Source organism: Epinephelus fuscoguttatus, linkage group LG11 (genome assembly GCF_011397635.1).
Source record: "Epinephelus fuscoguttatus linkage group LG11, E.fuscoguttatus.final_Chr_v1".
NCBI lineage: Eukaryota > Metazoa > Chordata > Actinopteri > Perciformes > Serranidae > Epinephelus > Epinephelus fuscoguttatus.
The window spans coordinates 35,187,176-35,461,607 of NC_064762.1; the positions used below are offsets into that span (position 1 = coordinate 35,187,176).

Below are 274,432 nucleotides of genomic sequence, written 5' to 3' on the forward strand. Positions count from 1 at the left end.
GAACATATAGTTCACTGTAGTGGTGCATCCCGCCCCTGAAATAATAAACTCCTTTGTTAGACATAAATAAAGATAATTGAATTAAAGGTCCAGTGTGTAGGATTTGGGGGCATCTATTGATTGAGCTACTGGGGCAGCAGTAGCTCAGTCCATTGGAAGTTGCCTTGGGAACTGGAGGATTGCCGGCTCAAGTCCCCATATGGACCAAGTATGGACAGTGGACTGGTTGCTGGAGAGGTGCCAGCCGCCTTTCATGGGCACCGCCGAAGTGCGGGCACTGAACCCCCAACTGCTGGGGGTACCTCTCCAAGGCAGCCTCCTCACTCTGACATCTCTCCATTAATGCCTGTATAGGTTCTGTTTGTGCATTTGTGTGTATTTTGGGCCTGTGTGTTTATGACAGACTGCAAAAAGATTACTAAAGTATATCTTCTCCTTTGTCTTCAATTCTATATCATATTCATAACTTTCCTTATATTAGTTTATAATCATCTGAAAATAAGAATTGTTGTGTTTTTGTTACCTTTGAATGAGCTGTCGTGGGTCCTCTCCCACAGAGTCCGCCATCTTTTTCTACAGTAGCCCAGAGCAGACAAATCAAACACTGGCTCTAGATAGGGCTGTTCACGTTTTCATACTTCCACATCAGCCACTGTAGTTCTCCTACACGTCCAGCACACAGGAGAAGTTTCAGTTCTGCTACCTCACCACTAGATGCCGCCAAATCCTCCACACTGGACCTTTAAATTAAAACACTGCAAATTAAAGCTTCCCTGTGGAGATTTAAACCTCTTGTGGAGCAAGAGGTTTGAAACTTTAGTGCTACTTCAGGTAGCACGAGAGTACACATTTCGGGTGATACCCACCACTACCAATGGTGTCCCGCTATTGCTAATGTCAAAATACGCTGCAGTGTACCAGAAAAGGCAGAGAAGAAGACTGCAAGCGAGTATATATGGATCCGAACAATGCTGGACTGGAAATACTTTTGAAAAAATCAGCTTTGAAGATGTTTTATGGGGAAAAAAATGCAACCAACACACTTGTTAGAGCTCAAGGACACACACGATGTGTTTTGGTGAGTAACACTGAATGTAAATTTAACTTTTGTTTGTTTAAAAAAAACTCCACAGGGCGCTTTTATCAAATTACCACAAACCAGACAGTGAAACATGGTGCCTTTAGGGCCCCTCAAAGTGTGGGGCCCTGTGGCAGTTCCCCACTCTGGCCAGTTGTTAATCCACTTATGGACAAATGCATCTTGAAATAAAGCCTCCAGGTCAAAGAGTTACTTACACCCCCATGCTGTTACTCCTATTGCATTTGGGATAATAAACACATACACAGCATACCTTAAACACTGAAGAAAAAAAGTCCCAATAATGTGTCTTCAAAGATCTCTGAAATATATATGATAGACTTTGTTTTACGCCTTGACTTGGTGTGAATTTTATGTACACCTTTATTGAGTAAATAAATCAATAAATAGTGCCTCAGGCGTGTCCATGTGCTCTGGAACAATTTGGATCCTAAACATGTCAAGTCAATTTCATTTATACACTCCAATATCAGAAATCACACTTTACCTCAGGGGGTTTCACAGCCTGTACAGCACATGACACCCACTGACCTCAGCAACTGATGAGGGATCCATCTCCCAGGACAGACAGACCTGCAATACTGTGTACAGAATACCACCTAGTAAAATTACAACACTTGCAATCCATATAGTAAAATGATACGTAGAATGTGAACATATGCAGTATGTAATGCACAATTTGGAAGACAACAGCAAGAAAGACAAAATTCAAACCTGAAAAGTTAAAGACTATTTAGGTAGACTACAGCATTAGCATTTCCACCAATGGTGGACACCTGTTATGATGTGTCTTTGGACTCTATTAAGGAATAAGAAACAAAAGGGCACTTCCCCATGCTGCCAGGCAGCACACAAAGTGACGCTGATGAGACATTACCTGAGAGGAGATGACGAGAACACTGATGCTGAGAAACCTGTATATTTGCTGCATTTGGAATGAAAGCTTCTGGAAATTGGGTATTTTACCGTGCAAAGACCTTTCCTTACCTGTTTTGTCTGTGACATTGCAAAGGTCAGCAGCATACGCTGATATCCCTTACCCACTGTTAGAGGCATACAGTGTATCACAGCACTGTTCTGAATTTGTCTAAGCAGGCTTTTCCTGAAAGGGATATCTGGATAGTCAGTGCTGTGTTTTTATACAGTTCCAAATTTTTTGTTCTGAAAAACCTATTCTAAACAAATCTGTAGCAGTGTTATGAATTGTTCCCCCATTTAGTAACAGTCATGTAGTCTGTGTTTTTGATAGCTTGTGTGTGTAGGACTGTCAGTGTTAACAAATTAATCGCAATCCAAATAAAGTCCCGCATAACGTTTTATTTTATTTTATTTTTTAAATTGCATTAATCGCATGCTGCTATTTTCACTACCATCTGACTTTCAGACTCTATATATGGCTGAGTGTTAAAGCTAGCTTCTCAGAGAGAAGCATAACTAAATAACTCCAAAGTTAGGCTTAAATTTGGCAAGGGAAAAACAGCATGGACATTTTCATAGAGGTCCCATGACCTCTTACCTCAAGATATATGAATTAAAATAGGTTCTGTTACTACCGATGAGTCTCCCCTTTACAGACATGTCCATGTTATGTTAGTCCCATACAGTTTTTGGCACAAACTGTGCACTTTTTTCCATGCAATGTTTATTACAGATTTATGATCAGAAAAACCTGACACACAGTGCAGAGCTGCATCTGAAATTAATCCTCAGGATCTAAAAATCAAGAACACAAAGAGAATTGCTTTGCATTGATTTGATTCCCAATGGAAACAAGAATTGCATTACCCTATCGACTTCAAAGCTGTTTTGAAATGCAAAACAATGGACTTTTAAGCCTGTGATTAAAAAAAAAAAAGTGATTAATTGTGATTAAAAAAATTAATTGTTTGACAGCCCTTATTTACATGTAAGATTACACGGTTTGGAGAGGAGATTTTGGTTTTGAATTTCAAGTTTGAAGTGTGTAAAGATGTGCATGCACTTCTGCTCTGGTGTTTAGAGTTCTGGGAAACAGGCATAATTTCTAGAAATGTGTCATAGCAATTGAGAAAAACTGTAACTTAAATTGCTGCTTTTTCACTTTCTGACTCACCTGCTGGAACCTGTGATATTTATATAACCTTATCGGTGAATTTCAAAAAAAAGAAGAAAACAGCAGTGAGCCCAGCGGGTGTGAGTGGATCAGTGATCAGTGACGGTAGCCAATCTTCACAGTGGAGGTAACAAATTTTGTCATTAGAGTCTATCTGGCAACCTACAGTTCATGTGGTAAATATATCAGAATTGTTACCTTTTAACCATGTAATAAATGCCATTGGCACAAAAGCAAACGCCCACCCTGGAGTTGATGTAAATCGGGGCTTTTAAATCAAAATGACTGGTAGCCGTCTTCCATTGGCCCAACCCTCACATCCTTCTCATCAATTTCCCAAAATGTTAAACATTTCCTTTGAATGTCACAAGTAAAACAAAAGAGAACAATCAGTCACCTGACAATAGTTTACATGTTCTTTTAATTTAACCTTTTTTAACAACACACCTATGATACAGAATGAATATTTGCACAGAAACAGACAAATTTTGCTAATCATCATAGAATAAACAGTTGGTTTGACAACAATCATCAAAGGACAACATCTTTTTTTCCCACTATGGCTTTTTTTGCCAGGTGTTTTGCAAACCAATGAAAAGCTATAGGGGGGAGGAACCATCATACTCACATTAAAAACACAAGCTTGAGTCTTAAATGCTTTGAGGGGTTCGGAGATGGTTTGAGTCAAGCTTGAAACACTAGATCCTGTTGTGATAAGCCGTTCTGACTGGGTACTGTGTTGGGAATTAAAGGAGGTCACCTTCTAATGGCTTAATCACAGCATGAATTAAAAATAAAACGTGGTGAAAACCAATATGAACAAACAACGGAAGACGGCTAATACAAGGGTCTCCGATGTTATAATGGCATCTTGATTGCACATGCAGTTTTGATCAAATAAACAACATGAGAGGGGACAGATGAGCAATTATGTTGTTTATCAAATGTCATTTTGTCATCTTTTAAGGTGTTTCAATGATGAGAAAAGCATCACACTTAAAGCTTATCTTAACAGCATGAATGTCAGTGTTTGATAGTCTTTTAAAGAGCAACAAAAATAATCTCTTCAGTTAATCACACAGTTCAGTAGTGGGTTTTTTTCTCTTTACGGGGAACAGTGACAGACAGGTGAAGTCATTTGCAAGATCAAGTGCTTTTAACTTAATCTTTTAGTCAAACCATCAAACTATTTAGTTTTATTTTCACACACGTAAAAACAAACTTACATCAGGTTCCTTTTATATTTGGTCACACTGTCATTCTTGTATTAAACTCAATCAAAGTGCTATTAATATTTTTTTTGAGATCTTACAGCTTGGCATTTAAAAAAAAAACACCAACCCAAGGAATCTCACTGGAGGAGTCCAAAGCTCATCATGGCCAGTTGAATGTCCTACCAGTGATTTGGTAAAACTTCTGATTGAAGGGGTGAAAGAACTTCTGCAGTTTAGTCACCACGGACGGGTCCACCTCTGGATGGATGCGACCCTTGCTGCCTGCCAGGCACTTGTTGAAGACAATGTTAAATCGCAGACAGTAAAATCCCCTGGTGGCATTGAAGTACAGGTTATACTGGCTGATTCTCGAGGGGAGGTTGAGGAAGCGCTCGACAAGCTGCAGCTCCGGCAGCGGGTCCATGATGAGGCGGTCTCCGTCCACGATGTGGAACTGCTCCACGGGAAAGTACTTCAGCCAGCGCTCCAAGTGTTTGGTGTAGATGCTGGTCCGCACTGCTTTGTACTTTGTGTTCACCTCGCAGGTGCTGGGGTCGATGGCCAGTTTCTCGAACTTGTGGTAGGTCTTGTTTTTCCGCTCCTTGCCCTCCAGAACTTGCGTGTAGTCAGACACAGCTCTGGTGGTGGGCTCGCGAACGATGATCAGGAGCTTGATGGAGGAGTTCATCTTGAAGATGCGTTCAGGGACCTCCTCTGTGATGAAGTAGGCGGGGCTTTTCTCAATGGTGATCTGATGAGGGAAGGAGAAGGGCATTTTCTCTCTGTACCAGTCGATGCCCCGGGCGTAGTTTTGGTCATTGTCAAAGAAGTGAATCTCTTGCGAGGCCTTGACCACTGCTGGATGCAGGTTGAGCATCTCCAGCAGGGCGCGGGTGCCCCCCTTACGCACCCCGATGATGATGGCTCGAGGCAGCTGCTGGACCAGGTTGTGCAGGCGGATTTGCTCTTTGGTAGCATTGCCCTTGCGTAGTTCATGGAGCAGACCACGCTTAAACTGCAGGGTGCGGAGAGGAATTTGCTCTGGCTCAGGAGGGGGCAGTCTGCTCTCAATGGGGCAAATGGGCTGTAGCCTGAAAGAGACAAAGGCAAAGTAGGACATCCTTAACACTTTTATAACTTAGCCATTATAAGAATCCTTAACTTCCTTTCAAATGAACTCTTTGGCTGGTCAAACTCATAGACTGTATAAAAGTAATGGACATAGCCACTGTGGCGTCACCCATGGTTTGGGGAATCTCATTTTGAGGCCTCAAGTTCAGCATCTTGGCCGTTGCCATCATAAATTTTTGGAGCCTCAAGTGACCATATTTGGATGAAATGGAGGAGCAAGGATTGGTTCTGACTAATACACTGCGGTGACGCCTTGCAGACAGTCTGTCACTTAAAGCAGCCATGCCCTTAATTAAGTGTAACCTGAAGCCTTAATACAATCTAAATGGTTGAGGTATATACACCCCCCATACATTTGCTATGAATATTGAAATTAGCTATAAAGACCAAAACCATTTTTTTGTGTCAGGCTGTGAACATGATCATTTCTGCTGTAAAGCTGGGCACTTCAACATGGAGGTTTATGAGGATTGAATTCTTTTGGAACCAGTCTCGAGTGGCCATTTGAGGAACTGCAGCTTTTTGCACTTAAGTGTTGGCTTCGTTCATTGCCACTTGGTTACACTCTTAGAGTGAAAAGATTTATTTATTTATTTATTTATTTATTTATTCCAATTGAGCAATTTGGTGCCCTTTGCCTTGTAAATAATGTTGAGTCTGAGATTCTATAGGCAGTGCTTTGCCGTTTCAGCCTCAACAGCTATTACTGTCCATACTGATAGCACAGACAAAGCGAAACACCCTCTGTTTTGTCCGATATGGACACCGCAAACAATCTACATTCTCCAAACCCCAAGACAGGTTTGCCTATTATTGAAGCTTGAAAGTATTGTGTTCTTAAAACTAGAATTACTGCCTCGTGGTTGTATGCCCCCGCCAACCACTTAAGTTGCAGTTACAGTTTGTCTGTACAGACTTGTATGTAGCCATGACAGCAGACAATGCTTTAAATATGAATGTTGCTGCAAAGAAGGTACATATTATAAAACATGGATGCTTCATATACATCTTCCTCCTGACAGCACAGAAGATCTATACAATCAGCACAGTTTCAAGGTAGACACCCACTGGTGTCACCAATTTAGTATCTGACCAAATGTCTCCCCTTCTGTTCCTGAGATATGGCATTGAATAATGGCCAGAAAAGTGTTTTTACAGAACATTATGATGTCACAGTGAAGCTGACCTTTGACCTTTTGGATATAGAATGTCATTACTTCACCATTTTATCCTATTAGAAATGTGTGTAAATTTTTGTCATAACTAGTTTAAGAATTCTTGAGTTATGGCCAAAAACATGTTTTATAAGGTCACAGTGACCTTGGACCTTTGACCACCAAATTCCAATCAGTTCATCCTCAAGTCAAAGTGGACGAAATTTCAGGGAGATTTCCTCAAGACCACTAAATCCTAATCAGGTCGCCTTGAGTTTGGATGGACGTTTGTGCCAAATTTAAATCAATTCCTCCAAGGCATTCTTGAGATCTCGCTTTCAAGAGAATGAGATGGACCAAGTCACAGTGACCTTTACCATTAACCACCAAAGTCTAGTCGAGTCAACCCGAATACATAATGCATCTGGCCACAGCTATTGCCTGAACAGGGGCAGAACAAGGGAAAAATCTGCTGTGCAATAATTTTATTCAAACCCAAAAGTTTTGTAGAAATTATTCTATCATGACACACGACTAAAGGGAAATTGCTGCACTACAGTCAAGAAAAATGACACTGAACCTGAAAAATTCTTCTAACAAATTAACATGTATTGGCATTACAAGATTTACGTAAGACTAATAGTTTTTTTAATATTAGACAGAAGTGACCTGATAAGATGGAAATGTTTGCATTGTACAGACGTGAACCATGTCGTCTCTATGAGGATGTTTAGGAAGATAAACCTTGTGCGATGTTGTGTGCAATTTGGCTCCAATTTAAGACACAGCGTGGTCTACACAGAGTGTTGACTGATGTGCTACTTTTGAATAATAACCTATTGACCCCATCCTGCTCTGACCCCACTTTCCGTAGTTGGTCAAACAACAGTCTCATAACACTTAAGGACCTATACAAGGAAGGGATATTCTCCTCCTGTGCATCCTTGTCAGTTCAGTTTAACTTGCCAAACAGCCATCTCTTTCTTCTTCTTCTTCTTCTTCTTCTTTTCTAAACCGCCCCTCTGGATCAAAGATCGACCAGTTTCTCATCCCTGACTTTGATCAAAAGCAACTGATATTAATTATTTATTGAAAAAACGACTCCCTGAACCCAGCCCCCACAGCACCTCTCAAGAACTCTTGGGAACGCGACTTGGGTGTTAACTTTTCCAACAGCCTGTGGAGTGACATTCTCGGTCCAGTGCACTGATCATCTCTATGTGCCAGACACAGCCTGTTGCAGTCCAAGATGCTCCACAGAGTCCACTTAACCAACACCAAAGAGGCTAGAATATTCCCTGGCCGAAGCAATGCCTGTAATAGATGTAAGAAATCTCCAGCTGACCATTTACACATGTTCTGGACATGCCTGGGACTGACTCATTTTTGGTACAAGGTATTTGAAACTCTCGGTCAGGTCTAGAACACAATTATGGACCCTGTCCCCCTGATGGCTTTGTCTGGCTTCTCCCCAAATCAGAACATGTCTGCTACAATACAGCGTGTCATTGCCTTCACCACTCTGCTAGCCAGACACTCCTTTCTTCTGAAATAGAATCATTCCTCTCTTCCGAAACTCGACAGGTGGATACAGGAAGTTTTACTAAGCATTCAGCTGGAAAAGTTAAGATGTTCACTGAAAGGATCTTTGAAATGTTTCCACAACAACTGGACTCCCCTACTGGCCTTTATCAATGTCCTCACTATCATGCCTGATGCCAATAGTGTTCCCCAGGTGGATTTCAATAGAGGGAGAGAGAGGGTTAGGAACCTCTGTTCCTGCTACCTGCTCTACTATATGCCTTTTTCCATTTTCATCTAATCAATAGTTTCATGACCTGTATGAATCAGAGAAAGCAACTAAACTCAAACTCCTGACAAGTGCAAATGTTGTCACATTAACTGGTAATCGTTAGACGTCAGTGAGTAATCAATATTGTATAAGAGTAACTGTACACCATATTGACACTGATTAGACATTGTACTCCTTTGCTTTAACAGTTCAACATGCAAAAGAATGACATTATGTAATGTGCTTCATACTTTGTACATGCACTCCTGCATATTTCTCAATGTGGAACACTAATCCTTTAAAAAAAACATCACAAAACAAAACCAAATAATCTCCCCTAAATTTGCCTTGTAAAAATGTTTTGAAATGCAAAACAATGGAATTTTAAACATGCAGGTAAAAATGCGATTAATCATGATTGTCTATTGAAATTAAGGGATTAATTTCAATTTTAAAAATGTAGCTTTAATTTTTATTAATTAAATATTTAACTGTCGTAATTGATCACAAAATTTATTTAATGATCTTGTGATCTTAAATGATCATATTCCACTTTATGCTTCATATTTGTTTTATAGGTTTTATCTTGTAATATTTTTTATTTATTTATTTTTGTGACCATGACCATGGGTGTTTTTTTTCTTTGATTTTTCTCTGTCACAGACACTTTTTTATGTCCTGTTCTTACTGTTCTGACTTAATCATGTCTGTAGAAAACTCAGTATAAAGATTTTTTGGTGAGAAAAGCTGTGGGCAAAATCATTCCCTCATTTATTCATTCACTACCCCCTATAGACCACAGACACTCAGTAGTTGACTCTATGGTGAGTGTGCTAAATTGAGCTTTTGGAAACACTTTGATTCAATATCATTTCCATCATCACTGACAGGTGTTGAGTCACACAACGGTATTCTTAAAAAATGTGATGTTGGACTGTAAGCAGAAAGTAGTGTAGATGCCATGGACAATGCTTGTTTTGTCCCACTGTAGAATTTTGAAGGCACTATAAGCTAGTGAACACATTTCACTCTCCGAATGCACTATATAGAAAATGGGGAGTAATTTCAGGCAGCATATATACTGTATCTCTCTCTCTCTCTCTCTCTCTCTCTCTATGTGTATATATATATATATATATATATATATATATATATATATATATATATATATACATATCTGATATATAGATATATATACATTTTTGTTAAGTGTGTGACAGCAAAAAAGTTGTGTTTTTATAAAGTTTTTTCACTCTTAAAGAAACTGCTGTTGCTGCTTTCTCTCTTTGGGCTATAATCTAGCCCTGAGCTGTGTCTTTCAGGAAGCATTTTCTCACATACAGTCAAAATGTTGGGGCCTCATCCAAACACCTGATCGAACATCCGTCCTCTTAAGACGCCGGGGAAAGATGCGAGGATAAAATGTGTGGAGAGAGGAAATATGTCTTTAGAGAAATTAGATGTTTTTCCTCTGAAGCATCAAGTGAAGCAATGGCAGCAGACGGCAGCAGCTGATTCAGCTGTCAGTCAGCTTTATTAACAGCTGTAGAGACTTTAATGGCGTTTGTGTCTGCACACATATAATATATACATATATATGATAAGAATATAGTTATGAGTGGTGGAGCAGCAGTGTTTAACAAACACCTGCACATTAAAAACAACCTGCATACTATAATTATACAGTCCTGTGTCCTGCTCAGTCAGAGTGTGTATATAGTTATATAATTTAGGCCTATTCAGCATCTGTCTTTATTGATATTCTGATTGGGAATTTATTATTTAATAACCCAGAATATCATTATTATGTCTTTTGAACGCTGGAAATGATTTATTAGGCTGAATGTTTCAGGGAGTATTTAAATTCTGCAACTCATCAAACCCGACGCTTAGTAATTACCAGCCTAACATGTGACTGAATGGAAATGACAATCACTGATGTACAAAGTGTTTGTTGCTGACAGACAGACTCTCTCTGACTTTAATGGTATCCATAATAAAAGTTGATGGGGAAAATAATGCACTCAAGAAAAATCTCTCTAATACCAGTGGTTGACAAAACTGAATGAAGTGGCACATTTAAACAAGTTCATGAAGAGGAGAAATGCCTGTGTTGTGTCAGTGGTGACATACCTATCCAAGGTCCCAACCCTGGCCACGAGATAGAGGACACTTCCGATAGCGAGGCTGCCCAGAACGAAGAGCTTCTGTCTCAGCAATGCCTGCTGTTTGAATAGCATGGCCCTCCATCAATCTTCAGGACTGCGTCTTCAGCCTGCAGAGAGCAGAGTACATAAACCACTAATCGCCAGGGGAAGAGAGACAGCCTAGTGTTTATTAACACACACTCAATCAAGTCTTACAAGTGATTAAGCCACACTCACACACGCCTGAAAAGTGCTGCAGTGCCATTAGAGAAAATGCTCACCCACCAACCACCACTTTGTTACAATTATTTATTTAATTCTGCCAACTCCAGAATCAGATTTGATCTAATGTACATGCGTGCTGTGAGGACCCGGCTTTGAGACGGGAATGCCTAATATGAAGTATGGCCCTAAAGTGGCTTTTCAGTATGAAAAAAATTGACTGTTAGCCAATAGTCCAACTCTGTATGTGCCAGTTGGAAGTTCTAGCACAAGTTAAAGCTGCACAAATCAATACCTCTATATTAAGAATGGATCCAATTTGTATTCTGAGAGTCGCACAAGCGACAACCCCACAGAGAATCTCTTAATTCTGCAGTTCTCTGTACTTTTTTCACCATTTTAAGCAACTCATTTTACAACTAGCGGGTGAACCAACTTGTTCTTACTCCCAACTTGTCAAATACTGATGCTTGGTCACAGGCTGTTTGCGTCTGATACCAACAAAGTAAGGCACTCTTTAGCATATATGAGATGCACTGAACCATGTCTTTGTTAAACGCTCCAAAGAATAAGCGTAGTATAAAGAGTGAGAAAGTCCACGTATGGGTGGAAGAAAAGAATAATGGTTGGGTAAAATAAACATAGGACTTTCTCCCAGGAGACCGCTGTTTGTGTCTTGCGTGAAACCAAAATGTTGAGCCAATGTTGAGGGATTTAAATTATGTAACATCACATACGTAGTATGTGACGCGACATACCTGACGTGATGTATGAGATGTTTTGTTAGCAACAAAAGTATTGATTCTTCTTATTATTATTTTTAAACGATTTAAGTATTTTAAACCTATGTTAGTTAAGTTTATTTTGTAAAGGCACTGTATGCATGTAACAAGCGGACACTGCACATTTATGTTGAAAATTGGAAATTCATTTCAAATATGTATGTATGTATGTAATTTGCAGAAACTGGCTCACCATCCCTGAGTGTCTGAAAATGATGCTAGAGGGGTACCTAAAGCGTCATAGTTTGATGCGTAGGGCCACTGTGTCTGTGTTTGACAAGTTGGAAATGAGAATGTATTGGGTGAACATTGTGGAGCATATAGCATATCATGAAGTTGAAACTGAGCAAAAAGCGATTTTCATCAGATGGCCAGAAACATCTGAATGCTTACTGAACTGAATGCTTATGTTGCTTCATGTCTGCTGGATGTGTAAATAGGCAAATATCTGCTGACACATTCAGCGCAACAGGGAAGGGAAAGGGGAAGCAGAATATTACAGTAATTGTACGGTATTTACTATTCTTAAACCTGCATTTATGTATTTTTTTTGGCCACCTGGGGGCAGCACAACACTGATACATATATAGTTTCCTATTTATACATCCAGAGGACACGAAGAACATTAGTATTCTTTTCAAATCTGACAAATGTTAATCCTGAAAAAAAATTAAAAAAATAAAAATCTGTCTCTTTAGCTTCATCAGCTAGTCGCTGATGTTATCCCTCTGATATAAGGTGTTGACAAGTAGTGTACGGTGAGTTTAAGAGTGCTTTTTCATTGAAAACTGCTGGAGATAGGTGATAATTGTGATAAAGCAACACTTTTCACATTATGATCTATTCTTAATATATAAATGTTGATTAGTGCAGCTTTAATGATACAGAAAGCTCAAAGTTCCTATTTTAGATGTCTTTATTTACCCCATCTGTCATTTCAAATGGGACCCATTCCTTAGAGCATTCTTGTTTTGCTTTCTTCTTGACCTCAATGAAAAGATGTACTTTTATTTACAAAATGTTCCTCTCTAAACATCTTCAGACAGCAGGTACAGATAGGGATGTAAAGAAGACAAAGTGAATGAATGGTCACATTATGTTGATGTGTTTGGCTCTTTTGACCTTCAAAGAAAATGAAAGACTTCATGCCTTTATCCAATAGAGGGCACTGCATCCTTTCATACAGATGGAGCTCAGAAATGTTTGTCTGACTGTAATTAAAGAAAAGAGTTTCTTCAGGTTTTTTTTTTTTTTTGCAGATCGATACCTGAGCCCTTTCTGCATCTAAAAGCTTACCACAGTGTGACTGGGAAAATCACATTATGGTATAACAGATCCATACAGAAGTCGTAGCATTATTACGAAAGGGCCAGCTGCACTCTAATCTAGCCTTAAAAACTGCCTACCATTACCAATAAGGCAGATCCTCTAGAGCATCTCATAAACAAGTAGAGAGGGCTTTTGACCCCAGTGTGACTGGCAAACATTTCACTCATATTGCCTCGTGGTGACTTCTGAAGGGAGACCAGCAGAGCAATTGCAATTTCATCAGTCTGACAAAGCAGAAGAATAAAGCCAGTTAGCCAGGGGCCAGCCCTGCATTTGTGGAGTCCCATTTAGAAAAGAAATGTTTTTCATTACAGCCTGTATCTCTGAAACAAGTGGGAGCGATAAATTAAATTATTTCCAATGAAAATAAAGTCTGTTCAGTACTTTTTAGTGGCTAGACACACCACCCCGATAATAAAGTAATCCACCCTCTTTCAGAGTGTGTCATTTGTTTCAATAAAGTCGTTAAACCAGGAACTGTAATGCTGTAAAACATTGGAGACAAATCACATTATACTGTCCAGAATGTTTACATTTACGATTTAAAGCGGGACTGTGTAACTTTTCAAAGAAAAAATAACACCCTTTTCCCCTCTGACAATTGAGATCCATAACAAAGCAAAAACTAAAATGACTGCCTCGCAGTTGTATTCATCGGTTACATTTTACAGTTTGCATCCATGTCTGTCCAAACTGTTATGTAGTCATGACAGTTGACACTGCTTCAAACTGATATTTCTGCAAATACACTACAAATAGTAAAACATGGATGCTTCACACACACACACACACACACACACACACACACACACACACACACACACACACACACACACCCAGCAGCCCAGAAGATCTACACAATCACCATAGTTTCAAGGTGGTGCACCCAAGATTAGTGTCATGAATTCAGTATCTGACCAAATGTCTCTCCTTCTGTTCCTGAGATATGACGTTGAATAATGTCACAGTCAGTGGCGAAAGGTAGTTACAAAAGGCCCCAGTGCACACTTCTGTGACGGGCCCTTGTGCACACTATAGTGTCACATATTATCTCACCAAATAATCAGAGACTTGACACTGGAAAACATCAACATCACTGCATATCTGTATATGACAGAAAAAATCCCAAAGAAAACAAGAAATTATTCATTTAATGTAACAATTTTAATAGATGTTTATAGTCTATGTAGAATAAGCACATCATTTTGTTGTAGATGCTACTGACTTACAAACAACAAAAAAACTAAAACAAAAACAAACCATGATGAAGTTGGGTTTGCCTTTCTCAAGGGCATTAACAGCAAATGGCACCTTAATTAAAGGAGCTATATGTAAGAAATCTAAAGCAAATAGTCGTAAAATCCTCCTAATATGTCACAGAGACTAAGGAATAATGTTCATATAACATACTGATCTCACCGACAACAATAGTACAGCCAGAATATTTGCATTAAAAAAAAAAAAAAAAAAGTACGGTCCGCAAATCATGTTTATGTTTTGAATATGTGTTTTTTGGCATGCTGCCCACCCACCGCCGTCTACCAGTCACACAGTCAGTAGAGTCTCAGCATCAGTTACAGTTACGACTGAGCTACAGCAGCACGGCAAGCAGCATTAGCAGTGTCCCAGTACACAGCATTAGCAGCCGACTCCTCATGAGCTGTATCCCGGCAGCAGCGTTAGCAGTGTCCCGGTACATAGCATTAGCAGCCGGCTCCTCCTCAGCTGTATCCTGGCAGCAGCGTTAGCAGCAGAGAAGCCAGACTTGCTCGAACGGTCCGCTGAAAAACCGAAGATCAAGGACGTGGCGACGCGGCCCTGCCACGGCAGCCGCCCGTGGGCAAACAAATCAGTCTCCAGCGTGCCGCTGTCCAGCAACCTCGAATCTGTAGGGGAGGGGGGGCGGACACGACTCACAGCAGTATTTTGAATTTGAGTGCAGTAACCGTTTTGGCCACATTCTTACATACAGCACCTTTAAGTGAGAGTTCTTTGAACATGGGCATATTTCCAAGGTGGTAATCATTCACAAGGGCCCATTCTGTGCCCAACACAATGTTGTCTCTATGCCCCCCCCCCCCCCCCCCCACTGCCTGCACTGTCTATATTTATGCCTCTGGTCACAGTGAAGTTGTCCATTAACCTTTTAGATATAAAATGTCACAATTAATGTATAAATTCTTGAGTTACGGCCAAAAACATTTTTGTGAGGGCAAAGTGACCTTTGACCTTTCGACATTGTGTGATCTTGTGGATGTCTGTGCCAACTTTACATAGAGTCCCCCAGGGGGTTTCTCAGACATTGTGTTCACAAGAATGAGACACACAAAAGGTCATAGTGACCTTTACCTTTGACCACCAAATTTTAATCAGGTCATCCTTGTGTCTCAGTGGACGTTTGTGCCAAATTTGAGGAAATTCCCTCTATGTGTACTTGAGATATTGCATTCACAAGAATGGGATGGACGGATGGAGGAACAAGCCAGGCCACTGCTGTTGCCTGCGCAGAGGCATAAAAATGTACCCATGTTTAATTTAATACATCACTGCTAGGGCCTTCTTTGCTCTGGTATGACCCGTTGCTTCAGGTGGCTTATGTAAGCTTAATGCTATGTATAGTGAGTATTGTCGTACTATTACACATCAAGTTGGATACATCCAAGCATTCATTAAAAAAACGTGGATGTTGGTGAACACTTTTTACAAGTCAGAAACATGTTACAACAACTCCAGTATTACATGTCACTGTCCTGCCGCCCATAGTTACTGATGCTACTCCTGTCAAGTTTTTAAATCTAGCACTGTTAGTGGATGACATCAGAGCAGACAAGACATCAGACATCATGAGCACCGCTCACATAGTTTTGGTTTTAGAAAGGCATTTAAAAGGCACAATTGCCAAAACTTTGAGATTATTGTATTTTGGATTTCTATGAGAACATGTTTACATGTTTTAATGTTCAAAAAACATTTTATTATTCTCATACTTTCTGTGCTGGAACATCTGTGTTCACCCTGTGTTTGAAACACTCCATTTTAGTGCCTATTGTTAAGCCCCTCCTCCCAAAAAGGCCTGGTCTGCTCTGATGGTTAGCATTTCCAGTTGTCTGCATCAGTGCCCTCGGTGTCTCTGCAGCCATCATTGCAGCTGTGTGAATGACTACAACAGAATAAAGCAGTACTTTCTCCCCCGAGAGACATAAAAACAGCATAAAACCAAAATCTTCACAATGGGACATGTTCCAGCAAGAATATGATCCTAATCTGGGGAGAAGGTAACAACATCACCAATCCAGACTACAGGTTTCACTGATGTTAGCATGTAGCTACATGTAGCAGTGTACTTGTAGCCACGGAATAACAATCAAAGTACAGCTCTTTACAACCAAACATGTTCCAGCAGGAATCTGATCCAAATCGGGGATAGATCAACAACACTGGCAACCCAAGATTTAATATATGTTTTATGTTTTATTACATCCAACATTGTAGCACTATTCATATAACAGGAAGTAAGTAAAATTATTATGGGTCCCCTTTAATAAGACCTCATGCAGACTGTTTCAGCATGTGGTGAAACCAAAAGCTCATCAGACCTGCCATGCATCAATATGATTGCTCCACTACAGCTGTACAATGGCTGTTTGATGGAGGGATTTAACAAAAGACATTGTCACTTAAAGCCACAGTGGCCACTGCTGGGGAAGAGGAAGAGTATTTGGTCATGTTTTGAAGACTAAACAGCCAAACTCTTCTGAAAAACAGCGACTCTGTCCGATACAATCCACAACACTTCCATTTTTCATAGGAGTCTTTGACCTACAGAGATTCATAGCAGCTCTCAGCAGACACTACTCTGTTGTGCTAATGAATAGAGAGTAGCACTAGCTGCACATTCTTTGACTTATTTATAAGCAAACAGAGAAATTAATTGTTTGCCCTGTCAAGGAGCTGTGCCAGGCCGTGAGCAAAAGAGGGGGCCACACAGAATAATCAATTATGGAGCAGTTATTTTCATAACCTATGCACTGGGCCAAAGCCTTTTGTTTGAGGTGCTAAGAGAAATAACAGCGGCTCTGGCTGTGCATATTTAACTGCACTATACAGTCTGAATCATCTACTTTGGAGAAAATAAAAACCCACTTTCCCTCGTGAATGTAAATTCTAAAATGACAGTATCATTGTAATCTACTGTGCTGCTAAAATGCCACTCACTTCTGAAACGACACCTCTGCCACTACCAGGTAAGATCACTCCTGAAAGGAACGTGTGGAAGTTATTTATGTTGTCTATAAAGCAGAGTCTGACCTAAAAAACTCTGCTGTTCTCTCCTTGTAGGGCGGCAAGACAGAGGGATGTTTTGATCGAATAACCAGAGGGTAGCAGCATCACTGGGAGAAAGAAGACAAAATGGTGACAATATTTTTCAGAAATGCTTGGTGTGATGCAGCGAGCACAGATATCCTCAGCGAGGGAAACAACATTTGTCTGGAGATGCTTTAGATTGAAGTGTGCTGTCAGTAACAATCTTGGGAGAAATTTTCCATGCAGCACTTGGGCACAGGATGTCTGATCATAAAAAATAAAATAAAAAATCAAATAGCACTTGAAAAGTTCCTAACTGTGCAGAGAAAATTTGTCTGGTAAAAATACAGTTTTAAAGATTGCAGAGGGAGCTGCCATGAGTGCGGAGGGATTTGCAAGAGAGCAAGAGAAGCCTAGTTTACAGTTTCACAGGTGCAATAAGCTGCGTTCAGCTGTACAGTTTTTGTGCCAAGAAGAAACTGACTAGCAAGTAAATTCTAAAGCAAAGAAAGTCTGCAATGTTTACCACACACATCAAAACAGAGCTCACCCTCCTCTGTCATTTTCTTTTTTTTTCAATTTCTCCAGAGATGATTCTAGACTCTGGGGGGCCCAAGGGCTAAGAAGCCTATCGAGCCCCCTCGCCCCCCTTTCATTCAAAAAATACATTTTGTCAATTTTGCTTTACCAAATGTCATACTCATTTTTTAAATAATAAATAAAACCATGTACACTAGTGTTGTCAAAATTCTAAATATCTAAAATGGCTTAAATACTGATTTTTCGTAGTGTTGATACACTAGAGTTACCACAGTGAAAGTTTACTACAGCCATTCTGTTGTTCTCTGCTACTAACCAAGACAAAAAAAGCCCATGTCATGGTATAGTCTTGATATTATTATCTCTTAATACAATTTTAAATTGTACGCCCTTAATGTTGATTTTCCCCCGTGGTATTGAAAATAGTACTTATTGATTTTTTTTTAGGTATTGCATCGAAGTTAGAAATTGTAGTATAACGACAACACTAATGTAGTCGCACAAGTCTCTGTATTTTAAACATCCAGCTGTCATACAGAAGCTAGAATGGGCCCTGCTTATGTTTTTTCTGGGGCAGCGACAATAGCTGCATAGTGCCTTAGGCAAGGGCATTGTAGTAGGGGTAAAAGTGGGATTGATTACCCAAGGTCCCATGCAAAGGAGGCCCGGCAAAATGCCTACAATGAAAAGTTTGGTTTTGTTTGATTTTTTAAAAAATGTTTTAGGTAACTAATGCCATGACTAAAACTGGCTGAATAAATTGGAATGGCTAGCATTGTCGCCTCACAACAAGAGGGTTCCTAGTTTGGACCCAGGATGAGGGACTCGAACCCCAGCCCCTCTGTGTGGAGTTTGCATGTTCTCTTAGTGTCAGCGTGGGTTTTCTCCGGGTACTCCAGCTTCCTCCCACAGTCCAAAGACATGCAGGTAATTGGTGACTCTATATTGGCCATAGGTGTAAATGTGAGCGTGAATGGTTGTCTGTCTCTATGTGTTAGCCCTGTGATAGTTTGGCGACCTGTCCAGGGTGTACCCTGCCTCTCGCCCATTGTCGGCTGGGATAGGCTCCCGCAAAATGAATGAATGAATGATTAAGTTGGTTGAAAGACTTCACTTTGTATGAAAAATTTAGCAGAAGCTCTCTGAGGCCCCTTTCACCCCTTAAAGGTGCAAAAACAGTTTCGTCCACTCCAGCACTGGGATTTGTTTGGCTGAAGCCAAGTGAATGACCACTTATGCTGCTGGAGCACCATCATGTCTGTCCCCAAGAAAGTGAAATCATAGTTCCAAAAAACAAAGAGAGAAAGAAAGCAAACTGACTTTGTAAAATGAAAAAAATTGCAAAAGGTGTGTGAGAGGGCATGGATCAAAAGAGGAGGGGGAAGGGGCCCACTGAGACTACTTATGCATAGGGCCCAGAATTTGGTGCTACGCCCCTGGTCTTATGGGAGTTTTGGAGGATGGGGTCATAGCTGTAACTGCAAAATGTGCTGATATCAGTGGTCATCGGGGCCCCTTTTTCCCAAGCTTGCCAGGTTTGCCACTCCTGACAATATCTCAACAATCTCAGCTCCTGACCTCTAAACGTCTCAGATAACCCATCCACCATCCTCAACCTTTACTACAAGCAAAACTAGAAAGAAATGAGGAGCAGGTAAGTGACCCCCCCCCCCCCCCCTCAACACACACACACACACACACACACACAGACACACACAGACACACACACACACACACACACACACACACACACTTTTGACCGACATGTGTCACGAGCGTTAAATCGAACGTGAGCTCACAGCCCTCTCAGCTAATGGGCTGAGAACAGGCACAGCAGAAACACTTAGAAAAAAAAAAACACTGAGCGATTAGAGAAATGCTGACTGGCCTTTTTGCGTGTAATTAAAACACTGAAAAGCGTTGCTGTTTACAGGCCCGATAACAACTATAATTAGTTTCCAAATACTGGAACGTGGAATATATGAGCTTGATAAAAAAAAAAGTGGCTATTTACGGTGACACTGCACAAAAACCTGTTTCATTATTAAGACACTTGCTGTGCTGTGCCAATAATCTGCACTGCTCAGTTCTCAGTTTTTAGAGGAATACATGAGGGTGCTGGTAAAAATAAACAACATGAGATTCCCTCCTTTTCTGTGAATTTAGTGTGTTACTAAAAACACTGTTGTCGGAATAGCAAAGAGGACCAGCAGTCCCTTCAGAATACCAGTCTCCAGTATCACATATACTGTATACATAAACTTTAAACTGCGGGGTCTGGGGACTGAGTCATGATGACAGCAGCAGCAATGGCAGCAGCTATGTGGTGTGACAGGAAAACCTTTGGGGGGGACTTGTGCCATACTGCACCCAGATCCATCACGTCAGATCAATCCTATCAGAGGGCTATTGTTTTTTAGTAGGAGTGTGAAATGTCCAGACAGGAACATTAGAGAACTGAGAACTGTGTGAAATATTTTCATGTACAAGGCATGAAAGCATTCCTAATATTGACTAATTTTATTCTTGTATTCATCTTTTCCACTATTAAAGCAAAAATCCAGTAACTAATTACTCTTTTCTTATTGAAAACATCATTACAATACTTTCAACAAAGGTAAAGTAGGTACTTTCTTGACATTTCGAAGGGAAATATTGTACCTATCACCTTTTATTTATCACCAGTTTACAAATTATGACTTTTCACACAAAATATACGACCAGCTTATCTAAATAGATGCATTAGACTAGTTAAAGTAGTAAGGTCCACCTCAGCCAGCTACAACAGCAAAATGCTGCTTATACAATGTGTGAGAAAAAATATTCTTACATAATAAATAATAGTATAACACTAATAGGGAGAAATAGGGAGAAATCAAAGAATGACAAATGACCCACAATTCGCTTGGATTTTCATAAAACCCACAAGCTGCAGCAAAATGCAACAAAAGAAAAACAGATTTGTGTGCATGACCAGTTGATTAGTAAATTTACTAGCTTTCATTTTACTGGTCAATCTATGTCCCAACCCTCACCTATGGTCATGAGCTCTGGGTATTGACCGAAAGAATGAGACTGCTGATACAAGCGGCCAAAATGAGTTTCCTCCGAGGGGTGGGTGGACTCAGCCTTAGAGATAGGGTGAGAAGCACAGACATCCGGAGGGAGCTCGGAGTAGAGCTGCTGCTTCTTGGTGTCAAAAGGGGTCAGTTGAGGTGGTTTGGGCATCTGATTAGGATCTTCCTGGGTGCCTCCCATTACAGATGTTCCAGGTACGTCCTACTGGTAGGAGGTCCTGGGGCAGATGCTGGAGGGATTACATCTCGTCTGGCCTGGGAACGCCTTGGGGTCCCCCAGGAGGAGCTGGAAAGCGTTGCTGGGGAGAGGGATGTCTGGGGTGCTTTGCTTGCTCTGCTGCCCCCGCAACCCAGCCCAGGATAAGCAGCTGAAAATGGATGGATGGATGGACGAATGGATGGATGTGTGCATGAATACAGCAGGTCGTAAGGTCATCCAGGTAGCTACAGTGAGCTACAGTCATGGATGTATTAAGTGAACTGGATATAACATTGGAGGCGAGGCCCTGCTCATTCATATGAAAGTTGCTCAGTAGAGTATGAAGCCAAAAACGTTTGACTCCCCGGGTATAAAATTACCCGGATCTACCCCCTTGTTTGGCTCATAAAGCAAGGGCACTAGAGACTTCCGCTGGCTGAGGGGCTAACTTCTGGTTTAGCCCTCTACTAACTTGCATGGGGATAAAATAATTAAACTATGTAGCCTTTCTAGACTGCTGAAATGTTATCAGATTGAATGGATTAAATCCCAGTAGTGAAACCAGTCATTTTGTGGGGGTTGTGACACTCAAAAAAACATGTACCCACTGATTTACAGGCGTCTCTTAGACAATGTTAGGCTGATAGGGGATAAAAAGTCTTTTGGGTCCCATGGCATCACATGATGGACCTGCAAGTTGTGGTTTGGCCATTATGTCAAATTGGCTTCAGAGCCTGGCACTACTCCTGGGGGCTTGGCTACAGTAGCTAATTAAATTTGTAGACAATGTGACCACTGTGGGTCCAACAGTAATGACTAAGTAGCCTATAGAAAGAGGGTCCAGACACTGCCTTCATGGTGCAAGGAAAACAACCTGAATCTAAACACACACACTAAAGAAATCATCCATGACTTCAGGACAAACAAAAAACCAAACCACATTGGACTGTGAATCGACAGGGTGGAGGCAGTAACCTGACACATCATATGCCGTCACTGGAAAGTGAAAAAGGAAAGGTACATCCAAAAAATACTTGGCAGGTGATTGGACGAACCATCTATTGATCATGTGTCAGTCAGAAGATGAGCAACAACATCTTTTCCACTGAGAAGAGTCTTTGATGCTGTTTTTTGCTCTTCTTTCAATAAACAGATACAGTTTTGATATAATTTATGCTATTATGGCATCTACATTGGAACTGCCATTGTTGTTTCGAATAAACAGTCACCTGTATATGTCGACACACACCTATACCACACCCATAGCTGCCAGTAGCTCCTCACAGGATTCTGAGTGGAGGTGCCGACACAAACGCATGACTTAAGCCTGATGGATGGATTTTCATGTGATAGCATGATCCCAAGAGTCTCAAATGATGTCGTGATATTGTGAGAGTCAAACTGCCAAATGGGGTAAACGAAGTGGAGCAGGTGGCCGGTTTCAAGTTCTTAGGAGTCCTGACCTGGAGCCTGAACACCTCCCGCCTTGTCAAGAAGGCCCAGCAGCACTTCTCTGACGACCCTGAGTAGCAATAGACCTCCTCCAAAACGGCTGATCAACTTCTGCTGCTTATCCATCAAGAGTATCCTGACGCACTGCTGTACAGTCTGGTACTCTTGTTGCACTGCTGCAGATATAACGGACCTGCAGGGAATAGTTCTAACTGTTCAGTGGATCATCAGCTCCTCACTCTCAAACCTGAGAGACATCCATTCGGGCCATCTTCACAGACAGGCCTCTGACATCATGAGAGACCCCTTAAACCCCTCCCCTCAGGCAGCAAGCATCATACACACAGATTTTGCTTTTCCCAAATCGCTACAACAGATATGGTGTCTGCTATGTTGTCATGACCAACAGAAATAATGGCTTAAATGATGAATTAGAAGCAAAATAAGTTTCCTTTAACTATATTTAAATTTCCCAGTATTTTTGGGGACAGTGCATTCAGCTGACTGATCAACTATAAATGGCAGTCACCACAGTGTACTTCACACAGCCTTTACAAATGTTATCCTCTGACAGAACTGGTGCACACTCCAAAGACTGTCTGCGATCAAAGATGAAGCTATCCGCTCATCACAGGCATTTACATGTAAGAAAAAAACTAAGTTAATAATGTGCTTTTGGCTCTTTGTTAGTGAAAATAAATTCTCCAAAGTTTGATGGAGACAGAAGAGAGTCAGCCGGGGACACTGTGGAGGGAGAAGAGAGAAGGGAAGACAGGGAGAAGGGGAGAGCGTTGATGAATAATTCACCACTATGTGCTTTATTATTGTTATTGATCTTTGCTTATGCACAAGGGAACGATTCTGCTGTTCAGCTTCGAGCTCCGCCCTCCGCTGACCTCCACTCCACTCCTCTAAACCAGCCGTCCATTTTGTGATATTACGCCTACATTATTTATCAGCCGTCGCTGCAGATCCCTTTGTCTCCAACTCTACTCTGGCATCCTCTCATCCTCTGCCACTGTGCAGTTTACAGCATCGAGGTAAGAAGTGCATGCGGGCACGTGTATAAATAAAAACATGTGTCTGTGGGCAATTTTTACCTATATGGCTATGCCTTATACTTCAGAGGACATAATCTACCTGCACTGAACACCTTCATTAACTTTACTACTTTACCAGGGGAATTTCCATTTCGCGCTATTTTATACTTCTACTCCACAACATTTCAGAGGAATTTTTTTTTTTTACATTTTACTCCACTGCATTTATTTAATAACTTTATTAACTAGTTATTTTTTGCAGATTTAGGTTATTAAAGGTTCTGAATACAATGTTCAGAGCATTAATATAACAGCAAACAACTATTTGTTATGTAAAGATACAGTGGAGCGAAGGTGTCCGGACCAGAGAATGAATTTACGCTACCTCAGTCTGTGTTGTAATCCAAGCTTACTGTTCTATGTTGTGCTAGCAAGCTGTCCGCTCATCCCTTTTGTGTATCCCACTAGCTAACTAATTGCCACTGCTCTGCATTGTACTCAGATAATGCTTACCGATGATATCAAGACAGCGTCTTTGTAACACGCAACTCCCACCGTCTGGTTCCTTGCAGGTTAACACCGTTAGCACCGTCAGTACTGTAGCTGTTGTTAGCGCTGTATGAGCTTTTATTATGGTTAGCTTCTAGCTGCTTGCACAGCCGCTTCCATGTTGAAAGCCATGTGTAGACAACCTTTAAATCATAGATATGCTCTGAATATTGTATAGACCTCCTTTAGGCAACCCAGATGTAAAATTAGTTTAAAATTTACCAGCTTCAACATTAAGGTTGAACATGAACACATGTATCAGTAGTTATAATCCAGTAATATACATAACATATATTATCCTGAAATGAGCCAGAGTAGGGTTGTTATAAGATGTAGATGTCAGTTGGCACGCCTCCACTTTTGAGAAGCAGACAAGAGCACTGCCACGAAAGCTAAGCAATTTACTGCTGTGGGCAGGGGCAGCAGTAAAACGTATTTTAGCCACCGTAAGAAGTCCCACCTAAAAAAAAAAAAAAAAAAAAAAAAAAAAATCACTATCAGTATAAGTGTATGCTACATTTAGAATATTTTTCATCGCTTTACCTTACTATCAGACAGCAATTTCCAGCGGGGAACTGAAGTCATTATATTGCTCTTTACAAAGCAAACTTCATTAAGAAAAACAGTCATTGGACTGTTGGTCTACCGCTGCCTTGGTCAGTTAGTTTGTTTGTATTACTGTGAGACTTCAGTTTTAAAAATGTTAGTTCTAGTTCACCAATGTCACACAATAACTTCAAGTATCTAACTGATTGTGGCAGCTGTAGACCAGCAGCTCCTGTCTTCTGCAAGCTAAAATTACTGTTTTTGTCAAAGGAGTCTGGTGGCTTTTACAAGAGCATAGATGGGAATTGGAACAGGCTGTCTGCCTCGAGGTAAAGCGATGAAAATACTCTCAATATACTGACACTTAAACTGTTATTATTTTTTTTAGTTGGGGCTTTTGTTAGGTGGCTAAAATGACTTTTGCTGCAGCCCCCCTCCACAGCAGTGCACTGCTTAACTTCTGTGCTGACACTCTTTTCTGCTTCTCCAAACTGGGGCGTTGCCAACTGCCATCTATTGTATGTAATACACTGACTATGGATAATTACCTCATACAACCGTACTTCAAAAAATCTGAACTATCCCTTTATGGTGTATTTAGATGCTCAAACTGTACTGTACTTTTACTTGAATTAAGTTTCGAATTCAGGACTTTTACACTACACTGTGGTGTTGCTACTTTTATTAAAGTAAAAGATCTAAGTACTTCTGCCACCACTGGCAATCAAACAAGTCGGACAACTCCTCTTCAAAGTACTATGCTGCACTTTTAAGTATATTAAACCGCGTCTCAATGTCCTTGGTGTAGATTCCAACTCTCAAGCATAATGAGCACCGTCACAACATTCGGAGCTGCAGCTTCTCAGTAAACAGACACTTATTAGAAATCCCAAACCTGATTAGCTCTCTGAGTTTGCAGGCTCTGTTACTTTGAAAGCAGTTGACCTCTCATGTAATCCCAGAGTGAACCCCGTTTTCATCCCCAAAGTGGTTAATTACTAAATCTAACAACGAGCCTGAGAATGTGTCCCGCGGAGCTCTGACATGACAGCGGAGGAAGACAACATAAGGAGTGAATGCTAAGGACTCAGAAAGCAATATCTGGCTTTACTCAAACACTGCCGTGTGACCTTCAAACAACAAATAAGACAACAATCATAAACTTTGAGCTGGGAGAAAAACCGGAGGAGATGATCCCACAAGGTCTTAACTTTTTATCTCACAGCCCTGTGTGTAGTGTGAACCAACTCCCATTTTAACGCTCAACTCCTACACACAAACACACACACACACACACACACACACACACACATGCAGGCACCCTCCTCACAAAGACAAACACAAAGACGATCCTTTGAGAGGTTCAGATGAATGACAAGATATACCCTTTGAAGAGGAGTGAGAACATACAGCTGAGTACATATCACTTCAAACATTAAACCGTCACCATGATCTTCTCTCCTCTTTACTCTCTGCTTTTGAGGACAAGCCAAGAGGGAATAAAACATTCCCAAAATAGGCCAGGGTTGAGTAGTGAGCAAAAACACACTTGAAACAGCATCATCATGTGTTGTAATTACACTGAGAGGAATCTTTTGCAGATATGTCCAGACATCTAGCATTTGTTATGTCCAAGAGGGACAGTGAAACGCTACATTGTGCCATATACTTACGAAATGTCCCCTTTCCTCACCTGTCCAATGAAGTACTCATAGCAACCCTGTCTCCTAGAAATCATGTTTGTACTATGTCACTAAACTGTTTTCTTAAATATGTTCAAGTGGCAACCCTAATTGCTGCCTGGATTATGTTTGGACACTTTTCGTTGAGGTAATGAAACACTACATTAATGTAATGCGTCGGCACAAAGTATAACGTACAATGGAGCATGGTGCTGTAGTCACCATGGGTGGATACGGTATTGCAAGATTGTTTGTTTTTGCGAAATAGGCAAACAAAAAAAAACAACAAAAAAGCCTGGCCTGGTTGCCAAGCAGTTCATTTTTATAGAGGTTCTTTGGACGTATAAAACTTGATCGTTGACGACATACTGGAGCTAACATTAGTTAGCTGTTTAGATAGCATCACCATCGCCATCTTGGTTTTTTGGAAGCAGAGGTGACCATATTTAGATGAGAGGCTGAAGCTGTGGAGGAGTGAGGGGTGGATCTGGCTCACAGACTGTGGTGAGACCTCACAGACAGCCTGACCCCGCCCTTAAATATGCACAACTTTTGGCCATAATAAAATTTAAACGGGTGACTGAATAGGGGGTTGTCATGAATGTTGAATTAGCTATAGAGACCAAAAACTATTTTTGTACCAGGCTGTTAACATGTTTATTTCTGCTGTAAAGTTGGGCGTTTTAACAGGGGTCTATGGGGACTGTCCCTGTTTTGGAGCCAGCCTCAAGTGGCCATTCAAGGAACTGCAGTTTTTGGCACTTCTGCATTGGCTTCATTTTTCAGCCCCAGAGGTTGTTGCTTGATGAAAACATAGAGATTTAGTGAAGGCAGAATTTGAGTTAGAGAGTTGTTTATGAATGTTGATAGATGTGGTCTCTGAACATATTTCGTGTCAAAGCAAAGAAAAATGGTCCACAGTTTAGACTTCCGTCAACGTGACCTACACTAATTAGTATTTTTTACTAGTTAGCAGCTAACTGTGCTAACAGTGCGAATAGTGCTAACGACTACAACAGTGCTGACAGAGCTAAATATGTTAACATGGAAGGAACTGGACCTGGGTGCTACGCCTCTGCAACAACACTGTCCTGATATCAGTGGTAAGCACCATAAAGGCCAAAACATATTTGGGCGGAACGTACGCAGAGTGGACTCCCTGGAGGTCCGCCCGGACTAAAAGCGGACGTCTGCAAGCCCTGTGCGCGCAAAGCTCAGATTTTACAACCGCGCAGACTCCGCGCTGCGCACCAGTGTCACACAAAAGACTGCTCGGCATGTATTTTTCACATCGCGGGGATTTTTCACGGACATTTTTACAGGAAACTACAACGCGGAAGTGCGCTCGACTGTGGAAGCCCGAATGACTGCGGATCATTCCTCGCGGAGTCCGCTCCGCTTATAGTACGCCCGAGTCTGTGAGCACCTTAATAGCTCAGTGCCAAGTGGTGGTGATTAGTTACACAGTTGGATCTGGCCCGGTGGGTGGCTTAGCCCCCTTAGTTGTATTTTTTGCCCCCCCCCCCTTGTTTAAGCTTTATTTATCCACTGAAAAATAGCAAAAACAACAAAATTGCAGGCCAAGATACAGACAGATCGTGTCACTTACTTCGTTTCTTTGTCTGCTTGCTTTTCATGACTGTAAATAGAACTTTTGTCCCTAATTCCATTTCCCCCCCATTGTAGCAATCAACAGACAGAAGGGAAACAACAGGGAAGTGAAGGGACTGCAGGCGAGAGATAGGGAGAAAGCTGAAAGCTGCAGACAGCTGTTTCTACCTGCTTCCCCCTACTGATTTTGACAAAGAATTATTCAGTGATAAAAAAAAAAAAATATTCAGTGCTCTGCTCTACGTTCTAATGTTACGTTCTGATCAATGATTATCTTGGAGCTTGTTCCCAAACATTACCAAGAAAAGGCTTTCTGGCAGAAAGCCCTGAATGCAAATGTCTGCCAACAGTTAGTGTGACTTCATTCTCGGCTCAGCACACCTTTACACCACTGCCTTTACATAGCAAATAGTTCATAAATCACACAACTGCTTTTCAGTTTTCAGTGTTTTACTGGACAAACTCTTAACCCCAAATGGTGTACGCATCTGATTTTGGACTCAGTATCTTTCATATACATATACCACATCCAATCAGCCAATTTACAATGCATCAACTCTATCAAAGCATCACCTAATGGCTTCTGTTTAACACTGAATTGTAAAAGACTTAAATACATAAATGTGTCATTTTAAAATCATGCTGAAAAACAATAATTCTCATCAAAACTGAGGAGGGGAGAGTGGGACCCAACCGAACACATTTTAGTTTAGCCTAAATGTCATTAAATCTGCTTGAGATTTGATACAATTCTGTCTACATACTATAGGTTGAAACTGTTCATGGATCTATCTATAACAGATATCCAAACATCTGTACATCTCTCATCTAACCTCCAATGCTTCATGAATGGAAAGATCAACACATAGACGTTTACATCATATGTGTGGATATTATATAGACCTATTTTTCTCTTTTCAGCCGTGATAGATTGATGTATGTATGGAGATATCTATCTCTTCATCTACATCAGGGGAAGGATAGGTATCCATCCATCTGTTAGTCTATCATCCATATTCAATGGTTGGACCGACAGATGTCCATAGATTGGGTAAACTAGATCCACATGGCGAAATGTAAGTATTGAATGGATTAATATTGACAAGAGTGTGAAATTATTTGTCAATAACACACCTGAAAAATTAACACTTACTGGGAGTTGGTTACATAGTCCAAAACAGTGCTGTTTTAGGCAACAAGGCAGTTATTAAGATGATATATGATAGGATGTATTTGAAATAAGTCTTGTGGAAATTTTAATTTGTTTAAATATACCATATTACTGTATCTTGAATCCAACCCTAGACAAGGCAAAATGATTGCTAAATGATTTCATCTTTCTGTTCTGCATCTACCAAAAAGCGAGTGTTTTACAGTCAATACAGACAGGAATTCTACATTAATGTGAGCTGCAGCTCTGGAAAATGTCTGAACTTTGCATTAAAAGTAAACTCTTCACCCCACTCAAGCCTAACTAACAAGTGTCACATTTTATCATTTCCCAGCTATTTCCAGCAGGCTTGTGACCGTCTATTTTGAGGCTGTAATTGTGCGCTTCATGTCACATCTCTCCCTGTATCACTGTACATGGTGACAACTAACAGGATTAAGTAAGAAGGCCTGTTTTTAGCTTTAGAGTAAAGTGCACTAATGGGATTTGTTAGCGGAGGGCATGTGTTATGGAGGAAAAGGAGGTGCTGGAGAGGACGTGTGTGTGTACGTGTGTGTCTGTGTCTGTATTTTTAATGGGAGGGGCTCTCTCCTCTTTCCACCTCTGGGAGAATCCTGAATCACATCAGGTACAAACACCTGCCGGTGGAGAGGTCTCCGGAGCAGCTGTGTTCCTCCAACAGCTGCTGAGCCAACATCCCCCCACCCTCCAGAGGAGACACTGGTGTCCTCACAACCAACCAGCTCCATGTTCTCCTCCGTTTCCTGCAGCCCTGGGTAGAGCAGCGAGCTGTCGGTGCCTGGTTTTGGCCCTACAGGCAGACTGACAGACAGACCAGGCGGTGTTGCTGGGCCTCTGAGCACTGCCTGTCGCGTCTGCGCTCAATTCCCAGCATTCCCTGCAGCAGCTTGGCTCTGTAGCTTCAGTTCATGTGATTTTCTTCTATTACCCTGACGTGCTGTTCCCCACTCTGTGCACAGCTGCCTCTCTTCACCATGTACAGGTAGAAGAAGCAGCAAGAATGGGCATCCCTCCAAATACTCGCTTGTCAGCTGAAAACATCTATATCCAGATATTCAGAGGAAGTCGGATTCACTCAGTTCAGGGGGAGTAAGCACACTTAAACTTCCACACTGTGGTCTAGACACTGTGTGCTGTTTTGATAGACCCTGTGAAGTACCGTAAGCACTCAAACTGGACATTTTACCACCCACGCAGATAACTGTCTCTTCTACTGACAGCAAAATGATCCAATGGATGCTTGACCTTTTTTTTTGCGGCTCTTTATTTTAAAGAGGCTCTTCAACAGAATCTCTTATTTGTGTCTCTGTAACATCTGAGTTGTGAAATAGAAAATATTACATTTTCAACAATGTACCTTTTTCCAAATTATTTATTGATGACCAACTCTAGTCAATGAAGCAGAACTGAACTTTTTCCCTCATTGACTGTCATCAATAACCACTGTCCAGTCGTGTTCCAATGTATCCTCATACAACAGTTTGTATGATATCTAATGAATTAGCAGCCAACGACCTGGTGCCCCTACCAGTTAGATTTAGGAAAAGAATCATGGCTGGGCGTCATCATGTACTGTACTTAATGTCAAGCTGCGTTCTTAACGTGATGTTACGTAGGTTAAGTTTAGGAAAGTGAAGTTACATAGGCTTGGTTTAGGAAAAGAATCATGGTTAAGTAATGTCACGTGGCATACCTAATGCAACGTATGTTATGTAGTTTAGGAAAGTGAAGTTACTCAGGCTAGGTTTAAAAATTTACATAGGTTAGTTTTAGAACAATAAAGTAACATTGGTTAGGTCTGGGGGAAAAAATTCATGTTTAGGCGCTGTCACATCAACAACATACGTAATGCGAAGTTACATACGTGATGCAAAGTTACGTATTTAGCATAATGTTATGCAGGTTAGGGTTAGATATGTAAAGTAACGTAGGTTAGGGTTAGGAAAGTAAAGTTAAGTAGGTTAGCTTTAAGAAAAGAATCATGGTTAGGCGTCGTCACGTATCATACTTAACATAGAGTTATGTACTTAAAGTAATGTTATGTAGGTCAGGTTAAGGAACATAAAGTTAAATAATCATGTTTAGGTGTTGTCACGTAACATTCGTGATGTAAAGTTACATACAGAACGCAAAGTTACGTACTTAGCATAATGTTATGTAGGTTAGGGTTAGGAAAGTAAAGTTACATTGGTTGGGTTTTGGAAGAGTCATGGTTAGGTGTCATCACATAACATATTTAATGTCAAGTTTCGTTGGTTAAATTTAGGAAAGTAAAATTATATAGATGTGACAACGTACCTTAAAATAAATCAAAGTTCACTTGGCTTTACAGAGGACACGAACACCAGTGTAGTGTGGGAAAGTCGTGTGTTTTTTTCACCCATCCACAAACCCAACCTGCCTCCTTACGCAGACTTTCAGTCTTTTTACTACTTCCATATTTACTCCCATCAGCCCTTTTGTATATGATTGCAGGTTTCATAATTATGTGGGTGGTATACAAATGCTGGTGCGATACTTTTCCTAGGTATACATGCAAACAGTGCACGAGAAAAGATCATGATTGTCACAACAGTCACACAGCCACAGACTTTAGAACGCCAGAACAGCATTAACAAAGGTTACTCGCATAGTAATTATGTGACGACTACTACTACAACTACTAGCAAAAAATATTCCAGTTATTTTGCCAATATTGCAAAAAAGACTATTCCTACTAATCCGTTTACAGGGCTAATGGAAATGAGTATTCCACTAATAATTCCATTTACATGCAGCTATGCCAATTAACATAAGAGTGGCGACTTGTTTGACTGTTTGAACAAAGCCTACCTTTATTATTCCTTCAACCACCTTCTTGAAAAGGTTGATGTTACAATATCTGCACATATCCAAGGCCTTGATAATGTTCTTTTTTTAGACTTTTTTTTTAGAGTTTCACCTTTAATTGATTGAGTGGAAATGGGAGAAAAGAGAGGGGTATGTTAATGCAACAAAGGAACCAAGGATGGATCGAACCTAGGGCATTGTGGTAATGTGGCATGCGCTGTAACCACTCAGTTACCAAGGCACTCCCTTTCTCAATGTTCAAAAGTATGTGTGTGTCTCCTTCTGACCAGAAATGAATGTGGGCTTTCTCTTTGGCATGCATCTCTACTCCAGCCTTGCAAGCTTTTGGCAAGTTGGTTTGTGTACAATGCACAGAGCTGAGGCTGTGTGCTGCAGGCTGCAGTAAAATCCAACTGAGATGAATGAAAGAAAGAATGCTCCTAAAACACAAGTAACACCGGTCTATCCCACACCATAACTGGAAAATGCAACATTCGTAAAAAGGCCTAATTTGGAATATGCAAAGGGAATATGCCGTTCACATGCCCATATCAAATTTGGAATAATGTCATATTCTGAATAACAGTAAAACATAAGTATGCATGTAAAGGTGGTCAATTTTATGCCGAGGTTCATCTGCCATATACATCTACATCTAACACCTTTTCCCTCAACCATTAAAGGCCACTTTTTGGTCTACCTTGATTTCATACTGATTCACCAAACACTGGTGCCCCTGACCTGCCTCCCAGCAAAACTGCCTCATGGCTAGCTTGGGAAGCTGCCAGGCTAAGGGAGTGATCTCACAGGCCATAGAACAGACATGTCTTCTTCCAGCTGTCTTAGCATCCTGGCTCACCTCTACTTGACTCAACACTGTCCTGCCACTGGATCAGGTGGATCACAATGGCAGCAGCATTACGCTACCAGAAACTAAAGTGCTGCAGATCAGATGGCTGGGACATGATTAACCTCTATGTCTCTTAAAACCACTTAGAACCAGCAGAGGGAAAAGGATCAGACGACTCACAACGCTCTTTTGCGCTGTGAGCTGATTGGTGGGTGAAGTTCGTTTAAAAGAAAATAGTTCTTGAAAGAAAGTGAATAAACTCATTTCAAAAAGCTTAAACTATTCTTTTAAAATTGATCTGAGGACGGCTAGCTGCAGAAGTCAAGCCGATAAACCAAATCCTCTCTTATCTCTGAATATCTGTGTCTGTTTCAGTCAGCACAGTAACACCAGATCGTCCTGCAGAACAGCAACCGTCTCTTTTCCAAGATCCAACAGGAGATAGACAAACGTGCTGGGTGCTTTTCTTTTGTTCACGCAGATAAAAGAGTAATAAGAAGACCAGATTTGATCAGCAAATTATGCACACACATACACACACCGGGGTAAACAACACCATCGTCCCTTCCAGGCTGAAGCAGGGACAGCCCGTCCACACAGGAAAAACCATGTCATCTCATTTCATAGCTGGAGTAGCAGAGGCCCTGAGGGGAGCAGAGGGAGGAAGGTGGCAGGCAGAGGTTAGAGCTGAGTAATGTGTAAGTGATGAGACTCTGAGTCATGAAAACACTGCAGGGATTGCTGAGATATCTCCCCGCTGAACAACCAGCTCACGCCATTCACCTCCTCGTCCGTCAGCTCAGCCCCTCTGATCAGCTCCTCTTTGTTGACTTGAAATGCAGCAACCTTGGGCCATCCTTGCTGCGCGGCTTCAATCAAAGACTCAAGCATGGATATTTTATGTGTACGCCCTTCACAAACTATATCAAGAGCCGAGGCGCGTCTCCTCCACCGTGCTCGACTGTAAGTGACACTGACGCAGATAGGATGTTAGCGGGGGTTTGACAGCCTGTGTGAACGTCCTGGGGATTGGTGAAGAGGGGGGGGAGGAGGGAGGACCAGAGGTGGCTCTAGGTGTTCGGGCAGCCCCGCAGCAGGAGCCGACATATGCATGGAGCTAATTAGCCACGCAGCGCTTATGCAAAAAACCTTTTAACTGTTTCCAGCCATCAAGCACCTTGTGATTCCCTTTGACAGGCCCTCAGCTCCACTTTGCATAAAGACGCCAGTGTGGGTGTTTAAAATTGCATCCGCCTCCCTCAGCAGAGGCCTATCACTGCCTGGGATCATTTCTCCATCAGACTGTTGGCAAGTAGCATAGCTCAGCAGGACAGACTTATCATGTGTTTCATTAACCCTTACTCTGGCTGTTCAGATGATCTGGTACCTTCTCTTGGGAAAGGGTTCAAATCAATATCAAAATTAGGGATAGACCGATATGGATTTTTTAGGGCTGATGCCGATACCGATTTTTTTCCATCGCCCTTAGCCGAAGACCGATTATGGACTGCTGATTTTCTTGAGCCGATATTTGGGGCCGATACTGCTTTTGCTCCCTCAATTTACATCAAAAAAATGACAGAATGATAACAAATATTACAGGTCTCAAGTTTAAAATAAGAAACATTTATTGAACAGTAAAAAATACTAAAACAAGATGGAAAGTTGAGGTAGAACAGGTAGAATATTATTATTATTATTATACATTCAAATAAAAAAAAAAGAGTTCAGTGCTCTTAAATCTTCCAGTAATGTCTTTATAAAATAAACAAATATTTAAGCTGAAGCATAAATAAAACAACAACTACTGTACACAGTAGGATTCTCTGCATGTGCACTGCAGGGTCTTCCAGCAACACAGAGCTGCCCGTGGATGCCTGTCTGTAAATCATGCCAGGGAAAAATAAATCCGCGAACCCATGCGCATATCGGCCGATGCCGATACAAGTAAAAAACTCAAATATCGGCGTATCAGTCGGCCGATGTATCGGTCTATCCTTAATCAAAATATAACAAAATAAGCATGTAAGAGTATGGATTCAATTTGACACAAAAATTCAAATAAGTGTTGAACAGAGGGAGTGTGTTACTGTATGGTCTCCAGTGATGACCTTCCACCTGTTCCCCAACAGAACGCCCACATGGTCATGATGTTGTGATGAAATGTAGGGCTCAAACAAGTGTTGATTAATCAATAAGACAATCAACAGAGAACAGATTGCTAACTATTTTATGATAATTATTCATTTAAGGGATTTATTAAGTGGAGTTGGGTCAATATCTGGCTTTGAGCTTACGCCTGTTGGATTTTTTGCAAACCAGCTGAACCGGCATTCGTCATTATGACATGTTCCGGCAAATTAAAAAGAAACCTAAATCAGCAACCTGTGCTGATGACGATGAATCCAACTTAAACTGCACTAGAAGTAAGCCACATGATGACGTGATTAACATAATATTATGTTTGGTTATAAACAGACTAACGGAGCCACTAGTGTCTGAGGGGTCATAAAACTTTAGACTCACTTTAATTCTTCAATCAAACTAAAGACCGGCTGCCAGATTTTCTTAGAGTCCCTCTCTAGTTGACATTACCAAATGTTGGGAGCTTCTCAGATTTCTAAAATTGAAGCAGCAATTTTCTTACTAGCAGTGTGGACAGTGAGATGACCCGAGCTTCACAACTATCCTCAACCACCCAAAACAGTGTGGTGAAAGTGGCAGAAGGAGACTCCTTCGAAAAAGCCTTAGTCAACCAGCCAGATAAATGACCCCAAAAATGTTGAAACCTATTGCAGGAATAGGTGACAGAGTTCCTTGGTCTGATTCAGATGTTTCACACAGAGGGGTGAAGCATCTTTGAATATTTTTTTTTTAAGTCTAGTGGGAGAGAAGTGCAATCTATGAACAACTTTGAGTTGTATCAAGGCAGGCCCAGCATTTATTGAACTACTGTGAATATTTTCAAGACAGGTTTCCCACACTCCATCTGTAATCTTAGTACCCAATGCTTCCTGCCAGTTTTCATGAAATGGTTTTGATGATGGGCATTTTTACTTTTGTAGAATGTTGTAAAAATAAGACACAGCACCCTCAATATATGGTTTAATAGCCAAGAGACTGTCTAAAGCAGCATGATGAGGGTACTGCACATGGAGTGGGACATGAGCCCTTATAAAGTGCCGCAATTGTAGAAAGTGGAGGAAATGTGGGGTAGAATGCTGAAATGTCTGCTGCTGGTGCTGGAGAGAGGCAAGGTGATCACTGATATATACAGATCTCCCATAGAGTGCAGAATTAGAGGGTTTATCCCATATATGTCTTTTTTAACCTTTGTTGGCTGTTAAGAAGCGCTGGGAGACAGGAACACTTGCAAGAAAGATGTTCAATCTGTAGCCATGAAGGTATTTCTTTCAGGCCATGCCAGAAAAAGATGATAGTTAAATGGACAGCCAGATAGTACAGTCTAAGCTAGGGGAAGACCAAATCCACCTTCACTTCTTCCTTTACTTCAATGCTTCCTAGAAATTCTAGGTACTTAAAAAGTTCATGTGTTTTTTGTGGTGACGATAGGAGACATGCTGAAGTTAGTCTTTAAAGAAAACTAAAACTGCACCAATATGGCAACATTTTGGATCTGAAGCTGATGAAAGAGGTGTCCTAACTGGCCGCAAGCTTAACTATGCTCTGTTCTGAGCGGAACATTTTTCTGACACCCTGCTTCTATTTTCGGTCACTTTGACAGCACCAGGATTGACAAGAAATGACTAATTCATGATACTGAAATACGGAGATATCTATACGATGCCTTGTTTCACTACAAGAACTTAAATAAAGTGGCAGCTGGCTGGAGGAAGATCAACAGGGAGCTGAAAGTTTCTGGTAAATGTCTATCCCTAATAACAACCTACTGTATATGAAACGTGTGTTTTCTGTTTTAAAAGTACAAACGTAGGATGATAGCAAGTGGGTTACTCACCATCTTTAAAGTGGTTACATATAGAGTTTGATCTCAAGTGCACGGCTGATAAGTACGTGGCTTGTTTACATGATGTAACAGACGTGCATTTTAATGGGTTCAATGTGGACAAAGAACATCCAAGGTTTCGTGATACAACAGTCTGTTAGGAGCCACTCAGGAGCAGTTACTTGGTCAAGTGTGACATCTAGTGGTAAAATTTAATATACCAGTCCAGTGCTTGTCTTAATATGAAACCAGTTTGAAAATTTTTAACACCTGCCCAACCCTATCAAGCACAAAATGGCAAACATTCTGTAGTTACAGCCTCTAAAATATGAGCATTTGCTGCTTGCCTCTGTTATATTTCATAGTAAACTGAATATCATTGAACTTACTTTGGACAGTTTATAGAAAAACAATTATTTTTTTTAGAGTCAACTGAAAGATAATTGGAAAATAAAAGACAAATAGTCAAGTCCCTTGTGTGAAGATACCAGCTATTTTTTTCTGGTCTGGTCATTTTATTCCGATCATTGATGGACCTGCAATTTACATCCTCTGGCATTCATATCTGTTAAGAACAAGTGAGAATATAACTACTGTAAATATCGGCATCTCTTGAGACTGTTGTTGTTCCTTGATTAATTTGTTATTCTTGTCTTTTCATATATTTCAAGAAAATTCTGGCTTTCAGGTGTCAATGTGTTAAGAGGACCTTGAAGGGGAACTAGCTACTAGCTCGCTCCAGCGGTAACTTCCTGCAACAACTCAAGTCTCGCGAGACCAACTGCCGTAAAACAACATAGACTGTATAGTAAAACACCACAGAAGAAGAAGAAGAAGAATCTCGCGAGACGTGAGATTTCAGAGCCAGACTTTCACTCTCTGAGTATTTTGACTTGCCACAACAAATGTCCGAATTTTTATCCGATTCTGACCAACTGAATCTGGATGAGCCATTTGAATTTGATGGCCGCCCGTATTTATTTGAACACGGAGTACACGGACGCAGAGCTCATTGAAATTGAAGAGCGGACGAGGAGAGAGAGGGAGCAGCAACAGGCAGAGGAACATCTGAATCCAGCTAAAGGTAAACACAGACGTTCATTCCTCCTTTCGGTTATGTTGTCAGATTATTATACTAACAATCCGAGCCTATCTGTGTGAAAAAATGCACTTTTTAGTGGACGAATTTTGACATTGTTTGACGCTGTCTGAGTGCCCTATTATTTAATATAGCGCGCTCATGGGCTGCAGGCAGGTCAGCCCTAGCTTCGTACTGGAGAAATGTCAAATACTGAACATCCTATCACTCATTTAGACAAAAGTAGATCGGAAAATAGGGCCCAGGTTGAAAAAAATGTTAGTTCCCCTTTAAGGAGTAAGGTTGTTTTTTTGTGGCTGGTATACATTAGTCACGATAAGTATGGAGGCTAAACCAATAAAACCATTCAAAACATGCTTGTTGTGAACACACTAATGAAGTCCAAATATTTTCATTCTGCACCTGAGCTCTGTTCCAAGGACACTGATCATATTCAACACATCTCCCAGGTAGTTGTCATGTCCATATACTTGATATCCAGTGTCTGCCTGATAGAACACTACATCCATATTGCAGTTAATAACATTGATACTGAGAGGAACATTGGCTACATGAGTTCCAAGACCTGAGCTATTCCATCTCTATCACAGTCTGTCAGGTCCTATCATTGTCTCGTGTCAGTCATAGATTGCCTGGGCTGATCACTGCACCTTTGAATTGCATTTACATTCAGCTGACACTGATCCAGACAGACGTACCGGGAAGTGAACAGGAAGCAGTGCAGCATCTTGCTCAAGGACACTGTGACAGCGTACACAGCTGTTGATAGATATGTTGTCTGTCGCAGGAATCAAATCAGTGACCCTTCTGTTATGGGCCTGTATCTGTATTAATACTAGGTCACCCTGGTATGGAACCTGACTGCTAGAAATGTTTTGCAGGGGAGTGACGGGTCCAGTTGCACCAACTGTGTGAAAATAACGGGCAACTATCTGGATTTTGAGTGGTGGGACTAAAGGCCTTTTACACCGCAGACAAAATGAATGTTGCTAGTGTAGCTTCTCATCAGTTATTAGAATCCTCCTGGTTGTATTACTACGATAAAATGTAAAAGTTTGTGAAATGTATGTTAACCTCACAATCATGCCTGCACTAAAAAAGGTTTATGAAGGCCAAATGACTCAATAAACCACAGGGAAGAACTAGGCTTTAAGTTATTGGAATATATACATAACATATGCTGTATAATTGGAATATAATAAGAGTTTGGGGAATGTCTCATAGGATTATCCTTTTCAGATGACACCGTAATAAAGTATATAAGTCATCAAATGTTGGCGAGTAGGTTCTGATGTGTTCAGGATCCTGTCTGGATATGGGTGGACATTGCTGATTTAGAGATCAGCATCTTTTCCTCTGATATCTTCTTCTCCATCCTCTGGGAAAACTAGCAGTGACACATCTGGACAAGGATGTATATAGGCAGAAGAAAGACTCTCCAAATCAGTTTGTGTGTGAGTGCCCTCTGCCAGTTCCCACTCTGCATCAGTGAGTAGAGAATTTATCACGGAGTGGCACTTGAACGGATAAATGGCCGTAAATACACCACAAGGGTGTTGGGAAATACAGGCAGAAACACCAAGGGACAAAAACAGGTTTGTGTTGCCCAGAGGAAGCAGTTTATCTGTCCATAAAGCTCTTAAAGACGTCCCTGAAAGATGAGGTGACTCTGGAAGTGCACTTTATGTCTAAAATGGTTTAAGTAGGAGGTGAAATGTAAAGGTAGTCAAAAAACAGAGAGGTTTTTCAAGGACTCCACAGGATACCACTTCAATGCTGTAAGAGTGGAGAAAGCAGCAATGAGCTGCCCATCATCTGCTCAGGGAGCCAGTCAACTGTTGCCAGTCAGAGCAGGGAGCTCTGCTTGGTTAGGCAAATTCCTCTTCACATGTCCATTTCACTGTGTCTCCCTCCAAAGCCTCAGCCTGGCAGCACTGAAGTATGAACTGACACGTCCAAATGTCCAAAGAGATGTCAGTTGAGAAGTGAAGCAACATCAAAACCCAGGGCGTGAGACTCTGATAACAGATGTGCTCAAAAGATGATGAATTGAATGATGTAGAAAATTATGTGAGGTTTAAACATGCAATAACCAATATTTTTCATATCAACAGTGGATCAAATGGCCATGTGTTATGTGAAATGTGTCACTCATGGTGACAAACACACAAAGAATGATCAGCTCTGCACTCCCCTGTTCTGAAAACCCAGCTGTACATTACCTGCCCAGCGTCTACCCTCACATACAAAGTCAGGAAGGAGCTAAAAGGGGAAACAGTTAGCCCATGGAATTTTCTATGAAATTCGTGGAGACCAAATGTAAATATTCAACTTAAATATACCCAGAGTTTTTGACCGCTAGCAGTGTTTTTCGGAGGTGTAGCTGATTTGTCTGTGCGCACAAGGCTGCAGCGGCGCAATACACTTTCCTGGTGCCAGTTTCAGGCTATTCCACTAAATAACAGGTGGTGGCAGGAACACACTCATAGATAAAGCAAAGTTTAACCAAGGTGCAAGAAAGAAGAAGATAACTAGTAATTTCTATAAACAGATGTATGCAGAATCTGTAGGTGGCGGGACAAGGTTTTGGTATCTGAAGTTGTCTGATTTCCGTTTGCAGTCTTCTTGTAGTCCGAGTAGTATGGACCAAACACATTTAAGCAACAGACAAATGTGGAGAGGGGGAACACACTGGCCGAAATGCAGGCTGGGAACCTAGTGGCTATTGTCTGATGACATTTTAGCTTCATATTAGCTTTTTTTTTTTTTTTTTAAATGTATCTGCATTCAGATATCTTTTTATAGATCAGCCAAAATGTCTTAGCTGGGATATCCGCTATACCGACTCATTGGCTCATCGGCTTACCTAAGTACTGGCCATTGCCCCAAAAGGCTAATCATTATCAGAGTGATAGCTGTTGGGTTCTGAGATTGGCAAGCTAGCAAATGATGAAGCAAAAATCTAATGTCTTTGTTGCTTGCCCAGGGATGTTTTTTTATAGTAAACACCTAAATTGTATTGCACTACACTGCTATGGCTTATTAGCTTTACCCTGCAATCCAAGAACAATATTACTACTTTGTTTCCATGTCTTCTACAAGGATCATCAGCTGGTGATGATGCTATCTTTTTGCCTGGGACATGCAACTCAAGCCTCAAGGAGGATTTATACTTGTGCATCAGCTCTATGCAGAGCCTACGCTGTAGCCTACGCTGAGCATTTATACTTGTGCGGCGGTGTGTCTGTGCCACTCTGCAGTTACACCTCCAAAACACTAGTTGGCGGCAGGGTTTCTGTGAAGTGCAGTTTAGTTTAGTTGATTCAAAACACACCCACATTAAACATGGCTTAATAGAGACAATTTCAAACACGAGTACACAAATCAGCTTCACTATAACTTGCAGTGTTCACAGACCCCACAAATACAATATGCTAATGTATTTAGCACAAGCCTATGGCATTTTACATTGTATAAATTTGCCTAGCAAGTAGTGGAGATTGCCTCCACCCACATGAAGCCTGGATAAAGCACACACAAGTCTTAAAATGCTATTTTGTGGAGGCTTAATTGTCTTCATAATTTAATGTTTCTCACCTGTGAAATAAAAGTAAATAAAAGTTTCCACTGAGGGAAATGGTATCAGCTTACAAAAAATGGACAGGAGGTCTGCATCACCGCAAAGTGTAGTTAAATTTCTGGGGAGGTGCATGTCAGGCTACGGCATAGGGTATGGCGTGGGCTCTGCATTGATGAATCAAGTGCTTCAAGTTTCTGAATTCTTGTATAAAAACAAATGAGGCAAAGACAGTGTTTCTGGTGCTTAAAGTTCGCTAGCTAGCTAATAGCAACAGTTGTCATTTACACACAACCCCCCCTCCCCCCCAAAAAAACACACACACACACACACACACACACACACACACATTATATATATATATATATATATATATATATACAGTACAGGCCAAAAGTTTGGACACACCTTCTCATTCAATGCGTTTTCTTTATTTTCATGACTATTTACATTGTAGATTCTCACTGAAGGCATCAAAACTATGAATGAACACATGTGGAGTTATGTACTTAACAAAAAAGGTGAAATAACTGAAAACATGTTTTATATTCTAGTTTCTTCAAAATAGCCACCCTTTGCTCTGATTACTGCTTTGCACACTCTTGGCATTCTCTCCATGAGCTTCAAGAGGTAGTCACCTGAAATGGTTTCCACTTCACAGGTGTGCCTTATCAGGGTTAATTAGTGGAATTTCTTGCTTTACCAATGGGGTTGGGACCATCAGTTCTGTTGTGCAGAAGTCAGGTTAATACACAGCCGACAGCCCTATTGGACAACTGTTAAAATTCATATTATGGCAAGAACCAATCAGCTAACTAAAGAAAAACGAGTGGTCATCATTACTGGGTTCAGGTCCGGTGACTGTGGAGTGCTGCGGCAGATGACCTGGCCTCCACAGTCACCGGACCTGAACCCAATCGAGATGGTTTGGGGTGAGCTGGACCGCAGAGTGAAGGCAAAGGGGCCAACAAGTGCTAAACACCTCTGGGAACTCCTTCAAGACTGTTGGAAAACCATTTCAGGTGACTACCTCTTGAAGCTCATTGAGAGAATGCCAAGAGTGTGCAAAGCAGTAATCAGAGCAAAGGGTGGCTATTTTGAAGAAACTAGAATATAAAACATGTTTTCAGTTATTTCACCTTTTTTTGTTAAGTACATAACTCCACATGTGTTCATTCATAGTTTTGATGCCTTCAGTGAGAATCTACAATGTAAATAGTCATGAAAATAAAGAAAACGCATTGAATGAGAAGGTGTGTCCAAACTTTTGGCCTGTACTGTATATATATATATATATATATATATATATATAAAATACAGCCGTAATTTGTATTTATTTTGTAAGAAGCTGATCACTTGTTATTCAAACAGTGTGTCTTGTCATCTTTTCCCCAGATATTTTCTGAAAGGAGTCATTGTACCTACTTCTGCATAACATCCTCCAAAACATGAAATTGTGTTTGAATTATTTATTTAAAAGTGTAAACATGTGTCTCTCACATAATCCTTGAACAGGAAATTAAAAATGACACATTCTGTACTGAACAAAAGCCTGGAACCTGGAGCACACAGTTTACTACATGTTTCAAATACCGATTCTTTATTAATAATACATCCAAATATAGATACACCTATGCTTTTCTTTTCTAGGGATGCCACTCAACACAGAATTAAATATTTATTCGTCCTGGTTGTTTGTGCAACTGCCAAGGGACCCAGACTCACTGTCTGCACTGTGTCTACCTGACCCTGCAACAGTTTCTTGTGTGTTTTTTAAATATAGTTCTACCTCATATAAATCCACATGTACACTATATGAGGGCTGTTTTTTTTCCTCTGGTCAATAGGTTGTACTTTTTTTAAACTAAGGATTATATTAGCCTCAGGGGACCTTAGCATGCAAGAGCTCATTTAGTAGAAGAGGGTAATAAATCAGAGTTTGCTTGTGCCCTGCCTGTGCTCTGATCCCTGGTTAGCTGGGACAGGAGGTGTAGGCCCCCTCTTAATTACAATGTCTTATGAGAAAGCATTTATCTTGGTGACAATAAGAAAGACACCAAAGATGATAATGCACCTTTTATAACAGACAATAAGAGCTACAGTGGAGGCGAAAATGATGCCACATTTAAAGATCTTAAGAGGTTCACAAATTTGCTGAAGCTACACACACTTCCACTTTATTTGGTGCAAATAACCTTCATACTCTTAAAAGCATTCTTGTTGCCCTTGAATAAACACTTCATAAGATTATAATGCAGGGGTTGGAGGGGAATCCATTAAAATGCTGCAGATCCCACACAGCCAGACGTCAGAAGTCTTATTGAAGGCGAGCGAGGTCTGGAGTCACGGAGGAAACAAAGCTCTGCTCTGTTATTAATGGGCTCAGTCTGTCTCGGACACATTTGCCATTTCTGTAATGTCACAGAGCAGTGAAGGAGGACGCAATAAAACACAGAGCCTGGAAGCTCCACTTATTACAATTAATAATTCATATGGCTGCATTAACTAGGCGAAATCCACAATTTCACATGGCAGGCGTGGAGAGTGTGTGTGCACGCGGGGGCACCGCCGTCAGAGCTGGGGGGAGACGGAATCGAAAAGCCTTGTTACAAGCCGATGAAGACTGCAGCAAGTACACGAGGCATGAATAATAGATGGGGTATGTTGATGTTGAATGATGACGTTCTCCTCCTCTGTGTCGTTTTGCGTATGAACACGGCACTCAAACATGCTTAAGATACATATAGGCTGTTTTTAATCTCCAAAGTATCACCTCCAATAAACAAGTAGGAGACGATGACAGATGTCTCACGCAGCAGAAAAAAAAAAGATCAGAGCACATCATTTCTCTTTGTGCTGAATACTAAACTCTCATTTTTCTTTCTGCAGCCACTGAAGTGATGGAGAGACTATTTGCTCAGACTGCAGTCTGTGAAGTAGTTCACAAAGCAAACTAAATCTGTAAGGTTATTTATGTAAATTCCATTTATATCTGCTTTTAAGGAAGCGAATGTGAAAGCGCAGCAGTGACATCACTTTGAGAACACGCTGCTTTCAGCTACACCTGGTCAGCAGCAGGTGTCAGATGGCTAAGCTCAACTTTGTTTGCTGTTTGAACTGGAATTACATTGCAAGAACTGAATTTGAACTGTGGGAGCTGAATGTGGAAACATAGGGCAGGGATACTCAACTTGCTTTGCCCAGGGGCCACTTCTGCAAAATGACAGAAGGACAGGGGCCAGTTAATTTATCCGTTTTCTATAAAACATAAATATAAATTGCCTGTTACAGTGTTTGCCATCCTCACTCATTTTTGCCAAGAAGGAAATCAAGTCTCAGCAGCCCCAGAGGCCAGTAGCAGCAACCCTGCACAGTTCAGGTGTATGCATGGGTGTTTCTAGGATGAGGACATCCGGGGCTAAGCTGAACCTCTGCTGGGGGGGCAGAGGGGATTCCCCATTAGCATTTTTTTAACAACTATTTTAATGCTTTTCTATGCACCCTGGCAATGTATCTACAGTCAAATTAGGGATGTGTGCCAATAGTCAGCCCGTTCTCATTCCGGAACTCATCAAATACTGCTGCTTTGGGCATTAGATAGCAGTGCAGTTTGCACTGGATGGCAGCAGTTGTTGGTGAAGTGGCCACAAAATGAAGTCATCAAAATCAGGCGCTATGTCAGAGGACATCTGCGTAAGATGCCTACTCACAAAGGCACCTTTTGCAGTGTTATGGCACAGCCTACTAAAGGTTTGTGATGTCACCATTAACAACGTAATATAAGGAGCTGGAAAGTCCTCACAGGCGGGCTGGCAGGAGGTGGATGGGTCCAACAAATCCTGGACTTTCACCCAGGAGCCTAATGTTTGCTTCCTGTGTGAATGTTTAGCGAAGCCGTGATGTTTTTTTCTAAACCTAACCACATGCCTTTGTTTCACAAGGAAATAAACGTAAAAATGAGTTGTTTTACTTTCATAAGTTTATTTTGAAAAAGACGGTATGCATTTAATGAGCAGAAACTGTACATTTCCTGTGAAAACATAAGTGTATTTTCAAAAGAGAAAATTCATGTAACAGGCGTAATATGTAGACATAAAGGTCCACAGACAAAGCAGCCATATTTGACGAGTTGGGATGAGATAGCAGTGAAATAGTCAACTTGTTGCTTGCTCCTTGCTCATTGGCGAAAAACACTGGAAATACTAGTTGCTTAAACTTATTAGCAAAATTATTATTATTGTTTGCAATTGTATTATTAATAAAAATGCCATTGCCACAATCAGGCATGTTTCCTACAGATTTATTTTCCTTAAGAATTTCCAAAATTGTTTTCAATAAATGTCATTCGTTAACTTTTATTAAGTGAGTTGTCGTTATGTTTTGTAAGGTATTTCAGCAGCATTTAAAGTATGATTTGGTTATTGAAAAAGATGATAAACAATTTCATTAGGATCTTGTTTGCATTTTTTGGACAACGTTTAACCTCACAGATTAAACTATGCTCAATTCAGACTGGATGTCTTCTTACTTTTACACTGGTCAACTTTAAAGGAAAAGTGGTTAGGTACACTTCTAATTCAAAGTACAAAAAAAAAAAAAAAAAAAATTCCCAGTATGAATCAATTTATTTTTTATTGTGAATTAGAAAGTGGGCAGTGGGCCACCCAGCACCAGGTCTTAAGTTGAGTATCACCGATATATTATAGAGAATTTTCAGTGAGGATCACAGTTTCAAAGCAACTGAATTCAATTTTATAATATTTCATTCAGTTTTAAGTTTGTTGGAATTCAGTCCCAGACTAATAAATTGATTCCAAACTATGCGGTTCAGATTCAGTTTTTAATGCAATGATTCAGGTTGAGAAATTCAAATTAAAATAAAAATTCAAATGATGCGATTCAAATTCATATTTTAATGCAGTTATTAAAACACAAATGATTCAAATTCAGGTCCTAGGGACACATAATTCTGCCCATAACAGATCCCCTAGAGACACATACAAATCTCTACTGGAATAATAATTTGTGTCTGATACAGTTTCTCTATAAATAAGGTAAATTATTTAGTTGAAAAAAAATTCATTTCAATATTTTATCTGCTGCTCTCAGTATATGTGCACTGGTGGCTTCATGTTTCAACATCATATGTATAATTTGCTTATTGGTCCATGATTGGCTTCCAAAATTGTGATGTCCCAACATCCCCCCCGGTGTATACACATCTTATACTGAGATTTAAGGTGAACAAAGAGAAATTTTCCTTTTCAACAGATCAATGTGAAAACAGCTTTTTAGTGTCAAACTGCACAGTGAAGCTCAAACATCAAAGTGAAAGAACGAGAAGACAAAACACATCCTTTAGTGGAGGGGACTATAAATCATGGCTGCAGTTATCACAAAGAAATAAAGGCTGATTGCAAACGAGTCCAGGTGATAAACACTAGGTATAATTACCTGTACTGTAGGAGTTCACATCGTAAATTCAGTACGTTAATTTCCACACAACTGGTTCCTTCAGTACAGCAGAGTCATGTCATGCCTCACCCCTCTGCTACACAGATACTGTTTCATGTGCTAAATCATTCAGAACACTTACTTTGCTATTTTTGTGAGCTGTTAAGTTACTGTCAACGCAACTCAACAGTTTAAACCAGATGTTTACAACTAGAAGCCTCAGTTTTTTATTGATTTAACTGCATTGGAAATTTTATTCTTGTATTTTTATACCTGTCTTAGAATACTTTAACCTTTTATTTTCTATTCTCCAGTTTTTTAATACATTGTTTTTAAATGTCCTTTCATGATGTGCCTCTTTTGCACCTTGTCTTGATGCTTTTGATGTTTTATGTAGAGCACTTTGAGTTGCCTTGCTGTTAAAATGTGCTATATAAATAAACTTGCCTTGCCTTTGCTTCAAAACGTAAAAAACACATTTGCACACAATTGTTCCTCCAGACAAGCTGGCTTTATCAAGGTTTCTGACATGACACTGCACACATAGTTTGATAAGGATATATAGGCAAATTAAAAGCCTTCCAGGATCTTTAAGGGTTGTGCCCCTTCAATCAATGGAAGGCTTTTACCGTGAAACCACTACAGAAAATGCTGAGTAGCTAAAAGGGACGGTTCATCCCTCTTACCTGTAGTGTTATTTATCAATCTAAATAGTTTTGGTGTGAGTTTTCAAGTGTTGGAGATATCAGCCATAAAGATGTCTGCCTTCTCTGTAATAAAATGGAACTAGATGGCACTCAGCTTGCGGTGCTCAGAGTGTGAAAAAAATACATTCGAAAAACTCTCTCTTTCCAGAAATCATGACCCGGTTACTCAAGATAATCCGCAGATCTTGTTGTGAGCAGTTTCATGTAGGAACTATTTCCTTTCAACTGAACTACACCCACCAACTGTATCGCAAGATGCAAGATGTAAACATTAATGGTGTCCTCCTTGGCTGAGCCATAATGCTGGGTAGCTCAGAGGTGCTTACCAGGTTTCCTAACTAGGTCATGACTTCTGCAAAGAGACACTGCTGTTTAAAGTGGTCTCACTCTGAAGTCGTCAAAAGTCGCCTGGCAACAACGTAAGTTAAGGGGGTGAAAGTCCGAGTAACCGGGTGGTGGATGGTGGATGGTCCAACAACCACCAACTTACACTGGGAGGCTGGTGTTCGCTTCCTGTATGATTATAACGTCACACCCTGTTCTTTTTTCCTAAACCCAACCACGTTTGTGTGCTGGGTAAATGTAACCATGTGCATTTTTTGTTGAGGGAAAAAAACTTTTGCGGTGTTGTACTTACATAGTTTATTTTGAAAGAGACTGTGGAAACAGTAATGTATTTTGAAAACAAACAATGCATGTAACAGGCTGACGTTGACACAGCATTCCAGAACGTCACCAACCAACGCAACCAGGGTACCTTGCACGTCATATCTCATTGTGGAAAATCCATGACCAAACCTTGATATGAGATGAGGTCCGAGTGAGAATGTGTTGTGCTGTTGAGTTTTTCAAATGTCTTTCTTGGAGGCCGTTTACATGCACACGGTAATTTTGATAAACGGAGACATCTTCCTTCGTTTGTGCCCTTCGTTTACACGCAAACGGCGATTTCTCCTCTGAAAATTAGTCTTTCTAAAAACTCCGGCCAGAGTGGAGATTCTGGAAAACTCCGTTTGCACGTTTGCATGTAAACTGAGATAAACGAAGATAAACGGAGTTATAGGCAGCCAACGTCACAGTATGCGCCAGAACTTGCGCCTGTGTCAAAAGTGCGACCAATGTTGCTATGGTGACAATGGATACATGGAAGGCTTGAGCTTCTCGTAACACTGCCACCTACAGGTTTGGCATGCTCTTGTGTATATATACACGGGTAAGTGTAAACGAAGATCTTTTTGAAAACGGAGACGGTGAAATGTCCGTTTATGAAAATAGCTGGCCAAGTGTAAACGGCCTCTCGAATGGACTCACAATGGCTGCAAACTCTGTGGCAAATTGCAGCCTACTAGGATAAAAGCTGCAGCTGCCAAAGGGTGGGGAAATTTCTGTGGACCGACTAACCAACCCACCAACAGAGCAAGCTGTAGAGCTGCTGGTCGCAGCTAATAAAAAGGCCCACACAGCATCAGTGAGTTTGATGATGCAGTCATGTCACGCCAACTAGGCCTCCGTGTCGGACTTGATGTCAGCGTTAAGTGCTGCAAAGTGACATAAAGCACAGCTGGAAATCTGATTAGAGCAGCCAGTCTGAGACACACAGCATCTCTAGATATTTGAGTTTAAATCACATTTTAAAACCACCTACAGTATAAATGCAGCTTTAATCTGATTTGCAAAGAGTGCTTTAAATGTTCCAGCAAATCAAGTTATTTCAGAAAAGTATTAAACAATTTAAACTACTTAAACTGGATCATATCATTTTTTTCTGAAAAATAACTTTCAAAGACTTAAAGATTTAATTACTTCTAAGATAAAACATTTGTATGGGGCATACACTGTGCAAACACTTTGGGAGTTGTGCTGCTTCGGTAGGATGCCGGTGACATTAGTAGCCCACTATGACAGATTACAGTGAACCAGCTCCACCCGTCTTACAGCACATGATCCTAGAAATAGACTGAGTCAGAGCACCATGTGATGCAGCGCAAGGCAAGAAGTGCAGGCATCTTCTCTTTGGCTCTGCTAATGTGTGACTATTGGGATCACACTCAGTGCAGTACATCATAAATTTAAGACATTATAACACCTTACTGTTGTTACACACCTGTTGTTAAGGATGAGCCTTTTCCTAACCACACTGTTTTCTATTTTCTGTAGGAATCATATCGTCAGCACAATACAAGCTGAAATCAGCACGGCCAAAAAATTAATGTTGCTGAAAAATGATGGGTGAGGCTCGTAATGTGTCCCGTGCCCAGCAGGTGTTTCAGTAATGCAGCAGTTACCCTTGGTGTAGCATACAAACAGCTCGAGGTGAGCTTGATGTCATTTCACTTTCTCCTTCAGGTTATTGTCCTGTGAGCAGCACATCTTAAGTGGTGACAATGCCATAATGCAAAATCACTGAAGTCAAGGGCTTGTGTGAAGGGCAGTGGTTTATGTATCTGTTTTGTTCCCTGTGTAGCCTGCTGGAAGCAGTTTGTCAAGTATACAGGGAAGGTGACTGCAGTTACAACGGCGTGTCATTTGGCTCAGATGACCCCGCTGCGTTTCTCTCATGACTTACGCATTGCTCCTGTCTTTTAATATCAACTTCAATTATGGCCCAATACCAGCAGCTTGTCTGAGTTGCCCGTCAGCGATATGCAGCAATAAAAAGCCACAAAGCCTGAGGCAACAGCCCTGCATATTGCTTTTGTGGGGCTTTCATCACAGTATTTCTGCCATTTAATTCACAACTTTACACAAGGTGAATTATCTCCCCAATAATATAAATATGGATTTGAAAAAAATAAAGAGAAATATTAGATTAGCTGACCTGGGAGACACTACTTGATATGTGTAATCGACCCCCCAGTGCTGGTTAAAACTTAACTGCTTTAAAGGAATATGCTGACGATCTGGGAGTTATGCCCTTTCTCTATCATTTTCATATTGAGACATGATCGATATCTTTTTTGTGTCTGTACGTCCAGTGGCTGGGTCTCAGTGTTTAGCATTGCAGCATGGCTTAGCAAATACAACTGAAGTCTATAGGAGGTCAGTAGCCTGCTCGGTAAAAGTGAACAAATAAACGTTACAGAAACCCTGAAGCTGGCATTTCTGCATGTGCATTTAAAATAAACATGTTTAAACATTAATTCAAAAAATGAAAGTCCTTTTCAGTCGTTTTAGAAGAAGTTTGATACACGGAACTATAGTGTGTTTACGCCCTGCGTGGAGGGATACACCGGTGAGCAACAGCTGCAGCTGGCTCTGGGACAGGTACGCTAGGTCACTCGGTAAAAGCAAACAAAGACACGACACGGACGATCAGGGCTGCACAGTGTGACATATATGTTGCTATACAGCTTTGCACTGTGTGTGTGTGTGTGTGTGAGACAGAGGTGCTGTTTGTTTGAGGTGAAGGTTTGTGTGCTTGTTTGTCAGGTGAGTTGATAGTGCATCACTGTTCTTCTTGGTAGTTGTAGTATATCGTGAGACAGAGCCTAAAATGCAGGCTACAGATGTGTTTATAAAATGTGGTGCTGTGACAATACAGCCGTTTCATATACCAGATTAGGGCTGGGCGAAATGGACAAAAATTAATTTCTCTGTATTTATAGTCTGACTGGCAATACACCATACATACCTCAGTTATTTTCTACAAAATGGGCTACATGTTTTGCTGCTAGTCCAAGCCACATTTGATCCAAATAAAATGCAAAGACGGTGTGTGTGTGTGTGTGTGTGTGTGTGTGTGTGTGTGTGTAAAGAAATTTTCCATCATACACTTCACTGATAATCACAGAACTGTACGGATACTTGTGTAGTACACATATAGCCTGTATTCTAGTAAGAAAGGGGGAAAAACAAAAAAAACCAAAGTTTAAACTTTTATAAATTGATGTTTTGTTTTTTTATAATCCAGGTTTTCGGAAATGCTGCAACCTCCTCTGCACTCCTCCTTCCCGTGTACATGCTCTATGCATAAATAATGATAATAATAATAATTATAAATAGATTTTTAAAAGACTTTTTAAACTGCCTCCAAAAAAGAATTTAATTTGTGTAGAAGTAGAACAGACTTAATTAATACTTCTATACATGTACTACAACTTTGTGGCCTGTGCTACAAAACTTTCAACCTCTGTAGCACCAGTGCTATGTGCAAAACAAGTTAGCATACAGCCATGGTTGAATTTCTAATGAAATTCATGAGGTAAGAAAAGATGTTGGACTGGCTGGGAGTCATCCTTTACAATGACCACAATGTACGAAACCTACATCCATGAATGATATCTGATTAACATGACTAACAATTATAGCCTGCCAAAACAAAAATGACTAGAATACCTCATTATGATTGGCTGGTTATTTACAGAATAAAACAGTGGAAGGAAGTATTTCAAGATTTAGATGGACAGAAAACTCTCTTGATTATAGAAACTACCTGGTTCTTTGATAAAAACTGACAGACACACCTGTGTGCATAAGATCTTAAATATATACTAATCACTATTTCTATATTAACAATGCATCATGTGACGATGTGTGATGTGAAGGGTTGTGATGACAAACTCAGAGAATCATCACCGACTCACAGTTTGCCGGCATGTGCTTTGACAGCATGCTGGGACATATTTTTGCTGAGGGATGCTGCACAGTATAAATGTGCGCACATAAATATGTATGTGCACACACTTACCTAGACGCTACAGGAAAACTGCTCAGACATACTTACAGTGGTGTTTCCATCAAAGAATGTGCACTGCCCTGCCTCAGACACAATTTCTCTTTGGATTGCATGTGCCAAAACGTCTAATATTTCATTTTGTAGGGTGTCGGACGGAAGACACTTTCCCTGAGTGAATCATACATCTGCTCATTGCTCACCCCATCATTAGCTGCCATAAAACTCCCCCCTCAGTATGCCCCTGCAGTGGATGTCTCTCACACCCAAATACTTTTTTGGATGTACAAAGCAGATCTCAAACTGTCCTGACAATTTTCTGGTCTTTCTCAGGCTGTTCAGCCTGTCTGCACGTTCGATTAGCTCTCGCTACTGCAAATCACTCCCCAAGTTTGGCGTGATACCGATCCCTGTTATTCCACCCCATTTCAATAGGGGGTGCTACAGTAACCTCTGCACCCACCTTCCCATTCCCATGTTTGCTGGTGCTCTACAAAGTTTTTTATCTTCTTTAAGTTCATTGTTTTTTTGCTGTTCTCATACACTGTTCATATGCATACCTACGAAAAATAAGATAATCCCACACCACAATTCCTATATAACCCCTGAAATCAAGAGCCAGTAATCTGTGTGTAACCCACATAGTCAGGAAGGCTGCAATCAGGCAACTAATACGCTTTCAGGGATGAAGAAGAAAGTAGTACACAGAAAGAAAGCAGTGGTATAGTGGTAGGTTACTGAAGAGGAAGTGGGTATGCTCTCCTTTATACTCCGGTGGCTTTTTGGCTCATAGGTGGTAAACTGAATATGGGCAGAAAAAGCGGTGGGTATATCCACCACTACACCACCGAACAATGGAGGACAGAGCCAGTGTGGAGGAGAAAGGCATGAGAAGAGGAGTTCTGAGCCACACAAAGCATTTTCTGCATACAATTCATACTCCTTTTGATTGATCGTCGCAAGCTCCTTGAGGTGAGTTCTCCCCTCTTCGGAGGATCTTGGAGAATGAAAGTGTGATCATGAAGGTAATTCACTGTGGCTGCTGTTCTAGTGGAGCGAAGGATTCAGGAGCCGGTTTGATTAATTTATTTACCTTTTTGCTCATCTGATGTCTGACCCTGGATCTCTGTTGGAAATGCTGAATAATGTGGTGACTCTTTGGAACATTCATGCTGGTCAAAGGCTCTCCTCAAACCTGTCTGCACTCATTCAACTCACACTCAGACAATAAACTTTGGTACACCATCTCCATTCCCCTCTCCACCCCATTGCTCAAACAGGATTTTCCCCCCTCAACCTCTCTGAGACTGACTGATTGTACTGCTCTGTCAAGGAACATTGAGACTATCATTTAAAGTGCCAATGTAGAGAAAAAAAACTTGCAAACCCTCCCACTTTGCAACACTATTATCTGTAGATCCATCAATGGTAAGACCAATTTACTATATGTCCATGAAGGATTTCTCTAGGTAAATAATCTGAAAAGCACCAACACAACACCGTGCACCGTCATCTGCACTACATCAAGCATTTACATTGGGACCAGTGTAGTCAACTACAGGAAATGTACTCAGCCTCTGTGCATTAAGACTAACAAGGCCAGAAAAGACATTACCCCGCAGACTAAAAGCACCTCACAGCTGGCAAAAGTAAGAGGGAGGGAAAAAAATAGACTTAACCTACATTCTGACAAACTCTGCAAAACAACTCTCCTGCTCTCCAACCTTTAACCAGCCGGCCGTTATACATGGTGAAATACATTTAATTACTGGAGTCCTTTGTTGGGGCTGTTCTCATTGCATTGCGCTGGGAGCAGCTATTGATTTCAGGTTGTCTTCTGCCTCATTAGACCGTGGCAGAGCTCTGCCCTGCAAGCTAAAAGGGAACAGCGTCAATCCATAAATAAGTCGACTACACAATATCTTGTATTGTATTGGGGTGAAATATCTCGACTGGAGGCGTGGAGAAAGTAAGTGTTCAGCCTTTTATGGTTACTTGGTAGCATTTAAGCCACAACACCACGGCCATCTTTGATGCCCTGGGGCTAACTGAGTGCCTCGGGTCTAAGGTGCGACATTTGCATTGAATTAGAGGTAATTGTGCCATTATAGTTATTACCACTCATTGCCAGTGGCCTACACAGGAGGCAGAGGCCTGAGTGAGGACAAGCAGGAGTCAGAGTCACAACCAGGATCAAAATGATGATTCCTCTGAGGATGTGCCGCTATTGATGTGCCGTTAACTGTGGGGCTGCTGGGAGAAAGATGCAAGGCTCGCTCACTACAAGCCAAAATGACCCGGCTGCTCCTGTATGCTTCATCAGTGTATTAGAATTACTAACACGGCTGAAAGAAACGTAAAGGGACAAATGACCAGAGAGAGTTAGCCTGGCAAAACCATCTAACAATTTCACCTCTCTGACTTAGCCTCTTTTTCAGTGAGGCATCAACAGGAACCCTCCCTGCACCACTTGCTTACTGTTATTAGTCTTTTCTGACTTGTCAAGCTCGTGACATACAGTGTGACTTACATGTGAGGATAAAGGTGTGAAGCTAATTTTAGGGGTAACTCAGTGGCATACATAGCAAAGATACAAGTGGATGCAGAGACAATTTTGCTGTAGGTAGTGCAAAGTGAGGTAAAGACTTGTCTAGAGTTTAAAATGTTTCAAGCTGAGAAAAAATTTGAACTTAAAGCAATACTTCACCCACAAAATGATTCTTTGTTTATCAATTACTTGCCCTGTTTTATGTTGAATTTATCATGAAATTTTTGTTTTTCTTGGACAATCTCACAGTGAATGAAGAATCCAAAAAACAGAGAAAATTCTTGATGAACTGGAGTCATAGGGGGCCGCCTTAGCAACTTTATCAAAACATCAGTTTACAAACTCTCGCACAACTCAGGCAGTGTAATCCAAGTTGATTTATCTAGTCGTATGCTCAGTACTTCCCAAACAGTCTGTCCTTAATGATAGGGAACTAAACTTAAAAAAATTATCTATGCTCTCTTCAGAGCCAGACTCCATTGACAAAAACAGTAATTTTACCTTGCTGAACAAGGAACCTGCTGGGCAATGCCTCAATCAGTTATTTGTCTGTTTTATTGTGTGAATTTGGTGAATCTAAACTTAGGGCCTGTCCCATTTCTACCCCTTAAATCTTCCACTTGGTATTGAGTGCCCTCGTCTGCAAGATAATCCTTGATGAGGAAAGTGAGAAATATTAGGGTAGAGATCTTTCCCTAAGAAATGGGACAGCACCTCATGCAAGTCGGCATGGCCAGCGTGCAGGCATACGTCACATGTAGTAGCGACGTAATGAATATGCCGGCTCCAGCGCTTGTGTTGTCGCATGTGCTATGTTTATTCTTCTCCGTCTGATGAATCAACAGAGAAGAAATCCTGAAAACAGGAGGCGCCTACGACGTCTTCTAGTTCTGATCGATTTTGTTCAGGTAAGTTGATTTGTTTAAATATTTTGACGCTGTGTTCAACCGAGTTGCTGATGAGTTTTTGCTAGTCCAACCTTCTGTTGTTTGTATAGCCTACATTCCGATCGTACAGTAACAAATTGTTTTCCAAATCTTGCCAAAGTTGCTGACTTCATCTTCCACTTCATTGTAAGTGTGGGTCGAGGCTCCCTTGGAATCTGTTTTGGGACACCACTAGCCTAGACGTGAACGCGCACAACCAAGTGCAAGTTAGTGTTGTCACGGTACCGAAATTGGGACCCACGGTACGATACCAGTGAGAGTATCACGGCTCTGAGTAGTATCACGGTACCACAGCGAAAATTAGGCAGATGTGCCTTTTGTCATTTATAAAAAGATAAATCACTTTTCTGTAATACATCAATGATATTTCAATAGAAGAAACTACTTATTGACTTCTTATTAGTAGTATTTCTAGGGGTGTGTGGGTATTGGGACAGGCCCTAAGCCTTTAAACCAAGGTCACATTATAACATAAACTAACTAACTGAGGCAGCAGTAGACAAACAGCTCCTGTGTTCAATGAGGTAAAATTACTGTTTTTGTCAACAGTCTGGTCTTGAAGAGAGCATAGTTACGTTTCCCTTTAAGTTCAGTTCCCCATCAGAAAGGGGGAAGTACTGAGTATACAACTGCATGAGACTTGGATTATACTGTACAAGTCATGGGAGACTTTATAAACAAACCCCTGCTGGACCCCTACAAATTGAATTCAACATACACTCTTCATTTTCTGATCCTTCATTCACAGCGGAGGCATACGAGAATTCATGAATTCATAATAACACGAGGTAAGTAACTGATATGCAAATGGTCATTTGGGTGATGAAGTATTCCTTTAATCAGTGGGTTTATGGCTTCTTTTCATGAACATACAGAGACACTTAAGAGGTCCTGAGTAAAATAAAAGTTCTGAGATCAGCCTGGGCTGTCACACAAACACACACCATATCTGAAACAAAGTGCTTATGATAAAAAACAAAACAACAGAAGAAAAAAGATCAATCCACACCAAGTTCAGGACTAAATTGTGCAGCAACAGCGATAAGTTGCTTTTAAGGGCTTCTCAGCAAAAGAAAAATACAGCATTGGGTTTAGCCAATCTTGGCGAGCCCAGTGGCTGCTGGTGTTATTAGGGATCATAATTTTTGTTTGTTGACAGGACTGTGAAATCACTGTTGTGCATCAGTGAAAAGAACACTCTTTCATGTTCCTGCCATTCACCTTTATCAAGATGGCTTTTGCTGGTGGGGGTTACTCAGCAATGACTTGGAAAATTCACAAAATAAGAAGTGGACTTGGCGGGTTGGAAAATGCTGACAAATTTATGCAGTTGGCTAACCCATGTCTGTCATTTGATAGGCATTTATTGGTGAACAGCTTTCCTGACAGCAAAACTTCTGAATCAATTTGCTTGGAAAAGAACTTTAACACAGTGGTCAAACAACTGACAGCTGTCAAATTTGCATGAACATACTGAGGCCAAGATTAGGTTCATGTTAAATCTGAATGGACCACAGGAAATCTTTATTCTCTAATCCAGGGGTTCTCAAAGTCTTCGAGTGCCACAGGGAGCCAGCATATGATTGAGGCCCACATAGTAAAAGTACACACATAAAAACTGAATATCTTTTCCATCTCACTTCCACATTTAACTACAGAGATGTCCACCAAAACCACCAACTTTAGCGTTGACAGAACAGTGTTGATGATAGAAAGTCCTGGGACACCTGTGAGGTGCCGCTAGTTGCCATGCAACCAGTAGCTTTCTACAAGTGGTCATTCCTAACATGACAGATGCTTGGTAGCAGTCTGACGCAGTAGCCGAGTGGTGTACTAAATGTTAGCTCTTAAAAGTTGAAGTATTAATATAGACCAGGTATGATTAAAATATAATGCATGCATTTCATGTCACATTCAGGGGCTGCACAAAATGTTTCTGAGGGCTCCTTCTGGCCCATGGAAAGCACTTTAAATAATTATGATTTAATCTATAGAGAGTATTTATGCACGTTAAATTGTAGCCTTCACTGTTGAAGATTTTGTTGTCAGATGCTCCACAATTTGTAAATATACGCAAGATGCGGCAGCTGTTATTAACTTGGTAGATCAGGTGGTGAAGGCTTCGTGCAACTCACGTATTTTGGAAGGCTGTGATCATGTGACCAATGCACAGACAGGAGAAGAAGGTAGGCTGGGGTGGTGACTGGGTCACAAAACCCAGGACTTTCTTCAGGACACAATTACGCAAACTTTAAGGTACGTCCTCACAGTGTTCTTTTCCTGAACTTAACCCCTGTAACTTCATGTTAATTACGTAAATTTATACTAATTTGTAGAATATTGTACAAACTGCAGTGTGTTCATTTTCGTAGTTTATCATACGAACCATTGTATGCGGATACACTGGCTTGTAATAGAGCCAGCCAGAATCAGCCGTAGATGTTCATCACGTGCCGTGAAATCATGTTGACAAGTGAGCAAACAAGCAGATAAAGCAAGCATATATTTTGGTGACAATCAAATGTTGGCCATAATGCTCCACCTGGTTGCAATTCCCTGAACACAAGAAGAAAAGCTGTCAAACCTTGTTACCGTCATTTCTGGTAAGTGCGCAACAGCTGTGTCTGATTTGAGACCACAGTACCCTGTCAAATTTGGGCACTAAGCAAGTAAGTACGTAAGTGTACACAGTGTACTACAGGTAGGTGTACTAACGAAAGTACTCAGTTTGAGACACAGCATTTGTGTCTGTAGAAATGTAAAACTTTTCCCTATTCCATCTTCAGTCTCTGTGCAGAGCTGCCTGAGTAAGACTGAACTAAATCCCTGTGATCTTAAAAGGAAACGAGGAAAATTGATGGCTAGGCCTCCATTGCCTGTACTTTATGATGGATGACAGCAGAAGGAGGGGTGGCGGGTGATTTCTATGGCAGATCTGAAAATTTGAATTCCAGCCCCTTCAGAAGCAAGCTATATTTGTGCTGACAGGTGATAATTTAAACACAGTGGAACAGCTGGTTCCAGCGCTGCGCCGTACATTTGAGTAGTTGTGTGTGTCTATGTGTGTGTACATGTGCATTATCTTGAGCCCGTATATACACGCTTGTACGACGGAGCTTGTCATATTTCCTTTCAATCAGTTCCATCCGCTCTAAACGTTTGACTTCATGCATATGCAGGCGAGTCAGCCTCAGAAGCCAGGAGCCAGTTAAGGGTTTTCAGAGAGCTCTCCAGCTGTCTCGTCCCCAGCAGGCTGCGCACACACACACACACACACACACACACACACACACACACACACACACACACACACACACACATCTCCACAGCAGATATTTTTCCTCTTTCTCCTTTCCATTCAAATTTCTCACTTCCTCTATAAACCTAAAAACTTTCTGAGACTTTAAATTTAGATGTTTTTTTGCAGTCCTCCTGTCAATAACTAAATTGGCATAACTTAATCATGTCTGGAAGGAGCTGCTGTTATTAACATCACACTAAAATCAAAATTATTCGTGCTAAATAATCATTATACACCAACTGTTTGTTTACTTGTGGGCTTATTTAGTCCATTAACATGACTTTTTGGTTCCAATGTCTATACTGTTATTCTATTGGTGGAATATCTGTGTGGACGGGCACTAAAAACAATACATCTTTTAATTTCCAACAGCATAACATAGAGTCAATCAGATTGGGCGCTGACGCTGTTAGCGATTGATAGTTAGTGTGACGAGGTATCCTGCTTTACGGGACTACACAGCATATTTATCCCGTGCCCTGCATCCCACATTGTGAGACGACGTCCCCGAATTTTAATTGGCTCTAGTTTTTAAAAGTCAAACCACCCGCAGGACAGATGCTTTTCTAAAACCTGGCTTTTATCCAATAGCGGTAAAGACAGCAGGGAAGGCTGTCATCACAGGGCTGTGTTTAAAGTCAATCAAACTGCACACATGTGGGTCAAATGCAGGTGAACCTGTCACCGTCTTTGCCACGCTACGCCCGAAGGGGAAAATTGCAATTCACCACAAAGTCACAAGCTATGCAGATTTATATAAACTACCACAAAGAAAAGGAAATGCAGCTACAAAGGCTGGGAAACTACTTATAAGTGGGTGATGCCAGAGGAAGGCAATTTTCAGAGAGTTATTTTTGTAATTTCACACAGGCAGGAATACCACGAGACAACACAATACATGCAGGGCTGCCCCTGACCAAAATGGGGCCCTAAGTGAAATTTTATTTGGAGGCCCCCATCCCAAATGTATCATAGGTACAAAATGACCGTACAACAACTTGCCATTTAACTTGACAACCTTTACTGGCAATAACAAATGTACTGTAGATACAGTAGTTTGGCTGTATGAGTCAAATAAAATAAAAAATTCAACCTGAAATAAATAAATAAATAAATATTAAATAAAAATAACTTCAAACTGAAATAAATAAATAAACAAATAAAGTGACAAATAAACATCAATTACTCATCAAAAGAAAGTAACTTCCACCACCTCAATCCCCCACCCTTGATTAAACACTGAAAATAAAATAAAAGAGGGAGACAGGTTTTTCCTATTTAATCTTATTTTGTTCTATTTCTCCCTCTCCCCTCTCTGGAGGTGTCCGACCTCCCACAGCCCTCCGCCTCTCCCACCTTAATTAAACACTGAAAACAGAAATAAAATACAGAGAAACTGTTTTCTATTTTCATCTTATTTAGCTATATACCTCCCTCTCCCCTCTCTGGGAGCATCCGACCTCCCGGCCCCGCACATACCCCCTAGGCTCGGGTCTCCCCCTCCGTGGAGCCCGCCCGCCCTCCCGTCCCCGCACACACTCCTGAGGCTCTTTTGGACGACATGTTGACAACTCTTCACCTGCTGCAGCTCTGCAAGTGCCTGCCAGCGCACCCCTCTTATTGTTCAGATGTGGAGTGCTGTCAATCATTGCAGCGACGCATGGGCGGTCAGGTCTCTTCTCTCCTTCCTCGAGCTGATTCTACGCGCGCCTCACGGTAGCGCATGTGCGCATCCATTGCGCATATGCGCAAATGGTGAACATTGCCGTCCTTGAAATAATGTCCCATTTCCTTTAAATGTACTCGGCTGCCCATTTACATCACAACTCTGAAATTAGAGCTCACATGTGACCTCAACGACTCTGTAAGGGTTCACACCCCACACAGAGTTTAAAACCTGTGACTCTGCACAGTCCATTAGGACTGAAGGCCTCTTGGATGAGAGGTGAAACTTCTTCAAGAGACTCAAGCAAGTCCAGCTGCCTACAATATAGCACTTATGATTACCATGACCTGGATGACTGAGAAACTTCACCGACACATTGTCCTAGATAAACGTTGTTGGGACCTGATCCCTCTATTGCTAGTCCATATCTGTGGTTTGAGCACTCTGTATGTAACTCTGTATGTTATTTACATTATGTTGTGATACCAATTACTGGAAAGTACAGTGCTGAAGTTACAGGACTGCTCAGTTCTGTGAGTTAGTCAACTGCATGGACTAAAGTGGATCCATAAAATAAAGACAGCTAACACTAGTATAATGTTGGCTGAACATAACACTGACTTTGTGGGAGTTGCCAATGGTTCAGCTACTGTTCAAAAAAATAAGAACGAAAAAGTAACTTATTGAGGGACTCTGTGGTAACGTTCACTTGGAAAGTGGAAGCTACTTAACCTAGCTTGCTAACTTTCCCAATGGACGCTACATAGCCTAGCTATCTAGGTTCTAAAGAGACAGACATCTTAAAGGTTAAATGTGTAGGATTTAAGAGGGTTAGGTAGGGGGATATTATCAGAACTAGAATATAATAATTATATTTTCTTTAGTGTATATTCATCTGAAAATAAAGACTGTTGTGTTTTCGGCACCTTAGAATGAGCCTTTTTTATCTACATAGGGAGCGGGTCGGAGATCACCATGTTGCACTGGCACATTTCTACAGTAGCCCAGAAAGAACAAACCAAACACTGGCTCTAGAAAGGGCCATTTGCATTTTCACTTCAGCCACCGTAGTTAGCAGCCCCTCTGCGATGAGAGCGTCAGAAAAACAACGATTTTTTAATGTGAAACTGCTTCAGTCAGTGTTTTTACCAGTTAAAATCACCGGGTCCATTAGTTTGGGAGAGAAAAAGACCTCTGCGGATAATTCAGGTCCCAGTAACAACCCTCTGAAGCCTGGATCTTAAGTTATCAGAGACAAGAAGTGAGCACACTCCAGCAGGTGCTGGGCTAGCGGCCTGTCTCCGACATGCCGAACAGCGTTGGGAGAAACACTGATTTGTAATGTGAATCTGCTTTATTCTGTGTTTTTACTGGTCTATATCACTGGGTCTGTTTGTTTTGGAGAGGAAGAGACCTCTGCAGATAATTAGGCTCCTGCACAATAATGACTTAAGGAATTATAACTGGGAGAAGTTGTAGCTGGTTGCAATCTGCAATCCCCACTGCTTGATGCCACTTCAGAAAATCTTACTTACTGTTCCTTTGAATTGCTGCTGGTATATAACCAACACTATATGGGCTTGCCTAAAAAGGGGTAAAACACCATGTATCAGTGTTTGCAGGCTTAAAAGGGCTAAGATGTTTTCCAGTCAGTAGTACACAACAGAAGTTGACAGCCGACTCCAACACTGACTGCATAATATGCAAATATCCACATTACAGTTTGTATTCCCTTAGAAAAAAAAATGAATAGAATTCAAATATAGGTTTGATAAAGTAAATAAGAAGTAACGTGTACACAGCAGAATATAACTTTACATAGTGTAAAGTATTTTGAGAATGGTGTCTTTTACTTTCTGTCATTGAAGTATATCTAACTGATATCTCACTTATATGGCTTGTATTATTCTCCTGCACATAAACACAGTTGCATCAGTGAAATGGCCCCTTTAAGATCTACTGTTTCCCAAATGCCTGTCTTTATTTGTGAGCTACAGTACAATAAATCCATGTGTGATTCATGAATACAATTGCAAATGAACAAATGCGCACAGCATCACAAAATATGAGTAGTCAGCTGAGCGATGACTAATGTAGAATCAGCTAAAAAGGCTCAATCACACAAAACAACCTTTCAATAATACAGGGTCAACAAAGTTTTAATAGCAGAGTTAGGCATCACCCCCCATTTGATTTATGGTTTTTGGTGTATATTTGCGTTGTTTACACATGCCAGCAGTCTTAATTTGGTGATATTTCAGAGTGGAATTGTCACTTCATTTCAGAATAAGCCTATAAAGCAGCGAAGGTGCTGACACATGAGAAGAGATATGAGAGGTAGGATTAATCATGTACCACAGTTCGTGTAGAAGGAGGAACGTAGCTCAGCTAAGCTGGAGGGAAAGAGGCAGAGAGAGGGAGGGAGAGCGCAGCGACATGGGCACATTGATGGATGAGTACGGTGTGGATTTACTGCTCTGCCTACCTACGCTCAATTCCACCCCCATCCAGCTGAGGTTGGTACTAAACTAACAGCACGTGCCAGGCGAGGCAGCAGCAGGTCTCATCAGCCAGCTAAGCAGGACAGGTAAACAGGGCAAAGTCAAGAGCCAAGGTCAGCGAGAGAAGTACAGTCACCTACTGTGTAGCAGCCAGAGACAAAACTAGACCCACATATATCAGTCTGAGTTGTCCACCTTCAATATGGTGTGACTTCGAGGAATGTTCATGAATATGACGTAGAGTATACAATTTAAACTTTTATATTTATCATTTCAGTCAGTCAATAATTCAAACTAGAATTACGGCCCTGCAATTGTATACTTCTACACACCAGTCATGTTTCTCTTTCAGTTTACATCCATGTCTGTGAAAAAATGGATGCTTCGCACACATCTATCCCCCAACAGCACAGAAGATCTATACAATCAGCACAGTTTCAAGGTGGGCACCCAAGACTGGTGAATATAAAATGTCACCATATCTTTATTTTAACTTATTAGATATCTGTGTGAAGTTTCGTCATAGTTAGTGCGTAAATTCTTGAGTTATGGTAAAAAAACAAAAAAAAAACCCATGGTTTATGAGGCCACACTGACCTTGACCATTGACCTTCAACCACAAAATTCTAATCACTTTATTCCTCAGTCCAAGTGGACGTTTGTGCCCAATTTGACGAGATTTCCTCAAGGTGTTCACAAGAATGAAATGGATGCAAGGTCATGGTGACCCTGACCTTTGACTCTTGACCACCAAAATCTAATTCATTCATCCTTGCATACAAGTCAAACTTTGTCCCAAATGTGAAAAAAAAAAATCCCTCAAGGCATTCTTGAGATATCGTGTTCACGAGAATGAGATGGACAAGGTCACAATGACCTTGACCTTTAACCACCAAAAACTGATCAGCTCATCACTGAGTGAAAGTGGACATTTGTGCCAAATTTGAGGAAATTCCCTTGAGGTAGACTTAAGATATCGTGTTCACAAGGATAGGACAGACGGACCTGGTCATAAAAACACAATCTGTTTGTATTGTTTGTGTTAGGCTAATGTGTAAAACAATAAAAGTATTTTTTCCCCCGTCATCCTCCTCATGTTTGAAACAGAACAAACAGAGCTTTCAGAACAGAAAGCAAGAATTGACAGTTGAATTAATAATAATTAAATACAAAATAATTAAAAATATTGCAAAACAGTCAACAGTGTTTAAACACAGAACTAAATTAGAACCAGCAGACTCTCTCCACAGGAGCACACTATATCCACATTACATATTTACACAAAGCACACTATATTTACACCCATTAAGTATCTCACAAATATTTTTATTGCTGGGCTGGCTATCAAATATTAAATGCCTTATCAGGGGGAACCAACACGGTGCCTATGAGCGCCTGGTCGCCTGCAGGGAGCCAGTGAGTCGCCTACAGGGCATGTTCTAAAAATAACTGCCGTCAAGCCAGCCGTCACTCACATCTCTGTGGACAAATTGGCCAACACTACAACTATAGTGCACCCGTAAACTGAGACCCATGGTAGATGTATTCTACAGCTACATTCTTCCCATGTAGCAGATGGGAAGTGTTAGGAACACACTTGTTTAAGATAGTTGAAGGATACATGTATGACTATGCTGGGTTTCCAAAATAAGGTGTTAACAAAGGGTATATGATGCTGCTGTAATAAAGACCGGCCTTTACAAGACCTGCCCACCACAAAAGTGGTTTTGATAACCTGATAAGTCTGTTTACTTCTTCTCTGATTGTGTTCCTAGATTTCACCAATTACTTCAGTATGATCATAACCAGTAAAAAAATATGATTAAACCTACAAAAATATGACCCAACTTTGCAAAGTAGAATTTTCCTGTTAAACCAGACAAGGGTTACAAATATAGCTGTGGTTTTATGCATAGAGGGTATAGATGGGGTATCACCCGATGTGTAGCTGCTGCAGTTACCGGTACTTGAATGGCACCTGAATGGCAAAAAAACAACAGCCAGCATCTGTCAGCCTGCAGTCACATGGAAAGTAAACATGAAAACAGAGGTGGTAAAGAGCTGTTGTGCAATCAGCTGCAAAAAAAGATTCAGAAAGAACTCAAGCAGAAGTTTTTTATAGAGCGCTGAAGATTAAAGCAACGAGAGCCTATGTGAAGTTTTCTTTACATACTCAGATCAGACTGAAAAATCCTGCATTAAAATAGGACCGGGTATTTATATCCTGTCTGAATTTGTTCCGGTGTTCATCAGGGGCGCTTCACCAACTTTACAAACCGAGTTCAATGCACTCATCATGTGGTGTATAACTCACACTGCAGATACAGTTGTACAATGTCTTCTGTGTTTCTGAGAGAGCTATTTGAAGTCTGAAAAATAGGGTTATCTCGGCTAGGGTCTGGAGAATATGAAATTATAACAGAAAGTCTGAGTTAGGGAGTGCAATACAAAATAACCTGTGTAAATGACAATGTTTTGATTACTTTTAAGGCTCTTCATGGCCTGGCTCCAGATTACATTTGGAACATGTTAGTCCCTTATGAACCTCTGCATAATTTCAGATCCTCAGGCAGAGGTCCTCTGCTTGTTCCAGAGTCCAGGCTGAGGACCAGATAGAGCATTTGCAACCAGGGCCCTGAGGCTCTGGAATGACCTGCCCGAGGATATAAGGCTGTCTGAGTCACTGGCTTCATTTAAGTCTCTCCTAAAAACATACTTCAATCGGAAATCATATCCTGACTTTATCTGAGCTGTCTATTTTATTGCTTTCTTATTAATGTTACTTCCCATTTATTATCTTGATTTTAGTTTTGACCTTCTTCATTTTATCTTTTACTTTGGTGACATTTAAGACATGTTGTTTGTTTTATTCTCCTTGTGTTAAATGTTTTTGGTTTTATTGTGCAGCACTTTAACTGTATTTTGAAAGGTGCTGTATAAATAAAGTTTATTATTATCTTTATTATTATTTTGCATAAAATTTGTGAATTATCATAGAGAAACTGAATGTTGTCAGACAAAATATTGCTCTGCCATGCTAAGTTATTATGTTTGAAAGCTGCAGTTTAAGTATTGGCGTTACTTTAGCATATATATTGTATGCAACTAACTAGTTTTTTGATCACTCAGTCATTTTTCAATTGTTCCATTGGTCAGTCTACAAAAGATTAAAAAAATCACATTGTCCCAGAGCACAGAGTGACATCTTTAAGTGGCTTGCTCTGTCCAACCAGCTGTCAGACTCAAATATATTCAGTTTACATTGACCTAAAACAGAGAAAAGCATTAAATCCTTACAATTAAGTATGAACTATTTTAAATGTTTTTTGTTCTGATAGGCAGAGGTGGAACATATCTAGCGACATGTTTCTTCCCAGGTGTCAAGCTACATGTGAAACTTAAAGTCCCCCTCCATTAGAAAATGTGGTTTCGTTCTGTTCATGTCCCCTAAAATGTCCGACCTCGACTACACTGACTTGTATCTGTTCAAAGTTTGTCACTAGAGAGGTTTTTTTTTTTTTTTTTTTACATTCCTCTACTGAAGGGGCCGATATCTGTGCAGTCGTTGTCTGTCAGACTTCAACACAACACCGGCTAAGAAACCTGCAACCTCCAGCATAGAGCGGACTTGTCAGTACAGAGAGCAGAGTTAGTATTAGCATAATGAAAGTTTGACAGAAAACATGTTAGAGTGTACAGTTTTTGAATGTAAACTGGACCCTGGAGCGTCTTTCCACCATCTACCAAAAAACCCCATCATAGCAGATATTACCGTATGTTTCACAACCATTAACCCTGTGTTAGCCACTGCCAGTTAGCCTACAAGCTAACAAACAACAAAAACAAATGAAAGATGCAAACTACACTTGCCATTCTGATACATCTGCTGGTTGCTAAATTTGGTGCACAACAGACTCCTCATCTGAGTCTGGGTCTGACTGAGACTCAAACATGCATAGCCGAATCTCTCTGCTGTTTCCTCTAATGCTAAAGCTAGCCAACTGTATGCACGCTGCTCTTTCGCTGGTCAACCCGCAGCGTCGGAGTAATTTCATTACTTTTGGCAGTAACTAGACATGTAACCAATTACTTTTTTCAAATAAATAACACAATTAAAATCATTAAAATTTAAATAGGTTCGTTACTTGTTACTTTTGTCTTGATCATGGCAGAAAAACTGAGCCTACTGCCCAGATTTTTTCCTCAGTTATGATCTAAAGCCACCTGTAGTGATGTGTGGCTCAGCTGAGCAGCGCTTAGTCCTTCTGTCTTGTGTGTTTGAGAGAGACAGAGGACAGGGAGGAAGAGAAGGTGTAAGGTGAACTGTGCCAAGTAATGTTTCTGTAAGTTATTAACAACCTTCAAATGCAATGTAACCAGCACATCACTAGTAACCCGACCTTACGGCGGCAAAATAAATGGTGTGAGTTATTCAATCAATCACTCAGTCAATCAGCATTAGACTGTCACTGCACATGATGGTCAACGGTTCAGGAAATATGAGCTTGCTTTCCTGGAAATATTGACACTATTTTTCCCTGCTCGAGATGAAGGACAAATTAGGCCTATATAGTGTTGAGTTACAGTCTATGTGTTGGATTTATTAAGGTTAAACTTCAGTATGTATATGCTTTTGTAAATAACCTTAATCACTTTTATTTTACTATGCCTGCCATGACAAGAAATTACTGTCAAATGTCGGAGAAACAGTTGTTATTTCATTTCACTCTGCCAAAAGAGTAAAAACTGACTTGTTGGCTGATTTGAAGGCCTGTGAGGCGACAATAGATCACCCAATCAAAACATTTCTGTTCACTTTTTATCATAGTGATAATAAAGTACAATCATAAATATTTGTCAGTTGTCTTGTCCCACACTGTGCCATAGCAACACTAAAATAATGTAGCTGTGTGAGTGAATAACAGAATTAAAGCAAATATTATTGTAAAAGTTACTTTCCTGAGTAACTAATTATTTTTTATATGCAGTAACTGATAAAGTAATTAATTTACTAGTAATTCTAACTAATGACCAATTTTCAGTACCTTGCACAACACTGTCAACCAGTTACCAGTCAATCCCCAGTAGTGTTGTGCCAGTACTGGAGAAAGCAGAAAGCATAACCTGCAGAAAGCATAACCTGAAGCAAACAGCGATGGTGGGAGAGGCAGAGGCCAGATCCAGAGAAAGAAAGAGTAGATCTGCTTCAGGCCCCTTTTCAGAGTTTTTTTTTTTACTTTTCATGTGGGAAAATCATGTTACTCAACTCCTATTCTTGAGAATTGGGACAAATGATGTATTTATGTAACCTGGAAATCAAGATGTCCCGTCCCCAGCAAATTCGAGTTTGCACTGCACAGGGATCTGGCCCCGATGAGCAGAGCCTACTGAATCGGCATCGGACCACCATGAGGACAGCGCTGTGCCATAGGAGTCGAAAAGTAAACAGATGGCAGCTGCCGAAGGATCGCATCCGTTAATTTAGCTTTGGAAGAAACGTTGAGCCAACTACACTTATGTTTTTCCTTGAGAGAGGAACAGAAGACTGCCCTAGAAGCCTTCACTTCCAGGAAGGACGTTTTTGCTGTTTTGCCTATGGGATACGGCAAAAGCATAATATATCAGTTCGCCCCACTGTTTGGCGAACAAATGGGGCTTAGCACAATGAATACGTCACCTTGTTTTTTACTTGCTCTGATTGGCCATTGTGCTATCCAGTTGCATGCAGTGGCATTTAATATACCTCAATTAGTGCCGCCCCTTGGGTAGGAAGGGTGTATCGGTGAGGGCCAGACTCAAAATCTTTCTAGATTTGTGTCTGGATATCCAGGCTAGTATTTATGATTAATATATGTACATTATATAAACAGATTTCTCCTCAGTTATACATGTAAGATGTGACAGTTTGTCTTGGCAATATTTGTCCCTCCTCCACTGTGACTGAACAGCTGAAGTGACAGCGACGAGTGCCATGTTTCGACCCAAAATTTTCCAACTCTTTGCGCTCTGAAAATAAAAAACGCCCAATGTGCAACACTCGAGGCAGAATTCACACCCAGCGACTCATCGCCCTGCTGGCACTTGTAGCGCAGTGAAATACGCAGCACTCCCACTCCAAGAATTAAAAAAAATACGCTGCCCCCAAAAATAAACCCTTTGGTGGACACAGCCCCCAACATGTCAACTCCATAGCCATTCTACATCAAAACTACATAAGAATTATGGTTCAAAAATGAGTTTTTTGATTGCCATTAAGAAAGCTCTTGGTAACTTTAAAAAAAGAAAATGGCTCCTTACTACAACTGCTGTGAAATTAATAACTTTTTGTCAACTCTGTGAGATGTCAATACATTGGAAGTTTTAATAGTCAAAAGTTTGATCTTTTAAAATGCATTTTCCCAGCCTAAATGGAGAATGATGAATGAAGAATGTTTTGTCCCAATTCTCGGGAATGAGTGTTAAACAATATATTAATTGCATCAGAGTATTTCTCCATACTTTAAAACATGTCTAATTTATGGCTCTCTGTTTGGTACATTATACAGATTATTCTGGATTCTAACGGAGTTTACTTTACCAACATACTGGTTTGTTTACATCTCTGTATTTAACCTCTCATATCAGTGAGAGTGAGTTTGTTTAGCTGCTCAGCAGGAGTGCTTGGTGTGGGATAGTGTGAATAAGAGATGTCAATACATACCCTCTATTCCTCATGACTGCCAGAGGTGGAGATTTGCACCTGGATACTTCTTTATGCACACACGCAGATCCAGTATCTGTAATACAGAGAGTAATATTCAGACCAAAGCAAAAGGACAATCACCATTTTTAAAATCTATTCTACAAAGAAAAAGAACTTTGGGGAAGAGCACATAGAGCAGAAACTTAAATGAAAAATGTCCTGCCTCCACCCATTTTGAATTACAAACCATCACACCATGGAAATGTCTGAACAAACCCACTGACTGATTTTCAGCTCCCAGCCTGAGGAAAGGCTCATCCAGTTTCTAGTTTGCATGACAAATGGGATGCAGCGCCTGGCATCCAGTCGGGAGACTGCGTGCTCAGTTAAAATATACCCAGAGATGAGAATAAAACACATCTCATCGCTGTAAAATTGTGCCTCTCTTCAGTTAATTAAAACCAGCCCACTGAGTGTGTGGACGCTCTGGCAAGAGAAGAGTTTTATATTTAACAAGTCAGAAAGCGGTTATGTAAACAGTGACCACCGCTGTGCAAAAACTTCACATTAAAAACACTGTCCTCACATAACTGTCTCATAGAAAGTACATGGGCTCTTCTCCAGGTGTGGATAATGATTGTAGATGCTCCTGTGTTTTGAGGAAAATGTGCAGAGAGCTGAATGTAACTGTAGTGCTGGGAGGAGCAAAGCACTACCACTGCAAAGGTTGGGAGGTGAATTCCCACTGGGGTGAATTATGCTAAAAATGGGTGTCCTAATGGTACTGCGAACACTGTGCACTTTGGAGCTCTCTGAAGAATACACCTAAAGACACATGCTGTACAGGCAGGAACAGCTTAAAGGCATTAGAGTCTGGCCCGTAAAAAGACAATATTATCCACGAATATTAGTTTATCATACAAGTTTTGGTAGCAATTTTTAGGCCAATAAGTACAAAGAAACTGCAGTGCAGCAATGCAAATGATAAGTCTGAGGTCTCTATTACATAGTGTGTCCACCAGAGAGCACTCCCAGTGTTAGCTTGCTGAACTAATGGTGCATTCCATTTGAGCTAGGAAGTGGGAATTTCCAAGTTCCTAGTAGAAAATTCCAACTGGAACATCCGTTCAAGTTGGATTTTTGACTCAGAAAGTCAGAGGAACCTCACCAGCCCTGACCTCAAAATCCAAGATGGCTGCTCCATGCATCAACAGTAGTGAAAGCTGTAGTAACATACTTTTTTTGTTTAATGGCATTTCTGTCTTATTTGTGTCTCATTAAATCAGACATACACACAGTACTGTCCAACTTATCTGTGGACATGTTGCTATGGTGTTTGCATATGCAAAATACAGCATAATGCATGGTTATCAACTGGTATTACTAACAATGGCTAACCAGGCTAGAACTGGTATTGTCTTGGTTGTCTGACTCAGCTAGGGTGTGACATCATCATCCTTCTGACTTCTGAGGTAAATAGAACAGTGAACATGGTAAACATTAAAGGCTACCTGCTAAACATCAACATGTTAGCATGCTGACATTAGCATTTCACTCATAGCACTTCTTTCATATAGTGAGTATAGTTCCATGGCTAACATAGCTATAGACTCTCAGTCTGTCAAATGTAAAATGTATATTTTTTTATGCTACAGAATACATATTTGCTCTGTAAATCACGTTCTCCTTTAACAGCCCCTATCTTTGCAAATCAGTCATCAGTCAATGCCATTAGCTCTCTATCCGCGTAGATAAGGAACTTGTTTTCATACAACAAACTGTTTAGTTTTTGCAGGATATAATGATGTCACAATTAAGTTGACCTTTGACCTTTTACATATAAAATGCAATCACTTTATCATTACATCCTCTTAAACATTTGTGTAAAATTTTATAATAATTAGCTTATTAATTCTTGAGTTAAAGCCAAAACCATGTTTGGTGAGGTCACAATGACCTTGACCTTGGACCACCAAATTTTAATCGGTTCATTCTTGAGTCTGTTTGTGCCAAAATTGAGGAAATTCCCTAAAGTTCTTCTTGAAAAATTGCAAGAATGAGATGAAAGCATGGTCACACTGACCTTGACCTATGACCACCAAAGTCTAATCAGTTCATTTCTACATCCAAGTGAATGTTTGTGCCAAATTTGAAAAAAAAACCAAAAAAAAACACTGTATAGTCTTCTTGAGGTACAGGGTTCATGAAAAAAAAATAGGACGGCCAGACAGACATCCATCCATTTTTTCTAACCGCTTATCCTCTTGAGGGTCGCGGGGGAGCTGGAGCCTATCCCAGCTGACATTGGGAGAGAGGCAGGGTACACCCTGGGCAGGTTGCCAGACTATCACAGGGCTGACACATAGAGACAAACAACCACTCACACCTACGGACAATTTAGAGTCACCAATTAACCTATCACCAATCTGCATGTCTTTGGACTGTGGGAGGAAGCCGGAGTACCCGGAGAAAACCCACACTGACACAGGAAGAACATGCAACCTCTGCAGAGAAGGGCTCCCACACCCGGGATCAAACCAGGAACCCTCTTGCTGTGAGGCGACAGTGCTAACCACCACACCACTGTGTCGCCCCGGCTGGACAACTCAACAACCCCAAAACATAATGCCTCCCACCACGGCTATTGCCTGTGCAGAGGCATTAAAAAAACAAGAGAAAAACAGAGAGAGAAATCAACCATTGTTGTTATTTTTAAACTTTCAAATATTGACAGCATGTTGGTCTTGATAATCCAGGGCTGTAGTAGGCATACTGTATTAGCAAAGAAGAATATCAGAAGAACCCATGCCTTCCAGGTCCACTTGAGGATTGAGGCAATAATCCTGTCTCTAAGGGAAAAAATGAAATTACTGACAAAATAAATAATCTACAGGCCACTTCTTGCTGATTTTCTGCTTCAAATCATGCTATAAATTATCCCATGTGGGGTTATTTAGTGCGGCAATATCCAGTTATGAGAATATTATAACAAAAACGTTGAAGTCAAAGCACATAGCAATCAATAAGAATTATACTGTGCTTCAGTTCATTTCCCCCTGCCTCAAAAGGGGGCCAGGAGGTAGAGCTGGAGGGGTATATTATGATTACAGCACTGAAGGCTAACCCAGGGGGTCAGGGGCTGCAGGGTCAAATCCCACCGGCTGAGGCACCCAAGAGGCCCACAGTGCACTTTAATCACGTAAAAGAGTGACTGCATCAGGAGGAAATCCTGTAAATCACACATGATAGGGTCATACATAAGGCAGTGAACCTGCGCTGTTCCCTGGTATCACTGCCGCAGTGTGGAGATTACCGCTCCTGTAGGACAAGAGACTCTGCCAATCATGACCATGCTTACACATTGGGGTGATGGGAATGTGTTTGCCAAGCCTTGCAGAACAAATATTCATTTACTATATGCAAATATGCACAAGAGTAAATTCATTTTAATTATTAAAATGAGACAGCTCTGTGTGCAACAGATTGTTCTGCTGGTGGATCGGCGGCGTCTTACACCTCCTCTCTAATTATTAACAGCAACATTGTACTTGTACTTGATGAAACAGAACAGAAGTGGGGGAGAGCAGGATTCCCCGTGGCTGGCACACAATGTGAGTCAAAAGGAGATAACTCAGTTTTTCACTCTCTCTGATGCTGATGCACTGTTGATTTGTGGCTTTCTTCCTTTTTTCTGTCTGTCTCTCTTTTCCCCCTCAAACTCTCTGACTCCCTCCATCTTAAACTCCCCTTGGTGCACAAATAAGCTCAAACTTTTGACAACATGGGTTTTATTTTCCTAATTCTGCCCATTGCCCTTCAGGTTTTCTTAAAATGTTCACTTAAGTATTTAGGGTTTTCTCCTTTTGGTCTTCCTTTTTGGAATCCCTAGACTGATGCACAAAAGACCTGAGCAACCAAAGCAAACTCTCCAAGAAGAGTGATCTGTGACGACGAGAACCCAATGGATAAGCTTCTGATTTTACACTATAGATCTGACTGCATTCATTTTCGTTGCAATTTCTTCCTGTAGTTGTTTTCTGTTTTCTGATATTTGGGGATCAGATTTACTTTGTAGGATGTGCTTTCTATGATTGTATTCCTCCAGAAGTGTAATCTTTCCTTCTCTGACCAATATGGTTTCTCTGTCTTCTTTTCTTCTGCTTTTTTTCACTATCTAACCATAAGCCAACTTTGTGAAATGATAACAGGCATCACAAGTGTGAGTCTAAACAAACAAACAATCTCCATGGAAACTGTACCGCCGTAAAATCTATTTCAACGCAGTAAATGAGTTAATATTTTAAGGGATTCTGTACAATTGTGTAAGTCCCTCAGCTAAGGAGTATTTGGAGTAATAAGTGTCAAACTTAGGGAGAAAACTTAAGATGTTTTGTGCAATCTGTCCCCGCTTCTTAGGGCACAATGGCTAAGTAAATATCAACCACGTTACGTGGCTCTATCCTTGGTGGAAACACAGTGGCAGGTGGTAAAAAAAACACCCACGTTTGGTGACTAAAAAGCCGCTGGAAATGTAGCGATGACTCACTAAAAAACAACTGGTTTTGTTGTTTGTTGGTCTCAAACAGTGGTCTGCAGCTTGGCAGCCTTGGCAGGCACGCCATCCACCATCCCCTCCACCTCCCAGTGATAAAGTCTGCTCACATACTACTACTACTTTCCTTCTATGCGTGTGGAAGGGCAGAGAGGTGTGCTCTCCCCTCCTTAGGCTTTCTACATATGCCTAGGAAAAGCAGAGAGGCCCCAGAACAGAGCCATACTGCTACATATAATACTGCAAATGGAAATTTAGTTCTCTTTGACTAAAGTAGTCCTGACTGAATTAAAGATGTCCTCTGAGATAAAAGTCTGCAGGGGTGCCATATGCTAACATGGGTGGCAATAAGAAACTGCATATTTTGTTGTTTAGTTTGGAGGACTTGTCCCAGACTTCAGTAATTATTTGGTGAATACACTTAATAATGGGGGGTTAGGAAAAATTGATCCAAAGGTTTTTCACTTCATAGCAGTCTAGATTAGAGCACATCTGGAAAACACCTGGCCATCTTAGCAATTTTGTGTTTCTCATTCTCCATGTGGGATTCCACTGCCTTCATTTCCATCATGCAGAGTCTCAAAAAAATTTGCATGTCGTTCCCTATGTCGTTCAGGGGACAGTGACGGCTAGCTAGCAGACAGTGGCTCCTCTGTAGGGATGCACCGAATATTCGGTACCCGAATATATTCGGCCGAATATTGCAAAAAAATACACATTCGGTATTCGGTGGAATAAGTTAAAAGCAAGGCCGAATAATAGCATGTATAATGGATAATGGATTAATGGCGTGTTTTGATAACGCAATCAAACAGTGTGCCGTGAGGGGCAGAGTAAAATGTCGGCAGTGTGGCAATCCGTCCGTCACCGCACTCACATTTGCGACTACAAATAGTTTTGCAAAATACGCTTAAATCATTCAGCACGCTGTGTGAGCAGCCTACAGATTTCAACCAGCAGCAGAAACGAAAGGCGAATCCCACTGGTTGTGGGTTGAATGGGGGTCACAGACACAGACAGTAACGTTAATGTATTCCTGTCAAATAGTCAAGTCGGCTCCAATAATATCCTCTTCTTGGCGTGTGGACTGCCCAGAAGTACCTGAACAGCCGAGCCAGCCGAACACAGGTATGTGACGTGTCAGAGGAGAAACGAGCCGTTCACGGCCCACAAACCTCACTGCACTTTAGGGACTGTTCTTTACTTATGATGGGACTTGTCAGGGGAGGAGGGTGGCTGGTTGATTCTAATTTTATTTATTTATTAGTTAGTTAGTTTATTAGTTTATTAGTTACATTAGTTTATTAGTTACGTTTTTGAAGCATGAATAAGTCAATAAGTAATTTATTCCATTGAAATATCATTGATGTATTATAGAAAAGTGATTTATCTTTTCATAAATGACAAAAGGCACATCTGCCTCATTTTCGCTGTGGTATTCTGATACTACTCAGAACCATGGTATTTTCATTGGTATCACACAGTGGGATCCAATTTTGGTACCGTGACAACACTAATCTGGAGGAGGTTCATCTGCAAAAACTGATGAAAAACTAAACAACGATATTCGGTATTCAGCCAAGCGTTTAATATTTTTCAGCTTCGGCCACAAATTTTCATTTTGGTGCATCCCTACTCCTCTGTTCTGAGAATCCTGGACGAAATTAAAACACAAGTGTCATTGGTTCTGCTATCCTGATCTGTGAGACATTAATGCAAGAGACATTTTCTCAATAAAAAAAACCCAGATGTTACCAGTTATTTTGAGATTTTACAATGCAAAATTAGAAAAAAATGATTCATAAAACCCTACTTCCCAAGTCTTGGCACTTTTAAGACTTTTGAAATATTGATATAAGACATTTCAGGGTCCGACATTAACAGCTGCCCGAATGCCCAGGGCAAATAAAAATAGCCGGCGGGCCAGCAGACCATGTGCAGACATGCCCGATTGGGCAAGGAGCACCGACTCGGACACAAACACACATACCGGACAGCCTCTCAGTCCTTATCCGCTAACGTTAGCTCATGTACAACACAGGTACCACAGAGAAACTTTTACAAAGGGTCATAATGTGCTTCTAGTGACTGTCAAATCGCCAGCGAAAGATGTTTTAAATGCGGACACGGAGAGCAGAGTGATAGATAAGAACAGCATGCTGCCTGCTCTGATGGGACAAAGATCCTCTGAGAAGAAAGACGGTTCACTCTGCTCTGTCACCAAGAACAAACTGGGAGGCAAAGATCCTCTCTGAGGAAGAGGGCTCACTTTGCTGCAGGGTTCACCAAAACGTTTTTTTGTTTTTTTCTTTTAATAAATTGAACACACATTAAAGAACATACAAGATCCTGTAGAGAATTAATACATATAATACGATAAACATTGTCTAATTAAATGAAGGAAGAGGCAAATTAAATATTGGGGATTTATGTAAAAATATCCATAGAGACATATAAATAATTATATAATTAAAGATATGTAGGCTATGTTAGGTGAATACTCTTGTCAGTGACCCTGACCACTGGCACTGGCAAAAGAACTGGAGTTGGTCCCCGGACGCTGCACTGCAGCTGCCCACTGCTCCCAGTGTATACAGTAGGATGGGTCAAATGCAGAGGTCAAATGTGTGTAATGTGCTGAGAAAGGACAATAAAGAATCTTCTTCTAATAATAATTTCTTAATAACTAGGAGATAACAACAGAATAAAGAGATTTCAAAGACTTAAAAAATAAGGGACATGAATCAAAACAACAAGAAACGAGATATATCCCCAGTCATGCACACCCAGTTTTAATAAACTCAGTACTGTTTTTCAACACATACTGTATATTGTTTTGTTTTCATTCAATGTAATTAGCACATATTGTTATTGCTCCATTGGTTTTGGCCTCGGTGCCCCATATTTTGGCCGTGATGCCCCAATAAATTTGTATTTATCAAAGGCCAAAGTGGCCTTGCCCTAAAAATGACTTAATTCCACGCCTGTAATCGTGTATTTCCTCTCCTGTTTCTGTCCTCGGAGGGGCCAGTTGCAGTGTGCTCCTTTTTTATGTGCTGCTGCCTCCATTGGCTGATCATCTCTGCTGATGTAAGATATAAGTCATGAGCGAAAATATGCACCACACAGCCAGAAAAAGAACCTCTTAGGCAGGGCAAGTAAGAATTTAGATGGGGCAAGTAGATTTGAGAAGTACTTGCCTGGCAGGGCAAGTAGGAAAAAACCTTAACGTCAGACCCTGCATTTGAATACTTACTGGGACCTCATTTTTGATGAATTAATTCAATGCCTTTCAAGACTTTTTAAGGATCTGCAGGAACCCTGTTATAACAAAAGCTAAAATGACAGCCAAAATTGTAAAAAAAAAAAAGGCCTGAGTTGAAATAAATTACAATGATCTTTAAAGTGACACATAGTGTATGCCAGCCTCTGCACTTTATCTTTTAGTCTTAGTGGCTAGTGGTGTTCCTTAGGATCTTTCTCCCATGGCTGAACTTCAGTATCACTGACACCAAAGCACCATGGATGAAAGAGGGAGTGCGGGTGAGAAAGAGAGAAACAGTTTTATCACTGCATTATGGATGAATGCTCAATATGTTGAGAGACGACTCCTTTTCACCCTAATGCTTGTGAAAAAAAAACATGCTTACTTTTATAATATAAAAATAAAATTTCAGTGCCTGCTATTAGCAAGATTAATTTGAGAAAAAATGTTTCCCAGCTGCACAAAGGCACTTCATTTAGCAGATAGTTTGATGTGCTGATAAAGACCTTGCATTATAAAAAAAAATTGCTCCCTCTGGTGAAAATATAAAAGTTTTATTACGTGTAATCATATTAAGTATTGGAGAAACTATCCTGAGAATGTGGTTCACACAGCTACTTACTGCTTTACATTAAAAGAACTAAACCTTCTAGATTAATCACCACCCTTTGGAGTTTTAGCTGGATAAATGAATATGTTTTTCAAATCTTTAAAAAAGAAAGTTTTTACTTACTTTTTTAAAGTACTTTGTGTTCTAGTCAAACTAGCCTTTCTGCCTTTTTTCTTTTGGATTACCGTACATTTCTTGTTGAAAGTGCGTCCCCCACAGCATTTCCCAACAGTTTGTACCTCTGGAACCAACGCACATCTTCTGCTGATAATTGGCAGAAAGTTCTCAAGCAGAGCTCAGTTTTCTGCTAGGTAATTTATCAAAGCACAGATAATTAGTCTGGAAATAGAAGTGTCCTTTGGCAAGATATAAAACCCAGAGCTACTTAATAAGAGTGTCTAGAAATGACTGCACTGTGGATGTAGAATAAATCGACTAACCCTGGCAGAGCCAAGTACAACAGTATTTGCAAATTTCAAAGCGTGATCATGTCATATGATACGACATGGCATAACACAAATATTTAATCGTCAGTTTGGTTCAAACAAAGTGCAGTTATGTGTGTTTATGAGATAACTCCACAGGTTTCTGCAACCAACAATCCGACAAGTACACACACGTCCTGCGATGTTTGGACAGGTGATCAGAGTTGTTTAAGTATGTAAGCTTTAAACTTCTCTCAAGCTCTCTTTTTTTAAATTCTTCTTACAACTACCTCTCTCATTTTTGTGAATAACTGGGTTTAACACCATGAATACTTCTTAAGAGAGACTGTTGGAAAATAAGCTAATACTATCAGATGTATAATTAACAGATCATATCGCTTTAAACATGTGGTATGGAAAAAGAACTTAAGTATAAATACTTTTGACAACCATACCCCTCTCTATGACAGCAGGCTTTTCCCCTCTTTCCAGACTGGCCATTCATAACAATGCTACTGTCTTTAGATACGTTCGATGTTCAATGTTCGAAGATCAAAACCACCCACAGCATCCACTAGGTCATCAACCAGGAGTCTATTAATAATGATCAATGACGACATTCACATCCTTACGGTCTGACTTCCTCAAACTATGTTCATTGGTGATTGTGCATATCTGGGACTGTGCTTTTAAAATGCTAACAAACACTGGTCGTAGAAAGAAGCAAAAGCAATTACGAAAATAGGGTTAGACAAAGACGTACTGTATATTTAATCTCATAAAGTTACTTATCTGTATTCCAAGTGAAAAAAATAACTCTCTTGAGATGAAAATAACAGGATTATAAGTAGGCAAAATCTGTTCCCAAAGTACTTGAAAGTTTACTTGATGAAGTCATTCACTTCTGGAGTCAAACTCTTCCCCAAGAACTCCCCAAACAATCCCCTGTGTTAATGCTTCCACTATGTCCCCTGCTGCTCTCCTAGTTGTGTTTGTTAATTAGTTTGGATGTCTTTTGTGGGGCTATAGCAGTCAAATAATTAACAATGACAAATAGCTTTCGTGTCCACTAGCGCTTATCCCACCTCTACAGCTGTGGGGATCTCGCTCTTCTTCAACCTGTTTTTATCAGGCCACGGGAGCTAACCAAAACTGCTAATGCATTAATTTATAACATGACCTGGCATCGGGCCGAGACAGTCGCTCAGAGACAGAGAGAGAGAGAAAGAGAGGTTGGTTGTGTGCAAAACTGCAGTGTCACCATAAGTCCACTTTTAGCCCTCTTGCATCAGGTTACTGTGTAAGCGCTGATACAGCCCCAGGAAACAGATGTCCTTGTGTGCCCGATTGTAATTATTAATGGGTGAGACTTGCCGGTTTCATCAAAGCCTGAGCTGAGGGCAACACATTCAGGCTTGATCTCTCAGTGACTGACAGGACTATCCACACCACACAAGTCAATATCGATAACAACTTATTTAGCGTGGTTGGTCTTCATTTCAGAGCCAGAGACAGAAAAGACTTGGTGAGAAAGAAAGAGACAGGAGTATGATGTCATGATGAATGAGGTCATGTTTCAACATAATGTGTCACTTAGTACCTTAGCTAGCTGAGCCATTAGAAAGCCTAAAACTAGAGCTGGACGATAGAAATAATCTCTTCAATTACTGACAATATTAATCTCTTAGTGACCTTAATTTACCTTAATTGCATTTTAAAAAAATGTTTAATAAAGTTAAACTAAAGAAAAACTTCCATAATCATATCAAACCAAATCTTAAACAGTGAGCCCTAAATTCAATTCAGAGATCCAGAATCTTCAAAGCCAATGGAATTTTGGCTTGAAACAGTAAACATGCAATTACGATACAAAGGTGAGTCATTAAGCATCCACAAAAATCTGTATGAAAATAAACATTCATAACTATTAGAAAACCTACTTCAAACAAGAAGTACCACCTTGCAGTTGTATGCCCCGGTGTACATGACAAGTTGTACTTACAGTTTACATCCGTGTTTGTGAAAACATGGATGCTTCACACACATCTTAAATCCCGCAGCACAGAAGATTTATACAATCAGCCCAGTTTCAAGGTGGTCACCCAAGATTAGAGTCACCAATTCAGTATCTGACCAAATGTTTCCTCTTCTGTTGAGTTATGACATTAAGTAATGATGAGAAAAGTCTTTTATGCAGAACATTATGATTTTACAGTGAAGTTGACCTTTGACCTCTTGGATATATAATGCCATCACTTCATCGCTTTATCCTATTAGACATTTATATGAAATTTTGTCATAGTACGCATATGAAGATTTAAGGATATTCCCTCAAGACCTTCAAGAGATATCGTATTCACTAGAATGAAACAAATGCAAGATCATGGTGACCTTGTCCTTTGACCATCAAAATCTAATGAGTTCATCCTTGAGTCCAAGTGGACATTTGTGCCAAATTTGAGGGAATTCCTCAAAGATTTCTTGAAACACCATGTTTGCGAGAATAAGACGAATGAGATCATAGTGACACTGACCTCTGACCACCAAAATCTAATCAGTTCATCCTTGAGTTCAGTGTACATTTGTGCCAAAAAAAACCCCAACCCTCAAGGCCTTCTTGAGATATCGCATTCACAAGAATGAGACACACAAGGTCACAGTGACCTTGACCTTTGACCTTTGTACACCAAAATCATTTGAGTTTATCCTTGAGTCCAAGTTGACGTTTGTGCCAAATTTGAAGAAATTCCCTTGCGGTGATCTTGAGATATTGCGTTCGTGAGAGTACTTACGTACAGACGAACCAACAATCCGAAAACATAATGCCACCACTATCGCCGGAGTGGAGGCATAAAACTACTGCATTTTGAGCGTGTAGGTGTGGTAAATCACATTTTAACACCTCCCTCATAAGTCAGTTACATATAACAGTTTAACTTAGCTATGATTAGCAACTTCAATTATAAATGTCCATGTTCAATACATCAGGGACATTTGATGTCTGCACAGAGAGGGGCTGAAGTGGAAGAAGAGATGTTGTTGCACCAGTTTAGGTGGGACAACTGATACAGACTTTGATTGGTTCATGGAATTAATTGTGTAATTTTCGTGATAAATGTCTGAGCATTACAACGTCCAATTCAAACCCTGAATCAGAAAAGTTTACTCAAGTGCCAGTATATTGAATTTTGGTTGAAAATAATTTCTAATACTTTTTAGATGTTAAATTACATGGCGGCTTTAAACAGGGCTGAGGAGCACTCACTCTGCAGCAAAATCTGGGGACCAAAACAGCCCAAGGGGTACACTGGCTGAAACAAAACATCACAAAAACAAAACATAAAACAAACCACTGCTTGATGAAGTTGACTGAAGGGTCTCTGGCTGATGATTCAAATCTTTGACTTTCCGGGGGCATAAATATCTTTTATGTTAGCGATAGGTCAAATGACTATGTTTAATGTGAAAGGTGTCTTGGGACTATTTTAACATCATCGTCATTCAATACGCATTTTGGGCTTGACTGAGTATTTCTGGCAACAGGACTGTGTATGTGGGATTGAGTCAAAATAAACTGCAGTGTGTGTGTTCACGGTAATGAAGGAACGTGTCATCCAGTGCAACCATGTGGCTCATTGATGTGCTTTTAATAGTTTTTGGACATCAGTGAAGCTCTAAGCACAGAGGAAGAAGATATATCGGGCGCTGATACACACAAAGTACTTGTTTGTAGATACATTTGCTGTTAGCTTTGGTCTTTTTTTTACAATGACATTATTGATCATGCTACAATTATCCCATCAAACATGTCAGGACTGAGTTAACATGAGAAATGACACATGCTGATTCACTGGGAAAAAAACCCATTTTCATTGCAATGATCATTTTTTGAGTTAAATTGAAAAATGCATAGCTTTAATTAAGATCATATCATGCATAACCCTCACTTTGAATATTCCAACATGCAAAAAGAACATCCTACAGTTAATCACAAAACATAATTAGTGTAATGTGATCAATGTTCAGGGTGTTTTGAGGTTGTGTGCCATTTGCTGTAGGCTGGCCAGCAGTGAGCTATCAGTAAGGAAGTTACAGCAACAACAAAAATGATGCAAAACAGCAAAAAATGTCAGAAACGCACAGCTAAATGTGAAGTGAACAAAGCGTAGGGGAGCTCTGTGTATATTTTGTAGTAAACACCTGTGGGGTCTTTACAGATTCCTCTTCCCTCAGCCTCAGGCTAGATGCTATTTTAAAGTAGAAAGCTCAAAATGAGTGTCAAGTGTCACAATGGTAACTTGACAAAGTGAGGTTAAGGAGGGGTAAACAATACAAATCCTGCCACTGGGTGAAAAGCTGCGTACTGTATCTTTAAGGGGAAAGAGAAGTACCTTAAACTCCTAAAGGAACTATGGAAACCCTCTGTATATTCCTGAATGTACAGTCAGGCTAAGCAATGAAAAGGATGATTTTGAGGAGTCCTGATGTGTTTGTGATAACTTTGTATCACAGGCCTTGTGCTGAACACGATTTCTCAACCTCAGGATTGGGGCCAAAACTGAGGTTGCTTGATATGCACACAGGGTCACAAGGGATTTCTAAGTATACATTAAGTATACTTGAAATTCATGAGCGTTACTTTTAAATCAGTTCGGGCCTCTATTGATTCTCTTTAAAAAAGAAATTTAAATATATTCACATGGCAACTTGTCAGCTTTCTGTTGTCACACTGGGCCGGAGAAGAATGGGAAATCCTGGTTAAACAGCTGCAGATGGTGACTCGGTACAATGGTGCTGAAGCCTGTGCTGAACCTGTTCACACAGAGGCATTTTGCCCAAGTGAGTACAAGGTGAAAAAAGTTACCTTTGAAAAGACACACTGCTGTTCATCGATAAACGGAAAGCAAAGAAAAGGGATCCAAGAAAATGATTTTGTACTTCCGCTCTCTTTGTTGCTGCAGTCAGTCACAATGTACAGCTGATCAGAAAATCCACCCATTGATCCACTTTCAGTCCAGGTCGAAGTAGCAGCAGCCTGAGCCACATCAGCTTCTCCTGGGTGATCCCAAGATGGGCCAGTTGGGATTTGTACTACATTCAGCATACTCTTGATGAGGGGAAGTGACCGAACCACCTCAACTAACTCCTGTTATGCAAAAAAACAGCTTCAATTAGAGTTCCGGCTGGCTGAGCTCTTTAACTTGTCACTACAGGACAAAACACACTGGCTGATGCACTTAGAAACACCCATACTCTTTATTTTCTATGTAAACTCACACACCCGTGGTGCCACTGTCCTTTTTCCCCATCATGGATGCCTGTAAACCTGCAGAGCAGCAATTTTAACTCACTCGCTCAACGGCATATCCTGGCCTCTCGACCTGGAACGATGGTGTTTGGCATGGACTGTGGTCATCAAAAAACATGCATCAAATGATTCTGTGGAATGCAGCTAATAGGTGTTGTACTTACTGAGTGCAACTGCTGTGAAGGAAGCTCATTTCGGTTTGCTTGTGTCTGTGACCTCATTCTTTTGGTCACCCCCCAAAAGCTCATGTCTACAGGTGACTGTGAAACTTAGATTTAATTAAGAGCTCTGACTTCAGGCTCAGCTACATCTTTAACACTACAGTCTGGTACAACATCTACATGACTGATCAGAAAAGTCATTACATTCCCAGCCAACTGCAAGGGAAGCTAATTTCGGTTGCTTGTGTCTGGGATCTCATTTTTCTGGTCACAACCCAAAGCTCATGGCTACAGGTGAGGGTTTTAACGTAGATAAAAATGAGAGCTTTGACTTCAGGCTCAGCTCCAACCTCTGCAATCTGGTACAACATCTACATGACTGATGAGAGAAGTCATTACATTCCCAGCCAACTGCGAGGAAAGCTAATTTCAGTTGCTTGTGGTCACACTCTCATTCTTTTCGTCTCTCCTCAAAGCTCATGGCCACAGGTGAGGGTTTTAACGTAGATCAAAATGACAGCTTTGACTTCTCTCAGCTCCCTCTTCAACACTACAGTTTGGAACAACATCAACATGACTGATCAAAAAAGTTGTTTCATTCCCAGCCGGCTGTGAGGGAAACTAATCTCAGTTACCTGTGTCCGCGATCTCTCTCTTTTGGTCACCCCCTCCCCCCTCCCCAAAGCTCGTGTCCATAAATGAGCATCAGAATGTGATTCAACTGCTAAATCAAGAGCTTCACCCTCTAACTCAGCTCCCTCTCAGCACAACAGTCTGGCACAACATCTCTGATCAAAAAAAGTCAGAAACTGATCAAAGCGGTTTGTGTATTTTCAACAAACATCGGCAACAGTATGCTCAGCTGAGACATGATTATTATACAGTTCCTTCAGCTCCCCATGTTGCCGGCTTGGGTTGGAGAAAGATTTGAATATTCAGTAACTATTTCATCAGTTAACTGCCATCCTGGCGCCCACACAGAAAGTAATGATGCCTCAAGTCAGTCAGTCTTAATGTGCCTGTGAAACAGGTAGCATAAATTGCAATAACTGTTAGAAACTAGCAGCTTTTTAAAGTATTAATTCCCTCTTCACATAATTGGATAGGACACCAAGGTGGCTGGCAATATTTTTTATGGGACTACCCTGTCAGGAGTGCAGATTGTCTTTTGAGGCAGAGTGATGGTTGAGTGCAAAGTGACAGTGAATCTTGGAAATGGGACTCCTTAGAACATTATTTGCCATAAATTACGACGAGGATCTCCGCTCAAGGTCAGCCGTAAAAGTGACAGCCTTCAAGCAAAGCCCAGTCCAGATCGCCATCATCAGACGAAGCTCCATCAAGAACGCATCCTCCAACTTTATCAGCCTGTCCCGGTGTGTGTCCAGCCACTGGCCAACTGAAATTGAAGCATGACCCAGTTCCATGTGAAGGCCTTTTAAAGTCGGGCCAATAAAAGATGGTCAGTCTCCAAGCAGACTTGTAGACGACTCATAACTGAGGACACCAATTACTTGGCAGCCTCCATAAAGAGTTAAAAGGTTGAACTTTAAGACTGGTTTGCTCTTGTGTAGCGCCTGGTGAAAGGTGTTGCTGGGTTTACTGATCCCTCTTGACCCAAGAGTCCATCTTAGTGTATGAATCTAGCAAAGAGAATCCATTTTAATTTGGATGTTGATTGTTTATGTTGGAAATGAAAAGGAATTGTGTTCACTGGAATCATGAAAAATATTACTTTCTCCTAAATCAACACTGTCAACAATATCAACATTATTCTGCTTTATTATCTGAAATCACAGATCCATAGATAAAAAGGCTGCAAGTTCAATCAGCAAAGATCCACTGTAGTTTTTTATATGCCCTGTAACTGAGGCGAAGGCTTGGAATCATTTTTTACAAGCTATTCCTATCAGGTATATTAGCCAACTCGGATCGTCCAATCTAATTTATGGAGCAGAAATTATGAGCAGTTGTTAACCACAAGGAAGAATGTTGCTCTTGCAGGACTTTGATGTGCTGCTGCTGAATCACAACGATGCTGCGCCATGTAACGGTGCAAGATCTTATTTATGTATTCAGACAACATTCACATAGAGGAGCATTCTTGCTGAAGGTCAAGAGCCTTTGGTCGTTCAGTATATTTAATGCTGCTAAACTGACCCCAGTCAATGACAACCAATGAGAAGAGTTTTTGAAAACAAGTCTCTTACCTTCAAGGTACTTACTGGTTTCTGTTTATTTTAGTAGAATATGGAAATTCATTTTCAGAGAGTTCAAAATTTCTTGAGAGTTTTGGTGGAAGTTGCAAAGCCAAAGTGTACATCCTTACATGTCTACATAATTTATCAACCCTCTGGTTAAATCCATCCAAAATTTTGATCCCAAGATTTACCTGGCTTTGAGTTTCAGAGAAGCAGATGTTGTCATTCACGTCTTTATTTCTTCGCACCTAGACTACTGCAGTGGTCTTTTAATGGTTGAGAATCAGTCAACAGGTTTCTACTGGTACAAAAAGCGGCTGCTAGATTTTTAATTAAAACCTGAACAGGAGATCACATAACCCTGCATTTAGCATCACAACACCGGTTACTCATTTGTTTTAGGATTGTTTTTAAAATCTTAATGAGCTCTTTATTGCCAGGCTCCAGATAATATTTCAGACTTGCTTTCTGTGCTCCAAACTGTGCACAGCCTGATCAAGGCCTCAGAAAAGTCACTAGTTATTCCTCTGTCTGGGTTTAAAACCAGAGGGGACTGTGTCTTTCCCGTGAGGGCTCATTATCCACTGTGTATCTTTATTTTGTGTCTGTTTTACTGGGTTTTAATGATTTGTCACTTTGTAGCGTTCGCTCTGGAAAGCGCCATACAAATAAACTTCATTATTATAATTGTCCTCAAAAAGCACTGCTTCACCAAGGTACAAAAGTTAAAATCTAATTAAGTTGGCTGTGTGATCCAAAACAAGTTCAGTGTAAATCTTGGTCTTTGTTATGTCTGTTTTTGCTGAGTTTACACCTTCAGAAGAAATACAATTCAACTATCTGATATTATAAGAACAGTATTTGCACCAGAGATCTCGATTACAACTCACTGTGAGAAAAAGGAATACTGTGAGAGAACAAAGGCAACCTTAAAGGCTTAAAGATTAATAATAATAATAATAATGATAATTATAATAATAATTGAAAGGGGTCAGTTGAGGGTGGTTCGTGCATCTGATCAGGATACCCCCTGGGTGCCTCCTGTTAGAGATGTTCCAGGCACGTCCCACTGGTAGGAAGCCCCAGGGTGGACCCAGAACATGCTGGAGGGATTACACATCTCATGTGGCCCCCAAACGCCTTGGGGTCCCAAAGGAGGAGCTGGAAAGTGCTGCTGGGAAGAGGGACGTCTGGGATGCTTTGCTTTGCCTGCTGCCCCCGAGACCTGGTCCCAGGTAGGCAGATGAAAATGAATGGATGAATAATAAAGTCTTAATCACAAATTCACAAGTAAGGTCGTGAGTGAGAAGAACCAACTGATGTTTTGCCCACCAGGTCCAAAGTATATTTCAGTGAAGACTACGTAAACCAGGGGTAGGCCAATACTGGCCCATCAGCCAAATCTGGTACCTCAACAAAAATATTTGGCCCACTGGCAAGACAAGACACAAACAAATATATTAATTACTGCACATTTCTAGTCTCATATTGCGACTGAGATTTCAGTCAGTTATTGATAAATGAGTTTCAACATAAGGTGCTGTTGTGTGATCTGCCCACACTAAATCCTAAAATAAACAGCTTTATAAATAAATGTCATTCTTAAGGGTACAGTTCACCCCAAAATCAAAAATACATTAAAAAAACTCAACAGCAATGTCTCTTTCCAGAAATCATGACCCCGTTGCTCAAAATAATCCAGAAAGCTTGTTATTTCCTTTCTACAGAATTGAACCTGCCAACCATATCACCATGCAGAAGGAAGCATGCATCTACTGCTTGCCCGCCGAGCACCACTGAGCTAGCTAACATTATAGCTCATCCACCGGAGGACAACATTATTCTGCATTGTCAAGGGCATGAGCCTCTCTTCCATGAGTAGATGCACGCTTCCTTCTGCGCTGTGATTTGGTTGGCGGGTGTAGTTTGATAGAAAGAAAACAGTTCCTATGAAAATGTTCACATTACTATCTTAAGTAACCGGGTCATGACATCTGAAAAGAGACACTGCTGTTGAATTTTTTAAATGTACTTTTTGTTGCTTTGAGCACCACAAGCTGAGTGCCATCTAGTTCCATTATATTGGAGAGAAGGTAGACATCTCTACAATATCTCCGACACTTGGCAACTCACACCAAAACAATCTAGGCTGATAAATAGCACTACAGGTAAGAGATAACATACTGACATACAGTATAACAGCACTAGGACTTTCAGTTATGCATGTATTGGGGCGTCGGTGGCTTAGTGGTAGAGCAGGCGCCCCACGTACAAGGCTGTTGCCGCAGCAGCCCGGGTTCGAGTCCATCCTGTGGCCCTTTGCTGCATGTCACCCTCTCTCTCTCTCTCTCTCCCTTTCACACTTAACTGTCCTGTCCATTAAAGGCAAAAAATGCCCTAAAATATCTTTAAAAAAAAATATATATGCATTTATCACTCCACTTTACAAGTGTTCTGAGTCGTTAATTATGTTAATCGTTAATTAGCCAACATTAAGAGGTGTCATACCAAACTTTGCACCACAAAATTATTATTAAATTTTACCACCAATACCATTTGAGTTAAAAAAAAAAAAAAAGATCAAAAAAGGCCAAAGGGACAGAAAGAAGCCTGAATACTTCACTGCAAATCTCCAGGTATGACAAGGGAAGATGACATACTGAAGCTGCTAACTCGTCGGCATCACACATACGCCACCCAAGCGACTGTCTACAGACTTATTTCACTGGTTGCAAAATAAGTGGAGACACAGAGATGTAGCCTACATGATACAAATTAGCTGGTCTGTGGTAAACTGACCTACACAAAGTAAGCTAGTGTGCAGGAGTGTTTTGTATGTTGCTTGGCAACAGTTCAATCCCGGTCCAGCTGCTGAACTATGTGGCCGAATGCCTACAACTGTATCACAGCCGTGCCGATATACAGTACAACAGCTCTCCCTCTCATTTGATATTGCTTAATTTGATTATGGGGTGAACTGTCCCTTTAAAGAAATTGGAGGGAAAAAAACGACACATATTGAAGACATGTCCACCTGCATTTCCACTGTGTCTTGGCAACATTGCCCCCCGCAGTGAACAATGTTGACACAATCTGGACCATGGCTGAACCTAATCACTGACCCCTGATGTACACCTTCTCCAGCTACAGGCAGTCATAAGTGGCAAACGTGAACAAAATAGTCCTTAAAACAGCAGCAAGTAATCTGCTCACTGAAGGAACAACTGCCCAGTGTCTAACCTTCCACCTCTTGTCCTTTTTGCTGTGTTTGTTGTACAGCTGGCTGTGTAAATGTGAGCATGCTGTGTGTAGTTCACTGACATCACACCACATAACGTGACCTCTTGATGTGCAGAGCTTGCCAACATTCCAGGCTGCCTCGTGCAGCTTTAATGAAAAATGTAATCCCTCGCTATCTCAGACGGCACCGTTACATTTGCCCAGACAGTCCGTCAGACTTGGGTGACATGCGTATTCCTCCGCAGAGGGGACGCTGACATGTGATAGCACCAGGCTTATTCTGCTTTATTCCTCAGCCCCCAGTGATAATTTCCGCAGGCCGTGCAGTCAATCACGCCACGCTGCCCTGTCACCACCAGCAGCAGCCCCGGCCTTCATTTGGGCTGCACCGCCTTCATGGAAAATAAACACCACCCGCTTTCTGTCTCCTCGCTGTCTACACGCTCCTCTGCTGACTGGCAACAGCTCGTCTTGTGACAGTGCGGCTTGCAGCGGCCGTGTGTGTGTGCCAGAGATAGGCTCGCTTTGAGATTCCATATAATCTCCCTGTGTTCAGCCTTTCTGTTGCCTTTCATATTGCTGTGTCAGGCCTTCACACTGATTCATGCTAACGATCTTAGCTGATGCAATTTGTAAGGCACATAGATGAGACCAGTCAAAGCCAAGTTATGCAAATGTGTTTTCTCTTTTCTCTGTTTGTTTGTTGAGTGTCTATTCTCAAGTGTCGTGTATGCTGATAGGGTTTGAGGTTTGATGGGGAAAGGAGCATTGTTAGCGGCTGTGTATGCGAGGATAAGCTTAATCAGGATGTGGTGGATGAATAAATGAACACAGACATTGTTGTTAGAAATCAATACTTCATCTACCATGCATCAGATAAGACTGGCAGCCTGATTATACTGTGAATATGTGTTAATTAGGGGTTTGTTCTTTAAAGGGTCAGTTCACCTAAATTAAAAGAGACTCACTCATCTCAAATGGTATTTGGTCTTACAGATGTTTTTGCTTTTATTTGCCCAGATGTTTATACTAACAAAGGATCAAGGCTGTGTGAGATTCTCAGTGATAAACTCAGAGAATCGTCACCCATTTCTACAGTTCCCCTCTGCTACACTGAGCGATTTAGCATCTTTAAGATCGTTGTTTTGATTTTACGGCCCACAGCTTTACTGTTTTGGGTCAGTCTCTCTGCTCTCATCAACGTGGTATCCATCAGCAGCAGGCAGCTGTTTTCAGTGAAAGAGCTCTGATAAACCCACTGCACACTATCTGCAGAGCACCAAACAGGCACACAGACACAGCTAGAGACTAGCTAGTAAACGCAGTGGAGCATTTAGCAGCTTAAAATAGTGGCGTCCCGAGAAATCTGTCATTAAGGTGGCCAGAGGCGGCTGCTGAAGATCTTGGGGTGGCACACCAAAACCAGAAGCCACAAGTGAATTTAGGATTCACTTAGACTGTGGCTAGTAGAAAACAATGTAAATGTCGAGTGGTAAGGACTGATATACTTTCTTATTTTACGGTTTAATATTACCAATTATCTGATATACCAGTACAGCAAGCATTTTGAGTTCCACAACAATCCTGTTTGAATGTGTTATGTATCTATACATGTTTTGGGAAGTTCAGTGTTCTTCAAATAGGCTGGTTGTCCTTTTTTCTTAAAAAGACACATATACAGTCTCAATTTGAAGGAGTACATTAACTGTAAAGAACAAAACATTTAATGGAAACAAGCCTTCTCAAGTTTACTGGCAACTTGTGGGTACCCACAGAACCCATTTTCACTCATATCTTGAGGTGAGAGTTCAAGTAACCCCCTTGAAAACCGCTATGCCAGTTGTTCCCTTGCCAAAATTTAAGGGCATGGTCACACACAAATGCAGGCAAGTGACTACTGCTTGCCGAGACGATAATATGGGCCTGATGTGATGCACATAGACAGCTAGCTTGCGAGCTAATTTTTGCTAGCTTGCTGGTAACTGCTGCAAAATCTGATGTTTTTCTTACCTCATGCCTGTCTCTCAACTTAACTCCAGCCGGGTAGCTTCCCTCAGGTGCGGCAGTTTGTATTTTTTAAATCGCTGATATCATACAATATCAGCCGGTTAATCTCAGCAACAATCACCGTCTCCTCCAAGCATACTTCTTTGCTCTTGGTTGAGACTGCAACTTCACTGGTAATGTTCACCAAAGTTGAATTCAAAGAATTTGTTTTGCCACCAGCATCGAATGTTTCATTTGCCCGTTTGCTCGTACTGAATGGAAGTAAATGGGAGCTGAGTGTTATTTTCACTCATGTGTGACGTACCCTAACTTTGTAGCATACTTAGCCCCATCCCCATAAGCTATGCTGACATGGTTGGTACCAACGGATGCCTAAGGTTGTTTGGTGACTTTCATACTAGCTTTAAGAATGAGCGCACTATTGCCTCTTCAAAACAGTACTGTTGGCCTCCAGTTACTTTCACCAGTGAGAGTATCAGGGACTTACATTCAAAGGGTGGCCCAAAACATCACTCGACATTTTTGCTAATATTGCTCCTTTTTTGATAATATAACAATGTTGTGTTTACAGCTTGTTGCTCTGCCCCCAAGTGGCCAAAAAGTCAAGGTTCATGTTTGCAAGTGTGGTCTGCAGGTACATGGCTAGATACCACTAAATGTATTATGGAGATAATATGTTTTTGCATTTAGCATTAATGGAACCAGTGATCTGTGTCGATAACAGAAACTTGTGGGGCCATACTTGTGACAAAAATACTTACAAATGTGAGGGGAGAGTTGTGTAACTGTATCTCAATCCATGCGTGCGTAATCAGATTTGTAAATCTGTGCGAGAATCTTTAAATGTGTAGTGAGATTTGTCAATGTGTACAGGAATCTGCAAATGTGTATTCAGAATCTGTGTGTGCATAGTAAGGTTTGTAAATGTAAAAAAAAAAAAAAAAATCTTAAAATTTGGTTTCAGAATTGCGAGTGCACTGGATTTGTAAAAGTGTACACAAATCTGTAAATGCGTACATACATCTGTGAATCTATGTCCACGCATTTACAGATCTAGGTACTCTTTTACAGGTTTGTCCACACATTTACAAATGTGGTTATGAACACGGATTCTGAGCACACATTTGCAGATTCCTGTATACAAATCTTAGGACAAGGTTCTTTTACACATTTACAACTCCAATAATGCACACATGGTATGAGACACATTTACACAACTCTCCACACATATTTGCAAACCGTTGTGCCACACTAATGGCCCCATAGAAACTGCTATGTTTTTGACATAGGTTGATCTAATAGAAGTGTTGCTGTTGATGCTGTATGGAAGGGAGTGGGCTATAAAAGGACAACTTTAAAAAATCCAAGATTAATTGACTACAAGCCAATAATTTAGAGAACAGCTTGGCAACCAAACTTTGTTTTCCACCTTTCAAAACCCTCCACAGTAACGATCAACTGTTTGCCCACATTCTCTAAAAAAGACACAAATTGCAGAAGCACTTCAGAGGAGACTGCATGATGGTAAGAGACGACTAGCACCCCCCCTACCCTTCCTGCCAGGCCAGATGTGAAAGCTTTTAAAGCAACTGCAAGTGTTCATTAGAGATAAGGGAGTTTGTCTGCCCACGTAATTGCCCAGCTCCTGTGGCAGACTGTATGTGCCAGTCAACTATTACCAGTATGACAGCGGCCTGCCAGGCTACAGCAGCTGCTCTTGTTCCCTGACATTTAGACCCATTTAGGCTCATTAGAACTAAGAAGCCAGCGGGGTCTTTTGTGTTTGCCTGTTTTGCTCACACAGAAGATAAATAAGTGGCAACTTAAAGTGCTTTTTTAGCACCGTGGTTCAACAAGTATGGAGTGGCAGAAGAGGCACATGCTCGATCTGAATACGCCTGTATGAATACATTTTACTGCTCATACTGGTTATTTCATAAGGCAGTGAGAGGTAACTAAAAATGAGAGCCGCAAACATAAATTCTTCATCACATCAGCAAGCTGTTTTTGTGAGTGATTGATGTCAAGGCAAAGCAATGTGGCATTATTTGTATTGGGCATTTTATGCTCAAGATAATTCAAAGTGTTTTAGACATTGGCATAAATGGATGAAAACAAAACCAAGAGTCTTCAGCCATGCTAGACTTTTAATGTGGCAAACTGAGTCACATAGGCTAAGTGTTGCCTTAGGCTAAATGCTAACGTCAGCATGCTAACATGCTCACGATGACAGTGCTGACTCATATTAAGCAGGTTTCATGTTTACCATCATCACCATCTTATTTAAGTGTGTTAACATGCTAACATTTTATAATTAGCAATATACAAATTACAGCTGACGTTGATGGGAGTGTCATTGTCTTTTTTTTTCTCCACGTAGTAGGTCATAAACCGAAGTTATGACAATTCGTCCTTACTGGGACATGAATGTGCATATTTGTTGAGATGTTTCTGCCCAACCCTGTCTCACACCTAAGTCGTCGAAATCTGCTCCTTGGGTAGTGACCTGCAGCATCAGACACTGACCAAAAAGCCATCTGTTAACATCGGCATGATACGCGGACAGCTGCCGTTATAGTTTAATGGTGCATGGCGTTATCGGGGGGAAATGTGGTGGGACAAGAACGAAAATAAGGTGGCAAAAGTCCAAGTGGGGCGGGCAGGAGTGGTGGTGGATGGGTCCAACAAAAAACCCCTTTCATCCGGGAGAGCGGTGTTCACATCCCATGAGATTATAAAGCCAAACCCTGTTTTCTTTTCCTCAACCTAACCACATGTTTTTGTTGCCTGAGCCCAACCATGTGTTTTTGTTGCAAAAACACAACATGTGCATTTGTTGTTGTAAATTTCCTGTGAAACCCGAAGTCTATTTTGAAAGAAGACAATGCATGTACAGGCAGAACTTGACATGGCGTCCCAGAACGTCAACAACCAACGCACCCGTGGTACCTTGCATGTCGTATCTGGGCATGAAAAGTTCATGACCGAACGTCTATGTGACAAGGTCGAAGTGAAAATGTGAAAAGCAGTGGACAAATTGATTGACTAACATTGCCAAGCTTTACAACAAACTTTTTTAAAGGAATTTCACCAGTGTGTTAAAATCAGCTTCTACAACCTGACAGATACTGGGGACCTCAGAGGTAAGTGACTGGTAAGAACAACACAAACAAAGTCAATAGTAACAGTTTACAAAAGTTCCGAGATGTCATCAGCTTGACTGGCAGATAGTTAAACTGCATCAGCTTGCATGTCGTTACATAAAACTTCTGCTCCACCTCCTTTCTCATGTTTTCTGACCTCATTCATGGAGTTATAATTAGTGAGGGCTGACTCAGAACTGCTACACTGTTGCTTTGATCTCTCCAAGTTTCACTTAAAAATATAAAAATATAAATCATAATTAATCAGCAATTAAATCATTCACTAAAGCAATTTTCCTGCTAGAGACCCCACATTTAAAAAGGCTAAATGAACTGCGGTAGAGACGGGCTCAGAGACAGGATGTGGTTGATGAAGAACACTGACGGTGTTCAACCTGATCAAAACGCTTTGTTGACTCTACTTCTTGTCAAAAGTGGAGTATGAAATGTTGTTGGTGCTGTTAATGGATCAACACTTGATTGTAGTCTGATATTAGAACTATAATGACAGGGACCTTCATCACATCTGCTGCTCTTTGTTTTCAGTAAAGCAAAGCTCATTGATTCTCTTGTTATTAAAGCAACAACAGAGGCAATGGGGCGCACAGTCTAAAGTTGGTGAAACTATGTTTTGCCTTTAACTTTCTAACTCACAAACTACAAATTACACACACTTACATGAATGCTGAACATTTTCCCAAGCTCATCATAATACTTTATATAACAGTTAGTTCCTAGCAAGTGATCTGATTAGCCAAGGGACATTCCATGAGTGCTGATGTAGAGTATTACAGCAGTGAGGCTTTTTTCCATGCATGTACAACTCAGGTGCTCTGAACTGTTAATTACATTAACTGTTAATTAGTCGTTAAGAAGTTAAATAATGAATAATCACCAGAAGAGGTTGAAGGGAAGGAAAGAAGCCTAGATACTGCTCTGCAAACCTCCAGGTGTGCTCATATGACATAAGCTGATGTTGCAATAGTGCTGTCTGATCAAGCTGTTAACTTATCGGAATCACACATCCTACCAAAGTTACTGTCAAAAGACTCTGATTTCACTGGTCGCACAATGATTGGAAACATACAGATAAACGTACATAATCCAAAGTAGCTTGTGTGCGGTAATGTGTAGACCTGCAACAGCAGCAAGGTAACGTGCAGGAATGTTGGTGTGTATTGTTGGTGAAGCCAAATTGCATATTACTGTAAACTAATAAACGGCGCTCACAGAACTGTTGTATAAAACCAGTATCACACTTGAGATCATGCTCTTGTACTGAATTCAGTCGCAGGTCATAGGCATGAGAGGTCACAGGCCTCACAGCCACGCTGATAATCAGTACAACAGCACTCACTCATGTGTGATACTGCTTAATTACAACGATTTAGAAAATGGAGTTGCCTTCATTGTTCTTCCGTTGTCACCTGGTACTGCAGCAGCTACAATTTTGTAAACCTAAAATCGTGACTTTGTCTCAAAGGACTTTACAATCGCTGCAACATACGACACCCTACGATACCCTTTATTATTCTCCAAAATTCACACCAGACACAAGACGTCAGCAACGTACCTCAATTCAATCTACACTAACAGAGCATCACTGGCATCAGAAACAGAGCAGAGAAGGAAGAAAATTGCATTTTTTTTATTTCATTGATTGATTTGTTTGATGTCCCCTGTCTCTTCATGCCCACAGTAAAACCTGAAAACTGAAAGTAAACCTGAGGGCCTTCATTAGTATAGACACAGTTAATAGTTTCACATCATGTAAACAGAAGAAGATTCAAGGGATTCCAACAGCTACATAAGGCTTCATTAAAATATTAGACTCTGACCTCAGTGCACAAGTGATGTGTCTCTCTGAATCGCTGTGGACCATTAGTAATGTGACGGACATCAACAACACACCATAAATACTTCAAAAAACTCTGTCTACATAGATTGCCCATTAGATCCTTAAAAGGGTCACAGATGCTTCAAAAGTAAGATTTGAGAGTAAAAAAATAAGCATTGGGCACTGTGACAAAAGGACCTGTACGATTTCCAGCAATTACAAATTACACAGCAAATCTGGGGTCATGTAAAATTACAGCATGGAAACACTGTACACATTATGGGTGGGAATCACAAGATGATCCACAATATGATATTATCACAATACTAATGTCACAATACAATATTACTGCGATTGAAAATATGATGCACTATGAGTATTACAATAAAAACAGCAATTGATTATATTATTCTGGTAGGCTACCCAAAGTTTAATTTGTATTTGTAATATTAATAATTTACGTAATGAAAAAATCTATACTTGGCATTGTGTGACGATACGATACTGCCACAAAAATATCGCAATACTATGCTGTACTGATTTTTTCCCCTAGTACACACTGCCGAGAAAGGAGACATAACAGTGGCTTAACAAGGTCCCCACAACTCATTTTTTTTTGCAGGATAATCCAACCATGTGTTTCACTTAAAAGGTACACTGTGCGGGATGGTCGGTTACTGCTTGTAAACACCAGCACCATTTCACTCGGAGACTGTAGGAATAACAGTGTGGCTATCGTGATGTCACCCATTGGTTTGTGGACTCCTGTTTTGACGCCTCATTTGGCATCACTGCTGTCACCATTTTGTTTTTTGTTTGGAGCCAGAAGTGACCATATTTGGGCAAGGGGCAGGCGCAGTAGAGGAGTGAGAGGTGAATCTGACTGAGAAGCTGAGGACTCTATCAGCAGACAGCCTGTCACTGAAAGCGATCCGCCCTTAATTATGAGTAACTTTAAGCCTTGATAAAATGTACCAAAAGCTGTCACAAATGTTAAACTTAGCCACAGAGACCAAAACTGTTTTTGTTCCAAGCTGTAAACATGTTTATTCCTGATGTAAGGTTCGGCATTTTAATGTGGCGGTCTCTGAGGATTGACTTGCCATTGGAGCCAGCCTCAAGTGGCCACTGGAGGAACTGCAGTTTTTGGCACTTTTGTGTTTGCTTCATTTTTCAGCCCTGGTTTCACCTTGCTATCTTTGTTTTTTTCCTTCACTGTGTCTCTTGGATGCCTGCTGCTTATGGTCTTGCACCTGGTTGCAACCTTTTTATGAAGCCCTGACTTCACCTGAGCACTGTGAGGGTACACGCCTAGAAATGTCAAGAAAAAAAGGAAGACAATAGGAAAATACACAAGACAAATACACCACCACACACTTCTAGATGATCATATGTGATGATTCAGAGGGATTACCTCTACATGAGTCTATACTTTGCTTTTTAAGGAAAATCCTGCACCTTTACATCAAGCAGAAGTGAAGAAATAGTTTGGAAACTAGTCAACACTCCTGAAAAGTTTAGAATGTACGGTTAGTGTGAAAACATGCAGTTTGGTCCTATTAGTTTTGATTCAGCACTTCCTGAGGGCCGATGAGTTTCATCTGGGCACACAGGAAGAATCTATGGGAAGCGGGACATTTTTCTATATCACGGCCTCACTTTGTGACTCCAGCTAACAAGACAGCTGTATTTTTATGTACAGAAACTTGCTGAGTGCAACTTTAATTCTGTAACGCTAGCATTTTTTTTTTCCCCAGTTTAGTGAAAACTTAGAGGGAGTTCAGAGAGTGTTTTAGAATCTTCTGTCTGGTTTCATTTTTAAATTGCCTGTTTAAATGACATACTGTACAGCATTGCAAACTTTAGCAGTGCATAATTTCAAAGAGAATATTTTTGTACTGTTTTGAGACAGGCTGGATGTATCCTCCAGCTCGGAGTCTCCTGGGAGTGCCAATTAGCTTGTTTTTCTTGTCTTTGATCATCCGAGCTGAGATGGTGCAACATCATGCCACACTCAGGTGATGAGATTATCTCCTTTGTCTGCGTGCAAAAGCATACATCGGGAACAGATCACATCTGTTCTGTCGTTATGTGTCCAGGTGTTGAATCGTAGCACTGCAGATGAAGAGGACACCGGCAGGAAGAATAACAAACATGCTTTTAAGGATATCTTACATGAACTTATATCAACCCACGATGCTTTGGAGTGGATTTAATGCAGAAGTGAATGTGTTAGAAAAGTCTCAAAAGACAGAATGACTTTGCAGAGCTGCCGTGAAGCCACAGCGGGCTCTTTAGGAGGAGTTTCGGATAATTTGGCCCTGGCGCTGTGCCCCCTCTAGAGGACTCCCAGGCCAAGGCGAGCATGGCTGTGTCCTCCTGCAGTGAGTGACATCCATAAAGATGACAGCAGCCCTGCAGGAGACACTAGGGGGGGACACAGGAGGAGAGGCCTGCCCTAAAATAACCAAGCTGTTCTGGGGTTGACGGCAGCGCCTACTGATAACAAGTAGCAGGGGTAGCTGCGGCCCTGTTGGCAGGCACAGGGCCCATTTGGCATAACTGTACTCGCTGGTGAGGTGGCGATAACTTTAGATTGCTGAAATCATCAGGCGTGAAGCTCTGTAAATGGACATCAACGGGAAAGATAAATGGTGATCAGTAAGCGGGCCAAAGCCGATGCCCGGCCTGCCTGACGGATGCAAACACACCTCTTAAGTAACACAGTCTCCTGTGCTGGCAAGCAGCTCCATCATTTAAAGTTTGATCTAACTTCCTCCAGGCTCTGTAAACGGTGGCGTGTCACATCCCGCAAGCAAAAACAGAGTAAATAGGAGAAATAAACAACTTTAGGTTTCAGTTAAAAAGAGTTATTTTTCACCAGCAGGAGCAGAGACGACTGAACTCTCTCCACGGTCCCCGATGAGGTGTTATGACAGTAAGTTTAATAAAGCATGAAGAACTCGTTAATAAGTAATGCACTGCTGTGTTGACAAATAACGTGGAGAGCATCAGCTGGGGGCCTGGAGTAAATCACATCAACATGAGCAGCCAAACATCAAGTCACTGAAGCCGAATCAGGAGTTATTTCAGTGAAGAAAGCTCAGCGTGTGTGCTGTGCACAGTCATGCATCAATAGAGGTGGAAAATACACAAGATCCTCCTGCTGGTTGGAGTGCAGACAGACAGACCTGTAGAGACATTACGTAATACAAGTATGGAAATATAATGCATTAATGCCATGTAGCACAGTTTTTTAAACATTTGAGGGTGCATATTTGCTTTCTTTCCAAGAGTGAGATGGGAAGATTAATATCTTTCTTATACCTGTGTATGATGTACAAAACTAGCCTGAGTGTCAGACTGAAGCTCCCAGAACCTTCAGTCTGACATGGCTTCCACTGAAGGCGATTTACAAGGGGGAGGGAATTTGATTTTTCCCTAACCAATCAGTAGAGATCAACGACTCACCCAGAATCCGACGTCATTAGTATCCATGCCTCGGGAGTGCCGAAAACAAGCGAGCATTGCCCATTTAAAATGTCTCCATCGTCGTGCACACCCAGCTGCATCGCTGTTAAATCCAGTTTAGCAGCTTCCTTAATTTGGTCCTCCATTAACGCGAGAAGTGGCGAAATACCTCGATAGCATCGTTAATGTGGTCTGTAGGATCTGTAGCGGTCGCCATTGTTGCTATCCTCACCAGTTACCCACCGGCGTACAGCTTGACATCAGCGTGGCGCTGATTGGCTAATCGCTAGACCTGCCCCCACCCCCAGCATTCACTGGTCCTTCCATCTTTTGGACAAGATAAATCGCAAATTCATTGAAGTATGCCAGACCAGAGATGCAAGCCTACTCAGTTGAGTGGGCAGGGTCTATGGTCTGGAACCAGGCTAGTACAAAACTGGAATCATGACTGAGCTGCAACCTCTGGGGCTGAAAAATGAAGCCAATGTGGAAGTGCCAAAAACTACAGTTCCTCTAATGGCCACTTGAGGCTGGATCCAAAAGCAAGTCAAACCTCATAGACCACTATGTTAAAATGCCCAACGTTACAGCTGAAATAAACAAGTTTACAGCCTGGTACAAGAACTGTTTTGGTCTTTTTAGGTAATTTCCCCTTTTGTGACAACTTTACGGGGGTGATTTTTTTTTTTTTTTTTATATATATAACTCATCTGTTAAAAGCATTTCACTGCTGGAAAGCCTGTTCGTAAAACTAGGACGTCTATGCAGTAGAAAGATGGAAAATAAAATGGTGCTACATGCTACACCTCAGCCTATGAATCAGATCCACCCTCTTGTCCAAATATAGTCACGTCTGGTTCCAAAAAAAAAAAAACAAGATGGCAACAGCTAAATGTCAGATTTGAGGCTTCAAAATGGGAGCCCATAACCCAATGGGTGACATCACAGCAGCTGCATCTTTTACTTTATACAGCCTGTGAACAGGACGTGGTTAGCCTATCTTGGCATGATGGCTCTGTCTAAAGTGAAAAAATACGCTTAACATCGCCTCGTCAATTAGCACATTGTGTCTTGCAATATGCCAACTTGTACTTTTTTGTGCTTGCAATATGCAAGGCAAAATGCAAACAGCTTTGTAAAAAACTTAAACTTGTTGTTTTGGGGAATTATAATACTGGAACTATAACTTGAACAAAAGTGTATTTAACCAATATGTCTATGAAGCGTCTTTGGCTGTTATGGCCAAAATACATGTTACACAAACTCCGACCTTGTAGCGGGTGGTTGCTGCCAGCTTCACTGTGATGATGTTTTAGTTTAATTGATTTATTTTAATGTGAAATGTAAAAACACCCAAAAGGTTGCTCTATTTATTCATTTTTTAAAACAGATTGTACTTGTTGTTTTTTGGGGGGTTTTTTTAAACAAAGTTCTATGCGGTTTTTACCTCTTAGAGAGCTCGGGAGCCACGCCTAGGAAAAAGAAAAAAGAAAAACCCACAGTGTTGAGTAGCATGGTGCCTGCTCAGGCAAGTGCAGCTTGAAAACAATTCATTCCTAGTGCTGCTATCACGTAATGACATTAATACCAACTGCTGAGGTGACTTGTTCTGGAGTAAGACTGTAAGTTAGGCCAGTACTATATGTGTGAAAAAACTGTCTTTTTTGCGCTAGAACAAGCCTTAATACAGTTTAAAGCACTACATCCGCTCTACGTCCTGTTCAGCTAAACTTTCACAGATCTTCCCTAACCAAAGCTCCCTATGTGACAGGTGTAAACTGACCTACCATCATATCACCATATATTGAGGACTTGCCTAAAACTTGCCCCTTTCTGGTAGTCCTTCTTTGACAGCTTTCATGATATGTAACTGTAATATTAAACCTTTTCCTACAATTGACATTTCAGGTATATTCTCAGTGTCGGATGATTCCAGTCTCCCTGCTCACTTACAGAAGGTCATTGCCTTTTCCTCCCCTATTAGTTAGACACTCAATTCTATTTAAATGGAAGAATGTAGCCCCTCCATCACACAGCCAACGGATCAAAGATGTGATGCAGAGCATCAGGCTGGAAAAAAAAAATCAGGTGCACCCTCAAGAGCTCCAAAATCTGGGACCCATTAATAAACTATGTGAAAAGTCTACCTGGTCTGGAACTATCAACTCATACAGGGGTCTGTCCTGTACGTACTTGGTGATGCACGTGTTTTTGTGTTTGTTTTGTCATCTGTCAGTTTTTCTTTCTTTTCCTTAATTTTTTCCCTCATATTTCTGTACATATTTGTACCTTGAGATGATGGCTAATGTTAATCTCTGATAAATGGTAAAATCTCTGTAAACAAAGTGCTGTGTTGGGGGAGAAACCTACAGAAGAAGAAGAAGAGACCACTGTTATCCTAACTTTAGTTCATATCTAAGCTAAACAGAGTCAGGTTTTTTTTTTTTACACACTAATCCTTATGTTAACACAACTATGCTGAACACTGCGTTCAACCAGTTTAGCCACAAGCCAGGCTTCAAATGAACATAACATGCACGATTCAGTCAGATGAAGCCTGCGGCAGGTTGTGTGTTTCCATAGCGTCACACTCCTGTTAGCTAATTATTAAGAAACAGATGGAGCTCATTGTGTGGGACACACTTGAAGTCACACGGATACGGATGAGAGGTGGACACGTCAGTAGCTGCTCATTATATGATTTAGTTTTCATTTCTGAATCGTTCACCAGGTCATTATAACCAGCTGCTGCTAAAATTCAGCTGAGGTTGCATGTTCTATTATTAGGCATGTGAGCAGCTGAGGAGGGACAGTACACGTATTCCCCTGTTTTGGCCACACATGTGGTCAGAGAGTGGCAACTGGCAACCCCATTGTCAGAATAAATGTTTCTGCAAAGCACAGGTATGTAACAATTGTACATTATAACGCAGCAGATATGTTGAAACTTCACATTTCAGTAATGCTGTGGTTAATGTTATGGTTGGTTATGTTGAGAAAAAGATCCAGGTTTGGCCTAATACACAGTTTGGGTGGGACAACCATGGCTGGAAATGCAACTGATGTTTCGCTTCAAAAAAACAGCTTTTGTTGTTTGTTGGTCTGGAACAGTGGTCTGCAGCTTGGCAGGCATCTCGTTTAAGTGTCACGCCATCCACCATCCCCTCCACCTCCTGGCGGACAAAGTCAGCTCATTTAATACATCACTTTAGAAACGTTAATATGATATGTATGAAACAAACAAATATAACATATCCAACATTTGCAGAAATGTACAATGCAAACATTTTCTTGTGGTGACTGGGCTGGAACTGGCCCTCATTTAATACTTCATTCACAAAACCATCTTTCCTTCTGTGAACCTGAGTACATTGCTTCCACCCTTCAATATGGTGCTAGATGGCGATGCCACTACAGGACCTCAATGACATGTAGAGCTGAAACGATGTATCAATTAATTAATTAGATGTCAACTCAAGAATTAATTGCCAACTACTTGATAATCAACTAATCAGTTTGAGTAATTTTTTAAGGAAAAAAAGTCACAATTCTCTGATTCCAGCTTCTTAAATGTGAATATTGTCTGGTTTCTTTCTTCCTCTGTGACAGTAAACGGAATATCTTTGGGTTGTGGACAAAACAAGACATTTGAGGACTTTGCACTTTGGGAAACACTGATCGACATTTTCAACCACTAAAGCCCAAACAACTAATCTATCAATCAAGAAAATAATCAAGAGTCTCTTGCCATTCCGCTAATTTGTCTTAAGATCTCAGCGTTGACCCTCATCGACAGAAGATCCCAAATCTCGTCATAGCTTCCATAAGACATCTACACAACTGTCTCTATGTGAACTGACCTTCTTCTTCACTCTCAGATGTTTGTTGTCTTGGTTTCGCACGAGCCACACATCAGAAATACCATCAACACATCCACTAAATTCTCCTGACAATTACCTGCTCTATTCACGAGGGGCTCAATACAACATTGCACAGACTTTGTACTGGGGAGTTGGCTTGATAAAGTTTGTTAATGTCCAATCCAGCTGATTTGGACAATTAGCAGCACGGTGATGTAGTGGTTAGCATTGTCACCTCACAGCAAGAGGGTTCCTAGTTCTAACCCTGGGGTGGGGGGGCCCTTCTGTGCAGAGTTTGCATGTTCTCCCCATGTCAGCGTGGGTTTTCTCCGGGTACTCCGGCTTCCTCCCACAGTCCAAAGACATGCAGGTTAATTGGTGACTCTAAATTGCCCGTAAGTGTGAATGGCCGTCTGTCTCTATGTGTCAGCCCTGTGATAGTCTGGCGACCTGTCCAGGGTGTACCCTGCCTCTCGCCTAATGTCAGCTGGGATAGGCTCCAGCCCCCCCGCGACCCTCAAGAGAATAAGCAGTTAGAAAATGTACGGATGGATAGACATACAGCTCCTTCAGGTAATGTTCTGTTTCCAGTCTTTATGCTAATAAAGATATTAATAATAAAAGAAGATAACCACACTTTGGCTCCCGCTTTGTAACACACAGACATAGGCATATTTTTCTAAATTCCATTAAAGCTCAACACAAAGACATTTCTCTTGGTCTGTGATATGGCAGAAAGGAAGCAAAACCACATGATAAAATGAAGAAAGGGGCTGACAGCTGATGGAGGACAGCAGAACATTGGCTTACATGTCTGGGCAGCCTGTGATCTATGGTTTGTTATTGTACCGGCCAGTGCTACACAGATTGTAATGGGATCCTGCTGCGCCTACGTCCCACTGCCAAGATATGGACCATGAAAATAATAATGAGTCAAGTTGGCTTCATAAAACATGGCCACTTTTGTTAAAGAAGGAAAAAAAATTAATGGTATTTTGCTATTTTACAGTTGCTCATCTGCCCATGGCCACTCTTGCCACCGGTTTATTTACAGTGGAGTATAAAAATGCATTCCAGTGATCACAGAGCTCATATAAACTCTGCCTCATAACCCCGGCCTTGATCGTCATCTATTTGCTTTGTGCCATACGTCCGACGATATTACAGCAGCCAGCTTTATGTGCAGCCCATGTCACATCTTAACAGATTTATTTACAACTTCCTCTTTCTTAGTGACGAATCCACTGAAATGATGCAATATACAGCCCAGAACTGCAGAGTGGTACCTCCGCCATGGTATCCTGCTTTCCCAGGATGAGAATTAGGTTTGTACCTCCACCCCATTCATCACAAAGTACATATTTTTACCAATTACACAGACAGTAAATGTATCACTGACATTCAAGTTTATTAAAAACTGCCTTTAAACAAATAAAAGGACGCAGCTGCAGCCTGCTACATTTTCAACACACTAACAGCTATTAGCCCGGACCACTAGCCATGCTAATGAGCTACAGTATTTGGATTAAAAATATTTTTCCTTCAATGTACAAATACCTTTCTGTCAAGCAAGATAAGCCAAGAATCATTACATTAATTTTCTTAAACGGTAAGACCCATTATTGTGACAAAAAGCCGATGAGCACACTGCCCTCAGCTCTTATCCTCTCATTGTGTGTCAGTATGCAGTATAATCCTGGGGAAGAGGCTGATTCAGCACCATGGACAGCAGCTATGGCCTCGCATGTTTCTTCTATTTCCACAAAAACTATTATCCATGGCAGCTGGGGTGAGCTGCAGCCACTTCTGGACCTACACAGGGTTTACAGGAAATGCTGGTAAATTTAGATTGTCCGCACTTTTCTAAAATCTAACATGAGCCATGAGTCAGTTAACAATTTGACTGATTTTGAAGAATCATAAAGACTCTTTAAGTAGTTTCAGGAAGGCATATTTAGTGAAAGAAACGGAAAAACTATGGGCAGTGCCTCCAGAGGTAAAGAAAGGGAAAAAAAACAACTTTTTGGATGGATTTCCAGATTGTGAGGCAAAAAACTCTGCTTACTTAAAAGATCCGCTTACTAGTTTTATGTTCAATTCTACCGTCTTTGTTTAAGAGAATATCAACTGTAAATAACGAAAGATGTTTTGTTTTTTACTCAAAAACCAAGCTGAAATGTGGAAGTTCTTTTTTTTAGCCCTACATAGTGCCTTTAGTCTTCCTTTAAGGATGCATAAGCCCCAACAACCCTCAACAATGAGGTACAGCATTTGGGGCCAGGTTATGGGGGCAGCAGGCCAAGCAAAGCACCCCAGACGTCCCCCTCCCCCAGCAACACTTTCCAGCTCCTCCTGGGGGACCCCAGGGTGTTCCCAGGTCAGACGAGATATGTAATCCCTCCAGCTCTCCTGGTTCTGCCCTGGGGTCTCCTGCCAGTGGGACATGCCCTGGGGTCTCCTGCCAGTGGGACATGCCTGGAACATCTCTAGCGGGAGGTGCTCAGCCCACATGAAGTAGCAGCGGCTCTACTCCAAGCTCCCTCCAGATGTCTGAGCACCTTACCCTATCTCTAAGGCTAAACTCATCCACCCCCCCTCCAAAGTGCTCTTTGGTCATTTAATAAAATGTGAAGGCCTACCCTGATCAAAAAGAACACTTCACAATTAATAATGATTTAGCTATAAATAAAATGACCTGGCTGCCGTCAGTCAGTTGACGTCACATGATGACCTTCCCCCTGCGACAGGTGAAAGGTCGCTTCCTTGTGAAACAGGATGACACAGACAGACACTCAGCACAAGTTTAGATGGTGAGTTTTATTGGTGTGATTGATTATCTTGTTATATTTACAGTATGAGCGTTACAGCGTCACCTTCAGTTCATGCAACAGTTATGTAACATAAGTAATAGTGGCTGTGGTCACGTGAGTGATTGTTTGTGAACACCCTTGTGAAGCCAGCCACCAGTTCGATTTTGATGCTTGTCTGGTGCAGTATGAGTGCTTGGAATGGCCAAAAAGCACAAACAAAGATCCTGTTTCAGCAGTAAACTCTCATAATTGATACACCAAGTAAAACAACATTACTTTGCATATTATATGAAATCCAGATATTTATGGGTTTGCTAAAAGGATGACACTGACCATGACCATTAAAAGGTTCATATGCTTTTACTGAACAGTTTGAGAAATACAATGGAAAACTCACCTCAAATTACATTATATTATATCAGGATCTCTCAAGAGAAAATCCAGGAAGAGGAAAGTCATTTAAGTGTGGGAGTGGCCTATTTGAATCCCTTTGTCTGAGACCATGCTGCAAGGTGAGTGTGTTTGCTGATCCTGAGCCTGTGAGTTTATCTATCTCCTTTAAATTTAGCTTACATTGGAGTTATGCTATGTAGCGTATGAAACAGGGTACGGTGAATGTGCTAGGAAAGGTAGTATCGGCACGGTCACTACCTAGAGCTTGCTTAAACGGAGCCTGGATTTGTTGAACGTGGCAGTGGGAGTGTCGGTAGCTTAGTGGATAGTGTCGGCGCCCCATGTATAGAGGTGATGCCTCGCTGCAGCGTTCGCGAGTTCGACTCCAGCTTGCAACCCTTTGCTGCATGTTGTCCCCGAACTCTCTCTGTCTCCCCATTTCACACTGTCCTGTATATTAAAAGAAAAAAAGCCCCCCCACCCCCACCCCCACCGAAAAAATCTTAAAAAAAAAAGAAAGAAAGAAGGTGGCAGTGCTGTTTGGGCTGAGAAAGCCATGTGTAATGTAAAGTAAAGGAGGTTGCTGGGTTGGTGCGGGGAGCAGTGGCATTAGGAGAGTGTCTCTGGGACGCCAGAGATCACTGTCTGGCCTCCTGGAGGTGTTGTGGGACCAACTAGACGAAACACTGGTGAAGGGAGGTTCACACCTGATGACCCCAAAGACGTGTTAATTATCCCAGAGATCAATTTCATTCTATTCATTCCAAACAATCTGTACACAATGACACTCTTTTTGTCAAATGCTACGAGCACTACTTCCGTGAATGTACAAAGTTTTATGATTAAGTGATAGTTTCAGCCACTGTTGTTTTATGTGCAATAAGGAGCAGGCAAAGCAGAGATTAGTTTATTCAAAAATGTCACAGGTTATTACTTTATGCAGGAGTGGGGTTCAGCTGAAACTATATTATTCAACAGAGAGACGTGTCAGCTGCCTGTATATAAACCTTGGTGTGCACTATCTCGCCAGTAGCTGACTGTGTGCCAAAAGAAGACAGCTCAGTCTCCTAACAAAGTTAATTTTATATACACATTCATTCTAAGCAGAGGGAAGCAGATAAAGTGACAGAAAGTCAGACAGAAGCGCACTCAGACAACCTTCAGGATTTATCCCTTTGTAGGTGAACATATCTCCTCTAATGGCTGTTGTCAATGTAACAAAGTAGAAATTACATCCTGAAATGCACAGCGAGCATGGTGCAATCAATGTAGATGATGCAACGCAGCAGCACATATTTCCCACCTACATGTAAAGACTGAGACTGCATAAGTTAGGGAAGTCACAGGTGGGTTCATTATGTGGAGCATGAAGGCGTCAGCCTCATTAAACACAAGTCAGATCAGTGGAGTGGAAAATGATCGTACCACTGGGACTGTAGGCGTTCACTGTGCAACATATTTATCACAGTGTCCAAAAAAAAGATACTGCTGAGCTTTAGAGACAACCTGAATCTGTGCAGATGTCTGGAGGCTAATGGTATGAATATAAATAAGAATGCAGTATATGATCCATAAAGAGCGGTGATCACAAGTCTTAGACTAAAATACAAGCTTAAATTCATTAGCTAAATGCTGACATCAGCATGCTAACATACTCAAATTGACAACACCATTGATGCTAAGCAGGTATATTGTTTATCATTTCCATTGTGTTAGGCTAAAGGCATTTGCTAATTAGCACTAGGGCTGTCAAAATTGCTCAAAAATGACGTTCAAATATTCGTTCTAAAATAACTCATAGGTTCAAACCATTCAAATTTTTTTTTTTTTTTTTTTTTTTGCATTATGTCCACAAGAGGGCAAACTAATACAAGGAAATATACTTCTGTATGTAGTAATACAAGGAAACATAACTACTTTTAGATATTTTTATTTCAACATATACGTCTTTGAAAACATTTACATACCTACACATTAAAACACATAAAACAATTATCTATAACATTATGTTATAAACGACCGCGGACCTCTCGCTCGCCCCCCTCTCTGACCCGTCAGGCCACACCGCGCGCGGAAGCGCTGCGAATAGCCTCGAAGCGAAGCCAGTTTCCTTGCGGCGCCCATGTTAACCGATTGTGTCATCCACACCGGCCGCGCCGCGCAGCTCCGTGGCTGCTCCCATCGCAAAGAGGACAGTTGCAGTGGTGTTGTTGTTTTTTTCTCCACAATCGAAGATCAATTTTCACATTCAAAGGTCCATTTTTTTTTCAAATTCGAATTTAAATTCGAATTTAGAATATTCGTTGACAGCCCTAATAGCACGCAACACAGAGTACAGCTAAGGCTAATGGTAATGTCAGTTTTGCAGGTATTTAATCATAAACCAGTTATCAGATAAATTTGACCACATGATGATGCTAGGGGATCTATATAAAATTCATCTCATGAAAAAACAAATGTCTGCACCAAATTTCCTGACAATCAGTTCAACAGTTGAGATATTTCCGTCCGCACAAAAAAAACCTCAGCTTGTGGTGGTGCTAGCGGAAAGATGGAGGGCTCTTCAAATTAAGTAGGATTATTTCTTTGGTGACCATGAATGCTCATTGAAAATTTGATGACATCCAGTGATCTAGACTGAAATATCTCACCAACTTAAGCAGTGGACTGACTGACATCCTGAGCCATAGCACTAGCATGGCTACAACATACTTAGTAAAAAAAAAAAAAAATTACTTAATATTAGCGAAAAATTGTGGTCAATGCAAAAAAGAATCAACATTGATTGTTGTCAGAAATACTGGTCTTCACAAAGTCACACCCTTTTCAAACAGTACTCCTAAATAAGACATTCTGCGATGGTACAAAAGCACCAAGCTACTTTCATCTTTGCTACTCATCACAAACACAAAGGGTCACTTGTCAGGAAGCAGCATACCGTGAAACTTCAATTGATAGGCCGGCCTATTAATTGCTTAAATCTCTGAACTAAACAGGCCTATATTTGGGACAGGCGTCTATATGAGACAGGCCTTTAGCTTTCACACAAACCTGTTAATGCACAAAGATCGGGAAATGCAATCAAATTGTTTATTTAAACCAGTATGAATATTACTTGTGAAAAAATTAGGCTTCAGATAATATATCAATTATGAATCATTCATTTGATCTAGCTTCAACAGACAGCGAATCGGAGAGTGAGTGAGTTACAGCACTCAAGGATTACGGCACCTGGCATACTGACACAACACCGACACAATACTCACAACTTAGATTCATTTTTATGAAAAACCCTTTTGATTCTTTTGATCTGAGGACCCTTACAAACTAAAGGAATATGAATTACTTCCAGGGCAATCAAGGAATGGACACATAATTTGAGGAAGCGAACAACCTGCTTTCAAATATCTGAAGAACTATAAAAAAAAATTAACGGCATGGCAACCAGACTAGGCCTCTAATTGAGACAGCTGTTTCTTTGTCAAAATGTGTAGCCACACCGCGGTAGTACAAGGTACTGAGCATTTAATTTGGAATAGGCTTTTAATTGAAGTTTTACAGTAGTTTGGTTGTTTAAACAAATAACCAATGCTGTCAATTTTGATGAGTAGTCAAAATTTCCCCTCAACCAAAGCCTTAGTCCATGACAAGGTATATTAAAACCTTAAAGTCCAGGGGCCGTATTCACAAACATTCTGACAATACTCTCAGAGAGCTCCTAACTTAGCCTTAAAAAGACTTAAAAATTAGTAAGAAGTCCGAACTTAGGAACAATTTAGGACAGCTCTCAAAGCCACTCTGAGCAAGAAAGGGACAGAAACTCTTACCTTAGTAAGGAGGTGTGGGTGACCCCGTTGCTACATATGATGCAGTCTTTTAACAGATGTGATTGGTTGTCACAGACTCTTTGTGAACCTGCAAGGTGTGGACCCCCAGTGGAAAATAAATGAGACTGTAAAAGTGTTGTCATTGTTACTGTGATCACTTTGCCGTAAGAATTTTCTTATAATTTTATCAATAGGAGCATCTCTTTGTACTCAGAAGCTTTGTGAATATGGCCCCAGATTTCCATGAAAGGATAAACCTCAATATTTCTGGTGACCCCTGGATCCACTGCCTTCAGACCAAAGTCTCCACTTGCAAAAAACAAAGCTCAAAATATACTGGCAAGTTGTCATTACATTTACTGATCTTATTCATACTCCCAAGGTGATAAACCCTTTTGATTTTAATGACCAAAACACCGGCACCACCACAGTTTTGTATTGTTGTACATTGTTGTATTGTGTTACAATCCATCAATCTGGATGCATTGATACAATGATTAATGATCCAATATCATCGATGCAAAATACAAACTAACAGATATCATAATGTTTAAGATACACCTTTATTTTGTAATTTCCATAACACGCCTGTGCCACCATTTCCATCCAAGCACACCTCCCTCCTAAATACTCAGTTCAATATTCAATATTGATAACAGTGCTAGCAGCTGAGCAGTATTCACTGATACTGTCTCATCAATCTTAGACCCCTGAATTGAATCAACTTTGTATTGTGGCAGACTGTCATATCAGCAAATATTTATAGTTGTCCAAAGAATCTGTGGTGATGAAGTTGTGACTTACACCCCTACTCGCTGTACTGCTACGAATGACTGCCATGTAATTACATTTAGCGTGTTCATTAAAGTGAAAATCTCAATAAATCTATATAACACACACACACACACACACACACACACACACACAAAAACAGTGCAACACACCATCAGTAATTCTTTATACCAGATAATGCTAGTAAATGCAGCTTTCTCTTGATAGACCGCCCACTCAGTTCTGTTTAGGATATAGTCACTTCCTGTGGGTGGAAAAGTTTTCCCATGACTGATAATGCCCACAACCAGAATTTAATTTGGGAAATTGGGGCAAATAAAAAGCAATTCTATTGTAGGGGATCAGATATTCATCTCTACTGCAGCCCTACAGTGCTCCAGTGCACTGCTGTAGTGATTTAGCTTTGTAGAATGGATCTATTTTTACTTAAAAAAAAATCTTGCCGAGTGCAGCTTTAAGCAAATGTTGTCAAAGAGAGCAATGTGCAGGTCAGTGGTCTCCACTGAAGATAACCACTGAAGGTCGGGACATTCATCCACATTATTAGATGTACTGATCCAGGCATTCGCTGGCTTTTCAGAATGGATGGCCCTGCTGCACTCATCTCCAATCCAATCCCTGCTCGACACTCATCTCCATTGTGCTTGTGAGGCAGAAGCAGCACCTAATCATGGAAAATGCCGGTGTGTCCTCAGCTCCACGGAGGGAGCGGCAGAGACACTCATGACCTGTGAATGCATTTGTTAACCCTGAGGTCAGACATTTCATAACAAACTGTTATTTTAAAGAGCTAGTCTCCTGTGTTGTCCCGGCTTTCACCTCTTATTCCACCCATCATCCACCACCTGAACATCCCTCCGCTTTTCACATTGTCTGTAAAGTTTGCATTTTAACTATTCATTCTTAAATTATCTTGGTCTATCCTTCATTCAGGCTGACTGAAATAACATGTCCTGTTTCCTACTTCCTATATATCCACAGTCATAACCTGAGGGCCACTGCAGCCTCAGTCTTTAACTGAAAACTACTGAGAGACCCCACTGGAGCACTCAGGATTTAGTGTTTAGGGGTTTAGCGTTCGCAGGCACTGCACAATGTTTCTAAGGAGTGCTGGGCATCTGTCACAATTTCTTTGCAGAGGGAGTTTTATTTATGTCACCAGCTCCCAGAGGCACAACTGATGTGGGGGCATAAATTACGCTCAAGTTAAACCTCAAAAACTTGAAGATGTTGAATATTGTTCAAAAAAGCTTTATGACCATTGTTTCTGACAGCACAATTAAAGCTAACTGCAGGGTTCCCACACATTTCCATAGACAAAATATTAAAACATTTCCAGCAACTTTCAAGGACTCATAATAAAATTACCTCGACCAATGACAGCACGCAGAAACAACATATAACACAAACCGAACTGTATCGTGTACTTTACACCAAATGGTTATTATATTATTTTAGGGAGTCTGGGGAAAAGGACTAGTAGAGCTCCCAGAGTGGGGGAGTGACAGTGGACAGTCCAGTTGGCCCATTGGTTAATTTGTTAAATAAAAAATCTCCGTAACATGGAACCACACTCTACTGTCAGAGCAGTTAGAACAAAATCAAAGTGCCACTGGCGCTCTGAGTGACAGCTGAACACACTTGGCTGCCCATGTCAATGACTTCATTTTAAAAATGTGTTACAATTTGAAAATAGCAGCTGAGCATAGGTATGGAAACTCTGGGATTCATGACCCTATATGTTAAATCACACTGTCACAATATTATTTTTCCTGCCAAACTTCCCCGGCATGATTCAAACATATCAGATTCTAGGGCTGTACCCTACTCAGAATTATGTGTGACAGTGGCATCCATAATATAGTAAACAAGCTAACTGCGTTACTGATGGATTGGTAATGTGCAACATCATTTCTTTGCGAGATATCAAACAAAATCCAGAGACTGTATCGTCTTAAGTATCTGTGAGCTGTGATTTCCCCACTTCTGAGCAGAAGACACAAGATAATGTCATTTCGGAGCCTTATGGTGCAAAGTCTAAGGTAAGGTAAGGTAAGGTAAGGTAAGGTCTCTTATCCTCCAAACATTGAGGAGAGACAAAACATGGGGAGAGAATGAAGAAATGTATGTGATGGTAAATGAAATGTCATGCATTGACGCATATTAGAGCTAAAGTACATTAGGTCAACAGCTCCAGAAAATACATTTTACGTTATGTTAAATTATGTGAAAAGTTATCCACACATTACTGTAACAATTATTTCATTAAACGCAACAAGACTCAATGACTTCCAAAACTGTTAAAGGAGAACTATTATGCTTTTCCTCTTTTCTGACCTATAAATGTTGTTACAATGTTGCATACTCGTGTTAAACGATGCCAACGCGTCAAATAATGAGGTTTGTGCATTTGGAAGTGAGCCCTGCAAGCTATTTTGGATGGCTCTGCACGCTGTGTTTTACAGTCTTTTTTTAAACAGTGAAGTCCGTGTGATGTTAATGCATGCTGGACTTACTTATATGGGCATGCCCAGGCATGCCGGCAGCGCTCGGCAGCCCTTCGGAAGTCCTCGGGAGTGTGACCAATCACAGCGGAGTGGGCTCGGCGGGAGGCGAGGGCCAGGGGTGGAGTAAATTACACAGACCGTTTTCGCGGGATGCAGGAAATACAAGGAAGCAGTGCAGCAAGAGGCACAGCGTCCTGAAGATCTACAAAGCTTTGTGTGCAGGTAATCGCGTGTAACTGCTCTATAGGAGTCCAGAAATCAAATACAAAGGCCCGAAAATGAGTATAATAGGTCCTCTTTAAGGATTTTAATAAATCCTTGACTTTTACAACCTGGAAAACACGATGAAGAAGATATACTTTGTTTATTCCCGATGGGGAATTCAATTTTTTACTGTGTTGTCATATACACACAAGCCTGAAATACACACACAAAACAAACAGGACCTTTATATGCATTAAGTGGGTTCAGTGCCTTGCTCTAGGGCACCTTGACAGCTACCAGTCGGCACTCCACATTTGGTCCAGACAGGGACCTGAACTTGTGACCCTTTGGTTCCCAACCCAAGTCCCTATTGACTGAGCTACTGCTGCCAAGATATTGGAATTCCATGAGTGTTCCAGGTTTTCCATGACCATGGGAACCCTGTAATTGCTAAATCGGAATCGCAAAAACAAAGTAAATAATAATTAAGTAAATAAATAAATTCTGCATGTTAGTGAAGAGAGTTTGAATTTAAAAGGTCTTCAGAAGGTTCCCTGAACTGCTCTCCTCCATCGAGAATTATCAAATATGTAATACAGTCTATTTTGCCTATGCAACATTTCAAAAGAAATGAATTTTAAAGGGCCTGTCTACTCATCACAAATACCATTTAACTAGTGAAAGCAGTTATTATATACATGCCTGTGAATATTCTCATTTATCCAGGTCATAGCTACCTCAAGGCAATTGAATTGAATGCAACTGGACTTAGTTTTGTCTTAGAAGATGTTTCACCTCTTATCCAAGAGGCTTCATCAGTTCATGCTGATGTCTGGCTAGGCTGGAACTAGTCTGACAAACTGGTGTGGAAAACCACGTATTTAACCTCTGAGGAGGTCTTCACAAGGCCATCACACCAGACATAGTATATACTGTATATTATTATATATATCTGTATTATATGACCGTGTTTTTTATATATGGTTTACGAATACTCCTAGGGGTATATTTTTCTAAATGTTGATTTAAAAAACATCAGTAGTCATTTTCCCTAAAATAATTATACTATAAAAGGTCCAATATAAATGTCAATGAACCACATCTTAGATCAAATATTCCTATTTTCAATGCAATTATTAACTGCTGTAACTGTCAAATGCCACAACAAACGCAGTCATGTTCACTGTGAGCAGTAAGCCAGTTTCAACACTGAATGACAGACAAAAATCAAGAAAATTAATTTGTGGTTAAAAACACAGAGGAAGAAGTGAAAGAGAAAGTAAAAGGAGTGCCAACATCAGGCAGAATACATTTTGATCACTGCAGTTGCCTCCGTGCTGCCAACATTAACAAAGATCCTCAGTGAAGCACAAGCCCATGTTTCTCAATAAACTGCAAGTGCAACTTGCAACAAAAAAGACAGTTCAATGCTACAATGTCATCTTTGTTTCTCTGCATTATGAAAATGGTTTGCCAGGGATGGATTCTAAACATTTGAAATGTTGCATTTAAGTGTTTCTCAGTCACAAGGTTGTTGTTTGATGGCGCTGTGTTGTATTGTACCTTTTATACAAGCTTTTTTTTCTATTAAAAATGTTTAGCGCTGGTCATGGGTTACCTGGCTGAAAAAAATATTCAAAGCGGGTACATTACTAAAAAAAAGTTTTTGAACCACTGTTGTATGACTCTGGAGAACCTTTGCAAAGTCTGACTAAATAACTCTGAAGAAGTTTACTTTCGACTGGAAACTACACATTTTTGGCAGAAATCCTCCAAACTTGGGGACATGAAGACTTAATAGGTAGGGACAGCCTACTGAAAGACGCTACTGAGTTGCATTATGTGAAATGTAGGATCCAATGTTTAGGGGGCTCTACCGACCTTATGTATTTTGGCAACAAGAACTGTCCTTTAAGTTCTTGTCTACTACTGCTGCTTATTATCACATTGTGCCAATATTTTAGCGAATATCTGAGTAACTGTATAACATATAATACAATCTGAAGGACTGACAGGACTGAAGATAATGAGACATTCTTCTGCAGCAGTCTGACAAACACTGACCACCAATAGAGGAGTTATCTGCCCACACAGCTCATTTTCTGTGTTTTCTGTGATATAGGACTATTATTAAGTCACAAGCTAAATATTGATGATATGATATGATAGTAATAATAATGAAAGGAATGATAAAATTATGTAAGTAATATAATTACTTATATAATTACATAGTTGGTTTTACTTCATGTTGATGATGTTTCAGTACCAGCAGCAACATAGTTGTGAGGGTCGTCACCTCATGAGTCAGTTTGTGTGTGTGTGTGTGTGTGTGTGTGTGTGTGTGTGTGTGTGTGTGTGTGTGTGTGTGTGTGTGATCATGTCAAGATGTGGTCCTGGTGACAGGGGCCATACGCCCACGAATTCATTGTTTTTAATGTAGATGCACAACAGGCATGCTCAAACACCAGAGTGACGCAACCATGGAGCCCACGTGTTCCATTTTTCAGGGCAGGACGGCTGCGCCCTGAGATATGCAAAGTTCAACTTTTGGAACGCAGCATTGCGCACCGCATGTCATGTGAGGAGAACCAAGCAATCACTGTCTGCAGATATCTTTCCCTTCATCTGGAAATATCAGTAAGGGGGCAGGAAGTGGGAGGGTAGGAAGTACGTGAATGGTCATTGCCCCCCACCACTTATGCCCTTGGCCAACACTCAAGCTCTCCCTTTCTCTCTTGCTCTCTCTCTATGCCACACACTTGCAACACACACACAATCAGGCACCAAATTGAAGCACTGAAATCTGCTGTGTGTATCAGTAAGGCAGGTACCAGTTGTTTAGGAACCGGTGCCCGCCAGGTTTCAGTATCCAACTCTCATGATCACACAAGAAGTGAAGCTTTATTCCAGTTATGGCTGCAATGCCAACGAGACAGAATAAAGATAAATGAGTAATTCTTACAGCTCTGTAATCCACGACAGATAGTCGCCTACACTGAAGGCCTTTCTTTCACACTGGTGACTCTTCCTGGCCATGTGAAAGCAGCACGTATCTGTTACATCCGCAGTCTCTAACTGGATGACGATGTGCACTGTCAAGCCACAATTAATCACGGCAGATCTGCTGATTAAATTTTGTGCAACCAGCACCAGACTGTTGTAAAATAACCACAGAAACCTGTCATTTTGATTAATTATTCTACAAAGTTTCAACTTGGAATCAAGAGGCGTGTTGAAGTCTGACACATTTAAAAAAGTTCACACAGTTTTACTTAAACCTCTCTTACAGCTAACAGCTAGCTCAGACCTGTCAGTTCCTACCAGTCCAGACCAGTTTAAAACACTGGGTAACCAAGGCAACGACGCAGTGTGCCATCTTTGTTCTAGGAGTCAGGCCCAGGTTCTGCCTGAAGCTCCACATTTAAATAACTATAGACTTAGGTGTCCATGATGATGATGCTTCCAGAATCAATTTTTTTTATTTTTAAATCTTCATTTATTTGTAGATCTTTAGAAACATAATATGAAGAGAAATAGGCAAAAATGTAAAACCTTACTGAATTAAAAAAACAACGACAAAGATATACGACATGCAAAAAAAACTAGGCTTCATTTTCAATTTTTCATATATGATACTACAGTGGTAGTTACTAGCAGAGGATTACTGTATGGTTCAATGTAAATGGCAAAAAATATCACTCATGTCTGATGTCCCCAAGATTAGAGTCACCAATTCAGTATCTGACCAAATGTCTCTCTGTTTTTAGTTATGACGCTGAATAATGGCCAGTATGTTGTTTCTACAAAACATTATGATGTCACAGTGAAGTTGACTTTTGACCATTTGGATATAAAATGTCATCACTTCATTATTTCATCCTATTAGACAAATGTGTTTTGTGAGGTCATAGTGACCTCAATCAGTTCATATTCAGGTCCAAGTGGATGTTTTTGCCAAATGTTAAGGGAAATCCTTCAAGGCCCTCTTGAGATATCTCGTTCATTAAAATGAAACTCCCCCAAAATCAGTTCACAGAGTCCAAGAGGACATTTGTGCCACTTGTGAGGATATCCCCTCAATCAGATCTTCTAGATCTTCAGTTCTAAAGATATAACTCTCACAAGAATAAGACAAAAGAGATCACAGTGGCCTTGACCTTTGAGCACCAACATGTAATCAGCTCATCACTGAGTCCAAGCGGACATTTGCTCTAAATTTCTAAAAAATTCCCTCAAGGTGTTCTTAGATATCATGTTACCAAGGATGAAAGGTCACAGTGGCCTTGACCTCTGACTAATTTTTGTTTGCTAGATCTGACTCATAGACTGTGGTAAGACCTCACAGACAGCCTATCACTCAGCCCAGGCCTTAAATATGAGTAATTTTGGGCCTCGATAAACTTTTATAAAAAACTTTAAAAAAACTTAAAATTTCACCCTACGCACAGTTGTCATGAATGTTGAAATTAGCTACAGTGATCAAAACAGTTTTTTGTACCAGGCTGTAATCATGTTTATATTTTATTACTGCTGTTAAGTTGGGCATTATATCATGGGGGTCTTTGAGGATTGCCTCTGTATTGGAGACAGCCTCAAGTGGCCATTTAAGGAACTGCAGTTTTTGACACTTCCACACTGGCTTCATCTCTCTGCCTCAGAGGTTGCTGCTTGGTTCTGTCTCACCATGAAGCGCTTGTGTTATGAGAAACTCAAATTCTCGCACATGAATAATGATATTAATAAATGTTTATTATTATATCTTAGATATATTCACCAGTAAATTTACACAAAGTGATTAAGTGTTATATGTGTGCTGAAAGAGCGAAACTGAGGGAAAGGCTCATTGCTGTACTTTGTGCAGGTGAAGGGAAAGTGAAAGAGGAGACTCAGCAGAACAGCTCTGAAGAATGGGAACTCTGGCCCTGCTGTGTTTCCTTCAGCACTTAATAACTGCAACCTCTGAGATTTTATACTATCTAGCATACAACTACAGTTTCCCCGAGAGGGGCATCGTCCAGGCAGACAGTCTCCAGGTGTTCGTGTAAATGTTCTCCCCATGTGTGAACAAATACAGCCTGAAAAAAACTGGCTCCCAGCTTCCTGGATGTCTTTTTGCAGGCTAATATATATCCCATCTTCCTCTGTTCTCCCCCAAGGTCGGCAGAGCAACAGTATTGAGTCAGAGATATGGCAGGGATGGCAGCAGATCCGTGCAGATAAAACATCTAGGTTACATCCCAGCGGATGTTCTGTACCCTGACTTGAAACACATTTCCACCTCATTCTATCCTGTGACAAAAACTCTTGATGTATTGTATGTGATTCTGAGGAGGAAGTCTTCCTGAGGGGACATGGAAACATATCCCACCTGTTTCTCTATTCTAAAGGTAACAGGTTGCATAATGTTGAATCTTTTTTCACAGGCGAAGGTTTTTTATGGTGGAAACTGACAGCTGAAGACATTATTGTGGTTTCTTTTTTGGTTCCGGATTTTCCATATTTCAGAAAACTGGAATCCAGCAAGAGATGGCTGTATTTTTGAAAAGACGACATTTTCAGTGTCGCTATTTTTTTCCAAAGAGCACTCAGGAAAAGCAGAAATACCGAAATACTGACGATTTTAAAACAAACTGCTTTACCAGGGCTTGTGTTCATCAAGGTCTGTGATGAACAAAGTTCTGACACATTCAATCAAGTGATTCACTCCTAGTTACAGCAAAGTGTAGGAGTGACGTTTACGAGCATGCTCTTTGTTTATCACATGATTAATCCCATGTATGTGTTCAGATCTATGACAGAGTATCAGCGCCACACTGAGAAAAAACAAAAGTGAGATTTCAAGAATACAGGCATATTATGCAAATAAAGTTATATTTCAAGAAAATAATCAGAATATTGCCTGACAAAGATATAATTAAATGAAAATGAAGTCATACTATGTTAAGTAAAAAAGTAATATTACAAAATAAAGTCATAATCTTACAGAAAAGTCATATTATGTGGTTAAAGTCATGTAAATTAAAATTGTTCAAATTTACAATTGAAATTCTAAATTTGAAGTCCTGCACATAAACCATTCATTCACCTCATCTTCTTCTGTGACAATGGCTTAGCCACTCTTTTTACTATCTTGATTATTCACTATGTCAATTTTATCACGTAATATTACAACTTTTGCTTGTACAATTACGTTTTTCTTGAAACAGTACGTCATAGTTTCTGTAGTTTTAAACTTCACAGAGGAAACAGAACTAAACTTGTAGCTTCTGAAATGATCATTGAAGTTACGCTGCTTCTTGCATGTAAATATGCACAGCATCTCTCTTAATGGGGGGTCAGACAGCAGCTCTGCTCTGCTCTCTGCTATGTTCACATTTTAGAAAATTTAATTAATATTTTTGTCATTAATTATGTATTATTTCACCCATCAGCAACCCAACTGCTCGTCCCTGTGTGTCTAACAAGCAGAGTGTACGCTCGCTGTGAACCCACCCATACTATCTGAATAATGGGCCCTTAAAATAACAGAAAAATCGGTGACTATTTTAGTATTTGACTAATTGGTTTGAGTCTTTTTTCATAGAAAAGTACTATAAAAGTACCCCAAAATACTCTTATTGCAGCTTCTTATGTTCAGATATTGGCAGCTTTACACACTCTCCCATGACGGTGAACTAAAACCCTTTGGCGTGAGTACGAAACAAGACATTAGATGACATAGTGTTTGGGTTTGGGAGAGACAGACTGACATTTTTCAACATTTTAACACATTTTACTATAAAATGATTAGTCGACTAATCGAAGAAATAATCGACAGATTAGTCAACAATGAAAATAATCGTTAGTTCCAGCCCAAATGCCCATGGGAGCATAGATGGGCAACTGCGTCTGTCTGAAACTGGCAATGACAGTTGCACCACTTTGTCTGTCACTTTGTCTGCCCATTATGTAAAGGTATATTTAAGACAAAATAAATATGATAAATAGCTTTTGTTCTCAATTCACTTAATTTCTCTCTAAAGATCGGCTGTTGCCAAGTTCTAAATCACAGTAATGTCTGGGCCCCCCACTAGATCTACTGGAGTTCAGCACAAGGTCGTTGCACTATGCAGAACAAAACATCAGACAAACACGGATGCTAACGTCTTTCCTCTTTGTTCTACACCCATTACCTTCTTGTTCAGAAATGCAGCAGTATGATGTACTATTGTACATGCAACTACATTCTATCACCTTACTGTTTTAAAACTGTCCTTTATCTTTTTAAATCAGTGAAAACCAAGACCAATCCTCACAGTGTTGTGGCCTTGGAGATGTGCTGCCTTCCTGCCTCGGCAGGTGGGTCCAGCTCATGATTACAGATGACACAGCTAATTGACAAAAAAGGAAAAACGGTTTCAGCCCAGCTCAGTCACACTGGAACATATTAAATATTAATAGGATTTTCCTGTTTTGACTGCAGAGTACTTCCAGTTTTCCAGCCTTTATGGCCTTTGACACGTCCTTTATTAAATCCCTTTGAGCATTTAACAGCTAACCTGAATGCAGAGTTGGAAGACTGACCTGAGACTGCAATAAACCCGTGGGGACTGCTGCCTGCTTTTGGAAAGACAGCAAGTTTGGAAATGAATCCCGGAGAAAGGCAAGCTATGAAATATTTATATTCAAAAACTGTGCATGTATGTAAAATACAGTTGGTAGATGTCTCACTGAACAAACTATGTGTTCAACTAAGAGCATAATAATATGTTGCCAGAAAATCTGCAGGATTAAAATCATATGTTTTAGCAATGTGAAATACAACGGGCAAGAAAATGGTGTCCAGATTATCACCTGGTCACAATCAAAGTTTTAAATCTTGTGATAACCCAATGCAAAGAAATAAAGTAATCTTTGGAGTAGTGAGATGATGCCATAATGATGAGTCATATTCTACCTCTCAAGACCCTATTCCTGTCTCCCACCTCAGTATCACATAATTCATCTAACTGTGTTGTATGTTCAGTTGGTAGGATGTTCACACTGTGGGGATGAAAAAAAAATCCAAATTCCAGCATGCAGACACTAAAATAACCCAATTTGTGACTGAACGTTTGATGGATACAGAAGTCCCAAAATGCAACCAAAAAAATGGAATTGGAGCGCCTCACAGCTGGAAAACAGTTGTGGATGGTGCTGCAATGGCTCAGTGATACTGAACCTCATAAAAAATGTACCCAGTAAAACCTTGGAAAAACTGAAATTGACAGTGGTGCTCCAAATTTACTGTGTGGTGTCTGTGGTTGGGCACCTGTTTGTAAAACACGAAAAGAACATGGACTTCTTCTACACTAATGACAAAATCAGCACACTGTGACCATTGAGGCATAGTGTGCACTTTGTAGTGTTCATGGTAGTACATCGCTAGGATGTAACAGTACCAAAAAACTCAAAGCACTATAGAACCCCAATAAAAAGTACACAATACAATATTTATCACAATATCAAAACATTAAGACAAAATATGGCATTTCTTACAAAACATCCTTCATGAACTAATAATCTGATATGTACATATGGTATTTTATCAGTGAGTCCAAGCCTGTCTCTGTGAAGACACAAATTATTAGTGCCTAGTTTGCAAACGGCTCAAACAAAAAACAGTTTGCATCGGTCCCAGCATTTGAATTCTTCTCATGCATTTCACTAAGCAGATTTCAAACGCAAGCACTTGCCCAGTTGCGCTACTCCATCTGGGTGTGGGACAGTTCATGCGGAAGTGTTTTAAATAGCAAGGTTTTAGCAAAAATGCACATTTGGGAAGCACTTGGACGAGCCTATACTGCACGGATGTTCTGATCAGGTATGTCAGTTTGGTAGCTAACGGGTTAATTTTTAAGCAAAAAACTGCATAATGAGGTGAAATACAAGAGGCGCTTTCTTTTTAGTCCGGCACTTCATTGAGTCAGTGAGCTTTATCCATTTAGAGGTGGTGAAATTTTGATGTTTTGTGATGTAAATGTCTTATTTGCTTTGCTAACAGACAGCTGGCCAGCCGGGTTAACATGCATAGTGGCCACTGCCCACCCTCCCGACTCCAGTGGTTAGCCAACATTAGCCTTGACTATTTTGCAGTGGGCGCTACTTAGATCGAGTGGGTGCTAGCTAGTGATGCAACACATTCTCACTCCTTATCACATACTGATGTTTTGGTCATGGACTTTCCACGTCCACATATGATGTGCAAGGTACCCTGGGTGCGTTGGTAGTCTGGGACACCATGTCAAGTTCTCCCGTTTCACAAGAAATTTAACGTCTCTTTCAAAATAAATGCACTACATTGGTACAACACCACGAAATGGTGTTTAGGTTTAAGCAAGAAAAGCACATGGTTAGGTTTAGGCAATAAAAATACGATTAGGTGTAAGCAACAAAGGCAAGTGGTTCGGTTTGGTTTTAGAATCTCACGGGATGCAAACACCCCTCTCTCAGGTCAAAGTCGATGTTTGTTGGACCCATCCACCACCCATCCTGCTCGCCCCGCTCGGACTTTCGTCACTTGTCCTGTTGTGTTTCCCCCCGACAAGCTGGCCACCATTAAACTATAATGGCAACTGGCCAGGTATCATGTCATTTCTGAAGTCCCTGCCCAAGTGCCAGATTTGGAAGACTTCGTGTGAGATCGTGCTCAGTGGTAGCGTTTATTTGAAAGTTAACGCCTGTAATACAGTGGAAACATAGTCGTCACCCTCTGGTCTCCCCAAGGTAGACCTAGTGAGTAAGCAGCTTCATTTCCAGCCAAAAAAACCCTTCAGCATGTTAGTACCACTAGCCAGGCTGACACTGGTGCTAACAGAGCTAACAGCTAAAGGGAGTTGCAGCTCAAAACTGAGCCACTTACTCACTGGGTGACCTGGGGGAGACTGGATGGTGGGCCCAATGTTTCAAGATGATATTTATAACGGTAACTGCCAAATAAGAGACTAGCTAGTTCCCACCAGACCTGGGTGGTACAAAGTGTAATAAACTCAAAAGTGGCAAAAGTGGTAACCGGTCAAAAATTCACTGAATGGTTATCTGCCGAGAATATTTTTGATATCCCTTGTTTGATATTCCTAGTTCTGTATAGTTATGCTGTTGTTTAACGTGGCCCCCTTTTACTTCAAATCATCAAGAAATTAAAGTGATTCTTGAAAAACGTGTTCTTGGGTGGAGTATCAACTGTTTACATGAAAAGAGAACACACACTGATAAAAGCTAGTCAATGAAAGTGTTTGATTCGTTCATATGGTGTGAATAATTCAGCTTGGCATTAACTGAAAGTCTCTCAGGCACCGTCTGAGACGACCCACATATGAGCAGCAGAAATGGCTCCATCCTGTGCTTTTATTATCCCCTGTGGCAGTCAATCTAAAGGGATTCACTGACCTTTGACATCAAGCTGCTAAAAGTCGAAAAAGATCACTTATCTACTCCGTCACATTTTTTTCTTTTTTCTTTTTACATTTTTGACAGTTTAACAATGGATGGCTAATACTACAGAGAGCCGCCTTTTTATTACGCAACACTGTCACATCTTGCTTTGTCACATTATATTATTAATGAGGATAAAAATCCTTCGGTCTGGCCAGAAACATCTGCATTACATCTTGCACCACACACACAGACTCCACAGAAAATGACAACAGTATGAATTAAGAAGGCTGGCACTGGCTGTTAATTTCACTAAATGATTATCCTGCCACTCGTACAGCAGTATTTTATCTCGGCATCAGTTTAAAGAAAACATTCATCTCCTCAGGCGACAGAAACCAATAAAGCATTAAAACTTTAAAACTCAACATTTCTTCTTCGGTGGTATGCACGCTAAGGCTATTTTTAATTGAGCTTTGGCTCCAACCCTCTTCTCCTCCTCTCCTGCATCTACTTGAACCTTAATTACGGGGGTCTGCCTGTGCAAGAAAGCAAGGTAATAGAATACGGCCGCAGGTCATCACATTTAATAGTATGACTCATCATTAACACTTGGCAACAGCGATCGATCGGGCATAAGTGAAAAGAATACTTGACAACAAGGCTGGGCTGCAGACTAAGTGCTCCATCAGATAAAAGAGAGCCATAACTCACAGCTGGGATAGAAGGAGGCTGCTGGTGTTTTTCTCACTTTAAAGAAGGTTCAGATTACTGCTCATCAGCGTCACTCTCCACAGACAGGCAGACGCTGCCTCTAAATGCTTCCTTCTTCTAACAGGTTGACCACTCTCTGTCTGCTGATGCTTGACAGAGCTGTAGCCAGGATTTTAGCCATTAAAAGAGGTCAATTTTTTTGTTTCCAGTCATTTTTGTGAAAGTTTTATCTCCCCACATGAAGATCTAAATGCTGTTCCATAGCATCTCCCCACTGCTAGGGTATTCCTTTTGGAGAAATACAAAATGTCTAATTTGCCATAGCCAGCCCTGAATAGCCACCGTGGTAGAACTGGTGTCACTGGTGGTGGACACAGTTCTATCATGCATGGTACTTACCATCATTTCCTCCTGAGACCCTGCCTCCTCATATGAGCACATCACATTTTGGGTTTACTTGGCGGTATATCAATCAATCAATCAATCACTTTTATTTATAAAGCCCAATATCACAAATCACAATTTGTCTCACAGGGCTTTACAGCGTACGACATCCCTCTGTCCTTAGGACCCCTGCAGTTTACTTCATTCTACTTAACTTAGACCTGTTGTCCTCGTTCATGGACACTTTTTTGTGCCATCTAGTGGCAGTAAGAGCACAATACACTAATCCCTGTAAAAACAAGATGGCAGCCATCTCTATCTAGTCAGTCTGCAGCTGATCCTGACAACAAAGTGGACAAGGTCCAAAACCTGATCACATTTTATGGTGAAATGTGAAAATATGAAACTTGTTTATTTATGATTAATAATGTTTGCTTGTTTGTTGCTGTTTTATATAGCAACATATTTGACCAATTTTAGCAGTAGTTACAAGCTTAGACACTGTTACTAAGGAAGTACTCGGTTGAAGACATTCAAACATCTCCTCCGAGGACATTGGGACTTAATTGTTGTTGACAATGTTAACCTTTTTATACTTATCAGGTCCTGCCGATCCCAAATAGCTGGGAGAAATTAAAAATGCATACCAAACAAAAATTCGGGTCTCAAGAGGGTATTGCCCAACCCTAGAATCAGTAGTCAAAGTCAACAATCAAGGCCGCCAACAGGACTTTCTAAATACTGAGGTCATAAGTCAAGTTCCAACAATACAATACAACCTCTTTTCAGAAAATTACACAAGTAAAAATAATTTTTGAAATAAATGTTCTGTATTTTTACCCCACATCAAATCAAGCCGGGTTACACACAGTACAAACCATGTCAGATTTTTGCCCCAAACTGGTCACCCTAGACAAATTTTAGAGCCAGGCCAAACTTCAGCCAGATCAGTTGTTGTTTGATGTGCAGTTTGAGAAAAGTCCAGATTTACTGCATGAACAATCAATGACCTGGTCTTTGGATGATCAGATGGATTCTTGACATGTCAGAACTCTGGGCTTGCTGTCTGCAGTTTAGGCAGTGCCATGGTCTGATTTCCCAACATGGCTGCTTTCAAAAGATCTAATGAACTGTAGTGAGCTTGTTTTGATATTACTGGAATAGTATTTTTCATATTGTGGCTAAAACTGTAGTCTTGTGACTGCTATGATATAAAATGGTGTTTATCTTCCTGACATCTGTGGCTCTATATGATGCTCTTTTGTTCTTACCTTGTGTTCATTGTAGAAAAACACACAGTAATGCTGCCTGCCTTTTTGGTCAACATCGTTAAGGATACAGTTGTTTGTCTGAATAAACTTTATTGGAAATTTCACAGCACAACCATGCTCATGCTCAGTCTATGCTCCATGTTTTGTTTGCTACATTGACCTGTACAGTATGAGCACAAAAGCTACCGTGCAGAAAGGCCGATTAAAACATGCAGCACAAGGCAACACATTGTACAAGATCAATGAAAAACGCAAGTCTGCTCACCTTTAGGGGGTGTAAAGATTAACTGTTCAATATGGTTGTCAAAATAAAATCTTCCCAAGTAACTCTGAACTCTTGTCCTTCCATGTGTGTTTGTCAGTGTGAGCAAATGACCCTTCTCCGGTTAGCTACGTTTTCCAATTGAATACCAACTATGAGCCATCATGAAGAATGTCTACCCTGTCTAAAGGTGTGTAAACATTTTTAAATCGAATATACCAAACATAGATGGATGACACTGACCCAGGAACTGAGGGTGCAAAACACACAGTTGCTATCATGTTAGCCCTGGTGAGAAATTCTACCTCCATGAGGACCAGCTATAAACTTATCTTTGATTACTGCCCATGTTTACTGCTGTGTGTGGCAGTTGACATCATTTTCAGAGATGTTTGATTCATATGAAAACAAATGAAAATTCTCTTTTTTGTTTTCAATATAGTTACTTGATAAGAAATATAGTTCATTTCACAGACAACATGGGCAAATAGCCTCTTGAGCACAGATAAGCAAAAGGTCCCACCACCTCTACTTAAACAGGAACAGGAAGACACACAAGTTGCAAAATCTCCATTCCTAAGCAGTTTTACTTGACCTTGATGGAAAAGGTAAGGAAAAGGTGGAAAAGGATGGAAAAGGTCAAGGTAAGATGTAAATGAGAATTTATTAAGAATTAGGAAAAGACAACCGCAGTGTTAAGAGAATCCGACTGCAATTACCCTCGGCTCTGTCATTGTACAGTGGTTATTGAGAAGGGTCTGCTGTGGTGAAACTATAATGTTCCGATGGACTACTAAAAGCAGCAACCTCCTTGTAATGTTTTTTATGCACCAAATATTTTTTAGTTTGTTTTTTTTATTTTTCTGTTTTATTTAAAAAACGTGATGATTTTATGATTTTCATGATTTTTCTCTTATTTGGCTGCCTTCTTGAAACACTTTGTAACATGGATCTTCAAAAAGAACTCTATAAATAAAGAGTATTATTAATATTATCTCAATTAGTTCACCCCGTATGTTACCTTGTTGTGTCATGCATGTTATATAAACAAGGACAACACAATGAAAAATATTACATCATACTACATCATCACTGAGGTTAGAATTAAAATATAGATGTAATACAGACCAGTCACCGACCAGTCACAGAAGTAAAAGCAAAATATCACACTAAGAATGGTTGCCCACGCTCACACTCCTGTCCACTCTTATTTATCGACATAAATCCCAATTAGTATAACTGTATAAAGGGCGGCACGGTGCTGTAGTGGTTAGCACTCTCGCCTCACAGCAAGAGGGTTCCTGGTTTGATCCCAGTGTGGGTTTTCTTGGGGTACTCCAGCTTCCTCCGACAGTCCAAAGACATGCAGGTTAATTGGCCTGTGCCATGTAGGCCAATAATCCGTCCATGACAGACATATAAGTTTATCACTTCTATTGAATATGAGCTTAAATGATACTTGCTCACAGCTGTTTCACATAGGCTATGAATTGGAGTTTACTGTACAACTAATTTAAGTGTATCATTTCTGCATTAGATCACGGACCACATTCAGTATTTACTGCACATCCGTAAGGTTTGAGAAGGACAGTTACACTCACCTCCCCAAAAGCTTGTTCAAAGCCTACTCCTCACTGCCAGAAGTAACATTACTGAGCCCTTTATTTATTTTTTAGGTAGTCAAATTCAAATATATTGAGTCCAAAGATACATGAGCCACCCTGTAAAGTACCCATAATGTTTAAGTTTTAATCGTAGGATATAAACTCCCTCTGGGTCTCTAAAAGCTCTAAATCTTGAGACCAAATACAGAGAACATGACCTCTGCATTTTCAGTGCTAGCTTTGGCTCTGATCCCCCAAAGTCAACATCTCTTGACATTTAAGTTTAACACTCATGTAAAACTCACCACTAAATCGAAATATTTTTAGAAATCCGGGCATGACTGCTCATAAAGTGTGTTATAGAAGAATGGTAAGTTGTTAAGTCAGACATTTTCATTTGACAGAATCCTAAAGCAGCTTGTAAAAGTGTGTGAGCAGGTAATTCCTAAGTATATGCTGTATAACTCCGGGCTTGCTTCCAGTAAATTATTGCCTCTGCCTGCTAGACACTTTTGCAACTTCCTCAAATTGTCAAAGCTATCCGTTAACATTCAAAATAGCCTCAGCAGTCCGTACAAAGCCAAGAAGCTGAGGAGAAACTGCATCCACAAACAGCACAAGTCTGCCAACACTGCCATGTATTTCATGCTTATTGTTTCTGTCCCCGGGCGCTGAAGATTTTGAATCTTTAAAATGTACTGTGCAGTAATACTTGCAAGCGCTCCATCCACAGCCCTGCAGGGGATGCAACGCACTGCCAAAGACATTGGTTGCCATGGTAACTCTGACAGCACCTCCCCATAAAAGCTCTAATTGATAGCAGCAGATAGCTGCAGAGAATTAAGCATCGCGCCCGGATCACTGGTGCTACGTGCAGACAAAGGCACTGACAGCCAGACAAAAACCCGTGTGCAAAGCCATGTGTGGCCAATCCAGGCTTCAGATGTAAGGGTGCTCTACTGGGACAAATCTGCACCCAAAATCCTGAGACAATCCTTAAATAACCCACATTTGAGGTCATGTTCACTCCTCAAAAAAAAAACTACCTCTCTTAGCTAAAATTGCTTTTCCCCATTTGTGCGATACATTGATGTCAGAAAACATCATTTCTAATTATCTTGTCCTTTAGCTTGTATTTTTCAGTAGTGAAAAAATATTTCAGGGTGAAAAAAGAAATTAAGTCCCATTCTGTCTTTTTTTCCACCAGTTCTGAACTGCCCCAAGGGGAAAGCACTTCCCGCAAAATTTGATGAACCTGCCTCTCATTTAGTTAGAGATGCCATTACTCTGCTGAAATGATTCGGAGTAAATCAGCTTGCTGCTAGAAATATAATTATGAATGATTTTTGCATTTAGCATGGCAGCGTTATGTCTACGCATGTCAATAAAGCTTGAGTGGTAAGTCTATTTTATGGCTGTGTTTCAGCAGCAGCAGCAGGGCTAATGCTGAGAGAGAAAGTATTGAGCCATGATTCGACAGAAGCCAAAGTTGGGAGAGGGAAAAAAATGAACTAACGGTGCATCTGCCTCTCTGTGTGTCTGTCTGCAGACAGTTGGAGCTGACAGACAACAGCTTTTTTGTCAACACAGTGAGCTGGATGAAGAAGCTCACACAGACAGAGGACTGCAGAGTTTGAGTTTCTGTCTACGGTCTGATCGCTCCGGTAGTGTGTTTTCAAATTAGACATCTATACCAGGCTTTTAACTGACATGACAGACATACCAGCAGAAATAACAGAGCTGGAATGTGAGTCAGACCTATAATGGTGATGAAGTAGCTCAGAATACACTGAAGTTCAGGCATGCTAACTTGAATCCACTGGACGGAGTGAGCCTGTGATTATATACTGATAAGAGCTCTGTACTGCTGCTTGATTTTAGTCAGTTTATATACAAAGCTGATTTACCAACTGGCCAAAATGATCAGACACCCTAGTACCCCAAGGGGTCTCAAGCTTAACAGCTTGTCTACACAGGAGGCGTTTCAGTCATATTTTCTCAGGCATCCGTTTATTGCAAAACTGATGGAACAATTATGCTCCTATTTTAATCACTCAGTCAAAGAATAAATGTTGGCATTGTATGTATCTGCAAACCACAGATATATTACATTTTTTCGTTTCATGTGTAGCAGATATATCGAAACTCTGTATTTCCATTTAAAACTTTATGTGACAATAATATGATTAATGTGTGTAGGTTTAGGCACAAAAAACAACTAGTTGTGGCTTAAAATAATTGGTTTTGTTGCAACAAACAGAGCAGGACATTTCCAGTAATGTTGTTAAAAAACACTCGCTTTCGCCATCAGAACATAGCTGGACTTGTCCCAAGCTATTGTTGAAAAATACCCATTTTTTGTTGCAACAAACATGGCTGGACATGTCTCCAGCTGTCGCTAAAAAAAACACCTGCTTTTGTTGCTACAAACTCAGCTGGATTTGTCCTGAGCTGTCTTTAAAAAATCTGCTTTTGTGGCTACAAACACGGCAGGACCAGTGGCGATTGCTCTAAGACTGCAAGGGAAGCTCAGCTTCCCCTAAAATGTCAAAAAATAAGTGGTCAAATATGTACTGTTGTGTTTACATTTCACTGACTATATATGCGCTAGAACGCGTTCAACTTTTGTTCAGAATCAGCTGCTGATCACAGGTCACTGACGCGACTTTCTTCTCATTCATTCCCGTAGCGTCACAGTGCATTAAACAGTGTCGAAGCTCAGCGTCCAAAGACTTAAGTGGGGAAGCACAGAGTGGGTTGTTCCACTGCAGCTAAACTAGACAGTAATTGGATAAATGCTCGGTTTTGTCCCACCCATCGGACGCTCAGCGTCTCTGGAGGTCTATGGGTCAGTGGGCTGGCTTCGGCTGGCCTGGACGCTGGGCTTCTGCATGATGATTGGATGATCTGTCTGAGGCTGAATCCCTTTTTGATTGACAGCGAAATAAGCGAATCAGCGATCTTGAAATATAAACCACCACCGGAGCATTTTTCAAGTTTCATTCCGTTGTTCCGAGTTGATCTGGAGACTTTTCCAATCCTCTTAGTGACTTTTTTTATTTGTTAAAACGATGTTTACAAATCTAGCATCTTTTCTGGTATTATTGGAGACTGTACTCGTGTTTGGAGACTCTGACTTCTGTCGCTCTGCAGTTACTGTCCCCAACGAGCAGCGGGTGCTGCTGTCAGCCCCTCCACCGTCCCAAAGCACTCACAGGCGGTCACACTAGCCTCGCGCTGCAGCCCCAGCTAGCGAGCAAGCTAGCAAGCTGCACATAATGGCAGACAATTTGAATATTGTCGACCGGATTTTGGCGAAGCCATTTGATAGTCTTCCTTACGAGGAGAAACTTAGAGTTAAACAGCAGGGCAGATCAACACCTCAGATTGATTTGGTGCAAAGGGTGGGGAAAAGTAACAGGTCTTTTCACCCATCTGAAAACCCTTGAGGTGTGTTTTGCTGTGTTTCTATGGCATGAGTGTGGTTGAAAAACAGCTTCAATTAAATGCTCCTTTTATAAGTTCCTGCCTCGCTACAATATGACAACTTTTTTGATGTAAACTTAAAGTGAGCTTCCCTTGTTTGAAAGACCAGCAGCCGCCACTGGGCAGGACACATCCCAAGCTCGTTAAAAACACCTGCTTTTGTTGCTACAAACATGTCCCATGCTATCATTAAAAAATACCTGCTTTCGTTGCTAAAAACAAGGCTGTCTTTAAAAAACGCTCGCTTTTGTCGTTACAAATACGGTAGGACATGTCCCAAGCTGTCTTTAAGAAACACCAGCTTTTGTGGCTACAAAACACAGCAAGACATGTCCTGAGCGGTCATTAAAAACAACACCCACTCTTGTTGCTACAGACACAGCTGGACTTGTTCAGAGCCCTTTTAAAAAGCACCCATTTTTTGGGGCATCAGTAGCGTAGTGGATAGTGCCGGCGCCCCATGTACAGAGGCAAAAATGCCCACAAAAATAATCTTTAAAAAATCAAAAATTTTTAAAGACCTGTTTTTGTTGCTCAAAACAAGGCAGGACATGTCCCAAGCTGTTATTAAAAAACACTCGCTTTTGTCGTTACAAATATGGCAGGACATGTCCCAAACTGTCATTAAATAACAACTGCTTTTGTCGCTTTAAATACAGCTGGACTTGTCCAGAGCTGTCATTAGAAAAACAATCATTTTTGTCACTGCAAACACTGGGGGACATGTCCCAAACTCCCAGCAAAAAAACACTTGGTTATGGTTAAGAGAAGGTCATATTTTCAGTTAAAAGGTTAGAGTTAGGGGTTTGTTTAAGATTTACAGTGTAACTTGCTGTTAATGTTAATTTTTCAGCTATAAAAAGGAGCAAACTCCACTTAACTCTGGAAAACTTTCATAGTCACTATAAAATGTCCTGCTAATTACATATCATGGTCAAATTTCCTTTTTGTATGTTTATGTTATGTGTTTATGATCAAAAGGAACACTGGAAGAAATATCATTATCTTAAAACTCTCATATTAATAATATCAGCCTAAATAAAACAGAAACGGTCACGCTGTATTACTGACACCTCTTCAATTCTATCCTGCTGCAGCTGATAAAACAGTACTAACTGAACACCTCTGATACCCTGAGTGATTACATTATAAGCATGAGTGACCCCCATGGGAATTAAACCCCTCACCCTGGCCGCGCTGGCACTATCCTCGATCCACTGAGCAACACAGGCCCATAAACAATCTTCACGGCTAGATGGAAGATCATGTTTTATTTCCAGACACCTCATCCACCTGGACCACGGCTTTGTTTGCTCTATGTTTCAAACTTATTGCTCTTTGTAGGGCTGCTGTGATGGGAGGTAGAGGTGAGACAGAGGAGAGGGTGGACAGTCGATGAGAGATCCAGCAAGCAGGGGGAGAAAGGGAAGGGAAGCCATAACGGTCGTCATTATTTATGTGTTCAGAAGTCAATTACACAGCAAACACAGCAGCGGTAATAAATATGGATCCATGCAAAACAGCGGCCCAAGTTCAATCAGAGGCTTTAAAATGCAAGCGCTGCAGAGGGAGAGCTATTGCATTTCATTGTTCCGCACTAAAGCAAAAATAAAACATAAAACACACTATCAACTTTACATCCTGGTGTTGTACTCTGTGACTTTAAAATGGCTAAACAGTTACACATCACCAAGTCTGGTGAGCATGATACATGTACAAAGAATGTGTCAATCTTTATGGTACTCTGTTTTTCAAAGGCTCTTGAGAAATTGGTTTACTCAAGAATTTTTCATTCTGTAACTGTAAAAATCAAACACAATTTGTACAACGATTACAGAAAAACTAAAGAAAAAAAGAACAACTAAATTGCCCTTGCAACTTATTGTAAAAGTATCCCATCTGCCCTGGTTGACATGAAATGTTCCCTTTTTCCCTAATTAGAAATGCTATCTTGAAATGTATTAAATTCAACTGGTTTGTTAGCTGTAACTTTGGCAGAGCAGTTGTATTTATGAATGAGCAATGAACGCCAATTATCTTTATCTGTTCAACCAACTAAATGATCTATGTATGTATCTGTACTCGTAATGGGCGGGGTTTCATTCTAAAGAGGTTGTGACTTAAACCAGAGACCTGTGGGGTCTGACCAGAGATTGTTATTTTAAACCTAAAATTGATATGGGCTAATCAGAAGTTACTATTTTTGTTTCAGAACAATCTCAGGATTAAGCCTCCGATCATTTTTGATCACGAGTAAGAGACTGAGCTACCCAAATTATGATTTTCCTTCATCACGAGTATGGATATTGACATAATGTATTCGAATGGTACTTGTATGCGTAAAAAGTACTTAATCTGTACTGGATACTCGTTTCATCTGAGTATTAAGCTCAACCTTAGTCAAAAAGCTTCTTCAAGGGGTGCCACAAAGAGCTATACATGGCCCCTTTTTTATTTTTTGGTCTTTTCCCAATGTTATTTGTTGATCTAAAAAGTTTCTCATGAATAGTCTACTACACTATTACAAAATGTAAATATGGTGCACATTTGGTAAATTTGGTAAAATGGTCTCAGCTGCAAAATTTATTTCAAATCTCTTTCTTTTTCAACAAAAACAGGTCTTATGTTCAAGACTCCGCACAGACATGTGAAGTCTTTCAGCATGAAAATCTTGCTTTAAAAATTCACAATGAAAGTATTTATAAAATCTTTGAGCTTTTGACCATTAGATGTGCTATGGAGCAGAATTTGTAGAAGTGGGTCCATGTGCAGAAGGATGATCAATTTGTCAGAAACTTGACAACTTTGATAATTAGCCCTTGTGCAGTGGATGGCCACTACAATTGTTTGCATTATCTTGTATATATCGAGCTAAAATAAAAGCCATAATAGCTAGACCATTCATTCTTTTTGTAGCAGAAACTAAAAGCGTCCCTCTTCTACATCATCACGCCATTACATTACCTTATTATATGTGTAGGGATGCACGATATTGGATTTTTTTTGCCAATATCCAATATGCAGATATGTAACAACTCATTTGACTGATAGCAATATCGATATATATATCCACTTTTTTCCCACCTAATTTAAGTGATCGTCAAATCTCTTCTGTAGTGGAATTAACATCATACTATGCATGCATACTCTTATCATAATGGCCCACCAGCGGATGGAGACATGAGATAGAATACTTTTCAATATATGTAATATCCATTTATTGTGCAAGCTAAGAAAAAGCATGACCGATTCTGAAAGTTCATTTTAAAGCCAATATTGGCCGATATGGATCAAGTGCTAATATTATCGTGCATCCCTACTTGCGTGCGGAGCACAAGGGGGGAAAAATGCAGTATTTTCTCATAATGGTTGTGGAAGACTGTTGTTTGCATAATCCTGTATATAATGATGTAAAATAAAAACTCAATTAGCTAGACCACTCTTTCTTCTAACAGCAGAAAGCTAAAGCTACTGTCTCACATGTGCTGTTAAAACATGCTAAATCCTGTGGTGGTACCGGAAGAATGAATAGTAACTGTCAATATGCTCTTTTACTTTACCAAATAATGCACATATTTTAAATAACTTGCGCAGTGTTTAGAAATATTTTTTCATGTTTCTACATTTGAAAATCTTTTGGGCCAGTATGATAAGTGTGTTTATTTTGCAAAATTTAATGAAAAAAACCATTTTTACTTTTTTTGTGACATAATTTCAATACTTTATTATGACTTATTGATTTACATAACCTTTCAGTGTAACTTGTACAGATTTAAGGGATTTGAAGCTTTTGAAAAGAATCCATGAAATGACATCACAATAAGCAAAAATACCAATGCACACACAGGTGAACTATTTCTATTGCAGAGTTGAAAGGGTTAAATGAGATATGCCACTTTTCTCTCTCTTTTTTTGTTGCTCTGTTTTAAATACTGTTGGTTGGAAAAAGTAACGATTTTCGGAAATTCTTGATGGTCATTTTTCACTTTTTTTCTGATATTTTGAGGCCCTTATGATTAATCCAACAGGTAACTGTCGGAGTGATCAGTTATGTAAATAATTCTCAGTTGCATCCTGTATTCTAACCACAGGATGAATATCAAGAAAAAGCCTCTTGAGGAAGGTGTAGAAACCAAAGGAGCAAAAAAATAATCTAATTAAATGAATCCCAGGATTGTGCTGTGCCTCCGCTGTGGGAGGACACTGAAATTGCATCAAGCAAATCTGGGGAATGGAACCCATATGGCTAATGGATGTGGGTTATGATATTGTTTTGGAAGGCTCCGCAACGCGCCGTCCTTCAGATGCTACAGAGCCACAGACCTCCACAAATCATTACTGCGGGATAATAGAACACACTTGATCAGACCCAAGAGGAAGGCATGCCAAGGGAGAGAAGAAGACCAGTCTGTGAATAATGATTACGGTCACCTTAGTCATATATCACCATCCTGAGAGAAGATGACTTGGATAAGGGTGTCAGCACAGAGGGCTGACAAATTTCTGCACCATCCTCAGATTTCAATCCCACAGAGCCACCCTCCTCCTCTCTGTGTCTGCCTCCTCCTGCCTCCATAATTGCTTGCTAAGCCAGAAATTAATCCATGTTGGAGCTACCAAAACACGTCTTTGTAAATTGGAAGTAGCAGGTTGACCATCATGAATCTGGAGTGATGACACAGCACGCCTCGGGGCCTCACTTCCACTGAAGCGTCTTGCTTGCGAAAGTTATCAGGAACCGGTAACCAAGGTCATGTTGGTACAGTAGGTAGGTCTTTTCCTGAATATTGGATGCATTCAATTAGCGCTTCTGCAAAGGCGAACGTGAGTGAAATGTAATAACTGGCTCGGGCGTGAGGGAGCAGCCGGACTGAAGGCTGTTGTAACATCAGACTGATAGGATAACTCTCTCCCCTGCTCTCTCTTCTTTTCACAGTTTTCGCCAGAGTTGGCAGCCTCGCGGGCAGGGCTCACTCGTTTCATCTGCGCTCCATTTGTTAGTCGCAGAAGGTCACCGGAGAGCATTTTCAGGCCCTTCCTCAATGTCCGCTGCAGCCCTGCCCACAGGAGTCATTAAGATGAATAGGACAATATGCTGTCCTGCCTGCTGCTAACTGGGTGCAATCATGACCTCTGATAGGTCAAATTAGACCTTCAGGAACACATTCACTGTTGTCCTATGATGAGATCCATAGTCACAGACTGTGATGCATGGCTGTCATTGTAAGGTGATGAGGAAGTTGGCTTTGGGTTAGAGTGAAAGATTGCTAAGGGGACTAATAGTGACAACTTTGTCAGTAGCTCTCTCATTTTTTTAAGCTGAAATTTCAAACTATTTTTTCTGCAATCACATGACCGATGCGCTGATGGGAGTAAAGGACAGAGAAGGAAGTGGTCCCATAAGATTGGGGTTGTGGATGAGGACTTTCCCAGGGAGACCGATGTTTGGAGCCGTATGAACTCTGAGTGAACTTTTAGTCATTTTAAGGTATGTCGTCACCATGTTTCTTTTCCCAAACCTAACCTCCGTAACTTTACCCAACATTAAATTTGTAACTTCATTCCTTGGGTACTACTTTGTAGGATATTATATAAACCATTGTGGGTGCATTTTCATTTCATTTTTTTTTTCATTTCAGTTCATACAAGAGCCATTGTATGAACATACATTGACAAAGGTAAGAAGGTTGCCCACCTCCAACCTTTGGGTTCCCATGCTACAGCAGAAAACACACCAGCACTCCAACGCCTCCCCCACATGCAGTGTCTCACTCCATTGTGTGATTTGTACATGAACCTACATATTTCAGTGATGCACAGACATACTGTGGAATTGCCATTTTCATGTGAAAGCCTTATTATTTTTATCTCCTAAGAAAAATCTGAAATGTTATGCCCTCAATGTCATGTCATGATTGGTACTGAATATCAATATTTTTCAACATACTGTAACAAAGACAGAAATTCCAGAACAGAGCTGCAACAATGAATCCATTCATTGTTTAGTTTTAAAATATGCCAACTAATTTGCTTATCAATTATTCATTCATTCATATCCTGTTGGGGGACGCAAGGGGGCTGGAGCCTATCCCTGCAGACATTGGGCGAGAGGCGGGGTACACCCGGGACAGGTCGGCAGACTATCACAGGGCTGACACATAGAGGCAGACAATGATGCTTACATTCACACACACATTCACAATTTAGAGTCACCCATTGACCTAATGTGCATGTCTTTGGACTGTGGGAGGAAACCGGAGCACCCTGAGAAAACCAATGCTGTTGCAGGGAGAGCATGCAAACTTCACACAGGAGGGCTTCCCCACCCTGGGTTCGAACCAGGAACCCTCTTGCTGTGTGGCGACAATGTTAACTACTGCACCATCATCAATCAATCAGTTTGAGCTTCTTTTTTGTTTTTGTTTTTTTAAAAGAAAAAATTCTCTGATTCCAGGTTCTTAAATGTGAATATTTTCTGGTTTCTTTCCTCTGTGACAGTAAACTAAATATCTTTTGGTTGTGGACTAAACAACACATTTAAGAATGCTATCTTGGCCTTTGGAAAACACTAATGGATATTTTTTTAACCATTTTCTGACATTTTATAGACCAAAGAACTAATCAATTAATCAAGGGAATAATCGACAGATGAATTGACATTGAAAATAATCATTAGTTGCTGCCCTAATCATGGCAACACAAACTTGTGGGGTTCAATTACAAATACTATTTTAGATCTTTAATGGCAAATAGCAATGGAGAACAATTCTACAGACAGAACGACGGTGACGAAACCATTTTTAACAGCTTCTGGTAGAAGTCATGCATCCTCCCAGCACATACAAACACAGATTCAGATTGCTTTTGGCTACACCCCTAATCTGAAATGTCTACAAGTAATAAGAAGGGGAGCCTGAGAGTAACTGTGCCAGTTAAACTTGAAAAACCACTAAAGACGTTGCTGAAATTAAAATCAATTCATATTTGGTTAGTATGATATATATGATTAAGAATTTTGCTAAAACTGGAAAAAAAAGACCTAAGAACATAGAGAATCTTAAACATTGCTGCACCACTCTGTCAGATGTCAGTGGTGGGTAAGTTCCGGCTCTGCTCTCATGAGAAAATCGAGATTCAGTCTCAACAGAATCCAGGATTTACAATAGAAGAGATGACGTACAAACTAGTGTCAGTTCTGCATGAGGTGTACAGACGTCTGCTGTTACTTTCTGCACCTTTATTCCTTAATGGTTCGTTTAACTCAGAGCGCTCGCAGACTAGTATTCAGTCCACTGATGCAAGCAATGCATCATATGCCTTAAATATGGCAGATACAGCGGATAACTGAGTATCTTAAGGAGCTGGCATGAGCAGCAGAATCATGCTTTTGTTACAATCCAACACATAGTATCACTCAATGCTGCACTTTTTGCCTTCTGTCTCTTCATCTTCGCTCACATGTTGCCACAGAGCTTTAGGCACTTAGCTATTAACAAAAGCCCCATTACAGAGTTAATGCAGAGTAATGAGGACAAGCACTGAAAATACCACCTGATCGACACAAACACAAGGAAGAAAGTGAAAAATGTTGAACAATGGGGCAATGGATGTGTTCACTGGACCGCTCACTTTGAACTAATCCTCTCCACTTTCTGAAACACTGAGAAGGGGAAGTCTGAGGGGAACTGTGCCAGTGAAGATTGTTAAAAGACGGTCCTAAGAATTAAACTGAGGATGTGGAGGGACGTTCATGATCCAGGGAAACATTTAAACAGTGCTTCAGTTGGAGCTGCCTGTGCATAGAGCACAGGCATGCATGCAAAGATATTCTTTTTGTCTTTGAAAAATACATTTAATCATTGCACCAGCAGGACAATCCTGCAGATTCAAGTTTGTTGAACTGAAGCTGAAACTCGATCACTCATTGATAAAAGAATTTGAAAGATTCTTGCATCCTGATAAAAAAGGAAACTGCAGGAAACCTTAGTGAAATTCCCAGTCTCTCTGCAGGAATGTGACTGGAGAACACACCATCAAGTGCCATAAGGTCACTATAAAGTCATTGTGGGCACCACTGGGACACAGTGTGGATGTGAAATGGATCTTGCCTTCTGTATGCACAGCCTATTGTGCAAATGCGTTGCCTAAACAAACAAAAACTCCAAAAGATGACTGAGGTTTTGTTTACCTGTTCGGCATCCTCCTCGGGACACGGAGGCTACCCTTCCAGCCAGACACTCGGGAGGAACAGCCGGGATGCAGCGGAGGTCAGAAAGCCTCTCCACATGTCCCCCGGAGGCGTGCGGCTGCAGGTTAAACAGGGCAAGTATCGGCAGGTGTGGAAGTGAGGAGGGCTCCTGTTCGGATGATCGGCTCCGCGTGCAGCGTGCGCGCTCGGACAGCCAGGTGCGCAAAGAACAAGCAGAAAAGAAACAACGCGTCCCGTCGCGACGAGGTTTGTTACCCCTCTCTCGTTTCTCAGGAGCGTTAAAGTAAACAGGAAGCCTGTGTGACGTCCACTCACACCGGAGCGCCCTCCGCCCAGCACCCCGTGGATCAGTGTGGCGGTGGAGACGCGTGGAGCTCGCTGTAATACTGCTGTAGTGCTGCTGGAGGAGGCTGCACGGGCAGAGCTGGGGCGTTTTCCTGAAGGAGGAGGAGGAGGCGGAGGAGGAGGAGGAGGGAGGGGGAGGGCGGATGCACAAAGCTCAGTGTGAGAGCTTTAAAAAGTTTCTGAAAGTACATCAGGAATAACTAAGTCATAGTTTCCAGATTTCCTACAATATAGAGTGATTGACTCCAGAGTTTAGGGGTGAGCTGCAAATTACTTCTTTTGTTTTCATTTTTTTAAGCAGGTATATATCATTGATGTGAGCTGATAAAAAAGAAACTTGAAGTCAATATCAAACTGGGAGTCTTAAAGCCTGCCTGCTGGATTTGAAAGTTAAGATCATTTAAAGATGTCTGATTTATTAAGTTGAAAGGAGAATACAGTGAAAGCGATGTAGGGATGATGATTATTTGTCAGCCAATGTGGAAGGTAACGTCTTCCTGGTTCCTTCCACAAAAAGCCAATGGGATTTTGGATTATTGCAGATAATAAGCTCTGTGGCAAACAAAAGTTTACAATACTTACACACTTTTTTGGATAATCTTCACAAATGAGCAACACTTTTTTTCAAGCATAAATGCAATCTCCAGAAGTAAAATGTTAACAAGCTATAAAGGTACTACACCACGGTCGCATGACTTAGCCTCTAGTTAGCAACCATCTTTTTAGATACACGTAAAGGCTTCAAAATTCAGGAGTTGGGTATTTACTGACTTATGTTGTTCAACAAATCGTGAAAGCCTCTAAAGCTTGCGTTAACCACAGACCTTATATCATGTATCTGACCAAAAACCCATTGACTTTGAGACAAGGGAACCAGGGATGCTAAAATGCTAACCTCCAGGTTTTAGGAGTCATTCTTGCAACACTATATCAGCTATATGAAAGAAACAAGACAGTTACTGTGTCTCAAATCACCTACTTCCATTAGTACACTTCAATGTAGCATACTGTGTTCACTACTTGTTGCGTGGTGCACTAATTTCAACAGGGTACATAGTCTCAAATCGTGCACTGCCGTTTTGCATTTACCAGAATTGAAGGCTTTTTTTTTAACCGCCTCTTCTTCCTCATTGTCTTCTTTTTAAACGGCTACGTCCACCCACGCATAAACCAAACATACACCACTACGTCAGTGTGATTAAAATGTGCCACCATAGCTAGGAGCACGTTAGCTAGCTAGCAAATGCTAACACTAGTTAGTAAGCTAACTTTAGCACTTGCATTATTGTTCGTGGAACCAACTCATTACAGACCCACCAAACATTACTGCTGGCTTCTATTCAACCACAGTAATGGTACCTAATGAAAAAAAAAAACATGTATAACTTAGTTCACTTTAGCCAGCTCAGGCTCCTTGTTGTACCCTACTGCCATGTCAAAAGTTGAGATTCAACTTTTTGACCGTTTTGAGTGCACCAGTAATACACTTTTCATGTACTGTACAGTCTGAACACGCTAAGCACACTTGCACTCAAAATAGTAAGTGTAAGTATGTGATTTGAGACACACTGCAAGTCAAAATTGACCCTTGTCCTGCCCCCTTGGTTACCACTGTCAAGCCTGTCAAGCTTTTGCACCTGGCATTTGTATCAGTGACAGATATTGCAAAGAAAATAACTGGAAAAATAGTTTTGAAATATCAAAAAGAAGTAGACAGAAAAGACTACAAGATGCATTTAAGAGCTACATTCACAATAGCCTACAATATGTCAGCAGAATGTTGTGAATGAAAAGTAACTTAAAATCGAGGGAAAAGCTCACTGGTTCTAATGCAAATGTCAGGCACCCCACGTCTTGACAGTTCATTAGAAGGACAAACATATAGAATTATGGGATTAACAGTGTCAGGTAAATCAATAGGTAATATTGTTTTATTTTACACTTATGTTTAGTGATGCCTCCCTGCTTTCATTAGTCTAATACGTTTTAGCCTGTTGTTAGTAAAGCTAAATTATCCTCCTTTTCCATATGTTTGAAGGGCAAACACTCTGAAATGGTATACAACTAACACTGCCTCACCTTAAGTTAAAATATAAGCAGCCTAACTGATGCTATTTAATCATCTTTGTTTGCTATCATGCTAAGCAAGCTAACATTAGTCATTGTCTTACCTTGGAGAAAACCACAGAGTTCTTCATCTTCAATAGATTCAACTATGAGTGAGGTTGGTGACACTGTTTAATCCATATATGACATCTCTCCTGTTGTGTTTTTGGCTTCAGAAAAGCAAAAAAATCAACATATTCTCATCCCAGAATGTCGAATTCTGGTGCTTTCTCATGTCCCTCGGGATGTGAAGGCACCCCTCAGCTCAGTGTAACACGTCCTTTAGTGTCTGTATTTGACGCACAGCTATCTCACTGTTACAATTACAGTAAAACAGTATTGACTTTCGGTGTCACACATGACTCGACAGCGATCTCCTGGATTAAAGTCTGTTTGTTTGACCCATTCACCTCCCGCCCTAAGCGGACAACATCCCCTTCTAAACTTTGAGGACATCTACTGTCAGACTTGCAGGTTCCATATTCACACCATTTTGGCCTTGCTCCGAATGCTTGACAGACTTCTTTTGCCTAGTTACGGTTGCTAATGTAAGTTTGGACAGTGGCCATTCTACAGAGGGGCTTGGCGAAGGGTCATTTATTAACAGAAAATATTGGACTGTAAGCTTTACAGAACACACCCATAAAACTGTTTTTGGACCAGCCTTTTTGGGTTGTGACCCCTCATATTGAATCAATGCCTACTTTCATCACTAAACAATTTTTTTCCTTTTGAATAACTGTTGGAGGCCTGGAGAGTTAAAATGATCCAGTAGTTCACAAGGAAATAAAAAAGTCAAAGACAGGAGGAAAGCCCTGAAAAGAGAAACAGACATTTGTTCTTTGCTTTCTTAAAAAAAAACATTCTCCGAAAACTTCCTTAAAGAGCAACAAAACACTAATCTGAACAGCTCTATTCACCTGTTGCACCTGTAACTATGCCCGGCAGTAAAGTCACACCATGGCTGCAAGTCTACAAAAGTAAAAGTGAAACAACTGGAAGTCAGCATGAACAAGATTTTTCTGCTTGCTGTTGAAACTGCGTACATTTTTTTGTTTGATGTACCAAACCTGCCTGCTGTTTGGCGCTGAGCAGGTCGAGCGAAGCAGCTGCTGGAAACCCAGTTGATGAGAGCTGTGAGAGTCAACCAAAACAGTTGTGTCCCTGAAAGTTAAAAACAATAAACTGAAAAACAATGAAATGCTCAAAGCCAAGCTCTCTGGTAGCTGTACATGTGACATAACCGCTTAACATATCCCTCTACAATGGTTTGTATGATATCCTACAAATTATTGCCCCATGAATGATATTGATATATGAAGTTTGGTTGAAGTTTACAAGGTTCCAAACATGCAAATCCAGGGTAAAGTCCTGGGGAAAGTCAACATTTTTTGTGACTCATCCACCACCCCAATCTGCCTCCTTAGACACCACTTGGGACCACCCCCTTCTTTATTCTTTACTCCCATCAGTGCATTGGTCACATGATAACAGCCTTTCGGAATACGTGGGTTAGGCAAGAACTAGTGGTTAATGATTATGTGGGATATGTATGAATTTGGATGCATACTATTCATAGGAAAATGTATAAACAGTGCATGAGAACCAGGCCCCCAGGAACGCTGCATAGCCTTGCAGTCAATTTAGTATCACAAGGAAAAATCCCCAGCAGCCCAAACAGCACTGTCCCCATAGACCGCCATTATAAGGGAGATGCCTGTAAAACTGTTTACAGGACACCTCAAACTGCAAACAAGGTCAAGCATGACTCTTTTTATGATGAATTTTTGATCCATGGAGTTTTGATATTTGTATCACTTTCCTGGAGCTGAGAAAAACAATTGAAAAACCTGTGGCATCATCACCATGTGAAGTCGATGAACAGATTGGGACCTCAAGGGTTGAAACACTACTGCACATGTTTAGTGGGCTGCATACCACATAAGTTAACAAGGAAGTTAGAAACTTTTTTGCGTATGCATCTGGCAAGCAACTCCATTGGAATGAAAAGGCGCCATCTTGGCTTCTGTTATCTAGGTATTATTATAAATCTGTAATGAGAACAGCTTGGGCCACAGGGGCACCAGTTAAATTCCGGCAGGGGATTTTTGTTGCATGTCATACCCCCTACCGCAGATACATAACTGTATACTTCTGCAGAAAACCCTATATAAACATTATGCATGTATACATATACACTCCCACAATCTGCACGGTTTCAGCAGATGATACATGAGTTTGTGTGCACACATGTAAGTTGTTTTGGATGCTGGTGTGAATGTACTCATACATGCATAAGTTAATATTCAAACCTAGATGCAGAGTTTTTCTATTCTTCCTCATTTTCTTATTGTTTCCCCTTATTTTTAAGTTAAATGGGGAGGAAGGGGAATGATTTATAGTTGCTAAATAATGTATTCAACATTAAATTGTTGTGTAGCTACATGACATTCATATTTTTAAGGAACACTTAATATAGAATTAATCTTAAAAAAAAGGAGGAAAGAAATGGTGAGGAGATTATCATGTCAACAGTTAAAGCATCAGAGTTAAATTAATCTGTGTTACTGTTAGACTGCAAAATCCTGAGCAAACAGATGTGAGTGTGTGTGTGTGTGTGTGTGTGTGTGTGTGGGAGACAGAAAGAGATTTGGCATTCCAGCTGATATACAGCCTGAATTTGGAGTGAAATGGACTTTATGTCATATCAACAATATTTGAGCTCCCTCTCTGATTGCCTATATCCTCCCAAATAAGCCATCAGTCTGACACAGCACATTTCAGTTTGCTGGTAAGCAGCTCAATCTGCCTGTGCAGGGGTCCTGCTGCTTCATCCCGCACTCGCTTTACAAATGCTATTTGAGGAAGGCTGGTGTCTCGCGCGCCTACTTTGGGCTGCCAGATGGTCCTGTGTAAGAACTTTGAATTATTCAGCCATCCCACAGCAGATTGAAGCTGTCGTGCGTAAGACAACTTGGCTGGCCTCTTCCTGTGCCGGGGAACACCAAGCGGATGAGCGCGTGGAGCTCTACTGCGGAGATGCTATCAGGTTATGCAACTCTACATTCAAATTTCACTAATGCACAATTTAGGCCTGGCTCACAATTTACTGCAGCGATGGAATGATTTTTTTTTTTTTCAGATCAGACTCAGAGTGTGTTATGCTTTCACAGAGAGGGATGAGAATCATAAATTATTCACCTGATCCGGCTTTTATGTGTGAATGCTGAGCTTACAGCGGCGCTGGCACATCTAGAAACAAGCAGTTAAGCTCTTTAATAGATACACAGTATCTGTTTGTGCCATTCTCTAATGCATCACATTAAGTCAGAGTGTGTCAAACACAATTATGGAAATTACTAAAGTTGGACAAGAACGTGTGAAAAGCCATAAACCAAAACATTGTCATAAATTTTCTGAAAGACATCATGCGGGTCCTTAGACATTTAATGTGCTACAATTACCATACTGGCCATTAGTGATATTAGAGTGAGGCTTTACTGATGGCAGGGATCATGATTAGAGCCATAATTTAGCAGGATAACTCCTGTCACTTTAACAGAGCCATTGACACTATGAATACACGCCATTACAAAATACTGCTGTATAATATATCACCACATTAGGGATGATATATGTTCCATATTTCACTTTCTCCTCATACCTACCTCATTTGCCTTCAACTAAAACCAGCCACACTTTGTCAAGGTTGAGATGATCTGAACTGAATGACACGGACGTGGTCTCATCCCTATTTTTGTTTGCCGTCAAAGTGTGGGTGGGGGGCTAATCCTTTCAAAACAAGATGAAGAAATCCACTTCACATGGAGGGTGCTGCATGTATACCTGAGTGTGTGTGGCGTAATCACCCTGAGAGTGGCCCATTAATCCAGTTGGGGGTTGGTGCTTTGATCTCTGGCTGAGCAGCTCTACAACGAAGCTCTCGAGCTAACCTCCTCCAGTAAGAATCACTCAGAATTAGAAAGGAGACTTCTTATGTGAAATGGGTTAATAGCAGGTCTTCAGTCAAGAGGCCTGTTCGCCTGCTCGTACACACTGCTTAGACTTGAGGCTCGTTTGGAATAAGTGGTCCAATTTTGGACGAGGGCCTCTTTGCAAGAGGGAAACAAGGTAGTTATGTACTCCACGGAACAACCTGTGAGAAAAAATCTAACAGTCTGAGATCTCTATGCTGTAATTGCATAAGGTAATTACAGCAAGTGTCTACTAATTGTGTCTGACTAATGTGTATGTGTTGTGACAGTGAGCTTTAAACCTGCTTTATGTTTGTAGACTATAGAATTAAAATGTTGAAAGAAACACTCTTGTGGAGACCATTTGTATATCAGTTACTCACCCTGTTTTATGTTGAATTCATGAAGAAAACAATGTTTTTCTTACATGCTTCCATGGTGAGCAATGAATCCAAAAAACAGAGAAAATTCTCAATGAAGTGACCTCATAGGGGTCCATGTTTAACAACAGCAAAACTATATCAAAATCGCACACAACTCACACAGTATAACCTAAGTCTCATTTGTCCAGTTGTATGTTACTTTGTTGTACCTCCCAAACAGACAGCCCTTTCCGACAGTAAACAGAACTAAAAGCGAAACTCCCGGCGCGGCGCAGGGTGGCACAGAGTGGCGAACCCCGCGCAGAGCTAGTTTCGAGCAGCGCAACCCGAGGTTCGCTCAGCTTGGTAGTTTGGCAGGCCGAGGTGCGCTGAGATGGGTGTGGCAGCGCAGCAGGGGGAGGTGTCGACAGATCCAGCTTGGTGCAGTGACAGTTTCGTGCCAAAAGGCGTCACCGAAGGTGCGCTAAAAGCTCGCCAGCTGAAACCAGGTCTACTGTCAGCGCAGGCAGAGCGCAGCCGGTGTAAGCCGAAGTTTAGCTGACCAGTGTACAGTGCACACACGTCAGCAAAACCTCACAGGCAGGTTTCCAGAATGTCAGGCACATTAACAATGCAATAAATACCCCAAAAAAACACTATTCAATGCAACTATCTGCAATCAGCACATAAATGTATCTCTATATCAACTGTCCCGTCACATCTGATGTCGGATCAAAGGGGATTGGCACTGTTTGGCACGTTTGGCACACGTAATGGAAACCCAACCTGATTTGATTAACACAGCTGCAAACTAATGAGTTCACATCCCTCTCAGCCAACCACAAACAGCCACAGCATCAGATAGGGAGTATATATTCAGCATCTGTCATCTTAGAAAAGCCAAAAGAAAAGAAACAGAGTGAGACTGCAAGAGAGAAAGAGAGAGTGCGCGCGCACGAGAGAAACGTCAACAAATTGTAAGTTGTGTTCAGTGTCTTAAGGGTTTACGTGCTTCATGTGACTGCCTATACAAATGTTAAAATGTTCTTGCTTAAAGTGATCTACAAAAATGGAGTACATTATTGCGAGGAGGAGGACTTACGCAGAGAGGGTGTACTGTCAAAGGACATCCTATTTGGGCATGACAGAGCTGGAATGCAGGTGGGCCACACGAATAATGACTGGAATACCGCTGTGTCCAATGTAATTGTCATTTCATGTCGTACTCCAAATTACATCTACCCCGCAAGGTGGTCCAAGTGGTGACGCGCATCATGACCTCTGATGCGCACCCCCGTGGCGCCGTGGTGAATTGAGTAAACTCTCATTACACCTTTGCGCAGTGCATTTAAGGGCGAGGAGAGGGGCTCATTTGATTGGTGTGATTTGAATCGGCTGTGTAAGACCCATTCCACGCCTTCTCTCCTCCCTCTTTCCGACTTGCGCAGGTAGGAGGGACGGAGGTGGGAAAGAGGAGTAGCTGCGCCAGGCACACGGTGTGCCAAACTTGCAAAATCCGCCTGGCCACACCCAGTTGGCGAAGCACAAGTGCGCTGCGCCTCTGCCTCACCCGTTCTTTGTAACTAGAGGCCAAAGCAAGGCAGTGGTAGACCAGCAGCTCCTGTGTTCAATGGGATAAAATTACAGTTTTTGTCAATGGGGTCTGGCTTTGAAGAGAACATTGATACATTTCCCTTTAAATTCCCCATCAGAAAGGGTTGTCTGTTTGGGAAGTATTGAGCATAAGACTGGATAAAAACTTGGATTATACTGCACAAGTTGTGTGAGACTTAGAAGGGAGATGTTTTGATATAGTTTAGCTGTTGTGAAATGTGGACTCCTATGACTTCAATTCATCACAAATTTTCTCAGTGTTTGTTAACTGAAGGCATGCTAGTAAAACTAGCACATCATCGGCTGCATAACTGATATACAAATAGTCAGTCTGGAAGTGAAGTATTCCTTTAACTTTAACCTTAAACATTTGGCACATTTATGTACTTTTCTATCCATTTAATGGCACCAAAAAAACTGAACACAACACTGATATGTTATCTCTTTGAGGGGAAAAGACAACATTTTATATATCATGCTGTTTACATTTGTTGGAGCATTGTTCTAAAAAGCCTTTAGCATCTCCAGAGCTAGCTGGGTAAAGTCTAATAAATTACCCAAAATGATGTCACTTGAGTCAGTATCGGCTGGGGCTGAGGACTTCAAGTTTGTAAATGAAAAACAATCTGGAGATGTGGAGGCAGAGAAAAATGAGCTTACCAGACTTACGTAGCACGCAAATGATCTCTTCTGCAGGCTAGAGGCTGGTCTCCACCAGCATCAAGCGGGATTTGTGCTTATGCGTTGAATACCCTACAATGTAGCCTGACGTGCACCTTCCCAGGAATGTGACTATACGTTTGGTGATGCGGACCTCCTGGCTATTTTTGTAAGCTGAAACCATTTCTCTCAGTGGAAACAAAGCTTTAATTTACTTTTATTTCACAGATAAGAAACAATAAAATATGAAGACAATAAAGCCTCCACAAAACAGCATTATAAGTCTTGTGTGTGATTTATCCTGGCTTCATATGAGTAGAGGAAATCTCTTCTAGTCGCTAGGCTAATTTATACAATGTAAAATGCCATAGGCTTCTGTTAATAACATTAGCATGTTATATTTGTTTGGAAAATGTGTTTAGTATAAGACAGTTGTTTTGTCACCCTGTGAACTGAAAAATGTCACTGTTGTCCCTGGCTTCAGATGAGTTGAGGAAATGTCGCTAGCCGCTACACTAATTTATACAATGTAAAATGCCTTAGGCTCGTGCTAATAACGTTAGCATGTTGTATTTGTGGGGAAAATGTGTCCAGCAAAAGACAAGTGCTTTGTCTGTGAATCCTGCGTGTTATAATGAAGCCGATTTGTGTAGGCTACTTATGTTTGAAATTGTTGCTATTAAGCCATGTTTAATATGTATTTTGGGTGTAATGAATCAATTAAACTTTACAGCACTTTACAGAAATCCCACAGCCGATTAGTGTTTTGGAAGTGTAACTGCAGAGTGACACAGACACACCACCGCACAGGTATAAATGCTCATAAAGGCTTAGGCCACATAGGCTACGGTGTAGGTTCGTCATTGAGCTGACACATCAGAATCTCAAACTGAACTATCAGTGGTTGAGTTGCATTTTGGGTAATGTACGCATTGGGTTTTGACAAGGAAGAAGCGAGCGGAATACATAGAGCAATATCTCTCATTCTGCTGCTTCAATTTTCAATATTATATTATAATTTCAAAACCGTACATCATGAGACTGACAATGTTAGGAGTGCTAAGAGAGTCATGTTTCTGTCCACCTGACAAATGTAAGTCAAATATAACTCTCTTTTTGTCTTAACCACCAACTAATTGCTAACTTTGCTTGCCTCTTTGTCTGCTGGGTCAATAATGCAGCCTGCTGCTGATGAAAATGCTGAGGATGGAGTTTCCATGCCCCAGAATACCAAAACAATTTAATGGATTAACAGATCTCAGGAGTCACAAAAATGCTGGTGCTGATTGTATCAGTAAAACATGCACTGATTAGATATTTTATTTATTGTCCACCAAAATATCTGCCTTGTCCTGAAGACAGCATTATTAAACATTATCAGTTGTGGTTTGACTCTCACAGCACTTGGTTAAGGTGAGGGGAAAAAAATCAGGATTTTGTTTTAATACAGATGAAAAGTCTGCAGCGATCTGAGCATGAGACATAATGAATAAATTAACATTGAACAGAAAGCAAATCTTAATTCTCCAACCTTAACCACAGTGGTTTTGTTGCCTAAACCTTCAAACAAGTCTGTTGTTTAAAGCTACTCGTTAAAAACACACACATTTTGACACCCGCATTCATAAGAGGCTGTCTGTGTCAAACTCAGAGAGGAGAGGGTGTGCTGGGCTCCTGCAGACACACAGAAAGGCAAGGCTGTAAATATTCATGCCGGAGCTGTCAGCGTGCCGTGCCTCTCTGCTGGCTCCTGTCACTCCATTGATCTCTCATACATGACATTCATGTCCAATGACCGCCCTGCCTCACCTCAATCATGTGGGAAGAGGTGCCCTTTCTCCCACCCCCTTGATGTCAGATCCTCTACGAGACGGGAGCATGCTGATCATCCTCTACATCCTGGGCTCTTACATCCTCTTCAGCATTATAGGCACATCGGAGAATCTAGAATCATCTAAAAATCCTTCTATCTCACCCACATTTTCTCAGGCTGGGATATTCAGGAGTTCCATTTTTGATGTCCTTGTTTCCTAAAATCAGCCTAGAACCATCTTCTTCAATTAGTGATTTCCTGCAAATCCCAGAATACCTTTTAATAAATCCCAGAGAGGTGCTGTAAATCTCTGTCACTGTTCAAATATGCAACTTTTGCATGGATGTAAAAATCGGCCATTATGATGGATGCCAGAATTGGAATGTCTGTGATTGCAGCTGCACCACTTACTCAAAGTGCTATGGTAATTGTGGTTGCAATGCATTATGGTCCATTGAGGCAACATTTTTGGAGAAGTTTTCCCGCACATCACACTATTCGCCATTTGGTTCTGAGGAACAGACACCAAGACTGAAGCCCGAGAGAAATCCTGCAGCTTCAACAAAAGTAATGTTGCCTGTTCTCTGCGTGAAAAGAGGTGAAATTAGGGAAATGTGTGACTTGTAAATTAGCATTTAAGCCTTGAACTCTTAAAACAGTAGCCCAGTCGCCAAGAGCAAATGAGTTGGTATTGTACATTTCTGCAAACCAATAATACATTTGTACATTTCGTCCATATCATATCAACACCTATAAAGTGACACAATATATGAGCTGACATTGTCATCACAAGGTGGAGAGGATGGTGGATGGTGTGGTCAGAGAAATATTGACCAATTACATTTGTGGCAGGTAAGCAGTTCAGGGCCAATGCATTGGCCAAATCTAAGCATTATATTATTATACTTCTTGTTATTATTTTATTTAAATGCACTCACATGCAACCATCTGTTCCTAGAATTAGGCCTCATTTACACTGCAAGCCATGTGTTCATATAGTGCTCGCGAACGGTTGCTGTTTACTCGCGTTTTCATTTTGGCGAGCATGTTAACAGGTTAGAGCATTCACACTGCATCCGTTCTACGTGCTGCTCGAGCCGCACTGCTTTCATAAGCAAGCTTGAAAACAGAAGAGACGCCGATTTTTTTGCGCGAGTTGCAAGCGAATGGTTGCGGTATTCAACATAAAACACGAGTTTGTGTGTGTTGTGACCTTTCTCAGCCACCGTAGACCAAGCGAGACCTGACAGGCACGTGTTTCATGTACTTACCCATTTTTAGTGCTAAATATTAATTCTACAAGTGTTGGAACAATCACTGCGCAAACCTGTCCAGCCTGGGCTTTGGGTCCAAACTCATTTCTTCTTCTTTGGGGTTTATTGGAGATTTGCAAACATGGTGCACTACCGCCACCAACTGTTCGGGTGTGGTTTGTATTTTGACGGGGCAGCAGCGGCCGCTGCGCAATGCATCTGTTCGGTTTTGGTGTGAATACACGTGTGCTGCCGCCACACTTGGGGACCGCTTCGCGAGCGCTCTGCGAACACATCGCTTGCAGTGTAAATGAGGCCATAGGCTGAAACAACTAACACCCATATCTCAGCCTGGATATCCACTGGTTACACCATTTGCCATTTTCCCCAGAGGCTTTATCATCCTTTTGAAGAGTTCCAATGGGTTTTGATACTGACTTAAACCTCGCAAACTAAAACGTAACATAAATCAAGTGAAATATGAAACTGAGTTAAATAGTTAATATTTTAATTTAGAACAAAAGCAAAAAGAGAATGAGTTTGACAAACAATGTAGAGTACTGACTGGTTGTTAGGAACACTGGCATGCACATTCACTTTAGTGATTGGCTTCTGCGAGGTAAACTAACTCGATTTGTTCAAGTCCAATCGGCTGTCCAGACCCGAACCATTCCAGGTCAGTGCCTAACCCCTATCGTCTTTGTACATGTGTAGAACAAATCGGGTTTCTGGTATGGAGTGAGCAGCAACAGTGCTCACTGCTTCTCACTGAACACAGGAAGCTGTGAAGTAGACACAGTGAGTCAATGTTGGGTCTTAAAATTTACCAGACCTAGCGAGAAAATTGCAAAGTTTGCAACACTGGGTCAATGGTTGCCTACTGTTTACATGTCAGACAGTGACCAAATAATTAGATGGGATGCTGGTCTCTTTTTTCAGTAGCTGAAAAGGGCTTCCAAAGCATTTTCTAGAAGTACAGTGTGTTAGTCAAACTGTAACTAATGTCACGAATGGAGAACTCAGGCAACAGAGGGAGGAAAACTCAAATGCAAACAAGGCAAGCAGGTAAGATAAAGGAATATTTACTGAAGCCGATGGTCAAGACCAAGCTCACAGGCTGGCAACATGTTGGCAGTCCAAAAAGTCAGGGGCACAACAGGTGAGCAGGGCAAAAACAGGCAACAGGAACAGGTGGCTGGATTCAAAGGTTATGAGCAACACAACAACACTGACAATCTGGCAAGAAGCAGGTGGAGATGGGCCGATATAAATACTGCAGGCTGAAGAGGTAAAGTGGAAACAGGTGAGCAGGTGGAAGCGAGAGTCAGATGACTGGGACAGGTGGGAGAGTCTGAGGGCATCTGGTGCATGGATGGAGGGTGGTAACGTAGGGGACTGGTGGAGTGGGAATATGGCTGAAGGAGGGACGGCGAGGAGAATGAAACAAAGGCAGACATTATGACAGCTAAAGCATTTCCCCTTTCAGACATGTTTAAAACATATTACAACAATTTTCTTGTTATAATAATTTTTGTCTGATATGGTTTTTCCACCAAAAAGTTCAGTTAACTCATTTAAGAATCTTAAAATGACATCTCTTCCTTCTCCCTCATGTAAAAATCCAGAATCCCTGAATATGCAAATTGTTCATTTCAAAAGTTTAACGTCTGGGCACAAGATGTCTCACTTCACTGAACAGTCCACTCTCAGAGTATGTGGCCTGGAGGCATCAGAGATCCACATCCACCATCATCATGTGTAAGTGTCACTTTAATATATGTGTACTAAAGTGAGATGTAAGGTGAGCACAGAGGAACTTTCCCTTCCAACAGATTAACAAGGCTCATCTCATGAAGGGTCCTTCAGCTAACTCCAGTGTAAACCCATTCATGGCAATACTTGACAGTCAGTATGTTTACATGCACAGTTAAGTCAAGCCAAGTTTATAACTCGACTAGGCCTTTAATTTGATTACTGTCCTTGTCCCAGTATACAAGCACGGGAGAGGAATGGATTTATTGACAGAAGTATGTCTCCGCTACGATAGGTGGCGATATGACCTCCCTCAGCTTGCTAGTATGAGCTTGAGTGCCCGTGCCGCACTCACACACACACACACAAACACACGGAAAACCGGACATAATCATCAGTTTATAAAAAAAAACCCAGACGCCCCAGACGGGTCGTGAAAAGTGGACATGTCCGGGCAAAAGAGGACGTTTGGTCAGCCTATGTATTGGACCTTTTTCCAGTTGACGTATTACGTCATAGACTAATTGACAAACTAGTTACATACAGTTAGCTAGTGGCAAACTGGTACCATGGCGGACAACTTTACAGCATGAACTGTCTCCTTAGCAGCCCAAAAATGCAAGTCCCTGGATGTAGATTTTACCATGTTGTTACCGGCTTCTTCCTCTGCTATATACTTAATGCAATTCAACTTATAGATCAAAGCGTGGGGCGGACACTGTGGAGCATGTGCAGAGCGCCTCTGCCATTTCGGGTCTGATTGATTGTATACATGCAGGAGTAATTTCACTCCCAATCGCATTATCTAGTACGACTTTGAGAAATTTAATTTAGTATGATTTAGGTCAGACTAACATGTTAACATGTACTTTAAAAGTCTGTTTTTTTGTTGGACTAACACAAGAAATTGATTTTCTCTAATGTCATGTAAGTGTACAGACAAAGTACAGCTGGTGTGGTATAAGGAATGAAAAGAAAGCATGGGGTGGGAAAGAAGGGAGGTGGTTTGGTCAAACAAAACCAGACTTTCACCCAGGACACCACAGTTTGTGTCCCATGTGAAAGCAAAAGTGAGTTGGTTTTTTTAAAATTTTTATTTACCCTAACAAAATTTACTGACAGTTAGTAACTTCACTCACAGGACGCATTTACATCACATTACGTGATAAAACATTTTTATAAACCTAACCAAGTAGGTTTGTTTCCTAAATCTAACCACAACCACTTGACAACACTGACCACGTGTTACAATGTGTTTCAGCTGTGCGTCACATAGATATGCTAAAAGGTGTCCTGTGCATCAGTATGAGATGCCGAGGGGCGTGACAAACAGGTTGGCTTCACCCCGTCATCCCAGCATGGCCACTTTTGGCTCCGAAAGATCCAAGATGCTGATGGTGGAAATGCCAAACTCAAGGCTTGAAAATGAGAGTAAACACTTTGTGCCCCTGGGCCTGTGCCCATTATAGGCCCATTCAGCAAACCATCCATGACTGTGTTACCAGATGTCAGCACTTAATTGGTACAATATCATCATAACTGATGCATCCAAAACAAAACCCAAGTAATCTTTAAATGGCATACAAGGTGCCAACAGTGCTGTGATACTGTAGTTTTCTTGGTTGATTCGGACTTGTTCCTCACATTTTACATAACCCTTCCTTTATGTAATATTTGATATCACTATTGGATAACCTGAGGCGATGAAATCACCTCGTATGATGTTTAATTCCAGTTTTTCACGCACAGTTTATATTATCTGTTTTAATCTTGTACTGCAAAGAGGAAGACAAACGTGCTGTTCTTGAGGGGACAAAATGGGGAAATCTGATCAAGATGTAGTCATCACTGTTTCATGTCCCTTTTTACAGACCCTCAAGGTACCTCTGAACATTTCCACTATTTATAGCTGCAGGGGAGCTGATCCACAGTGATTGCTATGGGTCACGTTTGCATACAGTTCTTGCTGATTTATACTTTAATAAGACACAGCTTAGACTACAATATCTACACTGTATGTAACTACATTTCAGTGCTTATGATTATTGATTTCCTGTCCACAGTGCTGCTTTTCTTAGGTAATTATTACTCACCCACACTGAAAGGCACCAAGCCAACATAATTGCTTTCATAAGACCTTTATACACTCTTTCAATGTGTCTTCAGTAGAACAATCAATACATTGATAGAAGACAACCTGTATTTACTGTTGCTAAAGATATTAAGATACACACACATTGCTCTACTTTTTTTTTTTTTGCATTCAGCATGCAGCAGCAAAGCCCGAGACACTTTGTACATCCTGATGTTCCTCCTCCATCCCCTCTGGCCCCTGTTCTGGTCATGCTTCATGAACCCTGGCTGATGTACAGGTGGATCTCAGAGACAGGGGGGCCGGGTAGACAGGGGCCGTGGCCTGTTTGCTGAGAGGATGAAGAAATCTGTCATTATCCTCTGCAAGCCATTCCTCTCACGCTGCCTGGGACCTGACTGTTAATTGCCCCGAGAATTCGTCCAAACAGAGACACTGAGAGGAAACATCAGTGACGGGGGCTCTGAATCGATCAGCTTTCATGAGGCTTAGACAGAATCTTCTTTTCTTTATGAAACAAATGTTAAGGCATGATTTCCCACTAGGTGTTGTTATTCCAGAGAAGAAGGTAAGTTGGTGTTTCATTGTGCAATAATCCCATTATTCATCTATCCTGCAATAACCAGTCTACAATACAGGCTATTTGTCTAACTCAAAGCTAGCCTGTTTCCATGACTGACATTCTGTCATTCACTCTTCTTGTGCATGAACAACATACATAGCACATCTAAATTCTTTTAGCACTTTAAGTGTATTATTGGACTGTCAGATTTTTAAATGTGGTTGAAAAAATATAATATCTGTTATGATCATAGAAAATTTTAAATTCAAAGTATATAATGCTGTTTTGATGTGATATTGGCAAAATGAGGAAAACAGGAGAACGTTCTGTTGTTCCAACTTCTTGGAGTGTTTCCACATTATGCCAAGATGACTATCCAGATTGCTACTCTTGTTGTCACAGCATATACACTCAGGGCATGTTCACACCGCCAATTCATGTCCTCTAGAAGTGCTTGTTTTTGCCACTGACAGGCTCAGATTATTATTTTAAGTGTCTCAGTTTATGGAAAGGATCCCTACAGAGACAGACTTTTTTGTCAAAGAGTAAGATCATTTATGTTTAACCAGAAAAAGCCTGAATTTGCCATTATCAAACCCACCACAGTCCATTTAAATAAAAGGTAATTTTAGCATGTATAGAGCCATCTTACTTTCACATCTAACTGAATGAATTAAGGGTTTATTTTAACCAAACCAAAGTTAGTGATTGTTGGAACAGTGGGAAGATGAATCCAGACAATCTTTTTGAGTTTTGTTTTGTTTCTGTCAACTTTGAATAGTTTGTTATACCATGATAAAATTGCTGGCTGCTACCGGCCACAGAGAGAGAAATGTGAACGGCTCGTTTCTCCTCTGATACGCCACATACCTGTGTGCCGCCATGGCTGTTCAGGTACTTTTGGGCAGTCATGACAACAAGTTATTCACCTGGAACCAGACTTCTCCGTCGCCAGTAAGCCGTTATCATGCACCGCCGTATTTGACAGGAATACATATTCCTGTCCGTGTCTGTGACCCCCGTTCAGCCCACAACCAGCGGGATTCGCCTTTTGTTTCTGCTGCTGGTTGAAATCTGTACTCACACAGCGTGCCGAATGATTTATTTTGCCCACACAAAACTATTTTTAGTCGCAAATACGAGTGCGGTGACGGACAGAGTAAAATATTTTACTCCGTCCGTCACCGCACGCTGTTTGATTGTGTTATCAAAACACACCACTATTATTCGGCCTTGCTTTTAACTTATTCCACCGAATACCGAATGTGTGTTTTTTGCAATATTCGGCCGAATATATTCGGTTACCGAATATTCGGTGCATCTCTATTCTAAATGGAGTCTGGTTGGTTTGGTGATGGTGATTTCAGAGCTATTTCTGGTTTAACAAAAATTATAATACTTTTTAACAAAACGTCTATCTCTGTAGAGATCCTTTCCACGATGTTGTCAAACAAACACTTTTAGTGGATGTAAGTTGAGAGTGTGAACATGCCTTGAATTCTAACATTGCAGCCCGTTTTGCCGCTGCCATCTGCGGCACGCTAAGTTGAACATTTTCAGTGTTTTGGTTTTCATATGAGTTGTTAAAACTGTTAATTTACTAGGCAGCTCATGGAACTAATGTTAGTTAGTAAGTTAGCTAGCTACAGCTGATCAGCCAGCAACATGTGAAATTGATGGATGTCAACCAAAAATGAGAAGTGTACTATTGTAAATCTTGGTCTGAATCAAGGAACCATTGTTTCAAATATTACTACAATTTTACAGTGGTATACGTGCCACCATTTTCATTGTTAACTGCGTATATACAGTTCTAAGTGATAAACAGATAAATGTAATAGTCTAAATTAGCATTGTTCTGGTGTGTCTTTGTAGTAATTAATAAGTGAAACCAGAAACAAAGACTGAATAACTACACTGGAATTAGCTGAACTGACTGAATTGGAGTTCAACTTGAGTTTTATTTAGATGTAACTGCCAGTGATGTTGGCTTTGACAGGGTAATAGTTCTTTATGCCACTTAGGAGATAATGTAGCTGTCAGAAATTCCTGGTAAGTCAGACACTGATTCGGAACTCCTACATGAAGATTATGTGGAATGTTTTCCCCACTCCCCCAGCAATAAGATAATGATACAATAACAATGCAGTAACGATATGATGCAATAACCTTAACGACAACTTTACGATAATGATACGGTAATAATACGATATGATACGATACGACATGATGCAATATGATACGATACGATACGATACGATACAATATGATGCAATACAATAAGAATAGATTCGGTAATAAATGCCTAAATGAATGAATGCAGTATATGCACAAAAGCCTGGGCATCATACTACTGTGGAGGGTGCTAACTGTACTGCCACTCTTATCTATGTATGTCCTGGAAAATTGGGGACTGTCGTCACTCACAACACTGACTCACCCAGGAGGAAATAGTGCATTTGTTGGGGTCCACTTCCAGCGGCGGATTAATCCACATCCGGTGTTCTAATGAGTATTTGGGGCAGCATGATGGTATATGTGGGACTGAATCAAAATATCTACTATTACATTTCGTGCTAACTTTCAACATTTTTCTTTGTATAAAAGTATTTAAGCTCTCCAAGTCGGCAACAGAATAAAAGGTATTTTAGGGCAAGTGCAACCAAGTCAGGAGGGCTCAGAGCTGAGCACGGTGAAACTTAATAGCGCAGGGCAGCTCCATCAGGAAAAAGAGAGAAGGCTGTGCAGCAAATCCATCAGCAGAAGGAAACAGTGGAGCACCAAGGCCATCTGAGTCAAACCAGGTCAGAGGATGAAGAGGAAAAGTGTAGCGCAGAAGAAACTTGGCTGGAGGGAATTTAGGGTGCAGATTTTTGAGGAGGTTTTGCACATTCTTTAACGTTTCAGGGACTGAGGTGAAGGTTATCATTTTGATATGTAATGTTATAATATGGCAAGTCTGTAATTATAACTGTGCTTCATATTTATACAAATAAACTGGAGTAAAGCTGAACTGAATTCTTGTGAATCCACTGTATGCATCAATCTCCATAAACTCAGCAGGCAGTTAAGGACACTGCTTGTCCTGTGCATATAGTTACTACTACTGCATGTTTGGTCAGCATGTACACTGACACTGTCCCAAGGACAATACACCTGGCAACCTCACCAGGTGCTGAACTACCGTACAAGCAAACAGTCAGAAAACTAACACAAAGGAAAACCCATCAGCAGGTTTGTTTCTGCAGGGAAAAGATAAAGAGAAGTATTTTAAGACAGGCATGTTTTAAAGCAGAGAAGGCTGAGCAGAGACTGACTGTAGATTTGAGAACATGTGATCATCCTGCAGGATAGTGCAGCACTAAGGCCACCTTTAGCTCTGTGGATTGAGTAGCTACTTTGTCGAGCTTATAGATGTACAGTATAGACAGACAGTATAGAGAGAAAATGCTGAGGTATCCCTGACAGCAGAGGTGGAGCAGCAGGGCTGGAGAATGCAGTGTGTGAGGGGTCAGCTGCTGGGTCTGTTCCAGAATTAGAGCTAAAGTGAACAGAAAAGTTAAACAAGGAGTTATAATAAATAAAATATATGCTCTGGGCATATATTTGCAAGTAGTGTAGCCAATGTAATCTGTAAAGGGCATGGTTTGCAGTTATTTTGTGCTGTCCTTTTACATAATCAGTTTCTTTACATCAGTGTAATGTATGTTAATGTATGTATGTATGTTACGTCTGATCAAATCCTACATTTCCAACATGTTCTCACTCCAAACCCATCAAGAATGACAGCTTAGCCAGTGGCCCTGGACTTCAAACTATGACACCCTTGATACCTCTCTATTGTCAGTTTTGGACATTTGGGGTCCATTTGTAAATTTCCGCTCATTGCATGCATCGTGTCTTTTCACAATAAACTTCCACGTTTACAGCATAGACTGTAGACTGGAGCTGTGGAGGGGCAGCCTCCTCACAGCCTGTCACTCAAATGGTCCCGCCCTTAAAGGGAAATTTCGGTTTATTTCAACCTGTCTCCTATCGTCCTAAATTTGTTTCAAGTGACTAGTGATGAAAAATAATAGTTAGCATGTTAGCCGTTAGCCTAGATACAGCTGGGGCGCATTCGTAGCGTCAGACCTGTTAAAACGTAAGTGAACGGGCATCCCTTCAAGTGTAAAGTTAGTCCACTAAACAAGCTTTTTCTCCACAAAGACCACCTCACATCGTTAGGATAAATGTAGAAAATGACATGTAAACGTGTTGTCTTACCTTACTGGTGTGCTGCCATGTTTGATTATCCCTCTCGCTCTGCTTTCCAAAGCGTGGCCCAAATATCACAAGAACAAGCAGTGATCTCATACCGTGCCTGAACAAGCAGCAACAGCTGGAAGGATACACTGACGAAGAGCTTCGTGAAATTGAAGAACGGAGGAGGAGAAAGAGAGAGGCGCAACAGGTAGAGGATGAATGGCTACTGCAAGGCTGCGTAGCTCTGGAGATTGGTGGTGTACCTGTGAATGCTGTGCCCCAGTGCCCACAGAAGAGGAATGCCTCTGTTGCAAGGAATGGGACCAGTTGCAGCCTTATTTTCAAGGTCTGGATGTGACCGAGGACGAGACACCTCCACCTGGAGTAGTATCCAGCTGGGCTTTATCTAGAGCTCGCAAGATATATTTCGGCAGCGCTTTGGAAAGCAAAGCTAGATGGTAAACAAACATGGCAGCACACTGGTAAGGTAAGACAACACGTTTACATGTCGTTTTCTATATGTTCTCTGACATTTATCCTAATGATATGAGGCGGTCTTTGTGGAGAAAAAGCTTGTTTAGTGGACTAACTTTGCACTTGAAGGGATGCCCGTTCAATTACGTTTTAACAGGTCTGACGCTACTAATGCGCCCCAGCTGTATCTAGGCTAACGGCTAACATGCTAACTATTATTTTTCATCACTAGTCACTTGAAACAAATTTAGGACGATAGGAGACAGGTTGAAATAAACCGAAATTTCCCTTTAAATATACGTAACTTCAGGCCTTAATAAAATGTAAGCAGGTGAATTAATTAAAATAATGAATTAATTCACCCCCTGTACAGTTGTCATGACTGTTTAAATTAGCTACAGAGACCAAAACTATGTTTTGTACTGGGCTGTAAACATATTTATTTCTGCTGTAAAGTCAGGCATTTTAAGATGGGGGGTCTTTGGGGATTGACTCTGTTTTGGAGCCAGCCTCAAGTGGCCATTGGATTTCGGTTTTTGCCATTTCCGCATTGGCGTCATTTTTCAGTCTCAGAGGTTACTGCTTGGTTCACAATAAACTTAGGTTTCATCACCAAAAACAACTACTTGAAGAGATTTGAAAAAAGATCATGGTTTGTAACAATATGAACCTTTTTTATGTAACTTTACTTAAATAAATGTTAACATATATGTCATGTGATGTATGTCACGGGATGTCATACGATGTGACGTTAACTATATATATAAAAAAAGAACCCTCAACATTTCACACAGTATGTGAACACCAGTCTCTTGTGTAAAGGTTCTGTGCCTGCTCTTCTTGCTTTTTTTGTTACATCATTGTAGCAGTTAGGTTTACATTTAAGTTACTTAAAGCATGGTAGGTGTCAGGAAGATGCTATAAGGCACCTTGCACGGCTGAATGAGATGCCAATAGCCTCTGACCAAGCTGCTGTGTTTGAGGCCCTGGGAATGAGAATGGTCTGACATTTCCCATAATGCATTTAATAACATCCTTTGTTAAGACTCTTGGTAAATGCCCAAATCGTACAAACCACAGACTGTATATAATAATGGACGCAGCCACCGTGACTTCACCCACTGGTTTGGGGACTCATGTTTTAAAGCCTTGAGTTTGGCATTTTGAACGTCTCCATCTGGGCCCAGAAGGGACCATATTTGGACGAGAGAGAGCAGCTGGGGTGGAGCGAGGGGTCGACTTCTTTTTAAACACAATCATTTCTTCCTTGTTCTCTTTTATAGCCATTGTATTTGCTTCAGTACATTTTTCAAAGTTTTTAACTGCTCAGTCTGTTTGTCCATATTTCTGGCTAGGACTTGAATAGTGTGGAGAATGGCAGTGTTGGCACTCTCATCATCCTTTTTGTCACTCAATCCTCTCAGCTTTTTAGGGTTAGGACTTTTAATTGGTATGTGGTCCAACATCCCTCTATTTTCCTTTGTGTTGTTTTGGTCCACCTCAATATCTTTAATGTTGCTGTCATCAAACGGTTCACGGAGGACTTTCAGGTTGTAGTCGTGGTCAGTCATGCTAGCAGTTCATCATTCTTTTCCAAATGTTCCAACAAAACTTTGACATTTTGTAAAAACTATTAAGTATATATATACTATGCTACTGAAGAAAAAATTGGGTTGCTGCACGGAAATTATCACAATTCACTGATTTACCTTTAACTTTACGCTGAGCCTGCAGAAATGCTGGCTCACTCCACCATCTTAGATCCTGTCCTGGCTGTCTGTAGGGATTGACTTGCTTTTGGAGCAAGCCTCAAGTGGCCATTCGAGGAACTGCAGCTTTTACATGATGGCATCATCTTTCAGCCCTGGAGGTTGGCGTTTGGTTTTAGATCTACGCTCCAAGTTTGTCACACAGACATATATATATATTTGTTGTCTTTAAGCTCAACCTAGATGAGAGATGACATAATCAAGTTATTTTCACAGACTTGAAAAAGCTCCTCAGAACCCCTTGAGAGACATTATACAGCTGTTTTCATTATTGACTATGACTGGTTAACTTTGCTTCATTTGTAAAACTGACCATTTTGTTTGACCCTGTGTTACTCTATCTTTTGTTTTCTGTTAGCGTAGTGCTGTCAAACCAAACTGCTCTTATTAAAGACCGTTAAAGTTTCACCTTATTACATCCTGAGAATGTGTAAATGTGGACTAAATGAAAACAACAGAAACTGTGTAGCACTTAAATGACTAAAACGATTGTGAGGCAATCACCAATCACCTAGAGAGGGAAACAAGGACTTTTGGCCCATAATGAAATAACGCGGAAATGGAGAAGCTCAGCATGTGACTGCAGGGATATTTGCTTTAGAACCCAAATAAGGATTTTAGCAGGGTGTCACTTTGATTTATGGATGTCAGATACACGTTAATAAGTTACCGGGTTGCCAAGATCCCATCTTCCATATCCCGTGTCTTTCAACGGGGGATTTCAGCTCAATGGCTTTAATAACATGCATGAATGGATAGGCATTTTTTTAAAGAAAGAAATTTGTTGCAGCGATTTTTTTTCTTCCCCTCCTCTTTCTGCTATTAGCAAGCAATCAATGGCCAATTGCCTTTTTAATGCCTTCTCCAGGATCTTGTTGAAAGTCAGACACACTTCAAGGTATCCGCCTTAACTTCCCCCATGGCTGCCCCTTCATTCCTACTCAGAAGTGGGTACAAATAATAAAGATAATGTTCGCTGAGTAATGATTTCCCATTTTCTCCTCACTTGTACCCCGTTATTAGTTAGATCAGTATGGCAGTGAAAATTAATTTTCTTTTCACTTAGAGAGGACATTACCATGATTAATTTCAGCATGGAGTGGAGGAAACTGGAGGATTGCTGCAATATGAGGAGTGAAATCAATTTACTCTGATGTGAGAAGAGCCGGGGAATGTGGGGCATAAACAAGTATGAAATTACCCTCTCTGTCTTTTCCTCTAATAGGAAGAGAGCATCATTTGGCAAGGCCCTTTTGTGCTGGAAATGTGACCCTCTTTGGCCTTCATTGGAATGAAAAGAACTTGAAAATGAAATTCTCTCCATTTATCGGCTATTATTTCAATATCACACACACCACTTGTGTGGGTGGCAACAGGAAAATCAATTTAGAGGCAAAGATAAAGAAAAAATCGGATCAAGTGCTGTTTATGTTTGCCATTACACTGCTGATTATGTGCATTTGCTGGCAAGAAAGAAGTTGCACTTTCTAATGATTCACCTGCGACTGGTCTCATGTGAATTTGTTACACCCGCCATGTTTTACCACAAACTGATACATCCCAACTTTACACCTGTGTGTGATAGCTAAACATCCCCAAACCATGGGCATTAATGAGTCCTAACAGCCTCCACCTGGCTGCAGGAATTTGCTCCCATTCAGCCACAAGAGCTTTAGTGAGGTCCAACTCTGATGTTGGGTGATAAGATCTGGCTCACAGTCGGCATTCCAATCCATCCCTAAGGTGTTGGTTGGATGGGCTGGAGGCATCTCTTACACTCAAGACCAACATTCATATTGGACTTGAAAACCCCAGATTCCATTAAGTTTTTCTTATGTCTAGAAAGGCAACTGAGGAATGGTGTAAGGCCCTATTGATAACATCAGCCGCTAGATGTTGCACCAACCCCCATCATTACATTCATGTTTCCACAACATTGTTGCCAGGCCCCCAAGAAAGCAGCTCAGCCTTGCTTCCAATTTTTCCCAGTGGTCACTTGTGGTATTGCAAAAAAAAAAATACCCTGCAGCCCAAAGAGCATTTCCTCTGTAGGAGACATCTGTAAAACTGTTGACAGGAAACATTGAGCTGCCAAACGCGTCAGTTGTAATTTTTTGATCCATAGAGGTTTATATTTTTGTAAAACTTCCCTTGAGCCAAGAAAAGTGATTTAAAAATGTGTGATGTCAGCACAAAGAACACTACTGGTATTGGAAGTAAAATGTACACTTTACCACCCAATGTAAAAGTAATTCATGTTGATACTGCGTCGAGGCAAGTCAAGTTCTTCCACACCATACTGGGAAAACAGTTTCTTTATTGAGCTGGCTCTCTGCTGCTGGATTCTTGCGATATCACAAGACCATGCAAGAACTGTGAGATCACGAGAACAACAAAAATCCACCTTGTCAGGCTTCAGGTAAAGCATTTGTGTCCGAATCACCAGTGGTACGGATCGGTAAGCGTTCTGTGATGAGCGACTGGCAGCAACAGGTGTGTTGTCTGATGATGACATGGAAAGGTTCAAAGAACAATGGTCACTCCTTATAAGGTTAGCGTAGATGCTGCTATAGCATCATTTATGTCAGAACTGTATTTCTACATTGAAAGAATGACCGCACTGAAGGCTTTTCTCCTTCTAAAAGATATTACATTGTTCATCCAATCACGTGCTGAGAATTTTTTGAAAGTGTCTACCCTTTTCCAAACAATTTCCAAAGATGGCTTGACACACGGTTCTGTGTAACAAACTATTATAGGCTATCTCCATGTCAACCAAACTACTTTTTTTCCTCGTTTTTTGGCCTTTTCAGTGCATATGTGTTGCCACAGTCCTGGTACAAGAACACGCGACAGTTGGGGTTCTTGCAGGATTTGCAGGGTTGTGACACCTTAACTCCAGCAATTACTGACCAATCATACAATGGGTTGTCTAGTGTATTTACTCGGTGGTAGGTTTATGCTCCTTCCTGACTGCCAGAGACTGAAGCATCGGTGAAAGTTAGACTCGAACAATCTTTGTGTGCGGTTTGTCCAGTCTTTGTAGTTTTCAGCGAGTCTTCAGGTTTATCCCAAACTTAAACTGACGTGCTGCTGGCTGCTGCTTCATATTCACCATGCAGATATGAGAGTGGTACAGTGTCAATCTTTAGCATTCTTGGCAAGAAAGCAAATAAACATGTAATATATTTTCAACACCAAAAATCAGAGGTGCCCTGGGGGCCTGGGAGGTAAGATGCTGATTATGAACTGCAATGTCCCCAGTTTCCTGTACAACTGGGGAATGAAGCTACATGTCATTCCCCATCTCTTTCCCCTTATTACCTGTCAGCTTAATATTGTTGGCTTTTAAAGGCATGAAATCCCCCCTAAAATAATAATAATAATAATAAAAGCCAAGCTATTTCTTTAAGAGCCTTATCAAGTAAATAATCAAACTAATTAACACAAAGCAGCTGATGCAGAGTAAGCATGGAGCATATATAGTATAATTCCGCCTTGTTCAAGCCCACAGGTAATTAACAGTTAATAGTCTAATGGTGGAGTTTTGTGGAGTACTCAAAACTAAAATAAGAAATAAAGCTTGAGCAAAAGTTTAGTCAGGAAACAATACTTTTCATGCTCAGGCTGCAAGTTTACTTTCTGACCCTGCCATGCACTCCTTGCATGTGTGCTCTCTCACTAGCTCTAACTGTCATTGTCCGAGGCTCTCAAGTGAGTCATCAACTGTTTTCAGCTGATTCACAATCAACCAACAGCACAGCGACAAGCCTTCTCTGTCAGCCTATCATCTTGCTGCCCTTCATTCTTGATGCAGTCATGCATGCCCTCCACTTCCCCATCACCACCTGGTTTTTACGGATTCATCAGTCTCATCCGTCTCAGCAGTCAGCAGCCTCAGAGTCAGCAGCCACCACCACCACCAGTGTCAGGACTCCATGGGGGGCTCCCTGTGGCATCCAAACCAAAAAGACTTTTGTTAAATCATAATCAGCACAAATCATCTGTTAATCTGTACATTCACATTCCATATTAAATATGATCTTTATGTCATCCTTCTGACTCTCCTGATTGAAATATGTGACAAGGGCAAAAGAAGAAAAATGGGGAGAGGACCAGTAACACCACCTGAGGGAGTTGCACCCCAGGAAATACTATTTTAAGAACCTTAAATAATGCTGAAAATTGGGAATCACACGCGCACACACACACACACACACACACACACACACACACACACACACACACACACAGATGTATTTTCACAGTAAACCAAATGTTTTATTGAAATAGCCAAATAATAATAATGAGATAGGCAGGGACTGGAGCTGCTGAGGAGAAAAAGACAATAAACGGCCAAATTAATCTGATAACAATAAGGGGAATAAAACTAGTATTTTATTACAGTGGCCAAAAAAACAAAAAATACAAAATGTAAAACCACAGTGTCCAACATAGACTAAATTTAGCAAAACTGGGTAAAGTAAGCTGAGACCATATGTGGAGAGACAAACCACTAAGGAGGGCCCAGGGGTGCTACCGCCTACTCGCCACACCACACTTGTGTCCCGCTTCTCTTACTTGCATGCATTAAGTGTAGAGACCTCTCTATGGATGCCTAGCTTCCCGACAATATGGCACTCTGCCTCACTGAAAGAAAAAGAATTATAACAAAAGAATTACAAACTTATAAACTACCCAGTTGGTCTGGCAAAGCAAACTATGAGGCTTAACAAAACAATAAATCTGTTGTTGGTGGCATGTGTGATTGTAACGAGTTAATAGTTTGATAAGTCAGTATGGTTGCAACATCAGCACACCCAAAGGTTTGCAATGAAGTGTCCAGGCTTCTTTCCTTCCTTTCATCTTCTTCTGATGAGTCAACCATTCATAATTTAATTCAAATGTTATCTATGGAGATATGTTCCTCTTATTGGTGCAAAATTTGTTACAATGACCGTTAATGTAATGAGCGGACTCTGACATAAACTGGCAGTGATAATAATAATAATAACAATTAAAAAGCCTTGAGTGTTTGAAATAAATGAATAGCCTTGGACACAGAGAGGGAGAGATTTCACTTTAGTTCCTTTGTAATGTCATTACAGTATCATTCAGGACATTTTATTACATTATTGGTACAGTAATTACTGTGTTTACCATTTTTTGATCAAATTCAGCACAAATTTTATTACGTTTTCACAAAAACAACATTATTGGGTGCTACATGCATTGTGGTGATTGTGTAGTGTAGTGTAGTGTTGAAAAGGTGTGAATATTATTCTGTTCTTTCATACTGTGTCAACATTTTTGCATACATTTTATCTATTCAAGTACAGCGCACCAGTGGCTTCAATTACAACAAGGATGTGTCTGTAAGTTTATGCTAAATCACGTCTCATCACAAACCTTTGATCTGATTAAGACAAATGAATAGTTTTGATCTTCATGGCCAAGCTGGAGTCCAGAGACCGGACATGAGGGCTGATCTGAGAGATTGAGCAGAGCCTGGTGGCATCATCCCTCACACTTGCTCTGAGAGGCGTGAAGGCCAGAGAGGAGGCTCTGTCCTTGGTCACCAGCTGTTACAGCCGGACATGGAAAGTCATCCCACGCGACAGATCAAGATGGATGGCTAAAATCTTTGTCTTATCTTGGCATGCTGAGGATCTCTACTGCAAGTCCAATGAAGACAGATGAGCACTAACGCGGGTTGGTTTTGGGGACGCTCTGTGCCATCCCTCAAGTGGACGGAGGCCGGAGGACTGTCGGGGTGGACGGGCTGATGTCCTTGGCTGCTGGCGCGACTCAAGCTCGGCGTCTTCAGGGAAGGACCTTCTGACGGATTAGAGGGGCAAGGATGAGATGGGCTGCCAGTGTTTTTCATCAGCTGTTCTGAGGTGGGGCATTGATGTATGACGGGAGCTTTCCTCTAACACTTGGTCTGGTGGATCAATAGTGGGGAGGGACCTTATGAGGGACAGGCTGCTCACACAGAGAATAATGGTTGGTCTTCCTCTCAGGCCCTCAGACATGGGGGCACAACCGAGGCTGTGATTACATATGGAACACTACACAGCAGCCTCAGAGCCTCATCACTCCTCAGTGGGCTGAGCTACTTTCAGCAGAATGTGAAAACACTTGACAGAAGTCCCTCTCTTTTCTCAAGTCTTCCTTATTGTTGTCGGCTCATTCAGTCTGTTGTTTTCTTAGAATTTTTGGTTTGGTCTTTGAGTCCAAACCACCGGTTGAATTCTGTAACATAGACCTGGCTGATTATACAGGAGGAAAAAAACAGCTGTAACCAGAACCAGTGAAAAACAAGTGTTGAGACTGCAAACAGCACAGTTCATAAGGGTCCACAGATCAGAAGAATCAAGAGATTTTTTCAAATAAAAAACAAATAATACAGCTTGTGAATATTGTTTTAACAGGATAAAGAGGTGTTGTGTCTGTATGCCAGGTTGCATAATTCTCATTTGCCATATAAGGAGCATCATAACCCTATCTCTCTCTCATAAAAATCTACCACTGTGCAAGTTATCTACCAGAAATGTCCACCTGATCCTATTCAATTGGCCTCTGCAGTACACATAGTCCGTAATAATATCTGCAATATTATCAATCCAACATTGAGGAAATAAAGGTCGACGGTAAAAAGTTAAGAAGAACTCTTAATGAAATTATGGGATCAGATGAAGTGAATAAAACTCTCCTGTTTATTGAATCAGATGGTGGATTCATTACCAGGTCTCAAGATATAATTGTTTGCTAATTGTTTCAATAATTATTTCATAAGTAAAGTGGATACAATAAGAGACCAAATGCTGCCAGTCAATGGTAAGCTGTCTGACTCACTAATTAAGCAACATGTTTCGTGTGACAAAAAATGAGAATTTGAATTGAGCATAGTGTTAGTTCAGAAAGGACACAATGTCAAGCTGAGCTCATATCCCAACTACATCAGCTGATCTCAAGCACATGGAAGGGAAGACAGTGTGGTCTCTCTGCCTTAAGGCTTTCCATGCAGGCCCAAGAAAGAGGCTTTCTGCGTAGGCTTGAGGAAAGGCAGAGAGGCCCCAGAATGGAGCCATACCATCAAATATGAAACTGCAAATGGAAATAAAGTTTTCTTTGACTTAAGTGTTCCTGACTGAACTCTATTAATGTAAACACATAACAAACACACACGCACACATGCAGCACTAAATAATAAAATTTGAGTCTTACTATTGCCGTATGTCAACTTTTCATCTTTACAAGCCCTCTTGAACTGTGACCGCTTTAAACTGAACTATTTACATAATCCAACATTATGGTTTATTATTAATAGTTAGATTATAGTTATCATGGAGGAAGGTGGTAGCATCCACCATGGATGGCTTCAGCGCTGTAGTCCTGTTTTGGATCAGTCTTCCAGCCAGAATGCCCAGAGCAAGTACATCGAGCTTCAGGTAACTTGAACACAATTAACAGATGACTGGTTAATATATACTGACAAAAAGTTAATGGTGGGTCCTGTACTTCTTGACTTTAGTGTAGCTTTTGTTCTTCTAGACCATTATCAATTACTCCTCAAACCATCTGCATATGGATTAAAAATGTCAGCAATCAATGGGGTGAAGTTATTTTTTAAACAGACAACACCCTGCTGGCAAAGGACGTCAAAATGACGTCGGAAAGATGTTTGACTCTTATGCAAACAGATGTTAAATTTTGGTTGGAATGAAAATTTGGTGGACTATATTTTAAATGTCTAACAATGTTAGAATTTCATGTTGTGTGAATGTTAAAATCATGATTTGCAGATGTAGGGTTTTGTTCTCCATACCCTATGGCTAAATGTCATTAATGTACATCAATATGACGTTAGGAAGACGTTTGATTTTGGTTGCCTAACACAACTTAAACCCAACAAAATCTCAACATTATCTGTTGTTAGTATTCTACATCAAATTGACATTGGCATTAGATAACTTTGGTCACCCGACATCACAACCTAAATTCTTACCAAATACGAAATGTCAAAAGACATTAGGGACCAGCTGGGCAGTGTGTTTTGTTTAATTGTAACCTGTCAAATATTAATCACTACAATGTGGGATACCTCAGGGCAGCTGTCAAGGACTACTCTCGTATTCCATATTTTCAAAAGATCTACCATATACATTAAAATTGCATACATTGCTATGTATGCTGATGATACTATGCTGTATGTATCTGTAGAAAACACCAAGGAGCTTAACAAAATGCTTGTAGACGAGTTGATGACAGTATCTAAATGGGTCTTTAAATATGGACTTAAGTTGAACATCTCAAATAACAGGAGTCTAATATTTGGCTCCAGACTTGCTCAAAGGACAGATCAAGGGCTGTGCCATGTCTTTGCAAGGGGTAGCTATTGAGCAGTGGCCAAATTGTTCGGTGTCACACTTTAAGGAATACTTTCATGGTCAACTCACATTAATCATCATGTTTCCGTCATCAGAAGGTGTACTTACTTTTTAGCTGAGATAACAATTAAACATTTAAAACAATCTTTAGTTTTATCCCACCTTGATTATTGTCCAGCAATCTGTTGTAGTGCTTGAAAACAAGAGCTTAATAAGATCCAGCTCACTCAGAATAGAGCTGTTCGCCTTGCTCTGCACTGCTCAGTGAGGAAGAATGTGGAAGATATGCATGTCAGGCTTTCATGAATGAGGGTGGAAGAGAGACTGGCAGACAGCCTGGTCCAGCATATAAAAAATATTTGTGCCTTAAGAAAACCTGCATGCCTAAAGTATATTCACAGCTAACACACATTATTGATAGACGTAATTAAGACACCACCTGCCTTCATGGGAAGCTTCACATTACCTTCACCTAAAACTAATGCTTTTAAGAAAGCTGTAATGTATAGGGCTATGCTAAGCTGGGATATATCCAGACTACCAGTAGGATCACTTTTAAAACGATAGATTAGAACAACTGTTATTCAGAAAAATATTAGTTAAGGCCACATGTGATGTGGCACTAACTTGTGCGATGCCTCAGTGGTGTTGTCCAGTTGTATATACCTGTGTATGTCTGTTTTACTCTGCTCTATGGTTTGTTTTGATCTACTGGTGAGGTGACATTGTGAATGTGAGATAATGACCTGCTGTGCTTGTTTGTCCCATCCAGTTTTGCTGATGTTGTATATTGTCTGTGATGCAATGATTGAATGTCTTGTTTTGTGTGGACTCCAGGAGAAGTACTTGTTATTGTGGTAACAACTAATGGGGATCCTGAATAATAAAGAATACAGATTCACAAAAATATCTCTGGTGTTACAAGAGGGGGGAATCTCCTCAGAAATTTCTGCTGCACTCGGAGCTGTCTGCTATACAGCTATGAATTAAAAATGTATTCTTCTTTTTTCCTGTGCTTTTGACTGAATAATTTTCTCTACTGCACTGTTACCTACTTTATTCAGTTCAAGACAGTGTATACTATAATGTATTTTTTTGTCTATTTAGAATATAATTTATTTTACTTTACAATTTTCATTACTTATTTTACTTAACTGTGATTATTTCCTGTTGTACTAATGGATTTCTTGCAATTTGTCATACACTGAACCCAGCCCACTTTAAATTTGCTCATTTTTAGAGTAATTCAGGGACTATCCTCACACAGTTGTTTTTTTGTGCTGCAGAAAAAGCTGAGACATGTCAAGCTTGGAGTCAAGAGGCCCCAAAACACACTGCTACCAGCATGAGAAATAGAGGACGATGACGTGGGTTGGGTTAGTTAATAATCATGGTGATGTGACTTTTTTAAAATAATGTAAAAAAAAAAAATACAAATGCTCCGCTTTCTATTAAACTCATATGGAGGTGCTGTATTGAGAATTTATTGTATATAGTGCACACCAAACGCCACCAGAGGTCAGCCTCTACTGGTGGAACAGGCTGCTGAGCTGTGAAACATTGTGACTGTAAGTGGGATAACGTTACAGAACAGTTTTTTCAAAACTACCTCGGTGACTTAAGGGTGCATTTTGATTGAACCAGAGAGTTTTGTGAGATTTATATTGTTTATTAATGAAACCGGAAAAAGCTAAAAGAGCTTGCGGAACATAGAAAACTTGTGGGAGTGTAAGGGATGATTAATGGTTCCAGATTATCATAATTTTCAGGTTCATACTTGTATTTTGGATTTCTACAAGACTGTGTTTACATGCTTTAATGTTCAAAAAACATTATTCATACTGTCTGCCTGAATATACCTGTAATCACTCTCTGTCTGAAGTGCTACAATTTAGCTCATCTCTTTAAGCCCCCACTCCTGAAAAAAGACCAGTCTTCTCTGACTGGTGAGTTTTTCTGGGTCTTCTAGATCTGTGCTCTTGGTGTCTCTGCACCATCATTGAAACCAGGTAAATTACTATAACAGAATTGTAGCTGCACTTTCTATATGGACTGTTTGACTGGTTTTGCATTGCTAGACAACTCTTTGGGTCCCCATTTACTTCCATTCACATACACTGCAGAACATTCCAACAGAAAATACAAAGGGACCCATTTACAAAGTTTTTGTTTGAGGCTGGAAGTCTATTGCTGTGTTCGAAATCATTCACTCATTCACTACTCCCCACTTACTGTGAGCTTTATGTAGAAGACTATTAGTGCATTTGTAAATCTGTCTCCTCAGACAATGCCCAGAATACACTCTGCTGCTCCGAGAGAGTGGTGTTTTGAGTAAGCAAACGGTACGTGCCAACAGTGCTCCAAATTTATGAGCAGTTCAGTTTGTGCCCAAGTGTGCTCTGGCACTCTAGGTGTGTATTTTGGAATGCACCTTATATAGTGAGCTCATTGGCAACATGAAAACACACTGGCAGACACTACTCTGGTCTTTTTTTTCTGTGGGGTTAGTCATGTCTTTTCTGTCCAAGCAGAAACCTCTGAGGCTGAAAAATGTGTCATCACAAGTGCCAAAAGTTGCAGTTCCTCAAATGGCCACTTGAGGCTGGCTCCAGAAGCTGGTCAATACAGAACGATCTCTTTGTTAAAATGCCAAACTTCACAGCAGAAATTAACATGTTTACAGTCTGGTATGAAAAATGGTTCTCGTCTCTATAATCTTAACATTGATGACATCTGAATGGGAGGCTAAATTTTTATACAACTCATCCGTCTACATTTTATTAAGGCTTAGATTTAGGGCTGGGTATCCATACTTGATCTCTTTTAGGTATTGACTAAAATAAGTACCAAACAGTATCAAAAGATCTCCAGTCAAACTACCTGCATGCTTTGAGTGACAGGCTGTCTGCCAATATTGTCCTCAGCTTCTCAGTCAGATCCACCCCTCTCTCCTCCACAACGGCAGCCTCTCACCCAAATATGGTCACTTCTGGCTCCAACAAACCAGAAAGGAGTCGGCCAAAATCCCAAACTCAAAGCTTCAAAACGGGTGTCCACAATCCAATGTATGACATCATGGTAGCTACATCCATTATTTTTACAGTCTATGTTTCTGTCGCACAATTAAAATGTGCCATATCAATAGCAGCTGGTAGATGTTTACTGTAAGGTAGCTTGAGCTCTGTTACATTTAACAATATGCTAATGTGGCAAGGAAAGCTATTTGCTAACACACTTGGTTATAAAGGAAAACAATCAATGCTTTTTGACGGCGGTCGCTTTATCCCGTCTGGGGGTGTAACAAGTGTTGTGTTTCATGTTATATTTCTCAGTCGCTTTACAAAAGAGGATAAGCATATCATCATGTAGCCTACCATGACCAGTGGAAAAGCTGGTTCTGGTTTGGCATCAGAAATCGTACCCATAATTCATGCAAGGCATCATGGAGACTAGTATTAAGGTGGATATAGTGTAGTTGTGACATCACAACTTCACGGACATTGTGACGACTCATTTAACGGCACAGTTTCTAAATAGGGATCAGTGTGCAGTTCTCTGTGGATTGAGCATTTTGATACTTTCACAGTATTAATATTGGACCTTGATATAAAAAAAAGACATGTAAATCTGACATTTTACACTATTGGACCTTTAAGTGTTCAGACATCTTTCTATCATGCTTCATACTTAACATACGACTACCATAAAACTTCAAAGTAATTAAATAGCCTGACATTTTCTCCTGTGACTGTCACCAGAAAGTAATGTCAGTATGACCAATAGGAGCAGAGGGACAGTGTAGAGTCGGTCATCATGTCTGCAGGGGCAGCGCAGCAATCTGACTGCTCACTCACTGCTGGATAGTGAACTGCTAACCTCGCGGCACCCACTTGAACCCTGACACAGACGGAGTGAAAACAGCACAGCTTTGAGGATCAGCAAGCCATTTAAACTTGCTGACTTGTATCATTTTTACTGGAATGTCGTGAAAGGCCTTAATAAATCAATTAGATTAAAAGAAACATATCTGTCATGTTCATTTAATAGCATATTGGACACTGTTAGTGTTCGACGAGGGTGTCATAACATGGATTGATAGAGCTGAAACACATTCAGGGGGATTGATGGGGTTTCATTTGATTTCATTACTCTGGATCAGCGTTCAAAGGGCCAAATGATGTGCAAGCACAAGTCACTGATATTATGTATTTCTAGTCATCTTTCAAGCCGGCTGACTTAATGCAAGCTCATCCTCTCTGTGTGGTATGTAAGCATGACGGACAATTAACTTGATAGATTCTGAGACTAGAGGAGGATTTCTCTGATGGAGCACAGCGTGGAGTTTAGGTGTATCTCTGTAAAGATCAAAGCATATACAGTTACAATGCTACATTAAAGTTACATCACTGAATTTTTAAAATCGTTTTCAACTTTCCTGCTTCTGTTTTTCTTGTAAGGCAGAGTGATAGCCTCCCTTTGCCAGAAGGGAGTATTTCAAAAAAGTTTCTATTCGGTGTAGGAGGTGTCAACCGTAATCTCTCCTGCTTGCCTCCGGTCCTGGAGGCATAGCGCTATCATTGACTTTGGCAGGTTTAAAGGGACAGCTCACCCTAATATCAAAAATACGAGGCTGTTCTCACAAACTGTTTGTATGTTGTCCTGTGAAAAGTAATGCACCCAAATTTGTACATATCCCATGAATTTCAAAAGGCTGCAAACACGTGAGCAATGTGCTGACGGGAGTAAACAAGGAAGCACTCTCCAGTGTTCCGAACATTTGTGCAATTTTAAGGTACATCCTCGCCATGTTTCTTTTCCTAAACCTAATCTCTGTAACTTTACGTTAATTACGTAAATGTACATAAAGTCATTTGTATGCAGCTAATTCAGAGGATATCGTATGAATTGTTGTGCCTACATTTTTTTGTAGGATATCATACAAACAGAACTTTGAGAATATGTTGAAAATACTCATTCTTCCTCTTAGTGCTATTTATCAGTCTTGGTTGTTTTGGTGTGAGTTACAGAGTGTTGGAGATATCAGCTGTAGAGATGTCTGCCTTCTCTCCAATATGATGGAACTAGATGGCACTCAGCTTGTGGTGCTCAAAGTGCCAAAAAATATACTTTTGAGAAATTCAATAGGAATGTCTTTTTTCATGACCCTCTTTGTCAAGATAATCCACAGACCTTGTTGTGAGCTGTTTTACGTAGGACCATCCTCTTAGTACCAAACTATACCTGCCAACAGTATCATTAACTTGTGACAGCGGGATGTAAACATTACCAGTGTTCTCCTCAGCTAAGCTGTGATGGTAACTTGCTCAGTGGTGCTAGGTGAGCTTGGTGTAGTTCGGTAGCAAGAAGTGGGCCCTACAAGAAACTGCTCACAACAAGGTCTGTGGATTGTCTTGAATAACAGGATCATGATTTCTGGAAAGAGACATTGCTGTTGAGTTTTTCCTTTTTCGTTGTTTTTGGTTTTGAGCCCCACAAGCTAAGTGTCATCTAGTTCCATTATGTTGGTAAGAAGGCAGACATCTCTACGCCTCCAACACTCAGCAACTCACACCAGCACTACAGGTAAGAAAACAAATATACATTTTTGCTTTTGGGATGAACGATCCCTTTAACACCTTTAGCTGCCACAGGAAGTACGTCCTCTGCTGGGCCTTGTCTAGGTCCTGGGTGGTGATAGGTCCCAGGAAGTAGAAGGACCCTACCAGTGTTTGGGGTAATGCATTACAGTGACATATGGCTTTTTAGGTGTAACTTAGTACTATAATGCTGGGAACCAGTGGGTGGGTCCTCCAGCAGTGTAATAAGTAACTTAATACTCTACACAGAGAGTAAAGTAACTTACTACTTGTAAATTAATGTAAGTAGTAGTAGTAACCTGCCCCACACAAGACCCCACAGTGTCTACGAGAAAGTCACAAAAGGTAATGTGGGCAGATGGGGTTGGATTCTTCCTGAAATCCACCACCATCTCCACTGTCCTCAGAGAGCTGAGCTCCAAGTTGCTTTGTCCACACAATGTCACCAGATGGTCAATCTCCCACCTGTGGGCAGACTCACCCCCACCAGAGATGATCCTAAAGAGGGTGGGGCTATCCATGAACTTCAGCAGCTCAACACAATTAACGGCAATTCATTGCTGACCAATGGATTATCAGTTTCAAGAAAGTTCCATGTCATGATGTTTTCACATTTATTGTACTTACAGTCTGAAAGATGTAAAAATGAATCCTGAACGAAAAAGGCTTCAGAAAATAAAAAAGTGTGGCTCTTTAAAGGATGATCAAAAATGTTTGCACATTCATGACAAAGTGCACATACATCAGGAGATTAATCTGCACATCTCTCTTAATTTCAGAACTGAGAAGACAGCAGTTACAAGGTGCATGTCTGTTTGTTGGTCACTGCTCCCTGCAGTTTGAAGTATGTGATTCATCTGATAATCATCTACAGAGAAATTAAGGATAGTAATTAATTACAGGCATGAGTTGCTTCAGGATTGTGTGCTGCCATGTTTGATGCATCACGTTCCACACCAGCAGGCCCTGTCACTTGCCTCTTAAGAATTATTGCCGTCTAACAATATTAGAGAGAAATACGACTCAGGGAAATTGGTAGCGGGGCGACAGAGCATGACAATCAAGATCCATTTACTTTTACTGTGGCCTTTAATGCCAAGTAGCCACACCACCACCTGGTGAGCCCAGTCATGACCTCATGAAAAATGACAACATGAGCCTTGTGTGGTCCATCGCTCTGCCTCTCTCACACTGAAACTTGCTGATTTATACTTTCTACAGATGATGTGTGCAGCAAAGCTTCAGGTTCAATAATGGAGTCCTGCCTTTGTTTGAAATTAGTTTTCATGTCAGCAATTGATGCCCAATGCGATGATGATTTCAGAAACGCACAGATGAGGAGGAGCACGAATTAACTACATTAACTGCAGATACATTACTGGACTCTATCTACCCTCGCAAGAAGTTTTGATTAAGTCAAGCACTATAAGTAGCCTCCGACAGCTGTCTTAAAAACTTCAATTCAATAATCACCTCAAACACTTCTCTTTGAGTCAAACTGAATGTAATCTCAGAGGGCAGCCCAATGGATAGCCTTATAGCTGTTGTTGCAGGCAGAGCAAATTAGCCACAACTGGAGACCTCCTCTATCTATCATCTATTTTGTCATTGTACTATCATGAAATTCCAAAATTTGCAGACACAATCTCTCTGCTTGCATTAAAACTAAATCAAAGGTGAGTCCCAATCACCAGGAAATGGACCCAGGACATCCTTGTAGCTATTAGCATAGCTACAAAGTATCATCCCACTTACAAACATCCAACATACACCATCCTGCTGCCCCAAATAAACACTAGAGTACCAAATGTGAATTAACCCGCTGCTAAAAATAGTCCCCTAATAATGCACTTTTTACTCTTGTTTGAGCAACACTGTGTAAAGACTACACTGACCAGCTGTTTTGTGAAGGACTTCCTTTAAATGAAAGTATATATTTGTGATTTTTATGTCTTGAATCTTATGTCTTTAGTCGATCAAGACATTTGACAGTTCAGGACACCTGTATTAAAGATAACAATAGGTTTTATGACAATCAGACAAATACTCATTCATTTATGTCCAAATCTCTACCAGGCCACGCTTTTCTTTGGAAGCACTGTCACTTCCGATTGGTCAACTGCAGAAACATTTTGGCGACATGCTTTAATGGCTTAGCTTAATAACGTCCACCGAATCTGGCGATGTTTGAACAAACCCTCATTGATTTGTAGCCAAATTTTGTGAAAGACCATTGGACTTGCTTATAACTGATGGTGCCCCCTATTGACCGATTTCAAAATAATTTCATACACATGGTTCAACATTTTTAATTAACATACTCTGCAAGTTTTGCAGTGATTGGACAATCAATTTCTAATGTGGGCGGCACGGTGGTGTGGTGGTTAACACTCTCGCCTCACAGCAAGAGGGTTGCCGGTTTGATCCCGGGCGTGGGAGCCCTTCTGTGCGGAGTGTCAGCGTGGGTTCTCTCCGGGCACTCCGGCTTCCTCCCACAGTCCAAAGACATGCAGGTTGGGGACTAGGTTAATTGATAACTCTAAATTGTCCGTAGGTGTGAATGTGAGCGTGAATGGTTGTTTGTCTCTATGTGTCAGCCCTGCGATAGTCTGGCGACCTGTCCAGGGTGTACCCTGCCTCTCACCCAATGTCAGCTGGGATAGGCTCCAGCCCCCCCGCGACCCTCAAGAGGATGAAGCGGTTAGAAGATGAATGAATGAATGAATGAATTTCTAATGTATAGTCTGGTTTGTGTTATCCCATGCCCCCTAATGGTCAATTTACATGAAATTTTTGCTGAGCCACGCCCTCCTCTAATGTCCATTGGTCAATATCTTCAAAACACAAAGCAATATAATATAACAACAGTTAAAGCTCTGGTGGTAAAATTCTGAATAAAAATCACATCATTCTGCTGATTTCGGGTATACTGTCAAATATTTTGGTGACATTTGGTTAAAAATGAGATGAAATAGAAAATACACTAAAAATTACAACGAGATAATGAATATCACTGTGAGCTAACGGTAAAACCCATCTGAACACCATTTGAAACATGTGATGTCTGTGTGTCAGTTTTGGTTGCATGTCAATGAAATCTTTTGGAGATACAGATGTTAATTCATTTTGCATATTCTTATAGTGACAGATTTCTGAATTGACTATAGGGTGCAGTTCAGTGGATACACTGAAAACATTTCAACTGTGTAGGACATACTGCTGATTTACTATTTTTTGAAGTTTGTCTTATTCTGATTTACACCCTTTTAAGCAATAATTTCAAAATTTTTGGCATTGACTGAAACATTACCCCAGATGGTGCAAACTGAATTTTGCCGAATCTCTGTTGCTGATTATGAGATATAAACTTTTTGCATTTGTAGCGCCCCCTAGTGATCAATTTGAATGAAACTTACAGGGTGTGATTCAATTATTTGTGTTGACATTACCCACAAGTTTCATGATGATTGGTTGTCCTTTCAAAAAGAGAATTTTTGAGCCTTAATTATAGTGCCCTCATGTGGCCAACTGGCATCATATTTCTTGAGCAGTACACAACATCCAATCATTGGTAAAAATTTCATGTGTCTAGGATGTAATATTTCCTGGAAATTTGAAAAAACATTTCTTAAAACAAAAACAAAACAAAAGAAAAAACTAGCCTATGTCAAAGCAAAAACAATAGGGTGTCAGCCCTTTGGGCGTGAACCCCTGATAAGAGCCAGGTGAGTAAATATCAGCAATTCCCATGATTCCAGTCTCACAGATAATCACACACACACACACACACAAACACAACATAGAACAGGTCTCTCAGCAGTTGGTTGTATAGCTAAACCCATTTCTGCAGTACTGTTTTATATTAGCATAACAGTCTGAGCAGTGCTGCATCTGCTCAACATTTCTTTCAAGTTTAGTCCAGTTAACTCATTTCCATAATTCATGAGTTTATTTGCATGTTAATTAGCAAATAGACTGAGATATGTCAGGCTTTAATTGCTTATGGGCCTGAAAGGTCAATTCAGTCAAGAGCTCATGACAGTGTGTGACAGCCAACGAGCAAACACGACAGAAGAAAAAAACAGGATGTGTGAAAATAATTTTGGGTCTGATTGGCCCCGCTTGAGCTGCTGTCATCTGGAGAAACCTTTAACATGAGTGACCAGAAAGGTGCCTCATTAGGGTAAAAATTATCATCTGTTTTTTTTTTTTTTTCTTTGAGTGACGTACACAAAAAAGAATTAGAAGTGTGAATGCATTCATATATTCTGTTTGGTGAGTGAGAGGCCATTATTGTAGCTGTCTCAGTCAACATCAGCAAAGTCAGTTAATGCACAAAAAAGAGAGAGAAGATTTTACAAAAGAGGTCTTAAAAAACGCAGACGGTGGCATTTTAATGTACTGTGCAAGCATAAAAAACAGTAATCATGACCATGTAGAGTAGGCCATGATATATTTCAGTCAATGTCACTATACAAGTGCAATAGTACAAGTACAACAAGTAATTTGTGGAGAGTAGCTTGCTGAACACAACATGTCAGTGTGGCCTATCACAAACGTCTGTTAGCCACAGAGCTTATTTTCTTGCATTAATCCAAAGTACAATGGGATTTGTATTTTGAATGAAGGAACCATGGTGACGGTAACTTTCACGTCAGCCCCCCCCCTCAAAAAAAAAAGTTATCACAGAAGCACTCTATAGCAAAATCTCATCTTTGTCAGGAATGGATTCTACTTGTTTTCCTTGGTTATTACTTGTGGAGTCATTTCAATAATATAATTTAATGCAAAAGTAGCCAAAATAACTTTTCAGCTCACCAGTGCCCTAGCTAGCTAAAGCTGTTTGCTTATCAACTCCTTGATCATAACAGAATGTAGGCCTAGGAACTTTCATCACTGCTCATTTTACAAAGACCACTGAAAGAAAACATGTTTTTTGTTTATGTTATAGACCCTTTTACTGGCAAAACAATTCTCTACAGATATAAGCTAGTGCTAGCTAGCAAGTTCTGCTGGCTTGTTTTAGACAATGGAGGAAGATGACGCAAGTGATGCGTTCAGAAATATTTATTGTGTGTTGTTGTATAGTGTTGGAGTGCACTCTGGTCTAGTTATTGAAATGCTATTGAACTAGAAACACAACTGCTTTTTCTACTACATGCATCATAAACCCTTGAATATAAAAACGACTCATTGCAATTGGTTGAGAAAGATAAACTTGCTTGCATTTGTTTACAGGCAAGTCTTGCTTCTCCAGTTTAGCACCATGGCCTATGATCCAGCAGCTGATGAGGCAGCTATGTTTCTATATTTATGATGCACACTGCTCTTCCACCAGTCAACCTAGCATGAGCAGTGCAGGAGAAAGTGGAAAGCTAAACTTAACTCAAGCAAATTTGTTAGTGAAGCAGAAAGAGCAGATCTGCTTCCAGACCCTTTTCAGGTTTTATTTTTTCTCAGAAACTATTTTGGGGGAAAACCATGTTAAAGGCGCGGTATATAATGTGGCCAAAACGGTTACTGCACTCAAATTCAAAAAACTGCCGCAAGTCATGTCCGCCCCCCCTCCCCTACAGATTCAAGGTTGCTGCTCTGTGCTAAATTGCTGCGTTGTGCTCCAGCGTCTGGCAAAAATAGAAGTCCTGCGTATCTGTTGCGGAGGGCTCCGGGGTGCCGCAGCTGAGACAGAGCCGGAACGCAACACAGCTGCAGCCAGTGGACACACACATTGACTAGAACTGAATCCTATCGGCTCCGCTGCCGTGCCGGAGCGCAGACACAACCAACACGCATCTGGTGGAAATTGGGGGTGATTTGTTTGCCCACGGGCAGCTGCCGTGGCAGGGCCGCGTCGCCGTGTCCTTGATCTTCGGTTTTCCAGCGGACCGTTCAAGCAAGTCCGGCTTCTCTGCTGCTAATGCTGCTGCTGGGATACAGCGGAGGAGGAGCCAGCTGCTAATGCTATGTACCGGGACACTGTTAATGCTGCTTGCCGTGCTGCTAACGTTTGTTTCTCAAAAAAATCAGTTGGGTCGATGACCCACCTGCACATGGGCTACAATGTATGATCGAAAATGAATAACAGTTGAAAGTATTCAAAATGTCCATCCCTGTCTAGCTATGATGCTAGTTAGCCAACTTTGGCAAAAGCTTACCTGTCAAGGAGAAGAGTAGCCACTTCGACATCCGATTTCAAATTCCTCTCCACTTTCAACCATCTCCACCATTCAAAAGCATCTCCTATATAGACCCTCGCTTTACCTCGAGTTTTGTCTTGGCGTTTTTGGGAATCATAACAAGGTCGTTTGGGTTGAGTCGTACTGTCAGCCATTGTAGCTCAGTTGTAACTGTAACTGACTGTGTGACTGGTAGACGGCGGTGGGTGGCGCAACAGGCCAAAACACAAATTCAAAACATAAACATGATTTGCAGACCGTAAAAATTTTTTTAAATGCGAATATTCTGGCTGTACTATTGTTGTCAGTGAGATCAGTATGTTATATGAACATTATTCCTTAGTCTCTGTGACATATTAGGATGATTTTACGACTATTTGCTTTAGATTTCTTACATATAGCTCCTTTAAACAACATATAAGTATTAAATGTGTCTGGAGAGGGACTTTAACTTGCCAAAGAGAAGACTGATTAGCCATACAGCTACTATAGCTAACATTATATGACAAGTAGCCCAGCCGTAGTCTGAACAGTCATACAAAAAATAACTTTATGTTAAATGTTGCAACATTCTAACATATCTGCACACATTAGCTTGGTGGGTTTTCTGAGCCCCTTGTCATATTGGCCCATTGTAGAAAGCTGGATCAATATTGATACATCATATAAATAAATTAGGTCTCCGCACTCACTGGATTACTGTTGGGACTGTATTAAAAATCAGTATGGATGATCACAGAGAGCAGGAGGGAGCTTAAAAGAGGTTTAACAGGCTTAGTAACTGTATCTGGCTGGAGTTGTGGCAGTGAACTTAAGAAGACAACCTTGTGTTGCCTCTTACTTTCTCTGTTATCACTGCCTTATTTCTTCCTTGTTCAGTTGTCTGACAGTGGAAAAAGAAATACATGTAAAGATTTGACTAACAAATATATGGTAAACTAGGCTTTGTTACAACAGTATAGGAGACCATAGAGAGCAGGAGGGACAGGACTTTGGTGTGACAGGGGTGACACTCATTAGAGTACAAAGCTGTTCATGTCAGCAGCTCAGACAGGTGGGGGGCTGTGGCACAGAGGTTAAGACAACTTTTGTCTCTAACTTTTTCTGTTATCATTCATTTTTAATTTTAAATGTGAATAAAGCCATTATTGCAGCTTTGCAGCAGCATAGCCACAAACTACAAGTACCTGTAGGACTGATTTCAAAGATAGACTGTATAAAGCAATAGACGTCGTGGTCTCCTATGCCTATGTGCAGGTCAATTCGCTGAAATGCACAAATAAAACCCAAAAGGCTCACAGGACTGTAACTTCTTGACTAAACTATGTGCATGATACTGCACTGCATGAAGTACAGTGGGATGTCCTTCTCCCACAGGCTGTAAAGCACTGCGAGGGCTCGTCAAGGACACAGACGATCCATCCGGCCTTGTTATGTCGGAGTCAGAAAATGGCTGTGATCTCTCCGATGGCTGGATGAGTGCTGGAATATCCACTTAAGGCTAAGCCAATCTCTTCCTTTTGCATATCGCTGAAACATCACTTAACATTTCACCTCAACACTTCAACTTCACAGTGTTATAAAAGTGACACATATTACCTACTAAAGGAAATGGGAGCATGGAATGGCCCATAAATCCTAACAAGCACCGCTCTCTCCGGAAACATGCTGATGAGTTCTCCAACTTGGGTCTAAATATTATGACTCGGTGAGGATGTGTGTGAGCTGCCGGCAATCAACCAAAGTGCAGATCGTCAACTATTTTACAAACCAGATAATGTCATGTTGTGATCGGACATTACAGCAAGCTGAGAGAGAAGTGAGAGAAGATGAGATGAAAAGATGTTAACTGGCGGGCAAGAGGGCAAGGACTTGAGACAGGCAGATGAAAGGTCAGTTTAAAAGCAACCTTTGGTACAGTAGGAAAAAGCTACCCGTGTCGTTCAGGATGAGGGAAAGTTGGAACTAAAGGTATAAATAAAGAGCCATGGACACCGAAGGTAGAGACAACTATGCAAAGAAGCTCCTTATTCCCTCACCCAAGCGGGGAAGAAGAAGAGCAGCCAAGGATGTTGTGAGATTGCCACACTGAAACCGGCTGAATTTAGACACACAGGGTGAGGTTGAGGGAAAGACACAAAGCAGCTGAACGAACCACTCTTTGCAGTGCCTTGCGTTCCTGTTCGGTGCTGTTTCTGTACCAGGCAGTGCTGTTCCCTGTCAGGATGCATTTGATGATGGTGGAGTAGAAGTTCCTTTGTATTTGAGGGAAAACCCAGAATTTTCTCAGAGGTCTCAGGTAAAACAGTCTCTGGCTTGCCTTTCTCATTACTGAGACAGTATGCAGTACCCAGGTTAGGCTCTCAGTAATGTGGACACCAAGGTTTTTAAAGCTATCCACCCTCTTTAATGAGGATCTGTTGATATTATAAGGGGTGTGGTTCCTTTGGATAAGAGTTAGGATATGTTGGACACATCAGAAAGAGTAAAAGTTGAACAGCACATCTTCAACCTGGCAGCACAGAGGATGTATACAATCAACACATTTTCAAGGTGGACACCCGAGATTGGTGTCGACCATTTGGTATCTGACCAAATGTCTCCCCTTCTCTTTCTGAGATATGATGTTAAATAATGGCCAGAAAACTGTTTTTGCAGAATATTATGATGTCAAAGGAAAGATAACCTTTGACCTTTAGAGTATGAAATGTCATCACTTTATCATTTTATTCTATAAACATTTGTGAAATGTTGTCATATTTAGTCTATGAATTCTTGAGTTACAGCCAAAAACGTGTTTTGTGAGGTCACAGTGACCTTGACCTTTGACCACAAAAATCCAAGTGGACATTTGTGCCAGATTTGAGGAAATTCCGTCACAGCCTTCTTGAGATATAGTGTTCATGAGACAGGTGCAAGGTTACAGTGATCTTGACATTTGACCATGAAAATCCAATCAGATTATCGTCAAGTCCAAGTGGACATTTGTGCCAAATTTGAGGAAACTCCCTAACAGGCTGATGCCACGTTCACGTGAATGAGACTCACACAAGGTTACAGTGACCTTGACCTTTGATGATTAAAATCTAATCAGTTTGTTGTTCAACTGTGGGTCCAAGTGGACATTTGTGCCAAATTATATTGTGTTCACGAGAATGAGACAGACTTATTTATGTTTAAGGGAAGATCATGGTTTGGGCTAAAATAAGTACTTAGCTAGAATTAGGGACCTTTTTTTGCGAGGCTCACAAGAATACACATATGGTTAATATTAGGGGATGCGTGTGGTCATGCTTTGAAAAAACCCCCCCAAAAAAACAATGTTGACTGTAAGTTTGAAACAGGAAATGAGTAGCAGTCTCGTACTAAAGTCGGGTGTTTTGTTTAACCATTGACATCCTCTCCACGCTGACTTCCTCCTTTGCTCATGTCATATTTACTCCTGCCACTAAAGGGAACTGCCACTGAACGTAAACTGAGATTGTTTTGGGGCACTTTCTGTCTGATGCTGCGTTCATCTTTGAAGGACAACTTCTTTTCATACTGAACCTAAAGATGGGAGTGAAAGGGATTAAGGGTTTTTTTCTTCCTGGAAATTCATACCCAAATTATAAAATCTCTTGCAGAGAAATAAAGAACAATAAAAACCTGGAGTCTTGGTAATCGAAACACACATCTTCACCATTCCTCCCTCTTCCTTCCTGTTGCATCACAGTTATCAAAGAGGAAATGAATGCAAGAGAATGAAAAAATGGATTTGCTAGAAAATGAAAATCAATGATAACGATAGAACAGCAGAGGCTAATTGAGTCCAATCTACTGCAGGCTTGATTAATTAAGGGGCAGGGGAGTGGACCTATGGATTCAGCTCCTGAAAATCTTTCTAATTGGACAAGAAGTTTGGTAATGATTCAGATTTTGTGTCCACTGTTTGTGTCCCTTTATAGAAATTAATTAAAACAGGAACAATGAATTAACACTTTAGGAAAGAATTCATGAATTTCAGGATAGTTTTGAGTTGACAAAGAAAAAGTTAAACAGATGCGTCCACAATCTGTGTCCACTGAAATCATCTCTAATGGTGGAATTTTTCCTTTTAAGGTAAGTGAATTGTCATTATTATTATTTTCCTTTATTTTTTCAAATGGATCGTTAAAAAAATGAAAGTTCTGTTTTGTTAGTAAAGTACTATTAGCTGATGTAACACAACCTATACATAATTAAGCAGCATCTGCAGGCAAGCAACATTGCAAGAATTGTAATACTGTATTGTTTGAAGGACAAACAGCCCAGATGAGGTGTGGGGCTTTTAGAACGTGGGCGTGCAGGTAAACAGCTGGTGCAGAGACTGGAACAGGGACAAATAAACCCAAATCTCTTCGGTACTTAAAACACCTTCCAAAAACTTTCAGTGCTTGTGCAAAGAACAATAACAGATGAAAGCAGAGGTTCTGACAAGCAGGTACACACAGATCCGCAACTTTATTCTGACACCTGGGTACAGATGTACAGTGTAATGCCTATGCATAAAAAAACATGTAAAGCCATTTTTTCCCATTTTATGTGTGTTAGGTTCTGGATGCTGCCAAAATGGAACAATTGTGATCAACACTAAGGCCCTGTCCAAATACCCGCACTTGCGCCCTTGTGCCCCTTAATTACGTGCTCCCGCTAAGGGGCGCAAGTGCGTAGGGTGTCCCAATTGTCTTCTGTTGTTATCAAGGGGTGCAAACCTGCGCCCTTAATGCACCCCTTCCGAAAGTGCGCATCAGACCTCACTTCGCTGAAGGATTTTACCCAGAATCCTCCGTAGTGTCGTGACGTTTCGAAAAGCCAACCAATGGGAAGCCGAAGGAGAAAGCAATGGAGAGAAACAGAAAGAAATGGAAAGCAAAACAACCGAGAGCAACGGAGCAATGGAAAGAAACGGAAAGCAATGGAGAAGAAATGTCTTTTTAAGTGTAAGTGAAAATTGTTTAATCAGAAATTGAATATCAAAATATGAGCTGACAAGAAGCTGTGTTTTTGCTTTTAATTTGCCATAGGGAGTGATGAGCAGACGTTCAACTTTATTAAGTTCAGAGTGGAGAATGAGAGGCTGTTCACAGGGCACAGAAACGCCTCTTCCCAGGGATATGAGTAAGTTATCATGCCCATAACATGAGCAAACAGGTTTGTTATTTAAGTGTTTCATTCAAAGTGATGTAGGCTTTCAGTGAAATTATCAAAATCATGGGGCTGGAGGGGAAAGTCACTCCGCAGCAGTGTAAGAAGAAGTGGGAAAATCTAAAAAAAAAGATACAAGGTAACAGTAATTTCCACATTTTATGTAGCCTAATGTTTTAACTATATTAATGACACTATTTAATGAATGTCTTGTAGGCCTATATAAAACCATGTTATTATGTTAACTATTATTACCCTTTATAATTTTAACTATTATTACCCTTATATATGTGTGTATATATTTCCCTCTGATGATTAATAAAGTTATTCTTATTCTTATTACAATTTAGGACTTAACACTGCCGAAAACAGGGTCAGGGACAGATGCAGGAGAGGTCACTGCTGCCTCGTGGGTTAGGGTTAGGGTTAGTGCCTCTTTCTATGCAGCAATGCATGAAGCCATTGGCCAGAGACCCTCAGTCAGGCCAGTCAGTCTGTTTTCATCTGGACCATCTAGTGTAGAGAGACCCCAGACACCTGTCAGTGAGGTTGAGGTGGAAGCAAGTTCACCAGCAGGCTCCTCCACAGAGACAGAGACAACAGACCCACAGACACATGGCAGTGATTAACCAGGTACCTCAACAGAAGTTAGACCAGGAAAGAGAAAGAGGAAGAGTGAGGAGAGTACTGTAGAGTACCTTAAAGAGTATTGCACGTGCCTTGAGAAAACACAGAAGGAAGAAAATGAAAGGGATAATGCTTGGCTCCAAAACTCTCAGCAGCAAATGGACAGGATGTTAGTTTTGTCTGGAAAACTGGTGGGCCATTTGACAGAAAGGTAGAAATTAACTTCCTGCATGCATGGAGTTCTGTTCTGTTATTTGCTTTTTATGAATAATATTTACTGTTAACACCACTGAGTGATGGATTTATATACAGTATGTCATGAAATAATATGTTACTTACTTTTGCTGTATTTCTTGGTTTGGACAAGACATTTGGAAAGTGTACTTCTGTGTATATGAAATGTATATATTTATTATTTATTACCTTTAGTATAATTTAGTTTTACTTAATTCAACAATAAATATTTTATCTTTTTTTTTATCTTAGTGTCTGACAAGTGAATGTGGACTGTTAAATATGAATGAAAGCAAATAAAGTCATGTTTACATAAAGAAGATTTCTGTTCAATATTTGGAAATTATTTTAATAACTTTTTATATGGTGTGTATAATCATGTATTAGTGTAAATTACAGAGATGAGAAATTTTATTTAAACAATCAACACAAAATAAATGGACCTAAAGTGCACCATAGCCACGACAAACACAACACAACACAACATACAAACAACAAAATAAGTCCATACAATATTCATTTGCAGCAGCAGTGCTGTGAAGAACATTATTTCCTCTAACACCATGATTTCGTCTCCTAGAAGACGGACAAGCTGGACCCAAATGAAAGTGACGTGTACACAACTGTCCCAATTCTCCTTTTTAAACAGCTTCTGTCCTTTGCGCACTTACGCCCCTAACTGCACTTTTGGCAAGTGCACTTCAGGGAAGACCTCAGGGCGCAAGTGCGGGTATTTGGACAGGGCCTAAGTACCTTTACATGCACCAAGTATTCCGGTTTTTGCACTTATTCCAAATAAGACAATATTCCTACTAAGCTGCATATATTCCATATTCCACTAACATTGCCATTCACATACAGTCTTGCATACTCCCATTAGCATGCCCTAACATTTTGTTCATTGTGTCTAAATATGGCAAAGTGGAACAGCTGGAGACGCTTGTCATTTTGCCTCTTTGCATCAAAATAGGACTTTCCTACCACTGACAAACTTTATTGGATTTTGAGAATACAGCTTCCCTCTTTCACTCCTTCATTCCGTCTTGAAAGGTCGGTTTTGTCATATTTGCACATATCCAAAAACCTGCTGATACCCAAGTCTTTCATAATGTTTAAAAGTCGGTGTGTTACTCCTTTCAACTAGAAATGTGGGCTTTTCTTTTGGGCACGCTATTCTACACCAGCCTTACAAACCATTGGTGAGTTGGTTTGTTAGAATGTATCCATGACAATGCACATAGCCGATAATAAATAGGCAAAGACTGTGCGTCGCAAACTGCAGTAAAACCCCAGTTAAGATGCGTATTCAAAAAGTGCTGTATACATGTCCAAATGATGCTATTAAAACCTGAATAATACCAGCATATCTCACATTTTACTCTGAAAACGCAGCCCTAATCCAGAATATCCAAATGGAATTAACTGATTACATGACCCTCATCAAATTCATAATTCTGTCATATTCGGAATAATGGTGGAATATTAGTGTGCATGGCAACATAGCCACTGACTGTCAGTTCCATTGCCAGCCAGACAAGGAGCACCCCCCATGCACACCTAAACTTCAACAAGAGGCACTCTGACTGCCAACTGATCTTGGAAGGTGCCGCACACAAACACCATGCCAAGTGCTTCAGAACAAGAATATTATGGGAGATTACAACTGTGTTTGTTTCTGCTGTTTTCAGATCCAGTCAGTGTATTATTACTTTTATTCAGGTCTGATGTATGGATGAAATGTTGTGCAGCTCCTTGAAATGTCAGCGTTACACAAAGAGGTGACTCTGATTGCAGGAAATAAACCTCCGGGGTCAGTGGCTCACCACAGAGACAGCCTCTCTGTCTGCTCTGTTGCTGTGTGTAAACTCCAGCGGCTGCAGGAAGAGATGGATCCACACAGCCGCAGTCTCTGAGGAAGCCCTCATTGCCATGGAGCTCAGCCTCCCTGAGACACCTGATCTGAATCCAATCAGGGCAGCCGTCTGTGTGTGCTCTCTGTGAACACCAGCCGCCCAGGAGACCGGCTGCTGCTGGCCTTTCTGTCCACATGAATCTAATGCAGATCCATCTCAGCCTTCTGCTGCCAGCCTCCTCCCATAGCTGAGTGACACACTGGTATTTTACTATGGCAGTTATAACACAGTGTTGATGCATATGTCTTGAATTCTTGCCTTCTGAGTGACAGAAGGATTTTAGTTTGTTCCTTTTATTGTACTTACAGTCATGTGTGAGCCGTCTTCGGTTAATACAAAACACAAGAAGCTCTGTTACTTTTCAATCCCCACAGCTTAATGGTGAAGCCAGTTAATTTAATTTTTGTTACAGCAACATTTGTAGCATTTGTACAGGCAGTTAAACTGCACATAATGTCACTTTAAGACACAAGTTGACGCACCAGGCGCAAATTTGCTTTAGCAGCAGGAAGTGAATCAAATCCATAACTGCATGTGTTGAAAAAGTTTTAACTTGAGCCCAAAGTATGCGTTAATCTTAAAGATGCAACTCCAATTCATGAATGCTAAAGGGAAAATATGCCTGTTCTGTGGTTATCTAATCAGAGTTGATGGTAAATGTAGTTGACAGAAGCAATAAATTCCTCAGTGCGTGCTAGAAAGTGGTGCAGGGGTGATGTATTTCTGTAGACCAACCTGGGAGTGGCCTTGGTTCCCTCAACAAAAGGTGGGCGGGGCTTAGCTGGAGGCAAAACAATTCTCCACAGACATTAGCCAGCACTAGCTAGTGAGTTCTTTTGGCTTATTTTAGACAATGCAGGAAGGTGATACAAGTAGTGCATTCAGAAATATTCACTCCGACTGCCAGAGCACACTCTGGCACAAACTGGAGTGTTAGTAAATTCGTAACAATGTCGGAATGTACTGTGTGATTATTCAGAGCACTCTTGGAGTGGCAGAGCGCTCTCTCGGCACTCTGTCTGGGGGAACGGAGTGGCAGAGCGCCAAGCAGAGTGAATGTGTGATTAACTTAATTGCTCATAAAGTCATATAGAAATAGAAAGCTCAGTGTCTTCGACCAACATTTTAGGCTGCATTTAGACTGCAGGCGAATCTGATTCAAATCTGATTCCTTCTCAAATCTGATTTTTGACTGCTGACTGTCCACACTGTTTTTAGCAAGTGTCCAAATCGGATTTGGCTCTGTTCAGACTGGGCCACATAATCATTATTATTATATCTGACAGGAGTGGTGGCGTCATGTAGCGTGTATTGCATGAAGTCATATAAGGAGCTGTTCAGACTCAGACACATCTGTCCAAATGCGATTTGAAACTACCTCCCAAAGGTGGTTTCGATCTGGTTTGCAAAAATCGGATTTCATGTCATTTATGACTGTCAGACTTCATAAGAGCCACCTGGCTAAAAATCGGATTTTGGCTGGCAGTCTGAACAAGGCCTTAGTGTAGAGCATCAGACTGAATGTACCAACGCACCATGTCAGGTCACTCACTCTCCGGGACCGCAAGTGTTACTTGAATAAGTAAACACTGATCAGCGAGACCAGACTGGCCGACTCGTATGTGGATCATCAGCGGATGGATGATTTTGGATTGCTGAAGGAGGAATGGTCAGTTTTGTGGTTGAAAACTATGCTAATCTTACAAAGGAGGACAACACTTGAACAGTTTCCTCCAGTTTGTTTTGCTATTGAAGCTAACGTTAGCTAATGTGCTAAAAAGTTCACATTACGGAGAAATCCAATATTCCTCTTAATACCTCCCCAATTTCTGATGAGGTGGACATGATAACCATTAATACACATAACGTTATTCATCCCTACAACAGTAACCTCCATGATCAGATGATAAGATGATGATGATGATGATGATGATGATACGATGATGATCACCTCTGTTCAGTCCTTTTATGTTATCACATTTAACCATAGTTTTATTGACAGGCAGTGGTGGCTGGTATGTGTTCAAACTGAAGTTTTGAGCCATGACTCCTTCTATTCTGGCTCCCAATAACACAACAAGACAACATTTTAAGACTCCTATGTAGCCTACAGCCCTGTGGTGGCGAGTCGTGTTTTACCTCCAGCTAACAAACTGACGTCATTGTGACGTTGGCTTTAAAACGGTCTATAAAAGATCTATACTGCATGATTTAAAATTTCAAAACCTGGATATGAATATATTGTTTTGTTCACAAATTTAGACCCAGTTTCACAATTAAAAATAAATTAGCAAATAAAACGTATTGGTCAAAGTCCAATCTAAAAATTCAGTTTTAGAATAAAAGAAACCCCAAAACAAAACAATAACACAACAATAGTGACTAAAGTACAACAAATGTTACTTAAACAAAGGAAGGACCTTCTTCAAAAACACCTATTTTACAAATTACTTTTGGGTTATCTGATTGTCATAACAAAATTAATGTAAACGTAGATGGACGGTTAAATAGCACTTTGGCAAAAACCTTTCTCTGTAAGTCATTAAGCTCACATTCTGACATTCAAACAAATATGATACTCACCTCTCACACCATTATCATCACAGAGGCTGCAGATCCTCTGGTGTCTGTCCAGCCCTTATTATCTTCCAGTGACTTTAGTTGACTCTGGTGGTGTTTAGCCTACTCTAAAATTACAAATAGCCTGTTTGTACTTTTGGTTTTCATGCAACAGATACTTCTCCAGTTTAAACCCTTGTTTAATTTCAACGTGTATATCACATGATACTTTTGAGCTCACTTTGCCACTTTGGTATAAACTGATCTTTTAGCCTCTGTTCAACAGTTAGTTTTAACCAGCTGATGTTGTTACATTTTGGTGTGAGCCAGAGGTAAGACAAGCCACAGTCGTCCAGTACCTGCATAACCTGCAAGACCCATGGTGACACATATACACCCGTATTATGCAGACTGAGCAAAAAGCTGAAGATTATTTGACTGATTTTAGTTTCTTTACCCTCTATCAGCCTCCCCCAGTAGCCAATAATTCTTTTTTTCACTGCAATACAGAGTGAGTATCTTCCTAACTCCCCACAGACCCTGTTATTGCAGGTTGTCATTTTAACGTGTAGGGTATATTTTAGAAATTTGAGATGTAGTTTTTCCAATATATTTACTCTTTTAAACCCCCACACTTCACATAACTGGTATAACCAGCTTGTTCTAATAGAACTGAAACCCAAAGATGACTATCAGGGAGAGCAGTGGGGCTCCGGTGACTCATCCAGTTTGTGCTATTTATGTGACTTATTTGGCTTCAGTATTTGGGTCTGAATTTGACCAAGTTTGAACTAATGATTAAATCTGAGCAATGTCAAAGTACTTTTATGAAATTGTGAAACAGCGTTTGAAATTCCAGATCAAAAACTGTAATATTTTTATGTCACAGAGGTGAATTTAAAACAAATAATTTCAGTTACAAAGTAAAATATTTCAATGCTATGAAGTAGAGGATAAACTGGTATTTAAATTTCAAGAATTCAGCAGCTGTTAAAGTTTATGTCTCTTATTTGCTTCTACATTGTTGATACATATGTGTCAGTGATGAAAATTATAATATATAATATTCGAAACACTGCTGGTGTTTATATGTTTATATGTTATTTCCAGGTCCTTGTTTGGCGTGTTAAACATTTCTGTGTCGTGATGGCAGCCCTTTTTAATCTTGCTGTGCAATGTGTCGTCACTTTGAATCTGCCGTTATTGCCTCTATTAAGGAGATGAATGAAAAAGGGAAATAGGCCTGAGGGAAACTTATTGGGCCTCAGTTGTTCATATCTCTGTCAGAGGCCAGATGAGATGCACCAAATGGAAGCCGAGCCCAATATTTCTCTTTGATCTGTGAATGCCTCGGGTGCACTCGCATCCCGCAATTGAGAGATTAATATGTCTGTCATCATTATCATTAACCATGTTAGAGGGATTGAGATTGCTGGCTGCAGACTTCTTTTTCAGCACATTATGTTGATTTCTTTCAAGATGATGATAAAACAAACAGAGCGTGTGTCTGAAGTCATGTGAGCGGCAGAGGATTATAAAAAGCGACCGCAAAGTTTGCAAAGACGACAATAAATACCATTTGTCTTCATAGCTGCAGGTAAAAAATGAAGTTAGGCTTAAAGGCAATGAGGCTCGTCGGAACACGCACACACACACACACACACACTCAAGCATCTTGCCCCAGATCATAAACACTGTGCATTGAACCATTTTTCAACCCAAATGTCATATAGATTTATTCTATGCTGCAAATATGAAGAAACCTGATCATTATATAGTATTGTGTCTGTTTCTGTGCACACCACAATATAAAGTGGCTCAGGGCGCTTAATGCAGAGCTCCGTTTCCTGCCTGTGTGTACTGGAATCGAGGAGGGGAAATCATCTTTCTGAATCCAGTTTGTCTTGGGCCAGGCAGACGCAGTGATGGATTGCTCTGCTGCTTGAATGCAAGGTGGCACACATTAACATTTGTACTGTTTCTACAAACATGCAGTGTTATTTCCATAAATGCAATCAAGCCGCAGACGCTTGCCTGGCGTCCAGGTTGCCGGAGTCAGCATGTCTGCCGGGCTCGCAGCGTGCTATTTCAATACCACGTCACATTCTGGTGCTTGTCACACTCAGTCTTGAGGAAAGTCTGTGATAGCTGGTGGTGTTTTTGCATCAGCAAGCACAGTGGCTGCCACTGTCGTCCCAAGGCTGCTTTATACTTCCTGTACATACGAAAATAGATATGTTGGTTTGAAACATCGTAAACGTCATTGCCCACATACCTCCATACGTCCTTTACGATGGTATAGATATAGATAAGATGGCACCACAGGGCGCATTTCAAAGTTTCACAGAACAAATGAGGCAACGGTAGAGAAGGTTGTAACATTGGACCTTTTAATGGAGACAGCACTGTAGATGGCGGTGTGATGTGGACGAAAAATTATTTTCACTGTATTGCCATTTTTAAAATGTCTTTGTCATCTCTTATGGTCGTATTGAACTATGCAACACTGCCCCCATGATCTCCGGTGGTACTGCTTCGTTTCGTCCATATCCCTAAGACGAATCAAACGAGTATGAACACAAAGCTCCGTCTGACTCTGTATATGTATCTAAAATTGAGCATAAATAAGCTCTAGTGGGCAAAGCCATCACTGACAGTCAGTACATCCATTATGCTCTTAGTTGAGACAAGTGTTGTAAATTGTAAAGCACGTAAACTAATGTGTATTTTTATTTGGTTTATTTTCAACTTTCACATCACTGGCTCCACGTGAGGGGGAAATGCATGGGTAAATAACTCTGTAAATTGAAAAGTCAGTGATTAAGAAATGTTTCTTTAACTTCTTTTATGCAAGAGCGCAGGCATTGTGTCAATATTGGGAGATAAAAATATGAAACAGATGTTTGGGGGTCCTTTTCAAAAAAATTCTATGCCTGAAACACATAATTTCCTGCATTCTGATGAATATTTATACACCGGATTGCGCTTTTTCTTCATCAATTCATGGTGTAAATGTCATAAATTTTGTCAAAATAAAAGTCCTCTGCTACTTTTATGTTTTTATTGAGGGGTAAATGTACATATTCTAAATATCTACACCTATGCTTTTAAGTACAGTTATTACTCCAGCAACACTATAGAGTTATGCACATGAACAACTTCAACAACAAGATATTTTTTGGGGCTTTTTTGCCTTTAATGGATAGGACAGACAAGCATGAAGGGGGAAGAGAGAGAGGGAGTAACATGCAGCAAAGGGCCACAGGCTGGAGTTGAACCCAGGCCGCTGCGGCAACAGCCTCGTACATGGGGTGCCTGCTCTACCACTGAGCCACCAGCGCCTCGACATTAACAACTTCTTTTATAGCTCCTCACTTGTGCTGCTTTTAAAACCTGGTCAGTGACTTCCGATGTCAGACACCGTCAAAAAAAGCTGTTCTTTCACACCGGTATGATACATGGCCCGTTACCGTCGTAAAAGTGGTGGGACAAGAACGATAGTTAAGGCGGCAAATGTCCATGTAGGGTGGGTGGGAGGGATGGTGGATGGATTCAACAACCACCAACCTTCAGCCAAGAGGCCAGTGTTTCTTTCCCATAAGATTGTGTGCTAGTGTTGCTCTAAACCCAACCACGTGTGTGTATCTCGGCTAAACATAACCGTGTGTTTGCTGTTAGAAGAAAAAGGATGTCAATTCGCAGTGTTGTACTGACCAGCGTGTATATGTTAATGGCAGATTTCCTGTGAAAATAGAAGTGTATTTTGAAAACAGACAATGCACATAACAGGCAGAACTTCACATGGCGTCCCGAACATCAAGAACCAACGCACCCAGGGTACCTTGCATGTCATATCTGGACGTGGAAAGTCCATGTACAAATGTCGATATGTGACGAGGTTGGAGTAAGATCAAAATAGGGTCTGAAGTTAGAATACTTTGGAATATATTTTGAACAGCTTTAATAAAAGTAGGAGGAAAACAAGGTGTTTAACTAGAGATCACCATGCTTTAGGATCCCATCAGCTGCAACACAGATCAGGGACTTAAAATTTGGGCCAGGGGCATGAACTTGGGGGTCCAAAATTCCATTCCCCACATCCTGCCCCCCTGCTTCTGGTGCCCCTGCTTGGACCACACCTATCTTTAAACTCTGCCTTTATTTTGATCTCAACTACACGTGTAAATTTTTATGACTGCAACGTGACGCTATTATGTTGAAAAGACAGACAGACAGACAGACAGACAGACATATAAACACCTGATTGAGTACTCAAAACCACTTCTCTGGTAGTTCCCACTACAATAGGTGTCTCCAGCACCACCCTTTGCCATTAACACTGCTTCCATTGTTTTGTACACAGGGAACGATGGAGGTGGTGGCAGCTATTAACTGTAAGTATTAAGAGTCAGCAGCTCTGTAAACATGTAATTACACAGAGCTGTGCTTTGAACCAATTGGTAACATCAGCACACTGACGTGCTCTAATGACAATGCTAACATGTTGATATTTAGCTGGTACAATGTTTACCATGTTCGTCACCTCAGTTTAGCAAGTTAGCAGCACTGAACACACAGTACCGCTTAGGCTAATGGAAATGTCAGTAGTGCTACAAGTGTTTGACCATCAACCAAAGTATTGGACAAATAACAATATTGGTGCCAGATGAAAAGTCAGAGGATTGCCAAAGTTCTAACAATGCATCCTCAGGGGGACATGAATCAAAATGTCAAAATGTTATGTCAGTCAGCAAAAAACAAACAGTGAAATAGAATAGTGACCAAATATGTGCTGACCAGAGAATCTGTCTTGTCAGAACAATACTGCAATTGTTCTATAAATATTATAGTAGCCTATTATGGTAACACACAATTTCAATAACAGCCCCTCATCTGCACTGCTTCCATCGAGGTAATTATTATAAGTGGTAGGATTTTATGCTGTGGGTCAGAGCTGATTGGTTCTTTGTGGGGCTCTAGATGAATTTTTGCTACAGCCCAGTTGCCAGAAGAAAATGTTGGCATTGTGCATTTCTGCAAATCACGAAAACATTACATTTACTTTTTATATGCATTATATCAGCATTTCCGAAGTGACATAGTGTATGAGCTGATTTTGTCACTGGGAGGTGGAGGAGATGGTGGCAAGGGCGGATGAGTCAGTGAGTCCCTGGGCATATGTGAAGGGCCCAACCGTGTCTCCTACAAAGGAGCAAGACACACAGACTTCGAGGTCATTACGCTGGGTTCACACTGGATGCGGAAGCGCCCTGATTTGTTAATTGTCACGCAGCTGCCCATCAGCAGTCACTGGGTCATTTACATCAGTAGTGCATTTCTTTTCGCCAGTGAGCGAGAGACTCTGCTCTCTGCTCTGTTTAAATCACATATAGAACTCTGTCTCTGTGTGTGTGTGTGTGTGTGTGTGTGTGTGTGTGTGTGGCTCTGCTCGTCTCTGTTTAAACTGACAAATACGTGGAAGCATGGAATGCATACTCTGTCATTCATTATAGTTGGATCATTTCATAATTAATATACACTTTATATCATTTATGACACATTCTCCGTGTGTTTTCTAGCCACACTGACTAGCGGAAAAAGACCACAAGCCAGCCAGGGCACTTGCATCGTGAGTACCGAAAGCAGGCAGGCAATGCTCCACAGAAAACCATCACACTTCATGGTGCTTCGGCGTCCAATATGAATGCGGTATTATGCATCTTTTTGTGGTTTTTGTATCTCATTGTAGTCATTTGTGTTTCCTTGTGGTTGTTTTGTGTCTTTTTAGTTCTTTTTTTGTCTTTGGGATCATTTTGTGTCTTATTGAGGTAATTTTGTCTCTCTTTGTGGTTGTTTTGCCCATTCTTGTAGTTATTTTGCGTCTCTTTGCAGTTCCTCTGCATCTCTTTGTGGTCTTTTTGTGTCTCTCTGTGGTTATTTTCAGTTTCTTCCTGACTGGTGCGTATTAATTTGACATTTGATATTTTGCCAGTGAAGGCCAGGGGTCTGCCTGACACTTTTGGCCCCCGGGCTTGTGCCCAGCAGCCCTGTTCAGTAATCAATCCCTGGATAGTGGATGATGTGACATTTGGGCCAGATGCCTGCCAAGCTGAAGACTACTGTTCAAGGCCAACAACAAAACAGGTTGTTTTACTGATAATGCCACAAAAAGCAGTTGTTTTTCACTGAAGCTTTTCTGCGTTTTTCAACTCAGACATTCCTAACTCTAACCAAGTGTTTTTTGTGCTTCAACCTAACCACGCTAACCACAGCATTGTTGAAACTTAAAGATATGCAAAGTTTCAACCTAGAAAACATACAATAGCATTTTTCTTTTGGTGAGTGGGGTGTATGCTAAGGTGTCTCCACCCTCTCCAAGGATCATAAACATTAAAGTTAAAATACCCTCAAATATTTTGAGGGATCAGTCTGATTTAGGGGGATTTAATGGCATCTAGTGGCAGGGGCGGACTGGCCATCTGGAGGTTCTTGAGAATCACAGAATGGCCGGTACTCCAGCACGGCTGGCGGCCGCCACGCAGTCATCACCTTTATTTTATTTTTTTCCTTTTTCTCCCTGATAATCTACTGTTCCACATCCAGTCCGCGAGGTGGCAGCCTTTAACCCTATGGGCCCGAATGACGCATAGTGCATCCAAATTCACACCTGTTCTTCTCTATTGATTTTCCCCGCAACTGTGCGTCATAGCGAGAAGCCACGCATATCACGTGAAACAGTGGAATTGTGGCTTTCCGACAAGACCAGGCACTTGTCAGTAGTCCAATGTTTCCACAGCGAAAAAGAATGATAAAATTACACTAAAACTATGTATAACAGAGCTTTCATACAGCTTTGCACACACATTACTCTTGGATGGATTACTTGCAAATGCAGCATTGCACAGAAATGCCACACATATCACATGAAAGGAGCAGAGCTTTCCAATGATACCACACACATCATTGTGCTGTCATGCTGTCAGTAGTCCAGAGGGGGTTTTGAACCCGGGTCTTCTACATTCAAGGCGGCAACACTGTTGGACCACATGGACAGGTAGTATTCATTGGCTGGTACCACAGATAACGCGGACCGGGGAGAGGACGGAGCTGGACTGAGACAGGGTGGGGGGAGATCCAGGATTGTGGAGCAGAGCAGGCTGAGGAGGATGCAGCTTGATGCTGGACTGCAGCGGGCACAGACAGCAGCAGGTATGGCAGGTCAGCAGCTGAAGTTCCGGGGATGCAAACTGGAAACCGAGGAGATCAGAGTTAGGAGCGAGGTAAATGGCCAAAAAACAAAGACAGACCTGCAAGACAGGTGCCAAGAGCTTTACCATACAAAGGTTGACAACAAACTGGCAACGACTGCAGAGAAGAGCCGGTCTCAGAGGCCGTTTACACGTTGCCGGCTATTTTCATAAACGGACATTTCACCGTCTCCGTTTTCAAAAAGATCTTAGTTTACACTTACCCGTGTATATATACACAAGAGCATGCTAAACCTGTAGGTGGCAGTGTAACGAGAAGCTCAAGCCTTCCATGTATCCATTGTCACCATAGCAACATAGGTCGCACTTTTGACACAGGCGCAAGTTCTGGCACATACTGTGACGTCGGCTGCCTATAACTCCGTTTATCTCTGTTTATCTCAGTTTACATGCAAACGCGCAACCGGAGTTTTCCAAAATCTCCACTCTGGCCGGAGTTTTTAGAAAGACTCGTTTTCAGAGGCGAAATCTCCGTCTGCGTGTAAACGAAGGGCACAAACGAAGGAAGATGTCTCCGTTTATCAAAATCACCGTGTACGTGTAAACGGCCTCTCAAATACTCCAGGTGGATTGCTGAATGATTGCAGGTGTGGAGATGATTGCTGCAGCCTGCCTCACCTGCTCACACTCACACAGAAAGGAGGGGGGAAGGGAAGAGGGAAAGGAAAAACCAGGTGCAATCCTATCATGCGCACCCACACAACTGCAGCCTAATTATGCATGCTGACAGGGCCGTAGTCACCATATACATTGAGGGGGACATGTGTTCCCCCCAATGCCCAAAATGCCCCCCAGTATATAACTGAAACTGAAAAACAACAACAAACTTTGTTTACTGCAAACAAAGTTGCAAATATTATCTTGGAGGACATCATTGCACTTGGTTGACCATTTTTCTATGATCTTAGATGTAAATATTGCATGTTTCTTTAAGATAAAACACATTTTTGCCCACATTGTCCTGAAAAACAAAACAAAACAAGATATAGCATGTGTATGTAGCCTTTATAATGACTGTGCTATGAGCTTAAAAGTAAAGGCAATAAAAATACCCCAAAAACGCCTAGGGCCCATAGGGTTAAATTGGATGCCAGCCGGCCCATAGATGTTGGGCCTGTTTCAGGCAGTCACCTGCATTGTATTGTTCAGCAGAGAGACATCTGGACTGTGTCGTTTATTTCTCAGTGAGTATTCTACACTATACTCTTAACACAACATCTAGTCAACATCGGTGCTATTGCTATAATTTGGAAGGTACAGTATCATGTGTTTAGATTTAAGTATTTCGACACCCGTGTCTGGGGCTGAGTTTCCGTGCACCGGTTGTTGTGGGCTGGGCCGAGTCAAAGTCCAGGGCTGTTTTTTAATCCCGGTCCGCCCCTGTCTAGTGGTGAGGATGGCAGATTGCAACCGGCAGAAACTTCACGTGGTTAGAATTCTTTCAGTGTTCTTTGTTGAGGGGTTCTTACTGGAAGCTGAATTATTCTCAGGAGTCTCTTCTTCTACAAAACATATGGACCAGGTGCTTAAAATCGCTTAAAGAGGCAACACAGCATCTTTTCCTAAATATATCATTATGAAAATAATGTGGGTTGCACAGGGTAGTGGCCACAGTAAAATCAGACTATCAGCGTTTACATAGGTTACTTAGTGGCTGTGCAATCTTTGTAATAAGCTTCTGCCACTGGTGCTGAAATTTCGCGGAAAAAATCTGCTTTACGGCATGAAACGTGTCATGGATTGCGAAACTGGTCGGTCAGCCAATCAGGGACTGGAGCTGGTCCTTATGAGGAGTTGGGCATGAGATAGTTGAATCACGAGCACATGGCAGACAGACAAAGTTTGGAAACAAGTGAAAAACGGCCTAGCGAAAGAAAACGAGCTCCTCTGTCTGAGGAGGCAAAGAAGAGCAAAAAGCAGAGTGATTAAAGAAGAGGGAAAACAAGAGTAAACCTCAGCCAGGAGTTCAAGACATGGAGGGAGCTCCATGACCAAAGAGGCTTCAAAACCGATGTCCAGCTAGCTTTCTTTCTAATGGATTAGTAAGTAACACGACTAAATGTTAGCTAGAAGAGAGAGGACTGTATTGTACTGGCTGCTAGTTCATTCCTAGCTGGCCAGCATCGCAAATCGGAGTGTTCGTCGGCTGACATCCTCGTTGCCATTCTATGACAGCCCTCAGACAGTGATACCCCCCTCCCTTCCTTCTGTTCTCTTCTCACCGAGGCAGCTATCGACGGACATTGCCCAGCTAAGTTACGCCCAGCTAAGTGAACACTGAACTTTGTTTCCCATTCAATCTGAGCTCCAACCGGCCACATTGTTTCCATACGGTACTGTTTATTCTAGAATCAGGACTGTTTACATGTGCATATTGGTATAATTCCACTGTGTCTACTGTTGTTTGTACTGATACTGTACATATTGGTATCATTTACTGTGAGCTGTTTGTACTGGTACTGTGTATAATTATTTGCATTGCTATTTGTTTTTTCTTCAGATAAATCTGATAATTGTTGCTCGGTCTCTTTACTCATTTATTTAGTAGAGCGTCCGCACACCTTCTCATTCTACATATACATAGAGGTATACTGGTGGCTTTACAGCCTACATTTTATTGATTATCTCTGATCCCCACGATCAATTTGGTCTTTGCAACAGTGCGAGCAACACCGCTGACGCTAGGTGGCGCCAAGCTAAAAAAAAACTAATCCTATGTGTTGCCTCTTTAAAATAACAAACACTGAATGAAGCAGTGTCACGTTACAAATCAGTGTTGTTCCCATGCTGTTTAGCACGTTGTAGACTGGCGGCTAGTAGAGCGCTCAATAATGTGTGCTCACCTTTTTTCTGATCTTGATGTTCAGGGGGTTCTTACCAGGAGCCAAATCTTATCTGTAGAAGACTTTACCTCTCAAAAATGAACAGACCAGGTGATTAAAACTGATAAAAACGCTAAATAAATTATTAATAATAAGTTTAAAAAAAAATGGTGTTTTTCAGACACCTTTGCCTCGTACGGGCTGTTAAGCTACGGTGGCCAACACTAAAACACAAATGGCCTAATCTAGAGCCAGTGTTTAGTTTGTTTGTTCTGGGCTACTGTAGAAATCTGCCGGTGAACATGGCGATCTACGCTGATGGCGACCCGCTCCCTATGTAGATATAAATGGCTCATTTTAAGCTTACGAAAACACAACTCTTATTTTCACATAATTATACACTTAAGAAAACTTTACCATTTCCTCCAATATATCCCCCTAAATCCTACACACTGGACTTTAAAGGTAGATTCAATGAAAGTTGGAATAAAGAGAAGTTGAATGAAATAATACAACCTTCACACCCACGATGTAAAATGATCAGAGATAGAGGAAAGATGCAAAGGATAAATGTGAAGCTACCGCTCCACCTGTGCATGAGAACACACACCAAGGCTAACCATTACATGCATCCAGACATCTGAGGTCACCAGTTGAATGTATTATAGAATTTTTTCCTCTGACACCTGTCACCGCAGAAAATAAAGATATTCCTTTAATCTAACAATTACCTTCTCTGCATGGGCCCACTAATGTATCATCATGGTATTTTCAGATAAATGTCCTGCTGTGGCTTATTAAAACCTCTATTACCTGCTTCACTGTGGGCTACAGAGGGCTGAGCAGCCATCTGTAGCCTGCCCGGTCAGCTCCCAGCTCTCTGCTGCTAATCTGGACTGAAGTAGCTACAGAGAGGGATTAGTAAACATGGAAAAGAGAGAAAATGGGGGGAAGAGGGAGGAGAGAGCTGCTAATATGTGTGTTGCCTGTAGTGCAGAGTCTGCTTTTTGAGGCCTACTGACATTATCAAATGGATTGACATTTCAAATATTTGCAGTGCTCAGCGGCTCCAAATGTGGTATAAGTGAACCATGGGCCTCCTCCTCGCCGCCCGGCAAGCCATGCATGCCCATTTCATCACAAGCACAGAAATGAGATCCAACAGCCTTCGCTTCCCAGACCTTTACAGTGCAGACAATGCAATCTGAAGAGCAGGTACTTTCCCCTAAACAGGCCATTGCCCCGCACCGACTGCAATAGCTTAAGTGCAAGAGGTGCATTTTGAAGCGCGGGCACTGAATGATTAATTTAGGTCAGAGTGCTAAAGCGGCATGTACGGTATCTCCTTTGAGCTACGGCAGATATTCCTCATGTGCACCCGAACATCTGCACCCTGTCTGAGGTGACAACGTAGCACTAATCCACACACCCTTGGAACGACGCTGCCATAATGACAGCAAAGCCTGTGGTGTGTTTCCCATCTTAAAGCTCGTCCAAAAAAAAAAAAAAAAAAAAAAAAAAACGCTGTCAGAACCACCTTAGAAAACAAGAGTGCTGTGAAACTAATCTTGCCAAAACAGATTAAGCACCATGAGTGAATCTGTCCCAGTTCACCCGCATGAGGAGACATCTTGGCATGGCAAAGACATTAAAAGAAAGCTAGAAATCCAGATAAGAGCAAGACAACTGACTTGACTTGCTTATGTAACACTCAAACAGAACACAAGAGCACCACTGATTGAGGCGTCTAAAATGAAAATGGTTTTGTTCTAAAGTTAGCTCAATGCCGCGTCTGTTGTCAGATACTATGAGAATAAAAGAGTGCTCGTGGCTGCGGCTGTCACTCCAATGAGTTTTACGTGCTGTTTTCATTCTGTGACTTCACTTTTTAATTTGTCTCTGGGTCTCCAGCGTGAGACCATGTAGTTATGCTTCTATATTTGCTCAGTTTCTTTGTTTTTACAAGTTTAAAAAGGATTACTTTTCCACATAACAAAGAAGGGTGTACTGCTGCCACCTCGCCGGTCAACTAGGTAGGTCTCTGACATAAAGGTAACATGACAGATAACTTGACAAAACTAATAGGTGTTCTGTACTGTATTTACTGAAGCATGTGAGGCACATGAACTTCATCACAGTTTAAAGTAGGTTTAAACCACACAGGTTTATCAATGTTCAGTTGCCGATGTAATTCTGTGGTGTCACATCAGTTTTGTATAGGCTAAAAAGCAGCTTAATGCTTAATGTTAGATATGGAGATGGATGGAACCATCTGTTCATACTCTGCGTCCATTTCTTCCATATTTGTGCCACTTTTCTGGAAGCTTATAGATACAAATGAAACGCAGCAGTACCCCTGGAGATCATGGAGGCAGTGTAGCGTAGTTCAAGCAAGATACATCTGTAGGCAGTGTTGGGCAGTAGCATCACTACAAGTAGCGACATGACCAATTTTAACTGCAGAGAGAGAAGAGGAGAGCAATAGGCAGACTAATGATGTCACATAATTGGAGGTCATGTTTAAATGTCTTCAAAAAAGGAGAAAGTTTTAATTTAAGTCTGTTATTTTATTTAAAAAGTTCAGGTGAACTTTTTTTTTTGCCTGCCTATTTGTTTGGCTTACAGTTTTTCTTCTTACATGACTTCAACAGACTACAACAGGTCACGTGCTGGTGATGTGATAGGTGATAAAAACATGAGATTTTGACTGGCACAAATTCAAAATCAGAGCTCTATACACACATAAAGTGTAAATAAAAACAAATCAGTTGAGTCTTCCCCCTTTGGATGAAATGGCCAGTCAGGCTACATGCTATGGAGAGAGTTTAAGAGGTCCTGATTGCCTTCAGTACGACGAGAAAGTGAAAATGATAGGTGTGTGCCCTCTTCTTGTGTGGACGAATGTCCTGTCAATTCATTCATTCAATTCATGTTCTGTCGATTCATTACTTAATATTCATTAGAATTAACTTCTTTGGCTTTGAATATCTCATGGTATTGTTGAGATCAACTGACTTTAGCTAGTTAGCTAACGTTAGCCAACAAACCTGTGATGAAGTGCCTGCCACAGATGTAGGTGTAGTGACTGGCTGGATCCCACAGCCTTCCGTCTTTACCCTGCCATTTGGTGGCTGTGAGCCACAGATTTCTTCTTTCCCCATTCTTCACTCTCTCCAGGAGCAAAGAAAATCGCAATTCTGTTTGTTTGTTTTTTTATTGTTTGCTGTGCAGTGAACAACGCAGCAACTTTACGGCATTATGAACTCCCAGCCGCGACTAGCATCTCTCCCGGGGCGAGCTTAAAACTTTCACCTAAAAGAGGGCGCGGCCGTTGTGACGGCAGTGAGTGACGTTGCGTTGAAGTCATGTATCACTGAGGTAAAGCTGATTTAGCATAGAGTAAAAAAAAACAAACTAAAAGTAGTTTTGCAAGTAGCAAGTGCCATCTATTGGCTGTATCTATGCCATCATGTATGGAAGTATGAGGGCAGGGTCGATTACAACATTTGAAACAGACGCATCTATGTTTGTATGTAAAGGGAGTATAAATGAGCCTTACGGTGTCCTGTCATCCCAGGGACAATAGAAAACGTGTCTGGGACAAACAGAGATCTTTCCCGGGATGCTGTCACAACAACGGATGCAATAGCGTTAGCAGGAACACGATCTCCCTCAGCCATTCATGTTGCTGCTGCAAAACTTTAAATCTGTTTTCCTGTCCGCTCCTCTCAGCTGTCATTTTAGGTGGAATCATCGCGCCCTCCTCCACCCCATTCACCTCCAGTCACCTTATCCAGAGCCCAGGATGACTTCATCAAAAGCCCACTGCTCCTCACATCCAGATCCTCAGCTCCCTCATCACCTCATCACCATTATTACCACCATCAGCATCTAGACTCCACAGGGGGGTTCCCTAATCTGCTCCGTCTTTAACACCCTCCTGAAATAGATGACATCACAATGGGGTCTAATTGCCAAAGACTTTTTACATTTCTCATACTTATGTGCACATGTAAACAAGTATTCTCTTCGCTCAGAACAAGTCTCTCCTGATGGAAAAGGAAGATTTCACTGTTTGCAGAAATGGACAGTTCCAACCTTTTCTTCTGGTGACTGGGCTGAATATGAACATGTATGGTTGTGGCTTTTATCAGTTCTGTACAGTAATCAAGGCTCTCACAACAGGGCAGCTTGTCACTGCAGAGATATCAAACACAACCCGCCACTGTGTGCTGATTAATTCCCTGTTCATTTGACTTAAGAGAAGGTCTTTTGCCAGCCATCAGAGGTTTTCATCTTTCCTTTCCTCCACCTTTTGCTGTTTGGCCTTGTGCTTGATTTAATGCAACCTGTAATCACCAGTGGACTGCAGACTGGAGACGACAGAAAGGGGGAGTGAATCAGAGGGAGAAAGGAGAAAGTGTGTGTGAGTGAACGTAAGTGAAATAGCACTGTGGTCATCAGGACAGTGACTCACTCTCACATTATTACACTGTGTTCCAATGAATAAATCAAGAGATAGCCTGGTCCAAAAACAACAGAGTGCAGAGGAATCCCTCTATGTTCGTCCTTCACGTCAGACCTCACTCCTACTGCCACTCTCTGAAAAGAAGTCTTACACAATTAATGCAATAATGTGAAATTAAACACCTTTACCCTGAGTGCTCATCTTTGACTAATGCATAAATTGGCATTTTGGTGCTGAATGAGACCCGGAGGTGTAATGGCGTGGATGGGGTTGATGATAGAGATTAGTCTTAACAGCAGGCAGGCATGGTCGGATCAGGCCTGGTCAAGGAGAAGCTCATCGTTAAACGCCGCCTCTGGTTTTCAAATGTCCTGCATTGTACATTTAAATGCTCCTAATGAGGATCCTTACAGAGTGAGACGGTGTTATCTCCTCCCTCAGAGGCACCGCTGTCTCATTGTTCATGTTGCCTGGCATGAGAGAAATCCATCAAATCTGTTGCCCCCAGGCTGCAGTATACAATTAAAATACTTCAAGACTCTGTGTGTGATTTATTCAGGAAATAAATGAGCCATGCAGAGCAACACCTGAAAACAATTACAGCCAAGACTCAGAGCGTAGTGATAGTGATATCTGTGCAGTGGCAAGGTGGGGCTCCACAATTCACCCTGGGGCATTCTTTCTTTTATTAATTTTCTCTTTTATTTTGATACTTTCGGGTCTTATGAAACATGATTAATATATCACAGAAGGCTGCAAACTGGAAGGAAGCCAGACTGCTGCTTTCTGCTGCTCTCACCTTGTAAAAAAAGAAAAGGAAAGAAAATTGGAATACACAGGGAGGAGATATAATCCCTGTTTACCTGACTGAATGTTATAGTGGATGTGAAGAGAGTTCTGCTTTAGCACAGATGGAGAATATAAGACGTTGTAAAAAGAGTTAAAATGTCCATGTTGGAAATGGAGAAACAAAGATCAGTCCACTATTGATTAAAATCAATTCAGTGCAACTGGTAATTTGACGTTAGATTTTTTTTTTCTTTCTTTTTTTCATTTTTTGTTTTTTATATGAGAGAGTTTAAACTAGTTGACCACCAGTGTCCTGGAGGCATGCATATTACTTCTGGTTCAGACTGCATAACATTTCATTTTAGTGTTAATTTCGGGATTTTTACATGTGTTAGTAGGAGTACTTTTGGACTTTGGGCAGAGCCAGGCTAGCTGTTTCCCCATGCCTCCAGTCTTTATGCTACAGTATGCTAAGCTATCACCTCTTGTCTCCAGCTTTGGACTTAATGCACAATCTTTTTCATCTGACTCTGCAAGACAGCAGTTAAGCATAATCCCAAGTCAAACTATTCCTTTATGAATTTAAAGTACATACAGGTTATGTTGACTTATGTTGAATCAGTGAGTTTAACTTTTAGGATTTAAAGGGAGCAGGATCAAGTGTTCCTGGTGCTCCGTACTGAGAAACACAAACACACAAACTGCAGTCTAGTTTTCACCTTGATTTCTCAATCTCTGTGTCGTTCCCTCATTACAGAGCAAAAGGTTAAGGCCAAATCCCAATACACCCCTTGCCCCTACCACTTAGCCCTCCAGTTTGGGCATTCCTGTCTAGGGGTAGGGCGTCCAGATTCTTGTTCTGGTAAAGGGGTAGGGCGAAGTATAACAAAACAAATCAAGAGTATGCCAACGTTTCGATAGCCAACAAGGTAGCTAACATCATGCTTAATGTGACATTGTTGCTGATTTGTGCATGATCGTTTAACATATTTCTACATTGCATTCCTTCCCTTTGACAACATATGACACCTGAAATTTAACTTAAGTCCAGCAGCGAAGTTGCTTCAATTATTACCACTCCTCTTACATCAACACAGACTGGCAGGACAGTAGCATGGGTTGCTAGCATAAAGAGCATCGCTAGTTGCCTGGTAATGAAGCAGTGTTCTTTTTTGCTGATGACCAACACACTCTCACTCCGACCTTGTCACGTATAGACATTTAGTCATGGACTTTCCACGTCAAGATATGACATTCGTTTTCCTTCAACAATGAATGAATGTGGTTAGGTTTAGGCAACAGAAACACATGGTTGGGTTTAGGAAAAAAGAACAGGGGTTGGCTGCAAGTCACTGCCCAAGGGCCAGATTTCGTCGACTTCAGAGTGAGACCAGGTTGTGATGACATATTGAGGATGTTTTTTGTCTACAAAAATGTCCTTTCAGCTGCATCAATGTTTTAAACAACTAGAAGAAGCAGCATTAATAATGCAGCCTGTGAACCTCACAGTGATCTCTGTCACCCAGTTGTACTGTAAATTTGGGCTGATACCTCATGAGTGTGGCAGCAGCAGGCCTGGCAGTGACACTTGTATAATCACAGAGGGTCCGGCAGGCAAATCTTCAGACACCCATTTGTTAGCTGACTCAGCAGCCGCTCGGACAGGAAGCTGGCAGATTGGTCGGTTGATCTCGGACTAAGCAATGAGGCGACCGAGGAAAAAGTAGGAGAGTGTCTCCTCTGTGATTAAAGACTGGAGCTCCTGACATGCATGATAGCCCTGTGACTCCTGTGACCCCGGCCCAGGAGAGTTAAAGCGATGGCTCTCCTTCTTCCTCTTTGCCGCGTCCTCGGCTGCAGCCGTAATTCACGGGCCTCTGGTGAAACCTTTTAACAACTTCCCTACAGCTCCTGCACCCCATCCCAACTGCATCACTCACTGGACTGTGAGAGGTGTGCAGGATGCAATATTAACAGAAAAAAGAGAAACAAAAGAAGCAGAGGTTTTGGTATCGATTGCAGTGGATAGACCTGCAGTGAACAGAATATAGATACAAGGTTCTTCTCAGACAACACTGCTGATAAAATAGAAAACCTTACAGAGGTGATATGATAAAAGAACAAAAAACAAGTCTGCTCAGAAGGTGATTTAGTATCATTTATTGGATTTATACACAGACGTGCAAAAGGTTTACACACTCAAATCCGTTACACCTGAGGGTTTACTGTGCACGTAGTAAAGCCTCATGCATATCTGTCACGGCTTGTCATTAATTCAGACGCAGTTCAGGAAATTAATTGCACTGTAAATGTTGATCAACACAAACGACCATTGTCTCAGGGAGGCCATCAGTAGACCATTTATCATCTGCTCCTCTGTTGCCCAGCCCGGTAATCAGCTTCATTACTGCTCTGCAGCTGAGGATGAGGAGATGATTCCTTATGGACTGCTATATGATACAGCATGTATATGATGTCATGTTGTATATGATATGTAAGTAATGTGGTAGGTTGTAAGATATGTCGCGGCATATGAGGTATGATATGGCTGGGAAAGCCCTTGAGACATTTTGGAGGAAACATGATAGCTTCCTCGATTACTGGTAAGGTTTTTCCCAATCCAGGAAGTGTGATAGTCTTAGGGGGAACATTTCAGATATGGTCATCAAGAAACAATGCCAACGCAAAACTCCCCTGAAGTTTGTGTATAGATAAACAAAAAAGACACAACATGTTAATTACTGAGCTTTAGGGTACTGATACACCAAGCTGACAGTCAATGTCTGGCTGTGTGAGCACCTTTTGCCCTAGTTTTTGTGGTGTGTCCAGCACTATTGGCACTAGTCAGCCTCTATCTGCTTTTTTGGGGGGTTGAAACAGCATCAGATCTGCCTGAGCCCTTCAGTGAGCGAAATCTCTCTGATTTGCAGTTGAACTCAGGGCAGGAGAAGAAACAGGAAGTGAGGAAAGCAAACAATCAGCTAAAATCAAGATGGTGTGAGATCAAAACAAACTTGTTATATTACATAAGGTTATTATGTTTTAGGCACTGAGCTCTTTAGCAGAAACGGTACGTAATTGTTCGCTTGTTGTGCGGTTAATATCAGTTGTTCTTTCAATAACTGGCCAGCTCGTGTCTCGAATCCATCCTGTCAGTCTTGCAGTTTTACTTTTTTAATGACAAATACAGACTACTGCTGCCTGCTTGTGTAAAGAGTTTTTTCCTGTCAGGCAGGCCCAGAGCGTGTATGCTAGTTGGCTTTTGGTGCATTCTAGCCCACCTTTTTTGACCAAGACACAAGTGGCGTGAGGTGACACTAGTTCTTTGATGTTGATTTGGTATATCTGGGCCATTAGAGATGCTGGTAATGACATTTTTGAACTCTGGACAGAGCCAGGCAAGCTGTTTCCAACTAGCTTCCAGTCTGCATGCTAAGATAGGCAAACCAAAATCTCGGAACACATCAGTTATCGTTTGAGGACGATAAGCCTCTGGGGGCAACAGCTAATATTGTTGGAGGTCCGGTGTAGCCATTGGATATCCAGGCCAAGACTTCATCTTCAGAGCGCCCTTCATTGTTTACAATACAGTCAGCAACCTAAGCCAGGTCCAGAAACATTCCTGATAATCTTTATTTTTAAGAGGCATTCTTTTATGTTGTGTACTTAATTTGCTATGTGATTGTACTGCTATTTACTGAGAGGCAGTATTTTGTGTTCACCACAGTGAGGCGCAAGTCTACAGGTATGCTGCGTCATCACATTTTTGTTTAGGCCATGCCCAGTCATGTCCCGTCTGTAAGAGGTTGGAGTTCATTCCCTCTGTGACTGAAGGAAATGTGAGGTCTTCAATAAATATGCCATACAGGCTAAAGATTAATATTGCCTCCATCAGATTATTCCCCGAGTTCAGCGGTGGTGAGGCTGCGGGTCTCAACCTTTATAAACAGATATCTGAATAAGGAAGAAGATACATTAGAAAAATGCTAATAAAAAGCTAAATTGTCATTAGACAATGGCCAGTATGTTCAGAAATTGCAATTCGGTCAATGCGTTCTGCCTCTTGTGTTCTGCAGGCAATTAAACATGATTGCTCAATACTACTTGGACTACAAATGGAATCTGATTACTTCTGCTGCCAAAATCTTGAATCATTTCCTACAGATTCTATATAAATACACCAGTTTGTGTTTATAGATATATTTAAAGCCCATCCCATATCAAGCTCAGACATGAAATTGATACTGCTCCCAGTAAGATTGAAGAGTTGGGGAGGTCAAATTGAACTCCTCCTCCTTTCTTTTAAACACTAACATATTTTTCTTGCCATATCTTTTATCTCTTGACAGTGTCAGAATGTCAGGTCAGCAAATCAGGCCATCTAAGTTCAATTTACATTAAGTTTGGCTCCCAAATCTGTTGAAAAGTCAGGGCAGCGTGCTCAGCTCCAGCAGCAGCTCAGGAGAGCACAGTCCCAGTGTATGCACAGAGTCAGTCATAATACTCCTTTCAGGATATTACTTGACCGAGACTATTGTCCTGTGAATTGCTGCGGTGACCAATGTTAATATTTTAACTTTCATTTCAGTGGGATTTCATAGAAAAACACCCCTGGGCACTGTAATGATACCTGTGCTTTGAAGCAAAGTATTTGTGTTTGGTTCTGACATTTGCACCTGTCAGGAAGACCGATTTTAGCACACTGGAGAACAAAGTATACAGACATTTAAATGCATGAAAAAGAAGTTTGCTCTTGTAAAATAAAGAAAAAAAGGGCAGCTGAAAGCTCCCTGCAGTCGATGTATGAGCCCTGTACCTTGGTGGAATACTTATGGTGGTAATCTTGCTGCCGATCCAAGAGGAACGCAGAGATGATGGAATAATGCATTATATTTTGGAGGGGGAGAGGAATGGACAGGTCTGCATACACTGACAAGTAGAATGTATGAAGAGACACATTAAAGGAGAGTGAGGGTGGAATACAGAAGAAGCCAAAGCTTAAGTATCAGTTCACACTCTCCCAACGGTCCCACCAAGGCCCATAATTCCCCTGGAAATCGAGGCCGGGGATCGTGGAAATGGATCACATCACTGTTGTTTGCTCATTAGACAGAGGGGAATTGAGAACAATGTTAACAACAACATCACCTTGCTCCTGTGTGTTTTTTTAATACTTGTTTATGCAGCAGACATTTATTTTGGGTGGTAGAGTGAGGGGAGGATGATCCATCACGGGCTGCAGTTAATAAAATTACAGCTCACACAGGCTCGTACATCCCCTTGATTCATCACCTGCTGCCAGCGGCGTCCTGCCACACCCTATCAGTCTTGGCTACTGAAAACCTCCAGTCTGAGAGAGACTTTGGGGAAATCAAAGGCAAAAAACAGTAATGGGATTTTGATTAGCAAACGCTTTGCAGTGGTGACGCTTCCCCGTGATGTGTGACAGTTGTAAATGAGCGCCCATCTCCTGCCCGAGGCCACGGCCGGATTCGGGAGCGACTGACCAGGAGGGCCGAGCTGGTTTGGCTGGCGTTCAGTGACACCATCGCAGGAGGATGGGGGGAAAGGTGGGCGAGGAACGTCGAGCAGACGGAGGCAGCTGCTGCAGCCTCGGGGTGACCTACAGGAGGGAATAGCACATCTGTAACAGCTGACAGGCCAATAAGGGCCCGACGTCCCATTATCATCAGCAGCAGGAGGACACATCGCGGCAGGACGTCTGCACAGAAACACACTCAGGCTGAATTGAGTTTCATCTTCTGTGAGCAGTGGGGCAACCGCCATGCAGTTGGTAATTATTTCACCTACTGATTCTCTCAAAACCCTTCTTACTGCACTAATAAATAAACCATGTACATCATCATATCTGGGCAATTTTATTTGCCAGTGAAATCGGGAGCAAAGAGCAGCAATTAGCAACAAAATACAGCAGCATTAAATTGCTATTAGTTTCTCCCCAACAGTGAAGTGTCATGAACGGCTCGATAGTAATGAACAAGGACGAGGAGTGTTAAAAGTACTGTAATGGCAACAGCAGCATTTGTTATGAGCAATAATGGCAGCAATTGTCTCATATGAAAATGAGACATGTAAATGAAGAATAAACAACAAAATGATGGAGAGGAACATAATGATCAGCACTTCACTGATCTTATCTGCACGCATTTCAGAGTCTTTGTGTGTTCAGCATGAGAACTGAGTCTGGTACTGTATCTGGAGAGGGAGCCTGTTCTCATTCCCAGGTCGTCAAATACCAAGGCTCATGCCACTCAGCCTGTAATACTGACACTGAGGGCACCCTTTGGCATCTCTATGTAATGCACCGAGCTTTAAACTAACTCCAATTTAAATCAATCTGTGGCAATATCTGACACCCAGAGCAACTGATTTAGTACAAAGAGCAAGAAAGTGTCTTCGGAGGGAGGAAAGAGTGGTGGATGGTTGGGTCTAACAACCACAGACTTTAACCCAAGAGACCACTGTTTGTGTCCAGTATGACCTAAACCTGGCCAAGGAGTGTTGTTGCCTAAACCTAACCATGACCAACTGATAGTTTTATCCACATGTTTGGGCATGTTTCACCCAGGAGACAGCTATGCTATGCTATGGAAACTCCTGTTTTGTGTTTTGTGTTTTGTGTTTCGTGGTCACATGATTGCAACCTTTCCAAGACATGGGTTATAACAGGGACAACGATGGAAATAAGTCCTGGACTTTTTTGTTCCATCCCTGACAAATGCAGACATATGTTTTTATTGTTTTAAATTCTATGTATTGCTTGTGCCAATAAATCAAATCAAATCAAATCAAATCAAAAACATGAATTACTGGCGGTATATATGAATTTTAGTGTATAACTTTTCATGGGTATACGTCTCCAACAGTACAAGAGAACAGCCTGGGATAAGAATGTGAGAGTGGAAATAGTCTTTTTCTTGCTTCAACTTATCATTTTAAAGTAAATGTTAATTGCACAATGTAATGGCTATAGAATAATGACATCATCAGTGTTTAGATTGGTTCTCTGTAAGCTTCGCTTTCACAATGCAATACTGTCTGCCACCTGGTGTGATCTCCTTGGAACATGAAGGCTCAATTAATGGCACAAAGGAAGTGCATCAACCACTGCACAGCTGAAACAGGAAAAGGATGGCAATCGTAAGTGCTACATCAGAGGCAACTGAACTTGCTTACGTTTCTTGAAGAAGTTTCGCCTCTCATCCAAGAAACTCCTTCTGTTCTAAATGACGTGACCCCTACGAGTCTGCAAGGGTTCCCACCCATACAGAGTTTATAGCCTGCAACTTCGTACCAGTCATTTGGAACTGAATAAGTTTCTTGGATGAGAGGCGAAACATCTTCAAGAAATGCAAGCAAGTCCAGTTGCCTAAGATATAGCACTTATGATTACCATGACCTGGATGACTGAGAATCTTCACTGACACAAAAAGGATGGCACTTTTGTTTTTCCTGGTAGACATCAGCAGCTATCTCCAGTTACTAGAGTATCAGTGTAAGTTTTTTGCAGTTACTATCCCCAGAAACGGAAACGGTGGATGACAGAACAGCCAGAATTGTTTAGTTGTTAGGTTCTGAAGAAAACAGAAAGCCATCTGGCTGTGTGTGCGGTCGCGGTGCCAACAATAATACCACTTGGGCACACAATGCAATTTTTTCAAAGCTGTCAGCAAGACAAACAAAATTCCATTCACCCCCATTATATTGGGGTGGAGCAAGAAACCTCAGAGACAGATATCTCAAAGCTTGGTCAAAGAACCAAATCCATCTGCATGGCTTCATAACATTTATGGACACATTCATGGACACAATTTACATAGATTCTTTTGCATATGATGACAATACAAGTGTTTTTTCCAACATTACACTGTGTGTAAAATAAGCTTTTCTGTCAGAAATTAGCTTGTATGTGTCTGCTTTGGTTTAAAAATTCAGTTCAGCCAAATTCTCTCACCCCTCTCTAACCATAATGAAAAAGGCAAGACTTTTACGTATGTTGACCTCCCCACACACTCTGATAGCACTCACTGCACCTTGCATAAAAAGCAGAACACTGGCTGACTGTAGCTACAGTTTGAGCTTCTCACAATCACACACTATAGATGCTGCAGTGTTAGCAAGCCTGATAAACAATGAGCCCTCCATTAACTGTGCTGCACTGAGGACTGACGAACAGTAACATTCACCACAGTAAACAGCATGGCTATGACTATGTGCTGACACTCACCAACAGACACACATACTGGAGAACCACTCTTCGTTGACCCGCTAGCTGAGCTACAACACAAGTACCCACCCAGTGAGTCTCTCAAAGGGCCATAAATGTGCTTCTAGTGACAGTCAAAGCTCCAGCAGACACTTTGTCTTTCCAGCAGAGTCACAGAAAGCCTGACAGTAGCGTCTTATGGCTGGTTAGTTCTGACTTCCAGTGCTGTGTTGCTGTCCATGCTACACTGAGCAGTGGTCCATCTGTCTCCCTTGTGTACCCTGACCCTTAAGTCATACACAACGTTGCCACAAGGCCACGCCTCCTACAGTCGATGCATGTTTTAATTTTTGGGAGGCAGAGCTCTAGCATTTGAGGGTGTAGTTGCCCTTTAAGAACCTCAGGACTTTCATAACAAACCACAGTGTTTAAATATTAATTCGAAAAACGAGAGTCCTTTTTAGTCGTTTTAGAGGAAGTTTGATACACGGAAATATAGAGTCAAATTTAAACTTTTTATTGAGGTGCTAGCCAAAAAAAAAGACTGGGCTGCCTATTGTTAGCATTATTTCTGACCTGTGATCTAAAGAGCTAATTGCAAGCTGGTCTGACAGAAATACATGAAATGACCATGACCTCTTAACACCATAATAAGTGGTGGTGGCATGTAATGTATTAAAATTACGTGCTGGCACCACTGACACAATGCTAATAAAAGTAAACGAGGATCCTTTGTCATGGTGGACACACAAATTCCCTGGGTCGACAATGTCTCACAATGGCTGTGGTTAATGTTACAACCCCATAGGTAGTAGAAAGAGTGAGAACGTCTACATAGGGAGGAGGTCAGGGCAGTAAGTTGGTCAAAGAAACAGGACTTTCACCCAGGAGCGCAGTGTTCCTGTCCTGTGTGAAACTAAAAGGCAACATTAACTTCTTTTAAATTTACATGCTTAACATCCTTTACTTAGTTATTGCACATTATGTGACGTTCATATCTGACTTTATAATGTCTGTTACATAACAAACATAGTAGGTTTAACTGAAAATATGACACTTTTTCAAACTTAACAAAGTAGTTTTAATACAGAAACCCAACTGTACCACCACCATGTAATTTAACACATTAGCTACGTGCCACCACCATGTAACAGCTCCCCAAAGGTGAAGCCAAAACATCATGATCGCCCCCTGGTGGCCAGCTGCAGTATAGGTCATAAACCCTGCCCCCTCCATTGTAGTGCATGGGACATGGGCCAAACTAAAAACTCAAAGTACATGTCAAACACATTTTTCTCAAAGATGATTTCTGTCAATTTAGGTAGGTCTGATCACTGTAATGGGTGTTCATGTGCTTGTTTTTCCAAAAAGTTTGGTTATGATGTAATTTAATGTTAAAAAAGGGGGGACTGAGGTCATGACTGATAACTGTATACAAATCGGTACATCAATGGCAGACAGGCATATGGATGGGAACTCAATACCATGGATATTGCTACTGTGCAAACTCTGGCTCCAGTGCAAGATGACAACAGCTGTATTCTGGATATTTTGTTTTCATTTTTGCACAGTGGGGGTAGATGGAGAAACGTTGTCCATCTTTACAAACAGTCTATAGGTTGTGGTCATTTCACATATCTCTGAGAGATCACGTTGGTTAGTGAGGATTTCCATGTGTCATCAGGGTTAACCTGTTGCTGTATTAGTAGTAGAAGTACAGTGGTAAGCAATAATCTACTGTAGGGGCACACAGTGTGATCACACTTCTCCTAAAGTAAATGCATCAGGTCAAATAGCAGCATCAGCCACTGATAAAGCCTTTAATACTGTAGAGCTGGCCGATAGCAGAAAGTGCTGCTATCATCATCCTGAGATATTAGAGAAGAACTGTGTTCAAGAGGAGGTGAATGCAGTGGGGAAGAGACGCCAGGCAGCTCCATTTATAGTCTCATTACTGGGAGTGAGTCTCTGTTACGCTCTCAGAGATGGCTGGAAATGGCTCCCAGCCTCTCTACACTCACTGTGCACTGAAGCATGGCGGAGCAGCCGACTGCCAGCACCGGGATGTGTTGACGCAGACGAATGACAGCGCTTTGTTCTCTCCGTGTGTGAAGTTTAGTTGCCGCACAAGTAGAGAAAGAGAGTGAGTTTATGAGAGCTAAAGGGGCTTACAAAGCACTGTTGAGGCCTGCCAGGTCGCTTCCTGTACTGTTACAGATCAGTAACAGTATTGTGCAGCTGAAGGAGAAGCAGAGGGGTGGGGGGGAGCAGCCACCACAAATCAATATGAGAAAAGCAGATGAATAGATTTCCAATTCAAACACTCCCACAGTAGCTCTGCTAATGGACTGTAATCCAAGGTGTTGGACATGGGAATGCACTCACAGGGCTAGGTGCCATGATCAAATCATAGCCCAGATGTCCTCCTCTCTCACTGCGCTCGCATTCTTCAGAAACATTTCAAACAGCCATTAATCTCCATCTCCACGACTGACATGCCATTTCTTCTTTTCCCTCACCGAGGGAGGTGATACTTACTGCAATAAATGCCTCTGTTTTACAGGGAAGACAATGTGGTTTTATTCTCTGCATAAGACAACATTCATTATAAGAACAATTCTCTGAGGAAGCTACGCCCCGCCATCAACCCTGCTGTGGTGTGGGAATGTCATATGAAACTTTGGTAGTGAATATGATCAATGAAGCAGTTTCCTCTGAACATGTACAGTATTAGTTGTGAGTTGATAATGTAATATGCAGGAGACAAGGTTGCCATTCCAGCTATGTCCTAAAGCCAAAGAAACACTATATGTTCACATGTTCAATATATTATGGCCTCCTTACTTTTAACTGAAATGGCTAATGTGTTAGCTAACACTATGACACATCCAGCACACAGAGTTCAAAATGTTAAAGCTATGTTAACTCTACTTTTAGCTCTGTTTTAGTCCCCACCAACTCATGAGAAAATATCTGTCTTTTTTGCTGCTACAAGAGTGTTTGTTATTTATGAGAGGGGAGTGGATGGTGCAAAATGGGGGAGGAGCCTCAAAGACTGCACTGGGGAGGGAGTTCTGTTTTTTGATTTTTCTTTTCGATGTTAAATATTTTGCATTTATTTTAAATACCCTCAGAAACCCCAAACTGTCATTTCAGTCTGAAAGCCATGTTTTCCTTTAGAAAATTACCAAAATCATTTATCAGAGCCAGAACCTGTACAAACAGAAATCATAGTCTTCTTGCACACATTATGTGCGGAAAATAATCCATCAAGACATGTTAAAAAAATCTAAGCTTAAAAAAAGTAACATTTAATCACAATAATTTTTATGTTTCATTTAAAAATGTCACCAAAAAGAACATTTGCAGTAAGCAGATTGTGTAAAAAAATCAATCAATTAATTAACTGAATAATTAGTGAAACACCAAGGTTGTTTTCAACTTCAGGATTTCGTTTCCAGCTTTAACTTTCCATCATCAGAGGGTTAATTTGTTAACTCTTACTACAGTGCCATGCCAAGTTACTGAAATTGTTCTCGCCGCTGCTGTGAATGTTACAGTTTATTTGGGAAAATGGTCATTATATGGACATGTTGCAAATGCTGGCTGTGTGTGCACTGTGATGTGTGTGTGAAAGTGTGTGATGTGTTGGCTTATTGAATTTTCTTGGTTAAGTGATAACTCCCTCTGTGCTGTTTGCTCGTTGCGTTGGCTCCAATATCTACATTTGGTGTGAATATAATAAATGGTTATTCATGGTGGAGGGAGGCATTTTCCCTCAGTTACTCAGGGAGGCTCAGTGAAAAATATTTGTAGCTCTGGGGTCAGGAAAAAAAAACCTCACATCCCAGCCACCTGCCTCCTCTGATAAATAAAGTACAGTCCCTAAATGCTCCACTATGTTCACCAGCTAGTCTCTAACTGTGTCTGTCTGCTGTTGGCTGTTGAGCAGGTAGTGTTCAGTGGCTTTATCAGAGATTTTTCACTGAAAACAGCTGCCTGCTGCTGGAAACCACCAGTGAGACTTTTGAGACTGAACCAAACAGTGGACTGTAAAACCAATACACAGCTAGAAGAAGCTCAAAATCTATGTAGAGCTGAGGAAAGCTGCAGAGTTTTGTCACTACAAGCAACACCTTTCACAACACACATGGTCATTTGAGCTACTGTTAATGCAAAAATTTTAATTGGTATTTATTAGCACACTTTCAAGGTGGACACCCAAGTTCAGTGTTCAATATCTAACCAAATGTCTCCCCTTCTGTTCCTGAGTTATGATGTTGACTAATGGCCAGAAAAGCGTTTTTGCAGAACATTATGGTATCAAAGTGAAGCTGACCTTTGACCTTTTGAATATAAAAAGTCATCACTTCATAATTTAACCCTCTTAGACATTTGTGGGATTTTTTTTGTCATAATTAGCATAAACATTCTTGAATTATAGCTAAAAACATATTTTGTGAGGTCACAGTGATCTTGACCTTTGACCACCAAATTCTAATCAGTTCATTGTTGAGTCCATGTGAATGTCTGTGCCAAATTTAAAGGAATTCCTTCAAGATGTGCCTGATATAATATATTCACAAGACTGAAACGGACACAAGGTTACAATGACCTTGACCTTTATTCTTTGGCCACCAAAATCTTATCAGTTCAATGGTCAGTCTAAGTGGACTTTTGGCGGAAATTCCCTCAAGGTGTCTCGAGATATTATGTCCACAAAAATGGGATTAACGAACAGACGTACATCGAAAAACATAGCGTCTCCAACCACAACTATTGCTGGCACGGAAGCATATTAAAGAAAGTGGCAAAATACAGGGCCGTCCTCTAGCACATAGTAATAGCCAGTCAGAGCAAAGGGAGCAGAGGGTTTTTTTTTTGCCAAGTGTGAAATAGTAACATAGCGACCTTAGTGAGTGCACATGCATTGCATTGTGGACGCTATAAATAAAAAAAAAGTCTTGTCTGATTTAATACATAAAAAGTGCACCTGACAAGCTGATTGCTAGATGTTGGGACATGCCGACACTGAAACTATCAGACAGGTTGTAAACAAACCCTGAGGATAGTTAAACTTGCGTGGAAGAGAAAACAAAAGTGAAAAGTAAAATGATTACCTTAACTTTCCCTGAGAAACACCCATGACACCTAACAGACACATTTACATGATGTACTTTGTGTGCATTCTATTCAGTTTAATTCCAAGATAAGGTGGCTGAGATGATCTATATAAATTGCTGTTTGTTAACAACCTGTCTGATTAGCTGATTTGTATCAGCCAATCAGACACGTTGTAGACAGACAGTGTAGTGATGTCACTATGTTCCCACATCTCAGCCATTACATTATTGAGTGCAGTGTTATATAATATTTATACATTATTATATAATATATAAATCATGGCTAAAACTTTAAACCTAAGACCTGTGTTGTAATATATATAACAATGAATGAAATATATTTAACAAGGTGTCTATTTACAGTCTAGTCTTGTCTCTAAAGTCTGTGTTTGCAGTGTGGATAGTTGTTATATGTATGAACTGTAGACTTTACCATCAAATTAAGTATTGTCCAGATTGCCTGCATTGATACTGATTTGACATTTCTAGCTGCTTCTTGCTTTGGTTATAACCTGTTTTCTTTCCTATATGAAACAACCCATTGTTTATAATTCCACTGCGGTTGCAGACACAATATCTTTCATAAAAACAGACGGAGAGCTGTTTGATCTTTACCTTGCTGAGCCTCCTCGTCAACACCTGAGAATGAGAAACAATGTTAAGGAGAAGAACACTACAGTAGCCAGTTTCTCTTGTCTCTGAGTGTGATTCCACCGAGCTGAGTTTCTCCCAAAGTACCTTGTTCCCCTTTTCCTTACCCCTCTCCCTTCCCCTCATCTCACCCTCTCCTGACTTTTTGCCATCTGTCTGCTTTGCCCCTGGCCAGCCTTCTCCATTTGACTCTTCTACCTGCCTCTGTTCTCCAGACCATTGAATTGTGCACAACAGACAGAACGCAAGGAGCTCAAGACGTGTGTGATGTGGGAAGCTGTATCATCTACAGTCTGTAGTCTCTGCGCACAGCATAGAGGTTATTCATGAAGAGAAAGTATAAAGCTCAAATTTTTCTTTATTAATTTATTATTTTTGTTTGCCAAAATGAGCTTTGCTGGTGAGATTTTGTCACTCTTTTTTTGTTGTTGTTTCAATATTTCTACATCAGACCTAGACTTGTAAAAGACTGAGCGGATCCAAACCACTTCATTTGTTGTTTCAGGAGAAGTGTTTTACTGAAGTAAGAGTGTTTTCACAGTGTGGTATTAGTACTTTTACTAAAGTCAAGGATCTGAATACGTCTTCCACCACTGCCAGTGACCCAGACAGGTGCTCACCAAGAGATTAATCTAACCCTGGATAGATTTTTACACTATAATACTTCAATAGACTCACTCACTTCTGACTGTTTCATTACAGCTGTCAAAGATTTAAGATCCACAGGGGCACTTTAAATTATGTCATTTACTATATTTGCTTTCGTGCAGACATCCAGACCTTGGAGACCTCCATGGCTATGGCTATGGCAGTGTGTGTGTGTGTGTGTGTGTGTGTGTGTGTGTGTGTGTGTGTGTGTGTGATAAGTCTTTTAATGTGATGAAGATCAGGAGCAAATTGACCCTGGTTGATGGACAAATACACTGATCGTGGCTGTTATGTTCACCTCTAATTGAGGTGACCTTACTGAAACTACATGTAGAGAAGAAAGCATAAGTCTCAAATTACTAATAATCTACTAATAATCCTCTTCAATGGTTGTGTGAAGTTGCTGGATATTGGCAGGAACTGGAACACGCTGTCATAAACTATGATCCAGAGCATCCCATACAAGCAGTGGGTAACATGTCTAGTGAGTGTGCAGGCCATGGAAGAACTGGGATGTTTTCAGCTCCCAGGAACTGTGTACTAATCCTAGCATCATGGGGCCATGCACTATCATGCTGCAACATGAGGTCATGGCTACAGATGAATGGCATGACAGATGGTCTCAGGATCTCATCGCAGTATCTCTGTGTAATAACACTGACATCAGTAAATTGGACCTTTGTTCCTTGTTCGTAGCCAAGGCGTTCTCATCCCAACTCATCAAGCACCGCCACTTTGTCAGTGGACTTTCACATCTAAATATGATGCACTAGGCACCCCCCTGCATCTGTTGTAGGGCTGAGCAATATAATGACTATGTAAAATATATTGCTATATTGTGTATCGCAATTCAGCCTGAAAATACCAAGATATGAATTTTTGTCCATATTGCCCAGCCCCCATCTCTTTTTGATGTTTCGGGAAAGCATGTCAATTTACGCCTGTAACATACATTGAGCTGATGCCGCCTGTCTGCATATCATACTGCTGGTGCCATACAGCTGACCGGCAGCGTATCATAACACTGTGAAGATTCCATCTGACCGCCTTACAAACTGACGCCACCTGGTGTCTGATTTAGAAATCACTGAGAAAGCGGTGGTATTTGATGAGTTGGGATGAGAACTGGCTGCCACAGCTTGTGCCAGCCTGTACCATAACCCCACTGCCACCATGGCCTTCTGTTTGGAATGCTGGCATTAAAGTGATAGTTCAGGTTTTTGGACATGAAGTTGTGTGAAACGCTGACCATCTGTAGCTCTGATGTGACGGTGTCACGACTCTCAATGAGCCTCCTGCACTGAGAAATTGCCCGTAGCTTACCGGAGAAAAAGTAGTTCTGAAGATGTACGGGGGACACGTAACCAAAAGGTTTTCAGCTACAACAAACTATGCATGTGTTTTGTTAGACTATTTCAATAATTTTAAAACGCCTACAGGTTACATCTGTAACAGGAAACCGATGGAATTGGGAGCCGGCGATGTTTTTATTCCCACAGCTGGGGAAATCACAAGTTCGCACCATTTTGGTAATCCTCTGTTTACCTACAGCAGCTGACGAGGGTGTGTCGTGAGCCTGAGCTGGTGTTTGCGCTGTAGTAGTAGGTATATATAGGGTTAGTACATCTTTTTCCTCACTAATAATAGCCTACTGGTTCTCTGTTGGAAACAGCTGATGAAGTTTTCATTAGCTGTTGCTATCCTGCGCACATGCACGGCGTAGTGATGAACTGTCTTATTGATTTCTGTTGCCGTGCTGTCTTGTGGGCCTGCACGGCGGAGTGATACTGGCCAGAAAATAGTCACAATTGATAGCAAGATCTGACGTAATGCGGGGATGTTTTAAAATTATTGAAATAGTCTAACAAAACACATGCATACTTTTTTGTAACTTAAAACCTTTTGGTTACGTGTCCCCCTTATATCTTCAGAACTACTTTTTCTCCGGTAAGCTACAGGCGATTTCTCAGAGCAGGAGGCTCGTTGACAGTAGCGACACTGTCACATCAGAGCTACAGATGATGAGCGTTTCACACAACTTCATGTCCAAAAACCTGAACTATCATTTTAACAAACCGCTTGACAGCCCTAAATCTATACATCTGTGAAAAGACTTCTCTGAAGTGCCAGATGCCATCAACAGTGAGCCCGTTTCCCACCATTCAAGTTGGTTACAAAAAAAAACCCCTGCTGTCAGGCCAAAAGCCTGGTGAGGAGGACAAGTACGCAGATAAGCTTCCCTGCGACAGACAATTCGTGCAGAAAATCTTTGCTGAGCAAATCAATTCTTAGCTGTCTGGGTGGCTGCGCTCAGACAGTACTCCAGGTGAAGACACTGGAGGTGGACGTCCTGAGCTGGTGTGGTTACTTGTGGTCTGCTGTTGTGAGGTTGGTTGGGATGTACTGCCAAATTCACAGAAACGACACTGGACATGTCTTATGGTAACAAAATGGACATTTAGATCATGGGCAACAGCTCTGGTGGACATTCCTGCTGTCATCATGCCAATGGCACGCTCCCTCTTGCGACATCTGTGGCATTGTGTTGTGTGATCAAACTGAATATTTTAGAGCAGCCTTTTGTGACCATCCCAAGGCACACCTGTGCAGTAATGATGCTCATCAACATCATGATATGCCACTCCTGCCAGGTGGATGGATTGTCTTGGAAAAGGAGAAGTGCTCATTAACATCGACTTTGAACAAATTTGTGAACAAATTTGACAGAAATTAGTCTTTTATGTGTATATAAAAAGTAATTTAAACTCGTGAAAAAAGGCAGGAAAAGCAGAAGTGTTGCTTTTGTATATTTGTTCAGTGCATTTGAATAGTGATATTTTGTTCTGTAAACTAACTAGAAGACAGTAAGTACTGGCAAGCACTGTTCTCAAGGCAGAATAATGTTAAAAGTCTGACAAATTAATGATTAAGGATTTAATTTTCAAATCACAAGAAGGAATTATGTGCAATTCAACCTTGACATTATACAAAAATACCTTGAGAACAATCAGCTAACACTAATCATGGAGCTAAAACTTTCAATCCTGATGGGTTAGTGTGTCATATTCCTGGCAAGCAAAGGTGTACTTTTGATTTAGCACACCTGCACATTGTGTGACTGTTTATGCAGAATGCAATCATTGCTTGCCAAGATGCAATCTCTTGAGTATTATTAAAAGGCCCTGAGAAGCATGGCATATTTATTCCCTCGCATGTTTTGAAGGCTGTCACAGGTAGGCTTCTTTAGGTTATGATTTACTCTAAAGGCATTGCGGGCGTCTTGCCACTGACAGCGCTGAAAGTGTGAAAAGTCCCACCACTAAAGGAAAAGCAGGAAGAAACAAAGCATTAGAAACAGGTGACCACCCTGCTGCATTTCAGTGAGGATGAACACCGGCGCTGAAGCAACCTTGACCTTTTTGTTGACACCCTCTAATTTGGCCTGAAAGGTAATTAGGTGGATGATGGATGTCTTGCTCTTTTATTATGTTGATTCATCCACTGGATTTCAAACTGTCTGTCAAGGTTTCTTTTTATAATGCTCCATCATGGGCACTTTGAGTAGTAATGATCTTTTTTAGTGGCTTTAATCGATGCTTGGAGGAAATGAATTTTTCAGGAAGCTGTTGTTGCTGGTATTTGTAACTGAAAAGTGCCTAGAAAACCTATTTACCATTCTAAACTGTATTTATTATTATTACCATTATTATGATTTGTTTTTCAAACCACTGAATCAATGTAAATTTGAAGAAGTGTTTAACTGCTAGAAACACAGTCTTTTCATAAAACTGGGCTGTCTATGTGGAAAAAAGATACAAATACAGAGAAAAGGGCTGCCGCATTTGCTTCCCCACTCACAGCTTTATAGGAAAGCTGCAGAGAGATCTCTTTGGGAAAAAAAAAAAAGAAAGAAATTTACATGACCTCTGTTGCTACAGTTTGGCTGAGGTCAGCTAAAAGACGTTTCAGTACAACACTTTATTTAAATTGGTGTGCATAAGACTGTCATGACACTATCATAACCAGGTTATGACACCTGCCATGAAATTGAAGAGTCTTTATGAATGTTTATGACTGTTGCCATTAAGTGTCATTCAGTCATAACATAACAGTCATTACATATTTATTTTTTTATACCAAGGTGACATGAGAGATGTCTTTGAAATTATGACTTGACAATAACCAAGAGACCATAACTTGTCATAACACAGCAGGCCTAACTGTCAAACTTAAAGGTCCAGTATGTACAATTTAGGGAGATATATTGGGAGATATCTAAATATAATATTCATAACTTTCAGTGTCTATAATCACCTGAAACTAAGAATTGTTGTGTTTTCGTTACCTTAGGATGAGGCATTTATTGCTTATATGGAGGAGGCTTCTTTCATGGAATCCATCATGTTGCTCTACAGTAGCCCAGAACAGACGAACCAAACACTGGCTTTAGATGCAGCCATTTGCGTTTTTGTGTCAGACAGTGTAGCTCTCCTACATGCTTGACACACTGGAGAAGTTTTATTTCTACGATCTTACTGCTGGATGCAACTAAATCGTAAGTAACACATTAGACCTTTAAAGAAAGTGTTTAGCTTGATGTGTTGACATTACACTTAACTAGGGATGTTAAAGGTTAACCATTAATCAGTTAACCGCCAAGAATATTTTTGACCGATATGCATGTTGGTGTATGGGTTCATTTTGCTAGTCCACAGTTTACTGCACTGCGCACTACCTGGGTGTGGTTGTAGATAGCTAGCATTAGCTGTGCCACTTATTCGGCCATTACTGCTAGTAACACTGTCACAACCCAACAGCATTGCTGTGGAAACACTGCATCTACCCTCCGGTCTCACCCCGATGAGAAAGTGGCTCAATTTTGAGCTGGAAAACCCCCTTTAGCATTGTCGACTATGTTACCACCATTAGCAGTGTCAGCAAAGCTAGTGGTTCTAGCATAGAAAACAATGCTAAAAGGGTATTGTGTTCAAAATGAAGTTGCTCACTCACTGGGGGGAACTGGGAGGAGACTGGGTGGTGGGCACATTGTTTCTATAGCAACACATTCCGCCACCAGGGGCTGCACCACTAGCTAACAAGCATTAGCTCCCTCATGACCCGAGTGTTGAGCAGTACAGAGCAGCCAAAAAAACTAGGGCTGTAGTCAACCAAAGAAAATCTTGGTCGACTAAAGTTGTACATAATCCTCAACTAATTGATTGGTCGTGGGGGGAAAAAAAAATTGCACTTTATTTTTACTTCTGCAGTGGTGCATCTGTGTCACTCTGCAGTTACACCTCCAAAACACTAGTCGGCAGTGGAGGACTGTGTTAAAGGGATAGTGCAACCAAAAATGAAAATTCAGCCATTATCTACTCACCCATATGCCGACGGAGGCCCTGGTGAAGTTTTAGAGTGCTCACATCCCTTGCGGAGATTGGCGGGTGGAGCGGCTAGCACACCTAATGGTAGACAGCGCCCCAGACTAACGTCCAAGAACACAAAATTGAATCCACAAAGTATCTCCATACTGCTCATCCCTAGTGATCCAAGTGTGCTGCAGCCCCGACATAAAAAGTTGTTTCGAAAAACGTCATATGAACGTCATATTTAGCCTCACTGTAGCCTGTAGCTCTGACTGCTTCTCTGTGCTCCGCGCTCACGTGTGCGCGCCTGCACAAGACCAGCGAAAGCATGAGCTTTGCTCACCCGTGTTTACATCAAGTGATACGTGCACTGCAGGGAGAGACAACGTAACCACAGAGCTAAAAGATAATTTGCACTACAGTCTTTTAGCAAAGGACAGCCCAACATGTCTGAAGACTTTGAAATTCAGGAGGAACAGCATTTCTTTGTTGAGCCCTATTTGTTTGAGCCCGGGTATATGCACGGAACTCAGGCTCCTTGTGAGCAGGAATGTGAGCACTCTTAAACTTCACCAGGGCCTCCGTCGGCATATGTGTGAGTAGATAATGGCTGAATTTTCATTTTTGGGTGCACTATCCCTTTGAGTGCTGTAAAGTTTAGTCCAAATCAAACCTTATGTATATAGTTGATTCAAAACACACATTAAATATGGCTTAATAGAGACAATTTCAAACACAAGTATGCAAATTGGCTTCACTATAAATCGCAGAACTGACAGAAAACCCTTGTCTTTATCTGGACACATTTCCCCCACCAGTACACCATGCTAACGTTATTAGCACAAGTCTATGGCATTTCACATTGTATAAATTAGCCTAGTGTCTAACAATCTTTTTCCTCTTCTCATATAAAACCAGGGACAACAGCAACATTCAACAAAGGTAACGGTACATAATTTGGCTCCATTACAACTCACAACATTCACCAACAAAACTGTCTTATACTAAACACCTTTTCCAAGCAAATGCAACATGCTGACATTATTAGCCCCAGCCTATGGTATTTTACATGGTATACAGTACATTAGCCTAGTGACGAGCGGAGATTTCCTCTGCTCATATGAAGCCAGGATAAATCCCGAAGGATAAATCACACATACAACTTAAAATGCTTTTTTAGTGGAGGCATTACTGTCTTCACAATTTATTGTTTCTTATCTGTGAAATACAAGTAAATACAAACTCTGTTTCCACTGAGGGAAATGGTGTCAGCTTTCAAAAACTGACAGGAGGTCTGCTCACTGCAATGCTGAGCGTGAGGGTGGGTGGGTCCAATTTTCTGTCAACAACAGAGGTGTATTGAAAACACCCCCATTTTCACAGGTAACTTAGCCTGTCCACCCGCTGCAGGAAATAATGGATCAGTCCTGGAAAGCTACTGATGTAGCACTTTCCTCCTTATGAAAGTAACACGGCGATTATTCGACAAGTGAGAATTTGGTTGGATGAGAGCATAGTGACCAAATAATCGACTAGTCGACCAGGAGACTACAGCTCTAAAAAAAACAGTTGAGACCAGTGGGCATGTTTCCACAAATTAACGCTGTTTGTCAGCAAACCCAACAGAAAATTAAATAAAGGCATAAAGACATTTACATCACAAAACATAGCTTCTAATAGGATAAGGCTTTAATATGCAATGCTAAAGCTCACAGAGTCAATGAATTACTGGACTAAAGTAAATGCCTAATGTAATTCACATCTTTTTTTTCCTTCAAAATTAACTGGTTAGTTACTGATAAATGGATGTCAGCCTTTTGAAAGCAAAATTAACTGAAACTGACACCCCTACAATAAATTGTCATATTTGGTTGGCTTTGACATTGGCTGTCATGAGTCCATTATAATAAGGTCAGGAATATTATCCTTGACCTCATCTACAGTGGTAATTTGGACTTGTGATAAAGATGTCATTAAGTTTTATTACACTCTCAAATGATAACATTTGTAGTCCAAATTTTTCGACTGTAGTTGGAGAGAAGGAAAATATTCTTGTCATTATTATAATGGTCTCATGACAGCCAATGTCAAAGCCAACCTGTTTACTGTGACAGCTAATTGTAATGTTAACACATAAAACTAAATAGTTTCCTAATGTTTCATAATTAGGCCTGCTATGGTGTGTTTATGGCAGGTTATAGAGGTTATAAAGGTTATAAAGACATCTCAAACAATGTCAACTTTGCATTAAAAATGAATATAATAATTAACAGAATGACACTTGATTACAACACTTGTAAAGACTTCTTCATGTGCATTTCATGATTATGACCATTATTGTGCACGTTCACACTTCACAAAAGCTATTTCAAAGTTCAGTTCACAGATTAAAATGCACTAGTTTACACAGACTGTTCACAGTTTGAATTTTGAAGTAAGTTCACAGTCCCCCCCCCAAAAAAATGATTACGTTTATGTTAATTTCTTTGTTTGTTTTGTTTTGTCTTGTGATTATCATTCACTCACAGACATTTCTTAAGACTTCTTAGATGCTTCAGCTTGATGTGTAGCGTCAAATGTGTTGCAGATGTGGCTGACTTTAGGACTTGTTTTACAGACATGATGGGCACAATTTGCATAGAATTATTTATTTATTTTTTCCATTGGAATCTGTGCTGATTTGTTCATAAAACTTAAAATATTCATATGAGCTGGTTTCAGCAGTACCAGCAGCTGCATTGTTTAACTTGGCAGTTGCACTATACCCATACAGGTGTTGTAATGAAGTCTATTGCCCTATCGAATAGTGGTTCCCTCCTGTTGAAGAGAATATTTATACAGAATTTGTAATGATGTAGGACACAGGTGCGGACGTTTCTAGTCGCCGCTCTGTCAGCTCTGCTAAATTTAGGCTCTTATGTCTGTTTTGCAAATGATGCTTTTTGTGGTTGGCTTTGGACAGTGGTGGCATGTGGCTGTGAGTCACTCATAAAGATACAGAAAATCAACTCACCAGTCTGTAGCTAGCTAGCTGCCCACTAGCCAGGTCAAGATTTTCAAATGTATCAGTAAACACAAAGGAAAGATGGAAAAGAAGAAGGACCAGCTGAACATCCTCCTAGCCATTGTACAGGCATTGGAAAATAAACTGGATGACCTCCGTATCGCACCAGTTTCCAACGGAATATCAGGAACTGTAATATCCTTATATTCGCCAGGAGTTGGCCAAATCCTAGAATGCACCATTCAATGAGGTGACTCTTTTTCTATATGCTGATCTGAGAGTGCAGAGGAATCTGGCGAGAGAAGGAGGGGAGGTATGTAATTTACAGTGAAAAAGGACTGGTGTTACTGCAGGAATTTGAGGTGCTGTCCTGTTCCTGCAGTGGATCACTGCAATATGCCATTCAGAGGCAGCTGTAGTGCCACACTGCCCGAATTTGGGGAAAGTGACTATGCCGCCATCTTGTTGATATCAGGATGACTGGACAGTTAAATAATTCTGCATCTAAAAATGATGGATTGTCAGAACCATCCAGAAACATGGATGATTATAAAGCAGCAGCAAACAATGTAAGAAGATGCAAAGAAGGACTAATTCACAGTGCACAAGTTAAAGGAGCTGACGGGAGCACATTTCACTGGAGTTGTTCCTTGTGTAATTCCATGTGAAAAACAGATGATTGATTGATTGATGTGAATCCTGTGAGATTGTTTTGATGTTAATGCTTCGAGTTTAAAGACAATATAACATGAAAATCAACATTATATGAATTTGTATGTGAACATATTGATTAGTTTTTAGTGGGACTGTAGGCCTCAATTTTTAGCCTTTTACCATTAAAAAAGACACATTGAATAAAAATGAATGAATGATTGCTTTCATTTGCTAACAGCCGGTCTTCAGGTGTGACTCAATGGTCCATCACAGACCACTGTAATCCTGCTCATAACAGAAAGCCCTGCATTGAATTTCTTATCCAGCGATAGGCTCTGCAGCCCAGAAACTCAATAACAGATGACAGTGTCCAGTTTCCAGTAGTGTGGAAAATGAAGGCTGCCTGTGGAAGTGAGAAAAATCCGCTTGCTGTCCCCTGAGCACGCTGAGCCAGGCGGGGAGGGTGGTGTCACTGTGGCGCCTGATAGCCGCTGCTGCATTAGCATAGCGACAGGTTCCTCTCTGGGTCTGCCTCTCTGTCTGTCTCCTCTGTATTTGTCAGTCTGTGTCTGCCCTGTGGGACAGAAGGTCGAGGCCTCCCCCAAGGTTGGACATGAGAAGATGGAGCTGACAGACATGACCCCGCTGCTCTGGGAGGGACAGAAGTTTTTGCAGATTTCTGAAATGTCGCAGAGATGCATGTTCCTGCCAGCTGCTATGATTGAGAGCGGAACCCACCTCTGCCTTTCTGTGTAAATGAGCTGAATCTATTTCTTTCCCGGAACAACTTATGTGTCATCTCAAAGATGCACGAGCAAGTGACCCCCTGCATAAACTCTCGGAAGAGGAGGCAGGGCAATTTCACTGAAGGGGAGGGAGAGCACTGTCAAGGTCAAACGCTCTCCTCTATCTTGTCTGCCAGAGTTCATATGTCTGGAATGGCTCAAGTGTCCTTTTTGCATGGTGGGCTCAATGACTCTCTCATGTGAGCAGGAGGAGGACTAATAGGTGGCTGTTTAGAGTAAGTACTGTGACACTACTTGCCGTATGCTTCTCCTTCCCTGACATTTAGCTCATCACTACATACAGACCAAATAGAGCTGGCAGACAGAAGGGATTAATCATGGACGGATTACTGAACGGGCCTACTGGGCACAGGCCCAGGAGCCCAAAGTCATACAGCTCTGTTAAAAGTAGGGATGTCCTAATTGACTACGAAGACATGCACAATAATTGCAAAGAAACTCAAAATTGCGAGAAATTTTTGCTGTCACAATACCAACATTTTGACTTTGATACCAATACAAGCTTCGGTATCACAATTCTTGCAACTGAAATGATACCGATTTGATGCTCGATTCCTAATAGATCAGAAACATAATGTCCTTAGGGGGTTGATCATATGTTCATCAAAATCATACGAAATACATTTACAGTGAAGTCTTAACTGTAGAATGCTCAAGGGACAATGTTTTTCTGAGGGCCGATGCAAACATTAGCATCGCCATGGTTCCTTCCGCCAAAAGCCTATGGGATTTTTCCACTGGATTTTGGATTATTGCAGAAAATAACCTCTGTGCCAAACCAATATTTAATACTTTCACATTATGCTCAGCAGGATAATCTTCACAAATGAGCACCACTTTTTATGATTTTGTAAACCCTAAATGCAATCGCCAGAAGTAAAAAGCTAACGTTAGGCTAAAAACAAACTACATCATGGTTGCAATAAGGCTGTGGAGCATTACGGCTATAGAGCTGTGTTCAGCGTGATAACATTCTGAAGTCTCATTTAGCTTCTCGTTAGCAACCACCTTTTTCAAGACACATAAAAGCTTCAAAATTCACCAGTGGGGTATTTACAGATATATTTTATGTCATAGAAAAAACATGTGGCCAAAGACCTTATCTAAGGCATCGAACCATAAACCCATTGACATCAAAATGGTAACTCATTTCCGAGTTTTAGGGTTCATTTCTGGAGCTCTCACTTTAATTTCATACATATCAGGGAAAATTAGGCACAGTAATCTCACAGTAGACTTCGGCAGGCGTGGAGGTGTTATTTCCAAAGATGACATGTTTTTTGTAAGTCAGAGGTATTGTTTTCTCTCTCAGTGGTGTAGCCGCAAATGTTGCCGCCTCACCTCTTTGTAAACTTAACCAAATATTTGCTAAATTTAGGCTCTTATGACTATTCTGCAAGTGATTGTGGTGTTTTTTGTGGGTGGCTTTGGACCGTGGTGGCATTTGCCAACCAGGCTTGCTAGCTGCTAGCCAGGTCAAAGTATTCAAATGTAAACATCAGTAAACATAGTGGAAAGATGGAGAATAAATGGGCACCAGCTAATCTAACATCCTGCAAGCCATTGTGGAGGTGTTGGAAAATAAACCAGATGACCTCCGTACTGTATCAGTTTCCAGTGGGATATCAGGAACTGATATATCCTTATATTCACCAGAGCTTGGCTGAATCCTGGATAGTGCCATTCAGTGAGGTGACTCTTTTTCTATATGCTGATCTCAGAGTGAGGAGAGAGAGAGGGAGAGAGGAGAAGGAGAGGAAGCATGTAATTTACAGTGAATAAGGACTGGGGTTATTGTAGGAATTTGAAGGGCTGTCCTTACCCTGATGTGGATCACCGCTAAATGCTACATGTTCTGGAGAAGTGACCACACTGCCATCTTGTTGAGGTCAGCATGTGCGGACAGTTAAATCATTCCGCAACCAGAAACCATGGATTACCAAAACCATCTGGAAGACAACAAGGAGCTGATGGGATGATGATTGATTGATTGATTGATTGATTGATTGATTGATTGATTGAATCAAAGCTGGGGCTCATGCTATATCAATGGAGATGAGTGCACAATTGCATGTCTCCTGACCATTAACGCCAAAGCGCCTGACTTGGCTTTGTTAGAAGGACTGCCATCTTCTCTCAGTCACTTACATTGGACACGTATTTGACCCACAGCAAATACCAAATGCTGGGAAATTCTAATACCAAACCTTTTAAACAAAGAAGTATAGAAAAATGCCTACATTTTGGGGCACTGTGCAACACTGCCACAAATAGAAAAAATGACCACCCAAAAGGGTCTCAAAACGACTACAAAGAGATGCAAAATTACTACAAAGAGACAAAATGAACAGAAGGAGTCTTAAAACAAATACATGAAGACACAATATGAGCACAAAGAGGTTCAAAAGCATTACAAAGAGTCTGGGGGTCTTGCTCCTATGTAGGGTTTGGGGACCTCTGTTTGCGCCCAGGGGTATGTAGTCTCTCGCCTTTAGGATTAATTGCACATGAGGACTTATCATCATGGTCTAAGCATGGATTATTATGCTCGCCTTTGTCAGCATGGGGTATATGAGGCTGCTTAGTCACGTCTGGTCTCTTCCATAATCAGGTGACAGTGAAGCAGACGAAAACATACCGGTGGATACACCCTCCGCCCATCTGCCACTTCCATTCACCCAGTCCGCCAGTACCTCCCCACTGGTTCCAATGTGTCAATCAAAGCCAGATATGAAGGTAGAGAACCTTGCTTCCAGTATACTTACAATCCAGCCCTGCCCCCCAGATGCCCAATTACAGCAGTTTCCGTTAACATATGGCTCCGTCAGGATGGATTTTCCAAGCGGCCGTACTCCACATGTATTAAATTACACTGTTTTCCTACCAGATCACAAACCCACATTGCATCTTTCTGCAGGTTTAAACCAGACTTTTCCCATCACTGAACTTAACACTAGTGCCTTTTCTTGGTTTCATGGAAACTCTCTTTTTCAGCCAAGTCTCAGCACTATAAGGTGAAAGCAAGGTTTTGATGGGTCGGTTCTCCAGGAGTTGAAAAGTAAAACATGCAGCTGATTTGTTGATTTTATTGTTGATCTTGAGCAACCCTTTCTCCCTGTGGTTTATCTTCATGTACTAATTTGCAGTACAAAACATATTTTGCAGGAAACAATGACCAAAAAGAGACTCAAATTATTATAATAAGACAAAACAACAACAAAGAGACTCAGTAGGAGAACAAGGAGACACAAAACTAATACAAAGAGGTGCAGAACTACTACATTGAGATCAGGGGTCTTGCTCCTATAAAGTAGGGTTTGGGGGCCTTTGTCTGAATCATAGTCTCGTAAACTGTCCATGAGATTAATTGCACATGAAGAATACTCATTATTGTCTGAGCATGGCTAATTCTGTTTGCTTTTGTCAGCATGGTGTTTATGGAAAAACACTGCAAGAGTGCAAAAGATTGCACAGGTTACTGGAAAAAAACAGGAACAGATCATCTAGAAATGGCTGTAACTCTTGGCATGAAGCACATGGCAACTTTGACAAGCTGGCAAACAGTGTTCGGAAAACAGCTTGCTGTAACTGCAGGGCTGATGAGGAAAGTGGGAACAGGTGAGACAGAGTAGGTGGGGAATGTCAGGTAACTGCAGGGCTGATGAGGAAACTGGGAAAGGTATGTAGGTGAGAGGGGATGTCATGTGGGTGAAGTAAGCAAGGGCTGGGGACTGGGACAGAGAGCCGATACGTGCCTATACTCAAATCAGTTATGCTTTAAATTTAATGGGGGGTATCTGTACGGCATCTGTAAAGATACAAAATCGATATCATATGCATAAAATAATGTCACAATTTAGTGGGCGGATACACATAAATACCTTATATGTCACACATACATTTGCAGTTCTACATCATGACACTGTTGATTTCTCTGTGTTTTTCTAGCAGCTTTGTCAGCTCCCAACATGGGTGCTTTGTAGCAACTTATCTGCCTTTTTAAGCTGCTTTTTAGGCCTCAACATGGGTGTTTTGTAGCTACATGTAAGCATGTTTCCATCAGCTTTTTAGGCTCCAAACGGGGGTGGTTTCATAGCAACTTGCAGCAGCGTTTTAGAATCTAAATGTGGGTGTTTTGTAGCAACATGTCTGTTTTTCCAGCAGCTTTTTGGGCCCTAAATGTGGGTGTTTTGTAGCTACCCGTCAGTGTGTATCCATTGGCTTCTTTGGCTCTAATCTGTTGTGTTTCATGGTGACTCCTCTATGTTTTTCCAATGGCTTTTTGGGCTCCAAATGTTACTGTTTTGTAGCAACCCATCCCTGTTTTTCCCTGTAGTCTTTTTCAAGCTCCAGATCTGGGTGTTTTGTAGCGCCCTGCCTGTGTTTTTCCATTGTTTTATTCGGCTTCAAACATGGGTGTTTTGAAGCAACCCATTAGCGGTGACAGTGAAATGAAAAGCAATTGGTTTTTACAGAGACATTACTGCTTTTTCTTCTGGGATTGTGCCCCCAAAACCTGGCATTTTAAGTCAAACATGATTTTTCCCAAACACAACCATGTGTTTTTTGTAAAATCCTTTCTCGTAACGGAAACATACTTTGATAAATCTCAGGAAAATATCCAATTTAAATCACATTCCAAGGTAGAACCTTTTTTATTTTTTTAAATGTCTTTATCTGATCACACATCACAGACTTTTGAATCCTTGCAAACTTTGAAAAGCATTGGTAAGATTATTGCTACAGGAGGCAAAATGGAATAAGGGAAAATCACTTTGATCTATCACTTGATGCCATAGGGGAAGTGTCTTTGATAAGACCATTGTCCTCAGTTTGGGTATGAATAAATTCAACATTTCCCAACATGAGCACTGAACATTTCAACAAAAAAAAGAGTAGAGGGTGATAGGATTAAGATTACGCTGAGAAAAACAGAGGACAATAGGCTGCATACAGCATGATTCATTTTAAGTTTTTCAAACAGCTTGATGACAGACCCACAAGTCTGGTTTTTCACATCTGGGTGTCACAATCAATCAGACACTGCACTTTCCACACTGTCGATTTAGCCTCATAATATCTTAAAACACTGAATTAACACCTCTATATGCAATCACTATGCCAGCAATATATCAGCATATAAAATATTCCTCTGGCATTTACATCAGACTATGAAGAAGTGAAGTCAACACGCCTTATCAACTCCTTAGGCCTGTGCCAAATGGACTGTTGTACTGGCAGCAGCCCAGTGCTTTCGGACACTCCAGCCTGTTCACTGTCCACACACACACTTCCTGCTAAAGATATTGCACACCTCAGCTGGCTGGCTAATGAGAGAGGACTTTGACTAGCTTGGCCAGCAGAGATGTGCAGAGAGAGTGAGACAGTAGGAGGTCTGATATTTGGGGGGGGTTGTGTTAATTTTTCTAGCCAAAGACAATGTGCCTGCAAACAGATTTGTTCTTAAGTGGTAAAGTAATTTAAAGAAAGGTGTTGCATTCACCAATGTTCTCATATTTGAAATCTTTATTCAAGCATGTAAAAAGTTAAGAGCTGTGGTCAGTTAGTCTCGCTTTCAACCTGTAACCAGTATTTTCATATTAAAGGAGACCTAACAACATGTTCACCCAACAAGTTCAATGTGATGTGCATCATGGCTTTGTCATTTTGCTGAGCTTTATCTAGTTTGATATTCGGGTCTTTATGTTTCTGTTTGCTGATTTCTGAAAATAGGCCCTAAAGCTCTGAACTGCAAAGTTGTTGTTATGACTCTTGGGTGAGATTTTTGTGGATGAGACCTGCCCACAAACAGAAACGAACAGGTAACATGGCAATTATGTAAAATCCTTTCTGCCACTTTTCACCAGTTATCACAAACCCACACCTTTCTCATGTACATTTGATATTTATCTAGTGAACATTTATGACCAATGTAAGAGGGTCTGCTCAGTCTGACTTGGAAGAATCAGAACAACACAATTGGAAAACAGTAACAGCTTGAGGACAAAGGCATCAGTGTGCTTCAAACTGAACACATCTAAAGTCAGAAGTGCTCCAAATGGCCACACTCAAAGATGAAAAGCCTGCTGTCACAGAAAGGGACGAGATGCCATGAATTGTAGCCACGAGGATAACAGCGCACAATTTCAGACAGCCTCTCCTCAAAGGGCTTTTGTGGTGTTGTACACAAAAAATGCCCAAAAGTAGTTGTATGAACAGTTTAAACTCTGCCTGCTTCTCAGCTTAACATATTATCACAGGTGGGGTGGGTGACGTTGTTGGAATGTCAGCTTTGAAAAGTGAAAGACACAGTTGGAGGCAAACCCCCTTTCAAAAAGTGGTGACTATCTGACAAGTACTTTATTCAGTGTAGTCAACTCTGGGTGCCTGGCTAGAGTGAGATTTTGATGCAATGGGCTTAATCATCCATTAGTTCAGACCTCTGTGGAGGGTCCTTGAGAATTTTTCTTTTTTAATAAACAAGCTCTATTTTGATGCTTTTTAAATGTGCTTTGGCACCTAATTTTCATTCAAAGTACAAGTCCTTGGTGATTTTTTTTTTTTTAATTTTACCTTCCAGATTAATTTTGAGTCATTAATCACTGTCTATGACAAATGCTCAATTATTTTTCTTCCCTTGTACGTTTGGCAGATGTAATACATTAAGCCTTTCCTTTCTTTGTACACACACACAGACACACACACACACACACACACACAAAAGAAAAAAATATATTTTGTAAGGTTGTATGTGTTGCAGTACTGGCTTGAAGGCCTAAGAACTTACAGACCTGTCAGCCTCACCTTACCTTGCCTCTCTTCCACTCTCTAAAGATACAAAATTACAACTTGGCTGCAGGAGTTCACCGTCAGGTGAGGCAAACCAGACAAATGTTTAGGGCACCCCCCCCAAAACATTTTTGGAAAAGGGACACCCAATGGCTACGGGAACTGCCCATTGGTCCGACAGCCCATTGGTCCGACATCCCATTGTTCCGACCATATTAAACCCATTGTTCCGAAGTCCTGTTGTTCCGAAATCATCATGATGCCCTTTGATTAAGGTCTGGTTAGGTTTAGGCACAAAAACCACTTGGTTAGGGTCAGGAAAAGATCATGGTGTGGGATAAAATGAAAAAGAAAGTGACAAACACATAAGCTGTGAGTCTGCTTCGCCTCAAGCCTTTCCCAGCTGAGCCAGAGCCGGTCACGACGCACCATCAAGGTAGAAATACACCCACCGGGAGCCATTCAGCACCACAGACTGTCAGACTAATGGGATGTCGGACCAATGACATGGACCCATGGCTACCCATATTGGCAAATTCTGCAAAGACAACTGCAACCCCCTTGAAACTCTCATAAAGGCAGTACACAGTGCACCACCACAAAGTACAAACTGGAGCTTCTTCTAGCTACGGTATGACTGTTGGATACTGTTAGTTAGGACATTCAGCTGCCTATCTCTTAAATGTCATACATGTGTCAGGTGTAACTGTCAGCACAGTGAAACCAGGATACCTTTTTGGTCACCAGAAATGAAAGAACAACAAGAAAACATGAAAACTGACTGCAGGGGATGTTGGTTGTGGGCCTCAATGGGCTTCTTTGCGAGGGGTCCTCTCAGAGTCTAGGAGCGCCACTGCATTGCTGTCTTCGAGGCTTATTACCCAGGCATGGCAACACTTAACTAACGTGTTGGTGTCGCATTATTTTGGTGTGAGAGTTGTTCGGGCAGCGTGAGAGCGTGAGGCTGAAGGTGTAAGCGTGTGTCACATGCCAGAAGAAGTGAAAGTTGGCAACCCTGTTCCTTTCAAACCTAAGAACAAAGCATGTTATTGCATGAGGCCCTGTATCTCGCTCTTGTAATCCTGGAGCTGAGACATCTGAACAAAGCAAGTCCAAGTTATGCCCTGACCTCTTGTTCCTCCATGACGATGAATCTCAGCCAGGCGTCTTCATTCTATTCTCCCCCTCTCCCTGCTGAAGTGTTATATTGGCATGAATACCTCACAAACACACAAACAGAATTGAAATCTTCACATTTGGATCCCTCTCTCTCTGCCACTCCTTAGACACGGTGTCAGTGTCTAAGACGCCTCCCCCTCCTCCTCCTCCCCTGCACCATTGGCGTTAACTGCAGGGTGTCCGCTGCCACTTGGGCAAGCTCATTCCTCAGACAATCAACACTTGACCAGATGGACGTGAGGAGTGGCCACTCTGCTCCATCACTACAGATTGGATACATAATGGACCACAGTAAAGGGTGGAATTAAGGAGGGCATTGTCACACTAGATGATGGTATTTGTATTCAGACATGGTATCTACCTTTTTTATATACATTGCTGTGATTTAGCTTTCTGTGAGAAATACAGCGCTGTGACATCTTGTGCAGCTTGTGATCATTAGTCTCACTGATGTGTAAAGTAAGACAAAGGTGGAAAGAGTCCAGCTGCTTTCTTTGCAATTCACAAAGTAAATAGAAATACCTTGCAGGCAATCTGCATTCCACTCTCCCAGTAATGAATCATACCCTGAAAGACTCTTTTTTTTTCTTTTTTTTTTTATTGTCAGTAGTCGGTGAGATATGACTACGGGGTGTGAGAATGTTATTTATTCCTGTGGCATTGTCAGTGTCTCTCCCCTCCACCGATCTCCTGCTGAAAAAAAGCTTTTTCTCACAACCCCCATTCAGGCAGAACAAAGCGGGGCACTAATCATTCAGAAACGGCTCGCGCTGTCCTCGGGGATCCGACGAGGCTCAATGCAAAATCTGTTAAAAGAAATAGTTTTGGAGACTCCACCAAAAGGTTAAGTAGATGGATTAAGTGATAAAAGTCTGATGAGATAGAAGTCAACTACACAAAAGCAATATACCTGGGGTGGAGGCCTTGTCTCCCCGCGACCTTTTCAGAGTCCCTCAAGAGGACAGACAGGCGCCCAAATGAGCGCAATCCAGTGTGACCTTAACCAAAGTATTCTCCTACTCAGAGTTTATCAGTGGCAAAGTAGATTATCTTATAGGTCAGCTGATAAGACTTTTGATTCTGCGAGGGGGTTGAGAGTGTCTGCAAATAACAACCTCCTTCATGGTCTGCTCAGTGTCGCCTCGGTGAAGGACGGCACGAAGCCGAAGGTAAGGAGCAGGAACACTGTGCTCCAAAGATCTCGCCTCTCACTGCTGAGATCAAGAGCTCTTTAAAAGCTCCTTCCAACAGAAGTGCACTTAAAGCATGTCAAGTTGCCAATTAGAGCGCATTTCGACATGATGGAACCAAGTTTTTTTTTTGGTTAAAGTGGTTTTCGCTGCTCTTAAATGCGGCACAAACTGTTCAGCACATTGTGGGGTCATGGAAATATGTCATCTTTTTATTTGTAGTGTGAAAATTGCCAGCCCCTTCAGAGAATCTTCACTTTGGAGCTTTACTCACATGTGAGGAAAGTAACATGCAACTGAAAAAGAAACTAACCCATAAAATAAGCCTGCATCTAAGGGAATACTGGTATTGATCCATTGGTTGGAAAAAATCTCTTTTCACTTTGCTCTAAACAGCTTACCACCACCAAGGTTTGAATGCTGGTCCATCAGATGAATGCAGAGCTGTCCTACCAATGATTTTGGTGTCAGCCAATGAAACTGACTGGAATAAATCCATAGAGAAAGAGCACCATTAAGGTCCACCCACACCACCAATTCATCGCTCACCACTGACTTTGCGTGAAGGTGCCTCCTTGTCACTTTCATCTGCTAGCAAACAACAGAACAGTGCCTAAAAGCTGCTGTGTGGTTGGCAAGAAACCCAGAACTAAAACTAAGACTTGAAGAAGACAAAAGCTGATACAGGCAACAAGATGTGAGACATCAGCAGAAAGAATAGAAAACTGTGGAATCCTGACACTAAGTATGCCAACATGTGCAGCAAGCATTGTGCTTATTCAGCTTGATGAAGTGTAGAGGTTGAAGCTAACTACGCTATGTAAGACCTGGTTTTGATTTTTGTTAGCTTAAATGATGATCTTACCTTGTGACGGATTAGGTAAGGTAAAGTAAGGTAAGGTAAGGAGAAGGGATACTCGGACAGACTTACAATATTGTGTTTGTCAATATACCTTTTCCTGTCTGTGAGACATGGGGTGCTAAAATAATCCTTGGACATCCAAAAACATAATACTATTATCTAGCTACAAGCATTACATTAGCATTTCAGGCCTTTGTTGCCCATTGTTTTCCCTCCAGAGGCCTGGTTTTCAGAGTATGATGCGTTACGTTCTGTCTCCGGTTGGGTTTCCATCCAAAAGCAGCACAAAGTTTATCAGTTTTTCAGAAAATTTGCACTGGAAAATGCATATTTATGTGGTTTTCTATCCAATACTTTGATGCAAATACTGGGAGTTGGTTCATCGAGATAAGTGGTAGGCGGTGCTTATACCCTTTCTTAACATCTTACTTAGAAAACTAGACGTAAGCACAGGTGTAGCCTTCCACTTACTTCATCAAGTCCATGGCTAGCTCATACCTTCAGTTCAATTGGGGCTGTTTGAATGCATTTATGATGAGTGCCAGTATATTGGCGCACTACAGTTGTACGTAGGGGTGGACGCTAAACTCCGTACTCAAACTAAATTGTTAGATTGTACTACAAAGTACTGATTAACATTAAATCCATCAGTGCCTAATGTCCTGACCAAAGTGCGTGTCTGGGTGAGAATGTTGGGTTTAGACAAGAAGCAGAAGTGCCTTGAAGCACCCCAGCTACAGAGCTCTGAGGCTAACAGCAGAACTCTGTGGAGCTGCCAGGTTCAAATTCAGACAGGAGGTGGAAGCGCCTTGAAGTTGGGAAGCTGACCATGGAGCTCCACGACTGCACCGTCAGCTTTCCAGCAAGCCAAAACTGTTGCTGCAGCGTCAATAGTTTCAGTGCCTGGTATATTTTCTTTCCTATATTATTTCAGTAATAGCCTAGTATCAGTGCCAGAGGAACACACACACACACACACACACACACTAGCAGACAGACAGAGATGTAAGATTAGCCCTATTGGTGATTAGACAAATAGCAGAGGAGCAGAATTGGGTTTCAGACTACTACGTCACCCCACTGCTTGCTCAAAAATTAGTTTTTTGTTATAAGAAGGTAGTGTATTGAAAAAAGACACATTGGGTACCGGTTAGAGCTGGGCAGTATTTGCGGTGGCGGTAACTTACATGGACTGCGGTAGTGCTTTTGTGGTTACCTCCATACCGCAGTACTCTGGCTACGGCGGCAGAATGGGGCCCAGCGGACAGCCTGCCTGCCTGCCTGCCTGCGTCACGCACCTCCCTTGCTACGTGATGGAGTTGGCCTGGCTTACCGCCCCAAACCCAGGCCCACGGGAGAAGGGGGCCCGGGAGCCGCCGGCCCTCCCTCTTCCCTCTAACGTTTATACACACTATGTAACGTTTTATACACAATAATAGATGGATTAGCAACCGTTTTACTTCTGACGATAAATAGTTTCCATTCTAGACTTGTATGGCTTTTTAAATTGTTTTATTTAAGGTGAAAAAAAAAAAAGAGAGAAGACGATACCGTGATATCATAGTGTCACCGCATCCCAGCCTTAGTACCGGTACAGAATTCCAGGTACCAGAACCAGTACCTAAGTGTAAATTGTGACCAGTCCAAGTTGTAGCAACTGTTGATATGACCACAGAGATGCATGTGACCACTGGCGTAAGAACTTGCCCTGTGGACAACCAGACGCTCACGGGCACCGTGTTGGCTATTCTTATTTAATTCTAATATTTGATAGCCAGCCCAGCAATAAAAATGATTTGTTCAAAATGTACTTGGAGTAATTATAGTGTGCTTTCTGTGAATATTGCAGTGTGAATAAAGTGTGCTCCTGGGGATAGAGTCTACTGGTTCTAATTTAGTTTTGTCACTGTTGACTGTTTTTTCCTGCTAAACAAGATATTAAGACAAATTAGGTGTCAGGTGATCATAACATTAATTCATCTTTCAGTTTTGCTTTCTGAGCTCACAAACACAGGGAGGAAATCCTTGAAGAATGAGGTTAATCGTTTTACACATAAACTGAACACAAACAATACAAAGGATCAGATTGGTGTTTGTTTTTTATTGATGATTCGTTGACTGACAAACATGCTGTGTCAGTCTGAATTTGATAGATCAAACTGGGGCCCCTTGACAGCAAATTCCCAAGCTGCCTTTTGTTGCCAGTCCGCCCCTGCATGTAATCCACAGCTGAATGCAACAAGTTGAGGTACATTCCCTGTGAAAAAATTCTACAGTATCACTGCAGCCCACCAGGGACCTGTGCTGCCTATTTCCCTGCCTTTCATCTGTTGCATGCTGGGATAGCTCCGCAAAGATCCACCAGAATCCTTATACAGCACTGATATGTCTGCTTCATAGAATAAGAAACACCTGTGAATTTTACTCTGTCTGCTCCGTCTGTCTTCATGTCTGACTATTACAGCAGAACACTGATCTGAATTCTGCACACTCACACCCAGCCTCACTTTAGTGTGTATGCGTGTGCGTGAGTGTGTGTGGGCGTGGACTCGTGCACGTTCTCTCCCTCAGCGTCTCCCGTTTCCCACTCTTGTCTGCTAATGAATACTGGTGGAATGAGGAGCTCTAATGGAATTACACTTTAATGATGTTTGCTGTTTTTACGATGGTAATTAATTAGATCAGTGTAATCTCCTTCTCCCAAAAATCTTCCCACACGAAAACCATAAGCACTGAACAGCTCGGCCCCCGGCCCCCAGCACATCATGAAAAGCAGTAATGGCATACTCCCTGGACGAAGCTCTCTCCCTAAATGAAGGCAGGGAGGACGCAGAGGATTCTCAGCTGCTGGAGATGTTCACAGACCAATTACCTGATGTCTCCATATGCATTTTAATTTAAATTCTCTACTCGGAGCTCCAGACTCAGCCTGCTTAGTGCATCCCAAAGCACCTCTTGAGTTTGAGTACTGCACACAAATCCACATTCAAATGAGCTCTCACCAAGCTTTTACTGTAACTTCATGTGTATTTTGTTAACTGCCCAAACCATCATATAAAGGACAATTTAATTTAGGAAAGAATGCACAGAGTGGGAAAGAACCCAGCTGTTGACTTTCTGGAGATTTGCAAAGAAAAAGAAGGCTTAGACAACAGAAAAAAAGATTTCAAAGCCAGGGCCCATATTTAAAAAGAGCGTCAGAAAAGGTGATCAGTCATAGCTGGACAAAGACTCTCAGTGACACATATTTGGTCCTGGACTCCTATCTTGTCCTATATGCTGCTCCTGTCCTTTGGGGAGAGACTTTATAACTTTAGTGGTTGATGAGTGTTGAGTTTTTATGAGAGCACATCTTCTACAAGCAGAAATCAAGGTCCTTGTACTTTTTAACAGAAACTGTAGCTTTCTGACAATGGTGATTTCAGATTTTTACTCTGATTGCTATTACAGCACCTCAGATAGTGTCTAGATTTAATCTCTTCTCTACTCAGCATGTATCAGCCATGCTAGGAGGGATAGCAACATCAGTCTGTTGGTCAACCAATGTGGTCCAGAACGAAATATCTGATGGGTGACTTGCCATGAATTTTAGTACAGACATTCATGGTTTCATGAGGACAAATCTTACAAATTCTGATGATTCTCTGACTTTTCTTCTAACACCATAATCAGCACTGTCATTGTGAGCATGCCAGCATACTGACGTCAGCCTATGTTTGGGGTCAGCAACCTTTACTGTCAAGAGCCATTTTTGACCCAAATTAATATCAATTAGCAAATCAACACTACTTATAGGTCTAAATGAGCATCCATTAATATGTCTTACTACAAGGTGGCTACACTGCAGTTGGCTATTTATGATTATTTGGAACTTTAACTCTGCAGAGTTGGCAGTGAAAGCAAATGAAGCTGTCCACACACTGTTCTCCTGCAACACTTGTACTTTTTGGGGGGGATTTGGAATCCATAGCTCGCCTAGCTAGATTTAAGAGTAGTCAATGCTCTTGAGGTTTAGCAAAAGTTGGAGGAAAAAGCACCAAGCCATAGATATTTGAAGCACATTTGGTTGATGAAATGTTTAAACTTTTTTTTTTTTTTTTTTTTGGTGCCCATATGATTTCTTTGACAAAGCCACAGTGAGTCACTCAAGTGCGAAAGAGCGGCATGTGGCTCCAGAGCCACAGGTTGCCTACCCCTGGCCTATGTACAACCACACAGAGCTGCTAGCTTTGCTGTACTCCTTTGCATCTCGTTTCCATATAGCTCTGTGCAGACGTCTGAGACAACAGGACGTCTATTTATTCCTACCAGACCATTTGTTCCCAGTGGCCACTCACAGTATTGCAGCAAAAAAATTGTCTGCAGCCCAAAAAGTATTTTCCCCATAGACGACGACCATTACAAAAGAGATGTCTGTTACATTGTTTACAGGACACCTTAAAATGAAGGTCAATTATGACTCTTCTTATTATGATTTTGTTTTTCTTTATCCATCGAGTTTTTATATTTGTAAAACTTTCCTTGAGCCAATAAAAAGTGATTTAAAAATCTGTGATATCATGACAAAGTAAAGTCTATGTGCCAAGCCGGAACTTGCGGGCGGGGCCACTGGAGAAACAATGCTGCGCATATTGCAGTGGGCCACATACCTCGGAAGTAAACAAGCAAAATAACAAACTTTTCGTGGTGTATGTGCCAGGCAAGCATCTCCATTGGAATGAAAAGGTGCCATCTTGGCATCCGATATCGATTATTTAGATATTATTATAAATCTATGACTCCTACAGGAACCTCTGTAATCTTTCATATGTTTGCTATCGCTTCCTTTTGGATTTATTTTTTTTGTCTGAAATTTGCCTTGAGCATGTTGAAAAAGAACTTTTGTGACAGATTTTGAACAGAGCATACAAATGAATTACCTAACAGGCCATTTAATTCAAGTCAGTTGATTAACGTTGCTGAAAGTTCAATGGCATATTTAGCTAACACTGGTATTATGCTAGCTGTGTAACATACAGAGTGCAAACATCGTGACTCATACATCTTTTAGCAAAAAACTGGCTACACACCTGGCAGGCCAACCTCCTTACTTATCTGTGGCTATTATTGGCCCTTTTTTGTTTCAACAATGCTTCATGTGTTTGCAGATGTGGGGCCATAAGAAAGAAATGTTCATGTTACATACACAAGTAACATGTACCAGTAACATGTTATTCCCCTACTTGTAGAGCACATTGTTAACACAGAGTGAATCTGAAAGGTAAAGTGAGTAGTGGAAGAAGAGTCCATGTAAATGGCCTGCATTAAAGACAGTACTATGATAAAGGTAAAGTAGCCTATAGTGAAGGAAAAGTTTCATTTCACAGGAAATGCCCCCTCTGAGTATTCAGTGTCAAGGTGGAGCTAATATGAACTACTTCATATACTGTTGGATAGTATAATTTAAAACACCATATTTCATAAGCTCATCATATGTATAATCTTTATGTGCACTGCATCTAGTAATTAAAGCTGTCAGATAAATGTAGTGCAGTACAAAACTTTCCAGAATACAGTTAAGTATCAAGAAGCATTAGATGGAAATATTGAAAGTAAAGTTGTTCTTCAGTAAAAATGCCAAGAGTAGCAGTGGTATTGTATGTATAAAGATATGGCTTCATTTTAAGGCAACTCTCTTCCACTTAAAAGTCATATTTTTATCTGCTTGCATTATTTGTTCCTTTTTCTGAAACACTTCCTAGATAAATTTGACTTGCTTTCAATGGTCGGCTCATCAGATAGCACAGAATAAATGTGATAAAGGGATTGACATAGCAGCTCTCTTGGCACCCAGGCAGATAGCGACTGCAGCCATCCATACAGCGTGAATATATACGTATATGCATAGTGATTCATGGTCTCCTGTTTTCAATTTGCATTTACAATGCGGTCGTCAAGTAGATGGTCACCCAGGAAAGTGAAATATCTGCCCCTCGTTCATGCAATTGACATTGCGAGTACCGCGCCAAGGCAGGTGGAAACAAACACTGCAAATGAGTCAGTCACATGGTTAGAACGACCTTGCTTTATGACTTAAGTGCTTCCCGCCTTCTCCTGTCTGATCTGCCACTTCCATCTATCAATCTAATGATGTGGCAAAGGGCCAGGTTAATCAAGCTCAATTACTTTTGCTCTCATTTGAGACCCGACAGTGATGCAGCACTGCCCCAGCTGCAGCAGGTTTAGGACTGAACAGGCTTCAGGGTCAGGATGTTGGACGTGTACCTTTGGAAGAGTCACTATTGTCAGGATTTTTAAGATTCATCATATCCAAGAGGAACTTTTTATCCTGCGCAAGAAAACAAATGACTAATGTACCTACAGATGTTTGAAAGGATCATTGTAGTCTCTAGCTTCCTGGATTAATAACCTACACTTAATAATATCCTGAAGTCAATTTACTTTGACATAGAACAGAGAAAAGCTGAACATCCTCACATTTAACAAACTGGAGCAAGAATGTTTGGCAATTTTCTCTGATAATTGACTGGCTACCCCAGAGATTTGACCCAGCGGTCAAAATCCAAGAATGTCCAGATTGTATCCAAATTGATTTTAGAAAGTCTGAACACAAAAAAAGAAAAAGATTGTTTTTTTGCAAATTGGTTTGAAATGCGACCCCAATCAGATTTCTACAGACATGTCTCAGTCCAGCTGCTCTGGCCACTCAGAGAGTCTTTTGAATCACTCACTACGTGACACAGTGATACTCGTGACAAAAGTGCTGAGCCAAATCCATACTGCTACTAGCAGTGCACAAGGACATCATAGAGAACAGCAGTCCATGGACAGACATGAAATAAATTGTCTGCTGGCACTCTGGAGGGAGGCTTATACAGGCAAAGCTGGAAGGAACCTACAAAACAAGATAATTTATCAACAGATATCTGGTGTTGGAAATCCACGTTACTAGTGTAGTTACATAGTCACTGACGCACACATCATTACCAAAGCAACCCATGCAGATAGGCTGGTGAAGAAAATGTTTGATCTTACATTTCCCTTAATGCAACTCTTTTAAATGTTTCATAAGACCATCCGTATGTGATAAGTGTCCACATCTTTCAATGTGTTAATGCTTTTCATTAAAAATAAGCTCTTCCACAGCCACAGAAAACATTATACAATTGATTTCACATAGTAGACTGACAAGTGGTGGAGTTCTCCTGTTAACAATTATCGATGAATTTTCTTTCAATTGACTAATGAATTGATTGTTTTAGCAATATTCAGGTGGCTTGAAAAGTCTCATTCTTCAGACTAGCAAGAACAGCTTAACAGTTAACAGAATAGGAACATTATTCATCCTTGACTTTGAAATTAGTTTGGCAAAATATTCTCAAGTTCCACTTACTCACCAGGATGGAGTTTGAGAGTTTAATCAAGACTGATTGAAAGCTCAAGAAAAAGCTAATAAGTGGACCTTGAGTTGGTTTTTTTTTTTAAATAAAGTAGAAAGCAATTTGTATAACGTCTTCTGTGGCTCTGAAGCTTTGTCAAGTCAGAGAAAACGACCCTGGTGATGTCATTTGGGGCTGAGAGTTCAGTCTTTTAAATGGAAGTCTGTGTTAGAAACTGGAGGTGTGGCCTTTTGAAGATGTTGCTGTTTATCAAGCAGAGACAATCTAATGAAAAATGCCGTCTGTTAAAGACTTGTGGAAGGAGCTGTTGATGATGCCGCATGTGTGACCCACTGGCGGTGGATAAACAGGATACAGCTGATAGTAGGAATTAGCGGGCAGCTCATAACAAGAGGGAAACACAAACCTGACAGACACTGTAAAGATGAGCAGCTGTGGAGAATAGGAATTGTGCGCCCTCATTGCCCTTGCAAACAAAGAGGCCATTAACCGTCAGATGACGGGAATGGTGAAGAACGGGCCAACTAAGAGAGAATCGCTGAAGGACTGACTAGCCACGGCTTCCCTCCCATGTCACTGTTTATGTCACACGCTGAGCTACATGTTTTGTTACTTGCACACGCCCCCCATTGCCCCGTAAAAGGCACATTCTGTATAAACAAAAGTAGGCAGGCGGCATTTTGCTGCACTCCCCGATTTTGTTTTTATACTGCCAATGCTGAAAAAAGACTGATTGGGCTTTCCTGCAAATTTGCACAATTCCTATCTAAAAAGGGCTTATTAGACTGCAGCCCAGATGTTTGAAAAACAATTTGGCATGGTCAGAACTGCGTCACATGAGAAAACATTGTATTGTGAAAGATAAAATTGGCAGGGTGTTGCTATATCAAGCCCTACATCCTGTCTGATTGGCACTGCGCAAGTGTAACTTAACAGAGGTAAGAAGGAAGCAAATAGCTCACTTGTTATCTACCTCTAGACACTACTGTATATGTAGTTTACATATTTTCTCATACCAGTATGTCAGTTTTCTGTATGATTGGCCACTCAGAGGTTGCTTCTGGGCCAGATGTTCACAGCGGGCCATCGGTTGAATAGGCCTGGGCTAAAAGTCAGGATATCTCCGCCTCTGCTGCTTCGATTTTTATTATTCTCTAGTATGTCTTTGGAGAGTTCCCCAACTATCGAACACAGTCTCACAATTGCCTTTCCACAATATAATTCTTTCTATATTTGAACAGTTGTCTTCTTTCACTGAAGCACCTGACAGAAAAAGATGTTGCTGCTAAGGATTCAGTGGTCTGATTCTATATTTTGCACAATGAACATATTTTTCCTGCTTTTACATTATTTGCAAAAATGGTTTCAGCTTGACTTTTAACACATAAGGATTAATATATCTCGTTTATCCATTCATCTAACACCAAATTCTCCCTCTGATATCTTTGTCTACTTTCACCTCTTCATGCATATACTCTCTTTTGTTCTCCTCCTGTTGTCCCTGGAAAGTATGGCCTCATTAGTTAACTGGTGACCCTCCTAATTTGCGTTTTGCTGCTACAGCCTGTGAGCAGAAAGCACCCTGAGGCCCCTATCAGCTGGCCAGATCATTAGTGAGAGGCTCCTGCTTTCCTGCTTGTACACATCAAAACATCTCTGCCTCTGTCCTTGAGGAAGGCGAGACAAGGGGAGCATAAGGTTCAATAAATATTGCATTGCACTGCAGGCCTACTTTGAAACAGAAACACATTGAGTTGTAAGCACCAGTGGCAATCAACAGATGTTAGTACATCCTAAAAGCTGTACTTCAGACACTGGCAACAAGAATGATTCTCATTTGATTTATTTGTGTGATAAATGATTCACTTTATTTAGGCCTCTGCAGAAGTCACATTTCAAGTAGTAATTATGATGTTTTCAAGGTTGATGTTTTTGGTGCAGGGAATTGTTGCTGGGGTACTTTTGCACTTCCCAGAAATGTGACAGCAAACATTGTCGTGAGAAATGCTATGTCTAACTCCTGTTTTGTATTTCTGATCTTTTGTATGACTCACTTTTTCCTCTGCCTCTAGCCACAGTAATGGTCTTGCTGACTTTATTCTACCAAATCCACTATTTTTGTGGCCAAAAACATGAATTGCGTCACTTCTGTTTTTACTGTGCTGAAGAGAGCACAGAGCAGAGTTTTATGCTTTAGGCCACATCCACGCTAAAATGTTTTCAGTTTAAAAAGGTATTTTAGAATTAAAACAATCTCTGTACACATGGGCATTTAAGCACAATTTCAGAATTAATCTCTGTCCATGCTAACGCCTGAAAACGCATGTCACATGACCATTCACATGCTATGGGAATGCTCAGGACGATGTTAACAGGAAGCAGATTATCTACTCAGCGGTTGGTTACATAGTTACAAAACTAGTTATACTACAGAGATGATGAAAAATAAGATCAAGTATTTCTTTGCTTAGACCAATGACGAAGTGGAACTGTTACTGAAAGTAACACATAGGTAGGTGGTCAAGCTAGGGAAAATAGACTGGGGGTTGTCGCAAAGGGACATATAAGAGAGGTACAGGGAGCATTACCCATCGCTGGAGGAAGCCAAGGCAATGGGAACAGAGTATCTAAACAAGAAGGCTAAAATCACAGAAAGTTTGCAGAGCCAGCTATAATGTTTTGGCTTGACATGCCATGACTTATAAGACCTATTCGGAAGCAAACATGGGTGTCTGCATCATCGTTTTCAAATGATGCATTTCCACCCATCCAGGCTAAAACGCAACCCGGACATTTTTAGATTTAACCAAGAAAGAGTTCAGCATAATCCCGGTAAAAGGTCAAGGTGTCACTTTCAAGGCTCATTTTTTAACATCTTGAGAGTTTATTTTGTTTATTTCTTAGACTAAATAAGCTAAGAGGGGAGAGGGAGATGAAGTTATAGGCCTACTGGCAATCGCCGGTTGTTGGCCTGACAGTGTCATGATCCTGGGCTTTTGTTGTTTCCCCCTTTTTTTAAGATAATTTTTCATGGGTTTTGTTGTACTTCCTTTGTGTGTTTTCCCACCTTTGTGACTGTCTTACCCCGCCCTGAATGTGTTCCTCATTAGCCTTCCTTTCACCTGTGCCTTATTAACAACCCTCTTCCCTTCTGTATTTACCGGTAATGAGTTTTCCCTGTTTAAAGTGTCAGCGTTTGTTTCTGGTCCCTTGTTGCATATGTGCTTAGTTTCTAGTTTAGTTTTTAAAATGTTCCCCTTGTACTTGGATTTCGTTTAGCCTGTCAGTTTTTGTTGCCTGCCTGTTTTTGTTCTCTGAAACAAGCTTGCCAATAAAGCTCACTTTTTGTTCAATTGTGCCTGCCTTTTATTCTGCATTTTGAGTCCTTCTCTGAACTGTGACAGACAGTGGCCTGTTGGAAAATTTCAAAATATCGCCCAACCCTACTACATAGTTACCATGTAGTATGAGTGGTACTCATCCTCTTATCTTACTTACAGCAAGAAAGCAAATAAGCATTGGCTTACTTCCCACAATATTGAACTAGTCCTTCAACAACCACAACCGACAGCAAAAAAAATCAAAATGGCCATGCAGTCTTAAAACAAGCACAGGCTGCAGCATACATCAAGGCACATAAGCATTTCGTAAAATAATAACTTCAGTAATCTAAAAGGCTCTGCCTAACCTTATAAGAAACGTATATGCATTCAGCTACAGGCAATTAGTCATTCAAAGAATGTCAGTAAGGTCTCGACGTGCAGGAGTACCAAATTAATCAAGATGCAGAGGTTAGAAAATTGTTACTTCTAAAGCCATTAGTATCACCTTAGGTAATCAGTGTTCCTCCCACTCTACTCGCCGCATATTTCTAATACTTAGAATTAATGAAGTGACCCAAGGACCCACCACCTGCAACACTTTACACTTGATATATATGATTGGGGTGGATTTGAGAGTTTTCTCCACAAAATTTGTGGGTTATATGTCTTATTCTATACCTCCCGTTCTTGTCTGATCACATTATAATGTAGCCTGGCTCATTAAACTCAAAATCCGATCAGGGAGGAGACGAACCTGTCAGTTATTACAGCCAGCAGGGTCAGATGACATTGAAAAGACAGGTGTAAGTATGGCCGTGGAGACACAGACATTGTCATGTGTAAAGTATGCAGCTGGGCGATGTCTTCATTACAGTGGTGTCTGCCTGTGAATCCCCTCTATGCCTCATTTCTGGATGGGGTCAGAAATGATTTCATGCCTATTTTGGCTAAGCCCCTGTTCCATCAATTATTTGAAATACATCAAGTTAAGCCTCTTCCAATAGGCAACAATAAAAAAAACCCCTGTTGAAATGTTTAAGCGGTTGTAACAAAAATAAATGAAGTTCATTAAAAATGGAAATCTTGCGGAGGATTAGTGAGGGAGAGCTGCTTGGCGCTGGTGGGACTTCTCTATGAAAACCCTGCTGCTCAGGATCAACACACAAAATGGTGTCAATGCTGTTAATTGCCCCCAAGTCCCTGTCCCACAGTGTGGCTCTCGGCTGCCTCTCAGCTCCGTCTGACTAATCTGCACATGGTGTTAATCAATGCCACTGCGATTTCCATAACAAACTCTGTAACTATGTTTGCAAAGAGGATTTTACATTCCCTCCGTTCCTTCATTCTCTGGCTGAGTCTGAAATTGTGTTGTAGCTTTAGAAGAGCAGTTGTTCAATCTTGTCAGTAAAGAACCTAAATGAAGTAAAGCCAGTGTTGTTTTGGGACCACTGTTAGGGAAAATACACTACTTACTATGGTGTTAGAAACAGGTCTGTAATCCACTCAATGACAGGTTTTACAGGAGCCATTCTGTATTTTAGGAGATGTTATGGGTCTTAATTAGAGACAGATGAGAAGATCTATATCAATTCATTCTCTGTGAATCCAGTACAAATATGCAGGATTTGTTTAGCCAAGTGGAAAATGTGTCTTCCAATAACTCCAGAACCATCTTGACACATCATAGCCAATTCTATGAAGTGCATTTAAACCACATATGCTGTTATTGACTGCTGGAAAATTATCATCTGACAGGTTTTTCCCACAGAATTAGATTCTATGTGTGACAGTAGATGACGGAGGAGGGGTAGCAAGTTTTCTGTTGCTGCCACTACACAAGGTAGACCCAGCACTGGACCACGGGGTCCATGGCTTCCCCAGGTATGCAGCTGGTTTCACATATAATAGACTGGAAAAACAATAGACAATGGTGGACATAGTGCGTTCTATCAATATGTGAGTTAACAACCGGCTGAGTTTCACTTTCACTGTGCTTGGAGCACTGCAGTGTCTTAAGCTGCTTTCACACCACCACCCTGACAACCGCCTACCTGCAAGGACATTCCCCACAAAGCAAAGCGTTTTTTAAAGCAGCTGCTGCCACTACAGTGGCTGTGATGACAGACGAGTGCTGTCGTGAACTCTGGCAGAAGTGCAAGCTAGCTTGTGGCTGCATACTGCAGCAAAACATAAGAAATTAGCAAATTTAACAAAGATTTCTACAGATTATAACAATTTACCATCTTGTCTTCTGTCTGGCTCAGTGATGTCTGCTATTTGATCAGCCAAAGCCAGGCAGCAACAACCAGAAGTTCAACACGGTGGACTCAGCGCTGCAGAGCATAATCTGTGCATGTGCAAATGGGCAGCAACCGCTGCACCTACAGCCATGTTGAAAACCACTTCCCTTCTGCAGAGGTGGCAAATTACCGCACGGCAGTGTGAAAACAGTTTTAGTGCACAAAGTATGCTCTGCCGCTCCAAGAGTGTGGTGCTCTGAATAACAGAACAAACAGTACTCCAAATTATCAAACCGTCTGGTTTGTGCCAGAGTGTATTCTGGTGCTCGGAGTGACTATTTACAAACGCATCCAATGTGTCTGTCAGAGTGAGAGAGAGAGACAGAGAGAGAAGGGGGTGTGAACCTTAGAAAATTTAAAATCACTTGGTGGTGGCAATTGTTGATATTGTGGCAGACTGCTACAGTTAAATGAATGTGTAGGAAACACTGTATGAGAGCACATTAGTCACCAATTTATCCAACCTGGATTGTGTACAGTTACAATATTGCAGTTTGCCAACCACCAGGCAAACTGATTCTAATAGTGTTGTAAACTTTGCAAATGGTGCATTCAAAAGAACAAACCTTTTGGGTGAACGAACTGAATCCCTTCCTGAAATGACCTGTTCATCTCTAAGTTTGGTTGAGCTCTCAGGCAGTTGCAAGCAAATGTGCAGGGACTCACAGACTGAATGATTAAAGACACTGGGTGAGTCGCAGCCTGCCCCTTTCCTTTACCCTCCCTTCATGTGTTGAAGTCTCAAAGTAGTGAAGAGTGCCAAATATTTAATTTAATAAGTATCACGAAAATGTACGTCCTGTATGTAATAGGGTAGGACTTCAGCTTTCAGGGGCTGTCCACACCAACGCGCGTATTTATAAAACCGTGACTCTTTGCTCACGGTTTGGCCTTTCATCCACACGTAACTGCAGTTTTGGGCCCCTGTAACCAGAGTTATTTGTAACCGGAGTCCAGGTTGAACTTTTTTGGAAAAGTCCAGTGTCAGCAGTCATGTGTGGACAGAATAACCGCAGTTATTTTGTCTTGTCTCCATTGTATGACGTCACAGTGTGTGATGTAAACAGAAAACAGCTGTGTTATTACCCGATCCAGTGTGTGAGAGCAACGATTTGAAGATGAACCTAAACAAAATACTGCTGCTATTTAGCAGCATATCAGCACTTTGTGGCTGTATCATACAACTAACGCTGCTAAACCACATCCAGCAACAGAGGCGCAGGAGTGTGCTATTACGGAGACTGCTCCTGCTGCATAATAGTACGCTTGTTGTTGTTTTTGCGGTAATGACGTTTTACTGCCTTCTGATTGGCTACAATGGCCCTACAGTTAGGAGTTATATCGCCACCTACTGCTTTGGCATGTGTATTACATTGCTTGATAGTGGAATATGTGGTGTCATGTGGACGGAGATATTTTTATTACACCGCTTGTATGGACACAGATTTTTTAAAAACTGGAGGCCAGAAAAGTTCGGTTTTAAAAATACCAGTGCTCGTGTGGACTAGGCCTCAGTTGCAAACAGTTTCTTCATCCAATTAAATTTTCCATTCTCATGTCACTAGTTAGCGAGCTGAACTGAACAACATTATTTTCAAAGTTATATCCTTTTGTTGTTTTGTCTTTATGATTATTTTGCTCACTTGAACAATTCCTATTATTACTGTTTGACTGCTCATAAGTTACTTGAATTCGTTGTCATCCATCACTGCTGCTTCTGACAGCTGTCAATCAGCTGTCAACAAGCGGTCAAGCTGTCAGCTGTTTGCAGCTCAGTCAATGTGATGTATGTTCCGCTGCACAAAGGATTGTGGGTCAGAGTAGCCAGAAAGGCATGCTGGGTTGCATACTTCTAAATGTGACCAGATGTAGCAGTGGTATTTTGGCATACTGCATCTGACATACGTTGTATTGAGGCATACTAAATCTTTTTCTGGCATACTAGATAGTGAATGGATTTTGGAATGCACAGAGGGTGTTCTCAGAAAGCTTTGGTGTTCTTGGAGGACATATTTGTTTTACATTTGAGGGTGCTACACTCGCAGTTCACCTGTGTTTAGTCTGGTAAGCAAGGTTAAAACAACATGGACCCATGGGCCTCTGTACTGCATACAAGATTTGCGCCATTATGTCAACATGTTTTATCAAGAGACAAGTCAAACTAAGAGAGCTCAGGAGTCACATGTTTCTTTCTCGGAAAGAGAGGATGGAATCTTGCATGTAATTGTCTTCTAAATCTATGTCAATAGTTGGTCCAGGCTTGTTTTTTTGGATAAAAGCAAATAATCCAGGAAACAGAACAAAAGCTGGCAGGTAATCAATGCAATCCACCATCTTGCTTCTACAAATTACTTCCTTTGTGCATTGTGCAACATCCTTCATTGATGGCACATCCTTAATTACAATGCTTCTGTTCAAAATTGGTGGAAACTTGACTTGTTTGCTCGGTGGAAACAAGGTTCCAGGAATGCTGAACAGAACTGGTTCAAGAGCCAGAGTTAATTTGGTGGAAAAGGAGTGAGATATATGACATCCTTAAATGTTAAAATGCTCAAATAAAATACAATTAATTTTTATTTCTATATGAGATAATAGGTGTAATTTATTAAGCAGGAAAAAGCTTATTTTATCACGACTCCTGGCCATTTTTAAAACCAGCCTGTGGGTTTACTCATCATGTGCTCCAGCTAAGTGATACGGGCCAGAGGAAAACAGATGTGCTTGTCACCGTATTATCAAGCAGGAGAAAAGGCATGACGAGGCCACTCGTCTGAAAGGAAGCCTCTGCTATATTCCGAAAGTCAAATAATTCATCCGATCCGGCCCGAACCATTTGTCTGTGTCAGAGTTTATACGATGCTCCCAAACACTTTGCCTAGCCCCCCAACTTCCCTGTCTCCCATCCTTGAAAGCCAAATCAATCAAGTCTCCCCATGCAGGAAAGTGCCGAAATAAAGAGACAATGAAGTGGAATGAGTGAAAGCAGGATTGATAGCATTAAGAGGATTTGGGACAGCTTGTGAGGAATTTTCTGGGCTACAGTTTTTTGGGGTGGAGTAGCACACTCCAGTCCACACTGCTGAATAGGAGGTATGCAGATAAATGGAGTCAAAGCAATGTAATCATATATTCAGGCCCTGGGAAGCAGTCGCTGGCGCTGGTCTGATGGATGATTGCCTATCTTCATTTCTAGGAGCTAGAAAGACAAAGGTCTGCTGCATAACGTAATCGATCATTTCTCTCTCTGCTTTCAGGGTGAGGCGGAGGGCCCAGACGAACTCCGAATACAGATTGTTGAACATTTCTTCTTTTAATCATGCTCGGGAGGAAGATTACCAGAACTGACTTGTTCAATCTTTTCATATGCAGACAGAGACATATAAGAAGGGATGTTGTCATAAACAAGGTTTTCATCTCGGCAATACTGTGTTATATCTCACTCCAAATCCAAACAAAGCTACAACATTTGATTTGATTTTATCTTTGATCAGGTCAGGTTGTGTCCCTACAGCACAGGCATGATGCAGAAACCTCCACTGTTTATGACAGGCTGCTGCTGGTTTATTAATTTTACATCAAAGCACAAACAGATGATTCGAAACAGTAGCAGCTCTGTTAAAAGCAGTTACCCACCCCTGCCTCTGACAATGTCATGTTCTACTCATTCAAGCGGAAGAGAAAAGAAGAGGACGCCCAAGTTGAAGGGCAAGCTCTATTTTTTTAGATTCAAAGTCACAAAGACCCATGGCAGATTAGAAAATCCGAGTGCTTTCTTGGCCAGCTTCGCCAATGGTCATGGCAGTCCTTGAACACCATTTGATAGACTTGGACATCTGGACCAATGTCAAAGAGTACTTGGCAAGGCAGATAGTTTATTGTCCAGAGGTGAAAAGGGACATTTCTGGCTGTTGTTCAGGCATTTAATTTCTAGGAGAAACACAAGCATCTGTTGTCAAGTTCATTTTTCAAATTGGTAGAAGCTGATTAGCACTTTATAGAGAGCGGGTGCAGTCAGAGCTCCGTGGGGATGCAGGGATGCTCTGTCAGGCTTTGAGATTTCGGCCAAGATTTGTTTCAGTAATGTTAATAATTACTTTGATGCGATTCAGAAAGGAGATAGAAGAATCTGACTTTGAAGTAGAAGGTGGGTGAGAAATGGAATTACTCTACACCATTTTCTCCACTTTATGCCCAATCTGGGTTTCTGACAAAACAAAGCTCAGCTCTGGTCTGTCTCTTTCTCTGCACTAATCGACTTTTATCTGCAGGACTTTTGCCTTTGATCTCAGACAGTTAGCAGCAGACTGCTCCTCAACGTGAGCCTCCGACAAAATGGGTGAAGCATATGGTAACACAGTGGGATTCTGGGTAATTTTGCCCCCTTCACAACGATCGCTCTGCATGAAAATGAAGCTTTGACAGAAGAGGTGAGGAAGCCGGGCTGAACTCAGACTCGTGTTACTCGAACATGGCTGTCAGTGAACACTGTGGCCTCCGACAAAGCAGCCGACTCCTACAAGACTGTGGACATCTGTAAACACACCAAGCATGCCTCTCACTGTCCTGTGCTATTCGAAGGTCAGTATTTTCCCATGTGGTAACCATGTTCTAAAAAAAAGTAACCTTTATCAAGGATTTATGAATTGTAACTAATTACTAACTTGTTTAGAACAAAGAAAGAACTTATTAAAACCACTAAAGACAATAGCTCCACCTTATAAACCCTTTGATAATGATTTACTATTGTTCAATCCTTTACTAAGACTTTATAGATCAGTAACAACTCGTTGATAAGAACAGGTCATGATAAATCTCTGGATTGTATTTTATTACCTTGAAGGTAATAATATTTTTTGTAATCCCTTAAAAGAGCAGTATGCAACATTCAGAGCATATCTTTGATACAGAGAATGGGGCGGAATCGTCTGCATGCAGTTTTCAACATGAAGCATAGCGTTTTTTTCTTTACCAGAAAAGCTGTGGCAGGTAACTGGGGAGCGCTTCATAAAAAGTGCTCCTATAGCGCTTTTTTTTAATGACACAATGTGCAAGGATTTTGCATTTACGACAACAATATCTTGACATTAATGTTAGCTGGGTAGCTAACGTATTGCTACATTAACTGAGAGTTCACTACAGTTTACAACGAGTAGAACAAGTACAGTGTGTATTGTGATAAAAGCACAACGCTCTCCAGCAACATTCATCGCCCAGCCAACCTGCTCCCACACATGGGCTTTTCTAGCATTGTTGTGATCATTTCTGACTGACGTATCCTACAGCTCAGGATAGACAGTAGCTAAAGAGGAGATTTTCAACCAAACCGGGTGTTATTCCAAAGTTGCTGAATACCAGTGCTTGGGCAGTAACATCCAGCTTCAGATAGCAACAAAGAAAGCCATCCTTTCATGTTGGCATAATCCGCGGCCAGTTGCCATTATTGTATAATGACGCCCGGTGGCATCAGGGGGAAATGCTGTGGGATAACAACGTAAATTAAGGGGGTGAAGGCCTGGTTAGGCTGGGCGTGAGCGGCTGTGGATGGGTCCAACAACCACTGACTTTTTACCTGGGAGGCCGGTGATTGCAAAGCCAAACTCAGTACTTGTGTCCAAAGCCAACCACGTGCCTTTGTTGCTTAAACCTAACCATGTGTCGTCTAAAGGTAACCATGTGCGTTGTGACAAAGTCAGAGTGAGAAGATGTTGTTTCAATTGTAAGCACTGATTGCTGCCTCACAACAAAGCCGGAGTGCTCTGAGAAAAGATGCTGGGCGCTGTGCTTTTTCTCTAGGCTGCTGCATGATGGTTGATAAGCTCTCTCCTCATTGCCAACCACTGAAAAAAGACACTGATAAAAAACTGATGGAAAAAAACACTATGTGAACACAGGCCCTAAGCCAACAACTAGTGGCTAATGGTGCTAACTCAATAAACAGCGCTAACAACAGCAACAGTCCTGAGCTAATGATGTTAAACTGGGTGGGGGGGCATGACTGGAGGGCGGGTCTTATGCTTCCACATTGATGCCACTCTGATATCAGCAGTAACCGCCTGTTACATTCCCCCATAGGTGAATGTGTAACTAGCTTGTGCTGTGCTGGTCCTCAGGCTGACTGGGCCTCAACTCCAGCTCCTACCTCCCCTCTCTTGTGCCATCGGTATTGGCACACATTTTCTCTCAGATGGTTTGGTATCATGATATATTCAACACAGCTCACTATAGTCCTCCTAACCTTGAGAGAGAAGTTTGGTTTACTGAGAAGACAACCCAAAATACTTTACAAGGCACAGCCCCTGATCAGATCATTACAAATTAAATATTTTTTCCCATGTTCAGATGGTAGCATAAATTTTGAATAAAAACTGACAGTCAGAAAGTGGTATCCATGTCATGGCAGATAATGACTACACAACAACAAGTCAAGACCAGAATTACGATCTCCCAAGAGATAGTGATTCTCCAAACGCCAGCCTATGGAAGTTCAGTGGGCCGTGAATGGAGCAGGTGGCCACTGTCACACACTGAGGTAACAGCTTGACTCAGTTCTCAGGACCTGGGCAAGTGTCATCAGGTCTGGACAAATTACACTTCACTGCTCAGTCCCAATGTCATCGGCCCCATTTCACTGGAGCGTCATCCTATTTTCAAATTATGGATAAAACTTTAATGTCACAAGGCATTAAATGGGCTAATATAATTCCAATTAAAATGCAAAGATTTTGATCTTTAATTGAGTACATGAGTGAAAGGAACGGATGCTGTAAATGTTTAAATAGAGGAGGATTGTGTGAGGGGGAGGACTTGTAGGAAAAAAAATAATAAAATGAGACTATAGGCTTATTACATCTGTATCTACAGTCATCAATCCCAGCATGAATCTTTAAAGCTCTGCTTAAATTACAAAGTATGGCTGTGCAACGAAAAAAGTGCAGAGGGACTGTCTGCCTCAGTGTTACTCAAACTCTCTATGTAGGTACAATTTGAGGCACTTGTACTTTCTAATCTTATTTTATACATTGACTCACTAGATTTTAGATTTAGATTTCCTATTTTTTACTCCACTACATTTATATATCTATGGTTACTGGTTAACCTGCAGATAAAGATTGCTAGTATATGATGCATTTTTACAAATTTAAGTCCCCAGCTGTGTTTGAACTTGAAAACAGAGCAGGAAGGATTTGAATGAGGCTCACACTACTTGAACTTGATTTAAGCAGAGGTCAGCAACCTGCATGCAAACAGCAGAGGTAAACAAATCCCAAAAAAGGAGCAGGTAGGCAGACAAATAAGAGCAGCTGCTGGACTGCAATAGGACTATACACCGAGAGGCTGATTAGGGGCAGTGAGAGGCAGGTGTGCAAGCAGGTGAGGATCAGATGACTGGGCACAAAAATATACACATTTACATTGTTGTACACTTGTTTTTATCAGCCGCGACAACTTCACAATGGCTGGTTTTGTTTTCACTGTGTGTGTGTGTGTGTGTGTGTGTGCGTGTGTGTGTCATCATGGAAAAATGTGGTTGTCTGGACAGATTTTTTCACCACCATAGCATCACAACTGTGAAAAATGCAGCCGCAAAACATTACGGGTAGGCCAAGTCTGACAATGTGTGGGTGCGGTCAAGCAAGGGGGGTAGGAAGTAGGAAAGGGGCCATTAGCCCTCCACTTTACACCCCCTGGCCCACATTCGTTTTAAGAGGCAGATCGCTGTATCAGGGCTGGAGTGATCCTATAACAAGATGGTCTCTAGTTTTATTTTATTCTTGATTAAAAATGGTGCACATAAAATAATATTTAAGCCATTCCAGCTACAATATTAAATGCTGATATTGGTGCTAAAATACATAAGTGGTAATGATATTGTCATATAGGCTGTTGGAGCCATATGTTTGATTTGTGTTACATGTTAACGCAGCTGGCAGCCATGTCAATCACTGCTCGTGAACTGCTGTCAAACCATTAAACTAGTAGGCAGCAAATGATGAATCAAGATTCTGTTACAACATTGCTTTTTCTCACCTCAAATGTTTTCAGAAACATATTTTAGTGTACTGTTTAGCTGTAAAACGAGAACATTTGAAAAGTCAAAACGAAGCACCACCCAACGACTGGAGCAAATGTCCTTATTTTACAGCTAAACACTAAATTATGTTTGACAGATGGACTGTCTCATGTACTACTGTGTAGATATAGTGAGAGTTTCAACAAATATTACAAAAAGTTAATTCTATAAAATTTGCCCAGCTTCAGTTTATGGCTGTAAAAGATGGTACAGAAAATATGAATGAAAGTTGATATGAAGAACATGTAAGAGAACAGTTGCCTATCCACACATTCAACTGACTTGGAGCAAGTTTCTGTCCAACTGATTCACTCTTCTTTTAGCTCTGTTTTAGTCTCCACCAACTCCTGAGGGAAATACCTGTCTCTTTAGCTGCTAAACACTCCACTATGTTGGCTATGCTCAGTTGGTCTCTAGGTGTGTCGGTCTGCTGTTTGGTAGTAAACTGTGGCTTTATTGGAGCTTTTTCACTGAAAGCAGCTGCATGCTTCCAGCAGCTACAGGCCAAAAAAAAACAAAAAACAATTCGCTAATATGAAAATATTGATTAGATCAGCTTTAGGTTACATTTTAATTACTTTAGTAGAGTTCGTTTTCCAACACTGACTCAGCCATTACATGAAAACTGTCTTCTGTAGGGTTCCAGACAAACCCCAGTCCTGGACATCAGAGCCCAGAGCCTCTTTGTGCTTTTTGATCATACCAGACTCTGCCCTGTCCTGCTCTCCTGGTTTTACCTTAACAAACTGCAGCACATGCTTGAGCCAATTCAGCACCCCTACAGAGTGGAGATAATTAAATATAGAGGTATGAATGTCAGGTCAGGGCTACTGTGGCTTTCCTAATGAATTCCAGGTTTCTGCTACAACGGAGCCCACACAGTTTTCCACGCTCATCTAACAGCAACCGCAGCGAGGCATTTATCGCCACTGCCAATCGATGCCTGATGAAGATGTGATGGTCCAGGACTGGAAAGAAGGGGCTCAGGACTCCAGGTATACAGGTCATTCATCTCTGAAAAGATGCTCCCACACTGGCCCCTCTCCCTGGGCCATTAGAGTTTGAGGGATCAATGAGAGCAGCCAGGGAGGAGTCCATCCATCATGTCACCCACTCAGCAGCACGCTCCGACCCCAATGGAGCTGGCTTCCTGAACCTAACCTAACCCCACACCACAAATATAATTACAGTCTGCTTCTGCCTCCTTATACTAAACCGAAGCTAAGGACATCCTCATCTCCCAGCCAGCAGGGCTCCAAGTGTGTTCACAGGTTGCCTCCACAAGGACAAATGAAGGAGAGGTGAAGACTTGGAATGCTCTACATGCAATTGGCTGTTCTCTAGGCTTATCATCAACAATTAAAATGCTCCTTAAGATAAGATCAGTGGTTCCAAAGCGTGATTGTCTGATGTATCCCCACAGCTCTGTCAGATGAACTCAAGTACACCTTCATTGAACAAATGTGTTCATTTGACTGGATGCCAAAGATGCTCACAAGTCTGTTTTTACAAGTCCAAGTGAGGTCTGAAGTATTTGACCTTGAGTCAGAGCCAATTCTTAAGTTTTCTGTCATCTGCATCATGCCATGCGGTCTGCTTATAGACTAAGGTCACTCAGGGTAACATAAGAATAGTGCTAACATTATTAGGCACACAGTAATAACTGTAATCTATTTGTCAGTAACAGTACAACCGTATTGTATAATTACACTGGGTCTACTAATGACATTTTATAATCTTCTGTAAATTAACACATCCACCCAGCCTCTCTTACCCAGTGTCCCAGCCTCCTTTGGCCCCTGTCAGCCCCCCACGCCCCATACCCAACATTAATCCCACCCAGCTCCCCTTTTCTTTTTTGTTAGTTTCTATTTTGAAAATGTCTGATTATTTTTGTAACTCTATTGTTTTTTTTCTGTCTTTTAACGCCATGTATTGTGTTGCCTTTTCACTTGTTTTGAACTTAACTGCACAGTTAAAAAAGAAAAAACCTATAAGCCAGTTGACAAAAGAGTGCTGCAGGATTGATTTTGTTTTGTAGGCCGATGCAGAACTTAGCATCCCACTGGTTTCCGCGTCAAAAAGTCTATTGGATTTTTTCACACTGTTGCAAAAAATAAGCTCTGTGGCAAGCAATATTTTATGATACTTGCATGTTTTGTTCAACAAGATAGTCTTCACAAATTAACACCACTTTACTACTGTAATTTTTTTTAAACTCAAATGCAATCGCCAGAAGTAAAAAGCTAACATTAGGCTATAAACAAATTGCACCAATTGCAAATTGGTCACTCGACTTACCTTCACCACCACAACAGGACTGTAAGGCCATATTCAGCGAGATGACCATCTGTAGTCTTATTTAGCCACTTGTTAGCAACCATATTTTTTAGAACATATAAAAGATTCAGAATTCACAATGGAGGTATTTATTTACGTATTTTAAGCCGTAGAACAAAACATGAAAGTCCCTGAAGCTGGTGTTAACCACAAAGCTTATTTCAGGCATCTAACCAAAAGCCCATTCAAAAAAATCACAGTAATATCAAGACGAGGGAACTGGGAGTGCTAAATTGCTTACTAATTTTTTAGGACTCATTCTTACACCACTCTATGGATTTGTAACTTATCTGTAGCCCACACTAATAACTAACATGTTCTTTCTCTTGGTTTAATGTTTGCCAGCAGATGGTGGCAGCCAAACATGGACAATTAAGTTACCTGACCATTTTGATAGTTGTGGCAAAGCAGCCACTCTGCGGGAATAAGTATGGCAAACAAACACTCACTGATCTTTTCAAAATATTCAGCAAATGCCAATCTTAGGGTGACCATATTTTGATTTCCAAAAAAGAGGACACTCGGTCAGCCACGACATAGCCTACTTAAATGATACCCCCAGTTTACTCAAAAAAGCCTTATAATTTTAATATATTTAAAATTTATATGTATGGATAGAAAATTCAGTTATATTACAAAATAATATCTCTCAAAGACAGAAATTCAGATAGGCCCCAACAGGAGACACATACACACACTAGAGCGTGGCGATCTGAGCCTGATGGGTCGGGCCGGGTTTGGTCAAAAATGTAGCTATAAATTGTATTCGGGCTCGGGTCGGATTTGGTCAGCTTTCAGTGAAAATGTAGTGTAAAAATAAATAAAACCCTATTGTCTGTCCTGTTTATTGCTTGAGCACTGTTATTTACGTGACAATACCTGAACATAACACACACAGACACACATTGGCTGTTTGTTTCTACCTCTCCCCTCTCTGGAATTCTCGGACCTCCAGCCGCCCGCCTCTGCCTTGATTAAACACTGAAAATAAAATAAAAGAGGGAGACAGCTTTTTCCTATTTTATCTTATTTTGTTTTATTTCTCCCTCTCCTCTCGCTAGAAGCCGGACCTCCCGCCTCCCGCCTCCCGCTCTCGTCTGAAACACGGAGGTCTCCCTCTCCGCAGCTGAGCACCCACGGTGCACGCCCGGCCTGTTAAATAGCCTGTAACCACTGTGTGACACAAACTTAGTGCTTTGGTCATTAAATAATGTCGGGCTCGGTTCAGGTTCAGACAGAAATATGCTGCCCGTGCCGCACTCTAACACACACACACACACACACAAACAAACACACGGAAAACCGGACATTATCATCAGTTTATAAAAACCCCCCGGACGGGACGTGAAAAGTGGACACGTCCGGGCAAAAGAGGACATTTGGTCAGCCTAGCCAATCTAATCAAGTTAGCACCCTTTGACAAAGCTAGTAGCAAGCTAACACTGGATAGCTAATGCTGAGCTAAACATATTGACTAACTATCCACAGTCTGAACTTTCACATTAGCAAAAGCCTGACCCAGGTGCATTTTAAGGTGCCTAATAAAGTTTGATGTGGTCGATCCATCCTCCGCAGATGTTGCATTTATCGATTCTTTTGTTTGGGCCTTGTGTTAAGTCAATAAAGCCAAAGATTCTGACAAATGGCACAGCTGCTGCAGGTGTGCTCACCATTGTGTTGTTACTGTAGTTTACACTTAATGTGCCAAGAAATAACAGAGGTGAGATAAAGTCATCTTAAAGTCTCAGGTTAGCCTCAACTTTTTGCAACTCAGTCACAAGTCAGGATTGACAAGTCCAAAGTCGTGTCCCAAGCCCAAGACTTTTGGTTTCAACTACTTAACAAGTCATAAAGCACTCTTCACCGAATGTAATGCCATTTTAAAACAGAGTAATAATACATTGAATGTACAATGTCATAATTGCCTTTGAAAGTTTAGATCTCCCAAGTTCAAGCTGAGTGGCAAGCGTTTTTGAATTTGGCAAAACAAAGTAAAAAGATTTGTGACTCAAGTCTGACCTGGAATGTTAGAAGCCGAACACTTCAACCTTTTATACATTACTTTTAGCAATTTTGACTATTTATGCATTGATTTTAGCTTTCCAATCAGCCATTATCCATTACCTTTAGCTTTTTAAAACATTTATCCCTTACTTTAAGCTAACTGTCTAGACTTCTCTGCCTGCTTGCTAACAACTGCAAAATACTGTGTAGCGTCGGGGTGTCACAGCTGACTCATTATGTAGATATATTTTTATTAATAAAATCATAAATTCTATTTTATTAAATTAGTTGAGCGACTCTGTAATATTTCAAAGTACTCACTGGCAAGTGCAAAAGTACCCCCCAGAGTACAAGTGGTTGGGAATCACTGCTTCAAATTGATATAAACAAAACAATTTCAATGATCCAACAGCTTTGTCGCCTTTGATTGATTGTTCCCAAGGCAGTTATGAGAGAGTCAGGCTGTTCAGAGCCGTCTCCAACTCAATCAAATACTGGATGTGCACAATGTAGAGTAGATTAGGTATTGACCTGCACATTTGTTGAGTACACTCTCAGTAGGACGGCTGAGGACTGTGACGCATGATGATGATAGATTTCTGCTGTATGTCAACACCACCCGTGATTTCTACCAGAATGAAGTGTGTGATGGAATGACAAGAGAACACAAGTTGCACACACATATGGCCTTCCTGTCTGTAAGTAGGCTGTCACGTCACTCAAATTGCATTAATGCTATACATCACAGCGCATTCCCTTTAAGATGCTACACATGCTTTAGATGTGTATCTTTGACACGGAGCATGAACAAACAGCCTGTCTCTGTCTTTGTGCTTGCTGATAGCAAAGGCCAGAATTTGACTGTTTGTCTTCCTCTGATGCTTTCCTCTGCTTACAGCCTGTACAACAATAAATGTAATTTTAGAATTGAGTGATAGAGGACTAGACTTCTGCTCCTCTCCCAGATCTGACAGGTTGGGACAAAGTATGGAGTTATGTGATAAGTTCAGGCTGTTATGTTGCATAAAGCTTCAGGCTGGTTTTGGGCTTGGTTTTGTCAGAAATGTCTTTCCTTCTGTCTCTCACTGTGCCAGTAGTCTGTTTTGATTAAATCCATTCATCAGTTCATCAAAAGTTGAGCAACTGTGCTAGAAAACACCTGACTCTGATAAAAGTCAAAAGCACAAGCCTGCGCAAATAATAACGTAAGTGGGAAAAATTTGTCCGGAAACAGCAAATCCTTTGACTTCGCAACTCAGTGTCCAGTGTTACATTCGCATAACAACCTGATCATTAGGAAGCATGGATAGAATAAAGCACACACTTAGGCCAGGGAGAAACTGTGCTCTTTCTTTACAGTCCTACAGTTTGCGGTCCTTAAGATTTTAGTCCACTTGTAACTGGTGGTAACCACAGGTGTGGTTTAATAGCATAGGCTACAGCAAAGACTCTGTGAGCAGCTCCTTTGTCAGAAATACAACAGAAGAGCAGCTGGTGCATCTGTTTACAGTGCAGCCAAACAATCTCAGGTTATTTTAATAAAGAAGTAAGCCAATACTTACGACAACTGGGATCTGATCATGCTGCAGCAGTAGTTTTCCACACAATAGCAGGGCACAGTTCAGTAGGTTAGCTTTCTGAGGAGTTGAAGGTGTGCAGCTCGTCATCTTACTGCTCTCTGTGGCCTGACTCCTCTATACTCCCCGACAGATTTCAAACTCAAAAAATGAACAAAACGTTGTCTTGTTTTATGGTTGCATTGTTTATGAACAATTGTGTTCAGCACTAACTTTCATGATAAATTCATTGCACTTTAATCTGAAGCAGCAGTGCAGATAAGTAATGATCTGGAATCTAACCTAATTCGGCATAGTTTAAAGTATGACATTGGATGTATTGACTGATATAAATTTTAACCCAAACCATAATTTTTCCCAAACTGTAACTGTCGCGCTGAAACCTAATAGCATAAATGTTATTAGCATATTGTTTCATTACTGGTAATTATATAGCACTTTAATGGCTTATTCTGCATGACTATATCCTAAAACTACGAGGCATTTAGAGTTTCCCCTGATTAACCTCCTAACTAGGGCTTATTCATAGGAAGTAAATAAATCTCTTACAATCTTAATATGCTTGGGCCTTGTTAAGGTGATAGCACCACAAGAACAGTCATTCTACCTTAGTAACACTTAATGAATATTGTCTGTTAAGATGTGGCAAACTCCAAAACTACAAATGCTAATAGTCTGCAAAGAGCTCTAATTTAATTCTTTCTAGCTCTAAATATGTTTCCCATTCTAAAGTGAGGTTTTGCTCATAACTAATTCACTAGTAGTTCAGGTCCCCTCACCCTAAAGTTGCCTCCCCTTCACACTTGGTAATCCATTCTAGCACCCAACTACTGCAATTAACAGACCCTAGTCTTAAATGAAATTGAAGTCTATTTTTAATAGATAGGTTTGAAAATCTCTTAAGTGATCCATTAATAAAAGAGATATTACTTCTTGTGCTGACTTTGTATTTCTACTGCTGAATAGGAACAGAACCTGTGCAACCTTAATAGACCCTCATTTTTTAAAGGTGTAACCTTTCACTTAAGAATAGAGTCTGTTAATTGTAGTAATGGCACGCTACAATGGATTTACCAAGTGTGAAGCGAAGGCTTTAGAATAGGGAATGTGTGTGGGTAAATAAGTGTCAAACCACTTGAATTAGAGTTATTTGGACACTATTAACACTTGTAGGGTTTTGTTCTGTTAAATCAGACTAGACCGTGTTATTAAGGGAAAATGACTATTCCTGTGGTCTTGACTTACTTGACTTAAGCCCTTAGCTTCTCTAGGTAGCATAGGCCATTGTCTTCCATTTCACTCAGTTGTTGGCGGTTTGCTCTAGATCTCCCCAGCTGAGCCCACTGCTAGACATTTCTGTCTTGACACCTTCTCCAACTGTTCTTGGGGTGACCTCTTTTCCTAAGTGGGTGATGTTTGTGGCAGATTTTCAGAGGCTGTGTCCAATACAACTCCACTTATGTCCAGAGTAGATAATGGACTGCCCGCTGGCTAATTTGACCTCCCCTGACTGTGTCCATCTTATTTCTGCCAAGCCCAGGACTGAGAGGTTGAAGCACACCATTGCTTTGACAAAAACAGCAGCCTTGCCAGCCTGGAGCATGGTTTCAGATGTTCCATGTCCCCACATGGTTTGGCTTGGAAGTGTCATAGTCCCCATCGCTGGGGCACCTTCTTCAACCAGGTTTGTGATTTGGTCTTCACTCGCCAACATTTTCATAACTCACTCTTGTTTACAGGGTGGGGTAACTAGCCACATGCCCAATCCATAACCTGGAGGTCCACAGACAGCATTCGTCTGCCTTCTCCCCATGGCCTGACCAGTATGGTTGAACCTTCCAGGGGTATAAAAACCCCCTCAAGCATAGTTCTCAGCGTCACTGGAGTACACAATCCTCTCCACCACAGCAAGGTTCCAGTCTAAGAGAGGTATTCTTGTGGTTCTACAACCTTATAAAGCCCATTCTGAGCAAAGCATATTAAGATCATAATTGCCCTTACTTCCTATCAAAAAGATGTAATTAGGAAGTTATTAAGGGAAAACTCTTAGTCAGTGTTCTAGTATTTGTAGAATGCCATCCATGTGTACATTTATATAAAATGAATTTCGTGAAAACATTAGGGATTTTAACTTGAAAGTATGACACTGGGTGTACTGACTTCATTAACAATTAACCTAAACCCTGCATTTATCCCAACCTTTAACTGCAGAGCTGAAACCTTACCACATGTGGGACTCAGGATGCCGCCCTTTGGTTTCTCTACAGTTTGTACGCCCATCATCCACTCTGTCCAATTCCCTACAAGCTGCGCATGATACAAAAACGTAACACTTCCTGTACTGAAAAAAAAATGTTGCCAGCAAACTTAATCCAGACAGCTATTTTGTTGTCAGTAGTCGGCAGTAGGCGATTTATTTACTGTGCCCTCAGTTCAGATTGGAGTGAGTTTGTTTGCTCAAAAGATGCTCTGTGCTTTGTCATGTAGTGGCGCTTCACATTGCCGCTTTTAATAATCACCATGGTCTCAGAACATATGATAAGACATACTGGTTTTGAACTGCCCTTGGGAAAGATGAACATGGAAGAGTCTGTCTATTTTTGATTAAAAGCTCTGTCTATTTTTTTCTCTTTAGAACGCACCATGTGAAATTACTTTTCTCTGACTCTGTTATTTCTCCAACTATTATCTCTCATCTCATCTCTTGCCCTTATGTGTGTATCTTTGAATGCACAGATTTGATTGGCTGAATAGCATCACACAGTGTTGGGGAGTAACTCTTTACATGTACGTACTAACATTTAACTAAATAACAAAATAAATGCCAAAAAAGAAAAAAAAATGTAATTCCACAACAATGCTCTTGGGTCGGGACAGTGTTTTGCGAACAGTAATATCAGTTGCGATTCATTTTGATTTCAATAGGCCAACACTCATTAACCGGTAACTAACTGGTTAATTTTTGACAAAAAAAAAAAGAACATAAAATACAGGC

The 274,432-nt window shown here is 41.0% G+C and overlaps 1 protein-coding gene across 1 annotated transcript; it reads right to left on the bottom strand.

Moving 5' to 3' along the window:
* Positions 1–3,627: 3,627 nt before the first annotated feature.
* Positions 3,628–141,276, bottom strand: LOC125897514 (heparan sulfate glucosamine 3-O-sulfotransferase 5). The gene is made up of 4 exons (XM_049590893.1): positions 140,870–141,276; positions 69,974–70,049; positions 10,616–10,757; positions 3,628–5,496 (listed from the first exon to the last, which is right to left on the bottom strand). Exons 3-4 carry the CDS (start codon positions 10,720–10,722, stop codon positions 4,566–4,568), a joined length of 1,038 nt encoding a protein of 345 aa, XP_049446850.1. The 5' UTR covers positions 10,723–10,757; positions 69,974–70,049; positions 140,870–141,276; the 3' UTR covers positions 3,628–4,565.
* Positions 141,277–274,432: the final 133,156 nt, after the last annotated feature.

Coding starts and splice junctions, on each gene's coding strand:
- LOC125897514 (XM_049590893.1), bottom strand. CDS start 10,722: ATGCTATTCAAACAGCAGGCATTGCTGAGACAGAAGCTCTTCGTTCTG. Junction 5,497..10,615: donor AGGGTTGGGACCTTGGATAG/GTATGTCACCAC, acceptor TGTCTCTTTCAG/GCTACAGCCCATTTGCCCCA.